Source organism: Rhipicephalus microplus, chromosome X, assembly GCF_043290135.1.
Source record: "Rhipicephalus microplus isolate Deutch F79 chromosome X, USDA_Rmic, whole genome shotgun sequence".
Classification (NCBI taxonomy): Eukaryota; Metazoa; Arthropoda; class Arachnida; order Ixodida; family Ixodidae; genus Rhipicephalus; species Rhipicephalus microplus.
In genome coordinates this window covers 319235788-319524145 of record NC_134710.1, presented here as the reverse complement: position 1 = coordinate 319524145, position 288358 = coordinate 319235788, and the positions used below count along the sequence as shown (strand labels likewise).

Below are 288358 nucleotides of genomic sequence, written 5' to 3'. Positions count from 1 at the left end.
GTCTCATAATTTTACTGTTATATCGCGTACGAATATTTATGAGGTGGTCGACCGAAGTGCAATTACACTCTAGATAACTGAGTGCCCTGTTCATGTCATTGAAGTAATTAAAGTACATGAGAAGTAATTTTGCTGAACTATTGTAGAAGGCTTCGATTAGCCAACCTACATTCATTTCCCACGTTTTAGCAGCGAAAGTACTCGAGTTGTGATCGCCTCTTCTTTCATGATCTGAGCTTCATGTTTTGGTTGCACAATAGTAATATCAGTACTCTCGGCTGCATCCACATCAGATGGTCGGACATGTAGGATAACGGCGTCTTTCTAATGAAAACTAAGTATTCGCCAAGGTAGACTACTAAAGAAATAACAAGTGCAAATTGTCAGTGCTATGTAACACCACAGTGTTTCATACCAGGTATATCAAACTCTGAACGCTTGTTACGTACTTCTTGAACAACCAAAGCATATCGATGTTCGTTCTTACATTGCCGAATGTATCCATTGAACACCGTAAAAATTCACACTGCGAATGGATGACCATAAATGATCAAAGCGTACCTGTAATCAGCCCGTGGTCGTAGCAGAACTGGGGACGTTCAGGCTAGACGTATGGCGAACAGCTGCACCCTGTTCACTATATCCTGCTTCTGCGGCTCGACGGGAAACTTTTTTAAAGAGCGTTATAATGAAAATGAGCACTGGTTCCATGAAAGGAAAGAAAAAAGCAACCCTTTTAATTGAGTACAACCCATGAGCGTATAGCATGGCACTCTTATGACTTCGCTTGTTGATTAAGCTGTCATTTTTTTTATTTTTCAGTGCCCTCTCTAAGGAGCCCCGTTGCACTGTTTACACCAAGGGACCTATTTCTGTATACCTCTCCCTATATGTAACCCCACACCCAATTACGCTCAATAAACTGAAACTATACAGCCTGCAAACTTCGAAGTATAGTAAGGTTCCAGCCCATCCGGATCTCTTGCAGTGGCATCGCAACTATAAGCGCTCTAATATGGACGGCGCAAATCTACAGCACAATTATGAGAATATATACGCCAAATCATTGACTTCACCTATCATACACCTTAGCTCCACATTCCCAAATGAGCACGAAGTTATATAAAAGTGCAAAACCATTTTTCTCGCCACATGCCAGCTTGGCCAACAGCGCGGCAGCCTTTTTGACCACACGAAGAGCCTTGGTGCGGAGAAAAGAGCGAGACATGCCCACCTCTCGAAACACACTCTCTCCGTGCGATTGGGACGGCCGGAGACAAACCCACCACTCGCCTGCCATCTCGGAGGCCATGGTAGTTCCCCCCGAGATGCCCGTCAACAGCGGTAAGTGGTAGATATAAAAAGCTTTCTGTTCGAACGTTGATGGAGGTGCTCCTCCGTGGCTCAGTGGTTAACGCCTCCTATTCACGATTGAAGGTCCCGCGCGTCGGAGTTGGTCTTCGAGGGCATGGCTGAGCAGAGCACTCTCCCAGCGCGTTCGGTTCGAGGCTGCAGCATGCGTCCCCGTCTGGAGCCCCACCTCTGCTAAAATCCCATAGCATGTGTTCCAGGGTTGCCCTGGCTTCGCAAAACTTGCAGTGCGACGCATAAAGCTCTGGGTAACAGAGATTCAAGGTGACCGGGTTTGGAAACATCTTGTTCTGCAGCTGTCGCCACGTGACCACCTGCCTTTGTTCAGTTTTTGGTGTTGTGGCGGAAATTCGCACCTGGCCAATTTGTAATTCTGGATAATATCTTTAAAACTGATGAGGCGGTCCTCCCACTCCCATTTCGACGTCGCGGCCGGGGTGGCGGTGGTGATGGTGGCGGCTCGGACTCGTGCACCCCCTCGTTGCCGGCGAGCGAGGAAGTGCGGGCCCATAATACGTAAACATGTCTATTTTCAATTTTGCCCACAAGTAAAATTCGTAACGCCTCGGGAGAGACGCGGCCGTTGGCGAAGTTGCGGACTGCTGAAGTCGCTGATAACCCCGATCGGCCGAGGTGGTGGCCACTGCGAGCACGCTATAGCCACTTCCTCTGTCTCCACGTACTCCGTGCGTACCGTGACGCTAGTCTTGCAAACATTCTGGTGATCTAATACAGCGGCCGCGCCTGCGCGCATACCTGGTCGCATCCACGAACACTGCCTCTTTACATTTTCCATACTTTTTCTGTATGCCCTGTGCTTTCTTTTCCCGTCTACCCCTGTGGTATTCGGAGTGCATGTTCTTCGGCAAAGGAAAGATGACCAGCCTATCTCTTACGTTGCACAGTACGTAGAATTTGACACCGTGTTAGGCGTGATATCTAATTCATAAACTCTCCAGTATGTGTCTACCCGTTGTGCTTTTGGAAAGGCGCTCGTACTGCGCTATGGTCTGTGCCTATATCAATTCCTCCAGCGTGTTGTGGAGACCCATATTGAGTAATTCACTCGTGCTCGTGTTCATCGGTAGCCCTATCGCCTATTTGTACGCCTTCCATCCATCTTTGTCTTTTTCGCTACCTGCCACTTGAAGTAGTATGCAACGTACGTTATTCGGCTCATTACGAAGGCTTGAACTAGCCTTGTCATATTGCCTTTTTTCATCCCGCTGTGTCGGTTTCCTGTGCGTTTTAGTAGTCGGATGGTCTGAGCAACTGCGCCTTCTAGTCTCCTGATTATCTCCCCATTGTGGCTATTCACTGCAATGTGTAAGCCGAGAACACGTAATTATCCGCCCTAGGCACAGGTCGCCCATCGCATGTCGTTAGACGTATGTCTCTACCAGGATCATCATTTACCTCACCGTTCAGCTTGCGGCCCCTTCAACTGGGTTTGTATACTCAAAGTTCGGATTTTTCCGCATAGCAGCTCAAGCCAGGGTTCTGGAAGTATCGCTCAACAGTCTCGATCGCACGTTGCAACGTCTGTTCTATGTGCCCGTCGCAGCCCTCCGTAACCCAGAACGTAATGTCGTCGGTGTAAAGGCTGTGATGGAACCCTTCGATTTCTTGTAGCTTGGCTGGCAACCCCACGAGAGCTATGTTGAAAAGCATGGGTGATATCACCGATCCCTACGTTGTACCGGCGCTACCCAATTCTATTTCCTCGGAACTAAGCGACCCGAAAGTAAGCTTGGCTTTTCTATTCGTGAGAAAATCTCGAACGTAGTTGTACGTTCATTCGCCGAGATCTAGTTCCTGCATTTCGGTCAGTACGGTTGCGTGCGTTACGTTATCAAGGGCCTTATTCAGGTCCAGACTGTAGCGATCAAGCTATGCCTTGACCCAGCGGGTCATTTGCCACGCCGGATTAGTGTCAAAAGGACAGTCTCGCCACGGCTGGACGGAGGAAGCAACAGAGGCCGGCCCCACGAGACGGCGCCCACTGATTGACAGCGGCGCCAACGGGGTGGAATGTCGCCAAAGAGGGTTTTGGAGCCGCCACTCTATCTCCCGCCTGGGCCAGCCACGCATCGTTAGCGCGTTAACCGGCAGAAGACGACGGCGCTGGTCAAAGGGCTCTCCCCAGAGAATTCCACGAACCCGGCACCTCTCAAAAGGCCGCGCTAAGATCTCGTGGGAACGCAGCCCGAGGCCGACACCAAAGGAGTCGAGGCGCCCGTGCGTCTTCCGCTCTCCCCCTCCCTGTTCTACGGCAGCGCTGCGACTAGTGACAAGGGTGTGTGTGTATGTGCAGGCCTGTGTTGTGCCTCTATGAACAGACATGATGGGCGGTACTTCATTGAGAGGAACTGCCACATCACCATTGGTCCGCATTGTTTTATATAGTGATCCCCAACCTAGGGACTTAGGGAACGGGGGTCAACAAAAAGGGCGTGGAGTGCCTCGCCCAACGTTCTTTTCTTCTCTTCTGTCATCTAGACAACTCACTGTAAAGATGTAAATAAATCCGTTAAGTTTGCTCAAAGCTCTCCCCTAGTCCTTGGCTCGACGGAGCGAGGGCGATCGGCCCCGCTACCCGCAGACTGCGGTCGCCGCGACGCGTAACAACTGGTTGGCAGCGGTGGGATGCCATCAGCAGCGACCTTCCTTCCGAACCGCAACAACTGGTTGGCAGCGATGGGATGCCATCATTAGCGTCCTTCCTTCCGAACCACCACAACTGGATGGCAAGCGGTTGGATGTGAGCCTGGAGGACGGAGAATGAACAACACGCCGAGATCATGGAGACTGGCAGCTGTGGACTGGTGAGTGCTGGCTTTGGTTTTTTGATTGCCAGGCTGATAAGATAGAAGTGCAATCTTTTCGCTTGTAGAGGCTACCACAGAAGCAGTTATTTACAGAACTTCTGGGTAGAGAGTGAGCTGCACCACACTAGTTCTCTGTCATGGATTGGAAGCGTTTGTTGAAGAATCAGCTACTGATTCTGGGGGAGGAGCTGGGAGCAGAAGTAGATACGGGGATGAAGAAACACGCAATTGTTGGCACTATCGAGGGCTTAAATCTGACCAGTGAAGAAATTAAAGAAAAGTGGAACGAGATTCAAAAGCAACAGGAACAGGAGCGTCAGGAAAGGCGTGAGGAACAGGAGCGTCAGGAAAGGCGTGAGGAACAGGAGCGCGAGAAAAAGCGTGAGTGCGAGAGAGAGAAACGCCGCTTAGAAAGCGAGCGTGAAATAGAAAGACTGGAGCACGAGATTGCTATCCGCAAGCGAGAACTCGAGTTGAGAAAGAGGTCAGGCAGTAGTCCCCAGCAAGTGGTATCTTATCGCAACTTGAAGGCCGAGTACTGGATGTCTAGGTACATGCAGCCATATACAGATTCAGGAGATATTGGCTTATACTTTAGAATATTTGAGCGGAAGTGCGAGGAACTGTCATTTGAGCGAGACACATGGTGTCAAAGGCTACTAACGGTTCTGCCTTGCGAGGCAGATGAAGCTGTTGCGAGACTCAGTGAGCAGGACGCGAACAACTACGAGGTAGTTAAGGCAGAAATGCTCAGGTTATTCGGAACTTCTGTCTGTAGAAAAGAAGAGCAGCTCAGGCAAGAGTCTGAAAGAAAGTGCGGAGCTGAAAGACGGGAGCCTGAAAGCGAGGCGCGTCAGGAAGCGCAAGAACCAGAGATCGCGCTAGAAAAGGACCCGCATATTCTCGAATGCATCAATGTAGAGCATGTAGAGAACGAGGTCTTGGCCGGTCTCGAGGTAGAGACAGTATCGAAAGACGGTCCTCGCGGGGATGAGGTGTGTGCCAGCAGCCATAGTGGGCTCAGTAAGGAGCTGGAAACCATCCTCATGCCTCGAGAGTACGTCTAGAGATCGTCACATGCAGATAGGGTTAGCACAGTGGCTAATCAGAGAGAGAACGCGATGCTTCAGGAGTGCAGCGATGCCATCGGAGAGGGCCCAGGTAATGGTTTCATCAGCGTTGACAAAGATAATTTGGCCCGACAGTCCGTCGTGACGCAGAGTTCGAAAAGCGTTAGCGGGAGGCAAGACCTAGCACCAGCTCCAACGAGCTTCCCAACTCCTGAGGTCACGACGCGACATGATGATGGCATCGAGAGAAAAGAGGCAAGCAAACATCGCCGAAAAAGAAAGAAGCGGAAGCGTTCGGCCCCGCCTAAGCCTAAGGCAGGTCCCACTCTGTCCCGAGAAAGACGAAAGGGTAGGCCATTATTCTGTTTCAGGTAACGTCCCTGGTGGCGTCCATGGAGGCACCAGCGGCGAGACAGGTGTAGAGGGGAGAAACGAGGTGTTACCCCAACGAAAAGCGCGGTTGCGTTCGACGACTTCGGGAAAGCGGCCTTGCCCGGTGGGTCAAAGTCGAAAGCGCAGAGTGGCTAAAAAGCGCGTAGGGGAGAACACAAAAGAAAAACGGCACGGATTTCACCCCTGCTCCTCAAGTCCCTTTCAAATTCCTTAGGGGAACAGGCCGAAGTGGAAAATGAGGTGTGACGGCACAGTGCACTGCTTAGAGTTGGGGCATTTTGTAGCTTCTGGCATGCTCGAAAACTACCGGGACCACGACCCCATCGGGTGCGATTCAAAAGAATCTAGTTGAGAAAGGGGAAACGGTCAGTTCGAGTAACTTTTGCACAGGCGTGTTAAATATTGTTACTCAGTGGTACGTCAAGATGCGTATTCAAGTCTTTTAAAGTTTGTAGGTTACAAGGTTCGGTGTTAATTTTTTTAAAGAAAAACCGCTGAGCTAAAGGATGAAGGTTAGTAAAAGTGATTTAATCATTAGTACAAATATACCGAGAAGGTAAAAATTTAAAAAATTGTTATATTTTTTAGTGTTTCAAAGGTTTAGTGTAATATCGCATGCCTTTACTGTCATGTGGATGTGGCTTGAATTGGCATTTAAGGAAGAAGATATTAACATAGACCAGATGATTTCGTAAAATGATTAAGTTTGGCGTCACGGTGTAGTCGTTACGCGCTATGAAAATTGAAAACAATTGGCGCACGGTTTTAGCATAAACCAGTGCAAGTGTTGTGGGGTGCTTTTGATAAGTATTGCACCTAAGATTACATTTGTGTTTAGTTGAGGGGCGTTTTTCCGTAATGATTTTAAGGGGTATTTGGAGTAATCGAAATTTTTAGCTATGAGCAAGAGTATTAGTGTGGTTGCCACTTAAAAAAAGCGTAGGTGCATTGTGGCACATTTGAAAGACCGGCCTGGTTGCCGAAAACTCATTGCCAGCGCTTGCTGGTTCTAGCGGTTGGTCTTAGTGGTTTCAATGGTGTTGGGAGACTGCGGTTACTGTGATCTCTCCCATCGAGCAGCTGATACTACCCGACGTCCGAGATCTTCCCGTCGGCGGAGGAGCTGTAGCGATCAAGCTATGCCTTGACCCAGCGGGTCATTTGCCACGCCGGATTAGTGTCAAAAGGACAGTCTCGCCACGGCTGGACGGAGGAAGCAACAGAGGCCGGCCCCACGAGACGGCGCCCACTGATTGACAGCGGCGCCAACGGGGTGGAATGTCGCCAAAGAGGGTTTTGGAGCCGCCACTCTATCTCCCGCCTGGGCCAGCCACGCATCGTTAGCGCGTTAACCGGCAGAAGACGACGGCGCTGGTCAAAGGGCTCTCCCCAGAGAATTCCACGAACCCGGCACCTCTCAAAAGGCCGCGCTAAGATCTCCTCGTGGGAACGCAGCCCGAGGCCGACACCAATGGAGTCGAGGCGCCCGTGCGTCTTCCGCTCTCCCCCTCCCTGTTCTACGGCAGCGCTGCGACTAGTGGCAAGGGTGTGTGTGTATGTGCAGGCCTGTGTTGTGCCTCTATGAACAGACATGATGGGCGGTACTTCATTGAGAGGAACTGCCACATCACCATTGGTCCGCATTGTTTTATATAGTGATCCCCAACCTAGGGACCTAGGGAACGGGGGTCAACAAAAAGGGCGTGGAGTGCCTCGCCCAACGTTCTTCTCTTCTCTTCTGTCATCTCGACAACTCACTGTAAAGATGTAAATAAATCCGTTAAATTTGCTCAAAGCTCTCCCCTAGTCCTTGGCTCGACGGAGCGACGGCGATCGGCCCCGCTACCCGCAGACTGCGGTCGCCGCGACGCGTAACAACTGGTTGGCAGCGGTGGGATGCCATCAGCAGCGACCTTCCTTCCGAACCGCAACAAGACCAAGTATGGCCTTGGTGGAGCTCGTAGGGCTATTACTTGGTGCTTTATCTGTAGCATCACGTCCTGCGTGGAGAGGTTTCGCCTAAACCCTAACATCGTGTGGGGAAGCAAGCCGCGGTCCTCGAGGTAGTTGGTCAGCCTGGTAAGAACCACGTGTTCCATTACCTTTCCCAAGTATGAAGTCAGCGAGATCGGTCGGGGGTTCTCTAGCTGCAGTCCTTTACTCAGCTTCGGTATCAGCACGATGTGAGCAGTCTTCCATTGTTCTGGCACCTTTTCTTTTTCCCAGCATGCATGGATAAACACCGTAAGTGTTTTTATCGATTTATTGTCTAGATTCCTGAGCGTTTTGTTCCTAACACTGTTGGGCCCGGGTGCTGGTGTGGTTTTAAGTTTTTTGTAATACTGCCCTGATCTCTGACTCGTAGATCGGTCTGTCTAGGACTTCATTGACTGCACCTCCGTAATCAGGATGCACTTGCGACCGGGGATGTACCATTCCGTAATCTCCCGTAATATGTCCTGCTCGGAGCCTTCATACGCATGTATGGTTCTGTTGATGTTCTGTCTGTGAGTAGTCTTCGTCTCATCCGAATCTAGCAGGTACCTAAGTAAGTTCCACGTCTTTGCGAACCCTAGTTGGTTCTCCATGCTACTGCAGGTACTCTCCCACTGTTGCTTGCATAGCTGCTGCGCGTTACTTTCATTGTCCCTATTGAGCTTTGCGATCGCTTTCCTAAGTGGTCTGTTGTGCCTCTGCCTTTTCCATCTTGCCAGCAAACTGCGTTTGGCCTCCCACATATAAGAGTCTGCTGTCTAAGATTTCAAGTTATGCCTCAGGCGGGACTAATTGCATCGCCGCGTCAATGTCCCGCTTAAGCGAGTCGGTCCATGCACCAATATCCGTAATTGATTCCTCCGATTTTCTCAACTCTCTCATTCTTCTGAATTTGTCCCACTCGACCAATTTAATCTGGTTGCCTGTAGCCTTGCCTGGTCCTGCTCTGACTTTAATCTCTATTATGAAATGATCACAACCCAGATCTTGCTGCGTGTTCATCCACTGTGATTCGACAATGTTTTTCGTGAAGGTTAAGTCCGGTGTGGTGTCTACGCTAACGCTGTTACCTCTTCGCGTTGGCAAGGAGGGGTCGGTAACGAGGGTCAGCCCCTCTTGCTGCGCGTCGAGCCACACGTTCCTACCCTTGACATTTTCTAATTTGTAGCCCCACGTGGTGTGTTGAGCGTTAAAGTACACGGCAATTACGACCGCTTGTTTGTTAGCGATTGGGATCGTTTTTCGAATCAGAGTGCCAAATCTTTGTTTGCGTCGCAGACTGCTGTAAAGATTGAGGACGAACAGGCTGCTAGCGACCTTCCGATTCAGTGTGATTTTATTAAAGTGTGTACAATTTCGGTAATTTCTGTATTGTGCTGGACGACCGTAAGATTTCGTGTGACCAGCGTGGTAACAGCCAATCTCTCTCCCGTGACGCCACTGTAAGGCCTGTAGCCCGACAATTTTGCCTTTCCGTTAGTTTCTTGTAATAATAAAATATCCGAATTTTCTTTGTTGATCAGGTATCGCTGCAAATGATATGGTTTCCTAGTATCACCCCTGCAATTTCATTGCCAGATTGAATACGTGCTGTGAGTATCCATAGTGGTATTACGGCTTTCCTGTGATCTCGCTCGTCTCTGTTACCACAGGCCTGCTGTAAGGTTTTGTAGTCGTTTTAATAGGCCTGCAACTGCTTGCTTGCGAACCTCTGCTCGGTAGACTGACTGCCACCGATAATTTCGCTTCAAGGTCACCTACGCCTGTTGCATGGTGTCTAACTGTTGCTGTATCTGCTGTTGCATTGTGGCGAGCTGCTGCTGCATCAATTTAGTTATCTGAACGAACATGTCCTCCATGTTCTTTTCAAGTGCTTTCTGATCTTGCTCCACTCGTAGTTCTACCTCTTCCTGCGCCAGTTTTGTCTGACTCTCTCGCCTGTACGTTCTTCTTTCACTGCAGTCTGAATCTACGCCTATAGTCTTTCGTTTTGGGGGTGCACAGTCGCCTCTACACCACTATCAATTGTTTCCTCCGGAACCTCGGCTATTTGTGTTAAGTATTTACTGTTCTTGCCTGCGTTTCTCAATCTAGCGTTTTCTTCCTTAAGAATGCTAATCTCGTCTGTAAGTGTAGCGTTGTCTTTAGTAAGCTGCATAAGCATCTTTTTAATCTGTGCCAACTCTTCTTTGTTAGTCTCGGCATTAGAATTGGAGGGAGTATAGCCTGGACCTTCGCGCGTCTGCCGGAGACGGCATCTCGAACGGTCCCGGGTGTCCGCTGCCGGTTTCTCCTTCCTCTTTCTGCGTCGGTGTTGTTCCAGACCTGGGGGTTGACGTGCTCCGGGCTCTGGAACTGGCCCTCGGCTGATCTCTGTCATCCTTCCTGTGGCTTCTCGATCGGAAGGGGGTGCAAAAGCGGGAACACGAGCTCGACCGATTCTTGCGTCTGTCGTCCATTGCAGTGGTGTCGTGGACGCACTCTTCGTTCTCCGTGCGTCCGCGTTCACTTGAGGCGTTTTCTTGTAGCTTTCTGTCCTATCGCTTCTTGACTAACAACGGGGTCTTAAACCTAGCCTTGCATTTCCTGTCACCAGTCGGATGGTCCCTGCCGCAGAGAAGGCACCTAGGCTCGCACCGATGATCGGCGGTTGGCTCAGCGCTGCCACATCCACGACACCTTTTTGCTTGCGGCTGTGGCCAAACGTCCGATCGGTGGCCTAGTCCTCTGCACGCGTAACACGTTTCATATTGCTTCTTGTACAGTACGCAGTGGTACTAACAACTCCTGTATACACGTAACGTGGTACATACGTGCCCTGTAATACAATGATCACGTGATTGGTGCCACCCATCCTCTTGGCGTATAATATGCTGGGGTTACTCTCGTTGTCTAGGCTTTTCTGGATATCTTCGTAGGTATCGTAGTCCGGTATCCCTCAGATGATTCCCTTCGACGTATCTTCCGGCGCGGTTATGTATGCGGTGACTTCGTGTGCTCTGTCTTCTATGCGAAAGGCCTTCATCGCAGTGTATTTTTCTACTTTTGCGAGCACCGGTGTACTCACTACAATGATGTTCTGCCACTCGTTGATGCGAATTGAGTCCTTTATCACTTCTTCGGGTGTCAGCCCAGTTGCTCTCAGTATGCAGTCACCTATCTGGTTAACGCTGTATCCAGCTGTGTTAAAGCCATCTTTCGGTCAGATAATGACCCTGATGTCTTCTTTTGGAAGGTGAGGCTTCTTTGAGGCCGCGTTCATTTTCTGTATGTTCCGAGACACTCGTCTCTTATGGTCCTTCGCGTCTGCTGGAGTGGCGTCCCCTTGCCTGCCTGCAGTAATGTCCGCGTCTGTTGCCCTATTATTCTTTTTACGTGCATGGATCGTTATCCAGCCTTGTTCTTCCAGAGTTTCCTTTCCAGAGATGTCGTCTCCGTTCTTTTGATCGACGTCCATTGCGTTAGGCTGCGAGGTGAGTCAGTGAGCCTGCCCTCCCCTCGGTGAAGCTTGAGCTAAGGCCATGGTTGCGGTTGGAGTAATGGCGTCGCTTGGTCGTTGTTAGGGTTAGCACTGCCGCCACCGTTGCACGAACAGAAAGTAGGTGTAGCAGCCAAGAATTGGTTCACCTGAATAAACTGTAGCTGTCAGTTATGATCGCTGACCTTCCCAGATCGTTGCTGATAATTTCGCTTTCCAAAAGTTCGTAGTTTCGCTAATATATCCTTGAAAGTTGGCGGAGCTCCCAAGCAGTGCGTACGCTTGCTCCGACCCCCAGCAGCGAATCAACGTGACGAGCTGTCATTTAAGTGTACTGTCTGTGTTCGGTTACTCAAGTATTCTTTTATCCAAGTCACCAGTGTTCTACCGATACCAGTTTCTTGAAGCTTAAAAGTTAGCTTATCATGAGTTACTTTATAAAAGCCTTTGCAAAGTTTATACAATTAAATGACGTCAATTTGTTGCTTATTGTCTAAAGCTGTCGCAAAATCATGAGTTGTTCTGTTGTTCTGTTCAAGAAATTGTTCAAGTTGTTCTGTTCAAGAAATTGTCAAATGTGTTTTGCGATGATGTGCTCCAAAATTTTGCAACTAATAAATGTGAGTGAAATGGTGCGGTAATTGTTTACAAGTCTGCGTTCATCTCCTTTGTATACCGGTATGACAACTGCCCTGTGCCGGTCCAAGGGTAAAGAATGGGTATTTAGTGATTTCTAAAATATTACTGTAAGGTAATATTTTAGAAATCGTCCATTCAGCGTAGCGCTTCGAAAATTCTGAACAGATCTCGTCAGGCCCACTAGATTTTTTCCCGTCTAAGTGGAGGAGTACTTCAAACACTCCTTCCCGTTTGATTATAAGTTATTTCATTGGTTTACGTATGCAATATTCTAAGTGCTCGCCCGTGTTAGTGTTTGAATTTTCGGTGAACATATGCACCGACTGGAAAAAGTAATTGACATATTCAGCAGTGTCAGCTGCATGTGTTAACGTTCCTGTATAGTTCGCGATTTCTTCAGTTTTATGTTTTTGACTGCTCAGACACCTTTCGTGGAGAAGTTTTTAAAAATGCACTCAGTGTTTTATCAAAGAACTGTCTTTTTTTTTTTTGGCTAGCGTCAGAGTGCGCCTCAATACCGGGCGAAGTCTTCGCTAGAGCCTTTTTTCTTTTTCCGGAGCCGCTTTAGCTTTCTTTTCATATGAATAATACCGCAGTTAATCCAGGGTCAGCGTTGTTTAGATTTTTTCAGACGTGATGGCACAAAGCGCTCCACGCAATGGTTTACTATAACCTTGAATTCATTCCACAACTCATCTACTGCTTTTTTGTTTGTTTGCGTGTTGCTCAAAAAAGCCAAATGAGAATTGCGAGAAATCCACAACAGCAGTGTCATCGGCATATGTTATTGTCTATATATTTTCTTGCTCAATGGCATACTATCATTCATTTCTTCGAAACATTTGTTAAGCATATCCTGTTAGCTTTCAATTCTTTATATTCTTTTAAGAATTCACTCTCCAAAGAAGCACGCATGCCGCGAATTTCCTGCTTCATTTCTTTCAAGATTTTTAGCAACTCAGGATCAGGTGTCACATTAAAATATAAGAACAATACAAGAAGAAAAAGGCAAAAATAAAGCAAAAAAATGAAGAAAGATGTGGCATCGGCAACAGATTCAACTTTCAGGAATTTCATATAACGACTCCACCACAGATATTCAACAAATTCTACTATTTCTCCCCCCCCCCTTTTTTTCTTTCTTTTTCTGACATTGCGCCAAATTAATTTCACGGTCAAAACACAGTAATCATATTCCCCTAATCTAGAAAATCTATAGGTATTTTCTTGCATTAACCACCGGCTTCTTGGCCAATCCCCCTTAGTGGGTGAGAGCCACAAAAGAAAGGAACAAGCAAGCAAGCAACAGCAATATTGAAATCAGTCCTAATGGTAGATATTGAGGCAATTTCTAACCTGTAAGGGCTAAATGCGACAAACATCAGCCGCGTGTTCCCACTGCTGTCGAAATGAAGCCTCAAGGGCCTCAAGGTGCCAGCATCGCCTCCGGAGCTGCTAGTATGGTCGGTGTGCCTCCAGCTGACAATCGCATACCACGATACTCAAGGGGCGGATGCGTGTGATTGTCCAGTTTCGTCACCGACGCAGAATCATTGTCAATACTGGCGCAGGCATCTGTAAGGGCAAAATGCGACAAACATCAGACGCGTGTTCCCGCTGCTGCCAAAAAATGCACTCATCGCTGTTGACGTGTACCAAGAGCAGATCTCGAGATCTGCTCGTGGTACACGTAAACAACGATGAGTGCATTTTTTGGCAGCAGCAGGAACACGCGTCTGATGTTTGTCGCATTTTCCCTCTGGTACGTCACGAATTGCTGTCTCTTCGTGACGTCACACTGCCAGGACACATCACGGGAAGCCGCCACCTCAATATCGAATTCGAAGGAGTGTTTTTTTTTTTAAGATGGCGGTATTTAAAATATATGCGATGCACTCTCAGGCACCACAGAACTATCTTTAGAGTTGTCGAAAGCCGTGCTCTTATTTAGAATGACAATCCCAAAATATTTGAAATTTATGTCAGTACTTCTGAAGAAGGATGACCACAAAATTGACTTTGACCACACTTCTGTGACAGAAACTATACTATTTCAATGAAACATTCGTACGAAGTTAATTCATTCCTTTCGATTCTTTCTGCATCGTTGGTATACAAAACGCATTCGAGTAGTTCGGTTGTTAAGTTGGACATGGCAGGCGCGTGGCATAGCGTTGAACGCCTTCACTTGCACACCGGGGGGGGGGGGGGGGTCATATGTCTAACCCAAATCATCAAAAAGAGTGTTTTCTTTTAAATTTCAAGCATTTCTTAACGACCCTAGTGCACTTGGAGCGTTTCCATCTTCGTATCCATATAGCCGACTGCGTCTCGGCGCTTTCGCAATCGCCTCCTTAATGTGGTGGAGACCAGAACTGGTACGGGAGGGCGAGAGGGTTTGACGAGTACGACAGTCTGGTCACGACATGCATAAAGTGAAAACCCCGTCGCATACGACGCCAAACCCTTTCCTCTAGACACGAGCTAGACCCTCATGTATACCCTTATACCATGGTTCGCAGGTGATTGATGGTTCGCCAGCAATGGCAACATCAGAAAAGTTGGTATAGTATAAATGAGTACATTAAGAAATCATCGGCAGCGTTGACGAGAGGAATGCAAAGAATAAAAATGGGGAAACCTGCAGGAATCGGACCTACACATCTGCGTGGCAGTCGGGTATACCACCGGAGCCACGCCAGTCTTTGGAAAAACAGCCCATATGCAGGTGTAATGCCGGTGGAATGTCAGCCGCGGTTGCATACTTCTCGACATCTCATAATCAAAGAATAAACAGCACATATGCACTCCTGTGATATGGGCATGTGGTCGGGTTAACGCCCCATGTGGTTCCAGTGTGTGCAACGCTTTTATAGCAGAGTAATTACTTTTTTATCCCTGTGATTGTAAGCTTCATTTCATCGTTTCTTTGTCCCAGAAAAATACGCGAAAGAAAGTTAAGTTACGTATGATGTCCGCATCATCGCGCCGTAAAATGCAGTTCGTTGGGTAATACCGACATATTTGTAACGATTACTAACGTAGTCGACGTTCTCGTAAAACCACGATGTGTACACAACTACTGCACTGAAAATTAAAAAAAAAACATTCACATTCGTGCCATGGCAAAAATTCAGCATAGACATTTACCCGCCGACTCCATCGCAAGAAAAAGATTCCCAAATGCGGTGGGATCTGCCAAATTTGTTTATATTTTTTCGCGAGTGCCATCATTATGGGTGAAAATGGTTTTTACAGAGCACCCACATTACCAGCTGTACAGGCCAGTTAATACAAACTTTGTTGGGGTGTCCCATAAGTTTATTTCAGCCATTTAGAGGGGATGTTCGGCGGAGCTCTGTTCAAACAGTGAGCGAGCTACCGGAGGGCCCGGTGCAGAAGCAGTTCCGATCTCATTGCTTCTTGTGCTGAAGCTTGTCCAATTCTTCCATGACTTTGCGCTTCGCATCGTCCAATTCGGCGTAATACATTTCCGCCAGCAAGCGCGCCCTGTTCTTGGCTCGTTCCTTTTCCAAGTCCAACACGTCCTTCACTGTCAGCTCTTCTGCCTTCTTTCCCATACGAACAAATGCACAATTTGTCGAGCGGGCGTGCTCCTGGAATGGATCCTCATTCGGGTTCCAAGCCATGTATTCTTTGAAACATACGTAACAGCGCACAAGGTCTCGTTCCTCCTTTGTAGCGCAGAAGTAGAAACCGGCTTCCGCCATCTTCTCTGGTGTACAGAGGCAATCCGAACTGGTTAATGGCCATCGCTCGAAGCTGGCCCGTCGATTTTCGAGAAGGTTCATGCATAGGTCTGTGCGCTTCTTGAGCACTTCCTTCCTGGAGAAGTCTGGGGATGGGTCAGGCTTGTCCGCCATTTTGCAACTTTGGCGCCTGCGAAAACAGTCAAAATAGCAACAGCTTCAAACAAGAACGGTCACCAAATTGGCGCAGTATAGCGCCACACTTTCAAGTCAGGAAAAAGCGCAGCATTTCTCAACTCGCTAAACTATCTTAAAGCTCATTCACACTTCCAACTATAGCACCAAAAAGTGATTCGTGGTGACATGCATGCGACTTCACCGCAGTGAATTTTCTTCGCCATACTGAATGACCGTCTACTCGTAAATGGGTTGTATTGCTTTCTTTTTTCTTTGTAAATTAAGTTGACGTCCTGTGCCTGCTCATAGGACTGCTTCAAGCGTGTGCGACCGCAGTCACGAAAGCGAAAAACCGAGCCGCGAGTGGCTGAGCCCATGCGGTTGCTTTGCGACAAAATTAAGCAGTCAACTGCGACCGTCGCAACGGTTTGCGACGGTCGGATTTGACATAGGGTTGGAGCTTGTTCACACCTGTGAGTCACAGGTGTGAACGAGCTTTTAGTCTGGCCTCTCTAGTAGTCGTCTACAACAACAACAACAACTACAACAACAACAACAACTACTACTACTACTACTACTACTACTACTACTATTACTATTACCACTACTACTATTACTATTACTACTACTACTAGTATAGAAGTAGAAGTTTCACAGGTCACGTGACAAGATGAGTGGGGTCGTGAAAAACAAATAAGCGAAATGATGGTGTTGACGGTCTTTTTCTTCAAATAAGTAAACAAAACGAAACGAAAATACCAGAAACAAGGCGCCGCACTATAGGCGATTCGGGGGCTTCCAGGGCCGAGCAGACGCCGTCAATGATGCCACCGCCGCGACGGCCACCTCAAGCAAGGAGCCCCTCACCAGCTTCAGATATGTAATACAGCTTTACATAACTGGCAAGGTTCAAATTGCCACAACCAAACCAATAACTGAACAAGAAACAGGTGGTCACGTGGTGACAGCTGCAGTCACGAACGTTTACGAACCCAGTGATCTTGAATCTCTGCTACTCACAGCTTGATTTCCCAAGCAAAGTATTGCGATGCCAGAGCAACCCTTGGAGGTGGGGTTCCAGACAGAGACGCAGCGTCGAACCGAACGCGCTGCGAGACTCCTTTGCTCAGCGTCGCACTTTCGAGGACCAACTCTGAGCCGTCTAGGGGTCCGAGGAATAACTGGCCGACTTTTTTTTCTGCAAAGGGAAGTTTTATGAAGATATCAAACACTGTATATCCAAGAGAAATGCCATGCAGTAATAACCCTGTAAAAACCCGGTGAGCAAGAGCAAAAACTAGAGGCGTTCGCCTGAGTGAATCGAAAGTGGCGTTTCTTTGAAACGCCATGTCTGTGTTCACTGCGAAAGAACCGCACTACCATGGTTTCACTTTCGAGTCGTCAAGCGAAGACAGGGGTGAGATACCTACGAAGATAACTCTGAGCTTTCCGAACTTCTCTACAATTTACGTAAACGCACGCGAACGCGTTGTTTTCTTAAGGCGAAAGTCTCAGACGCCGCATCAAACGTGAAAACGAAGTCGGTGCCCCGCGTCGGCGCCGTGAATACGAGTTATGCAAAAAATCACCATCACGTGGTGACGTCAGAGCTTGTCAAAATTTGAAAATCATCGTGACGCCACCATTACACCCAGTTAACGTGATTTCACTTGATGTCATCTCGTGACACCACTGTCAAAGGTCATGGAGGCAGGGCAAAATCGGGTAAGGTGCGGGAAGCTGGCAATGCCTCCGTTCCTCCGTTGCGGCTTTATGCCCAAAATCTTGCTTTGGACATAAAGGCTTCGGATGGTGCGGGAAAGAATCAGTACATCGACCGAAAAGATGGGTTTATAAGTTTTTTTTATTACAAGTATGGCTGTGATCCCGACGAAAACCCAATGTATTCACTACGAATAACAGTAGCACAGACCCATTGATTGATTGATTGTGGGGTTTAACGTCCCAAAACCACCATTTGATTATGAGAGACGCCGTAGTGGAGGACTCCGGAAATTTTGACCACCTGGGGTTCTTTAACGTGCACCCAAATCTGAGTACACGAGTAGCACAGACCCGTAACTTTAAGCTCAATGCCATCTCAGCCTGCATAAATACATCGATCTAAATACACGCGTAAACCGAACGCCCCAACCGGTTATCAAAACTTCTTGGCCTAGTTGGCATTGCTAGCTGCACGACATTCTGCCGCCCGTGAAAACAACTCGCACAAAAGAGTCACGAACATGCCGCCTTTGTCATCGTGTTGTTTCTTTCTGGTGTGCGTTTTTTTGTGTGTGTGTGTGCCAAAATGCTATACCATTATCAGAGACTGCACTCACCTTAAAAAACCCGAAAAAATGATGTCATAGACGGCAAACTGGGAGATGACGCTCAGCTATTCGACTGCAGGTCGCCTACAAAGGAGGACGACTTGGAGGGCCAAGTAAAAAGCGCCGACTAGAACGCGTAGCATGCAAAATGTCCGCGGTCACACTGTTGCGCGGGCTGTTAAGCGGGGCACGCGAGAAAGAGCCGCGACAGCGTGATGATGATAGCCTACAACCGTAGAACGTGATCGCTGCGCACGGCGTGAGGGCGAATTTCGCAGCGTGTGTTTACAGTCAGCGTCCAAAATTGAGAGACCACGAGACGAGTAAAAGCTGAATGTGCTTCGCTGTACCGGCTGGTTGGCCGACAGGAAAGATGTAAAAGGCAAAAACAGAACAGATCGTTTAAAAAGACAATAGCAAAGCTGGACAAAAACACTGAAAATCACGCACAGGAATTATACAAGCAACAGAGGGACAACATCTGCAATAACACAGAGAAGGGTGCGCCATGACATGAAACTTGCTTACGTATACGCTAGATCCGGAAGAAATGAAAACCTCGTAGAAACACAAAAAAAAAACACAACATCAACTGAATCATACATGCGTAGAAAGAGGACATGTCGCGCTAGATCACGGAACAGAACATTAGTCCTGCCCGATCGGAAGTACAAACTGATTACAAATGCACATTCTTCAAAGATCTTGGCAGACCTATATTTAAGTCAGAAATCAGGACAATGTTACGTAAGCTTAGAAAGAACTAGAAATAATTCGCTCCTTACCTTTTCATTTAATATTTTACGTTATTAGTCTAACCGTAGATGTAATTACTAGTACGTATATCTGACTCCCGACTGAGGGTCACTGTCTGCTTCTGTATCTATTTACCAGAGTTTTAGTTACTACTCCAAAAGGCCAACAAAATAGTATACAGTCTTAAAGGCGGCGCCTGTCTATTCTTTAGCAGTTGGAAACTTTTCGCGATTACTTTTCATGCACTCTAACCACCCGCGACGTGTGCGCTCAACGCAACAATCACGTCGAGGTAGCCTATTAGTTCGCAAAACAGGTGCGTGCAGCTCGTCAGTTGACAGGAAACTTCAAAGTACTCGAAATAAACAAAACTGCGACATTGCGAACACTTTGAAACCAACAATATCAACTTTGAGTGAGACAGGTAGATTTCAGGAAAGAATAAACGTGTGAGAAAGAGAGTCGTCCAGGACACTAAGCCGACCTAAGCTTACAAGGTCAGAAGTTAGAAACCGCGGTGGGTGTTTTTTTAATATTTTTAAGGAAAAATGGACTTTCAAACAGTTAAGAAAAGACGGCCAGGTGAGCTACGAGTAAGATGAAGTTCAGAGCTGACAGGCAGTCAGGTATACGTGCTATAAAAGCGGACGTGTATACCACAACAACGGAAGGCTGCGCACGTCGTGCTGATACCGAAGTCGGGCAAGCGACTCCAGCTAGAGAGAGAATCTCAGACCCATTTCGCTGACTTCGTGCCTGAGGAAAGCAATGGAGTACATGGTCCTTGCTAAACTGACCAACTAACTCGAGGACCGCTACCCGATCCCCCACATGTCGGTGTTTAGGAGAAGCCTCTCGACGCAGGATGCGATGATTTCTCCAGGCGATAGCCCTATGCCCAACCACGTCCGGGTGGACGTCGTTGGGCTATCGTACATGTTAGGCGTACAGTCAAAGGCCTTCCAAGACACGTTTTGGCTTGAACTTTAATTACTTGAAGGCCTTTGACTCACGCAACTATACTGGCCAAACTTGCCATCGGCGCATGAACGTACGAGATTTTATCGTGAATAGAAATGCCAAGCTTACTTTCAGGGAGCTTCCTCTTGAGGAATTGGGTAGCACGCACACCACAGAGATCGATGATTTCGCCCATGTTTTTCGACATAGCTTGTCGGCCAGCCAAGCGAAGGGTTCACTCGCAGCCTTTACGCCGGCCACATCACGCGCTGTATTACGTCAAATGTGGTTCGACGAGCACAAATATGTATATACAGACGTCGCCACGTGCGTGAGCTGCTGTGTGAAAAGAATTAAAACATTTAGCTTAGAAACTCACGCGAAGAGGCCCCAAGCCGCACGGCAAAATAAATGGTGAAGATACCATTAGATACCAGTAGGGACAAAGGACTGACGACGTCCGACGGGCGACCAGTGCGCTGGGTAGATAACATCCGCGTTCTGGGCTTACAAATCACGGCAAATGGCCACAACGTTGAGACCAGCAGAAGACTGGAAGGCGCGGTCGCTCAGACAGTCAAGCAAAACCGATCGACACAATCGGATGAAAGAGGGCAACATTATCAGGCTAGTTTAGGTCCTCGTCATATGCTGAATAACGTACGCGGTGCCCCACCCCGTGTGTTAGGTAGTGGAGAAGGCCGAATTGAAAGGGTTAAACAAAAAGGCCTACAAACAAGCGATAGTATACTACCGAGCACCTCGAGCACGAGTAGGTTACTGAAGCTGGGTAAACAAAAAATGTAGGGAGAATTCATAGAAGCACCGAAGAGAGCACTGTATGCAAGCCTTTCTAAGAGCCTGACGGGTAGATACACAAACGGACAGATAAACGCCGTCTGGACGAAAAAAAAACTGTTTTACCAGACGGCGATTACCAGCAGGGACACGCGCTACCACTGGACATTACATCAATAGCACTCTAGCACTCCGAAGATGACAAGTCGCCTTTGACAAAGATATCCCCGTATCGAAACGCTGGCCAGTTTGTCTAAGGCACTTCCTCCGTACATCCTGCTTATCCCACTTCACCCCTGCAGGAGTATACTCCTGCAGGGGTGAAGACGTGGCCGCGGCAGTATACTGCCGCGGCCACGTCTGTGTAGAGCGCGTAAGCAGCCAGTTTTTGCTCCACGGCGCAAGACCTCGAGACAGTTTTAGGCTCTGAAGGGGTGTATCAGGAGCATTCGTGTCATAGTTGTGAGGCTGACCACATCAGAGCCCGATACTGCCTCAAGGTTTCACCCCGCCGAGCAAAAACCAGCTGCTTGCGTGCTCTACACAGGCGTGACCGCGGCTGTACACCTAGGAACGCTGCTATGCACGTGAACGCACTGTATCACACACTTCTTTTCAATAAAATTGATTATTCTCAAACGTCGAGTTCCTATTTCGTATCGAAGCATGGACTCTAGGCCTCTAAAATGCCGATGTACATACTCGACGTGCTTGGAAAGCCCTCAACTTGGACACAACTGCTCATTGTACAAAAGGACGACGATTGGCCTCTCGTATAAAATTCAGACCAAGCTTGCTTAATTCGCCTCACGTTTGGTTGAAACCCAGAAAATGCAGCGTGGGGAACTTCTCGAGACCGCTTCGCATGATATCGACTCTGACAACGCGTGGGATCTGCCGGAATTTATTGTAAATTATTCTTTGCGTTACAGTAAAAAAAAATCTACGTGTCTCCACGAAGTGAATGATGGCGAGTGGGTGAACCTAAACCCTGATGTCCATAACGTGTGTACTTTGAAGTCGCTGAAAGGCTTCCTACTTGTAGGGGTTTTATATTGTTCCTACGCAATTAGAATTCTCGTTCGTCTACTGCCAACCTTTTTTTATTCTTTTATTCATATTCACACACATTTAGACTATAGCAACGATTTTTTTAACCACCACGACAGTGGACAGTTGGCTTCGATTACGAAGCTAGGTCCTAAGGTCCATAATGAGTACGTTGAAGTCGCCGACGAGTATAAATTATGCGTGCTTTTAGGTGTTTTATATCGTTCTATCACAATTATGATTGATATTAGTCTATTGTTATACATTTTTGTGTCCCACGAATCTTCCCGTGACGACGAAGGAAGGCGACAAGGCTAGGCCCTAAGGAGTTTCACCCCTAAAAAAACTCACAGGGTGCTTATGCATTCTAATAAGACGACTCGAAGGCAAAAGTCTTCCGGTTTTTTTTTTCTTCTTAGTCAATATACTCCACCTCTCTGGCCTACCTCAGAAGGCGCCCGCACTTAACGTGATCTTGCGCTGCCTCCCGAAAGGGAGGCACTACAAGCATTCTGCACCTCACCTCCTTTTTGCACTGCCTCCGTGGTGTGATCACGCTAGACCAATCGACGGTGTCATGCGGCGACGTCATCACGAGACGACACCAATTAGATTCGAAGCAGCTTTAGGCTAGGGTAAAGCACGGAGGAAGGAATGTTGTTTTTTCCTTCCTCCATGGTAGACACCCTATCTATGGGGTAAATCTTTCTCCATCCATGGAGGAAGGAATGTCTCCATCCCTCCCATGGCGTCCGCAACCCCACTGCGCATGCGCGTCCCCTCCCCATCGCTCTCTCCCTCGCTGCCCCCTCCCTTTCCTCTAGGTATCTTCTACTCTATACGGTGAGGCGCGCACGACATGTGGTGTGACAGCGGCATACTCCGCTGCAGGCGCCACGGTAGTTTCTCACGCTGCGGAACGCGGCGATTAGTGCCAGCGTCAATGCCACCACCAGTGTCAGTGTTTCCTACGACCTCAAATAAGCGACCACCATTAGGGGAACGTGTATAGCCCTGATTTTTGCAAACTTCATGCTAAAAGCTCTGGAATAGCAACCATTGACGCTACACTTCACCAGACACAAGCTCATCGTCCTCAAAGCGTCGTGTGCATGCACCAACCCTAGGAGTCCCATACCGCGGTCTTTACATAAAGAAGCGAACCCCATGTACAAAATCTCTCTAATTTCAGTCTTATACATTCTCAATACATTATAATTCGTCCTCTCAATAAATTACACCATCTCCCGCTCATGCGAAGCATGTCCCCACAACTTCGTATCCACACATGGTTAGACCAATGGATAGATGGATGGAGGAAATTTGCAGTCCTGAAAAACGCCACAGTGTAATATTTTTTTATCTGTGACGTCATGATGACGTCATTCGATCGTGTTTACAGTTGTGTGTGTGTGTTTTTTTTTGCATCATTTGTGCTGACGCCAGCGATGCTGACGGTCGATTTTCGCATTTGACGAGTCATACAATGATTCCGCCTTATTAAATGAAATAAGGTATTTCACTTGGAGACAGTGATCCGGGCTACGAAGTGAGTGGGTGGTTTACAGCTCGCGCTTTTTGTCGCGACGTGACGTTTCCAATGAGATATGCAACATTGGCAAGGTGCGGCTATTAGTACTGCATTCAACATCTAACACAATTGCAACTTCCACATGCGAAGTCGGCCGCGGTGCAATGCTTATGGTGTTCGGATGCTGAGCCGAAGGCCGTAGGTTCGGTTCCGGCCACGGCGGTCAAGTTTTGATGGAGGTGAAATACCAGAAGACCGTGTATACTGTGTGTCAGTGCACGCTAAAGAACACCAGATGGTCGATTTAATTCCCACAGCCATGCACTGCGGCTTCTCTCATAATCATTGCGTGGTTTTTAAACGTAAAGCCCCAGCTATTATTATCACAACATACGCAGAAATAGTGAAACTACACAGACTGTAAAGACTACCTCTGCCTCGTCCCACTAACAAACTCACTGAGCCCCGCCGCGGTGGTCTAGTGGCTAAGGTACTCGGCTGCTGACCCGCAAGTCGCGGGTTCAAATCCCGGCTGCGGCGGCTGCATTTCCGATGGAGGCGGAAATGTCGAGACCCGTGCGCTCAGATTTGGGTGCACGTTAAAGATCCCCAGGTGGTCGAAATTTCCGGAGCCCTCCACTACGGCGTCTCTCATAATCATATGGTGGTTTTGGGACGTTAAACCCCACAAATCAATCAATCAATCAACAGACTTACTGAAGCAGGCTCATCTAAACCATGTCGTATGGCGCCAGTTCTATGCTGTCGGCGCGCCTCTACAAAGCATTTCGTGGAGGTGCTCCAGGATGTTTCTGTGCGTACTTTAGAAGCAAAATATGTTGTTTATTGTTAACATTATATTTTTTTATAAACAGAAATCTCAACATAGTTTACAGTCACTGTCTCTTTGCAGAAAACGGAGCGCGCCTGCTTCACTCGGTCACCGCGAGAACCATGAACCGGCTTCTTGCGTGAAATTTAGTCCGTCACTGAGTGCAAGCTACGTATAGTGTTAGAGTAGACTGCTTGCCCAGCCGATTCCAACTGATCACACGGGTTCGTGGCGATGGAGCTCGTATGAGTGTCTGCATGCATGTTAACATGCATGCAGACGCGAAACCATCAGTAGGAATTCCTACTGATGGTTTCGGTTTCGCGTTCGCCACTGTTTTGGCGCCTTACCGTGAGCTTTAAGCCGCAAAATATGAGAATTTGGGAATGCACAAGTAACCATACTTTTGTGCGCTATCGGAGCAATTCAAGAATAATTTTGTTACAGCTACGACTTCGCATCCTGACTTTTCAACACTTTATTTTTTTTTCTTTTGGCTCACAAGTCATTTCACATGTTGCATACACCTCATACCGCATATTGATCGTTCTTCTAAGTGAGCAATCGATTGCCACTGCTTCTGTTGTTTCAGTGTGTTTGTTTCTTTTGGTGCTTACCAAATGCGATGACTTTTTTTAATATTCTTTCCTTTGCATTCCACAGAACTTTCTAGCCAGCACCTTTATGTTGCTCCAAAACATCCTATAGGCGCGGGCTTCTTTTTTTCGTGGATCTCTCACCTACTGTGACCCAGCGTTCACTTCCACCTCGACCAAGTTTCATACAATAGTATTGTATTAAAACCGGGTTCCATACAATAATATTCTATGAAACTGTATGATCTCGACCAATGTTTTTACGATTAATTTTTTTCTCGAAATATATTTCCCATATTTTGTTGGCTTCGCCCTGCGTACGCATCTTTTTTTTTTTTGCCTCTCTCATGGTGCTTAATGTCGTTTCTCAATCCGCAATCTCCAAGGTTCATATAATCTCCAAAGGGTTAATAACTCTGAGTTTATTTCTATTATCACGGTCCTCTTGAGTCTTGACCGAGGAATGTAAAATAATACTTGTGCTGGTAGCGCTGTAAGTAGGAAGAGAGAGCGAGTTATAGTACACTATAGAGCTACTGAGCGAGTGATTCTGTTTTTCCTCCTTAGGCACTGCGCCACGCTCCCTATGCCTTAGAGTTAATTTACTGACTATGTATATTAACTCTATGCCCTACGGGTACAGTGTCTAGAAATATACTGTCTAGTGTGCTGAGCGCGGGCTACACGTCCGTGGAGGGCTAGGAGATGGCCCCGCAGCTGATGACTGCCGGCAGCGCCCGCATGGTGCACTGCTGTGCGAGTGGGTGCATTTGCGTTCAATCCTTGCGCTCCGCAAGTGCTGCGAAGCCTGCAGGAGGCCGAGCCGGGCGAGGCCAACTACTATTTTTCTGACTTTTCGGAGTGCTTTTTTTTTTACATAATGCTTTATTGTATAGGAACTACTCAATTGCTTTCACAGTACTGGCGCTTTGCAATACCAAATGAAAATCGTTTCGTGGCATACATTTCGCCATCCGCTACTGCCCGCAAAAAAAAAAAAGACGCAGATCTCACGTAACTTGGGAATCAATGTTATGCAAGGTGACTCTGTTGTAATTTTTTATTAACTGAGACATTATGAAGTGGGGCTAAAGATATGCAAGAAATCGGATAGTCAACACTGGAACCAGCATTGGCGTTTCACGAACATTTGGCTCTTCTTGCAAAGTATTTCGAAGACCCTAAGTTAAGGGGGTGATCGTGAGGGCACCCAGACGTAGGCGATTTGATAGATAGATAGATAGATAGATAGATAGATAGATAGATAGATAGATAGATAGATAGATAGATAGATAGATAGATAGATAGATAGATAGATAGATAGATAGATAGATAGATAGATAGGCAGACAGACATACGGACGGACAGACAGGCAGACGGACGGATGGACGGAAAGACAGACGGACGGATGGACAGACGGATGAACAGGCAGACAGACCGACGGACGGACAGACATGCAGACAGACAGACGGACAGACATGCAGACAGACAGACGGACGGACGCACGGATAGACGGATGGACGGACACAGACAGACGGACGGACAGAGGTACAGACGGACGGACGGACAGACAGACGAATAGACAGACAGACGGACGGATGTACAGACAGACAGACAAACGGACGGACAGACGGACGGACGGACAGGCAGACAAATGGACAGACAGATGGACAGATAGATAGATAGATAGATAGATAGATAGATAGATAGATAGATAGATAGATAGATAGATAGATAGATAGATAGATAGATAGATAGATAGATAGATAGATAGATAGATGCTCAAAATGGTTGCAGTACACAAAGAAATTAATTTTAAAGACCATTGACAGTATAACCACCAAAGTTATTTTTTAAAATGTGTTTTGTTCTTGAGAGCAAGAATTATCACAGAAGACCCTAAAACTTTTACCTCTTAGCCTGCATTCCATTAGGATTCGCATAAAAACAAAGAATAACATGCCAATGAATAATCTGACACTCGCCGTATATGATACTCAAAACGTTGTTGGAAGGGGAGTCCGACGTTGACATGGGAGAAAAACTGTGTGAATTAAATTCGAAAGGGTATTTTCGATTTTTTAGATAAATATTAATATTTGAAATTTTGCCTAAACGGCGATTTCATTCCCGACACCGTTCACCTTAATCCAAAAAGATAGTTTGATGGAGTCACTCTCAGAATGCTTTTCTCACTCGACAGCCCTCGGATTCAGCCTTGTGTCTGCCCTCTTGATCCTACTTTTTCATTCGGGAAACCGTGCTGGATCCGTTAGTGTGGGGAACAAGACACCTTTTCCTTGTTCGACCGATAACTTCTTTGACACAGCGGCACAATACACGTCCTTTATTTGCATTGTCGCTTATCTTTTAACATCTCAGGGTGTTGCAGTGTACATATGGCGCCGTCGAACTTCACAGTAAATCAGATGGCAGCTGTCACACACTGATTTTAAACGTGGTGAGGCACCGGCAGCAACAGGACGAGAGGAATTTCGCGCGTTCGTGCACCCGCTCGACACGCAGCGCCGCTTGTGGCATCTGAGTGCAGTCATCACATGCGCGGCCACCCACTCTCGTACGCACGGAGGAAGGCCTCCGTGGAGGAAGGTGCTCGTACGGAATGCGCGCGCTCAGCACACTAGGCAGTATATTTCTAGACACTATACTACGAGGATGGATGAATTGGATGAATTATTATGGCTGTTTCCTTCCTCGGCGGCTGTACCCTTTAGATTGAGTGGCGGCTAACGCCACCTAGCCGTTATACTTAGTGAACCAAAAAGTATATTTATATTTTTCCCTTTAAGTAGTGAAGTTGAAGACTGGTACTTTGCAGTGAAGGTTTTAATTTTCACCCGTGCTTTGACTTTAGCTACCGATCAAATAACCTTCTTCTAGTTAATTTTACCCGCCTAAAGTCTATTTTGCCCTCCCTGTCCCTAAACCCCAGTGCTTTGAAAAACTCTCGGCCATCAAGCCTTTTTTATCAAGTGTTTGGCCGTTTCCTCCTCCTCTCCACACGCACTGCATAAATGGTGTTTTGTGATACCGTGTCTAACCACAGAGCACCTATCGTCTAACCCTTCGTATTTGGCCCCATATGTCTTGGCATTAACTCTATGCAGCGCCTTCTCTTTGGCGCTGTTCTATGCTACCGGGCTGCCTCGTAGGTGTTCTGTGGCTGCCTTCTTCCTCTTCTGACCACTACATTTTAAAAATGTTCCTCTTCACGTCTACGCCGATGATATTGCTTTTTTCTGGTCATCCCGAGATATCAATAGTTTGTATCAAATCTTACAGTCATATTTGAGTGAGCTTGAGGTATGGCTTGGCGGGCTGTCTTTTTCACTTAATGTTAGCAAATGTGCTCTGCTTGTATTCCCTCTATCCGTTCCCGTATTTCTTTCACTGCATTATCGAAATGATCCGATTCCACAAGTAACAGCGCTGAAATATCTTGGTATTGTTTACGTGGACAATTTAAATTGGCAGCAACAAATAGAATCAAACACCCGTAAAGCAGAAAGCGCCGTAGGATTGCTCCGCCGGTTTTGCAATAAGAATTCAGGGATGCGCAGGGATACGTTACTTATGATATACAAACTTTACGTACGCCCAATTCTGGAGTTTGGCTGCGTTCTGTTTTCTGGAAGTGCTGAGTACAAATTAAGACCTCTTATATTGCTAGAAAGGCAAGCTCTGCAGCTGTGTCTCGGGCTACCTATAGGTGTGTCGCGAATAGTGTGCTTTATTTGGAAGCTAGAATCATTCCACTTGATGCTAGATTTCGACAGCTTACTGTGCAAACATTTTTAAAACTTTACGATGCGCCCCTCTTCTGTTCACAGACAGTTTTCATCAAACATCCAGTTTCTTTCTTTCAGCGCCCGTGGTTTCGTTATCAAAGACACCAAGTCATTTTCGTCGAGTCTCTGTTATCAAATCTTCACGTTTCCCTCCGGCATTTAACTCCCCAAACCCAATTCTCGGTGCCAGTTGACTTAATTTTCGATGATATTTTTCCGAAAAATGCCAAGTTACTTCCAAAGCACGTTCTGGAGGGCCTCCTTCAAGACAATCTCAGTCATTTTCCTAAATACGTAGTAATTTCGACGGACGCAACGCAAAATCTTCAGAAGGCTGGAGTAGGTATTTTTTCTCATCAGCTTAATTGGTCTTTTGCGCTTCGATTGCCTGACTTCACACCAATTTATCTCGCAGAATTCCTGCCTATTACGTTGGCTCTTCGAAAACTAAATTATCAGCAATCAAAAGCTATTATTATTTCGGATGCTTTGTCTGTATGTACACATCTAACGTCCGCAAAGAAGTCTCCTCTTCTCAGGATATTTTGGTCTCTCGTACCGCATAGCCTATCAGAAGTTCGGTTTATTTGGGTCCCCGGGCATGCTGGAATTGAACTAAATGAAATTGCTGATTCGCTCGCTTCGGCATCTTTAAATTTCCCGGTGGTGATAGTAGCTCCACAGTTTCCTTTTATTACTGCCGAACGATTCAAACGCCTGTTAATCTTAAAAATCAACGAAACGTCGCTTCTACAATCTGAAGAATTTCGGCACTTGCAATTCACATGGAACACCGCAAAATGCCTTTCCCGTCAATGTGAGGTGACCCTCACAAGCTTTCGCTGTAGAGTTTCTCTGTTAAATTTTTATCTCAACAAATCAGGATTTTCATTAACTAACCTATGTGTAGTTTGCAATGAACCGGAAACAATAGATCACTTTCTTCTCACATGCCGCCGCTTCGCCTCACTGCGCCGAATAATTCTTGAAAGACCGATTGGTATGCTCGGATTGCCAGTCAATACAGCCACCCTATTATCATTTGGAGCCAGTCAGTTGGGTGTGGGCCGCAGTGCTATTCTGTCAGCGCTACATAAATTCATTCAGGCAACCGGAAGGATACGCTGCTAGTGGTACTGCCAGATATATCCAATTCTTTCTCCCCCTTCCTCATTCTTGTTAATTTGTTTTGGCAGAGACTGCTGCACTGCGCGGCGCACAAGCCACCCCCACACAGAAACGACTGCTGCGCCGCACGGAAGTGACGTCATGCATTTTCCGGTTAAGCGCTTTGTTTAAATAGTTGGGAGTGTCTAGCGGTACGTCTTGACATAATGATAAAAGCAGCTAAAATTACGTCCAAACGAAAAAGTAAACAAAAATGTCAGTTAGGTTTAGCGTGACAACAATACAAAACCGGCTTGTTTGCCATCTCAAACTGATAGGCAGCTGTGGCGTAGTTGATTAAAGCAACGCATCAACTGGTGAGGTCGGTGGTTCAAGTCCCTGCGCAGTTTTTTTTTTCGTTCACGCATGTATTGTTTTAACATTTGCGCCTCCTCATCAGCCCGACTTGCTGCTGGTGGTGGTCCCGTCCACAGGCCCTGTATTATTGGATCTTCGATGACTCTTGCAGGATTGACTATATTTATTATGATAAAGTGTTTTGCGAATTAGTGCTGTTAATCGGCGAGACGCAAAAAGACACAAAAAACTCGAATGCAGCTGGCTGCATTGGTTTCTTCTGCACAGGTGTCAGGAATGTTGATTTCCACGGTTTATCAAAGTTTTGATGACAGAAAGGTGCACTGCAACGTAGTCTCGGGCAATTTTTTTTATGTCACTCAGTCTACCATCACCTGACGAGGTAACCGGCAGGCCGCTTTCTTTGAAAATACTGACGTGTCATCGCAATGTTCTAGGCGATCAGCACTTGATAAACAATGCCCAAGGACAAGTGCCGACGGCGTTAGCCCATCTAACTACAAAACAGCTTGTCTGCCTTGCTCAATAACACGCGCGGCCTGTGACAGCACGGGAGCATTCACGTAGCAACGGATGAGAACGGCCGTACGTGTTCGCACTTGACAAAACAGGCGGCAACGCAGTAGCTCTGGTCTTCGTAGATCACAGGCTTCGTAAGAACATTACAATAAAGTTGTTTCCATCCACCGTATGGACACTTCGCCGACGCACTGGGGTTTCATGCATGTGCGTCCGGTCAGTCACACGTGAACCGTGAGACAGCATTTATTTCATCGTCGACCTTGTCCTTCGCGACAAGCAAAACTCGGCAGCAAGAACACTTTCACCTTCGACATCACCACGCTTGGCATTGCAATCTAGAAAATGCAGTACGTTCAACAACTGTAATCCGCACATCATACTGAGAAACTTTATGGCGCACACACCCAGATGAAGCTGCGGCGCGGTGGACGACCGCGCTAGCTCCAACCACCAGATTCAACTAAGCATCCAGCAATCACATGAAGCAGCGACGACACTCCAGTCCTCCTTGGGATTGGCCTAGGCCATCGCCACGATTTCATCGGGGTTTTGACCGCCTAACACATCGCAGGCGGCTACCATCTCGCAATGTTTACCTTTCGCAGCCGCAGCGCCCATGACGCCCCCTGTATTTAAAATACTTGTAATATGTATTTAAATAACAAACCTGAGCTAATTGACTCATTAAACAACTGCTTAGTAAAATTTTTGCAGGTTTAACGCATTGCACACGATTAATTTACACATTTAACTAGCTTTAGATAATAATTTTTAAAGTGACGTCACTTTTGTGTGGCGCAGAAGCCATTTTTGTGTGGGGCTGGCTGCTGCGCCGCGCGGTGCAAGAGACGCTGCCATTTGTTTTATATATTCTGGTTTATCGCATTCTTCTGCAATTTTTCACGCTTTTTCAAAGGAACATTATTACTGTTCCTATCTAATTTTTCTTTATTTTTTTTAGCAAGCGTTGTAAAAAATGATCTATTATGAGGTACAGTGTGGCCAATCCCCCATGTGGGTATGAGCCAAGATATCCTAGGAGACAAGACAAGACATTTTATGCTTGTGTGTACCCATGGAAATGTAATGTTAGGAAAGTAGTGCCCTCTAAACAAACCCTCAATTTCTCCACCTTGTCATTAGAGGTGTTCTCTGGGCAGGCCGCTTGAAAATGTAGGGGGGTGTGCCTGATATGCGTGAGCCCACTGGATCGAAGGTAGCCGGACCACAAAGCTTCGCAATCTGCGTTGGTGAATGAGCGGTTTCTTCAAAAATTCGCTGAGAAGTCATTCAAGAATGGGAGCATTAATATCCGTGATCTTGAGCACAGTGCAGTCCTACTTGCGAGCACCGGTCAGCCGTAAGCATCCCTTCGGTTTTCCCTTGCCTCCCGAGATCCACAAAACTCTCACTGCGGAGTACATAGAGTCATTTAAGCAAGTCTTCGTCGTCGGCGACGTACATGGTTGCTACGATGAGCTCATGGATCTTCTTGCCGTGGCGAAAGCCAGAGGTAATGACACGCTCAAGTTGTTCGTCGGCGATCTCGTCAACAAGGGACCCAGAAGTGGAGATGTACTTGAGTTTCTGATGAACAACCATTCCTCGTGTCACTCCGTACGTGGCAATCATGACGAGGTACGTCGTTCTATGCGACAATCTTTCTCGTGTATTTGTTAATGGCGATTGAGATTCAGGCACTGCAATTCTGTCGCACGCCGATGCTACACGCCATATTTAAGCATGCTTACTTCCAAGCTGTATTCCAAGTATGCCTTATCCTTAGATGCGCTGGCAAGATTCCATGCAGACCGACTTCAGTGAGAATCCTGTGTGACGGAAAATGAATACAAGCTGCTTCTTCACTTGGTCATTTTTCATTAGAGTGGCTAGCGGGTTCATGCTATTCGCTCGAAAATCTTTTGATTTCCTACAGGCACCCAGCGCTAAAACTTTATTGCCTTTAGTTAGGTTTTTACCGTATTATCACGCACTTGATTGATATGTGGGGTTTAACGTCCCAAAACCACCATATGATTATGAGAGACGCCGTAGTGGAGGGCTCCAGAAATTTCGACCACCTGGGGTTCTTTAACGTGCACCCAAATCTGAGCACACGGGAACACAACACTTCCGCCTCCATCGGAAATGCAGCCGCCGCAGCCGGGACTTGAACCTGCAACCTGCGGGTCAGCAGCCGAGTACCTTAGCCACTAGACCACCGCGGCGGGGCAATATTATCACGCACTTGTTTTTATGTTCTCGCGAAAAGGAAAAACCGCTGTATCCTAAATAGCTGGCAGTTTGTCAGGGCAATCAACTACTGTTTGTTTATTTATTTTGTTTGTTGTTTAGACCTCACTGTATATGTAGAACAAAAAATAAAGCCGCACGAATTTGATCAACAGGTGTTAGAAATAATCGATTCAGGTGGCTGAACTTGTGGGGAAAATCAGAAGAGTATTAATAATAATATTTGGGATTTAACATCCCAAAATCACGATATGATTATGAGAGACGTCGTAGTGGAGGGCTCCGGAAACTTAGACGGTCTGGTGTTCTTGAATGTGCACTGACATTGCACACTACATGGGCCTCTACAATTTCGCCTCCGTCGAAATGCGACCGCCACAGTCGAGATTGAACCCGCAACCTTCGGGACTGCAGCCAAGCACCCAAGAAGAGTATTGATACCGAATGTGTGCTCATACAAGCTGGAGGGCGAAATGCATTGCATTGTCAAAACAAGAAAAGCAGAGCCATGTGGGGAACTTTTTGTTGCTTTAATTCACACTCATGTAAAACTTATTTACCATTATAACCACTGTGAAGCCCTAGAACACATGGAATGCTATCGGGCTCAATAAAGGGCTTCACTGAGGTAAAATAGGACAGAAATGTGAACAAGATACATCTGCAGGATCTGGAAAAATGTAGTTCTCTTTTTTTCCATGTCACATTGTGGGCGCTCCTTACTTGCATACACGACTGACATATTTCATGTAATGATTTATTCTGTGTTTAAACACAATCCACTCTACTTGTTCACAGACTCAGTCGCATGCGATTTACCCTGGCAATTTATAAGCATTCCAAACAGCGTGCTGTATAAATAATAGCTTAACTGTGCACAAGATGCCTTTAATAGAAAAAAATTGTGGGCTGTGGGCAGAGAATTCAGACATTATGTCATCCATTGCAACATATGACATTTGCTGATTTTCGCTAGGGAGTTGGGGTGGCTTGTGGATGTCGGCATGGGAGCACTTTTACTCTTTCACGTATTGTTACATCATCCTATATTAAAGTACCCATCAGGAGTGTAGCCAGAAATTTTTTTGGGGGCAGGGGTGGTGGATTCAAGCTCCCTGTAGGTATGTTTGTATATGTCTTTGTACCTGGGTGCGTGTGTGCACACACACATGCGTGAAATGTTATGGGGCATGGAGCCCCCAATCCACCCCAATGGCTACTCCACTGGTGCTCATCAATTTAAACATTTTCTTGTCATTATCAAGGCTAGACACATTGTGAGAGCTTCTCAATTGCCACCCTCTCTTGTGGAAATAAAAAAAAACTGTAACTAAATATTTATATTCAAGAAACTCCCATTACCATATTTTCATTTATAATATCCTAAACACACGGTTTGTGTGCACTTCCAGTACCTTTTGCTTTGTGTGGTGCTACAGCATTTTCAGTGTTTATGAGCATCTAGAAACTTGTGAGCTATAAATACAACGAAAAGCCTGCCCAAAATCCGCATTGTCTACTACAAAATATTTGCTGCTTTACAGCATACAAGTCCAGACTGGTCACACAAGTGCTCTGCCACATCACTCGAGCTTTTGCACATATAAATTACTGTAACAAATATACTAATTACCTTAAAAATTGTTTGCTTTAGGTCTTCTTAGCTTTTAAAAATATCTACACATTGAAAGGGACATCTAGGAACATAGACTTTTGCAGTATAATGTGGTCAGTAACTTTCTTTGTGTCATGTTTGTCTCAACTTCAGATTGACACATCTTTTAGAAGCATCACCTATGGTTTGATTATATAGTGGTATATAGGTTTCTCTTGTAGTCACACCTTATCAAAGTGCCCATTGCACTTTCAAGTGCTATAGATATGAATGTGGCCTTCTAGTTCTATAGGGGCACTGAAGTTTCTGTGATGTATTTTGTACTGGTAGCTAACTGTTAGTATTGCTCTTGTCATGCAGTACTGAGAGCACTACGGTGTGTCATACAGTACTCAGAGTACTGCGGGAAGGCATCAAGTCTGGAAGACTTGATGCCTTCACGCAGTGACTTGATGCCTTCACGCAGTGCTTACAGTGAAGGCATGAAGTCTGGAGGACTTGATGCCTTCACCAAGAATTCATCAACAGGATCATAAACAGAATCATAAAGCTAACTTGAGCATAGAACTGCCACTGAATTAAATTTCATGCTTAAAATACAAACAGGTGTTCTACAAAAATTTTTTAAAATATGTTCTGATATCAAAAGATTTAAAAAAATAAAAAAATAGCAGCTGATAGACGTGATGTGGAAACTCAAGTGCTCGGAATCAGTGTGGCACCTAAGAATTATCTCTTCAATAGATAATTGATGCCCTTGCATATTACTTGAAGGCCTCAAGTCTTCCCGATGAATGCCATCAGGTAGTATTTGAGGGCTTACTGGTGAATTGCCAACTCTTGAAAAGATCATGTGCGGTGTGACGACCGCTGGCAAAAAAAAAAAAAAAAAAGTGTTCAACACTCTCATTTATAGCTGCGAGTGGTGATGACTAACACTCTCAGATGTACATCCACAGAAGTACTCGATAAAGTGGTCGTAAGGACCACTGTCACTGTAAGTCGATTGCTAGACTATTAGACGCCTTATCAGAAGGTTACACGTTCAGTCTCTGCCGGCGGCAAGTTTTATGTTCCACTTTTATTAGGTGCGAAATCACCTTGGGGTCTGGGCTTATTGGCATCTCCTGTCATCGCAATGTGTCATGCAGTCACAGTCCATTATAAGGTTAACTTCACGTGATGACATCATTCTATCATGGTTTCGTGACGACACAATGCTGACAAAATTTGTGATGCAAACATGACGTGGCAAAGCACCTTAATTGCTTGGCTTTTCAGTGTCTAATGTCGTCACAGTGTGTCAGGTAGTCACGGTTCATCATAGAGTAAAGTGCACTTGATAAGGTCGTTTTATCGTGGTGTCATGACAACACAAGGTCAACAAAATTTGTAGTGAAATCATGACGCGACTGTGACATGACAAAGCATCTTAGGCGCTCGGCTTATCAAGGTCAAATGTCGTCACGGTGTGTCATTTAGTGACGGTCCATCATAAAGTTAACTGCACTTGATGACGTCATCCTATCATGGCATCATGACAGCACAAGGTCGAGAAAATTTGTGACTTGATCATGACATGATCATGATGTGGCGAAGCACCTTAGGGTCTTGGTTTGTCAACGTCCAATGTTGTCACGGTGTGTTATGTAGTTACAGTTCATAATAAAAACGAGCATGCATCACAAAAGTGGGGTAAATCTACCTACTCACCAGAGGTTCACTAGAAATGAAGGCAACAGTTAGCCCAATAAATAGCTGATGACGTTGAGTGCATAGAGTTTCCTAAAATTAACTAGAGGAAGCTCCGGCATTGGGATTGTTCAGCGACCGTGGGAATGATGGGTAGTACACAAATTTGCCTAGTCTTCGTACTTGCGGGTGGCAAATCGCACTTCTGGCTTCGTTTATTGCTGTGTTTCGGTTGTAATTCGAAGGAAAGAACGAACCCTTTTGAACTTCGTGACCCGATTTGAAATGGTAAGCCTAAAAGAAATAGGTGGTGAAGCGTAACCGCTGAAAATTTGCTGATTTTTGTTACATGAGAAAACAGCTCCAACCCACATGACACACACAGAGCTAGAAGTACGAAGATTAGGCAAATCTATGTACTATATGATCATTCCCATGCTCGCTGAAGCGCCGTGTGTTGCAGCTCCCATAGACACTAGTGCCAGAGTTCCCTCTAGTGCATATTTAAAAAACTTTGTGGTTGAGTGGAGCTAAAACACTTCCGTACATGCCGTAGGAAACTGAAGCTGGGCATGTAGGGAATAAGAAGAGAAACAGGTCATGATTCGCCCCTCCCCAGGTTTCACAATAGTGCAGCTCAAACACCCTTCCCTACATGCTTCGCTCTTCCCAAGTGTTTTTTTTTTTCTTCACATTTAAATCACAATTACTAGAATAGAGAAATGACTAGTACGAATAATTGACCTGTACTTTCCTTGGCTGCAAAAATATCCTCTCTTTTGTTCAGTCAAAGGCAGCAACGGTGACATATGGTGTTGGGCTGATCACTAGTGCATACTGTTATACACAGATGTTACTGCAAAAACAGTAGACTCACAGAGGACAGTTATTGTTTATGAACAGGTTCACTTGCATTGTTTATTATTACATTCATCTAAAAATGAAATTGCTATACAACATTTCGTTCTTTTTATCTATGACCCAGGTGGTGCTCAGGGAGTACTACGCCTCACGCAACCCAATGTATGCCCTTCCTGCGGAGAATAATTGGATTAAACATCTCACTGTGTGCCAAATTCGTTACCTTGAGCAGCTTCCCTACACTCTGGTTATGCCAAGCCTCAACACTGTCATTGTGCACGCCGGTCTTGTTCCTGACCAAGGACTGAGTACATCACTGGTGGACATGGTCACAATGCGAAATGTCATTATTAATGATTGCTGGGAGAAGGGTGGCATCAGGGCCACCTGCAAGAATGAAGAAAATGCTGAACCTTGGGGCCAAGTGTGGAATGGGCCACATCATGTCATCTTTGGCCATGATGCCAAACGCAAGCTCCAGAAGTGGCGTCACTGCACAGGACTTGACACTGGGTGTGTGTACGGGAATGCACTTACAGGCATATTCATCACTGGAAACAGGGCTGGTGAACTTGTATCAGTGAATGCCAAGTCCACCCACCAGAGGCCTATGGACAAGCAGAAGTGATCGACTTTTCTTTCTTTTGCCTTCTTAGTGGCTGAAACAAAGTGCTCTTCATATAAGGACTGATTGTGCAGCAAAGGGGGAAATCTGATGACCTGGTGAGAACCACACATATGTACAAGGCTAGTCAATATTATTGCAGAAGTTTGCTTATTCTGTAGTTCCCAAGCTGATCTGGTTGGGAAATAGCTGCACATATGGCATTCCTCAGTCGTGTCTCAGATGAGCGGTGATGATGGCAGCTTTGTGATATTTTTGTTGTAGAACGTGAAAGAAAGAAAAGAAAGGGTTGAGATGTTTTTATGTGGCTTTCTTATTCTTACCAACTGCAAGGTTACTCAAAGTGCCCGTAAAGAGCATCTTTGTACGTCATCACCATGATGTGGAAAATTTTTGTTCAACAGTGTTAAATAAAAGCTGTGGTGACTTGTGCCAAAGAAAAAAAAAAGTAGCATTTCATTACCTTAAAAGGTTGTGCTTTTAAGAGAACATGAGGCATCCACCTATTGCAGTAATTGTGACAAACAAAGTTCCTGTTACTAGTAGCCTTAGCGGCAAGGTGAGCAGCACAGTCCAGTCAGCATTTTTTTGGTGAGGGCACCAAGTGATTCCAAGTTGTAAGCCTGGGCTAGAGTGGACAAACATTTAAAACTCCAAAATAATGAATTGAGCTAAGTGAACATGAAAACAAAGTTGAAATTCTGATGTATTTGGGGTCTTGAGAATGCAGACAAATTATGTGGGCAACATTGTTCGTAGCCAGGTAGTATTGTGAAAAATACGAGTTAAACGCCAAAGTCATGCATATTTCGTCACTACTTGTAATGGATTGATACAAACGTGGTGCAGTGAATTGCCAGAGATACCTTCCCGCTGGAATATTTAGTGTCATGAACACTTTTGCGCTTACGAACTGTATTTAGCTGGTTCGAAAGGCAATTTCAGTGTTCCTGCTCATATTGCTCACAATTTTATATCTTGCTCATGGAAATAATGTGGTGACGGACCACTGCACATTCTCTCTAGTTTTTATGAATGGTAAATGACCAACCTAACATGACATCATTTTCTGCGCAGATCCCATAGCAACTGTACAGTATCTCGAAATGTTGTGGCATAGTGCTTTTTTGTCTGGAGTGCCTATTGCTCCAAGTTTCACATTTGCTCTCCTTTGCTAGCTTTGCTACATGTAGGGATTGTTGGGATATTTATCTAGAGGTAGGGACAAATAGGAGTTGCCTATCTTTATAGGAATATATAGGAAGGTGCCTAGGGAGGGACAGAATTGGAGGGATGTGCCTTAATGTCTACATAAAAGAATGTGAACAATCACTTCCCACCGGAGGATGTGTGTATTTAGCACACTATGTGAACAAGTAAAAGCGTGAACCAAAATTTCAGGTGTCCTGTATTTTGAAGAGACACAAAGACCAATTTACCAGACCAAACATGTAAGCATATTTTTTTACAAAACATAGCAATTGTTGGATATGTGAACTTACGGTGGCACTGTATGACTGTGGATATTGATTTTTAGATAAAAACATGAAATCATTATCTGTTATTTGGGTGTTTCTTGGCTTTGTTTTGTTTTTGGCAGCCTTTTCTTTCTTCCTGTATGCACATGCAGCAAATTTGTGAATTATCACGCTATATATTGTTATAAGCCAAATAATGATTCATTTGACAGTTCAGTGCTGTCCTTCGTAGTCCTTCTACTCTGCCCGATAGTAGGTACTCTGCTATGTAAACATGCAAGTTCCAGCAACTTTGGTTGTGTCGCTTTCATTCTGTCTTAAAGGAGTACCGACACAACAAGGTAACTTATGGAATAGATTTGGATGGACACACGCATTATTTATGAAATAGCAGTGGATAACACTACTTAGAATCAATATTAAAGTGCATGTCGTGCCACTGGACACGAAAGGTGCCTTTCGTTTCCGTGTAAACAACCAACCGCCACCTGCATCACGAGTGTGTGTTGGCTGTTACAATCTTTGCGAGCATTCTCTCCTAGCAGACTTCGCGGGAGTACAAAAGCTGATGCCATTGCCTCGGGAGTGCATTTATGGGGGGACACGCTTATTTACAACGTCTCTGACGAGATTGTGGCAGCACGTTGGTGGCCTTCGTTGAAGAAAGTTGTTAACAGGGGCTGCATGTGCACGCAGTTCTGTGCACTCTGGTTGCCAACTATGTTTACAAAAAAAACACTCTGGGTCCTGCCTCATTTGGTGCACTGTGCATCCGAAACTGGGACAGGGCGGTATAAAACTGTCTCCAAATAATTAACCATTGCATGCTCAGACAAACGAGCTTTCCAGCCATGATAACTTGGTCCTTAGCTGCTTATTGCTAGACAAAAACGACGCAAAATTTTTTGTAAGATGTTTTTCAATTATTTTCAGCGGTGTAGCCAGAAATTTTTCCGGGAAACGTTGGTATTCGCACACTCTAAACCATCAGCCTGGTTAAACCACTTGTTGTTTTGCAATTTTAATGGTCATATCACTGGCATCCTTCTTGATAATTCATGCCAATGAAGCAAATGTGCATACAAGCTTTTATGTTGCTTAATATACACTTTTAAGCTTTTCCTGGTGGCCTCGTTATATAGTTCTCTACTCTGTTGGCTCACATGCTTTTATACTTTTGATAGCCTGCTGTACAATTTCCTCTGTAGTTCAATGTTTTAAAGCATACTGGCATTTTCTCTTGTGCAGTTTTATTATTTTTTTTAACTGCATGCTGATGCAAAAGTGATTCTGCATACAATAGATACACTGACCATGAAAAGTATCCTACAGCATTGTTGATAAGACAAATATAAATACTATGTGTACCATTTTGCTAGTGTAGTAGTTGATGATTACAAGAAAGATCAATTTATTTACATAAACTATTTAAAAGTATCTTTACAGTGTCTTATTTGATTTTGTTTTATAGAATGTACTTTGCACATTCTTTCTCTATGCTTAATATACAAATCTTCCATAGGTTTATATACCTGTGTACCTCTTGGTAAACTATGTTGCAGCGTGGCAAAATCTATGGACACCATAACCAAACGTAAGACTACACACAGCGCTGTGTGTCGTCGTACAGTTCTTCACGATATGCATGTTCTTTGCAGCGTTACAAGTTTACAAAATGAACCTTTACCAACAAGCTCATGTATCCACCCTTATTATGGTACCTTTCAGCAAAATTATGCCAAAAATTGCTTTGGCTGGTATCATCCTTTGAAATAAAAGATGTTTTTAAAGATGCTGTCTTGAAGGGACTGTCTACCGTCCCTTCATTGCTCTCCTGTTCTGTGTCACAATAAAAAGTGTACCATGTGAAGTGTCTAACCTTAAAGGGGTTTCTCTGGAAAGTGCATAGAAATTTTTAAAACGGATTTTTTTTCTGTCCACGTTCTGTCTCCTTCCATTGGTGGGATGGAATGTCCACAACATTGGTCGGTGCCAGTTGAAGTCAAAAACTGAAATCGCGCGTGCTTTTTGCAGGCTTCATCAAGTTTTTTTTTATTAGTAAAACAAATACCTGAGTGGTCCTTTTAGGCAGGCACACATGTTTCTGTTGTTCTCATAAGCGGCGGCGGACGCCCTGCTTGCGTTTCTTCGTCGTTTGCAGGCAAGCTATTTATGTTAGTCTATGGGCAATCGATGGACGGATGAATTGATATGGCTACCCTTTAGATCGGGCGGTGACTAACGCCACTTAACCGCAATATTCAGTGAACCGAAAATCAGATTTATCTTTTTTTTTTCTCTTTAAATAATGAAGTTGAGGACTGGTACTTTGTAGTGAAGGGTTTAATTTTCACTCGTGCCTTGATTTTAGCCACCAATCAGATAACCTCCTTCTTGTTAATTCTACCCACTTAAAGTCTATTTTGCCCTCCCTGTCTCCAAATCCCAGTGCTTTAAAAAACTCTGCACCATCATCCTGAACTATAGGGTGAAGCCCTTTACAGAACATTATTGGGTGTTCGGTAGTTTCCTCCTCCTCTCCACATGCACTGCGTACCGTGTCGACCCCTTCGTATTTGACCTGGTGTGTCTTGGTTCTCAATACTCCCGTCCTGGCCTCAAACAGTAGAGAACTACCTCAAGAATTATCATAAGGCCCGTTTGATTCACCTGCATCGGTCGGAACCGGTTCACGGCTGTGCACGCGAAGTTCAGAAATTGTGCAGCGTGAGTTCAGCGGTGCAGGCAGAGCACGACACCCGAAACAAATGACGATGTGCCGACAAGGTGTTGGCCTTATTTGTTTTCGGTTAATTTACGCCGTTCATCAGACACTGATTTATGGCGAAACGCACATGCGGACAGTTTATGAGGCGCAAAGATCTTGAAAATACACAGCGCGTTTGTAGAGGCAGGTACGGCGCCTAAGCCACCTACGTCCAAGTGCTGCGTCGTCTGCTCAGCTGCACGCGCGGCTACACCAAGCCGGCACCGTCAGCAAAGGAGGTGCAGGAAAATCGTGAACCGGTGCTGCACCTCTTCTGCACCTTTCGAAACGAATGGCAGAGTTCAGCGGTCGTCAATGCTGCACCGCTGAAACGAATGGCAAGGTGCAGCACCTCGTGAACTGGTTCACGTGGTGCAGGTGAATCGAACGGACCTATAGGTCCTTTCCTTGGCAATTTCCTGCACCGCTGGTAGCACCACCGGACAACTATTTGAACGCGGGAAAAAACAAAAGCAAATATTGGACTCTGGCACAACTTAAAGCAGTCTCAAGTTCATAAAATACAATTTTAAGTTATGCGTGCTTGTTTTTAAGCAAATTAAATCTTCCTGCGGGGATTTCTCGTCCTATCAATAGACTGTCAAGATTGAACACATTCGCTGTTGAGTGACCCTAGTGCTCACTTTTGATCAACTTTCAACATCAAGTTAAAATGATAATTTATTTTTTCTGGCATGAAAGCATGCTTGTTGCCGTCGATGTGATGAGCTATCTTTTCATTTGCGCCACAATCAGAAATTTTTTTTCGAGTTGTAGACAATCTCTTTATTCTTACTGCGTTTCGGACAAATTCAGAATGGTGGTAAAACACATTTTTGGTGGTGTTATGCTGCATTTGAAAAAAGTGACGATAGCCAAACCTTTCTTCTTTCTTTCTTTTTCCCTGGACAGTGACTTGAGATACAGCTGTAACAGCAAACTTTTCAAGCAACAATCAAAGAAAATTAACAAAGTGTCGCATTTGCTTTTAATATCTTCAAATAATTTTTGTGCAGTTCTGAAAGCTGTGAGCCAAGATTAAGGAATGATAGATACAAGCACAGTCTAGCTGCTGGAATGTGAACCCGCAGGCAGCACTGACTACCACTCTTACTGCTTTCTTCCAAGTGCCTGCTTGTCCTGGAGTCGCAAAAAAAAAAAGTTGTTTTAAGATCAGCTAAATGGTTCTGTGATAAAGTGTAAAAAAATGAAACTGAAGCAAGTTCGGCAGTCATGATGAGGCAAGTGACAAACTGACCGGAAGGGATTAAGAGGGAGTAGCAATATTGCCACCAAATTGGTCGTGACGACTTTGCCAAAGCATGTGATATGCCACAGTGAGACAAGCTGGTTGTAGCTCATCACCAGCTAGTATGTTTAGTAGCCTGCATGTGCAGAGAGTGCCTGGCCCATACTCTTGCCACAACTGCTGGCAGAAATGAACTCATGGCCGATGCAGGTACAAAGACTGTTGCCACGTTTTGCAATTCACTTTTGCCACACACTTTCGAGTTTGTCACATAATGTGACTGCAATGCACATAGATAATTGCTGCATGATTAATCTACTGATTGGTCAATTAATAATGTAGATAAGTATAGAACTATATTACAATTTTGCAGATGTGTTATACAATTTTTAAAACTACTGATACGAAAAAACTTGTCTAAACCACCATTTTTCTCCTTGGTGCACCTAATGGGCTGTGGGAAGGATACTTCTCACTAGGGGGCTTCTGTGTTACTTGCAAAAAAAAAAAAAAAATCTTTTCAAGAAACATGCACTAGACATGCACATTCTCGTGTATGGTACACTGTTGCTAGTCATGTCCATTGGGCTTGTCTTGATGATGCCATTTCTTTGGCCATTTCGTATCGATTAAGGCCACGAAATCTGCATATGACTTAAAAAAAAAAGATTTGTGAACAACGAAAAATTGTTGCTGGTTTTTAATTTTCTGCATGTTGTGTATGTGTGCCGGCTTTTCGATGCAAGTGTAGCAGAGAAGCAGTTGTGATACATTTGCAGCCGCAGCTTTGTGCCACTTGGTAAACACTTCATCGGACAGAATGACTGAAAGTACAGAACAATGATCAAGTTTTTTTCTGGGTCTCTGCCATCAGAAGTGGCTGTAGTTTCTGCAAAACAGTATTCCCACGGCACATACTGGGCTTTGAGAACAGTACTTCCAACCGATTTGCTTTCACAATGTTACATGCAAAAACTTAAAAACTTAGCATTTGCAGTTATGTATTGCGAAAAAAAAAAAGCAGTGTTTGATGGCCTGTGCTTGTTCCAAAGTTTTGTCAGTTAAATAAGCTTACGGATCTAGGCACAGTGCTTTGTATCTTTGCCCCTGTCTTGTTTATTTGTCTGGTATTTTGTGGCACCATTTTGTTGTGGCATGAACACGTTTTGACTTATCTCATCAGAATTCAGTCATTCTAACAGGCAGAGGGCTGCTGTTGCTTAATAATACCTGCTGATAGAATAGGTAAAAGCATGCGGCGTTCAGCGTAGTGCTTGGCAGAACAAAGTTTCAGGCAGGACACTCACGCTTTTTCTAGCCAGCCAAATTCTAAAACGGGCTCTCGCTGATCCAGCCCCGAAACGCATCGTATGGGCTCCTGGCCATCAGGGCCTACGAGGTAATGAGGCCGCTGACGCGGCCGCCCGAGCGCTTACCCACCGGGCTCCTCACCTTGGCTCTTATGACTCGGAGGCCAATACACCGCTGCTGCGGTTCAAAGAAATTCTCACCTATTATCGTGACACTCACCGCCTTTACCCGGCTCCTGCAAAGGGGCTGAGTAAGGCGGAAGAGCGAACTCTAAGACGCCTGCAGACAGGTACTCTACTCTGTCCTGCAATCCTAAAGCATTTCGATGCGAACACAGATGGGCGGTGCCCACACTGTGGGGAGACGTGTGATATCTTCCACATGGTATGGGCATGTCCGAAAAATCCCCTCCTACCCCCTTCCCCTACCCCTTCCCGAGAGGCATGGGAGACTGCCCTCCTCGACAGCTCATCACTAGAGTCTCAACGGGCTCTGGTGAGACGGGCGCGAGTAGGGGCCTCGTCATGCGGTGTCCCGGACTAAGGACGCCGACCATGTAGCAGGGTCATGCTTTGGCCCCGTACCTCTCTCTTTTACAATAAATGTTTTTCATCATCATCATCACGCTTTTGTAAATCACTGGCATGGGATCACCAAATTTTTAAAAAAAGAGCGGTCACTTTTCTCTCTCCTGCGTCGTGTGTAATGGAAGTAATAGGACAGAGCTAGGGTTACATGTACAAGTGTACATATCGCAGTGCCTCACAAGGCACGTGAATTTATAGGCTTCTGTTTTGTTTTTTTTTGCTGTTTTTATTCACGAGTGACGCATGCTCAATGGCCCAAATTTGAGCGAGGTTTCACTAGAAAGGTTGTCGGATTATTAGAAAACAAGTTTTGTTTGTTCATGAATGGCACTGGCAAAGTCTGTCTAATATGGCCCCCATTACTGCTGAATATGAAGTTTGTCATTCAGGAATATTCTAGAATGGTGAATGTAAAATATCCTGAATAGCGGCAGACTCGTGCTTTTAATTTTAAGCACACTTGCTGATATGGGGACAAGAGTTCTACAAAAAAATTCACCAAAACAATTTTTTTTGTTTTAAATTAAATAGCTACTCTTGTTCATTTATGCTTATATTACATACAAAATCAGATTATTAGCCACAGTGCCATTGTATGCAATGCGTATGAGTGGAATTTACTTTTTCCAAGTCTCAAAATATGTCCCAAATGAAAATGTGCAACTGCAAATCAAACTATAGTTTCAAATGGCTTTAAAGGGATACTAAAGTGTAACAGTGACTCCAGATTGATAGATTGCACTTTGAGAATACTAATGTCATAAGATTCACCATTATTGGTTTGTTATTAGAGGAGTAATTCAAGGTTGAAGTTTCATTTTTAAATTGTAAATCTTCACACGTGATATCGGGAATTTCAAAATACATTTTTCATATTTTCGCAACATTGGCTCGATGAAACTTTCTGAATCTTCATATGGTAGGTCTACGACCCCTAGAGATAGTAATCTACTTCATTTTTACCGATCAGCAGAAACTACGCTGGACCTAGTAGACGCCGTCAAATGACATTACAGGAATCTCAAGATAGCGTATTCATTTGCATTTTCTTTTCCCGCGTTCACTTGCTTACCTTGCATTGTCTTATGGTAACAGTGGTATTTTCAGGAATGTGGAATCGTACTCTACTGCTATGCAAAAAATTTTCTTTTTAGTATCCCTCTAGAATCAAATGGTCACGTTAGCAGGCCAAGTGGTCCGAGTTGATTCCAGTTGCAAATCATTCTAGTTACAACTCAGCTGGTCCTAGTTAATTCCAGTTGCAAATGGTTCTAGCAGCTGCTATTTTTTGGACACTTTTTAGTCCTGGTCTAAGTGATATACGATCTAGAATAGTTGGTCACAATTCTCCTTAACGTATTGTGATCACACATACATGCCCCATCTGTGTAACTTATGATGCTATGCGAGTCCCAGCAAGGGAAGCGAGCACCAGAGGAGGAAGCCATATGGGGGTCACTGAATTGCAAGCCAGGAAAAGTTGCGTTCCGAGGATGAATGGATAGATTTTTGGAGCATCCTCCTTTGTGTCATGGTGACAGTTAGTTCTACTAAGTTTTATTATTACTCTCCATGCTCTGTAGTTTCTATGAGAAAAGTGTCAATTCCAATCTTTCCCTTTTGTCATGAAAAAATGTTTTCTTTCTGCAGGTTTTCAGCACCAATCTTCCAGCCTTCTCTCTCTGGTCTACTGAAAATTCCTTTATGCACCCAAAACTGTCTTTTAAACCGAATATTACTCTGCAGACTTACTTCTTTGATAACTGGGTGTGCTGGAGTTAATGAGCAGGGAGCACATCAAGTAACTCTAGGGCGCCGTGCTCTAGGGTGTGGGCCAATGCAACACCATCTGAAAGAGTCTAGATGGCATTGTACGAAACAGGAAAAGAGAAAGAAGCATCATGGAGGTGGCATCTGTGCTCTGTTGCCTTTAAAGGTGTACTTAATGGGGGTGGGTGGTTGTGGCACAATGTATGCCCTGAGAATTATCATGGATGAACTCGCAAAGTAGCTTTCAACCTTGTGGTTGTATTATGCAACAGCTGGCTAATGAATTATTTCTGGTGATGCCATATGTTGGTCTAGTGATGCAATTACACTTTTTAAATTGAAGACAGTAAACAAAAAGAAGAAGGGGAAAATGAATAGAGCATTACCTAACTTCTTGAAATCACAAACGGCATTTCCTTAGAGTAGCTCACATTTTTTTCTAACGACACTTTACAGTTTATCAAAACAATAAAACATATCACCCATGCAAAATACCAATAAGCCCTGAAAAAACTACCATATACTACGAATTGCAGCATTTTTAAAATGATGTTTGCACAATGCACACCAAGGGTGTGGCACCCAAATACTCGCACATAACACACACAGTGAAACTTCATCTATGCAACTTGATCTGCATATATATTGTTGCGGGAAAGATACATACTCAAAGGAGTACATAAAGATGTATTAGCAACTGGTTAAGCAAGCAACTAGCATGAAGCAACACTTTTAGATTGATTTTCTTTCTCTTATAGTTATGATACAAACACTGAACTTTGATCATCTGCAAAATAACTAATTAGGGATCGATTTAAAGATGGCCTGCAACATTGCACTTATTCTAGTGTGCACTTATCCAGTGATTTTAGTTTCTGCTTTTTTCTACTGTCTTTGAAAACAATACAGCGATAGTTATGTTTGTCTTCTTAATTTACCTTCAAGAAAAAAACAATGTTGCATTCTTAAAATCAGCATGTTCGGCAAGTCTGTATTTTCATGTTCACATACCATATTTACATAATTGTAAGTCGACTTGAATGCAGGTCGACTGCCCTAAAATTGCACCATATGCTAAAAAACAAAAACAGGAAATAAAACGAAAACGTGTTTTATAAAGGAAATTTACTTGTGATGTCACTGAAAAAAAAAACAAATTTTAATGTGGAAAGGTGGCTTCATAGCAACACGTAGGGATCACTTCTAGAAAATTTTTTGCGAATAGTTGCTGAGAACATGTGTTTGTACACAAGAAAGCATAGTATATGTTACAGGTATAGCCAGAACATAAATGTGGCATCGTAACCATGCCACAGCGTGCCCGATTTCTCATATGTTCCAGCTTAACATCGACCTTGCAACCTAAACTAGTTTCAGTATTAATTGTAAGTTGACCCCTCAACTTTTGATTTCAAATTTAGATAACATGAGTCAGCCTACAATGATACAAATACAGCACAAGCAACTTCACATATCCATTGAGAACAATAATCCTCATTTCCACCAGATTTAACCTAAATGGTAAAGTTTCCTTTGAACATGTTAAATGATGCATCATTCATAAAACAAACAAATGTTTTAGAACATTTCAGTACTGTACTGCAAAAGTTGCAATTACCATTTTGAACTTTGCATATACATTCCCATTACACGGATATTATTTTCACCAAATATACTTAAGAAATCATGCTCAGCAATGAATGGACCTTATATTAAGCATGAAAATGAGGAATTGGTAATTGCTACAAAAGCTTACATAAGAACAGACTCTACCCAAAAGTTGCAAGGTCTCCCCTCCTCACCCACCCTAACAAATGACAAAACGTGGGCTGATCTGGCGTGCAGTACACACAGGCCCGAAGGGAAACGAGAGTTTCCCTTCGTGTCACAAACTAAGCAGGGGCTCACAAACTAAGCAAGAGCCTTGACAGCACTCTCATTTCCCCCCCAACATTCCAAGAGGATAAAAGGACGCATCCCAATGGCCAATCTCAAAATTTTTGCTAACGAGTGAAGCATGTGATAAAATACCAGCCACCCTCCCCCCACCCTAGATCATTAGAGGACGGATACCATAGACCTTGTAGGATTCAAGCAGAGAGCCCCCTAAACTTGATTGAGCAAAATGCTTTATGGGCATGCTTTATAGGCATGCCTGACCGTGATGCGATGGCTTGCCACCACTTTATCATATTTTGAGAGAATGCCTAAACAGACTGTTAAAATACCAATTTAGGTTAGTTTAATTTATCTAACACTTTTGAGCTATGGAAGGCACAGCTTGGCAGCTCAGATTTAAAGAGCAAATAGTGCTTTTTGGTCGCATCAGCAGCTAGTGGAGCCGTGGACTTGGGGTCTCATCCACCTAAAGTTTTTCTTCTGTGCCATAGAGTTCTTTAGAACTATTAAGAAACAGCCACTAATGGCAACATAAATGCTTTCAAGCAGTAGATTAATTGTTTTACTTACATTCTCTAAACTTCACCAACGGATTACTTAATGGATACACTCCATTAAGGACCAATTCTTCTCAGATAAGCCTCACAATCTTTAAGCACCCATAGCATATCCTGCGCGGGGTGCAGAATCTTATTGCACTTGGACTTAATTAGGCCACAACTGCATGCACTTTTTTTTTGTGCCAGCTCTTGTAGTGCACTCAGGCGATTGTCACATATGTAACATTGCTTAGGTCAGGTGCACGAGACACCACGTCTGTGCCAGTAGTTTGCTCTAGGTCAGAGATGCAGGAATGAAATTTGCAAATATGGTAGACTGCCTTACCCCACTGTCATTACTATAGTGTTCATCAAAGTGATGGAAAAGCAGTGGCACGTTTTCGATTTGCAGCGCAAGAGAGGTGCAAACAAGGGTTAGGATGAAAACTGTGGTTACAGGATGCTTGACCGAATTCGTAGTGCCTCTCATTATACACTGGCACTATGTCCTGCCTTGTCATTGAACTTGCAGTGGTGCACAACACTCGCTCTGCAATGATTAACAAGGTGGCTGCAAGACTCATTCCCTCATACCTGTCAAAACCTATAGCACAGGGTAATGAGTCCTTTTTGCTTTATTGGCATAAATGTTTTGCATACAGCAAACTCACAGTAGATATGTGTATGAATGGGTATTTTTATTTTGCAATGATAAGCAGATCTATTCAGCTGGCTAATCTGTGTGCCCATGAGTAACAAGCTTACAATTTGTCGCAATAGCAAGTCGCTGGGCTAGACTACATTTTGGATTCTGTGTACTATAAGCATTACAACATGCATACATTTTTCTTTACGCGAGTTGGGTTTCTAGCGTCCCTTACCTTTGGGTGTGCAAAACACCCAACTCTCCAACACGTGCATGGTTGCATACCTCCAAACCAACAAATGATTATGCTAGTGCATTTTAAATTTTACAGCTTGTACAAACTGCACACGCAAACGCATGTTGAGTGAACTATTATGAAGAAAGAAAGAAGTAACTAGACACTAACATTTGTGTTTGGAAACATGACACTTGTGTCTGCCCAAAAAGGTTGGCTTGTCGTTTTACAATGGCTTGAGTCAATGTCACCACATGCCCTGAGGTAACATTTTAGCCTGGTAGTATTGCAATCTGATACGTACAGTTTGTTTAGAAATATAAAAAGCACTTTAGTAAAGGTGATTTAAAATGTTGTGAATGTGAGCAATGTAGACACAGAGAAACACACCACGGTTGTTGGTTAGCACTTTTTTATTAAATAGCTACAACTAATCTATAAAACATAAGGAAAGTATTTTCCTAATATATATTGACTCTTAGACTGACCTTTGTTTTAGTAGATATCATCTTTAGGATCCTATCTCTCTGCCATTCAATTCAAGAAGAAATCTAGGCTGCAGTACAGTGCTACCTGTAAGACGCAAGTAATTCACTATAGTATATAAAAAAACAATCATCGGATGTATAGTGAATTGCATCTCTGAAATTAAAAAAAAGTACAGAATGAAAATAATAGATCACACCCTTCAAAAGGTGACGTGGCCTGGACAGGCAAATCTCATTATTTGGTGCTCAAAGCCAATGGAGTCTCGGGAAGAGCATTAACATGTGGCACCATCACTGACTTGAGTGCACATGACAATGGCATGCTTCTCAAAAAACGGAATTTGCAGCCCAACAACCAACACTTTCAATTTGCTACGGATTTCAACTTTTAAGTTAGCGCTACATGCGAGACCACCCACAGCTGAAATAAATAACATCACTGCAGCAGACAAACAGGATGAAGTAGGTTTGAGTTCTGAGAAACAACAGCCAGCATGAACAGGCCGATGTCCAGAAAGACACTACCCTACCATTCACTTGAGTGCAGCTCCCCAAGTCACACATGTTGGCACGCAACAAAGCAAGCACCAATGAGAGGAAATGAAAACTAGACTAACAAGCATACATTTTAACAGGTTTTCTGAGCCAGTGTGTTTAGAACGAAAAACAAACAAAAGCACCAGTGTCCACCAGAACACTTGTTCCTGCTATACAAAAGGAGACTTTTATTTTTGATTGACGTGCATGCTACCATTGTTTTGAGTGGAAGGAGGAAGAAAGCTAAAACCAGAGATGAGAAACAAAAGCTGACATACTTGGCCAGCCTTTTCAAGCTGTCACCTCGCATTCATCTGTCAATTACAGTGAAAACAAATGAGAACATTCTAATAATTACGTGGGGCTTGTATATATATATATATATATATTCATATATATATGTATATAATATATAAATGTGTTGCCAACGCAATAATAGTAACAATAATAATAATACATAATTATCGCAATGTACAAATAGTACTATCACATCTTGCTTCATAAGCTTGCACTTTCTGCTGACAGGGAAGTGAGAGTGAGCATTCATTTGCTCACTGCAGAAGTCCTGAAATGGACTTCGGTAACAAAGCTGCTTGCTGCTGCATCTTCCTCACTGCCAATGTCTTCAAAGCTGAGGTTTGAGAATGCATTGCTTGCTTTCTCTGTTTTCCGCTTATCCTTGCGACTTGCTGAAGTGCGGAGATGTGCCGCAACTCGACGGCCTCCTTCAACTAAATCCTCAGTCATAATTGCATCTTCTGTCCTGAGCTGCTGGTAACGTTTTTTGTCTTTGCGAAACTTCCTCACGCTGCCTTCTTCGTCCGAGCTTGTTGGGCTTTTATGAGAATCAGGAAGAGTTTTGGCAACATTACCAGTGCGAGCTGCTGTAGCCAAAGTTGCTTCCATTGTTTCTCGCATACTGCTGGTACTTTCCACAGCAAAAGGAGTAGATCCAAAAAGGTCTTGATGACTCTGCGTGCGTGTTGGAATGCTAGGGGCATGGGGCTGCGGTGCCATAGACATTGACACGACAGAGTTATGGCGGCTTGCTGGCTGCGCCACTACTGACATGCTTTCATTGAAGAGGATCTTGTTATTAGGGGTTGCCTTCAGCTGTGTAAATGGAGCCGAACCAAAGAGATCTGCTTCAGAGTGTCCTCTGGTCAGCTCGCTTTCAGAGTTAGCATGCACAGAGAGACGCTGATAGTCCATACGATAATCCTGTGCGGCCACCTTATAGTCGGAAAACGCAGAGCGTGTGTAGCTGTGTTGCTGTGCTACTGGTGGAGTCGTAACAGCTGTAGCAGTTGGCAACGCAAGCGGGGGCACTGAAGACACTGATGGTTGGACTACAGAGGAGCTGCTTGTGGCATGAACTGATGGCCTAGCAGGCTCGGACAACTTTCTTGGTGGCCTCGGCTTGCGGAAAGGAGCTTGTGTAAAAACATCAGCACAATCCCTGCTTGCCACTGCTCCTTCCGTCGGAAACGACTCTCGCTTCGGCGGAGGAAGCAGGCTCTTTTGAACTTTACTGACACTAAGCTGTTCCTCTTCTGTGGCAGGCCTTATCTCAGTCTCTGATAGCTGATCTTCATCCTCTAGCAGCGGCTTCTCACCCTCCATATGTCCAACAAACATGTCTTGAAAGCCACGCGCCTGCAAGCTGCCTGTTTCTAGAACTCTTGCAGCACCATCTGCTGGCACTAAAGACTGCTTAGTCAGAACAAAAAGTTCTTTTTTAGGATCAGACTTCTTGCTTGCCCTCTGTCGACCAACTTCCACAGCATCTTCCTCTTCACTCAGCTCAACCCTTGCCTGTAGATCACTTGCAGAGCCAATAGAATCTTTGTCCTCATCTCCAGTTGGCTTGTGTTTTCGGCTGGATTCACCTCGAGTATAATCTTCATCATCTAAAAGCTTTTCATACTTGGATCGATCCTCAACAGGTATTCTGGCAAAGGCTCCAAACGATGCCAGTGCTTCCTTGGTAGACCTCCCACCCTGGCTGCCCTCCTGAGAAGCACTGGAGTTCTCACTGCAATGCCGAGCCCGAATGATGATCCCATCACCATGATCTTCGTACAGTGGCACATAGCCAGCTGCCTCTAAAGGTCCTGCAATCAAATAAATGAATGACTCATCAAGTGACAGTCTGCTACACAGGTACTGTTAGGGTACCTGAATGGTAAAAATGAGCTCAATACGCTGTCCTTGCTCTGCACTTAAATGCAGTAACCAAAACTGGCAATGTAGTGCAATAACTTCTATAAAGATTTCACAGAGAACAAGCGCTGTTCTCGCTACTGCACTTAAATGCCACTGTGGTGAGCAATAACAAAAACTAGCAATGTAGTGCAATAACTTCTATAAAGATTGAATTCACAGAGAACAAGAATGCGTACTGCTTTTTGGTGATGTCAAATAGGACACACAAATGCAATTAAACTGTAAATATGCTAGAAACTGAATTATTACACTTTGTATGTCACAAGCATGACCTAACTATGGAGCGTGCTGTAGAGAGAGGAGGGGCGCTAGATTAGTCTTGACCAACTGGGTTTTCTTAAAATTTCATCATCCAAAAACAGTCACTGTGCCTGGATTGAACTCGTGACCCTGACCTAAGCAGCATGACACCGTAGTCTACTAAGCTACAGTGATGGGGGCTCTTTATAAATGTTGTATTCAATTAAAAGCTACAGGGATAATGTGAGCAACAGAGTAATAAGCGTGCTACTGAGTGGCATGTTATACCTTTTTGCTACAGTTAAAAGAGTGCCGTGCAAAATCAAACTAGACAAACAGCTCTTACATCTACAACTATTCAAGAATAAGTGGTCGTTGGTCTATAAATATGTCTAAATTATAGTGTTAAAATATACCAAAAAATGATTTCTTGAAAAAAAAAAAAAAGAAGCAGCCGCGCCTGACTTTAGTTCCTTCTAGTACTGCTAATGTACATTTGGGAGCATGAATAAAGCAAAGTAATTAGCACTATGCTCTCACACAGAATGTGAGTGTACTTTTCTATAGTTAACATATAATACCCCTATCACATGAGGCAACTTAAGTGCACTTTGAGCGAGTGTCATTTGTGCGCTGTCACACGAGAAAGTTTAGTGTCACTCCCTGTAAAGTACACTTGCCGGAGTGTTTTCTCCAACCTCACTTCGCTGTGACGAAGTGTGTAGCCTTGGTACCAGTGGCTTGCACAGAAATACGCTGTTGCCTAAAGTGGCACTCATACAATATTTAAACCATTGTTTTCGTTTTGAGGAATACCAGTATGTATTAAAACAAGTCATAATACAACAAAAACAAAAAAACCTCGCTACTCTCACCCTAGGGCACTTTGCAGCCAAGTCCGCTAGGGGGATGCGGCAGCACATGCTGTGCAATGGCTGTGTCTGTCGCATTGTTTACTTCCAGGCACACTTGTATGCGCTACTTCCACAAAGATAACATGGTCTGACGATGAGACATAGGTGCAGAAATAAATATATGTTGCGCTACAATTCTGCCAATTGCCACTGCCATCATTTCTAAAGTACACTTCGCTTTTTTTGTATAGCAGCCAACCACCAAAATGACATTTTACGAGAGTAAGTATACTCGCTCGAAGTGCACTTAAATTGCCATGTGTGAGAGGGGTATTACAGTACCTGAGCTCTGCAAGGCTGAAAGAAAATGCTTCAACTCAGCAATAAGTCTACTTTTCAGTAACAAGAATACCATCACTTGCACGTGTGCAATTTCATATTTTATACATGAAACAGTTGCAAACAGGCTGTTCTTAAATTATGACATGGTTTCAGTACTTATTGTGAACAAATTCTCACAAATAGCAATAAAAGTTTGTAGTGAAATGCAATCATACCTACTACTATTCATTAATCAATCAGCATCAGAAGTATCAAATGAGTAGTAAGAAAATTGTAGCCACTTCTTCCTGGTTCTACCAGGGAAAGGCAAAAATAAAAATTTTACGTATTTCAACTTTTAAATAAAGTGTTCCATTTTACGTAACAAGCATGCAACCCATTATTAGCAATGCAGCACCACATGCAAATTTAAGTGCAAAAGATTGTGTCAGGCCAAAGAGCAGGCAGGGAATAAATCCCATCAGGGAGCAGAATTCACACGTTTTTTCATGTTAAGAACAGTCTAAACAGCAATAAGTAAATGAAAAGAAACCCATGCTAAATGTGAATGCTGAAAGGAAAAATAATTTTTTTTCTCATTATACATTTTGCTTTGAAGTTAGCTTAAAGCCTAAGCAAAATATTGGCAGCTTTCCGAGACTACTGGAACAAGTGATACTTTTATGCATTTCAAATGAGGTCAATAAGAAAAATTTCGGATACTTACTATCATGTGAAGAGAGTCTGTGACTGCACACTAAGGCTTTGTGCCTTCAGACTGCCTGCATGCTTAGGAGACTATGTAATATGATGTACTTTGAATGGTAATGGAAAACACTTGGTACAAGAAAACCTCAAAAAGTTTATTTGAAAAATTCATAAAAAATGATATGAAAACAATGCCAAATACTACATTGTACCGCCACAAGCCTATACGTTACCTTGATTAGCTGTGATTGTGCAATGTGCACTGGCAAGTTTTCTTTTCACCACCATGGACAACTAGTAGGCATTAAAGCACACAAAAGACATGCATATGTTATTCACCACACATGCAAAAGCCCCATGCATCCCAGACATGACAGCCCTGAAAAACACATGCAACACTTAGTAAGAAACCATCATGCACCCTTAACTTGGCAAGACAGTGCCACTTACATGAATTGAAACACTACCTTACTGTTCCAATAGGAAGACATATGCCTTATGAAAAAAAAAAAAAAAAAAAGACAAGATTTTCCTCCCCCCCCCCACTACCTCTTCAGGTTATTCTTGCAAGGAAATACACAAATTATAATTATAGCAGATGCTATAGTGAGCAAGTGCTGCACAATAAAACGATAACTATGTCCTCAAATTAATATATCAGATTTCATTTAAAGGAGTACAGACATGAACTTGAAATGTTCCCAGTTCCTCACTCTCAATGAAAACACTGATGTGGAGAGGCCTAAAAAAGAGTATTGTGGTGCCTGGTAATGCATGGAATATATTTTTAATACTGCTACCTTGAATGAACACTTTGGATTTGAATGCTGAGGGGCAGACGTTGTGTGGAGACAGCAACTCGCAACATACCAGAGGCAGATCCTTCATCTGCTCGTGGTGCATGAAAGCAACGATGAGTAAATTATTGTTCTGTGACCCCTGACAGCAATTTCTGCAATTCAGGCTGCATGCACGATGCAGAGTTCGCAAACTCGGTGGAACTGTATTGACTTGTCGGAATAATTAATGTCAGTTACACCGGGGCTGGCTAGCTAATGCTCAGCAACAAAAGCTTTAATATAAAAGTATATATATTTTATACGGTGTTATCTGACTCCAGTGTTCTTCATAACAAAAAAAAAAAAAAAAGAAAAAGTCCCTCGTACGATGTCACAAAATCGTGTCAGTACTCCTTTAAGTCCAACTGATATTTCCATAATCTCCACACAGGAACAGTACAAGACGAACAAAAATTTTGAGAAAACTTCACCAAAACGCACAAGGCAATAACGCTGCAGCTGTTGACATTCAAGGCTTGCACAACATAAGTTAGTCACCAGAAGTGCTACAAGAGCAGAGAGGTTATATATAACACTGCAAGTTTTGTACTCACAGCATCACAACACAAGACATTCACAACAGTGCTCCCTTAAAGGAAAAAAAGGGGGTTTGGGAGCGGGGCAAAACAGGCCAGCAGCACATCGTAAAGGCATATCTCCAAATGCAATAATAATGCTACTTATCATTACCTGCTAAAACTGGAAACCTTCCAATGACTAGTGTTTATCTGGGAGAGGAGGAAGACAATTCTTTTAGTCAGGAACAGTCTCCTAAGCAAGCGACAAGTTATCGAAAACTACACTGCTGGCTTATTTGTTTAAGCAGCAGACAACTTGAATTTTCTAGATGTTAACACGACAATTTTGTACAACATTAGAAATATACTTGTTTTTACAGATTCATGCCTTCCAGGTTTACCTGACAATATACAATCATAATTATGATTTGCAAATACGACACTGCTATGTCAGGTATCTTACAGCTCCACATATAGGTACATCCTGCTTTTCCAGGATGAAAAAAAAAAAGATAACTTTTTCCCTGTACACAACTTCTGACAATATAAATATGTAATAAGTAAATAGTAACTATACTTTATCATGTGAAGATTATTGGTATTCTGCTTCTAAGGAGATTGAATCTTTAAGAAATATAAAACATTTAGGTGGCAACCAAAGCCGTAACTGAAGAGCACTAACTACATATAAAACATGTTGATTGAAGAGTCAACATATCCTCTCAAAGTACTAAATGCAACATGCAGGCAAAGTTGGCACAAAAACTATCTCTCTCTTTTTCCTTATCTCCTTTTTCATATGATATATCACAATACTTGAACAGTGCCATTTAGAAATTTCCAAGTGGGAGTACAAAGCTGGGTTGCACAGCTAAGCATCACCTATGTAGAGACTTCTTGCCAAATTGGCAATATTCCCTAATCGCAAGGTAGTTGTGAGTGAAAGATCACATAAAAAAATACAGACTAAGCAAATGATTACCCCAAAACTAGTGTCCATTAATGACAAAATTGAGTATCGAGCTTTTAACTGTGCATGAGCATGTAGTTCACAAGACATTAGAAAAAAAAATAATAATAATAATAACAGAAGTAAATATGAAAAAGACATTGTTACAGCATATAAGGCCTCATTGAAATAATAAAATTGGATTCCCAATTTAGGCAACTGAGCAAAACCATCGTTTAATGCATGCATTTTTGCCAACAGACATGCTATTGATTTGGCTGGCAAGCCGAGATGCTAGTAGAAATGAATATTTCATAGCAAAACCTGACACTGAATGATGGCACTTGACTTTCAATGATTCACCTGCTCAACACTTGCCGCTGGAGTAAACGGCGTAATTTAGTAAAGTTGGCACCAGATCAACCATTGATACACAACAAGGGAGTGAGTACACATGGATTGGTAAAATTCCCATCAAATTTGCATATTATGGTTTGAATCATTCACTGTAACACTTGGTATAGTTACTTGTTTTACTTGTAAAGAAAAATACTGCTCATTTGCCTTTGTTTCTGATACTCAAACTGACTTTTAATTAAAGGTAGGTGTTTCCGCATGGCGCTTATATGGCTGTAAAGCACTATTCTCAAGATATTTTTTAGTTTGTTTAGTTCTATTGGCAGGGATTTTCAAGTGGCACAGATTAATGCGAATTCGCACTTTTCTTTTTCTTTTGATGCACTAGGAAAGTGAGGGCGCGAGCTCTTTTGCAACAATGGTAAATGCAGTGAGCCCACACCCTATGCACCTTTAATTCGTTTGTGAAACAGTTTACTTGTCCCCTATTTTCTGCCTCCTAGACATGCTGAAGGCAGCAAAATAACTAAGAAAGACTAACTGAAGGTTCAGCGACTGTCATAGCATGTGCACAAGTGGCTCTCAATCGACTACCACGAAATGTAACCAAAACATTTAAAACGAATTCAGATTTCTCCCAATGCCTTTCTTGCCAAAAATATAATATGTATTGAGAAAAAACAAACCCATAAAAGTTCACCATACCCACACATCCTTTCACGTGCAGACATCGCAGGCATGGAGTAAAGAATAGTACTGACTGACAACACAAGGTAATATTACAATGCATCATAAATCGCATCAATATGAAAGTCATGCTGGGCTAGTTCGATTCTCGATTATGGTCTTGGTATGCCAAAAATGAAAAAATCCATTTGGAACAACAAAAAAAAAATATGAACTGAGGTTGCACATACTTTGAAGTCAATACAACACATGTGCAATGTCTCCATGTCATCACATTGTGCCATCTTGATATATACAAAGAGACAATAAAAGCAAATAAATATCTAGGCACACTGATGGAATAACCCTTAAGACCTTAGAAATCAACACATTGAAGTAATTATTGGGCAGGAAATGCAGCTTTAGCCGACCGCTCTAGTACTAGCTTGAAGATACAGCACATCTGTAACATAATTCAGTCACTATACTCTGTTTCATGAGTTAACACTAACATAATTGATGCTGTAAGCTTAGTGAAAGGTGATGGGCGCTTCACCAGTCTTAGAGGGCATGCATTCCACATTTTTAAATTTTTTCTAATCCTTGATAGCTGGTTCCTTTTGTCCAGGCAGCAGCTTGAGGATGCGTTATTTGGTTTGACGCTACATTTTTTCGTATGCCGGGGCCCCGATCAAGAAAAGTTGCTATACGACATCGACCTCGATGTGTTGCAGAGTTGTGCACAATTTCTGTTAAAGAAGGAACTCTGATGCTGCGCAAGCTAACCGCTAGCAGCACTCGCTGCTTGCAGATGACAGGGCACGGAATGATAGATATATATGTGCTCACCCTCTTGATTGGTCAAAGAAAAACTGCCGCTTCCACAGGGGTGCACAGAACTACTAAAGCAGACTATAGTGCTGAACCACTCACAATAAAAATATTATAGCAACCCATTGCTGAAAGGATGAAATGTGTTAGAGTGGCCATCCTAATGCAGGTGTTCAAAACGTTTCATTAGCTGTGCACTCTGTGCACAGCTAATGAAAACGCTGTGCACATTAGATGTGCACTCCTAATTCCCTAGTTTTACTAACGTGTATCATTTCAGAGTCTTTTCTACATTGCAAAACTTCTTGCTCTAACTGTAAGCAAGTGGAGTGGAAACATAGATCACGTATGACGTAACAGAGCTGCCAACCTTCCTGCGTCCCCTACACACACTGTTTCAGCATTGTCATTAAAATTCGACGACGAATATCTCAGTTAACGTGTAGTTTTTGCAGTTTATAAAAAATGTGTATGACACAAGATCCCACAACTATTCACTATAAACAACTAGGTCCCAAATTTATAATTGAAAATTCATTTGTGAGTTTTCATTCGTCATTTCTATGCAATTTCAGCAATGGCAAAGTCTTTCCACTTATATGTAGAGTTCGTCTATGAAGACTATAGGTACCCAACCATCATAGCATTTTCATAAAAAGCCTGTATTGTCTAATAAAAAAAGCTAATGGCGACAGTCCCCTAAAAAATATTAAAGGAAAATTTAATAAAGCCAAAAAGAGGAGCATGCACTGAGGCAGGCACAAGGGCACCAGTAATATGGCAGTTCATGCAACAGGCACACAAGAGCAGTAATATTATGTAAGACTCAAAAGAAATACACATTTTTGAATCTGCAAATTAAAGTGCTTCTACAGTGCAGTCACGACATACACACAAAATAAAGCTTACTGGCAAAACCTTCTCACAAACGCAATAAAAAGAGCAGCAAGAAACCACAGGACAGTGTTCCTGAATCTAAGTAGCTTGGACGTCTAGGAAGATCAGCTCCATTACATTTTTTAATGTTTGTAACTGTTTATTCACTTGCTTCAGCATTTGAAAATGGCCTTTAAATGTGAAAAAAAAAAAAAAAAAACTTCTTCATGTAAGGGAAGAACACCTACATTGATAATTTGGACACCAAAACTTTTTCGTTCATGCTTAGATGCAAAGCAAATCGATGCCATGTACACAGCACTATTCAGTTACTCACATATGATTGAAAAGAAAGCTTTTGTACTATCCCCTACCTACAGAAAAACAGCATTATTCAGAAAAACAGCATTATTCATCGGTTCCCTGACAACACATTGCGGAGAAAAAGAAAAGGAAGCTGTGTAAGTGCTAAACCAGAGAAAGTTTCGAGGACATATCGTTAACTCTTTCTATACAGTAATAAAATATTAGCATTCATGCCTGATACTCTCTGCAACACAGCTAGTAAGTATCAACTATCAATAAAACTGATTGTTCATGCAACCGGCACTTTCAAGCAAAGATAGAGTCCCATTCTCTGTGGGTAAAGCAGTGCACAAAACTAGGACTAACAAAGACGAAAAACTTCACACATGCCGCAAGTGTCGTGTTTTGTAGATCTTAGTCCTAGTCCTGTCCCCTGCTTCAATGACACAGCAAGACGACCAACTGCCAACTCAAAGGATTTTCCCCTTTACAAGCCCATGTTTGCATGCGAGGCATTGTGTGCTGAAAAACAGCAATCACCTGAATATAGGTGACATAACCTTTGTCAAAGCAACAAACTAGAAAGGTCTCAATACATGAGTAATCGGAGAAGTGTGCCCAAACCGCTTTAGCCTGCCGAGTTAAAACTTTACAAAAAGTTGATCTCGCACATACCCGATGCCTTTACTATACCACTATATAATAGCAAACTTCATGCAAGGTTAGAATTTGAGTGAAGTTTGACACCTCAGAACTGCACAGTTGATTATGAAGCATGCTCTATTAATTGAAATTAATTTTGACAACATGGGGTGACATAATCTAAATACTTCAAAACTTTTCTTTCACCCTCCCTAAAATACGGCCACAGGGATACATAGTTTAAACCACAACCTCATGCTCAGCTAAAGAATGGCATAGCAACTAAGCTATACAGGCAAAGTTTCTGCAAAGGACAAGTGAAATGACTACTGGCAAAGGAGGGCCTTTCAAGCTTTCACTATAGCCTGTCTCAGACATGTGTTGGTGGAAATCTTTTCCTATTTTCAGAACAGGTGAATTCAGAAATTGGCGAAAGGATATCATTTGCAGGACACAATTCAGTGCTTACCAATCAACCCATTACTGAGGAGGGTTAATCGTTGTCCAATATCTAATAATGGAAAATAAAAGTGTTGCATGAATCGACATATACTTCATGCAGAGTTGCTGTGCAGCATAATGCAGTGCTATGCTGCGCACACTTGTTCTAGTTGCAACCAAGAAATGCTTCGTGGAAATTTTAATAAACTGACAAGATGATTCTTTTTGAACACCCTCTTAAATCGGAACTCAGTTTACAGCAAATATTTACGAAAGACCAGGAGCTAAGGCACAAACCACACCAAATTGCATTAAAAGTTGTCTAGTTGAGGTAAAGAAATAAAGACTTCCCTTGTAAAGCAATGACCAAACTTCCTGTATATGCTGCGCGCCTAACAAGTACATCCTCAACTATAGCACTGCAAAATCAACAACACCCACATAATATACAACTGTTGAAGATTCATACACTTGCTATCACACAACAAATGTAATAAAACAAATAAAACTTCCTAAGAAATTCATGTACTTAAAGCTTCGAATCAATTGATTAAAACTGTCCCATTAATGAACACAGCTACGACTTGGAACTAACAAAATCTGATTTTACGAATTTCCTGATTTCCTACATTTCCATTCACCAATAAGTACCTACTCAAATGAACAATTCTTTTATGGCCCCGAACTTGATTTAACGAAGTTTTTCTGGAAAAAAATAAGCAAAAATGTAGTGATTTCTTCACAATTTTCACACAAATGCCTTTTTGTTAGATCTATCGTGTTAATGCTATCGTGTTAGAATTGCTAACTGGTCATGGCACTAGTTTTCATTTGAAGAGGCTGCACACTGCGCCCATACAAGGATCAATGAACTTGACCATCGACAGTCGGTAGCGCTTTTACATATCAAATGTGGCAATAGTGATTTGTTGTTCTAGCGAATACTTCCACAGCAACACAGTGGTTGCTTTCATGGTTTATGCAACAGATGGCACTGATCACCTCCTTGAAACTTTCACACTGCTGATCGTTGTACCTGATCACACATAAAAGGGTGCCTGCAACATTTTTCAAAGTAATCTTTGAATGGCTGTATTAAAAGAGCTCATTGCCCAAGGAATTGATTGCTGCAAAAAGTTTTTAGAATCCATCATGTACAAGCAGACTTGCAGGGATTTGAAGCACACTAAAAGAGCATTCTTTTTTAAATGTGTAAGCTGAAAGCTACGCAGATAGATGGGGAGGAAAAAGAGCAAAAAGATGTGCCCCTTCATCACCACGCGTCACAACTTTTGAGCATTTTTCCTTCACTTTTTTTTTTTTTCTCTGAACAAACCGCTTACTTTGAGTGAGCTCGCGCGTGGCTACTTGGTGGCCTTCAGTGAATGGCTGCGGTAACTTACAAAGTACTGCAGGGCTCCTTCAACTACATTCCTTTTCCCGTGTTATATTGGCAGGTTGTGGCCCTCTACCTTGACTATATCACCTGTACATTAGAGGCTTCATGCATGGGCTGCGCTAGCGAAATTTTCACACGTGCAGGCGTGTATTAGTGGCAAATAAAATCCCGTGGTAGCTTTCAGGTGACACTACATTAAAATTTGATTTCAAAGAACAAACAAATCCATTTCTCGATTTTACGAACTCGCATATTTAACAAATTAAGCCAAGCACAGCCATCGCTACGAGTTTCAACTGTACAACCAACTAGACTTGTCTGCAAAACCGCAAAATACTAGATTTTTGCATGCCATGTGTATCACCTTCTGTGGTTTCAGCGCTCATTTAGTGCAGCTGTTCCGAAAGCCTGTGTCCCTGCGTGGAATACACCTTCAAGGAACACTGATCTTTCTGAGCTGTATGTGCAGCCGCAGAGAGGCAGCATTTAAGTAATCCATGCTGACTGCTACTGCACTTCACTCCAAATAAAGCACGCTGCACAATCTGCACAGCTAAACATGGATGGGGTACAGCATCTGAGAATGCACTGTGCCATTACAACATGGTGCCCAACAACAGCGATAAGTGTGACAGCGAACTGTAGCTCACGTGCCCCTAGTACAGTGAAAGATGCGCCGTATCTATTCCTCTCTCACTGTAGCACCTCAAATGCCAATGAAGCTAGACGTGGCATCCGAGGCTGCACTGGCACCACTACAACCCCAGTGGCCACAAGCTAACTAAGCTAAGCTTGCAGTATTCTCATATTTCACAGTAGTACAGACGACAACACGCTTATGTTTGTGAGCTTCAGGACTGCATCAGGCTAATGGCTCACATGATCTAAAGTGCCACTGCATGTGCACTCAGCCTGCAAATGCATTCAGGAGCACCGCGCATGCCAAAACACTCAGTACTGCTCTCTCAAGTTACTGAAAAAATGTACATATATAGCTGCGGTGGCACCCTAACACTGCCCGAACCCTTGGTCATAGATGGCAAAGAAAGCAGAAGGGCTCACTAACATAGGGCAAGACACCTTAAGAACAAAACCAACATTTTGCAGCACAAAATGCAGGGGTGCAACAGCTGAAATAGAATTTAGAGCTATTTTTGGAGCTATAAAATGTTGCTTCTAGAGCACGAAAATCCAAATTTGGAGCAGGTTACGGAAAACAAGACATCAATTTTTCATCTCAAAATCCCAAATTCAGAGCAGCACAACAAAGAAGGCTTATTTCTAGAAATAAGAAATATGTGTAAACCATTCAACATCCCCTAAATCATGCATAGTGCTCATGGGCACAGCTATCTTAATAAAAGCAATACTTTGACCCCCCCCCCCCCCCCCCCACTGTGCAAGCAATAAGGTAGCCAACATTAGAATGGCTGCACCTGTCAGATCTGCTGACAGACTCTGCAAGTTCAAATGTGGATCTGCCAAGCTGGCGACCTTAAAATTAAGTTGATTAGTAAAACAGTAACCAGTGGTGGTGGTGAAAAAAAAACTGGGTAGCGCGGTTTATTGTGACTTCGGTTCTAAAAATGTCCTACACACCTACAAACGATTAATAGTTATTTTTGAGAGGTCAGTGATCATACTAGCACTCACAATTAAGTGGTGCATATGGGCATGAGTAATTGAAGCACAAAATGTACTGTGTCCCATCACTAGTGTTAGCAGCCCCTTCTAAATCATAATATGCTTTTCCACAGAGCACTGGGGTACAGTAGCAAAGATAGCTTAAGCAGCATTCTGCACGGGATAAAAATGGCCAAGAAATTTAGAAGTGCCCTCCACCCCAACCCCAGACAATTTTTCTTTTATGGTGGGGTCAGGTTTGGGGCATAACTGCTTGGCTCCCTTGCCAGGCACATTTGATCTGATAAAGTAACAATGGCACACATTTGCTGGACAGGCAACGGCACCAGAAATCTATGGGCGGGACGACGCAACTTCCAGACAGAAAAACGTTTCATGTGGTGTTTCGCTTGGTCTATGGCAATGCCAGTGTTCGCAGCAGCACATCAAGTTTGCCCACAGAAAATGTGGCATATGTTTCCAGCTTTAGCTCTTTACATGCCATAGCAGTGTTTGCCGACTAGGAAATTCGTACTTCCCGTGTAGCATTGGTGGGCACGAAAATACATTTTTGTCTTGAAGTTGCGCTGTCCCATTGATAGGTATACGCTGTGGTCGGCAGACTGAGTAGCGCACGGCGTTGTAACATTATCTGGTCAATTGCATCTCATGGATGTCCTCACCTAAAGAGTATATATATCTTGCACCATGGTAGGGTGGCTAGAATCTAACCGTGGTTTAGGTTTAGCGTATCAGCACATGATTTGGATGGGTTGATAATGCCTTAACTGAAGGTAGCTAATGTGTCCTCCATTTCTCACTGAAATTAGTGCAACTGAGAAAATATTGAGGCTGGTTCGACATTTCGGTGCAGCGTGGCACAACTTCGTGGTTTTGACTCAGCTCAGCGCAAAAATGGGGAATTGTGTCTAATTGGCGAAATTGGTGCAGCTGTTGGACTCCTGGCAATGCCTTGCTGCAACACGCCTCTATGAAAGGTTATAGTGTTTGCATTATTCTGGTGTGCCCCAAATTTTAATGTGCCAAATATTTTACACATTTGAAAAACGAGAAAAAAAATAAGTTTTTTCCAATTTCACTTTAGAGCCAGCTAGCAATGCACACACAAAGTAGAGGACTCCACATGGAATCGTCAAAGTTGAATGCGCATTGCAAATGTGCACTTCATTTTTGCTAATAAGTGAAGAAAAGTGCACAGTTGAATTATGTAAATAAGGTAGCCATGGCTGAGCTGCACACACTCATGCTGGCCACTGGGCTGGCTCATGAAAGTTAGGGCAAATCTGATATGAGCAGCTATGTGTAAAACGACCCCACACAACCACCACCACCTCATTTGAGTTGTCTACACAAGAAGCAGACATGACTTAGAAGCAGTCTTCAGCAAAAGCATTGCCAAATCAAGAGGGTCACCCTATCCACGGTTTTTAAAAAAGCCAATCACTAGGTTGGGGAATAAGGCCAACACACGATTGTACTATTTGAGCATTATTTTTAAATCCAGAAGCTGCAGTATACAGCTCTTGATGATTGATTGATTGATGTGTGGGGTTTAACATCCCAAAACCACCATATGATTATGAGAGACGCCGGTAGTGGAGGGCTCCGGAAATTTCGGCCACCTGGTGTTCTTTAACGTGCGCCCAAATCTGAGCACACGGGCCTTCAACATTTCCGCCCCCATTGGAAATGCAGCCGCCGCAGCCGGGATTCAAACCCGCGACCTGTGGGTCAGCAGCCGAGTACCTTAGCCACTAGACTACCACTAGACTACCGTGGCGGAGCTGTAGTTTACAGTTCTCGGGTGGTTGATATATATATGTAAATTAGAGTTGTGTGAACAGCAAAATATTGAGTGTGAAGTGAATTCAAATATTAAAACTTGAGTGCGAATCGAACTGCATATATTTCGAATATTGTCAAAATTAGTTTAATATTTTTCACATACTTCAAAGTGCAGATACAGAAGAAATGCTACAGAAGATCCATAAGCACATTCTAATGAGATACCCTAGTTGTTTTATCAAGTATGAGGCAATGCAGAGACCAAATCGTAAATATTTATATAATTTAAGGCAAACAATATGCTGCTGACAATACTTTAGACAAGAAAGGAAGAGATGCCGTTTCCTTTACCTTTCCCCTCCTCAACTTCTGTGGAGGCCCTACTGATCTGGCAGACAAGGGCATGCAGCCTTCGAATTCGGAGTTGATCTGCTCTGCAGATGTCAACGTATAAAAACATCTGAAACTTTAGATGCTGAAAATCTTCGTCTGAATTTTCGTGGTTTTCTAGTCTGAATTGGTATTAATTAAAGCCCGCACTTTTCCTACGTGGGTTCGAACCAGTGCTTTTGTAACTCAATAAGTTTATGACTGCATCAGCGCCCTAAAGGCAGCTTCGCCGCACTACCAGAATAGAATGCAGTGTAGCACATTCAAAAATACGAAGGGGCCACTGTAATGGCACAGTGCATCTACATGTTAGGACCAACGTTTTAACGCGATAGCGTTAGAGAGCTGGTGTCGCAGAAATTCCGCCATCGGCGTCGGCCCCGTTGATTGTGAGCGAAAAATCGTCCGTGAGCGAAAAAGCTCGTTACAGAGATCGCCGCGGGAGGCCGCTACTAGTCCACTAATGCGCACGCAATAACACTGAAGAAGTCAAGCATTCGAAGAAAAAAGAATAAAAAGGGCTCAAGGTCATGAGGCATGGGTAATGTAGTTTCTTTGCCGCTGCCACTTCTTCCTGCTTAGCTTCCAGCGCTTTCGTCGGGATGAGACAAGAGAGAATGCAAGTGCAGCATGCGACAAAGCTTTGCAACTCCACTCGCACTGGATGGATTCATAAAATTTTTGTGTCGTTGAATTTGTGAGGCAATAAGCTTTTCCTGGTTACTTGAAAAAGTGTTTTAGGGCCCCTTCAACGCATTTTGTTCTGCAGGTGTCACGACGAAAACGAGCCCATTCGGCGACTTGTAGGGGCATTTGGGAAGCCTCAAACTACGTCGAAAAAGGCCGGGATAGTGCAGCCATCGCCACTAAAAACACACAGGAACTTTCAAACAGCTTTAAAAATAGACAACTATGTCCACCTAGTGGAAAACATATCATGCCTTTCCAGAGGCATTGATCAAGCAAACAGCAAATGCTAGATAATGTGCTGCTATCTGTGAGGCATTGTTAGACTCTTTATGGCCTCCAAGATGGCAAGCGCACGGCATGTATCTTGGAGGCCATGCGACTCTTGCTTTAGATCAAAAAGCTGTACGCACCATTCGAGCGTGCGCGCTGGTACAATCTACTGTGTGCGTGTGTGTGTGTGTATGTAACAAAACATATTGCATAACAATATTAATAAGTATGCACTTAGCGGTTGAAAGGTGCACTAGGGGCCGGATTTCGCTATCACGTTCAGCTCTTAAAGGCGAAGCTTAAGGGGTCCTCCAATTTTTTTCTCAAGTCAACACATTTGTGACCGTAGCATAGTCTGAAAGCCAGTTTTGCCGCAATGCAACGATGTAATGAGGTGAAGCACAAAAAAATCGAAGGGTTACTGTTGATTGGCTGTTGACTGTCTTCGGGAACTTTGAATACTTTGATAGCATAATTCCAGTGTGAATCGAATCAAATAGCAAAAACTATTAGAAAAATATTAGAAAGTTCAAATATTCGCACACCCATAGTGAAAAAAGCCTTGTCCAGGCCACTTAATGGAAAATTAAGGTCAGTGTGCATTTATGCATGCATGTAACTTAACTTAGATGTGAGCCATGCTGCTGAAAAGGAGCAGAGACAATGTAGCTGATGAACCTCAAAAAAAAAAAAAATATATATATATATATAAATAAAAGATGTTGAAATTTTGCACACCAAACATGAACAAGATCATATGAATATTAAATGCGACATCTGGAAAGTGCTTGGTTGTATTGTTAAGCAATGTGATAACGCATGCATGTTACACATGGGTTTGTAGAAATGGCATTTATATACTTACTGTAGTGCCTGTTTTTTCTGTGGAAGTATTTTTGGCATTAAGTCAATCCTTATTATGAAACATGCACCAGCTAGCCCAAAAAATAGCAAGCACTGTTGAACCTATTGAATACATAACAGCAACTGAAAATTTGACACCAAATAAAATTTTGTTAAATATTTTGGAAATAAATTATCCGTGATGTAGCAAGTGCAAGAGCGGTAAGCATACCAATTGCTTATTGATATGCAACTTTTTTTGCGTTTCTTTAAGCATGCACCAACTACCCCAACAACTAGGCTTGTACAAGCAGTGATTTTTAGGTTTGAAGTAAATTTGAAGCAAATAGTGATTTTCGTCGAATAATTTCGGATTGAATGCTATAGTCGAATCTCATTAATTCGAACTTCCAGTTAATTAGAACTGATGCTGTGGTCTCATCAAAGCTATGTGTATTCAAATGGGCGAAAACACCCTGTAATTCGAATGCGCAAGCACTTCTGACAATTAATTTGAACATACCCTGCTCCGAATATGCTCTCAGCACCATGCCGTGGCGTGCATGCGTATGGCACTAAGTGATAAGCGAATGGTACTGATAACGCCTCTCAACGGGAGCAACCAGGTGTTATTCATACAGCACACGTTGGCTAGTTCTAATTTCTGTAATATCGTAGGTCATCACCGCCGATGTAGAACTTCCGATAATACATCAAATTGCGATTGCCGCCCGCACCTCGGCTTGCGTAAAGCGCTCGCACTGCGAAGGTAAGAAATTCGTGTCCACGCAAACGAACCGCCGAATGTACAGGGGTCGGTTTTATTGCATAAGAAGAAAGAAAACGAAGTCACACTGCCGCCGACGAAAACACGCCGCGCGCGCGCCATCTCGGAGGTTATGGTTTAGATTACAAAACGAAGCAGTAGAAAATCATCATTCATTAAAACTGTGCCACATGATCGCCGACGCGTCATGAGTCACAAATAAAGCACCATGGTGCCCGTTCATGAACTAGTTTGGACGTGCATTCTGTCACCACGGCTTCACAAATAGCCAAGTATTTCTCTCTACCTGCAGACACCGATGTGCGGATTTCGCGTGTGATGGCTTTTTTAAGCGCAAAATGCAATGAGAACTTACTTGTCTAAATAAGCTAGTAGCTAATGGACGTAAATCGAGAATGGGGTGTACGCGTTGTGTTGCTCATGGAACCCATTTTGAGGACCCATGTGCACGTGCCAAAGCATCCAGGAGACGCGTCGCATGCAGAGAAATGAAGTACTCCATGTTTACAGTTACTTGCTTACGGCAAACGCACACACGTAGGTCACCGCACGCAGCAGCATCGACATAATAACTGCAGCAACCGAAGGAACGTGCTACAGACAACAAAGAACCTGAAAGTCAACCCCTATTTACAACAGTTTACAGGAGATTATGGCAGCACCATCAAAACCTTCATCACCAGAAAATTGCAAAGCAAAAAAAAAAAAAAGCGTCAACTCGGCCTTTTTTTCGCCTTGAAGCTGAGGTTGGCATCAAAATTCTAGCTTTCAAGGCTGTTTAGGAGTAGTTCGGCGCAATTTTCGTGATTTTTATGCTTTTGGAGCAGCTTGGCGCAAGAAAACGGAAATGTATAAAAAATGCGCAATATGCACAGCTGTCTCACCTCTGCATATGCAATTTCACAATTCCGAAAACACCAATCTAACTACGACACTAGGTTTGTCGATCTAAACCAAGCCACGGTTCCTCTTTAGTACCCCTTTAATGTTGAAGTGGAGCTCCGCAACAATCAACTTCCTCCCAATAAGGTGTTTTCCCAGGTTAGCACTCTTTCACTGCTAAGAAACCATCTTTACGTGCTAACATTAATTTAAACAGGTGTTTTTAAGGCATAGCACCCCTTCACTGCAATGAAACCACCTTTACAGGAATTATATTCCAGCTATTCATTTATTCGTCAATCTCGAATACTTCGAAATTTTCAATAATTGAAATTCGAATTGAAGCAAGTTCAAATTTTCAATGCATTCCAATATTTGCACAAGCCTACTAATAACAACTTTTAAAGATACTAATTTTTATACAGTAAAAAACTGATAATTCATACTTCCGGTTAATGCAAACAAAATTATTTTTTTTTGTTGGCCCTCTTTTCTTTCAATGTATTTAAAAGCCTCTTGATTGAAACTTCATAACTCGGTTAATTCATACTTTTTGCAGGTCCATACGAGAAAATATCAGCTGCTTTCCAATTACTATATAAAAATGTTTGTGCTTATATAATCCTAACATTCTAAATATGAAAAATAAGCACCTGAGGTATAGACATCACAAAGATGTCTATACCAGTTGAGAAGTATCACGATTTACCATGCGTGTGCTTTGCTTCAAATGTTTGAAACAAAGCACGCACATGGTAAATCGTGATGCTTCTCAACTGGTAAAGACATCTTTGTGATGAAAGCACATGCAATGAAGCCCCCCCCCCCCCCTCAGTTGGCAATTGACGATTTCTTCAAAAGGTCTGATCAGCAGTAAATGGCCAATAACCTTGTGGACTTTACACCTCTGCTTTCTGTCCATTGCGTGCAGTTAGGGCTTAAAAACACTTTGAAAAATTTTTACATTGATAAAATCAATGCCCAATCATATGTGTGGTGTCACCTTCTTGATAATTCTTGATAATTCAAACAAAATTCGGAGGACCCTTCAAGTTTGAATTAATGAGAGTCGACTGTATTTTAGGTTATCACCTCGCTCCCATGCGATTCTATTCTAAGGTGAAGTTTTTTTGCAGGGTCTGATTGGCACTCACAGTGCATTCATCAGACCACCTGCAGAGCAGCAGTTTGGTTTAGCGAGCACATCATTCAGTGTCATATCAATCAGGCAGATACCCAAGGTTATTTGGCAAGTTGATGTGGTAGAATGATGCACCTAGAGTTGTGGCTTTCCATGCGCCATATGTCTGCTGTGTAGAGGACTTTGTTGCCAAGACCCATCAGAATGTGGAAATTATAGCTGGCTTTCAAGTTTTTCTTCTTCAAGCAGCCCAACTATTCAGACATCTTCTGTGGCCCTACCTTGTTATGAAGAACTGGCTAGCTATTGCACATTGTAAAAAAAGGTTGAATTTTAATGTCATAGAATTTGGGCAATATCATGGAGGAAAGTTATATAGTTGAACCTCAAAGTTCAACTGTATAACAACGTAATTCTGACTCACTCAAGGTGTGAGGGTAGCAAAGGCACTGAAATGGCAATGCCAGATACAGTTACGAAGGACCTGAGCCCATAATCTCCATAAACTAGGTTCACTGTACATGCTGTATACCATTTGAGGGAATGCACAATTAATAGAGCATATTCACAACAATATCCTATACACCTTGTTTTGATAATCCTGCAACTGCACAATGTAGAAGAACAACCAAGTGAATGGTAGCTTTAAAATGACAACTGCCTTATTCGATAATGAATATAAAAAAGAGATAAAGCATAAACAATACTAACTTTATATCTTTGAATTAATGTTAACGTACAAATAAGGTAAAGAAACCTATCAAACTGTGCTACAGTAAGATTATAGATTAAATGTCTAGAACTGTTTGTTTAGCCTTCGTTTTTTAAAAACCATGCTAGCTTAAGATATCTAACAACTCTTTATGTGCCAACGATGAAAGCAATTGCACACAAGCTGGGAAGTGGTAGTGGCAGTTGCAGCAGTAACCACAATAACAAAGGTGGTGTTGGTGGTGGTGTTGTTGGAGGGCGAAATTAGCACCAGGGATTACCTCCAGCCTGGGATGAAGTAGTAGACAGAGGATTCAATGCTGTCTTTCCGGAGGAGTTCCTCGCTCGGCCTGGTTTCCCTGCAGAGACTCACTAGCTCAGTTGTCTAGTTCCTCAGGAAAGATGCACGCAATTAAAACAGAGGGGTTTTACATGCAAAAATGTGATTATGAGGCACGCCATAGTTGACAACTCTAGCTTCACTCTGAACACGCAGGATTCGTTATTGCGAACCTAAATGTAACTAGTATACAAAAATTTTTGCATTTTGCCCCTCTCAAAATATGGCCACCACAGCTGGTAATGGAACCCAAGCCCTCAACCTCAGCAGTGCAAGACCTTGCCTGTCATGTAAGTGTTGCTATTGACCAACCCTGTAACAAACAATATGCCAACAGTATGGTTACATACTAGCACAGGAGCCCTGTGCTCCCCTAGGTGGCTGAACTGATGCACTGTACTCAGCACTGCTGCCAGCATCTTTTCTATTACTAATACTGGACAAAAAGTTCTTCTACAAGATACACATGCCCATGTGATGCCAAACATGCCCCTTGTTAAGTCACAGCACTTCTGTTTCCATAACAGGCCCCTTATTTCTGCGGAAGATGTAATGTGTCTAAAATGAGACACCTTTATTTAACCCTGCGACAAACAAGCTGATTGATGGTCACTCACCTGGTCAGTATTTACCCCTTGCTGTAACATTTTTTTGCCAGTATAATTTCATTACTTGTCCCTTTACTATACGTACACCTGTTTGGTCTGGTGAAGCATTATGATTGTATCCAGCATAGGATGCCATTTGCTTAGAGGATGCGCTTTGTACAAGCCAATCTCCATAGTATGCATGTATCCAGTCTCTCTAGGTAGCACAATTTTATAAATCATGTTGAACCAGTTCTTCACAAGTAACACTGCTAGTGTGTTAACACTGGCACTTATAAGGACATGCACTTCAGATCCACTTTTACCAATAAAGCTAATTGATAAGCTAACTGGCTTACCAAGCATCTTTTCATGGTAAAAGTGCTGTTCTTAGTGTAGTGGAAAGGTAGTCAAACAAGAGAAATAATTTTCCTTTTATGTGTCCCTTAACCCCTCTTATAACAGAACAGAAGAGGCAAAGAAAAAAGAACCCAAATTCCACACACTTGCAAAGCATATAGAGCAGCTAATAAAAACAGTGTTATGAAAACCAAACTTTGCCCTACATACTTGAAAAGAGGTGCAGTATAAGTGATGTGCTAAAAATTAATAAATATAATTACTGCTCACCTGAACGGTTGAATGGTGCCGCCCCAAATGGATCCACTAAGTCGCCACTGCTCATGACTAGACTCTCACGACTCTTCACATTGGATATGCCTAAGTAAAGGAAAAGTGTGTCCATTTCACTAGTTCAGCACGCTTTTTTGCTGATCCATTAGAGTGCAACAGACTGAGGGAACCTTCAATTTACTGCTTGTTTGCACAGCAAGGCTTCAAAATACTGCACAGGAGAAATAAACAGCAACTGCAGCCTGTAATGGGCTGTAGTTGCATAAGGTATAAGGCATAAGAAGTGTCTCACCAGTGCTGCAACAAGTACATATTTGTGCTACACAAATTTACAGTGAGATTAAGCCTTCTGCATTGCACCAACCACACTGAGTCCTTGTAAAATTACATCCCCAATATTTTCGATGACATGTTCGCATGCCTTAGCACCAGACACATTAACATTTATGCGCAACAGTATCAATAGTACTGAGCAAGGACAGTCTCCTTTGCAGCAAATGAAGATGGCTGATCTTAATGTCATTTGAAGCCTGTCATCAGAGCACATAAGTGGTTCTAGATATGAAAAGAAGTTGATGCTAGTATTTCTGCACTGTAGTGGGTTCCGAACAATTTTACTTTGACAAGCGAATTCAAAATGAGAAGGAACTTGGTTTCAACTTAAAGAAGATAACCACGAATTATGGGCTGCTTAGGCTCTGTTGTGCGAGCTTCCTGATAAGCTGCAATCTCACTAAAATACTAAGCCTTGTGCTACCTTTGTCTAAGTGTAACGTGTTAACCGATTGTCACACTTGCAGCAGAAAACAAATCTACTGCGAATTTCGTTACATTGAACTTCTCATGTTATAACAGTAAAAATAACCTTAATGCTTCCTACAGTAGTCCTGGAGTAAAAAATAATTCAATAAACAAGCATTATTAAAGGGTGAATAAGAGGCAAGCAGTGCAGCACAACTGGGAATACAAAACTACATACAGCTCTCTCACACATCCATGCTGAAGCTGACAGAAAAGCTGGCGTGAGCTAACAACTTGTCCAGCTTTTATCTGATATGCGAGTGTGCACTTGCACAACAATCTGAAAATGAGCAAAGAACCCGCACAGTCTTGCTGAAGTGTAGCAGCTATGGCCCCATGTAGATAAGGTATCCACTAGTGCACTGCATGGGCCAGTACTTGATTGGCTCATTCATTGGCGGGCTTATGTCTGGCATGAATGGTACCTGGGTAATCTGAAGTTCTAGTGACAATCTGGAGCAACTGAATTGTAATCAATGTGGCAAACAAAGATTGGTTTCAATATATATCTTTTTTTCCTCCACGAAAAAGCTCTAGCTTTATCCGTAAAACAGCATAAAAAATTAAAGGAAAAGGTATTGGAGAGGACAGAGAGCCAGCTTTTCATCTGCCCTTCCGACATTCTCTCTGCTAATTTGTCATGCTGTTTCAAAAATATTGGCACAAGATGCACCAACCACCTCAAATAAATGTGTTGTTAAACAGATTTCTCACTCTGTTTGTGTACTAGCATAGACAATGTTTGTTCTCTCAGAGCCTGCTCTTGATGGTCTAGCTAGAACCACTTTTTCTATTTCAGTATATTTGGGGTATGCAATAGGAGTATTTCATTTCAAATATGTCATTTTAGGACTTCATTGCAGCACATTTTTTACTGCTTTTCTAGTCACAGTATAGTAAGGGCAGTATAATGATATGGCTTTCAAATTGAGGGTAAGTTTTTTTTTCTCCTAGAGAGCTCTGATCTCAGAATGTAAACTGCAATAGCTCCAGGTTTGCTACTTTCTTATTTCACAAGATGCGCCTAGAGTAGCAAAGAAGGAAAGACTCACTGCTCTGCGAGCCTCGTCGTATCTTATCAAATTCCTGGCCAAACAGATGGTCTTCAGGATCCGTAGGATCCACTGCAGAGGCAGATGCAGACTCAGCAAACGGGTTCCAGTGGGGATTGCCCTCATGCGGGGATGAAGCACGGCCCAGTGAGACTTCAAAAGGTGCCAGAAACTGAGATGTTTCCTGCACAAATGGCCTGAATTCCCAATGGAAAAAAATTAGTGCCATAGAAGGCCAAGTAATATAGTGGCACCCAAACAAAGAACACTTAAGATAAAGCTATGCTTGGTAGGTATTCATCCCAAAAGAAGATGGACATGCAAACACAGACACAGAAAAAAAAAAAAAAAAATTACACATACTATAAAGAGTAATAATTTCACATTTCCAAGTAAACACTGAAGCTACAGGCTGGCAATCACAATCACAGAGAAGAGGATAACTCACTTGACGAAGGCTGACGTGTCACTGACATTACGCCGATGATGGCTTTTTTGGCTTGGTGTAGGAGATGACGGTGGTGTCAAGGCAGGTGCCAGCCGCTCTGATGAGGCTCCTGACACAGGCTGTGTACTGCTGATCATGTCCACACTGACACCATGAGCCTGAATCCTGCATACACAGCAAGCACCATGCGATCGCACTGGTGAGAGACGAGCTATTCCTGCTAGTTATTTCTCATCAATCATCTCACCTTTATGCACAGGAATAATGCTACAGAGTTATGCCTTATGCCTGTTAAGCGATGAAAGTGTTCCTCACAATTATAAACGGGTTGACACAGTTGACTTCCATCATTCTTAGCTCTACAGAAGTGATGGAACTGATCAAATTAAACGAGGCAGAAATAAAAAAAAGCACACCGATGCTTGATTTGGCGGTATTTACTGAATTCTCACCCACCTAGTTCTAAGGGTTCAACTACATCATTACCGTGCCTATAAAATGTGGGTCACGGGTGACAAAAAGGCATCGAGCAAGCATTTAAAGATGTGGGTGCTTTTATCAGCTACTATTAGCACCATCTAGCACACTCTGCAAGCACTAAAGCTTCATTTCTTGAATAAATCATTTTTCCCCCAAGTTGGCAATTTTTAATAATGACTCAAAGATAGCGGTTCGCTTGGTACGCTCAAGAAGATAGCAGATGACCTAACAGCAAGACCCTTTCAGATTATAAATGTTGTCCCTCGGACAATTTTGTTGTGTCTGCAAGTGATTTTTCTGCCGTGTATAGCAGAAGTGACTCCGTGGATGACGTAAAACTATGGAAATATAGTTAAGATGATAAAAAACCAAATATTGAGCCCATATCGTAATCACCTGTCAATCAGTATGTTTCATTTCTGGCATATACTTTTTTACGCAGATTGAAGTGTCGTGAGGATGTTAACACTATCATATCTTCTGTTTCAGCAGTATATGGTGAAGATATAGTGGCATCACCTTCAGCCAGCAGAGAGTGACGTTCAGCCCAAGAATGAGACCAGACCACGACCTCAGATTACTGTCGCGCAGTGAAGCAATATGTGTCGCAAGGAAAATCGGCATTGTGGGCATCTTTTTCGCCATGGTAGTAATAAACAGGATTTGTGTTAACAAAAATGAGTACGCGCACTTGCAAATCTTGCAGAAGAAGTCTTATACCAAGGATGGTGGCTTTTGGCAAAGAGTCATGCCCGTAGAAAAGGTAAATTTCGTTTGCCTGCATATCTATTAGAGCATCGTCAAGCTTCCCCGACCACACCCCATCCCCTCTTTCATAAAAGCACATTCAAAGCAAGTCCTATAGATTGACAAAGCAGCAAATATGCAAAAAGTACTACAAGGACAAGAAACTTGACTACCACACAAATGATGCTTGTAAGGCCCCTTTGTAAGGCCTGTTCTGCTCAGTGGCACACTAACCTAAGAAAAAAAAATTGTGACATCTTAGAGCTTTTTGTGAAATCTTAGAATATTTTTGTGGGTAAAGAAATCACACTTCAGGATGTTTTGGTGCTGTATTCAGTGCTACCTTTTGGTATCTGAATATTTTGCTGTGCTGCTATTTAGCATAATTTGCTCAAAATACGTATGGCTCAATAGCAAATGTATTCCTCCTCTTAATTATATCCATTGCATTACTGTGTTTACAAAATTCGTCAGGGGAAAAAATCTTACCATGCTACCTGATAAAAAAATGCAGTTTTTACTTGGTAGACCAAAAAGAATTGATCGCCCATATGCTTTTTTGAGCTAGATCATTCAAACTTTTCTGAATTATAAATGTATTTTGTACATTTCAAATTATTTCTCTTTTTATTTCTTTGATGTTGGGAGCCTGACATATATGTTCTACGCAATGTGCAATAAATATTCTGGCATATTATATTCTCGTACTAGCTTTATATTGAATTAAAAAAGAAGGGACGTACCGCACACAGAAATAACAAAGCAGCACACGGCAGCGGGAGACGGAAGAGAGAGGGCGAGAGGGGCCGACATTAAAAAAAAAAACTAAAAGATCCAACGTGCAAGGAGGCGCCAGGTGTCAGTTTGCAAAACTGCAGCGGATGAATAGGCAGTGTGTTTATAACACGGGAGGATAAAAAAAATTCCTAATTTTGACTACTGAAGTTCGGGGTGTGTTTATTATGCGAGTGCATTCATTGCGCAAGTAAATACGGTACTCACTACTCAGTCAGTGGTCTGCACATACAAAATGCAATCAACACACTTGCAAAAGGTTTTCCTGTAATATGTGACTGGATATGCATATAGGTATTCAACATACTTGGCTACAAAAAGCATGTTTGCTACTAGGGTCAAAATAAGGCAGAATGGAATTTAAGAAAAAATAATGGCATACTTCCTTATTAAATTGTTTCAGTGCAAGTGAACTTAGGTGCATCTATTGTGTGAATACAACTAAGTACAACAATATGTTCAACAAAAGTACTTAACCAGTTATTAAATTTACTTCGAATTTGAAACTCATTGTTACAGACAATTCCTATTATATGACCTCATATTAAGCAGAGATGCAGGTCTTGAAATGGCGAAAAATCGCAAAGAAGTGGATTTTTGAAAAACGTGCAGTATCGCGAAATTCAAACATTTATTAATCTCCGGTGAAATCTGAAAGATGTATTCAATCGAGAAATATTTAAAAAACAGTATTTCACCTGCCTAGGTGGAGGTGAGATGAACGAAAATGAGCTGAATATGTTCGAAGTTCGCGGGCTCGAAACACCAGAACGTGGCGGCAGGGTGCCGCCATCTTGGTGTTGTTTTGAAGCTGTTTTCATGGTGCATCTTTTCTCTATTTTCAAAATGGCGCCAGTGCAGTGAAAGTGATACTACCACTCCTTTTACAAAGGTAGCTTGCGCATGCTCGCCCCGCGCCTTGGCCTTCTATTGGCTCGCTGGTTTGTGTTGCTTGTTTTTTTTTTTTTTGCCCGGTCTCTCATTGCCATCTCACACTCGCTCAGCTCGAGCTTTCGGCTGCTGCGACGTTCTGCGGGTATGCAACTTCGCTACCACGTTTGAACTACTGCGATCATTGAGCTGCTCGAATGTCCGCAGACATCGAGCAGCTCGAAACGGAATGCATCGATAACGTTTGCCTGAAGAAAATAGCCAGATGCAGCCCACGTGGAAAAGCTCTTGGCGTCAAGTCAGAAACAAAACTAAAATCCCGACTTCTCAGCGTCGACACCGAACAGGGGAGCTCCAGTGACAGTGGAACGGCATTCTTGATCGTACATTTAAACATGTTTAGTTATCTTTTCGGACTTATAATTACACCGACTGCGATGAAGGTGTCTAAGGAGCAGAGAAATAAGTGCAAACTTTAAGGAGCAAAGAAATAAGTGCAAACTTTAGTGTGAAACTCATGATGTGATGCTCAGCATGCGATATGCGCGATGAGCGATTTGCTTCACTGAGGATGACTGGAGATTCATCAATAACATCATTTATATATGCAACAAAGACCATGCAGCCAGGAATGCCGAGAAAAACAAGCTCGTGAAGAGGTACAAGCGAACAATGGACACTGTCTACAGCCCTGGTCAGCTGTAAAGTGTAGATTCAAGCCTTTACCATTGCGGGAATTCAAATAATGTTATTTTTTCCCCTTTTTTATTTTTGTTACTCTGACCTAGGTGCAAATAGCAACAGCACAGACCACATAGGCATGTAATTTTTATGCACAGTGTACACATACAAGCTGAAACACAATGGTTAAATGTTTGGTAGAAGCTTTTACAAGGACTATGCATGTTAATACAGCTAATTTTTCATTGTTCCTGTGACATTGTTGTAACATATATGGCATTATCTTGTTTCTGAAGGGCAAAGATGCCAAATTATGTTGCAATACCACACTAACTTATGGAAAACTAAAACTTCAAATGCATTTTTCTCAGTTTCATGTTTTTAGACGTAATACGTAGCCTTACGGGGCATTTTGAAACGTTTTTATTGACTCACAATCACAAGTTTGATAGCAATGTGTTCGTATTGAATAGATCTGGCCGATGATGCTATTCATTTTTTTTTCTACATGTTGCTCATCAAAATGTAATTCATGACAATTGTAAGCAACACGTGACAAATTTTTCACTCATGTTTCTATCAGTTTATTTCACATTTGAAGTTTGTTGCAAATATTGTAATTAGCATCATTGGCTAGACCAGCTCTCTGGCAATCTAGATAGGTACTTTGTTTTTGTGTTTGACATAGTGAAATTGCCAAAAAGCCCCGAAAGATATATGCTACTTGTGTATTATAAAAATTTAATATCTTCATTTCTGATGCAGCTATCAAAAATCTATTTACAGATTTGCAATGTGCAGAAGAAACTGAACAAGTGTGTCAAGTTTAATTCAATTCAGACAAATATTTTTTTCAAGACCCACGTCTCCCCTTAAGCAATATACTGACTCATCTCAACTCAAATTATGCCAAAGCAAAAGCATGATAAAAATGCAAAATGACCAAGATATCAGTTGTACAAGGTGCAGAACAGGCTGACTGGTTGCCACAGATTGTGTTCCCATTTGCAAAACAACATAACAAATGACCGACATAATAGATGGGGTGGGAAACAAAACAATCGATCGGGAGTTTCTTTCAGTTTGTACACAAAAACTGGGGATGGCGAGGAAAAAGCAGCAAATTTTATGCCGCTTGACAGCCTTCGCCATATTTACATGTCCTAAGCTTGTCCCATCTGTTTCATTTTTCCTGAGGTGTATTTTCTTCAATTTTTACACTGCCAATATGATTCCTTACTATACAATGAGCCAACAAGATAAATTTCATGCTTTGATAACAGAACTGACCCTTGCTGCTGCTGTGCTGTTAAGGGTGCAGCTGGAGTAGCAAGATTTGAACCAGAAGGCACGAATGAACCGCCACTGCTTCCGCCAACGACAGGCCCATTGGACGCTGCTGAGAATGACGCCTGGTCTCCGACAGTGCATGATACTGCTGCACTATTGCTACCCTGTGATGCAGCACCCGCAACGTTCTGTTCACCAGAGCTGTAAGGTGTGAAGAATGCCTCGAGTGAGCTGGATCCAAGCTTAGAGCCAGGCTGGCTGGGTTGACTTGGAGTAGTGATTGCAGAAGGCGGTGCCGATGCAGACGCCTGAGGTGGTGGTGGCAGGAGACCAGGCTTGGCATTGGCACCAAATGGTGTTGTTGCAGCACACGGACTTCGTACACCTTCATAATCTGCAATTTTGTGGTGTTTGGTACAGGAGAAAGAAAAGTGAAAATGGGTTGCAGGGTGAACAAATGCAAGAGTGGAAATATTTTCGAGGCAGAGCAGGTAAAAAACACAGCACTCTAGTGCTCCACACGAAATAGCAGCGAAACTTGCTCTGCCATAAACATGACTTGGGGGGGGAGTAAGAATAGGAGACCAAATACACGAGTGAGAAATTGGTGGCACGAATACTGCCTCTGCAATGGGTAGTGCACTTGCGTGTATGTTAATTAACACTAAAGATAAATTAGGTGTACATAAAATTACCCCCAACAAAGCTTTTCATCATTTTTTTAAACACAATTCCAGAAGTTTGTTCTACCAGCTGCGCATATGTTTTTGGTTCTCACACAGAGTACAAAAAAAAAAAAAGGAACCACACAGGCAGCTTTTCACCAGTACTTCAGCGGCAATTGTAGCTTAGAAAAAGCTCCAGCTGATAAAAGATGAAGAGCAACTCTTGGGTTACGACACCACTACACCAACTGACTAGAGCATGTGAAGAGCTTAGATATTTACAAACTCCATGAAACAAAGGCATAATGAAGTGTTTAAGACAACGTAAAAATACAGTTCAACGATATAACAAATGCAGCACCCATCTTTTTCCTCTCAGCATTTGCCCTAACTTGAAGGTAGCCCCAAAGCAATACAGTGCAAAGCACATCTAAGAAGCTTTTTTCCAAAATGGGTCGAATCCCGAACAGAAACTATCTCAAATAAGATTCTATTGGCACATATCTACTACCAAGTTTCCTGTAAAATGGTATTAATAAATTACAAATTATTATTTTTAATTATTATAGTTTTAGAGGAAAGCTGAGAATATATATGTCAATATAGCTTTATTTGAGCTCGTTTGGGTTCTGGATTTGGCCGATATAGAAAAAAAAGCTTATCAATAACATAGCATGGACAATCATCCCAGTGTCTGTAAGCAGGAAGAAGTGCGTATTGTAACGCGGTTTCTTGCTTAATTTTGCAGTATTCAGTTTATGCTCACAAAGGCTGTCAGCAATGCTCGGCACAGCCGTGCTGCCTGTTCAAGAAGCTTCAAGGTTGTTCATTCTTAAAGTTTGATGCGTAATGCATACAAGACCGCACGCCCCAATGCTGATCAGTTTTTTGATGGTCAGCACTCTGTTCACCGCTGTCATCGTACAGTAGTATAGCTGTAGTTTGAGTTTCCTTTCCTAGCCACAAGTTCGGCCAAATAAAGTTTCATCTCTGGACAAGCTGACTGCAGCATTCGTCTGTGTCACCACCCCGTGATAATATACTGGTAAGCACGCAATGCTTCAATTGTGACAACTTCTTCGAACGACTTAATTTTCTGCATTAACACATAAAACAGTTCTGATACAGTATGAACACCTGCGAGGGCTGTGAGAGCTCAAACAAGCAAAGTCTCAAGGAAGACAGATTACCATCTGTTAGAAGTTGCATAATAATAATAATCCTTGCTTACTCCAGAGCCATCATTTATTTATTTAACGTACTTGCTTGTAGAATAACACCAAAAGTATATGAACGATTTTCATGTACACACTTGGAGATTACCGAAAAAAAAAAAAAAATGGCTGATCTCTCTTTTTAGGATTGGTACAACACAAAAGTCACATGTCCTCGCAGAGGTAGTGCAGAGGCAGAGGTGCATTGCTTTGCCACAAGGGCGAATGAATGAATGCCGCAGTACCAAATTGCAATGTCATGCGAAGAACGGCAAGTAGCTCGAAACTTGCAGTGCACACCTCGAGCAGAAGGCACGCTTTAAGTGAGCATATGAAGGACGGGCGCGAACAAACAACTGTCACAATTCTTCCTTCGTGTGTGAGTAGCATGCTCCTTTCGTAAAAGCGGCTGCGGCATGAGAAAATCGACATTCCTGGTCTCTTTAACTACTGTAATTTCACAGCAAAATTGTGATGAAAGCACGAGAAACGAAGCACCTGAATCGCGAGATAAGCGCGCACGCTAGTGAGCCACTACGAGAAGATCTATACGCACTTTGACCACACCATGGGGAGGCGTGCACGCAATTTGACCCACGAGCTGGAGCAACACAATTTTTAGAATGCACGTGCCTGTCGTGCCATTCAACGGTGCCATCTCGCTACTGATAACTAAAACGTGCCGAAGTTTCAGATCTGTGAAAACCACCAGCGGTACATGGTGTCTATACTAAATGGCTTGTCGCTGACATGTTGGAGAAGGGTCGCTCTGTGATGTATTGGTTAGCGTCGCGCGCTGAGGGGGGCAAGGTCGTTGGTTCGACGCCCAGCTGTGGAATTTTTCCTTATTTTTTTTATTTGCAGTCATGTTTGTAGACATTTTACATGATATCTGCAACGGGAAGAATACGCCACAGTGCCGCCCGCGGTGGACCCCGGCATAAAACACTTTCATGTTAAAAGAAAAAAGAAAAAAAAAGAAGCAGCGGCAAAGTCTGTAGATATTATGTTATACTTTTCCTTCCATAAAGAGAGTACATATAATGCTTGTCCCAATACCCCCCCCCCCCCCCCAAAAAAAAAATGGGGGGGGGGAGGGGGGGGGCGAGTGCATGATATGAAGACCAATGGCTGAACTAGGTTAGAAAAAATCAACAGAAGCCAACCTGTTCAGTTACCATGTAACATCTGCAAGGCTCTTAGAATAAAGCATGAGCACTCCTTATGGCATGTCAGGAAGCATATGTGCCCCGCAGCGGCAAAGATCAGACCTAAATATTGCACCCCTCTCACAGCATGAGCACTCCTTATGGCATGTCAGGAAGCACATGTGCCCCGCAGCGGCAAAGATCAGACCTAAATATTGCACCCCTCTCACAGTAATGTCTTATATAAGTTGATGTTCATGCAGATTAAAAAGTTATCAAGAGAAATCCTTATATACCTAGAGAAGTGACCAGTTAAAAAATATTCCAAGGTGCAATGAACAAAAGCCTAAGTTTCATATATATTGGACAACATTAATCTGGCACCAACACACAAACTATAAAAGATGCAACGAATGAAGCATGCCGAAGTCACCCATGACATTGCTTCCTGAACTAACAGCAACATCATAACAAAGTTGGATGTAACTTTTGGATCAGCTGTTAATTATCCCAAAAAGTGTACTACATAGATCTGGAAAATAATTTTACATAGCTACCAACAGCAAAAATTTGCCTGCAGTCTCACTACATTTGCATTACTCTAGTAATGACATAACAGAACATGTACAGACAAGACTAGCACTCATTTGTAGATAGTGTCACCAAAAGTTGACAGTGACTTGACAGTACTTTTCAATAAAGCTACAGGGACACGCTCTCTTCAGGAGAGTCATGGGACTAGAAGCTGTGCAACCTGTGAGCACATAGAGAAGAGAAATACCAGTTTATAGCTTTGTTCAACTGAGTTAATATTTAGATTTTTATTTCAGTAAAATATATGGCAATATTGCCACACATCGAAATTCCTTGCAACATTAACAAAGTGAGGCCAAGGAAGATTACAACCTATGACTACACAGTAGAAGGTTCTGGAAGTTACAACTATCCGGTGTTCTTTCACGTGCATGAACAACCCACCAGTACATGGACCTCTAGCATTTCACCTCCATTGAAACACGACAGCCAGAATCACTCTGGAATGCTAGAAAGTCAACTATGTTCTGCATAAGAGAAGTTAGTCTCACACTGGTGTTACACTAAACAGACCTAAGCAAGGTTAACAAATTGAAATGTAACCCCCCCCCCCCCCCCCCCACACACACATATTCTACATGTGCTAGAGCTGCAGTAACTGACACTACATAAGTAGCTTCAGGAAAGTTTAAGAGCCTCATACACAAAGCTTGTTCTTTCAGTGCCTTACATAGTCCATCAACAGAGCTGACTGCTACTTGAAAGTGAAGACGAAAAAAAGACTTACTCTAGTCAGCTTTATCACAACCTTTTCTTTTACAATCATATCATCGCACACAGATACGTCTTGAATCCAAATTTAAAAAATAGCGAGGTACATTGGCAATTCAGTGTAAGACATATAAGCCCCAAATGGAACTGCACAAGCATAATATCTGGGGCTTGATGTGCCAAAATCAAGATATGATTATGAGGCACGCTGTAGTAGAGGGCTCCACTGATTAGACGATCTGGTGTTCTTTAACATACACAACATCGCACAGTACCCAGGCCTCCAGCATTTCACCTCCATCAAAATGTGACCACCATGGCCGGTATCTAACACATGACCTTTGGGTCAGAAGCCGAGCACCACAACCACTGCTCCACTATAATGGACAACTGCACAAAAATGGCTATGTAGTACATGTCAATGAAAAGCAATATTTTCTGATACCAATGTGCTCCACCACATTACACACCTGTCTTGCACTAAGAGTGATGATGGAAGCAACATTGTGCTTTTTGGAGCATATTCTGGAGCAGAAAAAATGGTGCTCTGGAGCAGCCTTAACTGTCTTCGGAGCAGAAAACAATGCTATAGCTAAGGGTTGCTATTGGTGTATTTGGGGCAGGTGCGTGTTCCCAATGACTCCTGAAATCTAAAACATCACTTAAGCACCTAATAAATATTTGTATTTATTATTACACATGCCATATACTAGTATGCAGCTAGTATACAAGCTGTATAGAAGTATCATTGGCGTAAATCATGGGGGTCAAGGTCGTCCGGACTTTTCTTGTGTTCAGGCTGGGAAGGACAGCCCTTGCAAGTATCCCCCTCGAGATTTAGCTTTCGCACGTGATATAATTCAGTTAACCGTTAAGTACAGTGCAAGCAACTTTTTAAAAGGTTTTTTATCTGTTACTGCGTAGCTGCGTTAAATAACCCTGAGCTGTGTGAACTATGGAAATTGCAAAAAGGTGAATAAAAAAGACTGAATAGAACAATGCAATTGCTCAAGCTCGGACCCAACGCTCGTTTTTTTTAATTCTATTTGAAAGCATGATTTAATTCGTATATAAATAAAAATACAACCCATATTAAAAATACGAATTGGTCAACAAGGCCTGATATGTGTCACCCCTTGTGATTTTTCTGGAGTTATGCCACTGAGTAGCATACTAGGGTTATATAATACAGCTTGCTGTTGGTTTTGCTTAGGCTCACGAGATGGTTCCCATGGTTCAACTTCATTCTGTTTAGTTTGCCAACGTCATTTTGGAGCAGGTTTGGAGCAGTTACTAGCAAATATTGCACTTCGGAGCAATTGAAGCAGCACTAACAACACTGCACTAAAGCTTACTAAAGCAAGTCCATTATCATGAAGCATAAATAGGACCCATTCAGCATGACCTATACATATTTTCAGGTAAACCCCTTGCCGACTTTCCCTCTATGGCATGAAGCGTAAATAGGACCCATACAGCATGATCTATACATATTTTCAGGCAAATGCCTTGCTGACTTTCACTCTCTGGCCTTTTAACACCCTTCACCTTCAATGCCTCATTTGACAACATATACCAGTAGTGTACAGATTCATCAGGATAAGTTTTTCCAATGAAGCAATGGGCGATGAGAAAACCATTAATAGTACCATACTTGCGAGGGCGCAGCAAGGTGCAGCATTTGACATATGGAAAGCATAGTTTTCCACACGAGAAGCAATGACTCTTTTTTTCAGTACTTCAGGTATGCTGATGATTCCCCATTTTCCTGATAGTTAGAGACCACCTTTTCTTAATTCACAAGTCGTAACAGGTACAAAGTTTCAAGACTGGTGGATCTTTTCAAGTACACTCTAAGACCTCTTCTTAAAATATGCTTTCCTCAACCTTAAGAATTACCAATATAACTGAGTAACATTGACTAATAGATCAACTAAAATTAATTCCTTTGCTTCATACAGTAGACAACAACATGCTTTTAATAATGTCCTTCTATAGTGTACACCAATATTTTTAAAGCATAATAAAAGCTACATGCAACACACCATACACAGCTGAGCCTCAGTACATAGTTTGTGTACTGCAGCAGACTGCCAGTTGTGGTCATGTCTTGGCAGATGGTAACACAGATAAATTTTTTGCTTTTTGCTGATGTTGTAATAACCATCAAAATAATAATATGCAAACTTCAAGATGCAGGTTAGTTGGAATACACCCATTTTTACAAGCCCATAGTTTTTTTAACACTGTAAAATATAAGTAATGTGCAACTCTTAAAATACACTATGGCTATACTTTCAATTATACAGTAATGGCATTGCTGGTTGCCTGACAGCTTAGCCAAGACATTTCATTTACCTCCAGTCAAAGAAGGCACACTAAAGATTTTTTGCTGACAATTGTAGATTTTTGAAAATTTGCAGTAAATGTTATGACAAAACATTTTAGAATTCAAGAACCTAAAACTAATAATGCCACAATTACAAACATGAACATGAAATATTCAGGCTCAATCAAATACATATCAAATAACTGTGATCAAGTTACTCTTACAACCCACAGCTTGCCACTGCATCACAAACTAACCTAAAAAAAATCTGGTATTGCCAGCATTTTTGCTAATTTTGTTCATTAAAAGCATCTCAGTGTCTACAAAACAACTTTTAAAAATGTTACGATCAAAGTCAAGGTGTAATATAAGTATCAAGGTGTAATGTTTTTGCAATTCAAAAACTGAGAATACATTTTAACTACTCGATGAAAGCAGCTCCTTCAGGCGAAGTAAAGAAAGAAAAACAGTCCAATAAGATCGAACTTAAGGAAAGTAGCAGAGATACAGCGCTGACTCACAACGAGTCTATTCCTACATATGCAATGGCAAAAATTGTACTAAAAAGAAAGGAACAGATAAGAAACGTGGTCTGCATTGACGAAACAGATGTCAAGAAGGTTGCTGAATGATATTAACAAGGAATGCTCAAACCAGGATCTAATACCTTAGAACAAGGCGAATGTCATAAATAATTTCACAATAATAAATATAATAAAAACTGAGAAAGAAAGCCAAACCAGAAAGTTACATGAAGCCAAAAAAAAGGGGAGGGGGGATAGATACACGACACATGGTCAATTGAAAGCTAGTGGGAAGATATGCCGCTCAAGAACATGTACAGGGCCAGTCAAAAGTTCTTAGGCCACTACCTTATGTATTCCTATGGCAGTGTGACCTGGGAACTTTTGAACCCCTGTAATTAACTCCCCCTACCTTCTTTGAAAGAGAAAGTGATGCCCTGCTTACACAACTGTCACCAAGCCTCTGAATTATGGCTGCCTGTGAAATTCTGCACACACGTCGATATTCATCCCTGGCAATTGGTGCTCCTATGAGACCACACAGTACTGCGATATCCAGGTTGCCTCTGAGAAGCTCTCTAGGTTGTGCAGGGTGGTGAATGCTCAACCTTCTGAACAAAAATGCGTAATAAACAAAGTCCCGCCACCTTTATGTGCCATATGTGAGGGGCACCATGTATTACTCTACACCGCTGTCATGTGAAAAGCATTATTATGTAGGACAGACAGGTCTTGACATCCGCCTCAGGGAGCTCCAGGAGAACCTGTCCTTGGCTGTGTGCTGTCATCTAGCAATGCATTCTTGCACTTGTGGCTGCACCCCACCTTTTGAAAAGTGAACTGTCACTGCCAGGCATGGCAATTAACTTGTTCATGAAATTTTTGAGACTGCCAAAATTCAGAGGTCTTGTGACTGTTGGGTAAGCAGGCCTTAACTTTCCTTCTCATAAAAGGAGGCACATTTCTTTGAGTACACGTTTCTAGCAAATTGTTTGTTCATCATGTGTTTTCGATCTGCTTTCCTTCAACCTTGTGCAACTTTTTGGTTATGTTTCTCAGTTTATATTGTGTTTAAATTTTACATATGACATTTCACTTGCATACCAAAGTGTGCCTCCCTAGTACGATTTTGGACTCCATTACCAGCATTCTTTTTTTAAGCCTTTAGCAACCTTCTTGATCACCCGATTCGTCTGCTCCTTTCTTTTCGGCCCAATGTGTGCCAAAAAAAGGCCTTCCATTCGAACGAATTCACTGCAAGTCAGCACTGCATCTATGTGTCTTTCTTTGTGTTCGTAAGCTCCATATTTTTGCACTGTTTTTCTTTCCCAAGTATGAACCAACTTGCCCAAGCATCCATTTTAGCTAATTCAGGCAGTATGCACTTGCACTGTAGCAGAGCTCTTTTGTAGCACAATCCAATTTCCAAAGCAAAAATATCAGTAGCACCCCTATTTCCAGTGATGGCAGCCATATTTTACACATCTATTAGGAACGTGTTTTTTCAAGCACCTCCCTCCCCCCCATCCAATCAACATGTCTTTGATACTGTGATACACTTAACTCAGGTACTCTGGTCAACCCTTACGTTTCATGAAAGTATGAATGCACCAGAATTTGCCACATGACCCACAAAAAACATCTGGATATCCAGCTGACCTTCACTTTGATGACTTGAAATGTCTGGTGTAACTGTTTCCTCTTTAGGATCACTTCCTGTACCGATGAAAGAGTTGCAATATCATATTAAGCAGGCTTCCAGATCAAATTTTGTTAATTTTGAGTACAAATGAACACTTATGACAACCACATGATTGATTGATATGCGGGGTTTAACGTCCCAAAACCATCATATAATTATGAGAGATGCCATAGTGGAGGGCTCCGGAAATTTCGACCACCTGGAGGTCTTTAACGTGCACCCAAATCTGACCACATAGACCTACAGCATTTTCGCCTCCACCGAAAATGCAGCCGCCACAACCGGGATTCGATCCTGTGTGTGACCTGCGGGTCAGCAGCCGAGTACCTTAGTCACTAGACCACCACGGCGGGGCTTATGACAACCACACAATAGATTTTTATTGTTAAAAACAATTGTGGTCACAATACAACTTTTATTTGTTGAAGCTTTTGAGAATAACAAAGAGCGCCCAGTTTTACAGCGATCATTAGAAGTACATCTTAAGGGAAGGTGCTGGAGCATGCATACATGATCAAGAACTCTAATACTAGCACTCAAAGCCAGCTGAGGATGAATGCTGTACAAAAATTCACTTTGCATAGCAAATTTGTATAGACAGAGGTGAAATGCTTGTTAAGGGGAGATTCTCCTCGAAAAACTTTAGGTATTTGTGACAGCTCAATGAAACTTTCACCAGTTATAGAGTTCGAGCTCCTCTTTTCAAATGTGCTTTTATTTTTTTCATGGCTCATTTAGTTTTTTTTTTTTTCAGACCACGCATTTATAAAAACAGTGCATTTTCGTGCAAGCCTAGGCAACAATAGTAAGCACAGGCAAGCTTTAAAAAATAGCCAATGTTGCTCCTAATGATTTGCAGAATTCAATAACGCAAAGAAACATTGTGTAACATTTGTGTGCTGGCCTAGAAAAAAATTCTAATGCTGAATTTGAGTTTTACCATACTCAAGGAACAAGCTTCCGAAATTATCGAGCAGAATATGCTTTGGAGACCTACGAAAGTTGCTTATTTTAATTCAGGACATGTTAAACTTTAAGCATGCCAAGTTTCATTGCAATCCGACTATGTAAAGCGTACAAACTATAGTGCACAAGCTCTAAAAATGCCGAAAAATAAGGAACTGAGAAAAAGCGGTTTGAAAGTTCAAAAACATGCTTAATACTATACTCTTCAACCAATCTGAATGAAATTTACAGAGAATGTCAGCAAAGCTATCTTGAAAAAGATGTCAGTTTCAGAATAATCCAACGCTATATATTGGACCCTTACAGTCTCTGCAAGCTGCCTCCTCCTGACGGGATTTTTTTTTTTTTTCCGGTACTGCAGCAATGGGCCGTTGCTTTCGGGCTCATTCGAGGTTTCGGCGGTTGTATGCACTTTTTCTTTTGCGAATAGTAATTCTTGTGACACACTGGTTTTTTAACACCAATGATTGCATAAAACCCGCACAAGCTGCTCGTGTCCGACGCCGATCGCATGCGCTGCGACCACCGACTTCACGCTCACAGCGAAGCTGTCCCATGCATTGCTGCTGGCGGACGTCTCCTCGCTTCCTCTGCATGACAGATACACGCGGCTTGACGCGTACGTGGTCGAAAGAACGGTTGCAGCACATGCGTCATTTCGGCGCTAAAGTTCCGAAAGCGATGCCAGTCCTTATCGTCTACTTGCCATTACTCGAATGGACAGCTCGCACCGCCCACAGTTGGAGCATACTACGCCGCTGACGAGGTTCTGCTTCGCATCGGTCTCACAAATAAATGTGCTTCCGCGTTCGTCCTGACACTTGCTTTAGTCGTCGAACAGCTTTATCTTTCACTCTGAAGCACTGACGAAGTCATCGACGGTAGGAATAAAGCTCGAACAATCCAAATCGGGTGCGTTGTTGCTGCTGCGGCTAGGCCTAGCAGCAGACGGACTTTTCGCCCGCGCTCACTGCTTGGGTTTGGGGTGCCTTCCCTCGTACTGGTGCCGCGTAATGAACATCCATGAACGAAAGTAGCGTTTCTCGCCGGCATCCATGGCGCAGAAATAATAACTCCGGCGGTTGTGTTCGTCAATGTCTCGGCAAAAGCAGGAGAACGAAGAAAGCGCTCGCATCCGACTGCGCGGCGAAATGCTCGCAACCAATGGCAGGGCACCGACCATACCACATGACTTCGAAGACCCAGTCCCCACGCTAGAATGCAGTGGGAAAACGATTTTTTATTGTATTTTTAGCGTGAATGCCGCTATGCCGAAGTGGGCTCTAGGAGAAGAGGGTTAGGCCTACATGCCCGCGAAATTTCAAGAGCCGGCGATGCTGTGGAGCGAAGTGCCGCGTGCGTGAAAATCGGGTAACTAAGCCACCGCGAGAGCTTTAATTGTATATTTTGATAACTTCTAGATGATTCTCAGCTTTGATTTTTTAATATATTAAGGAGAAGGCTTGGAGGTATACAAAAAGCAAGAAAACACAAAATTGACTTTTTCGAAAAAAATCGCGGTTTTTCAATCCGCATCTCCCCTTAACTTGTCATAAATCTGAATTTTATAAATAAATATGCCTATCCATATCCATAGTTATGCCAGTGTGTTTTCTAATGCTAAAACAGGTGCAATTATAATGAACATTAGCTCACAAAAAAAGCTGATCTATAAAGACATTTCCTTCATCTTTTCTTTCAGACACACCAAGCATTATTTCTTTTTGGGATGAATTCACACAGGATACGTAATAATACTGATTGTACAGCAAAAGTAATCAAAGTTAAATGAGCAAAGTGCCAGTACATACATATTCTATAGAGGCATGAAATTTTGCACCTATTTGTAAATATGATTTCATCTAACTTTTAGCCATAAATTAGCCATCTTGCAAAAAAAAAAAGACAACATTAAAACAGGTTTTCCAACTAGGTATCCCATTAAGTGTTTAATGAAGCCCTAGGCAAGCTTGGACTATCCAGCTGACAGGCAACCTTCCATACAAATGAAAAAGGTATGAACCACACATGTACGCACACACACGCACAAAGCTCATTAATTTGGAAAATTGGACAATTCGGACATGTTTCCTGATCCCGACAAGCATATGCATTGTTTAAAGGTATAAACTCCGTTAATTCACATTTGACCGTAACCCAGTTGATTCGTATGATGTTCAGATGCACCGAGCGCAAACCGCCACAGATGTGCAACACAACAGAGCAAAAGCAGCACCCGCAGACAACTGAAACGAGGTGGCACTGTCCACAATGTTACCTTAATCAGTTAGAAACCACAGCCTTATCCACATAGAAAATACAGCACTCAGTAGCTTCCATTTTTACTAGATGCAATGTGCATGCAATGATACCAAACTCAAGCAAACTGAGAAGCTTTCAGCTACAATTAGCCTGCTGGCATAAAACTCGCTACATTGCAATAAACAAACTACCAATTTCCAGCCATTTTATCTGCAAAAAAAACTGTTGTCACTTGCATGTGGTGGTGAACAGGAGTTAAGGAACCAGGGGTGCAGATGTGTTTTGGATCAATTAGACACAGGAGTTTGACACCGTGCTCACATTGCAAATGACGAAAATCATGACTTTCATATTTCGCTTGTGTCAAATGAGCTTAATTCAAGTATCCATCAAGAGACCATTAAGAGTGAGTAAGCGCAAAACAGACAAGGACGTAGAAGAGACAGACACATACAGAGCGCTACTTTCAACTGATCTTTTATTTTCGCACGAACCGATAAATATATACCGAGCGAGCGGAAATAACATAAACATAAAGAACATAACGCGGAATCACATCGTAGAACCAAGCACGTGTAAATTGCACTACATAGTAAAAGAACAAGTCACTGTGTCGAATCAAGGTAATGAAGTTCTTTTTGAGAAAGCGATACTGATGGTTGGCTAACGCACATGTCAGATAATTTCGCGATTTCGTATGCCTCCATAATCTCCCTTGTCATTTTGCCAGGAGCCTTAGATAGAATTTTAGTTTTTTCGAAGAGGGGTATACATCCACAATCTCGGCAATGGATGCCCAAATGGCCCGAGATTGCTTTCGTGACATTATAATGATGTTCTTTCAATCTCTGATTGATACATCGGCCAGTTTGACCAATATAGGTTCTTCCACAAGAAAGCAGAATAGCATAAACAACATTGCGAATGCAGTTCACAAAAATTGTTCGATGATTAATAAGGCAGGTGTTTGCACTGTTACACTGTGAATTAACGCGTCGACACAACCTATGTAGACGTTCGGGAGCTGAAAAGATCACATCCACTCCTGCCTTTCCCGCGATCCTTCTGAGATTATGCGATACACCATGCAAGTACGGAACGACGGCCACTTTTTTTGCTGTACGACCATTACTGCCTTTAGGTGGGTGTTTTAGCTTCCTGCTCAAACCCTCTGCGACAGAGCTCAGCACACAAATTGGGTAACCAGACTCTGCTAAGCGCTTGGCTTGATTCAGAAAACTGCTTTCAACTTTGTGATTACAGGACTTCCTAAGAGAGTTATTAAAACAGGATTGCACAACGGCGCGTTTCACGAGCTTTGAATGGGCGGAGGAAAACGGCAGGACGGGCTTATTGCCCCTTGGCTCATAACTCCAACACACTTTCTCAGATGAAAAGTAGATACCTAAGTCCAAAAACCTAATGAAATTGCCCTCGGGCTTTTCATGCGTCAAGACCAATGGAGAAAGGGTTTCCGTGAAAGTGGTTACAATTTTTGAAACCTCATTGTCGAAACTACATGAGTCATTGTTTAAAACAATTAAGAAATCGTCGACAAATCTAAACACACGTACAACATCAGGGTGATTTTTGAGGCGATCATAAAGGGCCTGGTCGTGATAGGCTAAGTACAAGTCACTTAAGCAAGGGGCAATACAAGAACCAATACAGATTCCATTCTTCTGTTTAACAACAGTACCATCCCATGAGGCGTAAGTGGAATTAACATACAAATAAAGAAGTTCCAAGAACTGATCGCAAGTCAAACCGGAGGCGTTTTGAAAACGTACTGATCCAAACTTGTCTAGGCAACGGCCTACACATGTCATAAGGTCATCTTGAGGGAGAGAATAATAAAGATCCTTCAGATCAATAGAGAAGGCTAAAAAGTTTCTGTCATGATTGTTTTTAAAGAAATCCACGACATGTTCAGAGTTACTTACTAAAAATGGATCTTCGACTGGCAAAAGCTTCAAAAACTTCTTTAAAAATACTGCTACATGTTTCTGCCAGCTAGCGTTTTCCGACACTATCACACGGAACGGGAAACCCTTGTCCTTGTCTGTTTTGCGCTTACTCACTCTTAATGGATTCAAACCAACTAGCCCACCAACGTGTTTTGGCAATCCATCAAGAGAATACATGTAATAATATAATAATGTAACAGGTGTTTATATATTCTTTTCGTAATTCAACATTTCTTTTAATTCTGACATTTTTTCCAGTCCTGTGAAATGTGAATTAACAAGCTTTTACTCTCTTTATGGGTTACACCTATGTTTTTGCACAGCCCCGCCGCGGTGGTCTAGTGGCTAAGGTACTCGGCTGCTGACCCGCAGGTCGCGGGTTCAAAACCCGGCTGCGGCGGCTGCATTTCCGATGGAGGCGGAAATGTCGAGGCCCGTGTGCTCAGATTTGGGTGCACGTTAAAGAACCCCAGGTGGTCGAAATTTCCGGAGCCCTCCACTACGGCGTCTCTCATAATCATATGGTGGTTTTGGGACGTTAAACCCCACAAATCAATCAATCATGTTTTTGCACACACTTTTTGCCATTCATAACTTATCCTACCCTCCACATATACCCCACAATTCTACATTACTGTTACAGATAGATTGTGTTAAAATACATAAGCCTAAGCAGCATGTTTTCTTTTTTCTCTCCCTCCTTTTTTTTGTGGGCAAGAGCACTTGTTTCACTCATCACACTGGTGCCTCACGCAAGGTTCAAGATAGCTAGCCTGCGAATACAACTGCTGGACAGTTTACAGATCTTCAAAACGGCCACACTACACCATTAAAGCATACGAATTCACAAGGAACTCGTCCAGAACTCCGAAGATGGATTCTATATTGTGAACAACACGAGGACATGAAAGCACACGAAATAACATCCAAATGACTTTTTTTTTTCTTTTTTTCTCCCCTATAGTATATACAGTGAAATCTCGGTAGAACGAACCCCACATTAACGAACTTTTAAAAAATACCGCACAGACTGCTAATAGTTTCAGTGTAAAATGATTTCACTACTACGTACTTCAGAATACCGAACTTTTCAGAATAACGAGCGTTAACTTAGTTCTGCATTATATTAACAACGCCTCAGTACTATGAACTTATGTTCTGAAATCCGTCACGACCACTGAAGCGATACACAAGCAGACGACAAAGCGAATGAACGTATTGCTTCTCGGAAGACTTTCAACGGTGTGTAGGCAAAAAAAAAATTAAAGGGCGACTTTCTTTTCTTTTTTTTTATTGAAACACCGACGCTACAGGTTTAAAAGCGAGCGCAGAGGTGAGGGCAACATGGGAGGGCAAGATCAGCGAGGCAGAGTGGGAGTTGCGGAGCAGGAAGCATGGGCGCGGAAAGCCTGAGACAGCGAGAGCAGAAAACGAAACGAGAGGAATTTTCTTTGTTTAGCACTTTTTTTTTCCTTTGGACGAACGAAAAAAAAAAACTATTTAAAAAAATTTTTAAAAAAAGAAACCCTGCAGGTTTATCGGCCCGGGCTCAGGCCACCCCGACGTTTTGTGCGGTGAGGCGTAGCCTTTCCACTGCTGTCCGGGCCTGCTGAATTGCCCACAGTTAGTCGTGCAGATCTGAGCTAGTCAGCACACTTAGCCAAATGCTTTTCGAGAAGGTCCGGTTTTATATTGTCCTCTCGGTACATTACTGTGACCCGTGTGCATTGCCATAGAATACGTCCCATATCTGTGTGTTCGTGCTTACAGAGGGCACAGCTTCGAAACAAGCGATGAGAGCCGTGACGCTTGGGGTTTTTCATTGGAGGCCTTGTTTTTTCAGTCGTGTTCATCTCTTTTCGGTGATTACTTATCGCGTCCACAAAGCAAGTCTGCATTCGCACTGCGGTGATACTACAAATGAGTTTATCTCTGCTTGCGACGAAGAAGCGGAAGCAGGTTTCGCTAAGCGAGCCAAAGGATATTCTTCGGCAAATGGAAGGCAAAAAGCAGGCAGTTGTGACCAAAAACCCAAATCGCACCACAGGAATGTGGATGAGCTGGAGGCCTTCGAACTGCAAAATTTGTGCTCCTCGCGTAAAAAGAAAAAAAAGAAAAAAAAAACAGACTTCTTTAAAGTAAACGTGCATTTGTTGGTGTTCACTTGTGCATTTTTGTTTTTCTCGTGAACAACGTGTTCAAGGACCCACCGCTGTAAAGGTAAGTCGTTTCGGTTGGTGAAAAATAAGTATTTATGGTTAATTTTCGAGCTTTCACTATAACGCCGTTTCAAAATAAACAAATTTCCGTGGTCCTCTGAAGTTCGTTATACCGAGATTTCACTGTATCTACTATGCAAGAGCTAGCCTAAGCATCCGTACTACTAAAAAAAATATTGATATACTTGTGTGTATAAAAATCCAATCCATCTACAAGAGCTATGTGCACTATTAAAACCAAGATAGATGTGAGCACTAAGGGCCAAAACAGGAAAGTTAATTCATTGAATGTCACAATGATCTTCCAAATCCCCATCAGTTGCCCATAAAAAATTCCATACAAAACAAGTATTTTCTCAATGAATAATTTTCCTTAGCGGTATTTGACAAATGCACCCAGATAGGGAAGGGGTGCACGCTTAGAACTTCAGAACACCATAACGCAGCTCCTGTGTAAGAGCAGTGTCTTCATCTACTATGTGCTTTTCTTTATCCTACGCATTATTTATCATGCAACGAATGAGCATACAGAATAACCCTATCTAGCACATAAAATGAATAATTTATCAAGTACTAAAAATTGAATGATTATAAAGTCCATGACACTAAAAAAAATTTTGCAAGAGCAATCTTGTAACCTTGAATTATCTCACTATCTTGCTGGTGTTAGACATGTGGGCTGTGCCATTTTTAAAAATGATAGTCTTTCTTGGGGACCTCCGTTGCAATAATTTCGGTCTGTCTGTGCATTTGTCTGTCTACCTGTAATGGTACCGAGTACTCGAGTACTCTAAACGGTACCAGGCGATACCCCAAATGGCCAACCCCACCCGCAGAGCCACTAAGGCTGCTCAAGATTCAGCGTTTATACTTGTGTGATTGTCAATTAAAAAGCAATTATTGCACATACCTGAGGCACCATAAGAACACGTTTATATTCTGTATGTGCGCCTTTTACTAAAAAAAGGCATACATAAGTAATTTTAAGGACTGAAGCTTTTATCACGCTGCGCTGAACATGCAACGCTTGCACGCAAAGGCAAGTGTTTCCAATGCTTTGCTAAGACGACACGGTGGTGGCACCTACCCATCGCCTTGCATTCACCTTATCACTTCCGAGACTGGCGCATACGCCCGTCTCAGAGCCACGCGTTTCGTTTTCCAAAATAACTGCCAGATAGCGCTCATGTCTCACGTGTGACGCGACTTGATGCGCTCGTTCCCCTCCTCTGCACGCTCGAGGCACTCTAAAGCAGCGCCTCCAGAATACTATTCACCAATTTTCCTGCACAGAACATCAAATAAATGTTTCGGTCACTCTCTCCAGACACAAAACTATTGTCTTTGGACGACATTGGCAGATTAATGTGCAGATACGGGGCAGATTTTTATTTTACTTTTCATGCCTCTATACTGTGAAAAAAGCAATACTTTTGATTCCAATTTCACGCTTATGGAGGGATGGAAGACTAAGCTAACAAACCACAATCGAAAGCGGATGAAACAAAACTGAACAAAATACATGCGTCGCATGCTGGCGGAGAGAGACTACACATCTATGCAAGTTCCAGTTTATTTGTTTGGCTAGTGCTACCTGGCCTTATGTGCCCATTACAGTGCAAGGAAAGAGTTCAAATTTAAGAGCTCATTTTCTTCGTTAGGCACAACATTAATGAGAACTAACAGACAATTCTGTGTTAGTTCTCATCATTACACTGCAAGTGAGTTGTCCAATTTCACACTTCAGATGCAGCAGAGAAAGCAAAGAGCCTCACTAGAGGCATAAGGCACACAAATTGTGCAGAAGTAATACCTCAACTTTGAACTTTTTACAGCAAGGTGAATAAACTGGTTTAGAAATCAAGTCTAACCAGCTTTCTTTCACCAGAATGTGTACCACACACCACAACATGCGAGAGCAGTGATTTCTTGAACTGGCCCACAGCATTGATAGCCTGTCTGGGCTTCCAGATAAAATGAATGCTGGATAACACTAGAACCCATTTTTAACCCTTTGCAGTCCTTTGTAGAGCCACTAGCAACACCCGAACACTACTGCAGCAGCTCATGGTTAGGCAGTGCTCAATAAGTTGTTTCATGGTTGATTCGGTACATGTTTTCTCATTACATTATGCCTCATATTTGAACAAGTAAGTAAACTTCTTTTACTTAAGTTTTGTTTGCTTTAGTTTCACACTGGAAGGGATGTAAGGTAGGTAAAGATTGTAGACCACAAAGGTTTAAAACAGTTAAAATGAGATAGTATCGTTCGAGTTTTAATTTATTTGTTTACGGGATCCGAGGGTCCCACTGCAGTCGCCCGACTTCGGGACCCTCGTCTGCATATTTTAGCTGTGAACTTTGTATATTGAATGAATAAAAACTGAAGTGAACATGCGTATATATGCATGATTAGTATACAAAATTGCAACTTCAAACAGAGAGTTGTTCATGATGCAGGAATGTTATTTTGTATCATATGTGTTTCAAAGATTTCTAGTAGTGAAAAATATAATTTGTGAAAGCAACATATCATGAATCCTTGCAGTAGTTCACATCACCTTGACTGAAGCCGAATGTACATCATACGTCGAACACAAACTCAGAAACAAGAGGCCTAAAAATACACAAAAGTGTATTTTTAGCACCGGGCATCCTTCACCAAGCACAAGCTAGACTGCAGAGTACTGAGCTACAACAAACTCTGGCTTCAAGGCACAAGTTAATGTGGACATGAAGCAGCCTTTGATAAGACTAGGTACCGTCAGCACACTTCTGTTTAGCACAATAATGCCACATTTAGTCATACATACTGACAACTAGAGACCCAATCGATTGATTGATTGATTTGTGGGGTTTAACGTCCCAAAACCACCATTTGATTATGAGAGACGCCGCAGTGGAGGGCTCCGGAAATTTCGACCACCTGGGGTTCTTTAACGTGCACCCAAATCTGAGTACACGGGCCTACAACATTTCCGCCAACTAGAGACCTGATTTTAGGCAGATGACTATTTTCTTCCTTGAGCTCCTATCACCCCATTCAAATATATAGGCATGATTTATAGGTTAAGAAAGGCTTTGACAGTGTTTTTATAGTGTCTCTAAATGCCTATTTTGACATTCGTGCCTATACACCCATTGTGCAAATAAATGCCTATTTTCAAAAGAGGCACCTATATGAACACTAACCTCAAGTTTTGCTTTCGGGTGCTGTGCGAGACCATTATTCATGACCCCGGGCAACACAATTTGGAAAACAACCGCTAGCACCAGTGAAGCGGGATGTGCCGGCCGGCACATCATGGCGAGACATTATGCCAGCATGGTGTGAGTAGTTGGCGAATGGCACGAGCACTTGGTAAATGCAAAACCGCAGAAAGCTGTCAGAGGGAAGGAGAGTGTAAAGGGGGAAAAAAACAGCGATGTGCACAAGGTTCGTTTTGTTTGTAATTTTCATCCTAGATGTTCACCGATATGGGAGAAATCGGCTCTACGTATTCAACACGGCCATTAGGAGGCATCCCTACATTCTGGTCTTTTAACAGTCTCGTTAAGGGCAGAGCTACCAGCTCTTGCTCTGCCCTTCTCGGCCATGCCGAAAATAGACCCAGAAGTGTTTTCATTCAAAATCGGACACTTGACTAACCACGCTACAGATTAAGGGGGGACGTGCCTTTCGAAACAAGCTTTCTTGTTTCTTGTTGGATGTTGATGAAATTTGGCACAGACACGAGAAATAGCCCCACAGTGCTTCCATAAGAATTTCGAGGAGATAACAAAAACTTCATCATCATCATCAGCCTGACTACGGCCACTGCAGGACAAAGGCCTCTTCCATGTTCCACCAGTTAACCCGGTCTTGTGCTTGCTGCTGCCAATTTATATCCGCAAACTTCTTAATCTCATCTGCCCACCTAACCTTCTGTCTCCCCCTTACCCGCTTCCCTTCTCTGGGAATCCAGCTAGTTACCCTTAATGACCAGCGGTTATCCTGTCTACGCGCTACATGCCTGGCCCATGTCCATTTCCTCTTCTTTATTTCAACTATGATATCCTTAACCCCCGTTTGTCCCCTAATCCACTCTGCTCTCTTCTTGTCTCCTAAGGTTACACCTACCATTTTTCTTTCCATTGCTCGCTGCGTCGTCCTCAATTTAAGCTGAACCCTCTTTGTAAGTCTCCAGGTTTCCACTCCGTAGCTAAATACCGGCAAGATACAGCTGTTATATACCTTCCTCTTGAGGGATAGTGGCAATAGTGACAAAAACTTAATGATATAAAAATTATTTCTCCATTGAACCTCGTGGAGGGGCTGACAGATTTATAAAATGAAAAAATAGTTGGTAATTACTGAGCACACAGCCTCATGTATGCTGAAGAAGGCTGTGTTTTCGAAATAATTTTTTTTGCAACACTAAATTTTGTAGTTAACATTTTCTCCCGCGACACTGCAATGAGCAAACTTGCACTACAAACATGAAACCATACGAAAAATTTTTTAGAGAGTAAAATGAAAAACTAGGATCACAGCCACCTGAAGCACAGTTCAAGGAGCATTACAAAACAAACGGAATCAAAATCTGTGCAGTGGTTTCCGAGATATCTGCTCCACAAGCTGAGCATAATGCCAAAAAAACAGTATTGAGAAAACTGCATTTGAAGTTTCACCTTCTCTTCACGTCTTTAAAACACCGAAAAATTGTGATCTAAGGTTTATCTTGTGATATACGACTTCTTGGGCATCTGGGCTCTGCCCAGTGTGCCTTTGTTGCCTATATTTTTTTATAACCTTTTTTTTTTATCTACAAAGAACAAGTATAGACGTCAAACCAAGTTCTCTCCATGAAGGAGTGGTGCGACAGGCATCACAGAATAGATTGTAACTGAATTAGGCCATATACTGAAATGATTAGACTTTTTTTTTGTGTTCAATCTGTCATTAGCACAATTAGGTACTTCTCGATTATAAATAATCACTGAACATTTTTCAACAGAGAGAAGTTAATTGCATAAGAAAAATGGCTCACACCATGACAGCCTATGCCTTCTTTCCAAATGATTAACAGTTATAGGCAGAAAACTGGCGGCAGAGAATTTTTTAGCGGTTTACTTATTGACGCGAGTCGGGCATATAAAAACTCTTGCCCCTGCTTCCATAGGTGTATCAGCCGGGGGGGGGGGGGGGGGGGGTCAAGTCTGAGAAAAGTTGGGGGGGGGGGGGGGGTCTGAGTTCCCCCTCCCCACATTTGACAGTGGTCACTGTCGCTGCCCGCTGAGGAAACCAACAACTAAGGAAGTTTTCCTTCACCCCAGTAACCACTCAAATACATTGTTACGAGGAAATGAAAATGTTACCAGGGAATGTTTTAATATAAAAAATGTTTTCCAAAATTTATGCTGCGACGATTGTCCTTAAAGGTTCCTTGCGGTGCGATACTGAAGCTACATCCGATGTTAACCGGACATGACGTGCATCTGTACAGTAGCAGTAAATATGGAATATTTATCTCCTTGTTATAAATTTAGATAGCTAGCATAGTAACTATAATCACTTTGCACCAACTTGATGTCTCCACAGTACCTTTACCAAAGCTGACTCAATACCTTGCGTGGTTCTTTAATAGAACCACGCAAGGTATTGCGTGAACCACGCAACTCATATATATATATATATATGAGTTGTCCAATTATATATACATATATATATATATATATATATATATATATATATATATATATATATATATAAGCTGACGAGTGAGGTAGGTTGTTTGCTTCCCCCACTCGCGAAAGAGTTTGTACGCTACTGCCTGCTTCGTACATGCTCTTTTGCCACTCTAGCCGTGAAACGCATCATCATATGGCCGGTCGTGGAGACACTAATCTACGAGGCTTTCATTGTCTCAGAACATTCATACATGCTCGCGGCGATACCAAGCACTCCAAGCACGTCTAAATTGCATCAAAAAAGCTTATTGACAGCCCTCCATATGACCGTGCAGTATGCGGCCGCGTGGACAGCGCAGCCGGTGCGTGGTGCACTTGCCGGCGGCATGCGGTGACAATATGCGAAATGTGTACCTACGATGACAAAAAACTAGGGCGAACTGCGCTTGGTGTCGCATTTTCGAATGCCGATGCGTGAAACTGGTAGCCACTGTTCCGAGCAATCCTTGGCAGTGGAGGGGGGGGGGGGGGGGAAGGGTTGAGGAGCTTGACAGTGGGGTCTGCTGCCGATGCGTAAAATGCCCGTCCGTGGTTATGAGGAGCTAGCAAGTGATGTGCTTCGTTGCTTGTGAAGAAGCACGTTGCCACGAGTGCTCTAGCACGTCGTTCTTGCCTGCAGTCTCGCCGTCAGCAGAGTTTTGGCCTAAAGATGACTCCAATGACACGCCGCGCTCACACATCGCGTGCCCGCCGCTCCTAGTATTCTGATCCTGCATCCATTTACAGCTCTTAACTAAAGTGCAATTCTTGATTGATTGATGTGCGGGGCTTAACGTCCCAAAACCACGATATGATTATGAGACGCCGTAGTGGAGGGCTCCAAAAATTTCGACCACCTGGGGTTCTTTAACGTGCACCCAAATCTGAGCACATGGGCCTACAATATTTCCACCTCCATCGGAAATGCAGCTGCCGCAGCCAGGATTCGATCTCGCGACCTGCGGGTCAGTAGCCGAGTACCTTAGCCACTAGACCACCGCGGCGAGGCAAAGCGTAATTATATATCCTAAGTGATCATCGAGCCCGTGAACACGTCATGAAGTAGCGATTTTTGACAGCCATGTCCTCGCAATGCACAAGCAGCAAACGACTATCTCCCGGAGCGAGCATCAGGCCAATGGCGAGGCGAGCTGGGGAATTGTGACCAGCTGAGGCAGAGGAGCCAGCTGAGGCAGGAAATTTGAACACAGAGAAACGCTCATTCCGATGAGCCCAAGACGGCTCTCGACTGCGCCCTCGCGAAGCTATAATTTTTTGGAAATCGATGCTTTCTCACCATTTCCAGAAGAAGTTTCGCTACCTAGGAGGGTGAAACGAATTTTTTGAGACCCTTCCGCACGGTTTTCAGTGTAGATATTTTAGAATCGGATAGAAAAAGGGTTCCAGAAACTGAAAACTTGATTTTTAAAAAATCGATTTTTTTTTTGCCATTTTTCGCGATACCAAAGCCACGTCCGCCCTTAACTAGAGATACAGTGTTCTGTGAACTGTACCAGTAAAGCGACAAGCGCATTGCTAGTTGTGTGCACCACTGCAGCATTATTAGCAACTTTCTGTTGTTATTGTGGTTGTTTTCCTGTCGTAAGTATAGGTTGCGCACGTCTTAGTCTGAAGTTAAAAATTTATTATGCTTATATTTACAATCTTGGATGACTAAAATGTGGTTTTGCCTGCTTATTCTTGGCACCTAATATGCACTTTTTTAATGTTTAAGAATTCAACCTCGACTGAACACCAGGTTTGAGATAGCTCGCACGCTGATAGAAATCTTTTATTCCTCATCAATTAGCAAAGTTTTTTACAGCTGTAATCACCTAGAAAACACAGCTGTCACCGAGTGCAGTTCTCTGAAAATGTTGTGACATGCTAGCATCCCTTTTGCTCCTTCATCTAAGAGTGACTCCATCCTCCAACAGTCACAGCTGTGGAAGCCTCAACAACCGATAATTATACCCAGGTTTTATAAAAAAATAAGATTACAGAACAACCAAGTAAGATTAGAAAATTTTTATCTAATCCACCAGAGGACAGCCGAAAATATGTGATGCATTTTCCTCAAAATCCATCATAAGGCATACTCTGGTCAATCTGCTTTTATGGTACAGTGACATGAACCTGGTTAGCCAAGACTTAACAAAATTTCGCTGCGAAGCTGGCCAGTACATGAGGTGGCCAGGGTCCTGAGCTGTTTAATGCAGCTTTTTGCCTGAGAATCCTAGCAACGTTATTGTCAATAAACTCAATTCGAATTCAAATAAAGAAAGCAATATGCTTACCCTAAATGCTTTTTAAAATTTACAAGCGAGTGATCAGAGTTTATTGTAGTGAACAGCCCACCGATTTCTACCATCTAAATCAATGTATACGAGTTCTTGCTTTTAGGACTTGGCAAGCTGCTTACGCGGAGCCTTGCCTCCGGTACTCTTGCGCGCGGTTTGCTTTGTGCGGGCCATGGTGCGTCCGATCACCTCGACTGACGGCGCAAGAATGCCGAAGCAAAGCACCGTGATTCGCCGCACGACCCATCTCTCTCCCTCCCATTGGCCCACGCTTGAGAACCCGTCCGCGTGCGAGCGCGGCAGCATTCGCCAGGATGCTGGCTGGCGCTCATTTTCGGGCAACCGCGCAGTTCGCGGCTGCAAAGAGGTACAGGCCAAAAAAGCTGGGAATCAAACCCATTCTCACAGAGCTTGGCAATGTTGCAACTTGCATAATAATCTACTATGAGATAACAGGTATACTAGAATAAAGAAGTTCAAGTAGCATCTCAGCTTCTGGTTAAGATTAAAAGTACAAGATCAAATTCTGCAAGAACCAAAAGGTCGTGTCACAAAACAGTATAGAGGCTAAATCTCATTTGTCATGGGAAAAACGAGATGGCAAGTTTCGTGCTTGGTTGACAGAGCAGGAACACAGAGAAAGTGTACACCACATTTTGCCCAAAACCTTTCAAAGATAGATTACATATACAACGCTTTACGAGGTTTATTCAACCACAAGCAGCCACGACAAATTCCAAGGCTCTTGTGTTCCTCTGAGCATTTCGTCGCTGTTACCTTCAATCCACAGTCTTGCGACAGAAATGGATGGTGAAAAATTAAAAAATGTTCAAAATACATATGCTATATAAAATGAAGACAAATTGACTGAAAGGCCCTTGTTTATTATAAACGTTTGCACGAAGCCAAGGAACGAGGCCGAATTTGTTGTAGTTGTAATAATCCTGAGAAAAAAATTAATGTAGACAAAAAACTAATAATACTATGCACTAATACTAATATTAAATTCAATTAGTTTGCCAATGACTAATAATTAAGCTATTAGGTATGCAAAATGAATTTGTAGTCAGCAGCAAAACTTTAGAAACCATGAAATCGTGAAACAAAAACCAAAATTTTCTTTACGCGCAGCCTTCCAATCTAGAATTTGCTCAATGTACTGCTCTGGTCAGATGGGCTCACGGGGCTACATCACTTTAAATTTCAGCTAACAGATTGTAAAGTAGTCAAAGCTTTTCATTCACTGTGTGGTCACTTTACTTTGGTTGCACACACAAATACTAATTATAGCAATAGACTTGTGCATAAATAATTTTATTTGTAATCAATCGAATTTCGTGGGGTAATCTTGTAATTCCTCAGTCTTTAATACTCAGTAACGCTGATGTAGTTTTTTAAACCTTGTATTAGAGTTTTTTAAAGCTTGCATTAACCTTGCATTATTCGAAAAACAAGCAGCAATGTAGGGTGCAGATCTGATAACTTCCGTACTGAAGCGAGAATAAAAAATTTTGTAGAAATGAGGCTGGTGGAAGTCCACAGCGTTGATGGCAAGACAGTGAACACCTGTGGTCTTGAATTCAAATCGTCCAAAGGGATGAAAACATGTACGGTGGACATCCTGCCTATAATCAGCACGTTGCAGCTATGCCTCATATCCCTAAATGTCACAAGAAAGGATATACATAGGTATCACACATGTCACTGTTTGATAGCAATGAAAACATTAATGAGAAAGTGTATTCTCACCAGGGTTTGGTGTAACAGGGGGCACCTGTGGCTGTGGAGTAGTAGGTGTGGGGCGTCGAGAGGATGGCAAAGCATTCTGAGGGATGAGGGGCAACCCACCAACACCTGGTGGCGCTTGCGACCCTTTGGGCCGTTGCCGGGGAGCTACCGACGTGCCCTCTGCTACTGGTACCTGCAATGATCTACATAAAAACCAAATATCAAGGCAAAGGGAGCTTCCACCTGTACAATAGGCTGAGCTAGTCCTGCTTTAGCAAAAAAGTAGCAATGATAAAACCCTGCTGCTCAAAATGCACATTGTTAAGCGGTTTATTGACGGACACTCAGCAATGATTCACGACAGCGACAGTCAATGCGGGGATCGACTCTCTGCACGAGCTGCTCTTCTTAAGAAAAGGGCAACCCACTAGAAGGCGCTGAAGAGGATGACCCACTGTTCAAAGGCTTCACCACAACTACCCCGGGTACGAAAAGGGAGCCGCCTGGCGACCTAACAGCTGGTTACAATGAGCGGGTCATGGTAGGCCTTGAGGCGCTCCACGTTAACAATGTCGCGTCCTCGACGACGCATGTCCGAAGATTGTTCGATGGGTTCAATCAAGTAGTTGACTGGGGAAGTGCATTTGACGACACGGTAGGGGCCTTCGTATTTAGGCAATAGTTTTGAAGATAGGCCAGTTGCAGTAATAGGGATCGAGAGCCAGACGAGCGCTCCAGGGAGGAATGTGGGTGCAGTAGTACTGGCGTCAGCGCGAATGCTTTTTTGCCGCTCTTGATCATGCGCAGTAAAGGTCTTTGCAAGCTCTCGACATTCTTCAGCAAGCTTGGCTGTAGCAGAAATAGGTGCCCACTCAGACGGATCTGGCCTGTACGGAAGTATCGTGTCGATGGTGTGTGACGGGTGCCTTCCATATAATAAAAAGAAAGGTGAAAAGCCAGTAGTGCTCTGAGGGGCGGTATTATATGCGTAGGTGACGAAGGGTAGAATGGAATCCCAATTTGTGTGATCGGCGGCGACGTATTTGGAGAGCATGTCGCCCAGCGTACAGTTGAAGCGTTCTGTGAGGCCATTCGTCTGTGGGTGGTAAGCAGCAGTTTTGCGGTGAACAACGTTGCACTCTTTGAGAATGGCTTGAACGACTTCAGACAGGAAGACACGGCCTCGGTCACGGAGCAGTTCCTGGGGTGGGCCGTGTCGCAGAATGAATCGTTGGAGCAGAAAGGAAGCCACATCGCTCGCTGTAGCCGCGGGAAGAGCGGCCGTTTCGGCGTATCGCGTGAGGTGGTCCACAGCAACAATGGCCCAGCGGTTACCAGCCGACGTTAGTGGAAGTGGCCCATACAAATCGATGCCAACACGCCCAAACGGCCTGGCAGGGCAAGGTAGAGGTTGCAGACCTACCGGCGACAGGTGCGTTGAAGTTTTGCGGCGCTGACATTCTATGCAGGAGCGAACGAATTTCTGCACGGAGCGGTACATGCCGCGCCAAAAGTACCGTTGGCGAATGCGGTGGTAAGTCTTCGATACCCCGGAGTGCGCACACTGCGGATCAGAATGGAAGAATTCGCATATGTCAGAGCACAGACTGCGAGGTATGACTAGTAGCCACTGGCGGCCGTCACCGTTGTAATTGCGTCGATGGAGGAGGTCGTCGCGAACGGCGAAATGGTGGGCTTGACGACGCAACGCGCGAGTGGATGGAGTGGATGGATAAGTCAGCAAGTCTATCATTGAGGCAATCCATTGATCCTTGCGCTGTTCAGTAGCAATAGCATGAATGCTAATCGAAGAAATGGCAAGGTGAGACACTGAGTTGTTGGCATTGTCGTCAGGCAAGGGAGAGCGCGACAGGGCGTCGGCGTCAGCATGTTGCCTTCCATTGCGGTACAGCACGGGGATGTCATAGTCTTGCAGGCGAAGTGCCCACCGGGCAAGACGGCCTGAGGGATCTTTCAATGACGACAACCAGCATAGTGCGTGGTGGTCGGTGACGACATCAAATGGGCGACCATACAAATAAGGTCGGAACTTTGCAAGGGCCCAGACGATTGCCAAACATTCTTTCACGGTGACTGTGTAATTAGTCTCGGCTTTAGTAAGCGTACGGCTCGCGTACGCCACGACATATTCCGGGAACCCTGGTTTGCGCTGCGCAAGGACAGCGCCGAGGCCGACACCACTGGCATCCGTGTGTACCTCTGTAGGGGCCGTAGGGTCGTAGTGGCGGAGTATGGGAGGCGACGTCAACAAACGACGAAGTGTTCTGAAAGCGTCGTCGCACTGTGATGACCACGAATGGAGAGGCCCGTTACTTCCGAGAAGCTTCGTCAGCGGCGATATGATAGTCGCGAAGTTTCGAATGAAGCGCCGAAAGTAGGAACACAGTCCTACGAAACTGCGCAGTTCCTTCACGGATGTCGGCTTGGGGAACTCTGTCACGGCCCGAAGCTTGGTTGGATCAGGGAGAATTCCGTCCTTGGACACAACGTAGCCGAGGATTGTCAGCTGCCGAGCTGCAAATTGGCACTTCTTTAGGTTCAGTTGCAGACTGGCGTTTCTCAGACGCGTTAAAACTTGCCGAAGGCGTTGAAGGTGCGTTGAGAAGTCAGGAGCGAAAATGACGACGTCATCGAGGTAGCACAGGCATTTGTGCCATTTCAGGTCACGCAGAACTGTATCCATCATGCGCTCAAAGGTGGCAGGTGCATTGCACAGCCCAAACGGCATAACGTTAAACTCGTACAAGCCGTCGGGGGTGACAAAAGCGGTCTTTGGTCGAGCGTCCTCAGCCATAGGTACTGGCCAGTACCCTGAGCGCAAATCGAGGGATGAAAAGAATTCTGCTCCTTGCAGGCTGTCAATCGTGTCATCTACCCGCGGTAGTGGATACACGTCCTTACGAGTGATCTTGTTGAGGCGTCGGTAGTCCACACAGAACCGCACAGAACCGCACAGAACCGTCCTTCTTCGTGACGAGAACGACAGGAGATGCCCAGGGGCTGCTAGAGGGGCGAATAACATCGCGGCGAAGCATGTCGTCGACTTGCTCGTTGATTACACGGCGTTCTGTGGGAGATACGCGATATGGACGTTGCCGCATCGGTGGCTGTGCGCCTGTGTCGATGCGATGCGTAACGGTGGATGTGCGGCCGAGAGAAGGTTGAGCGACATCGAAAGAAGAGCGGAATTCTTCCAACAGGCCCAAAAGCTGGGAACGCTGGCCCTGCGTAAGGTCGTCGGGTATGCAGGGACCGAATATATCATCAAATGATGAAGCAGAAGTTGAAACAGCACCAAGCGTACAGGAACTTGGGCAGTGCATGTCATCGGGTTGATCCATAACTTGCGCGTCTTCAATGGGTTCCACGCTGCCGAGACATTCTCCTTGCACCAACGTAACGCTGTACGGAGATGAGTTCACAACAAAAATAGTGGTGCTGCCGTGAGTGAGTTGCACGGTCGCGAAAGGAACCAGCAAGCTTTTTCTTATAAAAACACGATGAGATGGCGAGAGGAGTGCAGCGGTGTCAGAAAGGCTTGCGCAGTAGAGCGACACCGCAACGGACGAGTTTGCAGGCACTTGAGTGTCGTCTCTGACGAGTAACTTGCTTGCAGCGGATGGACTGTCGGCCGGCGTCAAAGAAGAGAATGGCGCGAGTTCTATTTCTGCTGGTGCGCAATGAATGACGGCGTCGTGGCGGGAGAGAAAATCCCATCCTAGGATGACGTCGTGAGAGCATGAAGAAATTATGATGAATTCGACCGCATACATCACGTCCTGAATCATTAGGTGGGCTGTGCACATCGCTGTAGGGTGAATGCTTTGGGCGCTGGCTGTACGGAGGGAGAGCCCGCAAAGCGGCGTGGTCACTTTGCGCAGTAATCGGCAAAGTTTTTCGTCCATCACGGATACGGCGGCTCCAGTATCTACAAGGGCAGATGCACGAACGCCATCCACAAGCACGTCTATCACGTTCGACGGGCTTTCCTGAGGGCTTCCGCAGTTTGACAGCGTCGCAGCCCTTGCCTCGTGGACTGCGACGACTAGTTTTCCTGGTCGCCCTCGAGTGGACGTGGCCGCATCGGTGACAGTGAGCGACGTCGTGGAGATGGTGAACGGCGGGTAGACGGAACGGGGCGGGACGACGGTGACATAGGCGGCGGTTGGTCATAAGAGCGGCTTGACTGGCTGGGAAAGTTGGAGGCGACCTGCGGTTGCTGCACACGATTGCAATATCGTGCCACATGACCGACGCAACCGCAAGCAAAGCAGATGGGGCGATTATCAGCAGTGCGCCATTGGTTTGCTGGTCGCATCCATGTCGCAGAACGCGATTGGCGAGCCGGCTGCTGATATGAGTGCATGGTAGGCGGCACTCGGGGCACGTGGCTGACGCCGGCGTATGTAGGCGAGACAGGTTCTCCAAAGGCCTGGGGCCTCGCGACGGTGTCGGTGTAATTTAGCGGAACAGTGACAGAAACCGGTGGGGGCGGCCTGGCAACAACTTGGGCGTAGCTGAGTGGCACAGATGCAGGAGGTGGCTGGTGGTATTCAGGGACGACCTCCGCGATTTCCTGCTGAATGGCTCGGCGGTGCGGAGGTAGAAGTGTACTTGGTGGCTGTTGAGCTGGTTGTGGGGAAGCAAAAGCCAGTAGAGAGACCTGGCGGGCAACTTCCTCACGCACGAACGACTTGATTTCGGCGAGCAAGGTTGCGTGGTCTGGAACTGCTGACAAGGCCGAGAGATCAGCATCACGTGGTGGCGGGCGACGGGTCATCAAGCGCTGCCGCCGCAGCTCGTCGTAACTTTGGCATAACATGATGACTTCTGCCACAGTGCGGGGGTTCTTTGCCAGAAGCATGGTGAAGGCATCGTCGGCGATGCCTTTTAGAACATGCGTGATTTTGTCAGCCTCTGGCATGTTCAGGTCGACTTTCTTGCACAAGTCAAGGATGTCCTCGATATAACTTGTGAAGGACTCACTGGTCTGCTGGGCTCGTTCACGTAAACGCTGTTCAGCTTGCAGCTTACGAACAGCAGGGCGGCCAAATACGTCGACGACAGCGGTTTTAAAAGCGGACCATGTCGGGAAATCAGATGCGTGGTTGTTGTACCACATGCCGGCCACACCCGCGAGATAGAAAAACAGGTTGCCGAGTTTACCTGCCTCGTCCCAATGGTTGGGGACGCTCACGCGTTCGTACATGGCCAGCCAGTCCTCGACGTCGGTGCCATCCGCTCCGGTGAATACAGGAGGGTCGCGGATGCGGGGGACACCGGGACATGGCAGCCACGTAAGAGGAAGCGTTTGCTGGGCGGCGTCTTGGTATATGGTTGGAGGCACGGTACGGGATCGAAGCTCCAAGAGCATCGAATGCTGACCGAAGGTGTTTGAAGGGCACAGCACTCTCAGCACCTCCACCAAATTGTTAAGCGGTTTATTGACGGACACTCAGCGATGATTCACGACAGCGACAGCCACATCGTGAACAGTATAGATTATTCTGAACCTACGTCGCTGCTAGCGATAACACTAGAACATTCGATGGCAAGTATATAAATGCCAACACGATTCGCCGCTTGTCAGTTGACCGACGGCCACCACTCTGCCCGCCGCTATCAGTGCCAGTGCCTCGCTGTAATCTTACTTTTCATTTGTTGGCCACAAGTTCGGCTCGAATGAACAGTTTAATCTTCGACTTACTGTCTGCTACCTTCATTGTTGTCACGACCCCGTGATATCTGGTAGAGGTGCTTCCTGATCCATGTACCGCACGCCCTTTTTCAGCCGTGAACCAAGTCCACGTCGTAGAGAAGGCACAGACGCCAACCACGACCAGCGAGTCAGCCGTAGGCAACAAGGTCTACCACCGGAGTATGGGCCTTTACCCAACAAGACTCTCACGTCCACCATGACGACTACTGCTGCAACGATGACTGCCACAGCGCCACTGCCTGCGGCTATTGTGTGCACTCACCCCGAGAGCCACCGAGCTTCTAGAAACGGAGCACCTAATGAAGACCCGGAAACCTGGCTCAAGACATACGACCGAGTCGCCTCCTTGAACACCTGGGACACCAAAGAAAAACTACGCCCCGTATACTTCCACATAGAAGACGCCGCAAAGACGTAGTTGGACAACTGGGAGTCCACGCTGCGAAGCTGGGATGTCTTTCGAATGACATTCCTCCGCACGTTCACAAGCGTCATCCGCAAGAAACGTCGCATTATATAAAAAATGTAAATTTTCTGTGGGGGCTAGTAATATAATGCGCCAAAGTTACTTTGAAAATTTCATCTCATATCCTGATTTTGAGAATGGCACAGAATGCTAGCACAGCCTGAAACCCAAGGCGAGCGTTTTCAGCATATGAAAATTCTCTCTTGTACACACATGCGCAATAAATTTAGCCAGACATCTTCCCAATTAGACACTGCCATGCAATTATGCGATTTGAGCTTGTCAAATGCGACACATTTCAGCCTTTCGAACTTCTTTTTTAATAGCATCTGTGCCAAGCGACACAAGGAGTAAAATACATTCATGGTTTGGTTTCATCCTGCGTTTGTTCTGTTACAGTGAGTAGTGCCCACAAAATTATGAAGCAGTGCTTGCTCATTGACTTGTTTGCAATGGCCTCACAGGCAATGGATTGAGAACCCATGAGGTTCATAAAATTCTTAAATGGCCAGTAAACAACGTCGCAGTCCAAAATTTCTAAACGAAAAATAACTGCGCACTTGTACAATGTGAATACGCTGCCGCAAGAACCTTGCAAAAAAGTACTGTAATAAGGAAGTTACGGGGTTTACAGCAACCTGCTTTGGCTGGTTTCAGTTTCTCCTTGACCTTCCAACCATTCTCTCGCAGCAGAGAGAGGTAGGCGTAGCCCTTTGTTGCGACTATGCCCGCTTTGTCAACGTAACACATCAATGACACATCACTGGCATGCAGCGAACGACTGAGCAAGGTTTTCCCCACATGCGCAGATGTCATAGCAGTGCGAGGAATATGAGGCGCTGCAACACTGGTGAGGTATGCACCCTTTCCCTAGTGGAAAAGTAACGATACACATCTTTATCTCGGAGGCTTCTGTTCTAGCAACACTGCTGGTCCCGGTAGTCTTGGGCTTTACAAAACGACACAGGGCAGCACAAGAAAGCAAAAATGCAGACTGCACGGCCAAAACTGCATCACCGCAGGGCCAAGACACCACTTCATAGTCATCATCATCATCATCAGCCTAACTACGTCCACTGCAGGACAAATGTCTTCTACGTTTCGCCAGTTAACTAGGTCCTGTGCTTGCTGCTGCCACTTTATACCCGCAAACTTCCTAATCTCATCTGCCCACCTAATTTTCTGTCTCCCCCTAACCCGCTTGCCTTCTCTAGGAATCCAGTCTGTTTCCTTTAATGCCCAGCCGTTATCCTGCCTACATGCTACATGCCCGGCCCATATCCATTTCCTCTTCTTGACTTCAACTATAATATCCTGAACCCCAGTTTGGTCTCTGATCCACTCTGCTGTGTTCTTATCTCTTAAGGTTACACCTATAATTTTCTTTTCCATCACTCGCTGTGTCGTCCTCAATTTAAGCTGAACCCTCTTTGTAAGTCTCCAGGTTTCCGCTCCGTAGCTCAGTACAATTTGTCAGAAGATTTGAAGAGCATCTTTCCCCCCTGTCATAACACAAAACTAGGCTGGTGCGAATAGTGAATTTTAGGTACGAAGCAACTTCAAAGCAAACAATAATTTTGGTCAAATAATTTCGAATCGAATTAGAATAGTATATACAGTCGAGCCCGCTTATAACGAACCTGAGCGTGACGCGGCATCCGTTTGCTGTATCCCGAAGTTCGTAGTAAATGAAACACAGCTTTTAAAAAAAGTTGTGAGTGAAAACACAAACTTTTCTTGCCCCCAAAAGTCCGTGATGCATGCGTTTCGAAGAGCAGAAGCGATAAGGGCGGTCTCGAGTTCATTTAAAACGGCAGGGTGCTCGTTCGCCGAGACCCGTGGCATAAGCTGCATAAGGCACTGATTTCGAAGTTTCATAGTTCTCGCAATCCCATTCCTTCAAATCACTCTTGCCACGTACTTCATTCACAATGCCCCAATCCGTGCACGGTTCCACTGTGTCGACATCATCATCGGCCGTAATTAAACCATTGCAACAGATGTCCCACCCGCTGTCCCAGGTCGGAGTCGACGACGCGCTGCCACAAATCGCCGCCGCAGTTAGGAAGCTTCAGGCTCAGCATCGGGCCCGACGTCGACGAAGTCGGCCTCGCGAAAACAGTTTTGCGCGCATGTAGCCGTCACCACCGCCGACGAAATATTCACCATCTCCACAGCTGAATACCGGGACGCCCAAAGTGGCAAGTTTGCAGCCAGGTGGTCAACAGATATGAGCAAGCCCTCTGCAACGCGGCACCTAACGCACGGATTACGCTCAAGCCAAGTGGTCACACTTACGACGTTTTGTTGAGCGGCACGAAAACGTGCTAGTCCTCCCGTCGGCCATCATGACCACACACGTACACCAAGAGCGAGCAAGACGTGCACACGCGACACACATGCCAGAGCGTGTGGAACAGCTCTGGGCCCATTTCCAGTCAGAAAACGAAACTAATTCGAGCCAGCATGATGGGAGTCACGGAGCGATGGAGACGGGCGAAGGGGTTGTGATCAAGAGAGGAGAGCAGACTTGCTAGAGAGAAGGGCAAGGAGTTGCGATAAAGAGAGGGGAGGATGTGGCGGGAGGGCTACTTTGAAAACCAAAACACACGGGAAGGAGGCAGGTTGGGTAGCTTGCTTGAAAGGGCCGTGAAACTCGCAAGTAGAAAAACTTGGAGAGAGTGCATGGCCGCCTAAATCGGTGCATGCGGCGGTGGTCGAAGAATCAGCGGCCGTAGTCGAAAAATCTTTTCATTGCGCCGGCGGGTTCGCGTGGCCTCATGAACTTCGATATTTTGCGATTCGTTCCGTGCAAATTAACAGCCGTTTTCACGCTTCCACACGCGCGCAGAAGGCATGCTGAGCCGAGTGCAAAGTGAGCGAGAATAAGTCCTAAACACGAAACGAATCACAAATTAGCAGAGTCGGTGGGGTAGCGTAAGCGTGTGCACTAGACGCAGACTATCGGATACAGTCGGTGGCCGACAATGTTGGCAACTGGTCTGGTCACTCCAGGCCGGCGACGCCAATGACAGTACCAGCGATCAAAAACAGGGTAGATGGCCGACCGGTCTTCGAAAGATCGGTGGCAGTGTGAAAACACGGGCCTCGTCTGTCGATGCGGGGTGCTCAGAGTAGCACGGGGACAAAGGACGGAGGGGTGCGTAACAAAAAGCGGTCTGGGAGAGCGGCAACTAGAGGGGCGCGGAGGCAGGGTCGGCGTTTAACAATAAAAAGGTATGGGCACCTCGCCGATGCCTAATGGGTGGTCGAAATTGGTTTTCCGGGAAGTCGGCGGACCGCTGACTTCGCTGTAACCGATCAGCGGCGCTCGGAGACGTTCGTAGTAAGTGCGATTTTGTGCCATTGAACCAATGTATATTTTCACGGTCATGCGGATATTGTTCGTTTTAAGCAAAAGTTCGTTTTAAAGGGGCCGTTATATGTGGGCTCGACTGTATGACATATAGGAAAAAAAAAATGGGCATATTCATCATGACCTAACCTGCACAATATTTTTTTTTAATTTGAAATTGGCCCTCTATGCAAATGCCATTTCTTTTTTCGTTCAAGGAGAGTCGAAACAACTTTGACCAATAGCAGGATTTTACTTTCAACAGGATGGGAGTCATAACTCTTGAAATAGGTAAAATTTAGAAATTTATTATACGTAGAGCATATAAGCCATTATAACAAGCTTGTAGGCTTAATGAAATGAATTGATTTGAGGGAATTGATTTTCATTTAAAGGGGCCTTGCGACACTGCTTCGAATAGCCATAGCATGGATTCACTAAAGAAGCTGATTGCCTCATGAATTCACCGCCGCAAAAATTTTTAGAATCTGTCTCGTATGTGCGAAAATTCCGAAAATTTCTCACACGCTGCAAGGGCGTTCTCTCTTCTCGTTCCAATGAAAGCACTGGAAGCTAAGCAGGAAGGGATGGCACGGGAAAAGAAAGTATGTCACGCATGTTTTCTGAGCTTGTGGAGTCATTTACTGAGAGAAAAGAGCATTTTATAGCAGACTTTTTGAGAATTTAATGTGAATCGCACGCCCGTGCTGCGCTATAATATTTGGCTTGCTGTCTTCGGTAGCCTCGACTACTGATCAACAGTGTTTTCTGACAATACTCAAAAAGTGTTGAGGAGCCTTTTTAAATTTGAAGGGGAGCTTCGCAGCAAAGTAAATTTTTTGTGAGTAGGTGTTTTGACGGTTCAGCGCCACTACATTGCAGTGAAACCACCTTTACAGGCAATACATTCGGACTAATATGTGTTCATTCGTTCTTTGCAAATACTTCGATATTTTCAATAACTTAAATTCGAATTGAAGCGAATTCAAATACCCTACTATTTGTTTAAATATTTGAAGCATTCAAATATTCGCACAAGCCCACACAACTTTGAACACAAGGATTCCCTCTGGTTCAGTAAAAACTGTAAATGCATGCATAAAATTTTACAGTATACGTAACGTTTATTTTTCAGAAGAGCAATAAATGGTTTACTTGTACAGCCTTTGATGACTGGACTTCAATATTTAGTATAGTTTATTGGCAAATTCCAGTTAGGAATACTTTTGGGCAATGTCAATATTCCGAAAATTTCACCAAAATTGCAATTTTTTGCATGGGGTAGATACTGCATAATATGCTATGTTTATTAATGTGCTGTCCTGTTCTAGATGTGCACTCAAGTCTCTACAGTAAAAATAATTCGAGGTTAATAAATTGCCTCTCTTTCTTGAAAGAAATGCAACAACCATTCCAAAATTCCAGTGATTGTCCATTTTCAGTAGTCACTTTCACATGGATGTGTTCCCAACAATATAAGTTTCTATATCGAACTACTTATTGACCACATATTAGAAAACGGCAGTGTAAAGAAAAATAAAAACTATTTCTTAAATAAATAGACAGCATGATCTAATGAAGTGTACAATTTTTCTACCCACAAATCTTTCTGGGAATGCAGTCACTAATAACCTAATGCAGCAAAAAAAAGGGGGGGGGGGGCAACCAACAATGCAGTTCCTTTTGGCAATTTTAACGATGTTAAACTAATAGAAATATAAAAACATCTTAAAGCACGCAAGACAAAAACAATGCAGTTCCTTTTGGCAATTTTAACGATGTTAAACTAATAGAAATATAAAAACATCTTAAAGCATGCAAGACAAAAACAATGCAGTTCCTTTTGGCAATTTTAACGATGTTAAACTAATAGAAATATAAAAACATCTTAAAGCACGCAAGACAAATATAGCTACCAAAAATAGTTGCAGTTAGCTAACGAAGCATCACTATTAATGTTAGAGTCACAATAATTAAGGCGGTCAGCTGCGAGTAACATATCATTCCAGTTATGTGCGTGTATTTTATGAAGGTCATGGAAACCATGCTCAGATTGCTCCATTTAAATTAATGATGACTGTAAGAAACTCAGCATTGTGCAGTAAACATAATACATAATGCTCTGAAGAAGCTCCTGAAATAGTTACACATGGCACTATTTGAAAGGGCACTATAAACAAAAACAAGCCCTACCTTGGAGTCTTTGATGATGACATTTTGCCCTCGCTGTCACACTGAGGTACTGGAAGCTGTTCAATATTTGGAATTGGTGAATTCTAGATGTATAAAAATAAATAAAAGCACATCCGAATTATTATACTGCTAGAATGGCAGAGTAAAACTATTAGATACCAATATGCTACGTATTAACAGAGATGAATTAAGCACTCAAGTCAGTGAGGAATGTGACCTACATGAAGGTTCTGAACAGGGCAGTCTTTGCCTGCCAATGAAAATGCCACATAGGACACCTGGAAGATATCTGGCCTCTTCTCAGGCTGAACTTCCAGCATGTAACCTATAAGAAAAAAAAAGTCAATGGCTTAGAGGCATCCTATCAAAGGGCAGGAGAAACATGGAAGAACGTAAAATAAACAGCTTAACCTTAATATTGTTCAATATAGGAAAATTATGAGTGTAAAGAAGCACCTTGCATTTTATAACTTAATGTTGACAGAACACCACACATTTCTACCCACTACATGAGAAAGCATGCTTATGCACAATTCCAATGTAATAAAGTTTCAGTGCAGCTGCTTCAGGAATAGCTGGGTAATAAATTGGAACTTGTGCTGGTGCCAGCAGTCAGGTGATTGACTTGCATGTGGTGTTTGCAAACTTATTTTCTAAACTGTGTGTTGCAGCTGGAAGAATTTCCCCCGGGCACCTTTTTCAGCAGAAGTTGGAAAGAACCAGAATGCCCGTCTATGGAGCGGCTGAAACAGACAGCATGCATGCAAGCACCTTACCACATCATACTGTGTCCTCTACAACCAACGCAGTTACACATACCATATTTACTTGCGTAATCCTTGCACTCGCATGATTATCGCACCCGCCACATTGACCAGCAAAAATAAGATCGTTTCGCCACGAGTAATTATCGCACCCTCGAAAATTAAAGAATTATTGCACTCTGCTCTTTCAAAACACCGATGATGACAGAGCACAAAAGCATGGACCTATCTCATAAGCATGATGCATACTATCGACGCACAAGCATGGCCTCAGAGATAACGGCGAGCACCACCAATCTAAGAGGTCATGGCACGAGCCTCAGTCTAACTTAAGCCAAACCAAAGAGGCAAGTGCGCATTGTCGCATGTATTGTACGTTGTGCCCGTTTTGTGGTTATGCAATGGGGCGGCCCGAAAGTTGCACGGCTGCTTTCAAGTTGAAGGTGATTAATCATGCCCTAAACAAAGACAGCAGGGCTGCCTGTAAGGACCTCGAAGTCGACGAGTTTTGTGTTTGCTACTGGCGACAGTAGCACGAGCAGCTGAAAGCCACCAAGACGCGTTGGGCTTTTCGTGTGCATAAGGCTAGGATGGATGGTAAAACTATTTCATCAGAGGGCAACCGCAGACGATTCCGTGTTAGATGGCTATCAGCCCAAGGTTGTTGCCACGCGTGAACCTTTCGTGGGCTCCCGTTGAGTGACGATTGCTAACGCTACGGCCGCAGCGCCCGCAAGCTTTGCGTTCGGGTGCTGCGGCTATTTTCTTGCGGCTTTTGTGTCTCAAATAAATCTTGCCTAGTTTTAAAGCTGTGGTTTTTTTGTTAAGGTACAGTCGAACCCAGCTACAACAAACGCCGCTTCAACAAAAATTCCCGGTTCCCCGTCAGCAGTCCATAGAAGGCAATGCATAAATATCGTCGCCACAACGAACACTTTTTCTTCTGCCGTCCCACTTCAATGAAATTTCACAATGCGATTCCAAGCTCATATATTTATTGCTGTACATTAAACCTAATCTTTCACATTTTCATGCATTTTCAGAACCTGAAAGTACGTCAACGAAGTCTGAAACACGCGTTGGCACCACCAAAAACTACCGCTGTTCAGCAAGCACGGGCGCCGCCATTGCTCGATGGCGATGGCAACGAGACTGCCCTGATTTTGTCAGTTGCAAAAACAGGGTAGTCTCATTGCCATCGCTATCGAGCAATGGCGACGCCCTTGCTTCTTGAACAGCGGTGGTTTCTGGTGGTGCCAACGCGTGTTTCAGACTTCGTTGACGTATTTTAGAGTTCTGAAAATGCATCGAAACATTAAAGATTGGGTTTACTGTACAGCCGCAGACGATCCGAAGCTGAAACTTATTCATAGTTTCTTTCGCACAGCTGCTGGGTGCATCTGGGGAACGATGCCTTGGCAAGGTTCTATTTGGCGTTGCATAAGTCTGTTGCCAGACTTTGGGGTGGTTGTTGCCAGACTGCCGCTAAATTTGGGAGAAAATTTTTCTCCTGTAGTTGTGGCTTCTCCGTAAGAGTTTGGTGCTAGCCGCGGTGCACTTTTTGGCTGAAAATTTTTCTCCTGTAGTTGTGGCTTCTCCGCAAGAGTTTGGTGCTATTCACGGAAGCGTAGCGTCCACCGTCGTAGCGCGCGGTCGACGCGACACGATCAGCTGAGAGAGAGAAAAAAAGAAAAGTAAGGGGGAAGGGGGGCAGCGCATCCCCTCCTGCGACTCTAATCAGTTTTCCTCGTAATCCCTAATACTGAGACGCGATATCTTAATCGCACAGCTGCGCACACAGCAAGAGAACGAGCCTCGACTTCTGTAATGGGAGGTTCATTCCGTTAATTAAAACGGCCTCTTAATTGCGCAGCAGCGCCGCGCTCGACTTCTGCTAGGCTCGGTTCCTTCCGTTAATTAAAACGGCATTGAAACGGCCTCTTAATTGCACGGCAGCACGGCGCTCGACTTCTGCTAGGCTCGGTTCCTTCCGTTAATTAAAACGGAATTGAAACAGCCTCTTCATTGCACGGCAGCACCGCGCTCGACTTCTGCTAGGCTCGGTTCCTTCCGTTAATTAAAACGGAATTTAAACGGCCTCTTAATTGCATGGCAGCACCACGCTCGACTTCTGCTAGGCTCCACACCGAAGAAGTGCACCGCGGATAGCACCAAACTCTTACGGAGAAGCCACTACAGGAGAAACATTTTCAGCCAAGAAGTGCACCGCGGATAGCACCAAACTCTTGCGGAAAAGCCACAACTACAAAAAAAAATTTTTGCGAAATTTAGCGGCAGTCTGGCAACAACCACCCTTCCAGTCTGGCAACCACTTATGCAACGCCAAATGGAACCTTGCCCGATGCCTTTTCCGATTCCTGTGCTTATTATTTTGTTCGCGTTTGGCCAGTGTAGTAACTAATCAGAGTGGCTGTTCGTGCGCATTATCAACAAACTCAGCTAGCCGCGAGTGATAGATAATAAGAATGGCTTAAAATAAGGCAAAAGTCAGCGATCCATGATACCCTGCTGCCATCTCGACGTTTTGACGGCGGACAGCTGCTGGTGTTAACGTGTTGATGCAACAGTTTCGTTCGTTCACGAAAGTGGTTGCAGTCATTGTTTCAGCGTGCTTTTCACCATGGCCTCGCTATGCATGGGCGAGAATCGCGTCGTGAAGCTGCTGGGATTGAATAAAAAGCAGCGGACACTTTTTGAATTTTGATAATAAACGTTCCTTTGTTTTGCTGGTTCAGGTTGGCTAGATTTTTTTCGATGTCACTACGATATTTTTTCCGCGCCCCTTCAGTTTTTGTTGTACCAAGGTTCGACTAATTCTTTAGTAGTACTTCCCGAAGCTTGTAGTTTGTTGCAGGCGTTAGCATCCCGATTTGCGACGACTTCGTTTTCTTACTCGCTCTGTACGTGTTCGCGGAAAATTTTCCTCGCATAATTCTCGCACCCCCCAACTTTTCATAGATTTTCCCAAGAAAAAAAAAGTGCGAAGATTATGCGAATAAATATGGGAATATATAAATATACATTTAACCATTGCATTTAGTTTATTTATTTTTTTTGTGCTGCCCTATTATTAGAAGGTTTATTTAACAGTTTATAGGGACAAAATAATCCTGTGACTATATTTTGCATAAAAGGGTCAAGGTAAAAGTTTTGATATAACGAAGTATGTTGCCAATTTTGCTGACTTTGTTATGGAGGTACTTTAGGTGCATGTAGGCTCCGTCCCCTGCCTACAGCAAGCACACTTTCATTTCCCTGGATCTTATTCATCCCCATACATCAAACAGAACAAATAGCTTCCCCTGTGACCTTTTCGGTCTATCTGTGGCTCCCCATACATCTCATTTTTCTTACACATATTATACGTAACGGAATTTTCAGGTGCTACATTTTTGTACATGAAATATGCTTAGGCTTTTAAAATGTGATATTTACAAGAGAATAGGCACTTTTGCAGATTTGCTGGCACCAATATGGACATGCTTCTTGTCACCACAAGCAAGTTAATTTGAAATTATGGGATCTATTTGCTTTAACTGAAAGTGATTCATCTGCCAACATTACCTTTTATTATATTCTAAAAAGAACCCATCGGTCTAGATGACTTTAGTGTTAGTTGAGGCACAGGGTTTTCCCCGGACATTTTGGACAAATGGTCATCTTAGAAATGAGTGCAGGGGAAAGGGCACCATGCACATGCTTGTATGTCTTCTAGCACTCTCTCCACCTTTACTTTATATAACCATTTCGCCATACTCAGTGATGTGACTGACCAAAGCCATTGTGGTGCAGCTTCTAGAGCAACTAATATCTCACTATAGAGTAGCATAACAACCGTTCGAAGCACTTACTTGCCACACATTTTCAGCCACAAACATTTGTCTCCGAGCCGGAGCTGTCGCATCACATGTAAAAAAAAATTGTCTACACACGCTTGCATGCACCTTAACTTAGATTATTCCTGAACATGAAATTAGGCACTGCTCTTTGCTTTTCTGCAGACATCCCCAAGTCAGCTCAGGCTACCTAACACTTCCCAGGAATTCACCAGGTATTTTGAAATGACTCTGGCTAGCTATATATATATATATATATATATATATATACACACACTGAAAGAAGTGTATATTTGAGGGCTTGTTTTTCTGTGCTTAACACAACATTAATGAGATCTAACAGATAATAGTGCCAAGGAAAGTATAGAGGAGATTATTAGACCGAATTGTAATGTAAATCTGAAGAAAGAAACCTGTTTGCAAACAGTGTACGCGTATGTCAATTTCGAAAGGCTAAGCGACTTAACCTTGTTTTGCATTACCCCATTTTTTGCCTCTCCCGAAAAAGATTTCTTAAAATTTACCCCACATAATAAATGCACCCCCCAACTTCGCTCTGATTTTTCGAGAAAGAAAAGTGCGTTCATTGCACACGTAAATATGGTGTGTGTGTATGTGTGTGTGTGTGTGTATATATATATATATATATATATATATATATATATATATATATATATATATACATACATACATACATATATACATAAGGAAAGAAGTTCCTGCCCACGGCAAGTTATCTATTCACACGCTTTTCTTTCTTGGCATTTACATCACAAATTGGTCTGACAACTTCCCCTATACTTTCCTTGGCATTATTGTCTGTTAGTTCTCATTAATATATTGACACGTGCGGTTCTTTTGGTTTACGAAGGAAGACGCTATCACTTTCTGTTAAGCGCAACGCAGGCCGCGTTTATCTTGTATGCCACTCTGGAACGCGTTATGACGCGTGTATAAAAGACTGACACGTGCGGTTCTTTTGGTTTACGAAGGAAGACGCTATCACTTTCTGTTAAGCGCAACGCAGGCCTCGTTTATCTTGTATGCCACTCTGGAACGCGTTACGACGCGTGTATAAAAAACTGACACGTGCGGTTCTTTTCGTTTGCGAAGGAAGACGCTATCACTTTCTGTTAAGCGCAACGCAGGCCGCGTTTATCTTGTATGCCACTTTGGAACGCGTTACGACGCGTGTATAAAAAGCCGGCGCAGTGCGCCACTGGGTCTTTTTTTTTTTTTCGTCGGCCGACGACTGTTCACGCCGCTGTTGCTGTGAGTTGTGTTTGGCCCTGTTTTGCTGGGCACAAGTTCGCCCAATAAACAGTTCGCCTGACACCGCCCTGACTCCTGCGTGCTTCCTCTCAAGTGCTGCGTGTATCACAACCTCGTGACATCTGGTGGAGGTGCTTCTCGGTCCATGTACCGTACGCCCCCGTCCAGCCGTGAGCCAAGCCCAAGCCGCCAAGAGGACGACGCCGACCCGGTCGTTCGAGTGAGCCGAAGACAACAAGGACTACCGCCCGAATACCTGCCGCTCCCCGACAAGGACAAGAAAACAAAGGCTGCTACGAAGCCGGCATCCACGATGACGGAAGCAAGGTCTTCGGCAACCGTGGTCGTCAACCAGCCCAAAGAGCCGCCTACCTTCCGCGGATCGACCTACGAAGACCCGGAAAGCTGGCTTGACATTTACGACCGCGTCGCAGCCCTCAATAAGTGGGACCCGGACGACAAGCTGCGTCATGTGTATTTTTACCTGGAAGACGCCGCAAGGACTTGGTTCGAGAACCGCGAGTCAACGCTTCGAACCTGGGACGACTTCCGCGTTGCTTTCCTGCGCACCTTTGCAAGCGTCGTGCGGAAGGAAAGAGCCGCATCACTGCTTGAAACTCGGGTGCAGCTCCCCAACGAAAACGTAACGATCTTCACGGAGGAGATGACGCGACTTTTCCGCCACGCCGACGCCGACATGTCTGAGGATAAGAAGGTTCGCCTGCTTATGCGAGGAGTGAAGCAGGAGCTCTTCGCCGGACTGATCAGAACCCCGCCAAAGACGGTACAAGAGTTCCTCTCCGAGGCTACCACCATCGAGAAGACTCTTGAAATGCGGACCAGCCAATACGATCGGCGCATGTCGCCAGACGTCGCAGAAGTCCGAGGACTCTGCCCCGACGACCTGCGCGAGACCATACGCGCTATTGTTCGTGAAGAACTGCGCCGCATGTTGCCATCGTCTCAGCCCCAAGTCGCCTCTCTCGAAGACGTAGTCCGCGAGGAACTACAGCGCTCACTGAGCGTTCCTGAACGGCCACAGCCCCAACCGGAGGCGATGACCTACGCCGCTACTGCACGACGACCTGTCGCCGCTCCTCGCCAACACCAGGACCCAACGTCTCCGCAGTTTCGTCGCCAGCCACCGCCGCCACCCCCGACGCCTTCCCGCTCGCCAGTAATCCAGCGCTCGCCGAGGAAAACTGACGTTTGGCGCACCCCGAACCACCGCCCACTATGCTACCACTGCGGCGAAGCCGGGCACACCTACCGCTACTGCCAGTACCGTGAGATGGGACTGCGTGGCTTCGACGTGAACGCGCCGCGTCCGCGCCCAGGTGAGCGACCTCGCGACATCGCCGACTACATCGCCGGATCGCAGTGGCAACAACGACGACCATCCCGTTCACCTTCGCCTGGCCGCTACGTCTCCCCGGATTGCCGCCAGTACACCGGCCCTAACCGGGGCCGATCCCCAAGCCCCTACCCGGGAAACTAAAGGCAGCAACCGATGGAGGTGCGGTTGCTGCACGACGCAATGCCGAAGATCCTCCTCCGCCGCCGCCGCCGCCGCTGCCGATGACGACGACCACGACGCACGAACTTTCCCGACATAGTCGCAGTACGCCGCCTGAGCAGAGTCTTTACGACAAAGCCTCGCCGCCGACGCCACATAGCAGCACCGGACCAAGCCGACGCAGCCGTGATCCGACGCCCCGACCTAACCGGAACGCCAGACGACGAACCACCGACCTCGACGTGATCATCGACGGCCACAGCGTCACCGCCCTAGTCGATACCGGCGCCGACTACTCTATCATCAGTGGTCTCTTCGCCGCTAAGCTCAAGAAGGTAAAGACTGCATGGGAAGGACCGGATATCCGAACAGCAGGGGGCCACCTTATAACACCGACTGGAACCTGCACGGCAAGAGTCACGATTCACAGCCAGACGTATTCTGTGAATTTTGTGGTCCTGCAGCAATGCTCGCGAGACGTCATTTTAGGCATGGATTTCCTGGACCAGCAAGGCGCAGTAATCGACCTAAGATCCAGGTCAATCACGCTGTCCACGGATAATGCAACGGCGTCAGACTGCAACGTCGCTCACAATGCCTTGAATGTGACAGAAGAGCAGGTAACCATCCCGCCACTGTCGAGCGTCATCATTTCCGTCGGCACCAAAGCGTCTACCAACTTACAAGGTGTCATCGAAGGCGACCAGCACCTGCTCCTAAACCGTCAGATGTGCGTCGCAAGAGGCATAGCCAAGCTTCATAACGGCGAAGCCAAGGTAATGGTGACGAACTTCAGCAACGAATATAGGCACTTAAATAGGGGCACGACGGTAGCACATCTAAGTGAATTTGTGGAAGCGAGCAATGCCTTCGCCCTCACTGATTCTCAGGGAGCCGCAACTTCGACAGCAGTGTCCGCGCCCGCCTTCGACGTCAATCAAAGCCTTTCCAGGCAGCAACAAAAGGAGCTCAAAGCCTTACTCCACCAATACAAGGACTGCTTCTCGTCGTCGTCAAGGCTTCGTCAGACCCCTCTCGCGAAACATCGCGTCATAACCGACGAATATGCCCGTCCGCTCCGTCAGAGCCCCTACCGAGTTTCTGCACGGGAACGCGAGGCCATCAAGCAACAAGTCGACGAAATGGTGCGTGACGACATCATTCAGCCGTCTACGAGTCCGTGGGCATCACCCGTGGTGTTGGTGAAGAAGAAGGACGGAACCCTACGTTTTTGCGTCGATTATCGTCGCCTGAACAACATCACGAAGAAAGACTTGTATCCCCTCCCACGGATAGACGATGCTCTGGACAGACTCTACAACGCCAAGTATTTTTCGTCGATGGATCTCAAAACCGGCTACTGGCAAATCGAAGTAGACGAGAGAGACCGAGAGAAGACTGCCTTCATAACACCAGACGGCCTATTCGAGTTTAAGGTCATGCCCTTTGGTCTTTGCTCGGCGCCTGCGACGTTCCAACGGGTTATGGACACAGTACTCGCAGGCTTGAAGTGGCAGACTTGCCTCGTCTACTTGGACGACGTAGTCGTATTTTCTTCCAACTTCGACGAGCACCTCCGGCGCCTTGAAGCTGTTCTTCGGGTAATCAAAGCCTCGGGACTTACCCTGAAGCCAGAAAAGTGCCGCTTCGCCTACGAGGAACTATTGTTCCTTGGCCACGTTATCAGCAAGTCGGGAGTGCTCCCTGATCCACAGAAAACAGCTGCGATCGCCGACTTTCCTGCACCCACCGACAAGAAAGCAGTACGCCGATTTCTTGGCCTCTGCGCTTATTACAGGCGCTTCGTGAAGAACTTTTCGCGGATCGCCGAGCCACTGACGTACCTCACGAAGGCCGACGTCGACTTCAAATGGGAAACGCCGCAAGTCGAGGCATTTCAAGAATTAAAGCGACGCCTGCAAACGCCGCCAATACTGGCGCACTTCGACGAAGAAGCTGACACCGAAATTCACACGGACGCAAGCAGCACAGGGCTCGGCGCCGTGATCGTGCAGAGGACCGACGGACTTGAAAGGGTCATCAGTTACGCTAGCCGGTCACTTTCGAAGGCAGAAGCCAATTATTCCACGACAGAAAAGGAATGCCTTGCCATCATCTGGGCTACATCAAAGTTCCGCCCCTACCTGTACGGCAGGCCTTTCAAAGTCGTGAGTGACCACCACGCCTTGTGTTGGCTAGCTAACTTGAAGGATCCATCAGGGCGCCTCGCACGGTGGAGTCTCAGACTACAAGAATTTGACATCACCGTCGTCTACAAGAGCGGACGAAAGCACTCCGACGCCGACTGCTTGTCTCGCGCCCCTGTCGATCCGCCGCCCCAGGATGACCAGGACGACGACTCTTTCCTGGGACCCATAAGTACCGACGACTACGCGGAACGCCAACGAGCTGACCCGGAGCTCAAGATCCTCATGGACTACCTGCAAGGCAAGACCGCCGACGTGCCGAAAGTATTCCGCCGAGGACTGGCTTCGTTTTTCCTGCGAAACAACGTCCTCCTGAAGAAAAACTTCTCGCCGCTCCGCGCCGACCACCTCCTCGTGGTACCTTCAGCGTTACGTCCAGAGGTTCTGGAAGCATTACACGACGACCCGACAGCCGGACATCTTGGTGTTTCCCGCACACTGTCACGAATACAAGAGAAGTACTATTGGCCTCGCCTCGCTGCCGACGTCGCCCACTACGTAAAAACATGCAGAGACTGTCAGCGACGCAAGACGCCGACAACTAGGCCAGCCGGACTTCTGCAACCCGTCGAACCACCTCAACGGCCATTCCAACAAATCGGCATGGACTTACTGGGGCCGTTCCCGACGTGAACTTCTGGCAACAAATGGATTGTCGTAGCGACTGACTACCTCACCCGCTATGCCGAAACAAGGGCCTTGCCCAAGGGCACTGCCGCCGAGGTCGCCATGTTCTTCATTGAGAACATCGTCCTCCGCCACGGAGCCCCCGAGGTCCTCATCACCGACAGAGGTACGGCCTTTACGGCTGACCTAACGCAAGCGATCTTGAGGTACAGTCAGACAAGCCACCGCCGAACCACCGCGTACCACCCACAGACGAATGGCCTCACCGAGCGTCTAAATAAGACCATCGCCGACATGCTGGCCATGTACGTGGACGTCGAGCACAAGACGTGGGACGCCATACTCCCGTATGTAACCTTCGCGTACAACACGGCCGTGCAGGAAACGACGCAGTTTGCTCCATACAAGCTCGTCTACGGACGGAGCCCAACAACGACGCTTGACGCCATGCTACCGGTCGGCACCGACGAAGAAGACCTCGACGTCGCTAGCTACCTGGATCGCGCTGAAGAAGCTCGACAGCTAGCCCGCCTGCGTATCAAGAGCCAACAGACGGTCGACAGGCGCCACTACAACCTTCGACGACACCACACCGAATACCAACCAGGTGACCTTGTCTGGGTCTGGACGCCGATACGACGACGGGGATTGTCTGAGAAGCTCCTGCGACGCTACTTTGGACCCTACAAGGTAGTCCGACGTCGTGGTGAACTGGACTATGAGGTCGTGCCCGATGGCTTAACGTCATCCCAACGACGCCGTGCACGACCCGAAGTCGTACACGTGGTGCGACTTAAACCTTATTACGCGCGCTGATTAGCTGTGACGCATTGTTAATGTAATTTATTGCATGTACTCTCTCTTATGTTCTGTCTTTAGCATCGGGACGATGCTTTTTCAGAGGGGGGTAGTGACACGTGCGGTTCTTTTGGTTTACGAAGGAAGACGCTATCACTTTCTGTTAAGCGCAACGCAGGCCGCATTTATCTTGTATGCCACTCTGGAACGCGTTATGACGCGTGTATAAAAGACTGACACGTGCGGTTCTTTCGGTTTACGAAGGAAGACGCTATCACTTTCTGTTAAGCGCAACGCAGGCCTCGTTTATCTTGTATGCCACTCTGGAACGCGTTACGACGCGTGTATAAAAAACTGACACGTGCGGTTCTTTTCGTTTGCGAAGGAAGACGCTATCACTTTCTGTTAAGCGCAACGCAGGCCGCGTTTATCTTGTATGCCACTTTGGAACGCGTTACGACGCGTGTATAAAAAGCCGGCGCAGTGCGCCACTGGGTCTTTTTTTTTTTTTCCGTCGGCCGACGACTGTTCACGCCGCTGTTGCTGTGAGTTGTGTTTGGCCCTGTTTTGCTGGGCACAAGTTCGCCCAATAAACAGTTCGCCTGACACCGCCCTGACTCCTGCGTGCTTCCTCTCAAGTGCTGCGTGTATCACAACCTCGTGACAATATATCGACTGTCACTGGTATAAAAGCACAAATATTCAGCTAGAAGTGACAACAGCAGAATATCTCATAAGGCACAAACAAGCAAAAAGTATTAATTTTACACAATGAACTCATTTGAATAAAGTAGCTTTTGAAATACATTGTAAACATTGCGAGACAACAAAAAAGTTTTCATTTACGTAAACCGAAAGCTTGAATTATGGAAAATCTACTGTATCCACAATTCTATTAACGGTTATTGATGCATAAAGCTTGATTTGTAGCAAACTTAAAAAGGGAGCTTAAACAATTATTTCTTCACAGTTCCTCACACAACCCAAGTCAGGTCTTCACTGTAGCCACAAGCGATATTTCAGCCTTTTACATTTCACAGTCAAGTCAATTTCAATTAAACCTACACTCTAAAAACCATTGCAGCCGTTAAGGCATCTTTTTGTCACAGAAAAATATTTGTCCTGGGGCCGGCTTGCAAGTACTTTCTTAGTACTCTGTACTTACTGTTATCCTCTCAATAATAAACAGACATATTGATAGCTTGCATGGTGTTAAGAATTTGGAAGGATCAAGAGCATGGTGGTAGAATGAAAACCAATAGTTTTTCCTTCTCTCACTGAAGCAGAGGCATGGGGAAATGAAACCCAACAGCACAACGAGCAGCATTTTTTCAAAGGGCCATAGCTTTCCTTTAGGCACTCCTGTTAAAAGTTTTTTTAAAATCAAGACATTAAAACATGGCATCATTAACAAGCAGGACAAGCACTCACGGATGAGGGAATGAATCTGCTTGGAATATCGAGAGTTGTCAGGTATGGTGAAGTTCCCACTCTGAATTGCCAGGGCGCTCTCACCAAAGGGCAAGCTGAAGAAGCACAACTTGTACAGCAAACAGCCCAAGGCCTACAAGGAGTAGGAAGAGAGTGGAAAAAATAAGCATCTGTGATGTAGTATGTGGCTGCCTACATTTGCTAGGCACTAAAGTCATAAGCTCACTACAAGCATGGAAATAATGGCATACCTGCCAAGTTCAAGGATTTTGAATCTGGGAGATTTCCGTAAGAAAAGGGGGGTCATGCAGATTTATTTCCCCCCATTTTTCGCACCAAAAAAAAAACAAAACAAAAAACAGTGGTGAAAAAAAGGGGGGGGGGGGCGTAAACTTTGGCATTCCTGCCTTATAATGGCTTGGAGTGGCCAAACACACGAGGGTAGGGTTTCCAACTACAGTAGAGGGTGCGAGTCTGGATGAAAGGGGGTGCAGAAATATTCGTATCTCCTGAAATTTTACGTCATCAAAACAACAATCAAAATATATTTTTGTCAAAAGAACGCACATATGTATGCTTAAGTCACACGTGAACAGACAGGACGGCGCTGCCAGCTGCAAGGAAAGAGTGCGTAGAAGCTTCACTTGAGGCCAACTGAAAAGTGAACTTTGAACAGGAATGCCAACACGCTTCTAGCATTTTTTTCATTATTATTATTGCCTTTAAACTACCACTGCATTAGCCGCGTGCCCTCAGCTAGTAGTTGCTCATGATGATCGCATCGCCGCGATCACAATTTCGCACGCGGCGTTTGCGGGAAACGGTAGTTCCGTTTTCAATCCACTTACGCTGGCTGCGCACATGCCTTCAAAACCAAGTTGTTTTTTTTTTTTGCTATCTATGATCGCATTTGCATTTGTGGAGAGCAAAGTCACTTTGACTGGTCAAGCGTTGGACGCGCGTGCACTTTCGGAGTTATGCCAGTTATGTCGTCGCCATACATGATCGTGTTAAGAGCGACCGTAGTTTGTGCACCGCGGTTGAGGCAAACGATAACCACAGTTCTGCCAGTGCATGCACTGGCTGCACGCGTCCTTCAGAAGCTTCAAGTACGCTGCTCTCGGCCTTCGTTCGACAGTTTTGGTACTAAAGTTCATACGACCCACCGCGATCAGGAAAAGTGTTTGGAACATCCGAATTTCGATTCAAGGAACATAGTGAAATTTAGCTGGAGAATTTCACAAATTTGTAACTGCCGTGGTTTCACATCACTGAGATTCTATTGTACGTTTAGATGAACGCCTCTTAAGTTCATTTATAATAAAATTTGGTGAGTTCGCAAAACCCATGAAGCGGATTGGGCGGCATTTTTGTCAATGCGGCCAGACCACACACAGAAATTTCGATTTCCGGGAGACTTTCTGGACAACCGTACGAACGTAAGAACTGGTCGAAATTCGGGAGACTTGGCAGGTATGTAATTGTGATTAAATAATGAAGAGTTACTCCTTTAGTCCCAGAAGCGGAGGTAGTACACAGTCACTTAAAGCTCGATATAATAAACCCAGACTTAATGAAATATATATATATATATATATATATATATATATATATAGGAGAGAGAGAGAAATATATATATAATATATATAAATGAAGTAAATAAAGGTTACTCTTGCAATAGATACAGCGTTAAGAATATACAGAAGAACCCAGTTATACGACTGTCGGGGGACCACGCAAAACAGTCATATAATCAAAAAACTAAGAATATTGACACTCAGCCTTGCCGAAAAAAATGGGTGCAGACCACCTGAAAGAGCCCATGGCACGACCTTGTGCTTCTCCAAGGAAGGCAGATTAAATTATTCTTGCCAATGGCAGCATTACTTAGTTGAAAAATGTGCGAGCAAATCTTTATTTTCAACTTTAAAAAATCAAATCCAATGTGCGTCTTTCTCCTGGTAGATTGCATTCGAAAATTGCCTGCGCGTGAAAACAAAACGAAAACTGCATTTTTCACAGCCTCCCATCAGAAGAGTTAGACACAGTGTCATCATCATCACATAACGGCGAGAGAGCACGAATTTGCCTACAATGCCTTCGTGTTTAACTGAACTGTGCGTGTTATAATCTATTGCCTAATGATGTGCAACTAGTGATGACCCACAGCTATATTAAACGCTAACGTCAAATGAAAGTTATTTTGCATGGTGAAAATAGCTGCATCACGCCCATTTGCTTGCCCAAGCCTGTGACTGCGAGTGCTACAAAAAAAGGCAGATCAGCTGTACATCAACCACGAAATGTTTCCAGACCAAAAACGTGAAAATATCAGGATCTCAGGAATGAGCTATTGGCCAGCTGCAGCTACTCTGTGTGGACAGAGCTTGTCAAGGTAGCGACCCTGCGTATTCATGTGATTGAGGCGTATGCAGAAGCTCAAGAAGTGCCAGGAGAATAAATTTTCCGTTTCAAGAAGAACTGTCTCATCTGTCTCAATCTCAACTTTATCTAATCATCAACCTAGAAGAACGCAAGATCATATTTTGCACTTGTGAATATTTTGTCGATTTTCCATGTAAATAAAGGTGTTTTTTTAATTTCAGATGAAAAAAGAAAGTCTTAAGATGCAGGGTCAGCGTAAAACTGTGTTGTATAACCAAGCTTTCTAATGCATTTTTCCTATGGGAATTTTGCCAGGACCAAACTAGTTCGTTGTAAAAAGCAGGTTGTCGCGCAACTCGTTCCACTGTAGTTTTATAACACATTTTCGGACATCATGAACTTCTTTTTGTTTAAGATGCTACTTTCTTATAATGAGGTCTGAGTGTACTGCGAGGCAAACAAGGAGACAGAGGTCAAGGACTGCCACTATAACTTGTGGGAATTGAGGCTAGCCCGCTGCCTTTGCGTGCGCTTTGCCGCCTTTTTCTCCGCTCTCAAGTCCCGACATAACTCCCCTCCTCCGCTGTCTGCCGCGCTGGGAGAGCGGAGTGACATTTAACCCCTCTCACCCAGTAGCCGATGTCGACTGTGGCGCCACGCGCAGAGTCTCCCGAGAGGTGTTGTGTGCCCGCGTCGGGAGTAGAGAGAGACCTTTTCGGGGACGACTTGGGTTAAGAACGCTTTTCTTTTCCATCTGTCAGCTCCCTGTGGGGCTCGTTCGGACTTCGCCAACAGTGCCTTGTGCTTGTGGCGAACGCTTACCTTATGTCGCCCCCCCCCCCCCCCCCCCTTCTGAACGCTAGCACAAAAAGTGGTGCGGGTTTCTAGTGCGTGGCCAGGCTACGCCGACCCATATCCCTACGAAGACAATACGAGCGCCTTTGTCCTCGCTCGAGCAACCGGCCCTTGGTCCCGGTGTCTCCGTGAATCACTTTTACCACGGAGACGTGCTCGTGGCACCCTGTGTGGTACTTTGCGCCCGTGGCGTGGATAAGCCCATTTGCTTTCCCGCCGCATCTTTGCAACGGGCTGTATTGCCTTTTGGTGTTGCCACAGACAATAAAGTGTTATGACCTTGAGCAGTATCGTGTTCTCGCCGTGGCAACGGTTAACGCGTGCCCTGCAGCTCGCCAAGACCGGACCCAAGCTAGTGGCCGCACTCCTTCGGGATGCGTGTCACTACAAACTTGCTCACCCAGGCACCTCTTTTTCTTTGTAGTACATAATCATGCTGGCCCAAATTCTCAGTGCATGCCCATAAGAAACGTGTTAAGTGCAAGAAACAATAAATGCAGCCTTCCAGGTACCACAGGGGGCAGCACCATTCAACTGATTCAGTTCAATTCACTTGAATAAACATTTAATGGTGATAGTTTACGTGGGTGGCTTTAATCAAAACTATAAGTTATTCAGCTTAAGAATCAAGGCTGCTTATGGTTCATCTTGCATTCCACCTTTCCAAAGAAACTCGTGGTCAAGTACCCGAAATGTAAGTAATGAATTAAACTAACAATTTATAAGTAATGGTGGTTAATTCAGATCATGGTGAATGTACAGCTACTTATTCAGTAATCAGTTAAGCGTAATCAGTAAATTTACTGACAACAAACATAAAAGACTATGTAACTGTGAGTGCATAAGCTTCACGATAATGCAGAATGCCTGCTCCAGTGTACTGATGTCAACCATAGGGTAATTACCCTATTTGTAGGTACTTTCAAAATTTCTTGGGTAGGGCGAGGTAGTAGAACGGTGATACAATTTTCTTATCAAACTTGAAATAGTTTCTACTTTTGGCTCGTCACTGATCAGTGAAAAATGTAGGTGATCAATGAGACATCTCCAAGAAAGAAATTCGTAAAGAGGTTAAAAATAAGCCTTTGGAGAAAATTGGGGCACTTTCAATTGACACCTCACCAGTACTGGGTGGAGACAAAAAAATAAATTATACACCCCTACACCATTATTGTAGTTTTTTCGCTTCTCTGTCGTCTCCCGTTCGTTAATTGTGTGGAGGGTCTTTTAAAAAATTGTGACAGCGGTCAGTTCCCATTATTAAAGAGACACTAAAAGCAACTATTAAGTCGACCTTGATTGTTGAAATAGCGGTCCAGAAACCTTATAATGTTACTTTTGCGCCAAGGAAGTGCTTATTTTGAAATAAAATCTCGTTTTAGTTGTCTGCATCAGGCTAGTGCACTTCAAATTACCCGCCTCAAGAAGTGGAACGTCTCACATAACTCTTGCCGTGCACACCGTTGCCCGCCTTTACTCTGCGGCCGCCAACACTAGTAGCAGCAGAACAAAGGCAGCTTGAGCAACAACGGCCATTGATCAACTTCCTGCCATTGGCGCCAAGAAGGCAGATGTGTTTGGTTCAACTGGGCCCCACTAGATGGCACAACCTGTCCAGTTTAACCAGGTGAAAAATAAATTTTCAAACAACTCGCGCCATTCCTCATAGTAACGTACGGTGGTTCTTTTTTCTATAAATCAAAGAAAAATGACCAAGCATCATTTTATTACGTCTCTTGATGCACAGAAGGTTTTTTATTTAGTGCAGCTAGTTCCATTACTAGTGACAGAGTCTTTCATTGCTTTCTGGTCACAAAAATCCACCCAAAGGTTGATATAGGGACGAAATCTCCCGCTAGCGGCGCCACGAGTCGTAAGGGGGCCACAAGCCGCCGCCAGTGCTGGGCTTATATGCGCACTATTACAGACGTGTCGACGTGATTATGTGCGTGCTGTTCTTCTTGTTACCTTTTATTAAAGGTCACTGAACGCAGCAATGCCATTAGATCAGTATAAACGTGATCCAGTGTCGACGACGAATGAAAGCTGTTGACTTAATAACGCACGCATAGTTTGCTTGGGAGTACGGACCAACCTTATAAATAGCAGCGCGTCTAAAGTGCTTTAACACCGCACGATAACGCATTGTGTTAAGAATTACTTCATAGGCCACTTATATGCGCACCTACGATGCCACGAAGCGGTACGTCGTTGCTCGCCAGTGTTTAAAGATGATGCTCATGCTCCGTGCTCCCGATGCGGGCAGCTACTGCTGGATCTGCTCGACAATGTGTTCACGCCTGGCCAAAGGGCGATTCTGTTTATGCAGTAGTAAAGCTTTCTATTCTGGCAGTGCCGCAAATACGGGGAGGAAGGTGAACGGAATGAAACACGACTAGGTAAGACAGGGGCAATCGCTTTGGTTTATATCCGGCTCGTATCTTGCGTGCTGCTACCCAAGTAATCGAATGAAGGGAATGGTCGAGCTAGATGTTTTATTCTAGACCTTTCAATTGAGTCTGCGCCCAAATGCGCAGTTGTTCTGGACACACGTTTGTGAGGGCTGATCGCTTTCTTGACGTGGTACTTTCTATGTTGCGGTTATAGCAGCTCAGCGCTTTTGCGACCGCTCGCTTCGGTACTAAGGGTGATTCTTGAATAGGCACGAGTTTAACTTGCCTAACACCTGAGTGATCCCTTTTTCACACGCAATTTAGTCGAGACACCCGTCTCTTGACGTTTCCTTATGTTTACTGCTTATGTTTACTGCTGGTCGAAAACCCACGATTTATTCGGGAAGTACAGCAGCCTAATATGGAAGTTCCTTTCGATGCCAGTGCTAGCTGCTCGGCGACCTTTGCCACACTACCTATGTACCATACCATACTTTTTTTATGCTTGGGGAAGGGGGGGGGGGGGCAGGGTTACGATTTAAAGCATGCAATGAATCTGAAATTTGGTACTAATGATACGCCGCTTAGTATTTAGGTGTGTACCTTGTGGAGATAGGTTTGCACAATGCTTAACTACTAAGCGCAATCGTGTAGGGATGCGACGTCCTCCACTGCCGCTGCGTGCGAAGACGCTGCGGCCGGGTTCGTCGATTTCTCCGGCACGGCGCAGAAACCATGCACGAAGCAGGATAACAACAACAACGGGTTTATTAACCCAAGATGCAGCACAGTGCGACACTCACGGACTTGCAGGCCGTACAGGGTACTCCGCAAGACCGAGCAAGTACGCTTGCCTAGGGCGCAACGACTCCCGCACAAGGGCCGAAGTCAAACGCACGAACGAGAAGTCGTCTGCTGAGCAGTGTGTCAACCCCTCGTGGAGACCTGAGAGCATCTGCCGCGACGAGCGAATCGTCGGGTGCAACATAGCTCGTAGGAGAGGAGGATGTCACGCGCGGGCCAAAGGGAAATGGCGCTGCGTTGTGACGTAGGCCCGCCCAGCGTGCCAGCGTAGCGTGCCCGGACATGCCAGTGCGAGAAGGAGCTGACAGTTGACTCGCCCAGACCAAGAGGCACCCTGGCAGCCATCTTGGTGGATGCCGGTGCTTATGCGCGCGCGGCAGCTGGGGAACGAGGCACCAGGTAGGAGGGCGCTCTCGATTCCCACAACCTATGAATGGAAGCTTCCCATTAGGTGCATTTAATGAGGAGCAAGTTCTCAATGAGGAGCAATTTCTCCCAAAGTTCGGCGCTATTAGGGAAACAGAAGAGCGACGCTTTTTCCTTGTTGCTCCTGTATCCGGAGCTGCAGCCCGTCACATAGCACGTCTTAGGCATCGCTCCTTCGAATTCTCATGCCGTCGATCTTGAACGCGGAGCACTGGCCCTTGAAGTTCTCGTGACGCTGATACAGAAACTTTGTTCGAAGGAATACCGCGAGCTTTTACACAATGCCTTCGAGCTGCTGACGCTGCCAATGCGTTCCGCCGGGCAATGGCCGGGCGCAACGGAGCGATGGCCCCTTTATCCTAGCTTGCGCCGCATAGCGGCCGCTCTTGGCAGCATATAAAGCTCTCCCATATAGTGACAAAGAAGTTTCGTGACCAGAACGGTATTAAAGGACTCTGCTAGTGAATAATTCTAGGTGGTTTGTCTGACGCCATCAGGATTATTTTGCGAACGTCCTACTGCGGTGCATTTGTTCTCGTGCATTTACCTTAATTTCTCGATAAGTAGGGCACTGCTGTTGATAATATTGTCATTTTAAGCGACATATATTGAGCTGTCACTCTCATGTAAATTGTTGTTTGTCTTTAGTGTCCTTTCAAGACGAAAACCTTAAATGTCTTATCAACAATGAAAAGTGAGTGTCTGCATCAATGCAAGTGATGTAAATAATCATCATTAGTCACCATCATTCTACACCTGATCGCATGCATCATCGGGACACAAACTGACAAAATGTGTGACGTAATTGTGAAGTCATAATGGTGTCACTGTGACATTGTATATTGCACCATCAAATGATGACCTGATCATATAACATTGTCAATTGGTCTTAGATGGGCCAATAATGGAGGCAGGTGTAGTGCAGAAGTCTTTCAATACCTCCGATTCTAAATACCACCCATCCTAGAGGCAGTTCCAAAACCACACTAGGTGCAGAAATTTTTCCTAAAGTGGGAGTATCAATGCAATCAGCTGAGAAAAAAAAGTCCCAGCTTTGCCACAAAGGCGAAGCAGTGAACGTGATAGCAACCGATTGGAAGGTCATGCTAAGAATGGCAAGCAGATCGAAATGTGCCCTGCATTTCTCATGCACGAATGACGCACCAAACAGGTACGAATAAGTGTCTCAGTTGTTACTTTGCTCAGTCTGAAAAGTGTTGCCTTTTCACAAATGGAGATTGCGCAACAGTGCAGTGACCTTTGTGCACTCGGTAACTATAACAGAATCGTGCCCGTGGAAGCCCAAGGCATACTACTGTCCTCACTGCGAGATAAGCGAGCGCATGCATGAGCGTCCCCTTTCCGCGGGACAAAGTACACGTGGAAGATGAGAGCACACGCCGCCGCACCGTGACGATCTGGCGACGAGTGCTCATTGCGCCATCTCGCTGGTAATGCTGAAAACACGATAGCTTCCTTGAGATGCCCATAGCGAGCGCTAAGTGGGTAGACATAAATAGCTTGCCGTTTGAACGTTGAAGGAGGTGCTCCTTCGTGGTTCAGTGGCTAACGCCTCGCACCCACAATTCAGAGGTCGAACGTTCGATTTCGCGCGCCAGTCTTTTTCTGAATTATTTTTCTATCTTACTTTTTGATACATATAGATATGTATACATATACAGTGAATGACGGCGGCAGCAACAGCAAAAAACCAGCTGAGAATGTCCATATAATTGAGTCATCTTAGGCGAATGCATTAGCGACCATGAGTTTTTTTTTTTTTCTTTTTTTATAGTGTGTGAAGGACAGATTTTGAATGTGTCCTCTTTACAACAGTGAGGTGACCTGTGCTCCCTTGGCCATGCTCAAGATTTTATTAGTACTACTATTACATTTTGGCATGATCTCGTCAAGCTGAATTGAGGTTATCTTCCAAAAAAAAAAAACTTATAAAATTAACAGCCCAACCTTCTGTGCTCTACTTTAGATGAACTTTCACTTTCCAGCTTTTTTTTTTTTTCCTTCCTACTTTTCCACCACCAATCCACTAGTCCTCTTCAAGTTATTTCTATCAGTGACCTGTTTACCGTTTCAATGTTGCCCCTAAAACACAATGCTTCATGTAGGCTAGTGCCCCTACCCTGGTGGATATCTTCAGATTCAATTCGAACATGTTCTGTATCCTTAGCTTCCCTGCAGCAGCATGTAGATTTTTCTTCTTTACAGAATCTCGCTTTATAGCTATGCCTTAAAAGCCAACCCGACTTCACTTCAAACAGCAAGGTGCTTTACCATAAGTTACCATAAAATGCAACCTTGCTTATTTAATCTTTAGCCTTTTTGTGGTTACTCAGAGCCAGTTTTCTTATCGCTGATACCATCCAATAAACTTTTCCAGCTCTCCAACTTTTCGCTTGAAAGTGTACCGACACAATTTTGAGACATTGCAAAAGAAACATTTTTCGTTTCCTTGGTAAGCAGTGTCAACGTTTTTCCACACAACAGTGTCATCCAACACGTATAAAATCTTTCACTTTGATTTTAAAGTTTTCGTCGCTTAGTATCAGCAAGCCAGCCCCACCACAGTGAACACTAGCCTGATGAGCCAACAGGGTTCCACTGAGTTTGCGAACTCTGGTTTCTGCATGCAGCCTAAATCACTGGAGACAATGCACTCATCATTGTGTGTATCATGAGCAGATGGTAAATATGCTGCTAGCACGTCGTGAATTGCTGTCTGCCCATGTAATCACAGTGCCTTGAAACATCACAGAGAAACCACCGCGCCGATATCAAAGCTGAAAGTGTCTTTTCAAAGTAGCGGTATTAGAAATATGGGAGATGCACTCCCAGGCACCACAGCACTTGTTTAGGGCTCTCGAAACCAGTCTTCTTTAGAGCAACAATCTGAAAATTTTTTCAATTTGTGTCAGTACTCCTTCAACATTCATTGTTACCATACCCCATATCCCTTATGCTGCCAGCCATTTACTTGTTGATCAGTATATTGTTCTTTTCTTAACTGTGTGTCAACGCTCTTCCCATACAAATACCGAAACACCTTCTCTTATTATCTGCTGTCTTTCACGTTTCGTTTTCTCTTTTCGAAAGCCATTTAAGAACAGTTGAAGCCGTAACTGGCTTTAGCACCACCACACATCTGCATGCCATACAGTGAAGTATGGTCTTTACTTAGTTATTATTAGATTGCACTTGTTTACATGTAGGGTAAAAAAAAAGATTTTGTAGGTTAAAGTAGGGTACTATTTATAAACATGATGTAGGACATTTTCCAAAAATTAGTTTGTAACTATGCTGTAGCACCCTGCAGCTGCTTCACGAATATGCAGGTTTATATAGGCAAATGCAGGAGCTCAGCACTCCTTTCTTCATCTTAATGCTCCATTAGACAAAACAAATCCTAATGTCACACCAATGGCCATGAATTTAGCAAAAAAGGAAAAGCACCAGCTATAGCACTTTCTGATGCAATTTAAGCCATTAGGTACACCGCAGACAGCACAAAAAACAATTACAAAAAAGCTACCCCCCCCCCATCTGGAATCTTCACAATTTCTGTCTCTCATAAATGACACATTCTAGAGAACAGTTACAAAAGTTTCTATATAGCTCACATTACACCAGCCTGTTTAAGCAAAAACATGAAAAACATTTCTTACCCAAATATCTGCTTTCGTAGTAATTAGTCTCCCACTGTAAAGCTCCACCATTTCTGGTGCGCGGTAGGCAAGCGTTGTGTACCTGAATACAAACAGAACCATAAACAAAACTAATGAAATCATCAGCATCTTTAAGGAATAGAGTATGCTGAAATCACTTCTCGATATAATAGTAACGCAGAGTAGTGCTCAGAGTCGCAGTCTCATTAGAGATAACGATGTATGGATTTCACTAACACAAAGGCCATACCTGGTCAGAAAGTGCCAAGAAACTGAGTAATAGGTGCCAACAAAAACTACAAATGCTAATGGTAATGTAATTTGGCTGTCTAGTATCCTAAAATCAAGTCAAAGTAAAAGGAAAATGGGTAATTAAAACTGTTATGGCTGGGTATGCATGCTTAAAAATATGCGTGTAAAACAGAACAAGGATTGCCGCGCTGATGCCGAGCCACTCCAAAGACAAACACTCTTCATTCTCCTGTTCTTTCTTTGTTATCACTTTAGCATAACACTCCTTCATTCAATGACAAAGCCTGCTGGGTGAGTAACTGTTACGTGCACTCAAAGCCACAGGGATGACAGTGTTTTAGGCAGGCAAGGTGAACAAGCTGTGTCTGCCTAGAACGCTGGCTGTTAAGTAAGAAACAAGCAATCAAGTATGTGCAGGGTGTCTACCAATTTTATATTTCTAAATTCCCCGACTATTCCAGGTTTTCCATGATAATCAAAAGCAAATTCCATGACGGCCATGTCTGCATGGAAAACTCTGTGCACTGTAAACAAACCCTCGTGTGGTAAAAAAACAGGCACTCCATATAAGTAAACATATTTACCAGACACACTCAGAATGTTCTGAGCGCGTGCGGTAAATGTGAAGAAACATGTATATCTAGCTAAAATAAAACACAAAAGGCACGCAGTGAGCAAGTTGGCTGTTTACTGTTCCGAAGATCTAGGAAGCAAACAAACAAGTTAAAAGTAACCGCAGATGAAAGTTTGAAGGAGCCTGCGATAGTCCGAGATCCCAGTCAAAGCTGCTAGAAAACGTAGAAGTGATGCCATCTCATGGCATCCGTGTAAAATGAGGACACGGAAGCCTGGCCGGTTCTGCGACTGGAGTATAATCTATTTTACTATAACGGCTGCAGCCCACGCTGCTTAGGATGTGGATTGGATTGAACTAGATTGACCTGAACTGCTGTATGTACTTACTCAACTACTTAGGATGTGGATTGCATTAGATCCAATTCTACCTGGATTGCTGTATCTACTATTGATTTGCATTGCTGCCTAATTTGCACATTTCTAAATTAGTTTCCAGCAAAAAAAAAAAAAAGAAAACTACTACGTACTTTGTGTACACAGATGACTTTGACAACGCGTAACAACAATGTTGCAAGAACAGAGCCGTAATACAAGAAAATTGTTTCTTTTTTTTTTATTGACGAGCACTTGCATGTTTGTATTTTGTTTCTGGGCTCTGATACTTTAAGTGCAATGAAAATCTTTGGACGGCTGTAATGAAAGCTGGGGACGGGGTTTAAAGTGCCCACATTTGAATCTGTTTTGGCAAGAAGGAATCTGTCAAGGTAAAACAGCTTCCTTGATTCCGCAGATAAATCACAATTGTCTGCATGTTACCTTGATTTACATACTCTGCTGTGGATGTGAAATTGAAAAATAATTGCCGATTTATTTACACAATCTCACAAAACTTAAATGAAAAATTTAGCTGAAGTTACCCAAGTGCTACCCTTGAAACACGAGCTACCAGCAATAAGTGTGTAGCTGAGGACATTCGCTATTGCATCACCAACAACAATAATAATATTAGCAATAATAATAATAATAATAATAATAATAATAATAATAATAATAATAATAATAATAATAATAATAATAATAAAAGGGCATGAGTAGCCCGGCAAGCTTCTGCTGATGGCAGTTCTAGCCTAGGCAAACATGCATAACTTTACACGTGAGTAAAATTGTGGTTCAAAAGTCGGATGTAAAAGCAACAGACGTCAAAATAGTGGATGTGCCAATATAGAAGCTAAGGAATGTTTTAGCCAATGTGAAGGAAAAGTTGCTCAGCAGAAACTTTTTTGTTCTTGTTCATGCCATAGGCTGCCACAATTGTGACAACCAATACATTGGTGAAACTGGCGATTTCAAGAAAAGAAAACACAAATATGACAGCGCGAAACGACGCATGGCATCGACTGCCCTCACTGAACACATGGAATCTACGGACCACCAAATAGACATGTAAAATTCATGTTCTGGATGCAAAAAAAAAAAAAAAACACATCCTCCCACGGGGGGACTCGAGTAAATGTGTTGCGGAGTGGTATGAGTATCACATGAATGTTGCGTGATTGGGTATAAAGTTTGAAAATTCTTAATTGTTATTTTGTCTTTATTACCGTATTTACTTACATAATTTGTGCACTTTTTTCACGATTTTGGGGCTTCAAAATTTAATTAAATCCCTGCGTTACACGGGGATTTCGCCACCACAAACGAAATATTGTGCCATAGTCCTAACATGCATAGAATATACATTTATAAAAAAAGAAGAAATAAATTGGAGCACGAACGAAGTGTAATTGTTAATTTTTAAAGAATTAGCCCGTACTTTACCCAGTCAGATCCTGTCGCGCACGGTCTAGCGAGAATCGATGATCGCGAAGTCCGGTTGGGAATCATCGTATTTTCTTGAAGCTTTTTCAACAATGCTGAGAGAAACTAGGCCTGGCGACACGAAATTACCGAAACTAAGCATTCACACATAATAGAAAAAGCCTCACGCAATGGCAGGAACTTGCATTAGAAGCGCACACTTTTCTGCTTTTCAGCAAACCGATCGCACCGGTCGTCGAGTTGAAGTACGTAACGGCATGCTTCCCATTTTCCTCGGCGAAATTCACAACAGCAAGCTTCAATTTCGCCGTATATATAACTACTGCAGCACATCGCAAGAGAACCATCAAAACACGTCAGCCAGATGGCGAAACTTAGACTTCCGAAATTTAGCAAGCGTACATTGCAGCGCAGACACAGGGAACGAGGGGAACAGTCGGCGTGACAGGCCCTCACACGCCTCAGATGCAGAAAGTCGTGCGTTCCGTGACGTGAGCGTGCATTCTCGCCATCATCGCGGTAGTAGAGATTGGGAGATAGGGGGAGGCAAACGCTCAAACAGTTCCGGCGATTTGTCAACGGGTTCGGGTGCGGTATTCTAGGGACAGGGACCCTAGTTCGGGGAAGTCCTCGGAAGCAGAGACCTCGCACTGGAAGCCTGTCTGACCGCGCTCGTCTGCTCGGCGAGGCGCGCACCCGGCCGAAGCATAGAAAGGTCCAAAGGAGCGCGCAAATGGCGAGCTGGCTCGGGCAGGTCGGGGAGCGCGAAATGGGCGAGTAAATTTTTTCCCCACGAAAATCTGGAAAAATATAAAGGATGCGCAAGTTATGCAAGGGCACAAATCATGCACATAAATACAACATTCGTATTTATTGAACGAAGGAGAAGTGTTGCCTTTAACGAGTGGTGGCATACAGGCTGTGCCCCACTACTGGTTAAAGGTACTGCTACTTCTCTCGCATCAACTCGGGTCAAGCAAAGCGTCAAGTCAAGCGAAAGCCAAATAAAGACGCCCTTGACTGAATACAAAATGTCCAATCTAGTGCCTACATATACGGGGTGGTCAGTGAACAGTTGTGCAGCGCGAGCAGTCGGTTTTTCCTAGCAGACGCTGCCTACAGCGGCCTTGCGAGGCGAGAGAGTTGGTGGAGTGACAGCACGAGACGCAAGCATGCGCATTAGGAATGTAGACACCACCGCCGACGCCGGATTTGCGAGTAGGTGCGACTATAAAATGCTCTGCATTTAAAAGAAGCATGCATCATGCCTGAACCTGGAATCCAGATACAGTACATTACACTGAACAGGAGTGATAGGACGCTTCTGATCATGTACTCTCGCTGCTTAAGTCATGTATTCAGGCGTAAGAGTACGCTGTGCATTCTTTATGGCTTTTACTGTGAACAAGGCTCCCTCCCATATAAGGTGCTGAAAAGTCAGTAAACTGTTTTCTTTGAATCGGCGTATCCTTTCACGTTTACACTAAGAAGCAAGAGTTATGCCCTGTCTTTTTTATTCACACGCCTTCTAGCAGCTCACTGTAGTTGCAGCTGAGGGAGAGACTTTTTAAGCTTTGATCAATGGTAATGCTTATTTTTGTGACGTTCGCACAGAGCTGCTGTCAGTTTCCATGACCTGGCCAAGTTTTTCAGAAATTCCCTGACTTTTCCATGACTTTTCCAGAAGGGTCTAAATTCCCCGACTTTTTCAGGTTTTTCAGGTTGGTAGACACCCTAATGTGATATCACTTAGGCAATTGATGATTATAAAAGGGCCAGTGTAATGAGCCTGAAACTTTCAGCAAAGGACACACTTGTGTAGTGGTGTCCAAAGTCACACTGTGTCCCATTTGTTGTACAATACACCTTTGTACCGTGAATTATACATAGCTGATCTTCGAGTAGTCCTGGGATGCAACCTCATGCTTCTTCAGTAGAACAGATAGTCTGGGAAACAGAAGATTCTGCGTGAGCAGTGAAATGCAGAATGATGTCGAGGAAGCTGGGGGTGGTTCAACATCGAGATAGAAGGGGCTGTAGCCAACAGTTTCAAGTTTGTTGTGTTGTAGGCATATGTGTTAAAGTAAGATGTCATCCCAATTTTTGTGCTTGGAACTGTATACATGAAAAAAATATTTGTCGAAATTCTGTTCATGCACCTGATGAGACCACTTGTCAGCTGGTGAAGCAGGGTCTCATGGAGACAGACAATCTGAGAGATGTAAGAGCTCTGCAACTAGGCCAGCCATGAACTGGCAATTACAATCACTCACAATTATATGAGGGGGTCCATGATGCAGCATAATGGAAGACAGGAGGAAGCTCACAATAGCCGTTGGCATCGCTGTGGTTTCAGCATAACGCACAAGACGGTCAACACAGACCACAGCACAATGGTTGTTACTGCTGAGTGCAGGAATAGGCTGAGAGAGTTCACTCCAGCCAGTTTAAAAAGAAACGAGGGTGGTGTCAAAAGGTGAAAGTACCCAACTGAAGCTGAATTAGAACACTTGTCACAACTGGCCCCATACTTTTCTATATTCTATTGTGTTTTAGGCCAGTAGAATCTAACCTGAATGCAGTAGTTTGTTCTGCTGAAACGCATGTGCTTAGTGGCTGCGCCATCATGCTTAGCACACAGCACATGTCTTCTCAAATGCTCGGGAGGCAGGCTCCATCAGCCGTGCAATCCTTTTTGTAGTGCAGTCATGTTGGATAACAAAATCTTTCTTACGTGCAGGCTGAGCACTTGAATCAATGAGCGCATCAAGGCTGAGGTCACTGTACTGTTACTGCAGAAAAGTGGTCAGGTTGGAAAAAAGTGTCACTGATGGCTGCCAGGGACTTGTCAAAATTGTCAGCATCACAAGCAGTTGTTGTTGCAAGAGGGAGCAATCTTGAAAGACAGTTGGTGGCCGCATGATGACAGTCGCTTTTGTAATGCATTGAAAATCAAATTCTTGTAGATCCTGCATCCACCGAGTAAGGCGGCCAGACGAGCCGCGAGCACCAGTTAACTAACATAGTGATTGGTGATAAGTACGCTTGCGTAAAGAGTGAATTTCAAGTACGAAGTGAATTCAAGGCAAATTGTGATTTTGGTCAAATAATTTCAAATCTAATTCGAATTGTATATATCATCCATTATAAAAGAAAATTGGCATATTTGTTATAACCTAACTAACCTGCACAGTATTTTTCAAAAAGTGAAACAACTTAGAATGGTAGCAAGATTTGACTTTCTGTAGAATGCCTTTAATACCCTGCAAATTATGTTCATTTTAAACTTATACTTATAACATATAAGCCAGTGTAACGTGCTTTTAAACATTTAAAATGACGAATCAATTTGAGGGTCTGATGTTCATTTAACCTTCAAGTAAAGCTTTGTGGCAGTGCTTCGTGGCAGTGCTAAGATTCGTGGCAGTGCTAACAGCTTTGCACACCTCCACTGCAGTGAAACCACCTTTACAAAATGGGGTTATCTGCGGATAAATAGAAAACTATTCATTCATTTCGAATACTTCAAAGTTTTCAACAGTTTAAATTCGAGTCAAAGCGAATTCGAATACTGTAACATTCGTTCAAATATTCGAAGCATTCATATATTCACACAAGCTTAGTGATATGCAACCAAATCGGCACCCATAAGAATATGGGCAAAACTTGCAGACAGTGAGAACTACAATGAGGGAATCATGTTGTATGACTGCAATTTTGTTCAGGCTCACTCAATGAATAGCTGGTGTACGCAATGGCATGCTCAGCAACACCAAAATGCTTGATGAGGACGGCACCCAGGCCAATTCCATTTGTGTCACTGCGTAACGCTGTTGTGGCAGAGGGGTACACAATCTGCTGTCCAGGTGAAAGGCCGTGCGCAACAATGTCATAGGGTAGGCAGCATCAGCAAAGTTTGGCACAAAAGATTAAAAGTACACATTAACGCCTAAAAAACTCAGTTTGCATTAGGACCACAATTGTTTGAAATTGCTGAATGTAGTGACCTTGTGTGGGTTTGGTAGCACACTGCATTTTTCCACTTGATATCCAAATACTACATACTCTTACTGGCAAGAGTGAGATCTCTCTGAATTGATGCTAAGGACAGCTTGTTCAAGGCACGTCGAGACATAGCCAAAATGGCAATGATGGTATGCACAAGCAGATGGGCTACGGAGTGGTGATATATTAAAAGTTGTCGGCAAGACTACTGCCATTTACTCTGCCAGACAACCACACAAACACAATGAAAGACCCAAAAAAACTTAGCGAAAAAAATGCAAAAACTTGCCACTGACCTTGCGAAATCTTCCTGCCTACAGTTTGTGCAGTGCTTGGTTACACAATCCCCAGTAACTCTTGCTACTACTTGCATCATAACGTATTATTTCAGCTGCCACAGCCGATCTTGAACAACCGTTGCATAATAATATGAATGCTTTGGCTAACTTACTTGAGGATTTCTTCCTCGACTGCTGCTACTCCCTGCACCTGAGGATTCAGGCTCTTGGCAGTGGCACTTCCAAAGTCGCACAATACATAGTGGCCAGCATCACTGATTAGAATGTTCTCCACCTGAAATCGCAGAAGCTACATGAAGCCACATTTTATAACATGACTTTTAGGTATTGTATGAGGGCATTCAACTTATTTTTCTCATTTGTGTCCTTTGAATACTTGAAATACAGATTCAAATAATTAATTTAATACATTGCTAGCTAGAACAATCTTAAAGTAACAGCCGATTTGACACGTGTGTTAATAAGAGAATAAGTAAAAATAAACTAAAAAAAGATGTTGACCTATTGACCTGCAAGAAGTATTGGAAAAAAAAATAGAGATAACATGCAGCCATATTTGTTTTTGTACTCACAAAGCCCAGCGAAACTGCGTACAGTAACTATTAACTAAAGAGATAAAATTTTCCTGAAAAGCTATACAAAAACTAAACCTGAACCCAACTCGCAAATCTGCAAAGTATAATTGTATTACTCAGTAACTGAAGGGCTCACTAACCAATAAATATTTGTGTGCCTCAAAAGCAGAGAGTCACCTGGTTTCACTGAACTAAACTTTGGCCCTTTTCAAAATCTTTTCCATCTCATGCATTTCTTACATTGTTTGCATGCTCCCTTAGCCTGTCATTGCTGTAAACCACATTATTAGCTGTAAACCACAAGCCATGAACCAGCAGCCTTGTCAACTTCCACATCATCTGAAGCAGCCAAATACCTTTTCTGTCTTGTTAGTTGCCTGCCAGCGGAAGTGTCGTCACCTAAACATATCGGCAAATTGACATTTTTGCGCCCTAAAGAAAAACATCAATTCAAATCTCAAAGCACTTATATTCTTTTCACCCTGAGCTCCAACTTGTGCCGCCCTGCCACGGTGGTCTAGTGGCTAAGGTACTCGGCTGCTGACCCGCAGGTTGCGGGATCAAATCCCGGCTGTGGCGGCTGCATTTCCAATGGAGGCGGAAATGTCGTAGGCCCGTGTACTCAGATTTGGGTGCACGTTAAAGAACCCCAGGTGGTCTAAATTTCCGGAGCCCTCCACTACGGCGTCTCTCAGAATCATATAGTGGTTTTGGGACGTTAAACCCCCCAAATCATCATCATCCAACTTGTGCCACAGTTCTTATTTCTGTCTAGTTAAACCATTCACTATACTGCTAAAATAACAAATTATATATTGTTAAACAAGTTTATTCTCTTGATTCAACCCTCTCCACACTAAAATAGAGCTTTACTTGAGTAGGTAACTGTGTATCAGCCTCTCTAAAGCTCCTGCCTGAAAAATTTCTGTTAATTGATACAAGAACAATGTACTGTAAGCAATGAACAAACACCCCAAGGTAACCATGATGAGCAATGAAAATGGTTTACTAGTGCTAAGTCACTACTGCAATTTTAACACAAGCAGGGTCTCCATGTTTCTACAGTTATACCTTGATATAAAGAAGCTAGTAATCAGAACTTGGCTTTTGTTATATAAAAACTGATGTTTAAAATTCAACCTTCATTTGGGAATAATAGTCACAGACTGATTGCTTTTCACATAAAATTGGCTGCAATAACTTCAAAAATAATACCGCAGCACCCCCCCCCCCCCCCCAAAAGGAACATCAATAACACAGCGTGAAAAAATATCTATTGGTTGATGAAGCTCCAATTAAGCACTTTCATATGGCACATGAAAGCTGAAAGAAAAAAGCATGTCCAATGCACTGCGGTAATCAACATGAGCAAAGCTTTCCCGCATATTCCACCATTGCACCTTAACAAGATGAGTGCAGGTGTCATCCAAAGTTGTATTATAGTCAATGCTTTGTTAACTAAACTGAACCACCGCTCTCAACCTGTTCTAATAAAAGCACCACCGGCACCTGTTGGACACCACCAGAAGGGGTTTGCTTTGAAATCACAAAGAATCTAGCCAACATTGTGACTGCTGTTTACAGCTCCCACAATTTTTAACGCCGATTTAGAGCTTGTTCGTATAAATCTCAGGGCCAGTATCGGCAGCATGTTTGGTTGCGAGCGAAAATGCCATATTCGTCCATGAAAAATACTTTGAGGTAAATCGATTGAGAGTCAGTCCCCCGACTGGTGCTAATACGTCCAAGTCGTATTCTCAGCACCAGACAAGGTATCTAAGCTCTGTAGAATGACTGACCCAGAGGCAAAGACGCTGCAAATCTGTGGCGTAAAGCACAGGCGGCCATTTGTTGATTGCACAGAAAGGGTGGTTTACGGAATTCCTTTAGCGTGCAAAAAAGTGTATTTGGCCAAACTGGAAGATGCATCAATGACAGGCTAAGGGAGCATGCAAACAATGTAAGAAACGCATGAGATGGAAAGGATTTTGAAAGTTTCTTAACTACAATGCTTCAGTCATTAACAGCAGCAAAATGCGGATCATCCGAGAAATTGTCAAAGGAGAACCCATTGCCCATCTGGGGGCAGGTTTGCATTAGTGTGGCTACAACTTACTCATAAGGTAATGAGATGGTGTATCCACGCATGTGCAGTGGGTGAACTCGGCATCAGAAAGCATAAATATACGTGCAATTTTTCAATAAAGGTTTTCGAAAGTTCAGCACACGTCATCATCATTTTTGTTCCTTTCATCCATTGTGTATTTTTGCATTGTAGGGTGCCATAAATGTTGGGTGTAATGCTCTTACTACTCTGAAAACACTTAGTTGCTGTAAAAACATCTGTTCTTGTTTGCCTTTGCTTGACATTAGTCTTTTTTTTTTTTTAGCGAAACATCGCAGAAAGCGAGCACTGAGGCATCTAGAAACAAGAAACGACTTTCTATTTTTCTTTACCTACGGTTATCGCTTGCTATATACTAGCCTTCTCGACGACGCCCTTTATTTCTTAAGATAGGCAAACAGGCACTGTAAGTAGTACTACCACCCGTATGGCTACTTATGCTACTCACTTGCCACACGGTGGGGGAAAGGGGGAGGGCTTTGATGAAAGGCAAATGCAGAATACAGAACTATGCCGAGTAGAGTCTACGATACAATTCACAAATACATATGCCCTCCTAGTGCCGCTGATTAACATCGCACTCACTAGCTTAGGCATCAGAGATCTGGTGATGTTAGCAGTAGCCAGCTAACTTTACTACTGCAAAAATAGACATTCCTCTCACAGCCTCCATACTCATACACTGGTATGCAAAGGGGTACTGAGGCCATGGTACACTTCCAACAGCAACACAGTGGTATGGCATGGGTGAATTAACAATATCATAATTAATCCAATCATTTGACAAATAGTGCCTGCAGCTGCTTAAACGTGTTGCCCCAGCTGTCTACAGGAAGAGCAGCCAACTTTGTCATATTGAAAATAGAGACAAACACAATTCGTTATATTGAGGCTAAAAATAATGGCATTTTAAGAATTTTTATCTTGTATAAATTGAAGTCCTTTGTTAAACCAAGAACTTCATTATATCAGGATTTACAAATCATTAAATATTCAACTGTATGAATAAGCACCTATGTTAAGATGACAAGGCATGGGAACAATTAATTTCAGTGCTACCACTGATTCATGTTATACGAAGATTCCAACTGAAGTAACACACTTATATTTCATGAATTAGATATTGTCTTTGCATGTGAAGAAATTTTGAATATAAACAGTGCACAATGCTAGAATTATTGCATAAATATTGTGTCAGACAATAAGAAAATTAACATTATGCACTGGCCTGCTCCAAATTCTTTGATAAAATATTAATGCCAAATGGAAATAAGTAACTGAAATATGCTGGTACATTCTGATGGTGTCAACTGAGTTTGACAGTTTATGACATTTTAACCCTTTGAGTGTCGAATTGGAGAAAAGCTTTTCCAGGTGGTCATATTTACTTTACTGCTGTTTTTTAATGTATGATTTGTATGAAGTCAGAAAAAAAAAAGATTGTAAGAAAGTGATGAACCATTTTTTCAGTGTCAGCAATGCTCAGAACTGCAAAACATTTAAAAGTATTTCAGAGCGTGGTATTTATTAAAACACAGGTCGACGCATGGCACCTTATCGCCATCTGCCCACCTAACACATGTCTCTTCTAGGAGCAACGACTTGTACTGGCAACCCCACGCCATCTTCTATGCGTATGGCTACATTAGGCAGAGTTAGCTTGATAATGAAGGAGAACGAGAATATGAAAGTCGGTGATAAACAAGCCAAGAGCAGTGCCAATAAAAATAAAAATCAACTTCCATCACCCCTACAATGGATTGACGACAAAGATAAAAGTGAAGTTTCACATGGCTCCATTGTGACCGCGTGGCGAAACTGAAGCAATCAAGGGTGTTGCTGCAAACCATGTGACGTGCCGACGTGAGAAATAAGTTCTGTTCATCTCCACAAGAAGGCACCACCATGAGAAGGTAGCGCAAGAAGGTAGCTAACACTTCTTGCAAGTCCTAGAAAGTGGCAGCACCTCCCAGTGTACATGTATCGTCATGTGGCAAGATATTTCTAGCGAAAAGTGGAAAACATACACGTACAGCAAAGACACTGCAAGCCAGAAAACTACCCTTACACATGTACGGCACAAGGGGTTAAAAAAGGCAGACTACTGCGCCACGCAACGCACGAGCCACCCCCACACAGAAACGGCTGCTGCGCCGCACGGAAGTGATGCATGCACTTTTCCGGTTAGGCGCTTCGTTTGAATAGTCTGAGTGTTTAGCGGTATGCCTAGACGTAACGATAGAAGCTGGAAAGGATACGTCCAAACATAAAAGTAAAAAAAATGTTAAGGCCAGCGTGACAATACAAAACCGGCTCGTTAATGAATTTCGAACCAATCGGCACCTGTGGCGTAGTCGATTAGAGCGAAAAATTAAGAACAAGTGAGGGCAGTGGTTCGAACCCCATTACAGTCTTTGTTATTTTTTTATTTTTTGTTTGTGTATGTATTGTTTTGACATTTGCGCCTCCTCATCGGCCTCCCGTCAGCATGACTTGCTGGTGGTCCTGTCCACAGGCCCTTTAATATTGGATGTTTGATGACTCTCGCAGCATTGGTTATATTTATTATGAGAAAGTGTTTTGTGAAGTATAGCTCTTAATTGGCAAGATGCAAAAAAGACACGAAAAATTCAGATGCAACTGGCTGCATTGGTTTCTCCGGCACACGCATCAGGAATATTGATTTCCGCAGTTTATCAAAGTTTTCATGACAGAAAGAGGCACTGCAACGTAGTCTCAGGAAACTTTTTTTGTCGCTCAGTGTACCATCACCTGACAAGGTAACCGGCAGGCCGCTTCAAAACACTGACGTGCCACCGCAATGCTCTAGGCGATCAGCACTTGATAAACGATGCCCAAGGGGAAGTGCCGACGGCGTTGGCCTATCTAACTACTAAACAGCTTGTCTGCCTTGCTGAATAGCATGCACAGCCTGTGACAGCACCAGATCATTTACGTAGCAACAAATGAAAACGGCCATACGTGTTCACATTAACAAAAAAGCTGGCAATGCAGTAGCTTTGGCCTTCGGTGATCACAGGCTTCGTACAAACACTACAATAAAGTTTCTTTCATCCTTCGTAAGAACACTTCGCAGACGCACTGGGGTTTCATGCATGTGCGTCCAGTCAGTCCCACGTGAACTGTGCAAAAACATTTATTTCATCGTCGACCTTGCCCTTCGCGACCAGCAAAACTCGGCAGCAAGGACAATTTCACCTTTGATAACACTACGCTTGGCATTGCAATCTGGAAAATGCAATACGTCCAACAACAATAATCAGCACTTTATACTGAGAAACTTTACGGCGCACACACTCAGATGAAGCTGCGGCGCGGTGGGCGGCCGCGCTAGCACCAACCTCCAGGTTCAACTGGGCATCCAGCAATCACATGAAGCAGCGACGACACAGGGTCTCCAGTCCTCCTTGGGGGCGGCCTAGGCCATGGCCACGATTTTGTCGGAGTTTTCACCACTAACACACATTACAGGCAGCTACCATCTCACACTGTTTACCTTTCGCAGCTGCAGCGCCCATGGTGCCCCCTGTATTTAAAATACTTGTAATATGTGTTCAATTAACAAACATAGGCTGACTGACTAGCCAAACACCTGCTTAGTAAAATTTTTGTAGGTTTAATGCATTACACATCAATAATTTATACATTTAAATAGCTTTAGATAATAATTTTAAAGGTGACGTCACTTCCATGCGGCGCAGGAGCCACTTCTGTGTGGGGCTGGCTGCTGCGCCGTGCGGCGCAGGAAACGATACTTATCCGTACCAAATCATATAGCTGGAAATTTGTTGTGCGCTTTAACAGCTGTTTCCAGAGCCACTTTCAAAGAAAAAACATGCCACCGTAATGATAAAAGCAAGAGCTTCAACACTCAGTATGACAACCTCCCCAATAAGCCTACGGTTTGACTTCCAGACCACGACAAATCTTTTTGTCAAATGGGAAGTCAAAGGAATCTCCATACCATATTATTCCAAGAAGCAAGTGCCTCTTCATTTTTTTTTTAGAATATTTAAATATGCACAAATGACCGAACAAACGCATCTATATCTGTTCACCACTACAGGATCTTGCAGCAGCAGTTCCTAGAAACCCAAGCTTGGAGAGTCTTCAGATATACGAATGATTTCATAATGAGTTTATACTGTCATACTTGTGGTTGCATTCAGAGTTGCCACAAATTGTCAGAATGTTTGCAGAACATCTTTACAGGAAAGATTTCAGGAAAGGATTCCCTCGGATTCAGTAAGAACAACTAATGCATGCGTATTCAATAAAGGGTTTCATTAGAAGCACAGGCATGCATTCTTCTGCGGCTCTTCTACCTCCATCTTGAATTTTGATCCACAACAAAGCAAAACCTCACCATTCCAATCTTGTCCAATCATCTTTTACCGTACAGGCAGGGCTGCACTTGCTTGGGAATGTACGGTAATTTTCTGGTAGCTTCATGTCACAAATGGGTATACGACAATAACTCCCTTTCATAAACGTTCCTCTACCTTGCGGGCTCTCATAAAATTGACTTGCCATGTACAGCGTGAATACACTCAAGCCTTGTTATAACGAAATCGCATCTGACACGAAAGTAAGTTAGTTATATCTGAAAATTCGTTATAAGGGTATATTCCTAATTCTTAACACTGTGCTTATTGCAAGACTACTTTTCAATTACTTTATTATAACCTTTATTCTGTTATATCTATATCTATGTTTGGGTGTAACACACAACTCTAGAGCTTACAGTTTTCTTATTGAAGGTCATTAAGCTGCTTAGCTAGTAAGCCAATTCATAGAGACATAAGGGAGGGGGAGGTTTCAAAAACAAGGGAAGAAAAAAAATATTTGCACTTTGGCAGAGATCTAGTTCTTGCATGCTTGAATAAGTCAATTTTTATGCAGACTTGCAGTACTTGCCTAATATTTAACAACCCAGCAATGCCAAACATTAATCAACTTAGTGTTTAGCATTACTCAACAGAGCCCCAAGACCAAAGCTGCATGATAATAATGCTAATGATTAGAGAACAGAGAGATAACAAGGTGAGGCGACTTGATTGCTGAGATGTAAGCAAGACAGTAAAAACTACCTTGAGGTCCCTGTGCACAATGGGTGTTTGACAATGGTGCAGCCTTGACACAGCTTCACAAATGTCGCAGAAGATTTTGAGAACTTCTTGCTCTGTGAATCCTGAGTGGAGCTTGTCATTCATCAGCTGCAGCACATGTCCTGCACAAAATGCACTATCTTTTCACAAACAGATTGCACAACCTTGACATGTCCATTGAAGAAACAGAGCAAGAAAGTACTGAAGTGAATAGGTATTCAATTTTATATAATGATCAAACTGCCTACATTATTTAGTTTGTGTGCAGAAATATGAACAGTGAAATGTTTGAATACTCAGTAAGGTCAAATATGATGTAGCTGTGCTAGTCAAGATTGCACAGAGCTTCACACAGAGAGCTTCATGCAAATGGACCTACTCAATGAAGAGTCAAATGGTCAATTTTGCTTCAAATGTCCACTACTAAAGAGAATATTGCACTTGAATTTCTTCGTGCAGATGGACCTACTCCATCAAGAGTCAAATGGTCAATTTTGCTTCAAATGTCCACTACTAAAGAGAACATGGCACTTGAGTTTTTGTTTTTATTTTAACTTTTTCGTCGATTTAGACGAAATTTGGTGAGTTTATATTTGTGAGCTGATTTTAAATATGCAATCACTTTTTCTAGTAGAATGTGTAAATTTTAAAATATGGAATATTACATGTGCCTTTTGTTCAGCAAGAATTTTCTAAATAGAGAGGTATAGAGTAAATCAGCATAACAAAATAACCTGAAATCAGTACTCTGTGCAGTGCAACTTAAAATGCACGTTTTAAACTTACTAGAATAAATTTACGGTATGCTCAACATTTGCGAGTGAAACCCTAGCTTAGAATTGATTCGACTCATAAATGTTCAACATACCATCATTTTTGTTCAAATGAGTCTAGAACATCCATTGCTGTTGCACTGCAAACAGTTTTGATTCCAGATTATTGTGATATGCTGGTCATTTTGTAATGCTCTCAGTTTTATAAAGGTATTGCTCCCCAAAAAGTGAATGAAATATATTCTATTTTAAAAGTACACATTATACAAGAAAAAATTTTTGCATATTTGACATCAGCCTACAAATATATATAAACACACCTAGTTTTATCAAAATCAATTATAAAAAAATGGTTTTATAAACGAAGTCTCGCCGTATATAAAGAAATAGCCCTGTCAAGCTCATAGCCAGACCTTCATTATTCAAGAATAACACCCATTTTTATTAATTATTTACAGTCAAAAACCCCCTGCCCCCCTAAAATTTAAAACCCCATGCCCCCCCCCCCCCCCCCCCATTGAATGTGTTCACCGAGCTCGTGCAAGCGCAGCATGTGTAATCTTGTCAACAGGTGCTAGACAAGATTACAAAATCAATATATTGAATCAAGGGTAAATAATGTTCAGATGTTTATTAAAGGTAGTTTTACCATTATGGTAACATTTAACGTACAACGCGATAGTGGAAGCAATTTATGTAGCTATATCCTCTTTCCCAGACTCCGACTTTACACTAGCGCCTCCTATCAGCCAGGTTTACAACTGCTCGCTGTTTCGGTGAAGCGCATTACAGTAGCACTCACTAGTAGTAGAGTACACTCGCACACATTGAACACCAGGTTAGGGAGAGCATTTTCAAACCCATTTTCCTTTCTTAGGAAGCACCACATTTCTCTGTTAATAGCCGACAAAGTTGAAGCCCAAAGGGCAGCCAACGTAAAAGTATTGACGTGAAGGTGCAGCTTCGAATTGCTCGTCGTCTGATCTTTTTCAATAGCAAGCTTGAGCCGCTTCAATTGGTTCTGATGCTTTATTCGCAACTGCTGGAGTGTAACAAACATTCATTTGCATTTATCATTCATCGCAGTCATAAGTTCCTGATTGCTGTCCTGGTAAAAAATAATTGCTGACTGCAAGCTGTGAGCGGCCTTGAAGAGACACTAAAGTCAGACAACAATTTATGTGAGAGTGAAAGCTCAATGTATGACAACACGTAAAACAACAATATTATCAAAAACAGTGCCCTACTTACAGAGAATTTAGGCTAAATGCACAAGAATACAAGCCCCGCAGTAGGACATTCTCAAAATGATACCGATGACGTCACACGAACCGTCTACAATTAATCACTAGTAATCGATCTAGCTGTACTAAATAAAGAACCTTCCGTGCATCAAGAGACGCAATAAAATGCTGCTGGTTCATTTCTGTTTAATTCATGGAAAAAAGAACCGCTGGAAGTTATTATGGGGAATGATGCGAGTGGTTCAAGAATTCAATTTTCGCGTGGTTACACTGGACAGGTTGTGCCATTCAGCGGGGCGCAGTTGAACCAAAATACGTCTGCCATCTCGAAGCCAATGGCAGGAAATTGATTAATAGCTGTTGTTGCTACTGTGGCTCCCGCTGCTTTCATTCCGTCTACTAGTGTCTGCGACCCAAGAGTAAAGCCGGGCAACGTTGTGCACGGCATCAGCGACGTGAGTCGGTCGGTCCGCTTCTAGAGACGGGTAATTTGAAGTGCGCTAACCCCATGCGGGCAACTAAAATGCGATTTTATTTCGAAATAAGCCCTTTTTGGCACAAAAGTAACACTATGAGGTTTCTGGGCCGCTATTTCCACAATCGACGTCGACTTAACAGTTGCTTTTATTGCTATTTAAGCTGGTGTTGCTTTGGTTATGTATGAGGATATTTTTTTGTACTGATCCTGTTTTATCGTGTTTCAGTACATTTTGAATCTGTCGGAAAATGTTACATAATATAAATGTGTGATTTGTCCCTTTTCAGTATCATTAGCAGCCTGCCAACAAACACTGACATCAATTACAAATGTCATTTCACATAGCCATATAGATCTGGAATGCGAGATCGCAATGACATTCTTTATGAAGTCATTCACAGCTATGACAGTACATGTGCAGTGTGACAGAGGTATTACACCTCTGCCTAGCCAAACTTCTCATTCACTAGATTTTTAGACACAAGCCGCATAACATGTTTTCATAAATAAATAAAAGTTTGCAAACAGTACAGCTTCAACTGCAGCTCTTCCTGGTGCACTTCATCGAAGTGATATTACAAAATTACACTTTTGAACACCATAAACAGATTGCCATAATACACTTTTGTAAAGTATTTAGAGTACACAGTGACTCAATTATATTTTGCACAAGGCAGCAAACACTGGCACACACAGGACGATTACATATGAAGTTCAACTTTGCCATTTGGCTGCAGAAGAGTACCACAAGAAGGTTCCTTTGTCACCCTTTAACCAGACCTCTCAATTGAAAAGGATGTTTCATTAAGACATTTCTTGATGGGCTATTCTCTGTAACATCTCACTTGAATATCTCAGACTGCGATCTATAAAACATTACAAACAGTTTATACAATGTCTTCTCCAAAATATCCTCGCTATAAAAAAAACTTGATCACATTACATGCTCTGCTGAAGTAGATGAAACATCACACCAGAAGACAAATATTACTCTAAAAGTTTATTTATGTATAGCACTCCACAACTTTACCTATCACCCTGAAGCCTAAATGCTTTTGGTGCCTCTTGCACACATCCAAATTCTTGTCAAGTCTTCAATGCAGAATCAACAGCACAATCGCAAGCAGCCCCAATTCAAAACAGTGCCTATTGACACGTGCGTTTTCCAAATACTGTATCAACATGTCCTGTATGTCTGTGAGAGCAAGTCAAACATACAGACAACACTCAATTTGAAAGTGGCCTTCTACTTGCAAAATTTCTGATTAAAACGTATCTTAAAATTGCTTGGTTCACTATGACAGAAAACTACACCAGAGAGCATAAGGAACAAGAATAGAGAACGCAATGAGACAAGGCACTGGTGCTCATACCAGTGTCTTCCTCCTCTTCCTCCAGAGATCGTTTACCCACTTAGCAAAGTCTTCATTTTTGAAACGCTTATAAAACTGCAGCTGCCAGATAAATGGCATTTTCTTCTTTTAGACATCACCATTTAAAAATACCTTGCATTGATACCACAACAATTGGGTCAATAAACCATTATGATACCAAGCTATGCCTCTCTATGGACCTTGGCAAGCCTAGCACATTAGCCCGAGCCCAAAATTTGTGGCCACGCTATACTGGGCATTATGCGACACCGGAAGAGCAAGAGTGACATTGCCACCAAGAAATGATTGAAATTTCATGAACACAGCGTGTTGCTGGAGCAAACATTTTCTTTCCAAGATGGCAAGAAGACAAGTCAACTTTTATAAATGTTGGCTCCAGCGACACCCTGAGTTCCAAGGACTTTTCATTGATACGAAATTCGATCTTCCCCTGAACCCCTACATCAAGAAAGAGTGAGAAAAAACTGTCCATAAGACCTTCCAGGCAAAAATAACTAATGAATGGCAGTGCATCCATTGCTCCACTTTTCAGCTGGTGAGGAAAAGCAAGGGTTTAAGAAAGAAAAAAAGAAATCATGTGAGCCACAATCCTCTTATAGTTTAGCAAATAATTTAGCAGAAAAAAGCATCTGCTCACAACTTTGACAATATTCACTAAGGCTAGCAAGCTTCTTTACTAAAAAGTGACACTGTTTTGAATAGAAAATACTGATCTTTATTAAAAGGGCTAGTGACAAAAATATTGTCCTCGCGTTTTTGTGCTGAAATGTATTGCTAGAGGCCTGTTAGTCATAACACAGCACATCATTTGCTGCAGTAGGCGACCGATAATTACAAGCTCCTCATAACTGACCAGACTCGGTTTCAATTTGAGAGAGCTTCAAAAACGACAAGCCACTGAGTGCAACTATCACCACCTAGCATGTGCAACTTTCAATCGCGTCAGCACACTGCGACACAGTTCCACAATGACTGCCTCAAGAAGACTTTTTGAACAGAAAATCCGACAGTAGTGTCGCCAAACACGAAACTTTTAACGCGTGCGCCACAGTCACAGACTCTCGAGCACCATGAGAGGGACACTTTGAAATGATCCCAATGACACCACAGAGCCCGACTACAATTATTCACTGGTAATCAAACCATCTGCCGTAAAAAAATGAACCTTCCATGCATTACAACACATGATAAAGTGCTGCTTGTCCCTTTCTCTTTGGACGTTAAAGAACACCAGATGGTCAAAATTTCCGGAGCCCTCCACTACAGTGTCTCTCATAATCATATTATAGTTTTAGGGCATTAAACCCCAGATATTATTACGATTTGTTTGATTTATAAAAAAGGATCCATCTGGCATTACAATGGGGAGCGGCACGAATATTTCAAAAGTTCAGTTTTCGATAGTGCCATCTGGCAGGGCCTAGTTGAACTACGCAAGCCGAAAATTTCTCAATAGCCTTTGTTGCTGCTGTGGCCCCCATCACTTTCGCTCTGCTACTGCTAGTGTTGGCCGCCTTGCAGCAAAGGTGAGCAACGTTGGGCAAGGCAACTGCTATGTCACGAGGCCCGTTTTTAGACAGGTGATTTGAAGTGCACTAACACTGTGCAGACCGCTAAAATGTGATTGTATTTCAAAATAAGCATTTTCTTGGCACGGAAGTAGCACTACGAGGTTTCTGGACAGCTATTTCAGCAACCAACGTTGACTTAATATTTGCCTTTAGTGTCATTTTAAACAGATATATGATGGTAGCATCAATGAGTGAAAAAGCAGTACTATATTAAAGAGAAAAGCTGAAAAGAAAATGTCTCATCACCATGTCGACTGGTGAACAGTCTTCTCACTTATCGCACACAGGACTGGCATGAATTAATGACAGAAGCATCAATTTTTCGTGCTCAAACATTTTTGCAGAATACATTTAAAAAGTGTGCCACAAATATGGATTTCTTGAAGCTCCTCAAAAACTGTGCTTGTTCAGTGGCTGCATAAAATTGTGCACTGAGCAACCAAACAGGACATTTATTCATTGCACAAAAAAAAAAAAAAAACATGACACCAGAACAGCAGGCATTTTCCCCCAAAACAAAAGAATTGCTGCACCTCATTGCACAGACCTATAATTTGAGAAAAATACTGTGGTGCACATTTGGGGAAAAAAATGAAACAAGTACTCCCCACAAGATTTAAGATTCACAGTTCACACACACACATATTTCATACTATACTGCAGCAGAAGTAGAGACAGAAGGCAGCTTTGGATGAAAGTATGGTCTTGCTTTCATCCAAGGCATCCACGCATTATATTTTCTTTTATACGGGCATTCTGATGTGAGCGGCAGCACATGCCATTACATCAAGTCACATTCTCACTTACGAAAAATTAACTATGCACTTCATTTGAGCCAAACTGCAGTAAAAACTTTGCAAAATAAACAGACTGACCTTTGTAGTAGTGCATGAGCATGAGGACCTCATATACCCCTCCACCAACATGGTTGATAACCGAATCTACAAAGCCAATTATGTTCTTGTGGCCACTCAAATTACTCTGTAAAAAGAGAAAACAAGTGTTTAGTTGAAACCGATTGATTAGGTTTTAACATTCCAAAGTAACACAATGGCTGTGACACCATTACGGAAGGCCATAATTAATGCCGCAAAACTTGGGTTCTCCAGTAGGTGCAGCTAAGTGCATTAGCATTCAGCTAACATAAAAAACATGGTGATCACAACAAGGTGTAGAACTCCGAGTTTAGAGGAAGCAGGGTGCAACACCACACAAACGAAGCCATACCAGTGAAAAACTGATCACAATAAAGAAAAGCACAGCTTGCATAGGATTTATGATGTCTACCCTTGAGTGGTAGTTGTTCTTCTATAGTGCAATAGCCAATTTCTGACCTATTGGCACATTACAAGGCTTTAAATTATAATGGTATTCAATGGCCATGTAGTGATGCACATTTTACATACTTCTGATAAGAAAGTTACACAAAATTAATGATGAATACAGGTTACCGATTCAATAAAAATAATTAGATGACCTGTTTGTTACTGTCACTGTTCTTCGAAAGTAGTTTGTGATCAACATCGAGTCATCTGAATGATGGCTTGTAAGAAGTTTTCGCACTTCGGCATTATATGTAGGTAAGCCTTATTACCCCACTCAAGGTATTAAAACAAACATGCCTTGAAATTTTCGTTGCATCAACTCCTCAGCAGATTGATTGATTGATTTGTGGGGTTTAACGTCCCAAAACCACCATTTGATTATGAGAGACGCCGTAGTGGAGGGCTCCAGAAATTTCGACCACCTGGGGTTCTTTAACGTGCACCCAAATCTGAGCACACGGGCCTACAACATTTCCGCCTCCATCGGAAATGCAGCCGCCACAGCCGGGATTTGATCCCGCGACCTGCGGGTCAGCAGCCGAGTACCTTAGCCACTAGACCACCGTGGCGGGGCCAACTTCTCAGCAGATCGGGCCATCAATTCATGGTTATAATGCATTGATGATGATGATATGTGGTGTTTATTGACGCAAGAAAGAGCCATGTGATGGCCAAAGAGCGCCAGTACATGATACAGAAGATGTGGGCAATGGGTGTGATGACTGGCTGTAGAGAGGCCTAAAATTCCTCGTGCTAACGGTGACTATAACATAGAGGTGTGAAAATCACGAGAATGACATGTGTAATGATGAATGTAGCAGGTCATGCATAGCTCGGCAAACACATCGTCAGTGCTAAGGACAAGAAGCTCATCTAGGACGTCGCTGTTTTCGCTGGCTAAGCCTACGCTCCTACCTGGTCTCAAATAATAGTTCTGACTGTCTCAGTTCTTTATTACATTTGGTGGAGTTTGCTGGGTCTCCTCGCAATCCTGGAGTAGCGAAGCCGAACTCGACCTGCCGCTATGACCCCTGCATCTGCCATAAGCCCTCCGCCTATGGCTCCCCAGGCCATCGTGTGCTCCGGCGCGGTTCGTCAGTGGGACCCTCCCATATTCAGCGGCACTGACGATCACAACGTCGACGACTGGCTGGCTACTTACGAACTCGTAAGTGTCTTGAACAAATGGGACGAAGCCACGAGACTGGCCGCCGTCGGCATTTACCTGTGGATGTGTGCGTGTGTGAGTGATCGTGTCAAGTTTTCGCGCTCGAATTAACTTTTCGAAATGCTCTACCAACTCGCCCAAAATCAAGTTCTTTTACAAAGACAGAGGTGGACCGCATCAAGCATATTTTTAAGGGTATGGACGAGGACGCATTCCAGATGCTCATTTCAAAAAGCCCGGTTACTGTCGCTCAAGTTACCGAGCTCTGCCAAAGCTATGATGAGCTCCGCAGGCAACGTCTCGTCACCCGCCGTGCTGTCCCACATCAAGAATTGATGTCCGGCTTAACTCCCTCGCAAGATCCCGTCCTCCTCTCGCAGATAAAAGATTTTGTGCGCGAAGAAGTTGCCCGCCAACTGTCGCTCATCTCCGGCCTACCGGAGCGCAGTACGCCGCTTATTACTACACTACGGACTATTATACAAGACCGAGTGTCTGAGGTCCTTCCTCCGCAGCTGGTGCCACCAGTCAATGCACCATTGATGTATGCCGAAGCATCAGCACATCCCCGACCACAGACGTTCCGAGCGCTGCCTCCACTGCCTGCACCTGTTTATGCCACCCAGCCGCCACGACCTTCAGTCCACCGAGTTCCTAATCCATGGCGCACTGCCGACAAACGACCGATCTGCTTTTCGGTTGGTCTACCCGGACGTGTTGCACGTTTGTGCCGCCGCCGCCCACTTCATTCACATGAATACCCACGTTCATACAAGTACGACCACACGTTTCCCAACACTCCAGACTCCGAACTGCACCCTCCTCAACCAAGCCACCGACCACCTTCTTATCGCCGATTTCATTCTCCACGTCGTCGCTCGCCCTCCCCAATACGCCGACGCCCCCCTACAACCGACACGGAAAACTAAATGACGCAGTTCTCGAGGCAAGAACTGCGTCCTCGTCGCAAAACGCAAGCCCTCTTGGTTCACAGCCAAATGTAATTAATGCCGTTCAAAAAGGTACTTGCCCTTATTGATACTGGTGCCGCCATTTCTGTCATTGCCGAAAAAGTTTGCCATGCAATTCAAAAAGTGACAACGCCTTACTTGGGTTCGTTTCTTTATACTGCCACTGCACAGCCTGTGCAACCTGTGGTGACATGTACCCCCAGACTTATAATTCAAGGAGTGCCCTACACAGTGCAGTTCGTAGTACTCCCGCACTGTTCTCACGACATCATTTTAGGCTGGGATTTTCTCTCCTATCCCCAAGCAGTCATTGAATGCGCCTGTGCCGAAGTCATCTTTTGTCCTCTTGGTGATGCTTTACCTGCGGACGATCGCCCTTCCTGTAGTTCCGATGTTGATCATTAGTGACGACACTCAGATCCTTCCACACGCTACTGTCTTCACACCTGTGTCGTGTTCCGCCGTCGTCGACGCTACCGCATTCTTCACGCCTTCTACTGCTTTCGTTCATCGCCACCTATCACCGCTCCCAACCGCTCTCGTTACTCTTCAAGGTGGTGCAACCAACGTGCCTGCGGGGAATCCGTTCCCATTCACGATTACGCTGCATCGGGGCGAATGTATCGGCTCAATCGAATCATTCGAAACCATCGCTACACTTGGCGTTCTTGATGGATCATCGGAAGTTGGCACTCTCTCTGAAGTCGGCGCCCTCTCCTGTAGTTCCATGAATGGCCCTTCTACTGCCGACATTTTCAACCGTATAATAAACGAAGGTCTAAACCCACAATACAGGTGTGAGCTTTTGAGCCTCCTTGACAAGTTTCGGCCATCTTTTGACAGTCACAGCACTACCTTAGGTCGAACACCTACTGTATGCCACCAGATCGACACAGGTAATAACCCCACCACTACGGCAGCGACCGTACCGTGTTTCACTGACTGAACGCCGTGTCATCGATGAACAAGTAGGTGACATGCTAAAGCGCGGTGTCGTTCAACTATCAAACAGTCCTTGGGTGTCGCCGGTTGTTTTAGTTAAAAAGAAGAATGACATGATACACTTTTGCATAGATTATCGTCGTCTAAACAAAATAACACGAAAGGATGTTTATCCTTTGCCTCGGATCGATGACGCCCTCGACTCTTTACAAGGCGCAGAGTTCTTTTCCTCCCCTTGATCTAGGCTCTGGGTATTGGCAAGTGCCCATGAATCCAGATGATAGGCCAAAAACTGCCTTTATTACACCAGACGGCTTATACGAATTTAACGTGATGCCATTTGGCCTTTGCAATGCGCCGGCAACATTTGAGCGCATGATGGACACTATCCTACGAGGCCTCAAATGGAACACGTGTTTGTGCTGCTTAGATGATGTGGTAGTAATCTCGCCCGATTTTCCCACAACCTTCGTCGCTTGGAACAGGTTCTACGCTGCCTTTCTACAGCTGACCTCCAACTAAACTTGAAGTGTCACTTTGAAGCATGCAAGCTGACCATTCTCGGAAACGTCGTGTTGAAGGATGGCATTTGCTCTGACCTCGCTAAGCTACGTGCTGTTAGCGAGTTCCCGAGGCCCGCGTCTCTCAAGGAGCTGCGTAGTTTCATTGGGCTTTGCTCATACTTCCGCCGCTTCGTCCGGGATTTGGCCTCGATCATGGCACCTTTGACAGACCTACTTCAGGAAGACCGCAATCTATCAGCATGGTCTCCAGCCTGTGACAGTGCTTTTGCGAAGCTTCATGAACTGCTTACAACACCACCCATACTGCGACATTTCAAGCGCTCCCACAGAAATCCACACGGATGCTAGCGTTGTCGGTCTTGGCGCTGTACTCGCCCAACGAAAGCTTGGTTACCAAGAATATGTTGTTGCGTACGCGAGCCGCACTCTTAGAAGAACAGAAGCAAATTATTCGGTAACTGAGAAAGAATGCTTAACGATCATCTGGGCCATTACAAAATTTCGGCCTTATCTGAACGGCCACCCTTTCGATGTTACCGATCACCACGCACTCTGCTGGTTATCCTCCCTCAAAGATTCTTCCGGACGCTTGGCACGATGGGCTTTACGGCTCCAAGAGTACGACATCCGTGTCATTTATCGCTCAGGTCAAAAGCATGCCGATGCAGACGCTCTCTCGCATTCACCTGTTTCTACTGATATTGCGAGTGTCTCCATCTAAGACAACTTACTTCCACTATCAGAACCCATCGAAATGGCTGCGGAGCAGCGCAAAGATTTGTGGATTGCCTCTCTGATAGATTACCTATCAGAAACACTCGCCCACCCGCCATCTCGAGCGCTACACCGGCAAGCCTCTCACTTTGTCATCCGTGATGGAATACTTTATCGCCGGAACTACCACCCTGGTGGCCGCAAATGGCTACTCGTCATACCCAGGCATCTCCGTGGTAGCATATGTGCTGTATTCCATGCCGATCCACACGCCGGTTTGTTTAAAACCTACACCAGGGTACGTTTTCGGTTTTATTGGCGTGACATGTACACATTCGTTCAAAAGTACCTTCGATCTTGCACAGAGTGCCAAAGCCGCAAGCATGATCCTATCTGTCCTACTGCACCAATGCAGCCGTTACCGTGCCCAGTGCGACCATTGGACCGGGTTGGAATAGACCTTTATGGTCCTCTGCCATATACATCAGCTGGAAATCGCTGGATTATTGTAGCGATCGACCATCTCACAAGATATGCAGAAACGGCCGCTCTACCAGCCGCGACGACACGTGACGTTGCGTCTTTCCTGCTGCAACGTTTTGTTCTGCGTCACGGCGCTCCACATGAACTTTTGAGTAACCGAGACCACGTCTTTCTTGCGGATATTAATCAAGAACTTCTTGCTGAATGCCATGTAATTCACCGCTGTACACCGCATTTCCCCCACAAACAAACAGCTTGACAGAGCATTTCAACTGCACTCTTCGCGACATGCTTTCTATGTATGTCGCCTCCGACCACACCAACTGGGATCTTATCCTTCCCTACGTAACGTAAGCTTACAACATGGCACCTCAAGCGACGACAGGCTTTTCTCCCTTCTTTTTACTATATGGTCGAGAGCCATCTCCAATCGACACCATTCTCCCCTACCGACCCGATTCATCCGAAGGCACACCAGTTTCCGAAGCCGCTCGATATGCGGAAGAATGTCGGCAATTAGCTCGCACCCTTACAACACAAGAACAAGGGCTACAGAAATTTCGTCACGACAATGGACAGTCCCACTACCAGTTTTCACCCAACTCTCTTGTTTGGCTATGGGTGCCTCCCACTGCTGCTCCTGGTACCTCTACAAAGTTCGTCAGCAGGTACCATGGGCCTCATCACATCATAGAGCAAACTTCCGCTGTCAACTACCTCATCGAACCCCTCACGCCCACTCCGGACCTGCGTCGCCGAGGCCGCGAAATCGTACACGTGGATCGTCTCAAACCGTATCACGAACCACTTGTCCTCACGGCACCTTAGAACACCTACTTGGCTCCGTCTTCAGTGAGGGGGAAATATGTAATGATGAATGTAGTGGGTCATGCATAGCTCGGCAAACACATCGTCAGTGCTAAGCACGAGATGCTCGGCCCGGACGTTGTCGCTGTTTTCGCTGGCTAGGCCTACGCTCCTACCTGGTCTCAAATAACAGTTCTGACTGTCTCAGTTGTTTATTATACATAAAATGTGTTCAGTCGAGATGAGTGGCTCATGGTTCTGATAACGATTACATAGATGATACAGCACGCATGTCTCTTAATGCCCTTGTCTCCAAGGGCAGCGAGACAAGTGCTTTGTAATATATCTTCTGCAGCAGCGACCTCTCTTCAGAGGTCATGCTACAGATTACCAGGGTAGATGGCATTAAAACTACCAACATATTTTAAAAATGCGCAAATACTAATGACTGAAAAGCGGATCCCTACTGAAGAACATTGAAGGATGAAGTGGTATTTGCTTTCAATAGGGTGATGGGAAGTGCTTTTTCCTAAAAGTGTGCAATTCGTTGCATTGGATTAAAATGTTGAGAACGGTGAGGGGTTCACCACATCTGTCTCACAAGGGTGGATTGCCACTGGACAGAAGATATGAATGCGTGCTGTGTGTGTGTCCTAGTTTCAGCCTTGTAAGTGTCACCGTCTGCGCTGCTATAACTTCGGCACTGGCGGCCAATAGCTAAGCTGTGGCTGGACAACGTGTAGTTTATGTTGCGTGTGGCTATCCCATGTGCTTTCCCAATAAGCTCTGAGCTGTAGTTTGAGGGAAAGTTTGAGGTCAAGCACAGGGATGGCTATGGATGTATTGGCAGTGTTTACGTGGATGGATCCAGCTAGCTGATCTGCCATCACATTACCTTGGATCTCGCGGTGCCCTGGCACCCAACACACTATGATGCGTTGTTTGTGGTTGTACACTAAGCATAACAATGAACAGAGTGAGACAACTACAGGATTTCTGTGCTTTTTCAAAGTTTTCAGAGCTTTTACCACACTCAAGGAATCGGTATAAATTACTGCCTGTTGTATCTTTAATTGTTTAATGTGTTTAACAGCCACAAGTATAGCATACGCTTCTGCTATGGATATGCTCATATTAGGGTGCAGAGCGCTGGCATCAAAAAAGGACAGACCCCCCGCTGCGTATGACACAGGGGAGTGTGACTTCAAAGGCATCTGTAAAGAATTCCGGACAATTATATTTGTGCTGAAATTCTAGAAAGTATGTGTGGATTTGTGCAATAGGCGCATGTTTCGTGACTTCCGCAAAGGAAACATCACACTCTATGAGCCGTCACTGCCCCGGCGGGAGATGTGCAGCGGCACACATCAAATAGTGTTCAAGCAGTGGAACATCGGTTTCCTCAGCTATGTCCCTCACATGAAGCGAGTAGGGCTTTCTCAACAAAGGAGGGTTTTCAAATTGGACAGAGCTGGACAAATCAGTGATAGTGGAGGGGTGTTCCTTGTCTACGATCGTTTTCATGTAATGTACAGTGATGGAAGTGACTTTTTACTTTTTGGAGCACACTTTGGAGCAGGTAAAGTTCTAGGTTAGAGCAGCCATAAGAGTATTCGGAGCATAAAAAACGCTAGTTTAGAGCAGCTACTAGGGTTTTAGAAGCAGATAATAAATTTGCCATGCATTAATTGGAGTTCAGAGCATTGTCAAAGCATCTCGCAAATACTTTTCATCATGAAATGTATTTACCAGACAATAATCAAAGTACATTTCATGATGCAAACAATGGCAGGTTGTCAAAGTTGTGCTGTGAAATGAGCTATAATTTGAAATACTAATATTTGGGGTAGAAATCAATTTAAACTGGAAAAGCTAAGCCCCACATTTTAAAAGTAACTGCAGTCCATTATAAGTGTTGCCAAATAAGCAGTAGATAATAGGTATGAGATAAAAGCAATCTGGTTCATTTCCACATTTCACCACAGTAGCCTACATTGTCCAGCTGAGGAAAAAAACGGCCAAATGACCTATATGGTCAATATGACAGTTCTGTAGCACAAATGGGATCAGAGCCGATAATTCTGCACACTAGAAGCACAGTGGGATAAAAGTACACCATTTCTTTTTTAAGTTTCTTAAGGACTTGTGAGTTGATCAAAGAGCAAACGTTTGTCACTCTCATTCTCTCAGTGTCATTTCGGAGCAGCTTTGGAGCAATTACTAACAAAAATTACTGTTTGGAGCAGCATGGAGCAACATTCTACTTTTGCAGCAGTTGAAGTAGCACTTCCATCTCTGAATATATAAAAGACATGTAAAATCTCTGCAGATGGAGAGACCACTCATTTGATTCAACGTAGAGGCTCTCCAGAAGGCTAGTGCAAAAAGCACCCATAGAGAGACGAATGCCCAAATGGTGGATAGAATCAAGCATTTGCAAAATGCTTCGTGTTGCAGACTGATAGACAATCGCGCCATAGTCTAGACGTGTTTGTATGAGGCTTTTGTAAAGATTCAGCAAACATTTTCTGCCACTTCCCCATGTAGTGCGAGAGCACACTTTCAGAATATTCATGGTTTTTAAACACTTGTTTTTGAGGTTTTTGATGTGGGGTACAAACATTAATCTTGTGTCTAAAATTATACCAAAAAATTTGGGTTCAGATTTCACTGGTAGTCGCTGCCCATGCAAGTCAATGTGCGGATCTGGATGGAGACTTCTCTTTCCTGAGAATAAAATGCAGGTGCTCTTTTATGGGTTAAGGGTGAGTCCGTTCTCGTCAGCCAACATTGTTGCCCTATTCAAGCCAAGTTGAATCTGCTGCACGCATATTGCAAGGTTGCAGGATTTAAAACCTATCTGCACGTCGTCAACATATGTGCAATAAAACATATTGCGTGGAATATCGGAATGCGGCACAAGACATTCCCCACACGTACACGAAAAGTGCGATTTGACAACTTTTTATTATGGTCAGCATACTGTCTCGAACACCAAAAAGTGTGAGAGGTCCCACAGTATGCCAAAACACCATGTCGTGTCATATGCCTTTTCTATATCTAGGAATACTGAAATAACTGTTTATGAACGAAAGCGTCGTATGATTTGTGCCTCAATGCATATCAGGTGGTCAGTGGTGGATCTACCCTCACGAAATCTGCACAGGTATAGGTCCAACAGACTATTTGTTTCCAGGAAATGTAAAAGCCGGCGGTTAATCATCATTCCAAAAAGTTCACACAGGCAGCTTGTGAGCGCGATTGGCCTGTAACTAGTAACGGATGATAGATCCTTGCCTTGCTTTAGAATGAGAATAATAATGACCTCTTTCCAAGCAGAGGGGATCTTGCCGGAACAGCAAATGGCATTATACAGAGACAGAAGGGCTGTTTGTGTGTCAGAGGGCAGGAGTTTTAGCATTTCATGAACTACTCAGTCGGAGCCTGGGGCGGAATCATTGCAGCAGTTTAGCGATGCCTGTAACTCAGCTAAGATGAAAGGTTCATTGTATGGTTCGTGTTTTGTGGATTTGTGTTCGAGTTTCTGTTTTTCAATTGTTAGTTTGTATCGCTGGAACGATGTGGCATAGTGCGACGAGCTGGAGGCCTGTTTGAAGTGCACCCCAAAAGAGTTCGCCTGGTCCTCCAAGCTGTTGCCTTGTGTGTTCACAAGAGGAAGTGGATAAGATTGCTGTCCTAGTACGTTACCTACCATGTTCCAGACTCTCACCTCCTGTGTATATGAATTGATTCCAGATAAAAAACTTATGCCAACTCTCCCTTCTTACCTGTCTGCACGTTAATCTGCCTTGAGACTTTATGTTCTTAAAGTTTTCAAGGTTTTCAGCGGTTAGTGAGTTCCGAAGCAACCTCCCATGAGTTATTTTGCTTTTTTTCGAGCATTCCGACAATCACTGTTCCACCAAGAGAAACGTCATTTGGTGGAGAGTCCAGTTTGTAGGATACAATTTGTGGCAGCGTGAATAAGAAGAGCTGTTAAGTACTCCACAGCTGCATCTCACGCATACCAGACCAACTTATGTGAGCAGTCAATTCGCCACGGGTTGCAAATCCCACACTTTTGCAGCCAACAGTACATAAAGGAATAAAAAGTGTGCAGCAAGTATGAGGTTAAAAAAGGCTACATCAAAATGAAGAGTTTAGCCAATAGGTCAACTGGAAGTCCAACAAATTGGCAGAGGCGCAGGACATGAAATAAAGCCCTCTTATGCGTACAATAACAGTATGCATGCCAGTGCTATTGCATGGCCATTCTGTGAAATGAAACTAGAAGTGCTATCTGTAGCTCAATGCATATGATCTTGATAATGCAACACACACATTCAAAAGGCTGACTGCTGAACACGCACAAAAACATCTACTGCATACTTACAGCAATCTGTATTTCACGTTTGCAGACATTCAGGCCTTGTTCCTCATTGACAAACATACGCTTTAGTGCGTATCGCACATTGTTAGATCCTTTCACCAGAAAGACTATGGCGAAGCCACCTGAAATGAAATAAAAAAACAAAGAATTCACATCAGCCTAGGCTACACCAAACTCCAAAATTGTTGACACAACACTCGTTCAGTCTATAAAAGCATTCAGTAGCAATGCAGCATGTGCCCATTACTTGCCACATGAACACTGTTGGCCCGGGCCAAATGTCACAAGGCATGCCAACTTTCACAAAACACTTACAGGCTTGCAACTTGCCCATCTTTAGCTGAATACAACTCGTAGCATCAAGAAACAGCTACAGAGCTCAAGGAAAGAAGCCCATCAATTTAGGGCTAAGTAATCAAAGTACTTTCGTATCAACAGTCTTTACTAAATGTCACATCAGTGTAATATTGGCTCATGACGTCCCGGGAATCTGAGTCAAACTCACCTTTACTGGCCAGACACAAAGCTATATGATGGGGTTATCTCAAGCAACTGCACATACCAGTTGCTACACAGTTTTGATGCCACGTAATTCCATAAGAACTATACTTCATCTAAAGGAGCCAAGGCTTTCAGCATCTAGAGAACTCCTAGTTAGAAAACTTTTATTACCTTTTAAAATTAACAGTCATCGTGACAGAGAAATCTCACTAGGCTCTGATAAATTCAATTCCCTGGTAGCTCATAGTAATTCCAAATTTAATTTTAGTGCTCAGATCCATGCCTGTAGAAAAGCAGCATACCATTTCTAAAACAAAACCTTTCTGCCGTTTTCTACATATGCTCATTTCTTTATATTTTATTTAACATTGATTGATTTGTGGGGTTTAACGTCCCAAAACCACTATTTGATTATGAGAGACGCCGTAGTGGAGGGCTCCGGAAATTTTGACCACCTGGGGTTCTTTAACGTGCACCCAAATCTGAGTACAGGGGCCTACAACATTTCCGCCTCCATCGGAAATGCAGTATTTTATTTAACAGTCAGCATGTTAAGATAACATAATGAAATATGTTAATTATAGAAAAAAGCAATAGAACTTAAAAATAAACATACACCGGTAGGTCATGAATGATACAGGAACTACAAGACACTTGGCAAAAGACCGTTAATAATTGTAGAAATGACTTGAGCAGTTTAAGTAATGAAATTTTTTTTCAAATATATGCTCACACCATAACATCAATATTAAGATGGACGAATACAGTGTCAAAGATGAAGGCACTACAGATTCAGGTGGCTGTACTAGAACTGAAGAAGGCTTTGCCACAAATTTCAGTAATGGAATGCAGGGAGCCAAGACAAATAAATGCAGACAAAGCAAATTATTAGCAAGCATTGCCCACTAACATTTCATCCTGCCTCAGAATCAGATGAGAAAGATAACAGGCTGATAAAAATTCATCAGCCATTCTACTATGTAAAGGTGCATTGACCAGCGAAGCTGCATAGCACATGCCACACAGATGACACAAAATTTTGATGAAAAGTACGAAAATGCACAGAATTTTCATGAAAGGTGCAGGAAGTTCCTTTTGAATTTCACAGCATATGTCTTATTGACGCATTCTCCATTTCGCGACATTTCAGTCGACCAATAGTGAATGGTTTGCCCAATTTGTGTGGCACATACGTTATTGCCACCAACAACATTTTCACAATTTTAATGGACTAGTGGTGGCTAGAGAGGTTTCCCTATTTCTGAAGCATAAATTTGAATTAGGGCCTTTCAATTTACATGGCTGCTGCTCACAAAGTTACTGTTTGTCGGGTTGCGGCTTGCCCAGTTATGTACAGCTTCACCGTAATAGTGAGTATAACTAAATAGTAAGGAGTTCAGAAACTGTTGCACAATTAAAAAACACTGAAGAAAAGTACAATTTTTTTATATAATACTCGCTCGAATAAACGTCATCACACAGTAAATTACCCTTTCACAATTCCAAGTAACAATAAAATCTAAGGTTTTACATCCCAAAACCACAATATAATTAGGAAGGACGCCGTAATGTGGGCTCCATAAATTTGACCATGTTAACATGCGCTCACATCGAAGTGCATGGGCCTCTAGCATTCCACCTCCATTGAAATGCAAGCACAATGGCCAAGATTGAACCCACAACCTTCGGGTCAGCTGCCAAGCACTGCAACCGCTACACCACCACGGCGGACTTGACAATGCCAAAAGCGCCACTCTTGCCATGAGAAAACACATGCTAAGTGAAAGAAAAACAATGCTATTTTGAGGCTCCCGCATGAACTCGCCACGACGTTAGATTTTGACGGCATCAGCTAGGGCCCACACAATTGACAATTGGGTGTTCTAGGAAAGCTAGAGAAATGACATGGCAAGTTTTAGGTGTTTCATTAATCCAGCGTGGCCAAATTGGAAAAAAAAAAGAAAAAATACGGAAACCATGGCGTCACGCTCACACAGGTAATGATGTTGAAGTGTGACATTCTGAAAGGAACTGCAAACTTTCTCTTCTAATAGTAAACCTATGATGGGAGAAATAATTTATATAGTACTCAAGGAATAACTTATCAATCCAAATATACTTTTTCAATTGATAGCCCCAACAAGTCAGTCCCACCAAAATAACTTAAGCAGCACTGTACACATCCCTGGTTCTCTATATAAAAAGCTGCAGACATGTTGCAGCCTTCACAAGCACTAACTGAAGGCATCCTCTCACTTTTGCCACTGCTTTCTTTTTCAAACTAGCAAATAGAGCTGGTGGAAGTACGCAAGTAACGCTTCTCGCCAAAGGCCCGAGATGAGGGAGTAGTGAACATTAACAAATTAGCGCCACTGAGCACAGCTTCTTTCCGAGTAATCGGACAATAAAATATCAACACAACAGCTGCAAACAGGGCAGCTCATAGGCATCTAAAAAAATTGAACATCTTTTGAATAGCGTCTGATGTTAAATCTCCTCTTATCCTAGTGCAGTGGGTATGCGGCAATGGAGGCTCTGCGAAGAAGTGCCACCACCGTTGTCCTGTATAATAAAAGACCCCACCACACACAATACCTAAACGTAATGTTGGATCATAAACACACATTTAAGTCTGTAGTTTAGTTACGTGACCCCGAAACAATATTTGGGCAGTACACCGTAATGGCAGACTAATTTTTACTTTAACATACATACAAATTTTATAAGTATTCGGATGTCCTTGCATTTTGCCCTTTTCAAAATTCAGCTGCTGTGGCCAGCAATCAATTATTGTATTCAATTGATTTTTCCAGCCCTTCTCTCATGTAATGCTATTATAATCAGTAAGGTTAATGTGAGTGTTTCGACGAATTAGTGGTTCATTGACAAGAAAATTAACAGCACAAGGAAAAAAACATAAACCAGTGTTTTTCTCCATGTCAACTCTTTTTTCGTAAACCTGTATTTTTCTTACACACTATTGAAATTTTTTTCACAATCAGCAAGATGCCAGATGCGTGCTTCAGTTGTTAACCACTCAACCATTTTGATGCAAGGAGCCACCTTTCTAATATAACTTTACTATAGTAATTTTCTTTTGTAGTAGTAGTACATAATGCAAGAGAAAACATCCAAAGAGCACAGTTTCCTTAGAATTCTTCCTTACTTCCTCCTCTTTCACTAGAATAGACAACAAAACCTTCTACTTTCTAAAATTTGCAAATGCATTTTTTTTCACCTAATTATCAACCTGACAATTCTGTTAAGCAACTATCATTGGCATCTCATTTGGAGGCTACTGCCTAACAACCTCTGCAGATAAAATCACTGTTACTCAAAAAAATACTGGGCCACTCACAATATGGAATGTTTAATGCAGTTAGTTTTAGTGCTTTATCACAAATCAAACATTATCACGAATGTATTACCAGCAGTTTCACATACACAAATAAAAAGACCTTCAAACACAATAAGGCTTTGAAGTACTTCATTGACACAACTATCACACTATAATTTCAAAGGAGTAATACTTCAAGCAGGACAAAGACAAGCCCTATAAAAAATAGCTGTAGCTTCTAAGCGCACCAAAGGCTGCATTGATTGATATGTGGGGTTTAACATCCCAAAACCACCCTATGATTATGAGAGACGCCGTAGTGGAGGGCTCCGGAAATTTCGACCACCTGGGGTGCTTTAACGTGCACCCAAATCTGAGCACACGGGCACCGAGGTCTGCAACCAGGGTCTTTACTAGGGGGAATTGAGGGGGTTATGACACCCTCAAAATTTTTTCATGCTTTAATTTTCGGATAATACAAAAGTATTTACACGTCTTCATATGGACCACCAGTTGCCAAAGTTAGCCGCTATGCACTAACACCCTCCGAAAAAAATTCCTGGGTGCGGTCCTGGCTGTGCACAAAGTGTGCACAGGTGTGGCTGGCAACGTTATGCCGACGATATAGAAGTCGATTTTCGAAGTAATATTGTATGCGATAAGAATCGCAGCACCGAGATTTTTCTGTGGATTAAAGTCAAAACACCAATACGAAAACTCGGAGGCCAGTCACTTGAGCACTGCGACAAACGAGCCTGCCTTTGGTCTTTTTGCATTTCATTTCCTCACGGAGTAGGATGGGGGGCGGGGGGAATCAACTTTCTATGCACCATTCGTTGACCCCATTTTCGCTGTGTACGCGCGGTCTCATTGTGATACAACGTATCCTCAATGGAATCCCAGGCTCACGTCTGGGACCAGCGCGGCTAGTAACTTCTTTTGATTCCTCAATCGGCCACAAACAATCGCAGCAGCGTACACATGCACGTGTGACCAAACTCAGAAAAGGCGTTGCATCACATATCTATCGTTACCAGCGGCAACACCGCATAGTAAGCTACTGACGGTACCGTACGGAATTGATGAGCGTGAGGGTGTAGGGCGGCGTCGTACGCAGCCGATTTCGTGCACAAAGTAGTTTCGTTCGAACAAGACAATTTTGCGAGTTGTGTTTTCCGCATCGATGCGCGCTGGGGCTGAAGTTGCAGCAACCTGCGAGGTGTGACAGCAACGACGTCCAATCGATCAGCAGAAGTTAACGTTTCTCCCAAACTGACACCTGTCAGGGGAAGCACACGCTTTCTTTCCCGTTCAGATCCGTTCCGCATTCGCACCTCCGCGTCGCAATGACTTTCCCATTTTTTACTTGCCGGGCACAAAACAGATGTTTAAACAAACGTCTGCTCCAGCCCAGGACTGACCCACTATTGAGCGGCAAGGAAATGGCAGTGGGCGTAGAAGAATAATCGTGACTCACCTTCGGCAATCACGTCTTCTACTGTGACGGTGTGCCTTCCCACGGTGAAAACTTTTCCGACAAAGTTGTTGGCTTCCCTAGCTGCGCCCTGGTCAATCCTCTCGAATCGCGAGAAGAGCTTCTTCATTTCGAAATCAAGCAGACGCGACGAACGGCGCCGAGACTTGCCTCGATTTTCTAAAACATAAGCCTCTTGTCACTGTGCACGCGAGGAAAAATACCGCTACAAGGTCCGCGGGCTGGTATAGCTGGTATAGCTGCGTGAGCAGCTCACACTGAGGCCGCAATGCTCCAGATAAGGCATCTCAGGAGCGCATGATACAGCTGGGGGCGTCGCGACACGCGACGTAGCAGCGCCGGCCCTTTACCTGACATTCGGTCACGTTCTCGACGCAGGCGACCATTCGGTTCTCGAGGAAACCGACGCAGCGGTGCCTGCGGCCAAGTGTCGCTGTCGCTCTAAGCCTAAGTCCCCGCAAAACCAGCCCGCGTCAGCGGCCTGCTGCCCCCTGCCAATCTCCAGTTACGTCTCTGTTCGACACGGCGGCGGCACGCTCCGCCGGATCATGTCTCATGGTTACGAGCGGCACCGAGATTTCAAACGCACTGCGGTTAATATTGTGTGGCGTCGCGGAGCGCAATGTGATGTTCTACGGCCTCGGAATAGCTTGTTTATGTTCGTAATTCAAGCAGAAATAGTAATCATGGCGGCTCCAATCGCCGGGAGAGGAAGCTGCACTATGACGTACTTCCTGCGCGGGGTTATAAAGTTGCGGGAAATATAACGGAATATATGCCGACAATGTTGCTGGGGATGATGTGTTTGTAGTACACTAGCTTCAGAGAAAATGCACAGCCTAGGATCTGGTGGCACACACCCATTCTTCGACATTCGTCGCACGCATGCTCTACACGATTTTTTTTTCGGCAGCTACTGCACACAGGTCGTTTCTCCCAATGCGTTTGTGGTGCAGGAAGCACCACTGGAGATTACCTGCAAGAGGACGGGCTACGAGCATGTGGCTGGTTAATATGCTTACTGGCTTACAGATTCTTCACGAGGCCCAAAAGTCGTAAGGTCATATCACCATCAACGATCGAAATATACGCGCGTTTTATGCTCTTTTGATAGACCGCTAACGGGAACATCAATCTAATTCAGAGCATGATCTTGATTTGATTGATGTGTGGGGTTTAGCGTTCCAAAACTACCATATGTATATGAGAGACGCCTAGTGGAGGGCTCCAGAAATTTTGACCACCTGGGGTTCTTTAACATGCACCCAAATCTAGAGCATGGTTTAAGGGCAGTTAAATACTTCGATGCTGACGCTTGGCTCAGAATTTGTGCTAAGCAGACCATTTCCTTCCACTTTATACATTATTTAGTGTTTAAATTGTGAACATTCTGTCCAGTTCGTGAAGTTCCCGTCCAGGCAGTTCATATCTCTTCGAGCAATTTACCAAACTACATTAAATATACTTTCTGTGACAACTCAGGAAAACAAGAACCACTTGTGTGTATTTATACATACATTCTTCTGAGAGGCACAGCAATTCTTTACGTGGTTTTTGTCACCAAGTGGTGTATGTTAGGGTCAATACAAAACAAACCATTCCATGATTTTTGCACCTGTCAGATGGCACTAGTCGCACCTCCATGTACAGAAAATTAGCATTTCCTAGTGTTTTGTATGCTTAACCTTTCTCTGCTGTCCAGAGATTAATACCAATGTCACATGTGCACTTTTGATCGTGACAGGTTCAGTCCAAAGGGAATTGATTGCTACTAGCTCAGTCAAAACTAGTCAGGATAGAGTATGGTGCAGATATAAACCAAATCGCAATCTGGGAGCCAAATTGCGATCAGCGTGATTCTGATTAAAAAGACTCAGATTGAGCCTAATACAAATTGGCCCAAGTCACAATTGAAACAGCCGGTGTGACAGATGCAAAGATTAAACCTGTTAAGAGTTGCCGTGTTCAGGCTGTGTCCTAGATTTTAACTTCACATAATTCTGCAGTAGTTTTCATGGTTGCTTTACGCTCTCTCATGCCACAACACCATCACTGAATTTGTTTCAAAAGCTGGCAACAAGAATACGAATTAGCAAGATGATTCACTTTCGTACTGTTCTGCATACTTTTTGACATCGTATACACACATGCTAGATAATTTGAAAAGTGTTCAAAATAATATGATACATGTGTGTGTGTTTGTGTGTGTGTCCCACTTATCAAGCACAATCTTTACACTAAGTGGCAGCCTTCAATGTGGACGAAATGGCGTCTCTCACAATCATATGGTGGTTTTGGAACGCCACATATCAATCAATCAATGTGGATGAAATTGTATTCATGTTAGCACCAACTTGTAGAATTGTCCCACATATTTTACATCCTGTCTAACTGTTGATGTAATTAGGTGTTATGCAATATAACTGCACACTGTAATTATTGACAACTATTAATGTATGCAAAAGAGTTAAATAACAACTGCAATATATGCAGTTGTTAGTTTCGGCGCTATTCGCATCTGCCTCTTTCTTGTGCCCATGCTTTTGCAGGCTTTCTTCAAGTAAACTGTAATATGTCCTGCAGGGTTATTTCTGTCACACATTTTCTGCTCCTTTGAAAGATTCATGACAGGGGTGCATGCTTATACCACTTGATTGTGTGCCTGTATCATGCGATTACAGCACCCTCTAACATGCTCAGTCGTAAAATAAGCATCTTGGCTATGTGCATCACACTGCCTGGGTTGTCACATATGAGCTGGCTTTCAGTAAACGGGTGCATGATCACATATATAACTATAGCAGGCAAGCAGGAATGTGCAGAAGGCTCCTTAAGTTATTAACTTAGTTTTATGGCACTTTATATCACTTTACAGCAGCATGTTTGCACGTACATGCCATTATTTCCTTTTGATCAAAGCACATAACCTTCTTAACAATCAATGCAAATGTGGAGCCCTGTGCAGGGTAACGCACTAGAGGCAAGATGCTCAGTTCCTCGGCGATCTCCCTAAACAGAGGTACCATCATGGTCTGTGGTCGTGTTGTCACAAAGTATATTTCTATATTTCATGGCCTTCCATAACCATGACAAAAAAAGGAGATGTCTGAAACATAGCAATTCACAGACAATTGAAATAGGTCTTTTTGAAGTCGCTATAACTTATGCTATTTACTTAAAACCCATATAAATACAGCAGTTACAAAGTTAATAAATCAATTATTACAAATCAATTAGAAAAGAAAAATATTAAAAACAGACTCTTTCTAATGTTGCTGCTAATAAGAAGCAGTTGGCTTCATCCCTTTAAAAGGATATATATATTATATGGGAAAGAAGTGTATACCCAAAGGCCCGTTTTTCCGTGTTATGACACAATATTAATGAGATCTTCTAACAGTCACTATATATGTGTATATATATATATTTAAGCTCTGAGATTCACAGTTGAAACAACCTACATATAGTTGTGAGGTAAGTATTCCTGGCAGCCTTATTGTAATATCTGAGTAGCACCTGTAAAAATCTGGACTTTAAGGGAGATGGACGCGCTTCCCTGTAGATATATAGGATTTTATGCTGATTTCAAATATGTAATTAGTATTATAGTAAGTTATGCAGTTTTAGTTTTATGCCATGACAATGTGTAATGTATAGTTGGCTTTGGACAAAATTTTTATGCCAATAAACATCTATGGTTCTCAGCCATTAATGGTTCATATCGCTCTACATTAACTGTAGAATGTAAATAACCATCAAGAAAGTGCATATAAGACATTTTAATGGACAAGAAAAATTGTAATATCAAAATGCTTAGAATTCTCAGCCCATACTAATTGTTCATTCTATATTAGCAATAGTTTAACAGGCGATATCAAATTTTAAAGAAAATGCCTGCACCCTTCCCATGTTAAGAAATACGTGCGCAAAGTTTCATCCTAATTGAGTTATCACAAATGCCAAAAAGATGATGTCTAAACTCAAGAAGTTGCCCAAAAATGGATTTTGACAAAGAGGCACTCTAAAGGTATAAGTGAAAGGTCATCTATGCAGAAAAGTTACATTTCTTAAGATCATTTCTTGCATCATCATAGCTTGGCAATCATGGTTATTTTGAGCATGTGGTTTTAGTGAACTTCTCATGTGAAGTGCAATAGCAAGTAACCAGGGCCATTTACAGGGTACCTCAGAAAACGAGGTCCATTTAATTTTTAGTAGCCTCCTTGAGCTCTTTAAAAATGTTTTTAACTTAATGTTTAATTGCAATAATCAGATTTTTTGTCATGATAGTAGACAAAGTATACTTGTCAAAGCAAAGAAAAACCTAAAATATGTAATTTTGAAAAAAGTTGTGTTTTTCGACTCGCATCTCTCCTCAATTTTGAAATTTAAACCTAGCCAAAATGTTGAAATTATTTTGCTGAATATTTACACATGCATGCACACAAACACAGGGTGTATGTATCCTAAATGTTTGTATCCTAAACACACACAATGTATCCTAAATGTTTATAAAATGCCCGGTATTTGTGCGCATTTAGCGGAATCCCATTATTTATAGTGGCATGCGCTTTAAAACTCTTGTCCTATCAATGACAAGGTAATGCTTTGTACTGCTCCCAGTAAAGACGAGCTGGGTTCATTCGCACTGAAAGAAGCGCTTGGCGACCAAGCAGTTAAGATCCTCTTATTCATTTTGCCAAGTTTTCTTCGGCTTGAGCACATGGCATAGTAAAAAAACATTTCAAGTGAACTAAAACAAGCATTTTGGTCAAGAGAGGACATGATTCTCGTAACGAGAATCAGAAAATGGTGTCCTCCTCTATGCACAAAGGACGCTGGTGTGTTGGCAACTGCTCTGTTCAGAAAAAAAAAATAACAAAAATCTACTTGTTAGCCAAGTTCTGTGAAATAAAGAAGAATTTCAGTTCCCGTGAAAGTGTGGCAGTGATTACACAGAGTAGCATAGTTTCTCTAAATTATAAGATTCGAACGACAGCATCTTGTGTATCAGCAGTGGACATCGTTAAATGTAAGCAAACCTTCACTGGCGTGTCCAAGTTTTGCTTTCAAGAATGCACTTGTCTCTGCACTTAATTTTTTTAATTTCAAGGATACGTTTTCTGCACCAAAGACTAAAAACGTTCGGGCATTTTACATTGTGCAGTGCAGTGAAGCCAATCCTCTGCATATTTTCACAAAAAATTATTTTGAACGTATCTTCCAAATAAGACAGCTTTGAGTAATTTTTTGAGTTGTTCCAAGGCACATAAACATCAAACAGGCAAATATAAAAAAATGGCGTTGTTGCTTTGTTTTCTCATGTTTACTTCATGCTTTTTTTTTTCTTGCAATGTGTTGCTGGAGGCCTGTTAGTCATAACACGACATATCGCCAGCTGTAGTGTACTAGAGATAATTATTTATAGGCTCCTCATTACCGACCAGTCTCAGTTTCAGTTCGAGAAAGCTCCAAAAACGACAAGCCGCTGAGTGCAACTACCACCACCTAGGGGGTGCAGCTTTCGACCATGTCAGCTCACAGAGCTGTCATGAACTTCCACCAGGTCCGTATCAAAAAGTTCTTTCGAACAAAAAATAGGACAGCATTGATTGATTGATTGATTGATTGATTGATATGTGGGGTTTAACGTCCCAAAACCACCATCTGATTATGAGAGACGCCGTAGTGAAGGACTCCGAAAATTTTGACCACCTGGGGTTCTTTAACGTGCACCCAAATCTGAGCACACAGGCCTACAACATTTCCGCCTCCATCGGAAATGCAGCCGCCGCAGCCGGGATTAGAACCCGCGACCTGCGGGTCAGCAGCCGAGTACCTTAGCCACTAGACCAACGCGGCGGGGCGGAAAAAGGACAGCAGTGTCCCCAAACACAAAACTTTCAATGTGTACACTGGAACCATGAACTCAAGAGCAGCTGCCACATAAACGCCCGCTGGCGCAAACATGGCAAAAAAAAAAAAATGACGGCTATGACATCACCATAACTTGTTGTGGCGTGGTCACGTGAGGGAAGCATGGAGGTCACCAAGGGTCACCTTCAAGGGCTTCAATAGCGCAAGAGAGTTGATCACTCACGCAAACATCAATATCAATTTAAAATTCCTTCCAAGCTATATTTGCTATTGATATTTTGCAGGTGATATACGCATGTTCACAGGAATCGATCTTGCAGGCTATCCGGCCACAAAATTTTATGTCAGTACCCCTTTAAAACAGTTATAGATACTCTGTACAAAAAACTTCCATTATTCAATCAAGTTCTGCAGCCTTCTTGTTCTGGTTTAAAAGTTATACTTTTGTTAAGTACTGTTCGTGCCAACACATTTTAGAGTGCATGCCACTGTGACTAAGGCTATTCCACCAAAAGTGCACAAATATATGACCTTCTGGAATTTAGAAGATTTTTGGACAAACTTCTTTTTAAACGCATGGTATTAATGAAAATGAATTTCACAAATTCCCAATAACCTTGGCTTTGGTGCCCAATAGATTAAATAAATGGACCAAGCTCCACCAAAAGTTACACTCAAGACAATCATCTCATGTCACAGTAGCAGAGTAGACAAAAGCTTTTGTTTTTTTTTTGCAAAATACACAACCTAAATATAACTGGAGAGAATTTCGAGGGCTCGTTTCTTCATTTGACATGTTAATAAAAGCATAACGTAAATATATATTCCAAAAAATAGAATACCAGTGGTACTCAAATTATTTTTTTACCTTTCTCAAATTGTATCTATGCTGGTCGTTTTTATGGAGGGAAAAAGCTAAACCATTTTCCACTCTGTTGCTTTGACATTGGTCAGATGTCTTCATTTTTTTGTAACTCCTTGTAGTGAAAATCAGTCAACTGATCGAAACTGCCTACTGTTTCAATCAGTGATTAATTGATTGATTTGTGGGGTTTAACGTCCCAAAACCACCATATGATTATGAGAGACGCCGTAGTGAAGGGCTCCGGAAATTTTCACCACCTGGGGTTCTTTAACGTGCACCCAAATCTGAGCACACAGGCCTACGATATTTCCGCCTCCATCGGAAATACAGCCGCCGCAGCCGGGATTCAATCCCGCTACCTGCGGGTCAGCAGCCGAGTACCTTAGCCACTAAACCACCGCAGTGGGGCTCAATCAGTGATTACCGTGAAATAACAAAACTATCGTTTCTGATCATATCGTCCTCAAAACAACTCTATTGTAATTGTGTGTTTATTACACATACACACTATAGTCTGTTACAACCTAGGTATACATAGATGCTTCAACCCCAGTACTGTAGCGCACCTGTCATTCACCTGTGCAACAGCGCAGTGACACACTTTCCGTTCTAACCATAAGCACTTCTGACTGATAATGCAAATAGTGCACATATTATGAATTCAAAGATGGACGTTTCTTGTTGAAATGTTACATTCGGCTGAGCAGTGAAGTTGGAATTTTCGATAAAATTTGCAAGCAGCAAAATTTTTCGACCAAAAACTATCAAAATGAACACGTACCTGTACGGCCAAGTATATATGCCTAAAATACGTGAAGGATCCCCTTATGTCACGTGAATAAATGATTGCAATTTGGTGGGACAATTATCAAAATTCTCCCTGGGTGGGACAGTGCTCACTGTGGATAGAGTTTGCATTTATTATTAGGGTGTAACCGACTATAGTAAAATCTTCAAAAGTTGCGTTATGAAAGATAGAAAAAATATTCATTTTTTCTAACCATTTCAGCTGGTGGACCAGCCTTCGTTACAAGATCCTAAATAGTTAAGAAGAAATAAATGTACTTCTACTTGTTATCCCCTATTTACACGCACACACATATACAGGGTGTTTCAAGAAATGTGTCCCACATCCTCAAAAAACAGGAAAATGCAATATTTGCTCACTGTCTTCACAATTGCTTTTTCCATAGCTGCTTGCATCTTAAGATGGCTGAAGACATTATTCGGGACAACAATTAAAGAATAAATGAATCAACTTTTTAGTTAGTGAAGTTGCCGTGGGCAAGAACCAAACCTGATACCTTTGAATAACGCATTAATCAAAGGTCGCAGGTTTGGTTCCAGTGCATGGCAAGTTATCTTTTCACGCACTTTTCTTCCTTCACAGTTACATTACAATTCAGTCTAATAAGTTTCCCTGCACTTTCCTTGGCATTATTGTCTGTTATATCTCATTAATATTATGTCTAACATGGAAAACGAGCCCTAAAGTGTAAATTCATTCCTTAATTCATTAACTAGGGTCCCGTACAGCAGACTTGGTGCCTTTAGGTTGTATACGAAGGACTATTGGTCAGCTGCCAGCTCATAATAAGTTCACATGCTACGTGACGCCAAACAGGCTCAAACGAGTGTGCCACACTCGCCGCCATGGCTACTGGTGGCGCTGACTGACACTCCCACGTTTAATTCACAGGTATACCCAATAAAGTGGTTGGGGGGATAGCCGCTGTGGTAGCTCAGAGGTAGAGCATCGAATGCATTATTCGAAGGTCGCAGGTTTGTTTCCTGTCCTGGTAGGTTATCTTTTCACCCCCTTTTCATTTCTCTTTCTTCACAATTGCATTACAATTCAGTCTAATCACTTCCCCTATACTTTTCTTGGTATTATTGTCTGTTAGATCTCATTAATATTGTGTCAAACAAGGAAAAACGTGGCCTTAAGTATACACTTTTTTTGTTTTTATATATATATATATATATATATATATATATATATATATATATATATATACAGAACGGTAATTGATAAAGTTAGATTAATTAATGCTTCAATTAGTGGAGTTAGGCAGTTATGTCAAGTGGGAGAGTAGGCATGCGCACACACACACACACACACACACACAAGGCTCGACCAAGTTTTAATTTAATAAATAATATCTGGGGTTTAACGTCCCAAACCTACCATATGATTATAAGAGATGTTGTAGTGGAGGGCTCTTGAAATTTTGACCAACTGAGGTTCTTTAATGTGCACTTAAATCTAAGCACACGGGCGTCACGCATTTTCGCTTCCATCGGAAATGCAACCACTGCAGCCGGGATTTGATCTCGCGATCTGCAGGTCGGTAGCAGCATGCCTTAGCCACTAGACCACCGCACCGGGTCCGACAAACTTTTAGAACAAGGGAGATTTACACTTGCTAATGTTTAGACTATGGTCTAAATATTAGCAAATAGTTTGCAAATGATGTTAATAAAATTTAACAGCATTGAAAAAGCCTATTTCTTTGAAACGCCGGCAAGCAACCAAACGCTGCAAAGGACATCCTGCAGCTTGTATATGAGCACCAGCATGCACAGCAGAGTTTTGATGTTTATAACTGCATTATGACAAAGGAGAAAAAAAAATAGTTTTGCTGCGGCTTAGTTTCTGAAACTTCCATGGGTTTGGTTATATTTCAACAGAGGACAACTTTGAGGAAAAGAGAATCTACTGGGAGAAAGAACTGAACTCACTAACTCCTGCTGACATTCCTTTTCACTTAAAGGGATACTGAACAAAATTTTTGGGCCAAGAATTTCAGCCAAATTGAAAGACCGGATGCTGTAATCGATGCATACAACCTTTAATTTAGGCAGAAACTAGAAAAAAATGACAAATTTAATACATCTTTCACAAACTGTCACGTCTAGCGGCTGCGCCACAAGAGGTGGCGTTCTGTGTAGTTACAACGCACCGTAAACAGGCATGTCAACAATGCTAGCTGTCACCAGCATCTTTCAAGCCACTTGACTCCCGCTACAGTTCCCAGAACCACTACGAAGAGCACCCACAGCAAACAATGCTCCCTGATGAGGTAAAGCACCAACGCTTTTGTGGAAGGTAAGATGAAAGGAGAAGTGGAGAATAGGAAGACAAGAACACATGTACCCTGCATGCGCCTTGGAGGATGCGATGTCATGGCTCGCATGCGGCTACTGAGTGCTGACAATCCACCAAAAATACAGCCAACTGTTCAAGAATACGTGAAATAAACTGTTTATCAAAACAGTGGCGTCTTCAAAGTAGCATTTCAAAATTTAGCTCGTCCTCGAGGACCTGGAAGACCAGCGACAACTTGTCGCGAGGGCCAAGAGGGCAGTCGAAGCCAGAGGGTTCCTGGACTAGGAAACCCTCCCACCTTGGGGTGACGCCGGGCCTTGCTCGTAACACTGTTTTCTAAATAAATGTTTATTTCTCTCTCTCCTCAGTTTTTCAAAATTTCGTTCGGTATCCCATTAATATAGTTATCCCAAAGTAACACACATAAAGCACAAATTTATGATTCTGAAGATTTGAAGTTGCATCGTGTAGACACAAAAACATCATGATGTCATGGACTGAAAAACTGGAATGAAGCACTGTTATATAAAACAATGCATCAAGCCATTTGCAAAAAAAATAATAATATCCCAATCTCGCCTTGCAATTTGCTGAAACCACAACCATAGTAAAACTAGTTGTACACAATAAGCACAAAGTGAATGAGGCAAGAAAGGTGAATGATGATTATGATTCTGAAGATTTCAAGTTGCATCGTGTGAGACACAAAAACACCATAATATCATGGACTGAAAAATTGGAATGAAGCAGTTATATAAAACAATGCATCAAGTCATTTGCAAAAAGAAAGGTGCATGATGATTGTCACACACTTCGGGTGAGGCCCCGCCGATCCAACATCGACGTGCGGCAGACTCGCAGGCTTCCACTTTACGCTTCGGCCTGCGACGCCTGAAAGGCCTCGAAGTGGCACATTTCAAATTTATTTGCAGATTGGTCGACCCGTGCGGGGTTGCACGTGTGGTGATGTGTGGGCCTGACCGACGCACTCATAGAGCAGACACGGAGTTTGATTACACATAAACAAGCATTTAATTAAAACAGGGGCCAAGGCAGGAGATTACAAAAAATAACAAAGGAGGAAAACTGATACGCGCGATAGAAACAACAGCTATATAACAAAATGTGCTAAAAACACTACAAAAGATACAGGCTAAAGACAAATATGCGGAATGTAAACAAACTGATGACATGAATCAAAGGAGATACAAGAAAAATTACATGAAAAAGATTACGGTCGTGCTTTTGAATTTCTACGTGCGTGCGACGCAGCACACACAAGTATACAAATATTAAAAAAAAAAGGGCTGGTTAAAATAATTTAACAGTTTAAAAAAGAAAAGTCACAATAAAAAGTTCCATACGGACCAGGCCAGCTCTTGGTGCACGTAGGGGAGTTGACGGGTGCCGCTGAAGGTCTCACCGGCTTGGTAGACGACGAGGGTGCCCGGAATTGCAGCCGTCTCAATACATTGCGCGCACGGGGGTGGTTGCGCGGGTCACTCCATGCTCGTCGCCTACGCGAGACTCGCGACACCGACGACCGCACTTGTTGCTGGCTGTACGTCAACTGCCTATTTCGATGCAGTTCAAACCTCTTCAGGGGCGTACACGTGCTCCCGTCTCATCTGGGAGTAATTTTTCTTGTTTAGACCGCCGGTGCCCCTTCCGGTACCGGTGCAGGGAGGACGAGCCGGCGCCACGCTGGGTCGTTATAGTCGCCGGATGTCGTCCCCCCAACACAAAAGCGTCCTTCCTCGGAAGATGGGGCCCACGGATGATCCGAAAATTGGAGTCGTTTGTGACAATGATGTAAAATTACATTGATTATTTCAGACATTCACATGGCACTGTATCCTGTACAGTGAGCTATATTTATTTAAGCATAAAATGACGCGTAATACCCAGCAATTTTCTGTACATACTTACATTACATTTGATAATTGTAAACACCGAGAACATTCAGAAAAATCCCCATATATGCACTAAAAATTTAAGTACAGATAAATGAATTGATTAAAACATCCCACCGGCACAATCACTTGGTCTTCTTTAACAGCATGGGAGAGCTAGTAAGGTGCAATAAACTCAATGCAGAAGGAGGAGTGTACGAAACTTTCTTTGTCACTTTATGCCTTGGAGTCTGGTCATTGTCTTTCAACATAGCACAGCCCACTGTTTTGTTGCCCCTTTTCTTAAACCCATGGTTTCCCTTCCTTACTGGGCTCTTCTGCGATAATACAAACAGTTGGTGTGGTGAAAGGCCTGTTTCACGCGATTTACTCCGTGTGAAGCGAGATGTGCATTCTGATAAGAGTGGTGAGCTAAGAGAGTTCTCTGGTGGTTCAGAAGTCACAATTAGAGCAGCATCGTTGTCGGCCCCTAAAATTTGTTCTGAAGAGGTGGAAAATGACTGGGTACCGGAGCTAGCCCGATCTGCCACTAGACTATCCAATGAGTCTACACTCTTAACCAGTGAGCTTCTATGACTTTTCATACTGAACAACTGCCTTGGCGTCTCAGTTTTTGGGAACAATGTCTGCCTCCTCACAGTGGTAGTTGGCAGCTTTGAGAGCATTCGCTTGACAGCTGGAGATGCATCAACATTACTAGGAAAATTGAGTGTGGACTTTGGTGTTGAAGGAGAACTCAGAAGTTTCTTTGAAACTTTTCTTCGTGGTGTCACAGTACAGTGTTGTTCATTTCCTGTATGTAACTGACTGCCAATTTTTTTAGGCGTTTTCTCATTGTTGGGCACCTGCTCAACATCACCAATGGGAGAAGTGAACAAGCATTCTGAACTGTTCCACTCGGGTGGCGTTGCTTGCACACGAGAAAAAAGCATCTTTGGCCGAAGGGTCCTCTTTGGTGTTGTGCTGCCCTGAGCATACTGCATTTCAGCATTGCTCAGAATTTCCAAACCAGAATGTTTAACTGGGGTCTGAGATTTTGAAGTTGTTGGTTGAGAGAAGTGTTTCTTTTCAGGAGTTTCCTCTACTACTGGCAATGTGATCCTAACACTGCATTTTTTTCTCAACAGCTCTTGCCGACGCTGAACGGCCTTCCTTCCTTGTTTCCCATGAGGTGTTTCTGGTACAAATGTTGTCTTTAGGACACGACGACGTTTAGCACTTGGTGTTGAAGTTATACTCTTTTGTGACTTTTTGCAACCTACTTCATCGTCATTACTCTGTGCATTCCCTGTCCTTGCCCTTTTTGCATGTTTTCTTAACGATTTGGAGTCATTTGCTCCGTCCTTTGTAGATGCCTGCTTTACCACAATTTGAAGCTTCTCAAGTGCTGGTGGCTGTGAAAGGTCTACTCTGACTAAAGCTTTGTTCTCTGCTGTATTAGTGCTGTCAGTACCCCGCATCAAGCTGAGCGATGATGGAATACTTGACAGGTAGGACTCCTGTGACTGCATAGAGGGAACAGATCCCAAGCGAAAAATGTCTCCTTCAGAACCAAGCGAAGTGTCAAGTTCATCTGAAATAATCTGAATGTTCAGCTCCTCAGCAATTTCCATGAGAATGTCCTTAAGGGTTATTAGATAGGCGCTGCTCACAATTCCTTTCAAAAATTCGCTCGCACATGCTGGGTTGTAAATAAAAGAAAGTGTTCGAAGCAAGGATGTTACTCTTTCCACACAATTGCTCGCTGACTGAAAGTTCACTTCCTCCTCCAATGCCAACAGTGCTTGCAGCTGATATTCATTAACACGACGTTTGACACTGTCATCATCTTTATGGTTGACATATTTCTCTGCAATCTGAACACAGCTCAAAGTGAAGTGAGTCCTAAGCACCCTGCAAGCAGTTTCAGAACAACTTAGTTCACTTGGTTGACTCTCAGCAAACCTCTTCACCACGCTGACTATGTTCTGGGCACAGGTTAACAAGGAGGCTGGCAATTCTGCATTAAGTGCAGCATCATAACATTCCTTGAGATGAATGACAAGTTGGTCAACATCAGAAGAAGGTGTTGCAATGAGAGCATTTCGGCCAAACGAAGTGGCTTCCATGTTATCATCTGATGCAGGCATAACAGGAAAAGAAACACTAAGGCACCTGCGCATCTTAGGCACAGACACTGGCCGCTTGGGCTCATCACTCACAATTCTATGTTCACCCTTGGCCTTACTGGCTGCTAGTTTTGTCCGGTACTCTCGTCGTAGCAACTTGAGCAAGTAGTCTTGAGAAGTGGAATGTGCCTGCTCGTTGCTAGTATCAACTATACAACTGGTGGAAGCAGGAACAAACCACTTTTCAAGCACATTTGCCGCAAAGGGCTTTTCCAAACGTGAAGATGTGCTACTTCTCCACAGGATGCCTATTCGTCTCATTTCATCTCGGTTACCATTCGCAAATTCCCTGCCGGCATTTTTTGACAATGCCATTGGCGCCCTCACAGCTGGCTTTGTGACAATGTGCACAGAAAATGAATTGTAGTCTATGGGGAACAGAAAACCAGAGTGCTTAAAAAAAGAGTGGTTTAACAACATTTCAACAAAAAGTGCACCATTGTCATTTACAAGACAGGCGAGAATCTCATTCAATGCAGTGGCAGGAGTCCTTGAGTAGGTATGCAAGCTCGTGCCAGCACAGCGAAATATCTGCACCCGAGTGGACTGAAAAATACACAGCCTAGCATCTGCTTTCGTCCTACCCAATATCCGTATCTCTTTCCAGTCCTCAGCAGCAACAAGCTCTTCGGTCACGCGAGAGGAATTCGGGCACAGCACAGCCAATCCAATGTGGGTCCCCTTATACACTACAGGAGTTAATGGCTGCTTAGCCTGGGGCTCGATGGTCTTGGAAAAATAAGAGTTGGCCACATCACAAAAAGGGACAGCAGTAAGGGGCCCTTGTTTCGCTACCCGTCCATCTGGGCCGAGACAAACACTTCCAGCAGCTACCAGCGTCGATATACACATCACGTCTCCTCCAAGAGCCGTTGTAGCTTTCCGAAGCTTGGGGCTAACCGTCGTACCACGGTCAAGGGTGGCTTCTAGGGATGTCGTGTCAATCCAGAAAAATTTGACCAACGCGCTGGCGAACAGCAGGCGACGAACGTGGGCGGGGAGAATTTCATCCGCAACATCCGCACATGCAGTGGCTGATCTGCCCAAGAAGGCGGCAACATCGCTGTCGGTATGAGGGCAGGGCGATATGTTAAATACATAGTTCGCATCCTCTTCACCTTCGCAGGTTTCACTCGTGCACTTCTTCTCACGCTTTCTCAATTTCCACTTGACGGGAGACGAAAGGCTAGGAGCGTCCCACTGGTATTCAGAGAATATCTGCGTCAGTGCAGCACGGAGGACACTGCAGGGGGGATCTTTTTCGGTTGTGCTGCGAGAACCACTGCGGTCAATTGCATCGCATGCTTGCCTGTAGTGTTCAAATCGCCTGACGAGATCTTCCTCGAAATCTTCGAAGGTTTCCAGGTTGAACTCGCAGAAGAGGCGCTTCTCCATACGCTGACGAGCAGAGCCATTGCGGTTGTAAAACTTGTAACCCCATCGAGTCCTCTTCGTGCCAAAGTGCGTGAGAAACTTCAGGCAGCAATATTTGACCGCGTTCATGGCCTGCTGGTAGTCGGCCACACTTAGTCGATCTTCGCGGCTGAAGAACGATGCCACATCCACCAAAAACACCGCTTTTGTCGACTGAAACATGCTTGGCGGGTAGAACCATCACTCGCAAACTTTGTACAGTCACACACAACGCGACGTTCGAGCCATGACGGATATTGTTTGCTACCCCGCCGACCCCGCTATTTGATAACATAATTGATGACACAGCGTTGCCAACCGGTAACCTTTTTGTTTGAAAAGAAGGCCACCCCTGATCCTGAAAAGAGAGTCACAGTTTACAATTTGTTTACTACTGAAAAAAAATTCAGTTTAGGTTAGATAGTTCGCTCTTCGGGCTGTTGTTGCGTTGGATATATTGCCATGCACGGCACTAAAACTGAAAGACAAAGAAAAGAAAGGAAGGAGAGGAATAAAATTTTGCGCGAATTTTGAAGTAAGCCCACTAGCGGCCGTATAACGAACGTTACCCGTGCCTTTCGTAAGTCGAGTTTTACCCACGGTGCCACGTACGGCTTGATTTCATGGCCGAACGAGCGTGTAAAGGCGCACGCTTGCCACTAATTTTGAAAAAGGGTTCACTTTCTGTTGACTCGCGCGCAGTTATGAAGGTGGCTGCTAATAATTAACAACATGCTGTGTTGGGCCGATTGGTGCATCGTTACTTGAAAGTCGTGACGCAAGCTTGAAAACCGAGAACGCAAAGAGACAGAAAGAGCGCTCTTTCTGTCTCTTCTCGGTTATTAAGCTTGTGCCACGCCTTTCGAGTAGATCGTAATTGAACGTGAACAGTTGCAGTGTCATGTTACGTACGTGCATGCCCATGCTTTCCATTTTCTTCTCATTTTATGGCCTTGTCTAATTGTTTTAGCAGAGCCAGGGCACAATATTTACCGAAGTTGTTTCACTCACTATTGCTCTTTTTAAGCCGCAAACGTACTTCGCCACTACGCGACGGAGCATGGCGGCGAAGCCGACTTGTAATGCCTTATATGTGAAAAATTGCAGATGTGCTTTTACACGTTTTTACGATCAAAAGACGTTGCATAGATGTCAATCCCGAATGTTTCATACATTGTTTGGACGCTTGATTTCAGGGCAAAATGCGCTAAAATATGTAACTTACGCATTGTGGTATATGTTTTTTGTAGCATTTCATCTTGAACAAAAATGATGTTAGCGTTCAAACTCTGGTTCCACAACAAACTTTTATTGCAGAACTTACACATGACATTAAAATAACATTGCACAAAATTAAAAATAAAACACACTATGATGTATTTTCACAAATAGTCCAGAAGGATAACCTTGTCAACTTTTAACAACATGAAACAGCAAAAATTAGGAACAAAAAATGTACATTAGATCTGAAAGTGCAATATAAATGCTTCAAGAAAAGCTTAAACTCAGTATGCAAAACAGATTAACGAAACAGACATCTGGGCTTGTTGGTCATAATTCATTTTGAAATAATTAATACAATTAGGAAAATACGGGATGGAAAATAAAGAAGCACAAGGCACTGTCCACGTGTGCTTTATTTTCTGTCTCATATTTTGTGCTGTAGAATTCCAAAATGAACAGAATACCAAATCCAATATTATGTATGTTCTGAAATGCTTGCTCATGAATGCATGTTGCAGCACTGAAAGTTAGGTTACCGCTAACGCATGGCAAAAACTTATACAAAATGGAAAGTGATGACATTGAAATTGATAATAGTGAAATAGGTTGTCCTTTTTGTTAGGTTAGTTAAACTTCAGATATACCCACAAAAATGACTGAGCATACAGTTTATGCCCACGGATTGCAACAAGGAAGATGACTGAAGATCTCCAACGTGCGTCTCAAATGACAGTGTGTATTAAAAATTATATGTGAGCTTTGCACTAACACTGAAAAGCCTGACGGAAGAGCGGAGCTTAAAGACCTTCCTTGATTCTTTTTTTTTTCCTTTTTCGTTCTCTGAGTTTCTTCTACCTCCTTTATGTATGTTTCTAATTTCTTTCTAATTATTTTTTCTATTTTTCTCTTTGTTCTCTTTGCTTCTTTTTCTTTCTGTCTCGCTCTGTTTTTCTATTTCTTTTCTTTGGGGGAGGGCTGTTTTTATCACTTTTTCTCTCTGGGCATGTCTATCCATTTATTGCTTTAATCCCTTTATTTATCTTTATTTTTCTCTTTCTTCTTATCTCATTTTTTTCTTTGTCTCTTGTTAATGTGTCCATTCTTGTTTAATGCGTGCACCTGCTGTACTCAGTCTCTGTGCTTTCCCAATTTATGTGGCACCCACCCGCCAGACATATTTTGTTTGCATTGGACAGATTACGGCCGGTTTAAATAGTTTCACTGTTAATATATTCAAAATCTTCCCCCAGAAATATACACCATATCTCAGGAGCAAATCACAAAAACGCAGCACTGAGCTCAATAATGGAGAGCGCTTGGGAACAAATTCGTAACAGTTCTTGGAGCATAGTTGATGCAGACAAAAAGCACAGAGGACAGGACATGAGGCCCTTGGTACGCAAAGATACAGCGCAGTGCTTGGATTACTAAGATTCAACAGAACACTCAGCAGATTATCGTGTAGAGCACTTTGCACATTTCTCATGTTGCGGTAAAGCAATTGATAAACTGAAGTACAGAACAGAGTGATACGACGAACACATTTGTCGCCAAACGTCAACATGCTTACTTTAGACATCGAAGCATACATATGCACTGGAAAGATGAGTTACGTGGCTCCAGGGCATGGCACAAGATCGTTGCATATATGAAAAACCAAGAATATAGGCAGTGATGCTCAGTCTGACCCTGAAGGAAACAGGTACGTATCGTATGAATGAGCCTTTAGCATGAAATGCACTTCTCCAAAACAGATAGATTAAATTATTTTTTTAAAATGCCAGCGAAGCATTTAGTCAGATGAGGTGTAGGTCACTTTTTGTACTGAAAAATCAAATGTAATACGAACTTTCTTTCCCTAATTATGAATAACAATAATTTTTCACATGTTAGAATTCAGTACAATGCCGAAACCAGATGCAGTGTCATCACTAGAGACCAAATTATAGGCAAATGCCTATTTTGTTTCTTGCCTTCCTATCGTGCCACAATAATATATGAGCACCAATTGGAGGTTGAGAAGGGATTTTATAGTTTTTTTATAGTACCTATAAATGCCTATTTTCAAAATTGGTGCTTATATAAATGCTATTAAACCTCAAATATTGCTTCAGAGGAGACCCGTATTCATATGACAGGGCAAAACTAAGCTTTTGTAACTTTACGGAGTACAACCTATACTAACTCTCTGAAGTTCCTTTCAGCACTGTCTAGGCTACAAGGCAACTTAGCCAATAGAAAGACTGGTTAGCCTCTACACATGTATTCATCCGCGTCGCATCATCTGCTCAGCATCTCCCCAGCGTCTGCTGGCATGCGTATAGGGAACAAGAGGTGCTTCTGTGCAGCTGCAAGACGATGAAGAACAAATGCTCAACCATGGAGTGTCATCAAGAGAAAGTAAAGTAGAAAAAAAAAGATGTCCACGTGGTTCTTGTTTCGTTTGTCATTTACTTCTTAAATGGTGCTTCACTGGGTAACATAAGAACTTTTACTTAGACGCTGGAAGTTGTTACATGCCCAATGACAAATTTTGTACCCCTATATATTTTTTAATTGGTTCATTACAAGCCGTGAAAGCATGATGCGAGAAGGTGAGCTTGAAACCTTTGCCACTCGCCCGCTGTAGACTTCGCAAGCCAAATTACTTTGCTGCCCTCATCGATATTAGATCAACTTGAAGCCTGTGATGTGTCTGCACTACATGACACAGACACATCAAGTCACGCACACGCAAGGTTATATTCACATGACATGCCCACATGAGGTCGTGCACGCAAGCGGTGTTGTGCCCTTTTGATGTTTTCTGTATTTTACAGCCTGTATCTGAGGGATGCATCTCTCTATGCATGTACATTTGGAAAGGCTGGCATGTATCATGTGTCCTTACCATCCACGATATACATCATCGCACCGCTAGAACTAGTCTAAAGAACTTTGCCCCTAAAGCACGCCAAGTGTTGGGAATGATGCTGGCACCAGCATGATGCGAGAATGGCGTGAACACCAACACAAATAAAATGGAGGCAGGTCTCGCATCTCACTTCATATAAAGTTAAAAAAAATGCACATAGATTCCGTTTGTAAGTTATATTTCTGTCAACCTTCACCTCTATTCAGGCAACAGATTGCACAAATTACACGTCGTCTCGAATAATTCTTGCAGTGTCACGTACTACTTTACACAGGATTATTACTTGTATACATCACGTCCACCGTGTTAAGGCACGTACCTGTGAGATGGTCAAGCGGCGTTCAGTCTAACATTTCACCTCTTTCCAGGGTACGTAGCATTATAAATCTTGGCAGATGAGATTGTGAGCACACAGCGCATGCATTTCTCTTGCCTAATCGAGGTTCACAAACCTGGTGAAGGGCCCTTTAAACAGTTCACACACAGAAAAAAAATTTACCCTGTACAGCTAGACCAAGTTAATACAAGGCAAAAAGACCCTTCTGGCCTATTAGCAATCTGGAAATTTGCTCCTGCATTGCCCTTCTCAGCCTTTCCGTAAAGAAAAAAATCCAGGTGCGTGTTAATCGACGGTGGACACTTAACTCACCATGCTGGACCAGAAAAAAAGACCGTACTCTGCAAACCCTGCGGGGAAAAAAAACTGCATGGCTATGCTAAACCACTAGTGCCTTTGTATCATCATAAACTAAAACATTTCTGCTTGCTTTCATGTCGTAGACACAGAATATACACGTATTTCTTTGAAAATTTGTGAAAGTTTATCGGGCCTATATTTACAGTTTTCGGGGCCTAAAACAGTTCCCGCCTATTTTCAGTGCCTAAAACCCATTTTTTAGGGCCTATAAGTCTGGCCTCTAGTCATCACTATCATAAAATGTTGGTGGAGCAAATTTTACTGCCAGTTAATATAAGTTAAGTTTAACCACAACTGTGACTTGTCTGCATCATATTTCTTTTCACTGAAGTGCAGCTGCTGAATTGCCACATTTATTATGATTACTCACAACAACGGAAAGATCTTTTGCATGGTATATATAGCTGCATCATGTCCATTCTGCATGCTTGAGGCCTGTGACCATGAGCAGCACGAACAATGAAATCTTCAGCTGCATGTCGACTATGACAAGTTTCCACAGGTCGAGAATGAGAAAACATTCAGGCCTCAAAGCCAAGCTTGCCGACTAGTTTGAACTACTCTATGCACATCCAGCTCATCTAGGTAAATCTTCTGAAATATGTGCGCAATTGAGATGTATTAAAGAAGCTGTCCTAAAGCCGAGAAAGCTGGATCATTTAAGAAAATCAACTGCGAGAAGATTGATTGATTGATGAATGATATGTGGGGTTCAACGTCCCAAAAACATCATATGATTATGAGAGACGCGGTAGTGGAGAGCTCCGGAAATTTTGACCACCTGGGGTTCTTTAACGTGCGCCCAAATCTGAGCACACGAGCCCACAGCATTCCCGCCTCCATCGGAAATGCAGCCGCCGCAGACGGGATTCGATCCCGCGACCTGTGGGTCAATGGCCGAGTAAACTGCAAGAAGAAAAACTTTTACACTCACACAGGCAAAATGTACTTGTTTCTTTTCTTTTTTTTTCGATCATCAACATACAGGCATGCCAGTTTTATATTAAAGAGCTGGTATCTTTATATATAGGCACACTTGTTAGAACCTGTGAGAAATCAGTGCACATTATATTAAAGTAAATAAGTTCCTTTTTTGTGTGTGTGTCTCTTACGGTACCACATAAGCATAGAATTTAGGGTTTATGGTAAAGTGCTGTGTATAATTGAGCTTTTATTAGATTTCTGCAAGAGCTTATCCGGAACTGAACTGATCAGTCACAAAATGTGGGCTTTCATGTAACTGGGGGACATATAAGCAAAAGTTCCACCAGATAAATTGCGAAACATGTGCTCAGAGCATACTGGAATGGCAACACATATCTGTGGGATATGTACGATAGCACCTATTCCTTTTTGTGCATTGGCTCGAAGAAAGACAAAGAGGACCATTAAGTTGGTTGCGTGTGTAAGCCGATTGCCAAGTTTTTATCAGTGTGAACATTAAACAGTATACTATTATGTTATTAGTACACTATTATGTTAAACACTATACTATACTGTTGTTCACACATCTGCAATGCATACTTTGATTCCTCTGCAATGATTTTCACTAACAGACGCAAGTTCTGTCACAGCCACAAGACACGCCATTATAACTCATGCTGGTCATTTTGCAACCGTCAAGGTTCAAGATTTCTGGCCAGTGGGCATTGCGCATTGGTTTGCTACCATTGAGTAACCCTAGGAAAATCGTGTCACCTCAAAGCAGTCATTCGACTGCATTATTGGCAACCAGACAACTTTGAATGCCTCTGCCATTAGTGCCGTCCATCTGACACCGCCGGCTGAAAACCCACGTGATGCCTTGAAGGCAGCGTGCCTTCACCGCTTGACAGAATCTACTTCCGCTCAACACTGATGAACTTGGTGATAAAAAACCAACTCGATAGCTTTGTTGCATGAGACACCTTCTTGGAAACGACTCAGAATCACCGGAAGCTGTCACTTTCAGAGAGCTTCATCAGTGACTGCCTCACGAGACGCACATGATCCTAAGTGCCTTATCCACTGACTCGCTCGAGACTGTAGCTGAGGAAGCAGAAAAAAATACGGAAGCTGGTATCCTAGACATTGCTGCAGTCTACTGCGATCATGCTTTTTCTGCTGACGCATCATCTCTCGATGACCACATTGAGCACATCAGAGTCCAGGTCAACGACTCGTCAACAAGCTCACCGCTGAGCTGGCTGGATTTTGTGTGTGCTGGCTCACTGATCACTAGCCAAGCCACAATTTAATGGGCACAACTGCTCAGTTTCTACTTCACTGTCTTGGTCGCCTTCAACCTGCTAGTACCACGCTCATTACAATACCAATAATAAACCATGCTGTTTCCTATTTCACACGAAACTACAAAACCAAGCACTGAAGACAGCCAGTGTTTATGGCCCCAGAACCAACACACTTTTCCACATGACTGATCGCCTGACCAGGAGTCACTGCTACCTCAAAAGTGCCTTAATTTGTACTGTTCTGCCTAAGTTAACGGATCATTGCTAATGTGACCATTCTACAAGTCCGCTCACCTCTGTCAGTCACTCAATCATCAAAGAAAATGATTAATGATTAGCACTCAGGACATAAGACTGAAGCAGAAATTTCACTGGTGTTTTCTTGTAGCTGACGCCTCAATTTTCATCACACGTACGTTCTGATTTTTTGCGCCATTTCAGCTACTCAATGTCACACAGTGTATTTTATCAAATTTTCCATAACTACTGTTCCGCCACACATACTCCGGTATTTGTACCCGCTGGTCAGCTGTTCATGCTAAATTTACAGACATCTTTTTCCCCCCTTCACTGACACGCCTGTCTTACATAAAGTGACACATCAGACTGTCACAAAACGCCCACTAGTCTCTGCACCATCTTGTTACCTAGCCGCGGACTGCCTTAAAGGGACCGTGCAAGACTTTTCCCAGTAGCCATGGGATATATGGCTTCACTAGAGAAGCTTATTGCCTCATGAGTCAACTACCGCGAAAATTTTTAAAATCCACTCCGTACACGTGGAGTTTGTCACACAATGTATTTGCTTTCTCTCTTCTCTTATCTTGACGAAAGCGCTGGAAGCTAAGCAAAGGGGGATGGCACAGGAGAAGGTACGTCATGTGCAGCTCGTGGCCATGAGCACTTTTATTTAAACAAACGACATTTCAGTGCAATCGCGTGTGCACGGACATGTGGCAGCTTCCCACGGCAACCCCAGAAACTCCAGAGTACGCCACGCTCAAATCAGCCAGTGGCGTGAAACTTGAGTTTATGAGAGTAATTTTTGAATATATAGCATCCTTTTTCAAGAGATGAGAAAGTGATTCTTAGCTGACTTTGAGAATTTATTGTATATTCCAAGCCACGTGCTTCGCTATAATATTTGGCTCGCATGTTTTCCGGAGACTCGACTACCAATTGGCAACATTTTATGACCATGCTCGAAAAGTGTTGCAGGGCCCCTTCAACATAATTCGCCATTAATTTGAACACATGCTTGAAGTCTCCAACCAGCTTGTGGTCCTCCGAGCTCCTCATAGTTACCAGAAATACCGGTGATTAAGACCTTGCAGTGACTATCACAGTTTGAATTAAGTAATGATTCCCAACTCGCACCCAATGCCTCACATAGAGGATTTTACTGCAGCATTTCATGAAGGTACAATTTTCAGAAAAGCTTATTTGCGGAAAAGCGTATCATTAAATACTGGTCAAGCCATCCGTCAAACCAAAGACTGTTATAAATAATTTTGGCATGTTTAAGTACCTTCACATGCCATTCAGACTATGCAACACAATCCTGACATTTCCACATTTTGTTGATAAAGAAGCTAGCAACCTCATCTGTTGCATAATCTAAGAGCATTTTCTGGTATCAGCTGCAGTGCTTCAAAACACAAAAGTCATAAGCACGAAGTTTTCAAGTGATTGCGGAAGTTTTGTCTTACTGCCAATGTTACAAAGAGCGCATTTAGCGCCTCACAGTAAGATTTCCTTGTCCATTGTGCTGACCGCTATGCTACTTGACCCCTTCCCAGTCGATTCACGGCAATTTTCGAATTTTCATGGCAGACAACAGTGAGGAAACTGTAGTTTTTAGGACTCTTAAATTGTTACAGAAGGTCTGTGCTATGCTGCGCTTCACGACTATTCGGGCAGCCACATGAGACCAAGCATTTCTTTACAATAGAAAGAAGCCACCAGCAAAACTTTCGAGGACATAAAAGCAGAACTCGCCAAGGCAACACCCCTTTCTCATCCTATACCCAAAAGTCTTCACCTTCACCGTGGTTGCTGATGTGTATGTGGCTATTGGTGTTTTTTTTTCTCTAAGGTGATGACACTGCAAAGGAGATGCTACAGCAATTTTAGCCCCGAGTTGGTGGCTACATGCCTTGCTGTGAAATACTTGTGCCACTACCTCAAAGATAGTCAGTATTTCATACTCACTTATTACAAGTCTCTAACGCGAGATGATAAACGGTCACTGACTAAGTGAGATGAAATGATTCAACGTTCTGGAACTGCATACGGGTTTCCTCGTTCACTGAGCTGAACTGCAGTCATTGTGACAACAACATTGGATGACTTCCAGCCCAGCCTAGCGAACAAATACACGTGGGAAAATTTTTTTCATTACGTGGCTATTTAAACTGGTACTTACAAGCGTGACAGCGCAGTTGCGAGGATGCTGCACGTAGACACTATCTGAAATCAGTAGAATTTTCTGCAATTAATCTCAACTTGTTTTTCTAGTGAAACGAAGCACCAAAATTATACGTGATTAAATATGAGCAACTACACACAATAAAATCTAACACGCGGCGGTATTCCCGTGTGACAAATAAAACAAAAAAACCACTGCCAGCAGTTACTCCGATGCGTCTGATACAGGTACCAATTGTGGAAGGGAAACAATCACATCTTTTTAATGGAATCGCCCAAGAACAACGCAACCTGAAATGCAAGTACGATTTCGTATACGTTTCAGAAGTGCAACATGATTTCGAGGCAATTGCAAAGTAGTTGTGGTCACCTTGCATTTTATAACCTTCTGCACATGCATCGTCTTGCTGTTCGCCCCTGTCAGAGTGCGGTTGCCGTGGCCGAGAATCGAACCTATCTTCGGCGTAAGCAGCGCGACACCATAACAAACCTCATCAAAGCATGTACGCTGGAGTGCAGCATCTTTGGTGATTCTACCGAGAAAAGAAAAGTGTAGTTTTTTATTGTTTTACCAGGGATCATCTATGCTGCGTCCGTAATTTATTTTAAGTGGGAGACAGGCAAAATGTGTTGTTGTTGTTAGTGGTTCATGAGGAAAAGGAAGAAGGCACCTAATTTCTGTCTGCCTACAGGTGACATGGCGCAGTGCCTTTGGGGTGGGTGGAGGGGTATGAAAGAGGGTAGGAGAAATAGTGTGTGGTGTGTAAGGAGGGATGCCCGGCCTGCTTCAGCGCGAGCAGCAGGCCGTCGGCAAAGGCAAGGGCAGCATGGCTCCTGGGATCAGCGGTAGGCAGCAATTCCTGACTCCTCCACGAACTCCGCCAGGCTGAAGAGTGCTGCTGGATGTGGTCGAGACGGGAACAGCAGGTCTTTCCGGGTGGAGACGGGCAGGCCCTGTCTCCTGTAGGCCGTGTGGGCCCTCAAGCGTTCCTGTGCTAAGCCAGGGCAAGCACAGAGGAGGTGTTCGAGGGTCTCTGGGTCTCCGCAACGGCTGCAGGCCGGGGAGGGACAGAGGCCCTTGGCGTGGCGGCGGGCCGCCGTCCACACGCAGCCAGTCCGCAGGCGTAACAGGGAGGCCCATTCTCTCCTGGTGAGGCCCGTCTCTGGGAGAGGCTTTGGTCCTCGCCCGCTGGCCACCCTCGGGTCTGGGTGGACTGTGACGAGGAGCCTCTTGAGACGGGCCTGTGAATAGTCCCTGGCCGCCACGGCACAGGAGTAAAGAGTACCAGGCTGGTGGACAGCCGCGAGTGTGTCCGCCTTCTCGTTTCCAGCGATGCCCACGTGGGAGGGCAGCCAGTGGAATGAGACGGACACCCCGGCGTCGGTGAGGGCGCGGACCTTGGCTCTCAGGAGGCAGGCCGTCAGTCCGGCACGGCGGGAGTTGGCCAGGGTCTGCAAGGCCGCCTTGCTGTCACACAGGACCGCGGCCGGCTCAAGGAGGATGTCCTCAGCCAACAGGTATAAGGCGAGATGCAGTCCAGCCAGTTCCGCAGCCGTGGAGCTCGCCGGGAAGGGTAGCCTGCACTGCCTGCTGTTGGCTCTGGACGGGATTACGCATGCGGCCGCTGCGGTCCCGTCTGGCATCACATATCCGTCCGTGAACACCTGCAGCCGTCCCTCCAGTTGTTCCTGGAGCTTGCAGGAGGCCGCCTGTTGCAGTGCGGCCGCAGGCGTCCGTCGCTTGGTTGCCCCTTCCAAGCAGAGGTGGACCTCTGCTTGGAAGGGGCAACCACTGCTTGGAAGGGGCAACAAGAGGAAGGGGCTCAGTACTGAATCCTGTGGGACACCAGCAGTGATGACCCTGGGTTGGCTGGTTGCCCCTCCAACACGGACGCGGAAGGTCCTCCCGGACAGGAAGGCAGACACGAAGCCTCGGAGGCTACCGCTGATGCCGAGGCAGTCCAGGGCCACCTCGACCGCCACGTGTGGGAGTCCGTCGAAGGCACTCTCTACGTCCAGCAGTAGCAGCATGGCCACGTCCCCGCTGCTACTGGCGTCCTCGAGGGTAGCGACGACGTCTGAGATCGAATCTGCCGTGCACCGGTGTCGCCTGAAGCCCGTCTGCTGCTCCGGGAAGAAGCCCAGATGGTCGGCAATCCACTCCAGTCTCTCCAGAGCCACCCTCTCCATCACCTTGCAGGGCGCAGAGGTCAGAGACACTGACCGGTATGAGGAGAGAGCCGTGGCCTTCTTCCGGGGCTTCAGGATTGGCGCCACCACCGCAGTTCGCCAGGACTCGGGTAAGACTCCGGTGCACCAGACGTCGTTGTAGTATTCCAGAAGTCGTTGACGGCCACCTCGATCCAGGTTGCGGAGCATTTGGAAGGTGATGCCGTCGGCCCCTGGAGCACTTCGTCGCTTGGTCCTTTCGAGGGCTGCCACCAGCTCGTGTATCGCTATGGACTCTTCGCACAGCTCCCGCGCCTGCGCGGACACCCATCTGGGATGATGACAGGAGGTAGGGCAAGGGAGGGCAGCAGGCGGTGGTGCAGCAGGCAGTGGGGCTCTGTCTCTGGCAGCAAACTGGTCCGCCAGCCGTACTGCCAGGTTCGCAGCCATGATCGACAGGTGAACTGCCAGGGACAGTCCCTGGTTCAAGACCCGGGGCGCCATCAGCAGGCACTTCAGGAGGCGCCAGGCCTTCGTCCCATCCCGCGAGCTGTTGATCGAGGCGCACACGCCCTGCCAGCCCTGGTTCCGGCGCCTGCGTGCGTGGCGTCTGCAGACGGAATAAATTCGCCGGAAGATCGTCCAGAGCTCCGGTTGGCCCTTGCTCAGGGCTTGCCGCTCTGCACGTCGCCGTGCCGCCCTCAGAGCCAGGTGCCAGATGTCTGGGACGGGCTGTCCCTGCTGGACCTTGGCAGTGACTGTTGCTGCCCTCGCACTGTGGGCCACCAGTTGCAGCAGGTCCCCGCTGCTCGTGTCCTGCTTGAGTAGTCGCCGGTAGACCTGCCAATCCACCACGCGGTACTCGCGGTCCCGTGGAGCCCTACCTCTGGAGGAAGACAGCAGGATGGGCAGGTGGTCCGAGCCCCAGGTGTCCGGGAATGGCGACCAGGCATACTGGCAACCCTCCGTGACCACGCTAAGATCTATGGCAGTGCTGGTGGCCTGCTGCCCACGACGGAGGAAGGTGTTGGCACCCGAGTTGAGGATCGCCAGCCCCAGCTGCCGGAGGACATAACGCACCTCTCTACCTCGAGCGTAAGTCCTGCGGCCGCCCCACGCTGGGTGTTTCGCATTGACGTTCCCGCAAAGCAGGAACTCCCTGCCCAGGCGATGCGCCAGCTAACGAAGGCATCTGGGGTCCCAGGGCTGGCCCGGCCGAACGCAGATGCTGGCCACAGTGGTGTCCTGCCCCCCGATGTGGATGCGGACGGTGCAGCATTCAAAGGGGCCTCCAGCCAGGTTAGTCACCTTCACCTCTGCCTGCGGGAGCTCCCGCCTGGCGTAGACAGCACACCGGGAACGTCCTTGCTGGTGGCTGTCATTCAGGCAGGGGGCATCAAGGCAGGTCGCCAGGGTGCAGCCAGTCCTGCTGCTGTATCCAACGTACCCTGGCAGGCGAAGGTCCTCCGCCCGGGAATACACCTCCTGCAGTGCAAGCACGTCGTAATCGCTCCGCAGAAGGTGCTCTGCCAGGTCGTCTCTTCGCCGCCCCAGCCAGTTGACGTTCCACTGCAGAACGCTTGGGCGGCGGCCTCGGCTCGTTCTGGGTGGGGAGCTAGCCATGATTGGTTGTGGGGAGCGGTGAGCCTCCCGTCTGTAAACAGATGGCTCGAAGGGGGTGGTCCAGAGGAAGATACTCTCCCACAGACCACAGGGTGTTCAGCAGGATGGCGACGATTTGGTAGGCCGGGTCAGCTGGAGGCAACGCTACTGTCGCAGCAGGCGGGGCCGCAGGAGCCATGGGCACAGCGGGCCGGCCTCCGGGGACAATAGCTGCAGGCTGGGCCGCGAGAGTGGCAGCTGCAGCAGGCGGCGCCTCAGCAACAGCAGTGGCCGCTGGCAGGGCCATAGGGGCAGCAGTGCCAAAATGTGAACGCTGGCAGAGCAACGGCATTCGAAGTGAGCGTGTGTTGCCACAGCAAGATTCTAAGAGTCCGTGCCGCGACGTCATGCAAGCCTCCCACCAGGGTGCGCCACAGAACACCTACCAAGGGTAAAGAACGGCTCTTGCGCATCACAACACAGAGATATGAAAGAAACCGGTGAGCACGCATGGAGAAGGGGTGGAGACAAAGTCTAGGTGGCGTTGCTTGTTTTCACACGTAGTCGGGAATCTCGGGGCTGTAGTCAGGAATCTAGACTGGTGTGCATGCACGCGTATGAGGTGTGTGCTGTGATGTGCCGCTAAGGCGAACGCCAGCAAGTTCTGAGATCCGAGAGTGCAGAAAGTGTATCGTCGAGCCCCAAAGACCAACGGGTTACTATCTAGGTGCGATGACAATGTATCGTAGCGATGTGTTGCTTATGTTGAAGCGAGGCCTAGCAGGCCGGTCTCGTCTAGGTAGCTACTGAATCAGCACCAGCGCAGACGCGTAGTAGTACCGACTGCAGACGAAAAGTGACGCCACTTGATACACGTGTTTTCGACTGCTGACGGAGGGTGGCGCAAGGCTACTCGCTGGCACCGCTGCGATGGCAAAAGGGCGACAAGGTAGGAAAACAAACACCAAGAATGAAACTCCTTGTGTGAAGTGCGACAGCTGTGGCCGATGGGTATATAGGAATGAAACACCCTTCCTGGATCTCGCTGCGGCTATGCAGGCGGATTTCTACCCATCCAGGCGGATTTCTACCCATGCGGCTAGGCAGGCGGATTTCTTCAACCATCCCCCCAGGAGCGAACAGACAGCTAACGTTGGCACGTCGCAGCAGCACAATATGGGCCTTGGACTAGCCAGCTCCACGACACCTTGAGACATCAATAAGCGAAAACACCACCCATCTTACCAGCAACACCCTAGTCAGAAAAGCAATAGATGGGTAATACCGCATCCTAGCACCCCAAGAGAAGTGATCATTGCGGGAGATCGAAACGTGGAGGCGCTCATGCAATCCGTCCAAGAGTCGGTTGACGTTCCAAATGCCTTGGGTTTGTTGTTTGGAAGAAAGTGCAGAACCGAAAAGGTGCTTCAATATGTTGACGTCTACGAACAAAAGGCCGCGACACCGCGCCGCCGCAAGTACATACTAGATGTTGGACTAGTAGACATTTTGAAGAAAAACCCCGGACATATTGTTCAAATGCTCAACAGCAAATGGAAAGACAGTGCAGCCTCCCTGGCTGTATGCTCGATCCCAGAAATCACCACAAGAGGCGCGGAGGTTCTCGCAGTAATCCGCCTAGTCAATATTCAGCTGCAGAAATGGTGCTAACGCTCTCACCACAGGCTTCTCGACCTACGCAAAGGGTGGAGCGCTGAAAGGATGAATAAAAATGGAACATACTACAGCCCCGAAGGAAAGAAATTTGTGGCCGATAAGATCAGCACAGAGCCCCAGGTTTTTTTAGGCCATTGACTTCATCGCACCAAACCACACCCCAAGGTAAAGAAGTCCCTGGAGCGCAGGCTCCAGCGGGCCTACCCAAAGGAATGAAACAGCCAGTCGGATGCACCAGCCGCCCAGCGACAAGCTCTAACACGATCACCAAACCAAGTCGAGACACCACCACCACAACAAGCGGTGACAGCCCCGTCACACTGGATACACCCTCCAGTAGTACTGCCATGGGGCACCCAACCTGTCTCACCCATCGTGTACCACTCAGTCGGGGAGCTGGTCAAGCACTACCTGATGCTTGCCACGCAGATACCTCATTGAGACGCAGGCACCACACCCACCCTCGCTGCCGCCCCCGGATACACGAAGCCAATGTGGGGTTCCTCAACCTCCATGGGGCAAGGAAGCCCTAAAAATGGGAAGAACTGTACAGAACTATAACAGCCGAGAACATTAGCCTGTTTGCAGTTACAGAAACCCATCTCCGGAACCTGGAAGAACCGCCTACACATCTCGACTGGCAATGGGCTGGCAATAACCGATCCGTTGGAGAACGAAAAGGTGGAGGTGTGGGTGTGCTATGGCAAAGCGGTACGACATGGGCACGGCTACCAGGGAACTGCCAAGAACACATGTGAATCGCCGGTGAAATCCTGAACATCCCCGTTCTTGTCGGGGTTGTCTACTTAGGTGTGACTCGAAGGCTGAATGACGCCAACAGTCAGATATTACAGTGCATCAAAGGCGATGTGGTACGCTGGGGAACGAGAAGAGAGGTGCTCCTGATGGGAGACTTCAATGGCTACATACAGCCTCTTAATGGACACCAGGATGCAAACGGGTCTCTCATGCTACAATTGGCCGAAAATTTATCCCTCGAGGTGGCCAACATGCGCAGTGACTGTGATGGTGTTTTTACATGGTGTGCGAGGAACAACAAGTCTACCATCGACTACGTCCTGATGTCACACAAAGTATCTGTGCATACATCTCGGGTACACGTCGACGAGGCTGGTGATTACAGTCTTGCGAGTGATCATATTCGCATAAAGATATCGTTCTCAACATCCACATTCCGACAACGCAGCTATACAGCGCCAGTCGCGAGCGCCCCAAAGTACATACCGGCAACTGCGTACGAGGCTGTTGCGCAACAATTTGAAAAAAGCACAGTCCATTCGTCTCTGGCCACGTACGACAAATATATCTCGGACCTCTGTCGGATCATGCAAAAGCATGAAGTCCTCTCAAATAGGGGGAAAGGGCGACAACACAGGACCTGGTGGGACAGTGAGGTAAAAAGGGCTCTCGAAGCACGACAGGCCGCGAACAGAGCTCACCGGCGAGCTGTCAAAATTTCTTGGTCCCACAGAAGCACAACAGAGCTGGGTCAATTATATCAACTGCAAAAGGAAGATGCAACAGATTGTTCAGCGAAAAATCATGGCGAACAATCAGCTAATTCTGCAATCGCTGATGACCACCGGAAGAAACGGCATGGGCAAATTCTGGTCATACATGGCATCGCTCGACCGCAAAGCGCCCATGTGTGAACTTCGAGACGAGAACATGAAAGAAAAGGTGGAAGTTAATATGCGGCATCTCACCGCCCACATTCGAAGGATATACGACAGCACTCAACCCCACGACTGGCCCACTCCTCCCACAGCATGCGGGACTATCAATCCCGAAGACAGCCTATGGAAAGTGGCACGACTGGCCATCGATCACGCTATTTCCAAAATTAGCTCCAAGACAGCAAAGGGCTTGGACGGCATTGCAGCAAGACTTGTGAAGTGCCTTGCGAACGAGCCCGGGAATACCTGGCGACGATCTACACAGGCATCATTCAAGGGGACCCGATACCAGCTGACTGTCTCCAAAGTCATGTGTGTCTGGTGCCAAAACGAGGAGGAGATGCCAGCATCCTCAGCGACCACAGACCCACCACAGTAACCAGCGTTATGTACAGGGTATTCGCCCAGGTGCTGAAACGCTGGATGAACGGATGGGCAGAGGCGAATGGGCTCCTCTCTGAGCGACAAAATGGCTTCAGGGAATGACGACGCCTGGACGACAACCTGTTTGTCCTCACCCAGCCCATTGAGATAGCAAGAAAGGAGTCCCGGGGTCTGGTGGCCTGCATTTTGGATGTGGCGAAAGCGTACGATAGCGTTCCACACGATCTACTGCGCAGCCGCATGCAGAATATCAACATGCTGCCAACGTGGATCGACCTTCTCCAGCATCTCTTGGCCAGACTTTTGGCCAGACTTTTGGCCAGACCAGTACGAAGCCAGTGTCGGTTCGCCGAGGTCTGAAACAAGGGTGTCCGCTCTCCCCACTACTGTACATGCTTTACACTGCGGGGCTAGAGCGGGACCTCATTGGTTTGGTCCTTTGCTTTGCGCTACGGTTCCGATATGCCGGGTCGCCACAGGTCTGGGCACTACCGGGACTGGTCTTCGCGGATGACCTGGTGCTCTTAGCGGAAAACAGCGATCAGCTGCAGAACCTCATAGACATATCCGCCCACCACCTGGCGTGGCTGAAACTGACGTTCAATGCGAAAAAATTGGCGGTGCTACGTTTTTCCGGGCCAGCGGACGAACGCGAGCTGGTGCGACCGAATGGCCAGCCGATCCCCCGCAGCACCGAGTACCGATACCTCGGGGTGACACTTTGTGATAGTGTTACGACGTCCACGAGGCCAAGATGAGACAGTCGTCACAACATGCGATCGGCACCCTACGGAAGGGCTGCCTGTGGGGTTTCAACCGGTATGCAATTGTATGCGAGCTATGGAAGGCGGTACATGTGCCTTGCCTGACTTTCGCAAACGCTGTCCTGTGCCTATCGACGAGCGCCCGTGAATGGCTTCAGCGTGCACAGAAAGAGGTGGGACGCATGGGCCTCGGCTGTCATGGAAGAGTGGCCACGAAGGCAGTCTAGGGTGACATCGGCTGGTCATCATTCGAAGCCAGGGAGGCGTGCAGCAAAATAGTGTTTGAGGCCCGTCTTCGGTGTCTGAGCGACTCGCGGTGGGCAAGGCGCATTTTCTGGTACTTCTCTTTCAAGCGTATTCAGACCCAGTGGTCAAATAGAGTTCACTGGCTGCGTGGGAAATTCGGCTTCTTCGGCGAAACAGACAGTGCCTCACCCGAAGGCCTCACACCACAATCGGTGCGCACACATGTCCGAGAGATAGAAAGCGCCCAATGGCGATCAGGAGTGCTGTGTAAGTCTTCCCTGCGGATGTACGGCAAATACAAGGCTGAACTAGGCAAGGAAAAACTCTATGACAACAGCGTAGGCAGTGCTCTGCTGTTTGAGGCACGTGCAGGAGCATTGCGTACGCTCACGTACTGTCGTCGTTTCGATCAGGACCCACAGGTTCAAGCTGCTATCTGTCGCTGCTGCTCCAAAACGAACGAGACGGCTGAGCACCTGATTCTGGATTGCACCAGTCTTTCTCCACGGCCAGCAAAGGGCACCACTCTGCCACAAGCGCTTGGATTTGCAGCAGACGATCATGACACCACTGCCGTGGAGACAACAAAGGCTAGTCTACAAATGTGGTGGAAGTCGTCATGCCATACCAACTAGCCCAAGCTGCCACACTCCCACGCTACGCTGCGATAGGGACTGACAGGACAGACACGGCACTTACATCGTGCAAAAAGACTTATGTGACAAGTGTGTGCACCGTTGTGTCTTCCGAGACTTTCTATCTCTCGCCTCCTTCTGTCTTCTTTTTTTTTCTTTTCTTACCGGCTAGGTCACACTATCTGTGACCACCCGATTCAAAGGAAAAAGCCACCTATCATCATCATCATCATCAGTATGCAGTGCGTGTAGAGAGGAGAAAACTGCCGAACACCATCTAATGTTCTGTAAACGCAACGTTGGTGACGCAGAGGCACTGCGCCGTGCTCCCGACCGGGCTGCAGAAATTAGGTGTCTTTCTCCTTTTCTAACCACCACCACCACCATCATAGTTTTTCAAAGCACTGGGGTTTAGGGACAGCGAGGGCAAAATAGACTTTAAGCGGGTAGAAATAACTAAAAATAGGTTAAATAACCAGAACGAGGTTAAATAAATAGAATGAGGTTACCTGATTGGTGGCCAAACTCAAGGCTCGAGTGAAAATTAAATCCTTCACTGCAATGTACCAGTCCTCAACTTCACTATTTAAAGGGGGGGGGGAAATAAATCTAGTTGTTGGTTCACTAAGCATTACGGCTAAATGGTGCTAGCCGGCGCCCGATCTAAAGGGTATGGCGCCACTCCAACTGGTAGGTGTTCTGTGTCCAACTTCGAATCGAATCGGTATGTCAACGCGACTAGGGAAGGCGGTACATGCGCCTTGCCTGACTTTCGCGAACGCTGTCCTGAGCCTATCTACGAACACCCACGAATGGCTAGAGCGTGGACAGAAAGAGGTGGGCCGGATGGCCCTTGGCTGTCATGGAAGAGTGACTACGGAGGTAGTCCAAGGAGACATCGGCTGGTCATCGTTCGAAGCCAGGGAGGCGTTTGAGGCCTGCCTCCGGAGTCTGGGCGACTCGCGGTAGGGCAGGCGCATTTTTCGGTACCTCGCCCTCAAGGGTATTCGGACCCAGTGGTCAAATAGAGCTCACCTGCTGCGCGGAAAATTCGGCTTCATCGGCGAAACGGGAGGGCTTCACACCACGTTCGGTGCGCACTCAAGTCCGACAGGTGGTGGTGGTGGTGGTAGTGGTTAGAAGATGAGAAAAGGCACCTAATTTCTGCAACCCGGTCGGGAGCACGGCGCAGTGCCTGCGCCCAATGCCGATCAGGCATGGAGGAAGGAAAAACTTCTGCCAATTTTTCCTTCCTCCATGCGATCAGGAGTGCGGCGTAAGTCCACCCTGCGGATGTATGGTGAACACAAGGCTAAAACAGACAGGGAAAAACTCTATGACAACAGTAGGCAGTGCTTTGCTGTTTGAAGCACATGCAGGAGCGTTGCGTACGCTCACCTACTGTCCTTCCTCCGTGGTGCGTGGCGTGGGTTCGTCAGCAAACATGGCGGCGCCCACGACGATGCTTCTAGCCACCATAACAATGCATCAGGCAGCTGCCAGGTAAGACCAAAGCAAGAGCGCTGTGCTTGCTGAGGCGATGTCGTGAAAAGCGGATTCTGATCATTTTGAGGCACGCGAACAAATTTCGAGTGTGCCCGAAAACGCTGTGAGCGTGTCTCTATCGACGCTGCACTCCACTGCCGCCAGCAGTATTGGCCTGTTTTCAACAACTACTAGAAGACGCCAAGAAGTGGCCAGTCGTATCCAGTGAAGATCAAGAAGACGTCGAGATGATAGTCTCAGTAAGTTCTTTTTTGCAGTTCAGAGCAAAGCCATAAAATGCTTGTTTACGAGACCGGCAGTGCAATCAAGTTCGCAAACGATCCTCGGGCAGGCGCAGCTTCGGTTATTTTACTACGCTACCCAGCGAGAGCACGACTATTGCTGCTGTTGCTTATTGCCTTTAATATACATAGACTTTAGCGGCAATGATGTTAGAAAAAAAAGAAAACTCTGCTGAAATCGTCAGCTTCGAGTGTTTTTCGAAAGCTATAAAATAAAGAAAAGTACGCATGCGTTTATTAAGGCTTCACTGCAAAACTGCCGTGTATTTTAGTGAAGGCATATGTGAATCTTTACGATCGAGTGCCCAGAGTAAGCATCATGTTGCAAATCACTACGGGTAGTGTGGGAGAGACTGCACCAAAACTGCAATCTGGAAATGTTAGTGGTTTAAGCTCGCGTTTATTACACGTCAATTAATTGACGAATGTCCTGTGGATGAAGAGAATAACCAGCAGCTAAGTTGCGCGTAGTATTAAAAAATACACCATCCTCGGCATTCATTTTTACCGACTATGCATGTTCACGAAGGCACGTGACAGGCAATGGTACACTACTTGTAGGGTTGTGAATGATCAGTTTATATAAATATGTTTGCAGCCCCTTGTTGAAAAATTACCTGGGCCCTCTGCAACGCTGCTCGTTCTGGCTCCATGCAAAAGACATCATGACACCTCAGGCTGACTGGTAATGTGTGATTTATGTGGATTATGCTAATATTATTATCACAAATATACTCAAAAGTGTAACGAATAAAATGATACAATGCTACGTTTTTGACACATATTTATGATTCATTGTTTAAAAATATACTGAAATATTGGTGGCCTTGAGAAAGCTTACATTTTTCTTTCGATGAATGCTAACCTTGGCCTATCTATCGTACAAGTTGCTAACAGGTGGTATGTAAAGAGACTGCACATAATATAGAGGCAAAGCAGTCTTTTTGTCATCATTTCTAACTTCTTTATTTTAATACCTCTCTCCTCCCAGTTCCCTATGCAAGAAATCATTTGTCTTTTGCAACTGCTTAAGCTTGCTTCACTCCCGAAGCACTTGTTTTCAAACCTCTTTGGATGATATAAGAGTACTTACTGCAAAATTATTATTTACTTGCATAAAATTAAAGGCCCAGCCTTCAAGGATCTAGAAAATGTACTGCAAAGTGCGAGTACACTCTGTAAGAGTTATTACAGTATACTTTTAAAAACTAGTTTGCATTTCTACAGTGCCTGACATCGTAACACCATATGAGCTTCTCATGTGCTTGTGAGAGAAATCGTGAAACTCTCTCGGCTGCTGTGAACTGTGGGTCTGTCGATGACCCACAAGCAGTGATTTTGATTGTTTTTGTGACGTATGAGTGGCCATTTTGATACCCAACGTCATCAAAACTAGCCAGATTGTAGCATGAAGTCCCTAGAATTGCCTCATGTCATGCTAGGGTCAATGTCAGAAGGTATGCTACAGGAAAACTGCCTTTAATATAAGAAATAATATATCTTATCGCAATTTTATTCGCTTCGCACTTGATCAGAGTCATCCTTGTATCTATAGATTCGTATGGCAGAGTAAACTTGCCTTTAAATATTTGTGTCATACCCCTTTAGAATGTCGGCTGTAGAGGCCAATTCGAAGGTGTCATTGAGGCCAATGTACCGGGAAGTCTTTAAATGTCCCTGCCGGCTTGACATTTTGAAAAAAGAAAATGGCCCTCTGTGACTCACCCTTGAGTTTCCCAATTCTTTTGCCACTAGCACCAAGTTCCGAACCTCTATTCGTATTACAACTGTATTATTATTTTTTTTGTCGAAGTTCTTTTTCACTTTTTTTGTACTTAGCATCACCCCCTTTAATTTTTCCTTCTGTCAGGCTGATAATCACTCCAACTCACGAAGTCACGTTGGTGGGTAAGCATGTTGCTTTGCAAGAGTATTGAAAAGTGGAGTGCATGCCGGAGCTGCTTTTTAGGGCTGTGCATCATAAGCTACGTCATTTGAAGGCAGTTTTTCCATCCTTCTGGGAAGTCTGAACACATGCTTAAGTACCGATTTATGCTTCAATTAGCTTGCTCCACTAGCCCACTAATTGTTCAACGACATGGAGCAGCAAGCCTTAGCACAATTCTCTGTTGGTTTGCTTATTTATTGGGTTGACGACTCTGTAAATCTGGTTCACTGTAATACTGTCACTTTGTCAAACATCTTTTAGTTTAGAAAGGTGATCAAACTGTTGGTATCCCCTTTTCTGCTTTTCCTGCCACCATTATTCTACAAGCCATAACTTTTGGATTTTTTTTTACAAAGTTCTTCGAGGTCCATGTGAATGACCTCCGATGGTGCAGAAAAGTGTTTTGATTGTAACATTTGTTGAGCCAGCTGTCTAAACTTTACTTTATTAATCTGGCACTCATGATATGATTGTACTTATCTTGTGTCTTCTTTTATGTCAGATCATGTGAACTACTTGGTTACCTTAATGTGCGTCCACCGGATGCCGTCATGACCACTTAAATGACAGTTGTTATGATAAAGATTGAATATTTTTGGAATTAGTGGGTGTGGCACTGCGATCAACCCTGCTTGTGTGAGTTGTAGAGCTTCAGTTCCTTCTCAGAGCTTGACTGTTTTACACATCAGCAAGTGGGATCCCCAATATGAATACTGCGCCACCGTCTTTCTATGAAGCATCTGGGTGCCTTTAGGATGGCTGGTGCTTCTTTCTCTGTAGTCGTGTAACTCACTTCCGCTTCGTTAAACGTGTTGTTGTGGTAACCAACCACACGAAGTTGGCAAATACTTAGCAGTCTTTCATCTCACTGATAGAGTGTCTCTCCTTTACATAATTGTGATTAATCTGTATTCAGCTTGAATGGTAGAGCACAGTCTAGTAATTTAATTATGGGATCACGTCACGTAATTTGCACCAGCTCTTTATAAGCCACTTCATAGTCGTTCATCCAACAGGAGTGTATATCTCTTTGAGCTAGTGTAGTCAAACATCTAGTTTTAATGGCCGTGAAGGTTCATGGGCCCAGGATCTCCGACGTGCCGCCAAGACAGTAGGCATAGAAAATTACTTAATTTTGGACAGAGCACAATGAAATATAGACATCACCCCCTGACACAACACACAAAAACTTAAAACCTCCGAACGAAAGCCTTCAGGGAAAAAATGAAGCACGTCCTTCTTCGGAAATGTGTATGCACTTCAGTGTTGCAGAATGGGTGCCTCCATTTCGTTCCAATTCCATTTTAATGAATTGCAACTTTCTGCAATTCCGTTCCTTTCAATTACTTGGGATGAAAAAGCTTAGCCCATTCCAACTTCGGGAATGGCCAGACAGGTCAATTTTATTCCCACATTTCTTCAACGTAGGAAAGGCATATCTTTATAACTTTATCGAGCTAAGAACAATTGTAACAACATAAAGCTGATGTCATCAGATGCATAAGAACTGTAAAAGTACGAAAAACAGGTTACCACAGTTGAGGGATAGTAGCTTGGTGACTTTTTTCGTGCAGTACAACCACACTACCAATCGCCATAGGGGCAGTTGTCCTACTACCTTTAGTATATGCATGGCCATTACAATCTTGGGAAAAAAAAAGTTAGTAAACGGTTGGCAACGCATGTATTCATTTGTTTTGAGCGTATTTTACTACCTTCATGGTATCTACAGCAGCTAGTAAAGCTTGAAACTTTTGCCATTACTAACCAGGAATGCTTTCTTAGACTTACTAAGCCACATACGTTGCCAGATCTTTTGTAAACACAACCGTATATCTTGCAGTAATCGTGACCCTCTTTAGAAAAATTTCGACCAACCTTAATTTTGTCGGTCACCTTGGAATAAAAATTTCGTGCTAAGTGATGACTTATATGTATGCAAATTGAAGGGCACACGATAATATCTACAAAACATATAGTAGTTTGTCAAATTCTATTGCTGCTAACCAGTACACAGTGTGCTATTCCAAAGTAGGAGCATAAATAGACTTCAAACGGCTGGTACAGTAGACATCGGCTAAGTCTTGATATTCTATGTTCTGGTGTCCTCGTTTGTGATTCGTTCATGTCTCTATTTATGTATGGTGATGTGTACTTGCCAAGGTAATCAAATGAAGTAATTAGTGCCCACTAATTAATCTACATTGACAATGGCACTTCACTGATTATTTTATATGTACTTGTGTAATAAAATTATCTTGATGTGGCAATGTACATGCACATATAAATGTACATTAACTAAAGATTTGGTAATGTATTTATTATTTAAGTCAGCACTATTCACAAACTACTTGGCAAACTAGCAAGTTTCACTAATCTGCATTTCACTACGCTCACTTACTAGGAGGTTAATGAGACTTCATGACAAGTAATTGGTTAGTGTTTAATTAGTGAATAACCAGAGCTTTTTTTTCTAAGAGCGCATGTTTGAACGAATGGTGATGTTTTAATATTGTTTGAACTTAAATGCATTATTGCTAAAATGACAGTGAATTGTCGCATAGGGATTAGAGGAGGCCACGTCTTGGTTACATGAGATCGCCTGCTTTGACTGGCTACTGAACCAATGCTTTCAAAAGTCTATTTCATCTCTCTCGGTGCGGTTCATCTCTTACGACAGTTGATTGCACACACGCACAGAGTTTATCGTGTATGAATGTTTGCTGCGCCGACCTATAGTGCTTAAAGCAAAGGCACCCATGTGTGTAGGTGGGTGAGGAAAATATTGCAAAAAAAAGGGGGGGGGGGTATATGTGGTGAGGCAACGCGCAAGCTGGTATACAAAAGCTTGCAGTAAGCACAAGCATTGCACCAGCGTCAATACGCATCACAACCCATACTCGGTTTCCCCATTTTGGTTCAGCACTACCAAAGCTACGGGGTGTAAGAAAGCCACACGCTTGCGCAGCAAAACGTAGTCCAACATACAGTGGACAGGGTTGGCGAGAATTGGCCTTTCTTTGGTGTGTTTTATGCCATTGATACATATTATGTTTATTCTTCTTTGCATTTATTTCTTATGCATTTGTAGTTTGGCACACTCACAAAAAAGGTGACCTAAAAATGCTTGACAGCATCCAATGTAAAGCCATCCATTCCATGTGCCATAACTACAGCCACAACTTCTCACCGTAACAGGCCTTGCAGTCACTAAACATTGTATCATTGCATTCTCGTTACCATATTGAATCTTTATAACTATTATATACAGTTATTAACTACTCCACTGGCATCCTTGGTGATAATAACAAAACATTTATGAATTAAACTTGCACCTGCAGTTCCCACAACTTGAATGTAAAGTCTTTATTTGCTCGTACAAACACATTCAAATGTAGTTTTTTTGACGTACTATATAGCCCTGGAATCCCCTACCGGGGGAGGATTCGCTCACTACTGTCAGCGGCACTCGAGTTCACACAGCTGAATTCTCCGGCAGCGTTTCATTCTCCGGCAGCGCCTCCTTCTCCGGCAGCGTCTCCGTGCTTGCTCGGGAAACGCTGCACTGCGTTAACGTGGACTCCGAGCCCTGAGCGCGTCCACTCGACGCGGTTGCCCATTGGTTTAACGAACATTCACAAAAACAAAAAGTGAGCCTTCGAGCGAGACCGCATAGCAACGCATCGCCAGAGAGAGGAGAACAAGCCGAGATTCGAGCCGGGACCGCAGAGCGACGCACCGGAGAGCGAGCCGAGACGCGAGTGGCGTCGGACGTATCCGATCGAGCTCCTGCACCGAGCCCAGTTTCTTTTTACATGTAACCACTGCCGATTCACCTGTAACTTAGCACAATACAGTTTTTCTTAAAATTTGAACCTTGCCTTGACTACATTCATTCGGACATCGCTGACATGGCGCAGCCGACAGGATGTGAATCGACCGAGCTGCATGCGGAGGAGGAAACGACGCCACGAGAAGGAGCGACGCCACGCCGTGCATCGTCTCGGGACTCCGAAACGACCATCGTCGAAAGTGTGTTCACGACCCTCGACCACAGCAGGATGGCCAATGTAACGAAAAAGCAACTCGTCGACGAGCTGAGAGCACGAGGTCTACGGTGCTCCGGACGAAAGGACGAGCTCATCGCAAGAATCATCCGCGACAACATCACTCGCCAAGCCCTAGAGCCGATGGACTCGTCAACGAAGGACCAGGCTGCCTACGACGACGACAGGCAGGCGCACCTGGAGACGCTGTCCGCCGACAACGCGAGGCTTTGCGCTGAACTGAGCAGCCTGCGAGCCCAGCTTAACCGTGCGACCACGGGTGAACGTGAGACATTGCACGAAGCCGATCAGAACGCTTCACTGCCAACGGAACGGGTGACGACTCCAACCCTTAGGCTGCACCATTGCGTCCCTGCTGACATAACGATGTCCTCGCGTTCGACGCGGCCACCGTCACTGAACGACGGCACCAGCCAAGACGCGGCACGCCCCGCCGCGCCGACCGTTTCAACGCACGAGGGAGAACCTTCCATGGCCCAGATCCTCGCCGCGCTCGTGAACACACAAGCCCTGCTCGCCAACACGCTGTCGAGAGGTCCACCGACGACGAGCCCGATCCAGATTCATTCCACAAGTGACACGTCATCCTCAATCCCCTTGTTCGATGGGACGCCGCAACAAAGTACTCACGGATGGATTACGCAAGTGGAGAGAATCGCAGCGCTCGCCCACTCGAGGCCGTCGCTGACGTTGGTGACAGCAGCAAGCCGCTTGACGGGATCTGCCAAGGATCGGCACAGCGCCTACGGCTCACAGTATGACACCTGGGAGCAATGGAAAGAAGCGCTCATTCTCCGATTCAAACGAAAGCTGACAATGCAGGAGTTCCTCGAACTGCAAACGAAGCGACGCCTTCAGAGCCACGAGACCATCGTCGAGTACATGTACTCGAAGAACGCCATTCTGAACAAGGCGCCGTACCGTTTAGCAGAGGAAGAACGTATTTCCCTCATTCTCAGCGGCATCGAAGACGACACATGGGCCAACCCACTCGCAGCGCAGCTGTGTGGCACAGTAACCGAACTCATTGACAGAGCGGCTTTGCTCGACGCGAGGCGTCGCACGACCGTGTGTGCCGAGAACGACAAGAAACCGTCATCGTCTACAGCAAGCCGTGGTCAGGGTTCGAACCAGCGGGTGCCAGCCAGCAGCTCTGCCAACTTGCCGAAGGCCAACCCACGCAGCGATTTCTCGGGAGCTCCACACCCGCGGCCCATCTCTGCTCGTTCGTGCTTCAACTGCGGCGACATCGGTCACCTGTCCCGTGCCTGTAGAAAGCCGAAAACGCCAGCAACGATCAGAGCAGACGAGAAACGAGCGAAGAGGGACAATAGCAGCCACGAAACAGGGACTACGTCACCTAGGCAAGCGAACTGTTTTTTGCATTCGATGGGCGGCACATTACCAGTAGTGTCCGGTACTGCTAACAACCGACCCGTCCGCGTGTGCATTGACAGTGGCGCCAACTTATCCATCATGAGTGCCAATGCCTTGACGGACGACATCCCCACGCACGCATGGGTATCGCGCGAGAACATTGAAGTTCTCAACCGCAGCATATGCCCAACTCTCGCTGCAACGCTTGATGTGACATTGGGCACCACGAATGTGCGACTCGAAGACGTCGTGGTAACGGAACTGCCCAGCGGCATCGACCTGATTCTGGGATCAGACTGGCGACGAGTCGCGAACGTCGACGTAACGTTTCACACGTCAAACGATGTGACTATCGTTCCAGTCGAGCCCTCCGGAAAATTTTCATCGTCCGAAGTGCCACCCCCGAAACAAGGCACACCACACCGCACCGGGGAAACGCTTATTGCGACGTTCTGCCGGCATTCGGACGAGAGTGTTTCCGATGACGAAGGGTACGTGTGCCTCAACACGAAATGTCCCGCACCCGACGAAGACTTCACGAGTCTAGTCGAAGACGCCACACAGAAGATAACGAAGGATGCCACCGAGGCAGAGAGGGAACAACTTCGCGCAATTCTGTTAAGGCATCACCAAGCGTTCACTTCCAAAGGCGACACTTTGGGAGTGTGTCCTCACACCAAGCACAGCATCGAACTCAGAGACAATATACCAGTGTCATTGAGGCCGTACAGGTGCTCACCGGCTGATCGCAAGTTCATCCGAGAACAGGTGAATGACTACCTCTCCAAGGGCATCATAAGGCCGAGCGAAAGCGAGTACGGTGCTCCAACGATAGTCGTCGACCAACCGCACCACCCGACGACTCCACGAAGAATGGTACACGACTATCGCAAGCTCAACGAGAAAACCATCAACCCTTCTTATCCAATGCCTGTCATGGAAGACGTCATTGACGATGTCATGCGCGACGGATCGGCTTACTTCACTGTGTTGAACGTGAAGACGGCATTTATGACTATACGAATGAAGCCGGACGACGTACACAAGACCGTATTCGTCACTCCAGACGGAAAGTACGAATACATTCGAATGGCCTTTGGGCTTTGCAAGGCCCCTCAGACCAGGCAAAGAGTCATGCTTCGCGCGTTCGATGGCTTACCTAGGACAGCTGCGTACATGGACGACGTCGGGCAGGGAGCCACAACAGTGAGGGAGGCTTTGGATTTGCTGAACGAAGCACTCAGGAGAGTCGTGATCAACGGCTTGAAGATGGATCTCCGGAAATGCCAGTTGATTCAAGACAAAGTATCTTTCCTGGGTTACGTGATCTTCGCCGAAGGACGAACACTGGACGAATCCAGAGTTGCCGCTGTCGATAAAATCAAGCCGCATCGCAACGCAAAGAAGCTGTACTCCTTCCTGCAGTTCGCTAACCACTACCTTGACTTCATGACAAACCGGTGGATTCCGCGATTTGGAGTCCCCAGCGTCATTATTACGGACCAAGCCAAGGGATTCGTGAACAAGAAAACCAACCAATTCCATCGCAGACTGGGAATTGCTCATCAGAACTCCCCACCGTACTGGCCACAATCAAACGGACTGATTGAGCGAATGGTAGGAACATTGAAACAGGTGCTACGCAAAATGCTAAACAACAAGGACAAATGGCAGAAGGAACTACCCCGAGCAACGCTAGCAATCAACGCCACGAAGCATCGTCACAGTGGCCACAGCCCATTTCGACTCATGCACGGCTACGACCGAAAACTGCCAGGAGAGCTCAACCTCGCCTCAGTCGAGGGAGACATCGACGAGTCTCATAGACTACACGACTTGGCAAGGGGTCGTGCGGGGACAAGAGAGAGGCTACTGCAGAGTCAGCGCAAGACAACGGTCCGATACGACAAGAAGCGGCGAACTCCGAGGTTCATAACGGGGGACCTCGTCCTGCTTGAGTTGAGCGCTCGGGGCACATTAGACCCTCGCTATGAAGGTCCGTTCGAAATAACGGCCCGCGTCGGAGGAAACTGGGCCGAGATCCAAAGAGTACCCCACACACCGGGCATGATCAACCAAAAAACTCGTCAACGTGTAGCAGCTTCGTAGATGTAAGGAGCCGCTCCTAGAAGTTACGGAACCATCGCCATCTAACGACACGTACGCCTGAGGACAGGCGCAATTTTCGGGAGGGCCGTGTCAGCGGCACTCGAGTTCGCACAGCTGAATTCTCCGGCAGCGTTTCATTCTCCGGCAGCGCCTCCTTCTCCGGCAGCGTCTCCGTGCTTGCTCGGGAAACGCTGCACTGCGTTAACGTGGACTCCGAGCCCTGAGCGCGTCCACTCGACGCGGTTGCCCATTGGTTCAACGAACATTCAAAAAAACAAAAAGTGAGCCTTCGAGCGAGACCGCATAGCAACGCATCGCCAGAGAGAGGAGAACGAGCCGAGATTCGAGCCGGGACCGCAGAGCGACGCACCGGAGAGCGAGCTGAGACGCGAGTGGCGTCGGAAGTATCCGATCGAGCTCCTTTACCGAGTCCAGTTTCCTTTTACATGTAACCACTGCCGATTCACCTGTAACTTAGCACAATACAGTTTTTCTTAAAATTTGAACCTTGCCTTGACTACATTCATTCGGACATCGCTGACACTACCATTAAAATATTTCATTGATGCCGCTACTAACCACTTCGGACATATCTAAGTTCTTGTTTGTGATATGCAAAGTGTTGTTTTCTTGCGTATTGCTCTAATGTATTTCAGTTTTATATTATTGTTTTTTGCTATGTTGCTTTCGTCTTGTATTGCTCATTCACTCCTGCTAGAGCCCTATACTTGTGGTGCAGTATATTCAAATAAATAAATAAATAAATAAATAAATTGTGTCTGTTACTGCCTATAACTGTACAAATAAACATGGCAGCACCCATGCAGAAGTGACCGCCTGCTTCGCTGCGCCGACAGCAGTAAACAAATGGTGAAATCAACCAACGATTTGTTTCATCTTACTCTGGGACTGAAGCATTAGGTATGTTTTGTCGATATCAGTGATATATGCTGTAGCTGCATCTGCTAAGCTTATAATGTGCCGAAGCAGTGTTCGGGCAAGGACGCTGCATCTCCAAATATCGGACACGCCACCTTGCACAGCATTTCGTGCGCGTCAGATCCTCCTTTGGTGGAAACGAAAACGAGAAAAAAAGGAGTGTTGCAGCGGGAGACTGGAATCAGCCCGTCGATGGTGAAACAGACATATGAGAGCCACGAACATCGTCGGAGAGAAACAGCCACAAAGTGAAATTATCCACCAGCATGACATTCTACCGATCGATCTTCAGCAGAGCAACAAATTCACGTTTCTTCATGTTCCCGGTGTAATTGCTTGTTTATTAGCTTTACTGCATTTTAAGCTAATAAACTAGCCCTAATAACTACAATTCGGTGAGCAGATGCCATGAATATGGTGAGCAGAAGACACGGTGCGAATGAATACATGTGGAGGGGCTAAGTGCCCTTGCTTTTGGCTGAGAGGCCTGTATCCTCCATAGTGCTGACGGGAACTTCTGAAACAGAGTATATAGAAGCGTTTCTTTTAATATCCCTCCAAGTCACTTACGGCGGCAGAAGCAAAAACAAAGTGAAGAATGGGGAGAATGCAACCGAGGGGGAAAAAACCGCAAGGTGTAAAGTGGGTATGCCACCATCGTAGTTTCGCACAGCGGATACCATGACATAGATCTGTAGTTATGTGAAGAGTAGAGAAAAACTTTAGAGTAACACAGTCTATATAAGGACAGAGTTATAGTAGGTGCATTGCTTATAAATGTACCATGCTTGTAATCAACCAAGCCTTTCTAAAGTACAGCTTTATTGTTAAATTTGAGGGTCTGACTTACTGATGTTTGAAGTTTGACAAGTAGTACATTGACAAAAATGAGGTCTGTTTTGGAAAAAGATGTAATTTAATTCCTATTCCATTTTTCCAAGCTTTGTCACCATTGCATTCCTATTCCATTCCGGCGTCGCGAAAATGTGGAATGATTCTGGATTGGGTAACTCTGCAACACCGATGCACTGCATGGCACCCTTGCAAGTCGGTGCTTACGAAGCAGTCTACCACTCATTCGTGTCGCTGCACTGAACACAGGCGCCAAACAGTAGGGCAAGTTTTTCATGGTGGACATTCAAGCAGCCGTGTTCTGAGGATGTCTACAATCATGCTGTTGCAGGAAACACAGGTGCTGGGCAGGATGATTACCTGTTTGTCTCAATCTTGCAAGAAGACATGTCACAGATGCTTGTGATAGCCACTTCTCGTAGGGTGCTGCCAACAGTAGCCACTTCTCGTAGGGTGCTGCCAACAGTGTGGAATTGTTGCACCATCTTTGTGGACCCGGTGGCACCCACATAGCCTGACTGGCCTAGCACACGAGGTCTGAAGTTCCAAATGCCTGATCGAGTGCCGTGGCGACCATTCGCCCACCAAACTTTATCTTCCTTTTTCTTCCCTTTAGGTCTTTGGCATTCATAAGCAACGAAACTAGTCTTTGTCTCTCCTGCCCACAGGAAACCCAATAAGCTGTAGGTGGTGGTCTGGCGCCTTCTACAAACCAACACTTATTTGAATCCGGTGGCCTACAGCAATTATTACCTAGACCAATAGGATAGTGAATGTCAGATATGCAGGGAATGGGTGGACCTGAGACACATTCTGTGGGCAGTGTGGGCAGACAATGATGAGCAGTGGGAGGCGATACTGCTAAGCTCTGATCCAGGAGAACAACTCTGGGCCATCCAGCTGGCCGAAAACGCCCCCAGGACTTAAGGGCTACTGGCTTTCATTTAGGCAGGGATCCATTCCTCGAACCTCGATACCCCATAAGATTATTTCTTTCTTAGTCATCACGTGGCATAGTCTGATAAATGCTCTAAAAGAACCAGCCAGCACCGGGAACACATGCAGTGAGTGGATGTCAAAAGATTTCACGAGTCTTGCTATGCGGGCCACTGATTCTGCTTTGGTGTTTTTGATAGGGGTGTCCAGTTGGTTGTTGGTTGGTGTCTTTCATTGTTTTGGTATGTTTGGAAATAATCTTAGCTCCATAAGTGGGGTTTTCATTTGTGGAACACCTTGTGTTTCTGTGCGAGGGTGTGTGCTGTGACTGAAATCAGAACTGACGCTGCCACACTCCACCGAATAGTGCTTGGCATCCCTAAAGCATGTTGTCTTGCTTGGAAGCATTATTCACCTCTAATATGTGACTTCATTATCTTAAGAAATCTGTCAAGCTTTTTTGGACAGTGTTTTAAAACATGATGCTGCAAATCTTTAGTGAAGCCATGTATCATGTATGATAAGTGAAATATATGATGAGCTTGACTACCCAGCTTCAACAAGGGAAAGAAGGCACCGTTTTTCAAAGAAATACTTGATTGGAGTCCTGAACATCAGGCTGTAAAATATTGTGTCGTGCCACCACTTAGCTGGATTTTTGCAGAAAGTAATTTGGAAACATTTTTTTCCACTTGCGCCAAAGTTCATGTTTGCCATTCATGTCACTTTTTTAGTATCTTGCTAAAAAGCTGTCATATAAATCATGACTAAGTCTTTATTTAATAGCCATTCACTTTTTTCATAGCTTGCGCATGAAAAGCTATCCAGCTTTAATAATATGCGACACTAAACGTCCCAAAATTACAATATAAATAGCTATCCAGCTTTCAAGATTGCTGGAAGCGTCATCGAATGTGTCTGAATGTATATTCATGATGAATCGTTTGTTCGTTGTATCAATGTAGTAGCCATAGTCTCATTAACAATGCTTTGTTGTGAAATTGGCTGCTGCTGCTGAGTTGTAGTGGCTTATAGTAATGCCTGTAACTGTTCAGATGCAGCTTGACGTGTCACAGAATTTCCTTTTAGCAGTGTCAATGCTAGTCTGTTGAAAATAAGTTGCGTAATGTTGACTGTCATAGAACCATGCTTTAAATGTGCTTCTGAAGACATGGATGCCTCAATGAGAGAATGAGGTTCAGAAGCTGACCTGTTGCATGCTAAAGTATAGCCATGGTGGCTTTGTCCTTAACTTCTTTGAATACCACAAAGTTGCTATTGTTGCGCACAAAAATATTTACCCACATGCTGGCTCTTTTTGCTGGCTCTGCCAAATTATGTAACAAGACCACACATAATAATTGACAGTTTTCTTCCTGTACACATTTCTAAATTCATATTTATTATTTTCATCTCCCCACCATCCCGTTCAGTGTATACTAAAGTTTCTGCTGAACGGCACTTGTTATATGCCTGTGGGGCATACATCTGTGTGTACTTGGAAGGGTTTAGGTCAGATAATAGTTAATGGGGTTTTAAGCCCCAAAACTTCCACATGATTATGAGAGATGCCGTAGTGGACGACTCCAGCGATTTCGACCTCCTGGAGATTTTTAACGTGCACCTAAATCTAAGCACATGGACCACACGCATTTTTGCCTCCATCGAAAATGCAACCGCCATGGCCAGGATTCGATTCCGCGACATGCGGGTCAGGAGCCGAATGCCTTAGGCACTAGACCACCTTGGCAGGTTGGTTAGATAGTGAGTCATGATAGAATAGAGGTCAGATAGTGAGTCATGAACTGAAAATGCTGTTTTTAAATCCCTTATTATGAAATACAGCACAATTTTAAATGTATTAAATTGTGTTTATGTGTGTTCCATGAATTTAGAAAAGCACATAATTCAAACTGCTCTTTTAAGTAGCTTGATCACTAGATCTATAGAAGGTTCGAGTCCACGATTGCACGAATAGGGAGCTGACATGGACACATGATCCTATGTCTCGATGCAATATGGGAAATGACTATGATATGTATGTGCAGTGTATGTATGAGGAAATGCCGACTTGCCTGGTTTAAATTAAAATGTGCATGACTGAGCTGGCTGCAGACATTTGCTATGTGTGCCCTGTGATGAAGGAATGAATCTAGCATGATACCAAAGTGTTTATACCTTTGAATATTCATATTTGTTGTCACTGTCTCAGAGTTAGTGGTGGTGGTGTTATAAATGTATTATGTGAGATGTGCTTTGTTTAGATATGTTTAATGTTAACACTTTGTTTATAAACCATTTTTTATGTTTTTAGTTGTGTATCAGCCGCATTCTGTACCTAACATCCTTCATTCGAATTTAAAGTATGGTGACATCATTATACATTGTTATCTCACCCTCATTCAGTGTTTGGGATGATGTACAGGGAGAAACATATTAGACATGCCACTGACCCTTGTGGTACACTGCGTGTTATACGTACAAAATCTGATGAGGCTCTGTTGAAAGACAACTCTGAAAGAAATATATGCTGTTACTTCAAAATTCATAACATTACAACCTTAATAGTGGAATATGATGATTTATTTTGCCAAATGCTTCTTTGATTTTCAGGAATATGCGAACTGGTATTTCTTCAAAAATACGCCAACTGCTGGAAGGCATGGGGTTCAATACTTCTTTGCATATTGAATATTCACGAATCATAGTCGCCGTATGCATCCAGGTCAAGGGCTCAGTACGTGTAATGCTTGGTGAATCTCGGACTTGATTTGTTTACTGTTGTATCTTGCTTATGGAGCCCTGCATATTCTATGAGACATTTTTTTGAAGGGCCACTCTAGTGCTCCTCATTAGTCACACTTGTAATGGTCTACAATTTCAATGTCATAGATTTTGCAATATTTTTATTAATTTTTATTGTAAGTTATTATATTACAGACATAGTTCTGCAAGATAACTAATTAAATAATATATGCACATGAAAGGTGATGTTTTGTTGGACTGAAATGCTTCTGCCATCATGCTAAAGAAGTACTAGTGCCAGACCAAGTTACCATCTGTTGACGAAAGTTTGTTAAAAAGTAAATTGTTTGTACAATAGACCAAACCCTTAAGTTATCACTAAGGTTGTTGTCAGAGCATTTTGTAGTGAAGCAGATGTAGCAATATCTATGCGCCTTCGAAAGAGGACAGAACGACTCGTGTTCTGACTGCGTAAGAGCCTGTATCAGTTTTGCCAAGCCTTGCAGAACGCTTCAGTCCCAAGGGTCTTGAAGGCTGACCAGTTGGCGATAGCGGTTTCATGGTTTGTGAACCAAAGTTTAGCGTCGTCAGTCATATACGTAGCCGAGCTTATAGTCGTCGTCCCACTTTTGCTGGCACTTACGCGTTCATATGAGAAGAGGCAGTCTTCCACGTCTTGTTCACCACTGTCTTTGAAGAGGGGTGGGTCCCATTGACGGGTAGCGCCAGGGCAGGAAGATGGAGTAGCCGGTGGTGCTGGCTGGACAGTGACTGTGTCAGTCGTGTGGTCCAGTGGTCTTTCGACCAACTTGCGAGAGCAGAGCTCCAGGTCTGTTTGGGAATCTCAGCAACCTCCACCAAATGTGATGATGTTTGTTAAACTAAGAAAGTCGCAACGAAGTTGTAACAGAAAATGACGGTTTGGTAAGGCCGGCAAAAAGCAGCACAGGCTTTCTTGCAATCAGAACACGGGTCGTTTCGTCCTCTTTCGAAGGCGCATACGCATTGGTGCATCTGCATGCTCCACTACAATTTGAGTAATCTTGAAAGTAAGGTGTGTAAACATGAGCATTGTATGCTTATAATGAAAGTAAAAGTGCACTGTTAGTGGGTTTACACTTCAGGCAGTCAAAACTAGACAATACTGTGTCGTTGGGTTCTCTTGTGTAGGTAGGTGTGTGTGTTTATTGCACAATGAACCTTTTTCAGCTAGCGCAACTTGCCATTGCTTTAAGTTCTTCATTAGTTTTGGCTGTGTGGATGTAGTTTTTTATTGGGACCCAAAGCATGATAAGCCTTTGTGGGGTTTGCTGCTTTGGGAATTCAACCTCAGTGGCCAGTATTCGAGTATGCAATAAAATGTTCAGCAGCCCAATGCCATGGCCCTCTCAGTCACAGCAAGCATGTAGCGGTCAGTCATTGCGGGCTCTCAGCCACAGCAGTCTTGTAAACGATGATGGACTATCACCTATAAAGTGCTTTAAAATTACGGGGCTTTTTTTAGGCTTGTGCTCACTGAGGCTTTCAAATGCATCTACTCATTCGAAAATGCTTGTGCAAATAGTCCCGATTTGTAGTCTACATACAATACACAATCTTACTGCAACAGTTGATGTAATGAATGAAGCTTGACCGAGACCCACAAATTATACCAACAGAGTGCACAGAACATTTGAATGCCCATCATTAATTCTTGTCTATAGTACTCTTTATGGCCATGCCCCCTTCAGGTGTGCATTATGATGAACTGTTCATAAATGTCTAAATTTGGCACAACAACGTTCTAAGATGCTCGATATTACATTCCAAAAAGGAAAATTTGGAAATAGGTTGTTCTTAACTTGCGTATGTTTAAATACTCAATTATGTTGTCAATCATGTTTGCTTTTTACACATAAAAATGGAACATTTAGGCCCAAAATGCAGGCGCAGTTCGTTTTTGACTCTGTTAATTTTGAGCAAAGAAAAATAATACTTATAAAGTTGGTCCTGGAACGCAGCATCTCCAGCGACCCGTCGAACATTGCAGTGCTTTCACTAAAACAATCAGCTGTTGATTTACGGAGCACATCATTGGCGAACTGGGGCACACCTCAAGGCTCTATTGTGTCCCCACTACTATTCAACGTGGCACTCCTTAAACTCCCCCGGCTTCTTGAAAAAATACAGGGCCTATGTCACGTCATTGGCGTGGATGATATTACGCTGTGGACGCGAGGCAAAAGTACCGGAGAGCAAGAAAGCTGCCTTCAGGAGGCGGTCAACATCATCGGGAACTACCTCGAAAGCTGCAGCGTCTTTTGGGCACTCGAGGAAGACCTCCAACCTGCGAAGCGCCAGACCCATGTGTCATCCTCGACGTGGTCTAACTACCGAAGGTCGCCTCGCTTCGCGTGCTTGGCTTGCACCTGCGCCACGACAAATCAGGGGTTGCCACGTTTGCTAGACTTCAACTCGCAGTCTTCCAGCTCACGCACCTCGTAAGGAGAGTCACAAATTGACGCAGAGGCCTGAAGGAACACGATACCCTAAGAGTTGTGCAGGTTCTTCTAACCAGCCGAATCTCCTATGAAACCATGTACCTCACTCTCAAGAGATCGGAAGTTGAAAAGCTGAATGTGCTGATCCGCAAAGCTACCAAGCTCGCCATAGGGCTACCTCTAATGGGGTTGACCACCAGACTCCTAAGAATGGGTATATACAACACCTGGCAAGAGCTGGTAAAAGCACAATGGATCAGCCTACTTCAGAGACTTAAGCTCACGTCTACGAGCAGATCGGTCCTTGAACGCCTGGGCTACGGCGAGCGCTACATCTGTGAGGCAGGCCGCAAAGAGAAGATACAGCTATACCTGCGAGAATCATTCAGCATTGCCCAAGTACCGTGTAATATGCATCCCGACTATCTTCAGCAAAGGCGAATCGCTAGAGTCGGCACCGTCTTCAGAAGACACCAGCACGATCCAGGTGGTCACTACGTCGACATGGCTAAATACCTGGGCAAGAACACCTATGTTATAAGGGCTTAATCGCATGCACGCGATTTCCTAGCGACAGCGACAAACTTGCTCCATCGCGTCGCTACCGCATGCTGGCGACAAAGTGTCATCGTTGCTTGAATGAAAAATATCGCATGCATACCCATAAATTGCAAATAGAAGTTTAAAAGTTAGTCTATGACAACATGCCAAATTTATTACTGTCTTGAGGACGACGACGACGAAGTGATTGCTTAGCAGATCGCTGTCTCAGTAGGTGCTCTCTTTTTTCACCTAACTATAAGTGAACTTCGCGAATATCATATCCGTGTCCGTCGGTGATGGACGTGGACCCCCACGGTCGTCCGCCAGTTACGGCGGCGGCGGTGGCCGCATCCAGGAAGCGTACGGGACTCTACAGCGACTACGACAGCGAGGGCACTCTTGTTTACTCAATGAGCAGCGAAGAGCCTTCTGACGACGACGATTTTAAGCTGGTGCTGAGCCGTAAAGCGAAGAGGCGGAACGTCAGAACATCTTCGTCATCGAGTACATTGAACGACAGAGTGCCAAGGAAACCCGTGACAAACACTATCCTTTTTGTCCCTGAGGTACCGGACGGTAACATGAAGCGCCTCAACAGGCAATCTGTTTCGGTGATGCTGGAAGGACTCGTGCCAAACGAGATCACAGACATCAGAGTGAACACGCGTAAGAACGTATTGGCTATCGACGTTTTACATGCTGCGGCACTTAATATACTGCGCAACGTCACAAGCTGGGGGAAATGAAAGTTTGCTGCTACATTCCTTTGAGCTCTAACGTCGTCACTCGAGTCATCTACGATGTGGATACTGCCATTCCCAGCTCCGACTTCGATGTTCTGGTCAAACCGGAAAATGAAGCCAGCATCATCGCAAAAGTCGTTCGTTCGGGAAACTCACGCTGCTTGAAGATCGTGTTCAAGGGCGACTCTCTTCCTTCACACGTAAAGGTGGGCTATTTTCGGCATTCTGTGCGACCTTTCGTACCGAAGCCCTTACAGTGTTATAAGTGCATGAAGATGGGCCACGTGAGGCCCCGCCGCGGTCGTCTAGTGGCTAAGGTACTCGGCTGCTGACCCGCAGGTCGCGGGCTCAAATCCCGGCTGCAGCGGCTGCATTTCCGATGGAGGCAGAAATGTCGTAGGCCCGTGTGCTCAGATTTGGGTGCACGTTAAAGAATTCCAGGTGGTCAAAATTTCCGGAGCCCTCCACTACGGCGTCTCTCATAATCATATAATGGTTTTGGGATGTTAAACCCAACAAATCAATCATGGGCCACGTGAGAAGCATATGCAAAAATAGGATGGTGTGTCCTCGTTGCGCGGAAGCCCATTCTGCGGATGACTGCGAAGCAACTACCCTCAAATGCTCGAATTGTCATGGGTCACATGCAGCTTCGTCAAAAGAATGCCCCAAAAGAGAAATAGCGGTATTGAAAGAAATGGTCAGAGACAATTCGTCGCATATAGAGGCTGCTGGGACCCTCCGAAAGAGGCGTCATCGTTGCCGCAGTTCATCAAAGAATGCCGCAGATGCTGCATCGAAAGCGCCACTCCACCACCCGTCTCTTCCACCGCCCTTGCCTCCCAGACCGAAGGCGGCCAGCGCGGTCAACAAACCAACGAGCAGCACTGTTGCAGATGAATCAGTTTAGCCTTCATTGCCGAAATCACAGCCACCTGCAAATTACAAGCGCACATCGACAATCGCATCACTCCAGCCAGCCGCTGACAAGCTGCCTGAGGAGGACACAGAAGTCATCAGAATGTTCCGAACACTGCTGGATGCCATGCGAAAGCTGTGCAGCAGCCTGAAGTCTCCACTCGCTCAGAGTGCACTACAAGTACTGGATGCTCTAAGTCCAGTATTTGCAAGTCTCCAGTAGCTACCATGGCTCGACCAATTTTCTCCTTCTGCAACGAGGTCCGACAAGCGTCGATAATGCAGTGGAACGCGAGAGGCCTGAGATCCCGCATCTCTTCATTCCGTCAGTATATTTTCATGAATCGTATTTCTATAATAGTTATATGTGAACTAAATGTGCAACAACCTCCTAAACTATCAGGGTATGAATCTTTCGTTTCTTCAACGTGCGAGGAACGCAGCAAGGTGGTTGTTTACATTCGCCCAGATTTCACATATGTGCATCACGCAGTTCAACTGCATGATGGCAATCAATATGTTTGCTTACGTGTTACAAAGGAAAAAGTGTCATTCACACTTATTGGTGTCTACATATCACCATCCAGACGATTTGAAAAAGACCGACTAGGAGACATACTGACAACAACTATGGGCCCGTGGGTTATAACTGGAGACTTCAACGCACATCACTTAATCTGGGGTAGTTCGACGATTAACGCTAAAGAAAGAAAGCTCATGTCATTCGCCTCCAAGCATGACCTTTGTTTCTTAAATGATGACAGTCCTACATACCTGCGGGGCCTTACGTACAGCAGTTGCCTGGATTTGACTCTGGTATCCAGAAACTTCCGGTCGCAAGTGCACTGGTTTTCAGACATCGAAACGCATGGGAGTGACCACATTCTAACTTATATGCGAATAAGGGGTCTTACTAACTTCTCTCCTAAGACCACAATACGAAGAATTGATTGGTCCAAATTTCAGCGACTCATGGAAAATACATGCCGTGAATACCCTGACCAGAACTTGGAAGATGTCATCAAAGACGCAATGAGGGAAGCTTCCTGTCTCCTCCCGTTCACTGGCAAGCGTTCGGATTTCGACGTTGAACTGGAAAAACTGTGCGAGCTTCGCCAAAGGGTCGAAAGGAGATACAGGCGGAAGAAAGCAATATGTGACTTGAGGCTGGCACGGCGCATACAGAAAAAAGTCCAACGACGTTTAGACAAACTTGAACAGGATCCCTGGAAATCATTCTGCGAATCATTGGATCCCCGAAAGCCGTTGTCACGCATCTAGAGCACTATTCGTGGCCTGCGCTCGACTCCCCAACAAAGACATCTTTTCATGGCTTTAGCCCTACATTTAGGCCACACCCAACTTGAAGTGGCAAATGAGTTTTGTACGTGAATCGCTGGTGTGTCCGCCTTGTCCGCTGGCACCATTAGGAGTGTTATCCCGGAACTCCGCATCTCCGAAATGGGCAATCTTTTCACTATAGAAGAACTTGACGCATCTTTGGCGGCTTCCCGACAATCATCTTTACCAGAACCCGATGGCATCACCTACGCCGCTCTAGCCAACCTTACACAGGAGGCAAGGGGACAGTTGTTAAGCTATTACAACCACTCATGGTAGGCGGGCATTGTTCCCCAGGATTGGAAGATAAGTCGACTTGTGCCACTATTCAAAGCAGAAAATTCGCCATTTGATTTGACATCATTTCGCCCTGTTGCCCTCGCAAGTTGCGTAGGAAAAGTCATGGAAAGAATGATACACGCCTAGAATGGTACCTCGAGCGCTACAACGTATACCCAAGCTGCATGACGGGTTTTCGGCGAGGTAGGTCATCTCTTGACAACGTGATTGATCTCACATTTATCCAGCAACAGAAGAGCCTCAAGTGCATACATCTGGCACTCTTCCTCGACGTCAAAGGGGCTTATGATAACGTAACACAAAGCCATCCTAGACTCGTTGGAAGCTGTCGAAATCGGGGGTCGGATGTTGCAATGGATCCAGGATTATTTGACGAGGAGGTCCTTTTTTGTACAAACCTCAGATGGACCTACCGCCGATTACTATACCTCCCATGGCGTCCCTCAGGGCGCCGTATTAAGTCCCACTTTATTTAACCTCGTGGTGGTAGGACTTCGTGAAATTTAGCCAAGTACTATCCTCATATCCATATATGCTGACGATATTTGTCTATGGACTTCGGCTGTAACTCGTCTACAAGTACGTTCAAGAGTCTAGCAGGCTGCCACCCTGACATGCTCATATCTCCACAAGCAAGGTCTTTCCGTCTCAATGGAGAAATGTGCATCGGTTGCGTTTACTCGCAGAGCCATGACACAATACCCCATTACCATCAATGGACAAAATATTCCATACCAGAAGAACCATCGCTTCCTGGGTGTAATTATTGACAGGGACCTTTCGTGGAGTGCCCACTGCAATTACCTGAAGAGAAGGCTAACTTCCATCGTCCATATAATGTGGTTCCTTTGCGGAAAATCTTGGGGCACATCGATAAAGTCAATGATGCAGCTATACAGGGCACTGTTTCTGGGATTTTAGCGCTACAGCTTGCCGTTACTGGCAAGTACGTGCAAGACGAGCATCCGCACCCTCGAAAGTCTGCAAGGACAAGCACTACGCGTGTGCTTAGGATTGCCGCGATGCACCTCAATCTACGGGGCAATTATGATCGCAAGAGAGCATCCAATTCAAACATACATCACCACTGACAATTTGAGAGCCCACATAAGACACCACTGCCGAGTTCCTGGTCACCATGTTGCTGTGTTGCCACTTAAAAGACCACAAGCGATGTTTTCAAAGATTATTTCTGCCCATAGAGAATGCCTTCCTTTTGGCTTCACTCCAGCAACAAGACTAGCGTCACCTTTGTGGTGCTTACAACAACCACAGGTGTGCCTCACTATTCCAGGAATAACAAACAAGAGCCGTCATTCAACAGTGGTTCTACGACAGGTGAAATTGTCGCTACTCAACGAAAAATACGGCCAGAGGACCCACATTTACACCGATGGATCGGTCTCGGCTGACAGCTCCACAGGTGCTGTTGTCATCCCGACGTACCAGGTCACTATAAAGTTCAAACTGTCGCATAGGACACCATCAAAAGCAGCGGAGCTTACCGCCTTACGTGCTGCTATACTTTATATCGCGGAAGCCCGACCTCGAAAATGGGCTGTGTTCTGCGACTCTAAGGCCTCCCTTCAAAGCTTGCAATCAGCTTTACGACAAAGGGAGCATCAACAACTAGTGAATGAAATAGAGAAGTGATTCACGAAGTCTTATCGAAAGGACATGACGTGGTGTTCCAGTGGTTACCGGGACATTGTGGTATTGTCGGTAATGACGTTGCTGATAATGCTGCCCGATCCGCCCAGGCGGACGCCCAGACAACCCCAATTCCATTGTCGAGAACCGATGCTGCAAGGGGCCTTCACTTGTTCGCTAACACCATGTCGGAAACTTGGCTGAGTGACCCTAGTGTCAGGAACCGCCGCCTGCACAAATTGGACCCATCGAGAAAACTTCAAGTTTTATCGGACCTCTCCCGCCAGGATGCAACTTTACTGTGCCGCCTGTGGTTAGGAGTAGCTTTTACAAAGGCGTACTCCTTTCGCATAGGAATGGCGGATAGCTCCCGATGTTAATCGTGCGACACTGACGAGACAATAGAACATCTACTGTGTTCATGTAAACGTTTTGCGAGCGAACGCAACTTGCTACATGAAACGTTAGAGACACTAGACAGTAGACCTTTTTCCGAAGAGAAGATCCTTTGCTCATGGCTCTACGCGTCGCTGGCCAGCAAAGCGACGCGGGCATTGCTAAGTTTTCTAAAGACGACCGGACTACGCGACCGCTTATAAGCATGCAATGGACAAGGTCACATCTACACACACGTTGCCCTTCACTTCTCTCTCTCTTCTCCTTTAATCCCCTCCCCTTCCCCCAATGCAGGGTAGCAAACCGGACGTATGTCTGGTTGACCTCCCTGTCTTCCCTTTCTCCTCCTTCTCCTATTACTGTCTTGTGTGACGTAGGGAAGCCACAAAAGCATTTCACGTCCTTTTTTTTGGAAATATTTGGTTTAACCACGACAGGCTGCCCAGAAGCGTACGCTACGACGGCTACGACACACTTCGCACGATTATTTCGCATTGTAGCAAGGAACAAATCGTTACAAGCTACCGTCAAGACAAGCGCTTATCCCTGTCTTTCGTCCGTGTCTAAGTAGTGAGTGCTTGTCCCTGTCTTTCTGTCCGTGTCTAAGCAGTGAGCGCTTGTCCCTGTCTTTCTGTCCGTGTCTAAGTAGTGCGCTCTCATTTCGAAACAGTCATGTATCACCGACTCACCCAATCAACCATGTCGAGAAATTACGTTTCTAGTTTCCCTGTATTTCTGTCCGTGTCAAAGTAGTGCGCTCTCATTTCGAAACAATCAAAGCAAAGCTTCAATACCGAGATTTAGGACAAAATACGGCCGCTCTCTCACTCTCTGCATTAACTGAGAATGTAAAAAAGGTACTCAATACCTTGCATTCCTTGAAATACACGCGGATAACAAGCACGCAGAGCAAATTGCAACCGAAGGGAGGACCAGAGGCACAGCCACGTTGCCAAATATCTCCGTGCTGGTTTTCGGGTGAGAAGCAATCTTTTCCAGTTCTCCAGAAACGCATGATGCGATAAGCGACGGCGACGGGTGGGCCTCCACGCAGCAAATCTTGTCGCGAGGAAAGCGCGTGCATGCGGTTAGGGCTTAAGTGTGGTCAGCGCAGACGGAAAAGTGCTGGAATCTGCCACCCTCGGTGTGCAGAGCTGGGAGGCTGTGGAGGAAGCAGCGATCGCCCTTGCTACTATGACTGGTAAGGGTGCCTTCGTAGTTTTCACAGATTCGCAATCCGCTGTCCGTGATTGCACACAAGGCAGAATCTCTGCCGAAGCTCTCAACATTCCAAGAACTAAAGTCTTTTTTTCTTACATCTGCGTGGAATGGGTGCCGGGGCATGACGGGCTCGAGGGAAATAAGGAGGCTCACGCCACGGCCCGCAGTCACATCAACCAGGCCTTCCTCAGCGCCTCGCTCGACCCGTGGTTAGCTAGCGCTGCAGCAGAAGTGGAGACCGTACCACCGACATATAACGCCATCCTACAATACTATCTTCTAACTCGTAGGGTGTACTTGCCACCTCACCCCAAGCTGACTAAAGAAGAGGCCACAGCAGTTTGAAGACGCCAAACTAACACTTATAAACACGGCATTCTGCTGCATAGAATCTACCCGACACTATATATACGCCCACAACGGCCTGATATGCGATGTGCCAGACACACTGGTACGCCTACTGCTCGAGTGCCCATGGCGCCACAAAGATGCCAATACCAAGCCCGCAACGCCCGCACGTATCAATCCCCTAGCCAAGATGTGGGATTCCAAGATTACCGCACGGGACCCAGACGACCAGCGAGGGCTTGTCGCCAGGGCCCAGGAGGCGATTGTGGCCAGAGGATTCCTGGAATAAGGGACCTTTGCACCTAGGGTGACCCTGAGCTCACAAGCTCGGGAACACTGTTTTGGGAAAATAAATGTTTATTTCATCTATTCAACAATAGCAGCATGTTTTGGCACATATACTACATGTTGGAGGTAGGTAACAGCTTGTTATCCACAGGTTTTAGCGTATCTTCAACAATGTTTATGCATGTCGTTCAGTTACAATGCCTATACATAGTAGTGCAATAGGATTTCACTGGAAAACAATGAATGCCCCACAGTGGTGTGGCTGCACTGGATCATAGCCAGCCACTTTAGTGTTAAGCAGAATGGTGAAGTGAGAAAATGCATCTGTTTTCTCAACAACACCAGCGCATAGATTGATTGCACCACTTAAAGGTCCCCTGAAACCCGAGTTTCAAAGCCAAAATCCCTTGAGTTCAATTCTCCCATACACATAGGTATCTGAAACTATTTATTACTGCTGAATTTAATGTCAAACACATTTAAATATGATTTCAAAGTATCATGAGCGCCTGAATTGATGACATCTTGTGAACTCCTTACCAAAATTATGAATTTGGTAGCTGCTGATGCCCAATGTTACAATTCACCTGCTTATAAATATAGCAGACATCAATGACAGATGAATTTTCAGGGTTCCTTTCGAAAGCTATCGTCATTCACCTCTGATGCTGTGTTCTTGGGACGATTTCTAGGAGGTGCTCTCTGCTTACGTCAGTGGTGTTTTAAACTTTGCAAGAAAGAAACAAACATTTGAATAGTGGTAAAGATCTTTCTTTTTTTTCCCTGAGAGATTGTAAAACAAGTGCCCAGCCAGCACCTGCAAACTAAGTTCAACAGAGAATGGTGTCTGATGCTGCATCACCCACATCGTTTTAGTCTCTTAGAATGCTCTTTATGTCACTGAAGTTTGGCCTGGCACATAGTACCGTAAATTCTCATGAATTCAAACTGTTAGTTCGAACTTACAGTTAAGTAAAGCTGATGCCTTGGTCCCGCCACACCCTTATGAATATCAAGAAGAGAAAACTCGTAATAATTTGAACGCGTCAATAATTGCCAATGCCAACTAGGAGCCACCTGGCTTTCAACCACCTTCGCTGAAATCTGCCTAGACTGAGCACCCAAACTACTCATTATCGTCATCTGTGTAAAACAAGTGTAGTAATTTATTTCCATGTATGCTTTTATGGTTGTAAATGTAGTGTGCCTACTGCTACTGTATGGGTGGCACGACCCAGTGTGGCACTGTTGCCTTTAGCCGTATTTCTTTGGACAAATTTTGATTGCATTAACTCTGTAAATGAATGTGTTTTGGAACACAAGTAGCTTTGTATATTTGGCACTAAGGCCCACTGCTCACGTGAATACGTCTCTGCTTGTATGTCATGTATCCCTGCCTAATCAATAAGTTCTGTTCACCGTTAGAGCATGAACCTAAATTTATGAAATGACCTGCCACAAATGTGCAGTATCAGCAGGAATTAGTCCAGAGGTGCCTTCTCATGATTCTCGCTGCACCATGCAGTGTGATATTTGCTTATTGTAGTGCCTGCCCGCTAATTTGAACAATTTTATAGTCGCCTTTGAGTTCCAGTTAAGGAGCTTTTACTGTAGCATGGTGCTCCACCGTGCTTCTGTCCGAATTTCTTAAAATTTTGGTCGGTGTTTTGAAGCGATCACTAATGCCAAACATGTATGTCAACTAATGATACTGGCATTAATTATACATTGCAGTGGAGCACAGGGGTGAGACGACTGAGACTAAGTTGGGAGCAGCAAAACTTCAATTTTGGAGCAGGAAAACCTTGCTTCAGAGCAGTTAGTTGGCATTTGATATGTCGTCCTGGGAGCTTGAAAATGCAAATTTTCAGCAACGTGGTGGGCACCATTGCATATTTTAATTGACTTATAATACACATAACACTGAAATAGATTTTGACGGAAGTTTTTAAACACATTATTGCCAGGTATGAGCTGCGCTATCATTTTTACATACTAGGTCTCGTAACAAGCATGTGAAGTATTGAAAAAAAAAAGGTTTTGTTGAAAACTAAGTTCCTCTGAAACATTAAATAATAAAAATGCATCACACCTAAAAAGAAATTCATAATTCAAGAATCTTGGTTACGTAACAGTGGTCCTTCGCTTAAAGAAAAGCCTGACTTGATAGAGTCAAGAGCTTTTAACAGACAACAAAAGCGTTCTGCACCGCCGTTTGCGACCACCTCGTGCGGTACCACCTTCAAAAGTGCAGCGCGGAAGCCAAGAAACCTCTCACCAGACCGACTATCTCGTAAAGTGCGTGCGTTGGAACTAAGTGATAAGCGAATGGTACTGACAACATCTCTTCATGCAAGCCACCACGTGTTATTAATACGGCACACTTTGGCCAGTTCTACTTTTTTTAATATCATCGGTTATCACCGTCGATGTAGAACTCCCAATAATACATCGACTTGCGATTGCCGCCTGCGCAGCGCAGGTACGAAATTCGTTCGTGTCCATGCAAACGAACCGCCGAACCTACAGAGGACCGTTTTATTGCAAAGAAAGAATTAAAGAAAGAAAACGAAGTCACACTGCGAAACGGTCGTCGACCGGAACACTGAACGAGCATGAAGCTAAGCCTAAAAGCTCGTGTAGCCCAGAGTCGGCACACAGTGATGCCTATTGAAGCGCTCGTTGGGAGTTTGGATTACAAAACAGATAAGTGACAAATCATCATTCATGGAAACTGTGCCACATGATCGCTGACGTGTCATGCATCACAAATAACGTGCAGAGGTGCCCGTTAATATTCTTTGAAATGGTTTGAACGCACGTTCTGTCACCACGGCTTCAGAAATAACCGAGTCTCTCTACATGCGGACACCGATGGGCGGTTGTCGTGTGCGGTGGCTTTTTTAAATGCAATGAGAGCTCACTTGTCTAAATAAATTAGTAGCTAATGGGCGTAAACCGGGAATGGGTTGGACGCGTTCTGTCACTCACAGAACCCATTTAAAAACTAAGAACGAGCTTCTTGAGGGTGCTGAAGGTAAATGGTGACGTCAAGGCTTTCTTCATCAGTGACGCTTCGGAGCATGGCGCGATCCTCGATGCCGGGTTCTTTCCGTAGACAACCTATATGTAGACATCCGCGTAATCTCCTGCAGGGCCAATGCGAAGGCCACGTACGGAAGGATAGCGTGCGACGTCAACCTACATAGCCAGCATGTCGGTGATGGTCTTGTTTAGCCACTCGGAGAGGCCATTGGTCTGTGGGTGGTACACTGTCGTCCAGCAGTATATGCCAAGATCACCTGAGTTAGGTCAGCAGTAAATGTCATTCCTCTGTCAGTGATGACCTCCGGGGTGCCATGACGTAGGACGTTTTCAATGAAGAACTTACCTACCTCATGTGCATTGCATTTGGGCAGGGCTCTTGTCTCGGTGAAGTGGGTAAGTTAGTCGGTAGCTACAACGATCCACTTGTTTCCAACAGCCGACATTGGGAACGGCACCAGTAAGTCCATACTGATCTGCTTTAACGGTCGGCGAGGTGGTTCAATGGGCTGCAGAAGTCCCGCTGGCCTTGTCGGTGGTGTCTTGCATTGCTGGCAGTCCCGGCATGTCCTCACATAATGAGTAACGTCAACGGTAAGACCTGGCCGGTAGTACCTTTCTTGTATCCTCGCGAGCGTGTGGGAAACACCGAGGTGCCCTGCCGTTAGAGCAACGTGCAGGGCCTGGAGGAGTTCTGGTTGCAGAGCTGAAGGCACCACAAGAAGGTACTTGGCTCGAAGCCGTGAGAAATTATTTTTTTTGGAGAAGGCCATTTCGCAATAAGAACGATGAAAGTGGGCACTTGAATACCTTCGGAACAGTGGCGGTTCTGCCCTCGAGGTATTCTATAAGGCCCCTAAGTTTCGAGTCGGCTCGTTGTCATTCAGCGAAGTTGTTGGCAGTTATCGTTCCCAAAAAGTAGTCGTCATCTAGGTCGTCAGGCGGTGGTGGGTTTACAGGGGCACAAGAGAAACAATCGGCATCGGAGTGTTTTCTGGCGGACTTCTAAACGACGATAACGTCATATTCTTGAAGTCTCAGGCTCCATCGTGCGAGGCGACCTCAAGGGTCCTTCAAGTTATCTAGCCAACACAAGGCGTGGTGGTCACTTACAACTTTGAAAGGCCTGCAGTAGGGGCGAAACTTCAACGTAGCCCAAATGATGGCAAGGCACTCCTTTTCGGTTGTGGAATAATTGGCTTCTGCTTTGGATAGTGACCGGCTAGTGTAACTAATAACCCTTTCCAGTGTGTCAGTCCTCTGTACAAAAACGGCGCCGAGTCCTATGCTGCTTGCGTCGGTGTGTATTACTGTCTCGACAAATTTGTCAAAATGCGCAAATAATGGAGGTGACTGCAGGTGTTAATTTAGTTCCTGATAAGCTTCCTGTTACGGCGTTTCCCACTTGAACTTTACGCCGGTCTTGGTAAGGCTAGAAAGAGGATCAGCAATGCGGGCGAAGTTTTTGACGAACCGCCTGTAATAGGCGCACAGGCCTAGAAATCGGCACACTGCCTTCTTGTCAGTGGGTGGTGGGAAATCAGCGAAGGCGGCTGTTTTCCGTGGGTCGGGATGAACTGCAGACTTGCTAATCACATGTACCAGGAACAAGAGCTGCTTCTTTCATATACTGGACGCCCCCGTCAAGCCGTGTACCTAGCACCTCCACTATATGTCGCGGAGTCGTGACGTGGCCAAAGGCAGCTGACTGGATCCTAAGATCAAACTTTATTAGGGTGAACCTGGGCTCGGAAGAAGAAAATTCGGATTACAGTAACAGACTCGCACAGATATCGGCAATGGGCCATTGGCCGTTGATCAGCTGACAAGCGGTGAAGCGCATCGGCATTTATACACGTGCTTTCGAATATTCTAGCATTATCGCTAGCAGCCACGTAGGTTCTAGAATAATCTGTAATGTTCGTGAAGTGGGTGCAATCTTAACAAAATGATCTACTATAGTCCCAAAGCTTCTCGAACACTGCAGGCGCGGTTTGTGCCAAGAAATAATTACGTACAGTGTAACGGGGTGATAACAAAACTTTAAGAATGAATGTGGCAATATGTTTGGCTCTAGCAATAATAGAAGGAACATTAATATAGCTGAAGTGTTCATCAGAGCTAAGGTTGGTGGGGCTCTTAGGGCTTCACCGACTACCAGCTTACTGGGCATGATCAAAGGCAATCACTAGGCTCTTCAAGCCTTCTCAGAGAGTTGCATTTCTAACGACCAATGAGATGTGCAGACCACTTATAACGTAACCGCTTTTTGCGCGGGACCAGTTATAACGTGGGTTTTTTTACCGCCGATATGTCGCCCATAGAACTCAATGTATAGGCCGACCGTTTATTGCTTAGGCGCGCGAAGGAGAATACTGGTTATAGCGCGGAGTTTTTAGACGCGCGACCATAAAATCGGCGAACGGAGCACCGGCGGCGTTCCCGACGCGCCGGAACGTTGGGAGTGTGAGCGGGAGGGCGCACGTGGAGACCGCCGCGAAAAGTCAAACATTGCGGAGGAGAAGAGAGGGTACAGTAGGGAGAGAGTCGGGGAGACCTTGGAAGGAGTACAGTATACTAGAATAGAGGCAGTGTGCTCACTGCCCTATCCTTGCGGCGCTCCGCCGTAGCGCACTCTGTGTCGCCTTTCACGATGCCCACCAGGGGCGCTGACGCTTGACGCACCTGTTTGACGCACCGCTTGACGCGCCTAGGATTTTTTGGAGCCACATAAAGGCGCTAGGTAGGAAGTCTGTCACAACGCAACAACATATTCTAGATGAAGGAGGAAATCAATTGGAAGGGTACGAAGCGCTAGGTTACATCCAAAAGGTAACAGCCGATTCGTTTCAAAAGAGCGTCCAGGGGATCTCCCCGGTGAGTAAAAGTGTGGCGGAGAAAGCAACAGAGGAAGAGCTAGTACTTGATAATTTCAACTGGAAAAAGGCCGAAGGAAAAATTCCAAAGCGCACTGCCGCGGGTTTAGATGGGATTCCCGTTAGCCTCATTAACGAACTAGGACATAACACTAAAGAAGCATTGTTAAAAGCAGTAGAAAAAAGCTTAAAGGACGGACAAATACCGGACAGTTGGCGACAAAGTAGAATGAACTTAATCTATAAAGGCAAGGGAGAAAAGGACAAGATTCGCTCGTATAGACCACTAACCATTACATCGGTACTATACAGGTTGGCGATGCAAGCAGTAAAAATGAAAATAGAAACATGGGCCGAACATAACGATATTTTGGGAGAACTTCAGAACGGATTTCGAGTCGACAGGCGGTTAGACGATAACCTGTTTGTTCTCACTCAGTGTATATAAATATCTAAAATAGAGAATAGGCCCTTGTACGTGGCTTTTCTAGACATCACTGGGGCATACGACAACGTTAATCAGGAAATTTTGTGGGATATACTGAAAGGAATGGGCATGGGCGACGACTGTATACAGCTTTTGAGGGAGATATACCGAGAAAATACAGTTTGCATAGAGTGGGAAGGAATGCGTAGCAAAGAGAACGTTGAGGTTAGCAGGGGTCTGAGACAGGGATGTCCTTTGTCCCCGCTGTTATTCATGCTGTACATGGTGAGTATGGAAAAAGCGCTAGAACGTAGCAACATTGGTTTTAATCTGTCACACAAACAGGGCGGCATGATGATTGAGCAGAAGCTTCCAGTTTTATTTTATGCGGACGATATCGTCTTATTTGCGGACAGTCGAGATGATATACAGCAGCTGGCGAATATATGCGGAAGGGAAGGTGAAGCTCTTGGACTAGGATTCAGTGTAACGAAGTGTGGATTGATGGTATTCAATGATCCCTGTGATCAGACGGTGTCCATACAAGGCCAAGAAATACCGAGGGTAAGTGAATACAAGTACCTTGGAGTATGGGTAAATGAGAGTGATAGATACATGGAGGTACAGGAAAAAGCCTCGGCAGCAAAAGGAAAGAGGAATGCGGCAATAATGAAGCACAGAGCGTTGTGGGGATACAATAGGTATGAGGTGCTTCGAGGTCTGTGGAAGGGTGTAATGGTTCCAGGGCTTACTTTTGGGAACTCAGTGGTGTGCATGAGGGCAGAGGTGCAATCGGGAATGGATGTAAATCAAAGGACTGTGGGACGCCTCGCGTTGGGTGCTCACGGGAAGACGACAAACGAGGCTGTAAAGGGCGATATGGGGTGGGCAGGTTTTGAGGCGAAGGAAGCGCAGAGCAAAATAAGGTTCGAAGAAAGGCTAAGAAATATGAAGGAGAGTAGATGGGCAGAGAAGGTGTTCCGTTATTTGTATAGGAAGAGCGTGGACACACAGTGGAGAAAAAGAACTAGAAGACTCACTAGTAAATATACGGCTGGTATTGTGAGCCATATGTCAACAAAGAGCGTTAAGGGAAAAGTCAGGGAGGCGGAGAGGATTTACTGGATGGCAGCTATGGAGAAAAAAACCGGCTTTGAGTAACTACCGAAAGGGCAAAAATGAAATAAGGAGGGAGGCATTTTACGAGAATTCAAGGGGAAGCGCTTTACTGTTTGAAGAGAGATCGGGCTGCCTTAGAACGCGTAGTTATAAAGCAAGATTCAGTAAAGAAGAAGAACAATGCACATGCTGCGGGAAAGATAAGGAAACGGCGGAGCATGTTCTGATTGAATGTGGAGATATCCACCCAGGTGTACGTTTGGGCACGAGCCTACAGGAAGCCTTGGGTTTTAGGGACAACAATGGAAAGCTGAACACACCCGCGATTGAAATAAGTAAGAGACGGTTAGAGTATTGGTGGCAGAAAATTAGAGAGAAAGGACAAAAATAAATATTGGAAAAATAAAATATGGACAGTGTGCCGTAAATGGCAGAGAACTTAAGCTGAAAATTTACCTTTTTTCCATTAAGATAGAATTTATCGAAGTAGAGGCATTAGGCCAACATAAAAAAAAGAAAAAAGGTTTTTTTTTTGTCGAGCCTGGTGGCATACTTGTCACCACCCCGTTATAAAGGGGACGCTCATAGCATCCATCCTGTTCAGTTCGGGCTGCCAAGGTGGATGGACGTGTTTTTTGAGCGCTCCGGATCGACTGCGCAGATAAGTGTTTTTGCATGTTTTGAGCTTGTCTTTATAATTATAAGGCAGCGGTTGAAATCTTCATAGCACTTATTTTATGGTACGGCTTTTTCGGGGGCAAGTCACCAGGTATTTATTAGTTAGTGTGGGTGTGTGTGTTTGAAATTTTTTTGTTGCTGTTTTTTTTCTTTTGCCACCCCGTGGGGGAGGTGCGCGTACATTGAACACGCAAATTTTTGTAGTAGAGCTGAGACTTTCTTTTTTTTCTCGTAGCGCAGGGCTCGAGTTTAGTAATTATCGAGTATAGGGACAATTGGTGTCAGAAAGGCATGGTTAAAAAGACTGTAAAGTGTTCAGGATGTGGAGTGGGTTTGAAAGTGGACCCAAGCGTAGAAGCGGATGGAGAAGAGGCTGACGTGAAGTGTAGGCAATGTGAGGTCGAGGAAAAAATGGAGAAAATGATGGTTGCCCAGAGTTAACTGCTGATGAGAATCGCCGAGCTGGAGTCTGCGTTGGCGACAGAGCAAGAGAAAACGAGGGCAATGGGAGAAAGACTGAAGTCCGCCGAGGAAGCGCTAGCGAAGCTGAACAAAGAAGCGACCTACCGAGAGAACAGTAGGGATTCGGCAACGAGAACGGTGGAGAAAGAAAAGCAAGCAAGTTCGGAAAGAACAGGTTTAGCCGGTTCAACTGTCGCAAGGCCCAGCTTCAGCGAGGTAGTGGTGGGGAAGGGAGGGAACAAAGCAGCCGGCGTCACAGTTGCAAGTAGCCCCCAGGTGCAGAAAGCTCCAGCTGAAAAGTCACAGCATGTAATAATCGCCGGGGATTCGAATTTAAATCGATGCACAGAAGCCATCAAAGAGAGGGTAAGAGGTGTCAAGAGGGTTGCAGTAGGGACGTTCCCAGGACGCAAGCTGGAAGCAGTCATGAGGCAAGCGAGCGCAAAGCTCAAAACAACAGCTGATAGACGAAACCTCGTGATAATTTCAGGCGGTTTAAACGATGTCCTAAATGAAGATGCAGCAGGACTAGCAGCCACACTGGCGAAAGGCGTCGATGACATGCGCGCCACTTCTCCTAAGGTACAGGTAGTGATATGCACGATACCGGAGGTACCGGTGCGTGATAGCAACCTGCAAAGAGCGGTGGTCAACGCAAACCAAGAGATATGGCGTATGAGTCGAGAGAAAGGCTTTGAGGTGGTGGAAATAAACAGAGAGGTGCATAGGTGGGGGGGTTTTCAACGAGACAGAATTCACTTCGATGGGCGGCTAGGTCATGAGGTTGGTTGGCGCCTTGCAGGACGCGCAGTAGCTTTTTTGGGGGGCAAGCGAGCCCTTCGGGGTGCAGGATAGCTAGTAACGGGGAAAATAACCAGGGAGACTCTTCGACAGGTTGTATGGACAGATACGATTCCAAAGTGGCACCAATATCTAAGATAGGTAGAGTCCGGGGCATAAATAGACATAGCCACGAGCGCCGAGCCAATTCAGACATAGGGTATATTAACATGCAGGGTGGTAGGAACAGGCTGAAGTGGGAAGAGATAGAAGGACAGCTAAGGGAAGAGAAGCCGATAGTATACGGTTTTGTAGAAACACATCTCAGGGACATGGAACAACCTCCGAACAATCCGGACTACGCGTGGGAATATTGTAATAGAACAGAAGGCAGCAGAAAGGGGGGTGGTATTGGGGCATTCATTCATAAAAGTACAGACTGGCAAAGGGTCAAGCAGGAATGCAAGGAACATTTATGGCTAAAAGGGAAAGTGGCAGATCAAATGACACTCCTTGGTTTCGTGTACTTGTGGACGGGAGCAAAGGCCAGAGAGGAAAACCAGGCAATGGTAGAGTGCACATCAAAGGACATTCAGGAGTTAGGAAGAGAGTGCGAGATAATTATACTAGGAGACATGAATGCGCACATAGAAGATATAGATGGGTATACCGACCCGACAGGCAAAATGATCATGGATATGTGTGAAAGGCTTGATTTGATCATTTGCAACAGTACCGAGAAGTGTGAAGGGCAAATAACATGGGAGGTAGGAAGGCTTCAGTCGACGATAGATTATGCACTGATGTCACATAGGATGTATGATAAGCTCAGGGGAATGCACATAGATGAAGGTGGCTCCAGAAGTCTGGGTAGCGATCACAAACGTCTCAAGCTAAGTTTTGGAAGAGCAGTGAAAGTGGGAAGGAGACAAGATGAGCAACTACAGGAAAACTTTTATCCAGAAAGGCAAATTGAAATAGCCACTAAACAAATTGAGAAAGTAATCACGGAGGATAATAAGACAGTGTGGACATACACGAATCTAATTAGACTCTTTGAGCTAGAGCTTGCTAAGACGCGTGGCAAGTCACCCCGGAAAAGAAGACACAAACCCAAAAGTTGGTGGGATGAGGAAGTTAAGAGAGCCATAGCAAAACGTCAGGAAGCCTCTAGGGAACACAGATGTGCTAAGCAGCGGGGTGAACCGACAGATGATGTTGAAAGAAAATGGCAAACTTTCTAAGCTGTAGAAGGGAGGCATCCCTTCTGATCAATGAAAAGATTAGAAGGAAGGGAGCTCAGTGGCTGGCAGAAGTACATAAAAAAGATAGAAAGGCAGCTGCGAAATTTTGGAACCATCTAAACTCCCTAAGAAATGAGACGAGCCTAGAGCAGAGGTTTATAACTACAGTTCAAGGTGTTAGGTTAGAAAGGGACGAAGCTATTGAATATATAAGGACAAGGGTGACAGAAAAATTTCAACAAAGAAGTACTTTATGCACCACAATAGACAAGGACGAATCAAGTGGTGCAATGACTCCATTTTCACAACGAGAGTGGGAAAGGGCTGAGAAAAGGGTTCCTAGTAGTACATCAACGAACCCAGATGGCATTCCAATTAGGCTGATAAAGACATTAGGTCCGAAGTCTAAGCAGGCTTTGAGAGAGGCAGTGAGCACAATAATAATTGATGGTGAAGTTCCCGATGGATGGAAACTTAGCAGGATGAGCATGATCTATAAAGGAAAGGGGGACAAAGCTGACATAAACAACTACCGTCCTATAACAGTGACATCAGTGGTCTACAGGCTGGCGATGCAGATTATAAAGGAAAGACTGCGGTCGTGGATAGAGGATGAGGGGGTGCTGGGAGAACTGCAGAATGGTTTTCGGAAACACAGGAGGTTGGAAGACAATCTGTTCTCACTCACGCAGTGCATCGAAATAGCAGAAAAGGAACACAGGCCCCTGTGGCTAGCATTTTTGGATATCAAGGGAGCGTACGATAGCGTGGTTCAAGAGGAATTGTGGGGAATACTGGACACACTAGGCGTAGAACATGTAGTCACTAATCTTTTAAAGGGTATCTATAAAGGTAACAAGGTAGTTATAAAGTGGGAAAAACAGGTATCCAAGCCTGCAGAGGTAAAACGGGGGCTTAGGCAGGGGTGCCCCCTGTCACCCTTATTATTCATGATGTACCTACAAGGATTAGAGGCAAAATTAGAGGGAAGTGGACTGGGCTTCAACCTCTCTTTAGTCAAACAAGGAAAACTTATTGATCAGGCACTACCAGCAATAATGTACGCAGATGATATAGTGCTAATGGCCAACAACAAGGAAGATTTGCAGAGATTAATGGACATCTGCGGTAATGAGGGAGATAAGTTAGATTTTAGATTCAGTAAGGAAAAATCAGCAGTCATGATTTTCAATGACAACGAAGGTGGTGAGCTTAGAATACAGGAGGTCACGCTAAAGATAACAGATAAATACAAATATCTGGGCGTATGGATAAGCAATGGGACCGAGTATCTGAGGGAACACGAAATATACGTGACGACTAAAGGTAACAGGAATGCAGCAGTCATGAAAAATAGGGCACTGTGGAATTACAATAGGTATGATGTTGTGAGAGGAATATGGAAAGGGGTCATGGTTCCTGGGCTGACGTTCGGCAATGCGGTCTTGTGCATGAGATCAGAAGTTCAAGCAAGATTAGAAATTAAGCAACGTGGAATAGGTAGGCTTGGTTTAGGAGCTCACGGGAATACACCAAATCAGAGAGTACAAGGTGATATGGGATGGACATCATTTGAGGGCAGGGAAGCTAGCAGCAAGATAAAATTTGAGAAGCGATTGAGAGAAATGGGGGAAGAGCGTTGGGCTAGGAAGGTTTTCAGCTACTTGTACATGAAGAATATCGATACAAAATGGAGGAAGCGAACCAGGAAGTTGACTGGTAAATACTTAGAAAACAGCAGGTGGCCAAACCAAAAAGAACTATTGGTTAAGAAGAAAGTGAAGGAAACGGAGACTGACATGTGGAGAATGGGCATGATTAAGAAGTCCGCACTAGAGATCTATCGAACTTTTAAGCAGGAGATTGCCAAGGAAAGGATCTATGATAATACTCGGGGTAGTTCTCTACTGTTTGAGGCCAGGACGGGAGTACTGCGAACCAAGACATATCGGGCCAAATACGAAGGGGTAGACACAGTATGCAGTGCGTGTGGAGAGGAAGAAGAAACGGCCGAACACTTGATAATGTTCTGTAAAGGGCTTCACCCTTGTTGCGAAAGACGGCGGACCGATCCCGTTGAAGCCACCACTGTTGCGAAAGACGGCGACGCCAACACGGTGCCGAAGGCGCCACTGCTTCCGACTCCGCCGGGAAGGTCACCAGCCGTTTGGTAGCGTATGTTTCTCAGCTCGCGACTGCTTCTGCGCAGAGCTGATCAGACGAGCGGACGAGACGACGGTGAGTCAAACAAGGTTTATGTACAGCATATATACAGAGGCGTTACAATTTCGGCACTGGGGCCGACAGAGACTCGAAGAGCCGAGCTCTTCTCTCTAACACATAGTTCAGCCTTTCGCCTAAGACCGCTGATCGCGACACGCCGCAGGGCTTCTTTTATTTGCACCGGGTCCAACCAAAACGTCCAATCAGAAGCGCCGCTGGTCGTCAGAGCAGACTCCTCCAATGAGGTTCGCCGCGCGATGCGTCAGACCACCAGACATGAGGACGCCGGCTCGCTGTCACGTGCGCAACTGACTCAATGCACGTGGGCCAGAGATGCGCCGCGCGTGTTCACGCCATGGAGTTGTTCGCGCCCGGCGGACTGCGGGCTGGCCTTGACCCAGATTGCCTGTTTCAGAGGCACGGACGTTTGACGAGGACTCGCTGGCATAACAGCACCCCCGCCGCCAGACAATGCACCGGAAAGACGAGCTGCTTCCACGGGGCTCGGATGTCAGGTGCGCTCGTTCGCCCGGTCCCTCCAGGTTCGCCTCCATGGCCATGGGGAGAATACAGCTCCAGACTGTTCCGGGAACACATCCCATTTTGACGACGGACCCCAGCTCCACGGGCTTGTCGCCACAACTTGCTGGCCAACTTCGCTCGTCTCTTCCGACCATCTTCGGTTTCAGCACTTGTCGATGGTTCTGCAACTTGCTAAGAACGGTTCGACAACAGACAACACACGACACAAGCAAGTGCCCTCGGTCACCCAACAGAACACCAGACAAAGTATAGAACAACATATACCTATCTACGTGTCTATCGGAATTTCGTTCCCACTACATCAAGAGGCACATGTGGGACAAAAGACTCCTAAAGTAAGAACTTGAATTTTTCACAATTACAACCCCGCAACGAATTAGAATACCACATAAAGTTGGCCCCTTGAGATCACTCTGAACGAGAGCGCTCAGCCCAGGTCGTGATGAGGTCAAAATTTTGCCCCGAATCGCCAGCGAGAAACCGAAAGGTTGAGAAGTTACTAGCTGGAACTCACTGCTCAATGCACCTGCATTAGCGTTTACCTTTCCCCCCCCTTTTTTTTTCTTTAGCGAACGTCAAAGTTGCGCTGTGGAGCAACATGCTCCACCTCAGTAACCGGCCACTTTTAGGCGACGATACCTATGCGGCACCAAGAGCGGCTCACACTTGCGACGTTGCACAGGGGAACAACGATACGGCTTGCTACTGATTGACTCCTCACCGCTTAGCTCGATATCGTGTTCGATCACCCTCATGTTTCCGGGGCGGTCCGAAAACACGTCTTCAAACTCGGAACCAATCTTTCTCAGGTCCTCTTTCTCAGGTCCTCCTTCACTTAAGCTAGGCTCTAGGTTTATCTGCTCCCAAATTACTTTCGATCTCCCTTCGATCACCTCACTAGAACTCAAATTTTCTGCTTCCTCTTCCACTGAAGCCTTCAACAGCTGATTTACGACCGCTTGATGTTGAACATTGGGTTTCATCAAGTTGTAAATTTTGTGCTGCCGCCTTCCTACTTGCACCTCATAATTTATATCGCAAGGCTTCGATAATACTTTGGCGGGCCCTTCCCAATCAACCCCAAGCTTGTTCCTTTTGGGTGGCTGCAGCCGCATTACCTGATTATCAACTTCAAAAGCGCGCTTCTTCCCCGATTTCTCGTAGTGCTCCTTCGACAGCACTTTTGCCGCGTTTTTCTGGCTTTCCACTCGCGCTTCAATTTGGCTTTCCACTAGCGCTTCAATCGAGAGATCCTCACGCTGCCCTCGAATGAGCGTCTCTCGATCAACTCTCGGCAGCTCGCTCCAACTTTCCGCTACAGGCGAGAGCGTTGCAACCCTCTCGCTCTGACTCAATGGCGCCACGTCGTCTCCCCCAGCGCATACCGCGCCGGCCGCTCCCGCGACGGGCCGCTCGCGTGACTGCTCACATGACTCATGCGGAAAATTTCCTTTCTGGGGTTCCGTCGACCCGCCGACAAGGTCACTTGAGAGTTCACCGCATGGAACCAAGTCAAGCTTCCGCGAAAGCTTTCGCGCTTGCGATCGCGTGGGAGCCATGCACGCTAAGTTGGGGAAGAACGATTTGCCCTGCTCTTTGAGAAGCTGCTCCGAGTTGTTGGAGAAAAGATAAGAAAAACGACCATTCAGCGCGGCAGACACAGCCGCTTCGGTGCAAAGCTTACCGAACGGGCCTTCAATGACAACGGTGGCGATTGGTAAGCGAACACTCTGCTCCTCGGCGACTTGCCTGATCCACGCGCATTCTCCTGTGAAGTCATCCGGAGACACCAATGAAGGATGGACAACGTCCATGGTTGCCGCTGAGTCTCTAAGTGCTCGGCACGTTTTCTCATTGACCCTAATTTCTTGGAGATACGGCTCCAACAACCGCATGTTTTTTTCTGATTCTCGGATCGTTGCGAAGGCAAACTTTTCCTGACAGTTTCTCGCGATGTGCCCTTCCTTTTTACAGTTGTAGCAGATTAGCGGCTTCCGTTTGTTTTCCGGTTCTAATGCCTGTGTGGTAGAAACCTCACTCGATTTCTCCGCTTCTGTTTGCCCTTCCCCTACACTGTCCTTCGTAAGAGACGGGTCCTTCTTGAAATTACGGTGCGGAACGGGTTTCCGTTGATCAGGTTTCTTTGAAAAGCCCCCTTTTCTCTCATCCTTTTCAACGCGCACTGCCCTGCTGTGCAACTTTCGGCGAGTATAATACTCCTCAGCTAACTCTGCTGCCTTGTTTAGCTGTACTTCACCAAGTCTGTCCTGCAGCCAAAGCCTGACATTATCCTCGATGCAGCGGTAGAATTGCTCCAATGCAACGCATTCCACCACTTTATCGCGGTCCTCATAAACACCTTCGCCCTTGAGCCATTCGATCAAATCGGCTTTAAGACGAAACGCGAAGTCAACGTGTGACTCATTCCCCTTTTTAGCATACCGGAACCTTTGCCTGAAAGCCTCGGGTGACAATTTATAACGTCTTAAGAGCACTTCCTTAACCTCGTCATAGCTCTCAAACGCTTCCCTCGACAAGCAAGTTATCGCGTCGGACACTTCGCCGGGAAGAAGAGCTAACAGGTTCCGCGCCCAAAGACACCGCTCCAAAGCGTTTCGCTCACAGACGTGTTCAAACTTGACGAGATACTTCGCCATGTCCTCGCCTACAACGAACGGTGGCAGTTGGTCCCGAATTCTAAAACCGCTGACCTGAATCGTCGGAGAAGCTACGCTAGGCGCCTGCGAACACTGTAGGATTGCCAATTCTAGTCGTTTCATCTCAAGGCGCTCCTGTCTCTCGGCCTCCTCGCGACGTTCGCGCCTTTCAGCTTCTTCACGTTCGCGAGCTTCGCGCCTTTCAGCTTCTTCGCGAGCTTCGCGCCTTTCAGCTTGTTCACGTTCGCGAGCTTCGCGCCTTTCAGCTTCTTCGCAAGCTTCGCGCCTTTCAGCTTCTTCACGTTCGCGAGCTTCGCGCCTTTCAGCTTCTTCGCGATCTTCGCGCCTTTCAGCTTCTTCACGAGCTTCTCGCCTTTCAGCCTCCTCACGTTCGCGAGCTTCTACCTCTCGCCTTTCAGCCTCCTCACGGCGTGCTTTAATATCCACCCAGGCCTCATCGACTTCCTCAGCCGACACTCCCTCATCCTTCATGATATCAAGGATCGCTTGCTTTCGTTTCGCACGGCCCAAAGTAATGCCGAGTTCCTCACAAATTTCGATGAGTTCCTTCACTTTAAGGTTCTCCATCGTTCACACTAGCCTCTTGCTGTTTGCCCCTGTTAAGAATCTACTTGCCGTACCCACTATAAGCCTACTAGCAAGACGCGCAAGCAATTTTTCACCCTCCCGTGTTTACCACCTCCGCATTAACTTTGGTTTCAAAGCACTTCAACTTGGCTTGAAACGATCAAAGCTCACTTCAATGCTTCACACAGCCCTTTCTCTAAACTACTACAACCTGAGCTAGAGTAGTCTGGTGAACTGAGGGGAAAACATCAGGCACTCACCGCATCGATGTCGCTGACGCCGGCCGATCCCACCGCTGCCACCACTGTTGCGAAAGACGGCGGACCGATCCCGCCGAAGCCACCACTGTTGCGAAAGACGGCGACGCCAACACGGTGCCGAAGGCGCCACTGCTTCCGACTCCGCCGGGAAGGTCACCAGCCGTTTGGTAGCGTATGTTTCTCAGCTCGCGACTGCTTCTGCGCAGAGCTGATCAGACGAGCGGACGAGACGACGGTGAGTCAAACAAGGTTTATGTACAGCATATATACAGAGGCGTTACAATTTCGGCACTGGGGCCGACAGAGACTCGAAGAGCCGAGCTCTTCTCTCTAACACATAGTTCAGCCTTTCGCCTAAGACCGCTGATCGCGACACGCCGCAGGGCTTCTTTTATTTGCACCGGGTCCAACCAAAACGTCCAATCAGAAGCGCCGCTGGTCGTCAGAGCAGACTCCTCCAATGAGGTTCGCCGCGCGATGCGTCAGACCACCAGACATGAGGACGCCGGCTCGCTGTCACGTGCGCAACTGACTCAATGCACGTGGGCCAGAGATGCGCCGCGCGTGTTCACGCCGTGGAGTTGTTCGCGCCCGGCGGACTGCGGGCTGGCCTTGACCCAGATTGCCTGTTTCAGAGGCACGGACGTTTGACGAGGACTCGCTGGCATAACACCCTATAGTTCAGGATGATGGCGCAGAGTTTTTCAAAGCACTGGGATTTAGGGACAGCGAGGGCAAAGTAGACTTTAAGCGGGTAGACTTAACTAGAAGGAGGTTATCTGATTGGTGGCTAAAGTCAAGGCACGAGTGAAAATTAAACCCTTCATTGCGAAGTACGAATCCTCAACTTCATTATTTAAAGGGAAAAAAATATAAATGTAATGGTTAGTTCACTAAGTATTACGGCTAGGTGGCGTTAGCCGCCGCCCGATCTAAAGGGTACAGCCACATCCATCCATCCATCCATCCATCCTGAAAAACTTCTCTTGGTTCGTGTTGGCCGTGTTGGCGGACGGGGCTGGTTCGCTCAGTTCAGTTAGATCGGTTCGATTGGATCAACGTGGGTACCCCGTGTGCGTGTTCTGTGCTTTATGCTTGGATCATTGTGTAGTATGTGTTCGTGAAGATGCCTAACCGCCGTCGAAATTACTGTTTTGCGCCCGGTTGTCGAACTGGGTACAGTCGTGTGCAGGATGCACTACAGGCGTCTTTGTTCAGCGTCCCGCGTGATGAAGAACGGCGGAAGGAGTGGGAAAGAAATCTCCACCGTGCAGATAAGAAACTGGATGAGTTTTCTGCGGTCTGCGAACTGCATTTCTAACCGAGGTTCGTTATCAAGGAGTTCGTGCACCATATAGATGGCAAATAGGTACGCATTCCTCGTGATAAACCGATGCTGTCGGAAAACTCCGTCCCCACGATTCTTCCAAATTTGCCGCAGTACCTCACGAAGAAGATGCCAAAACCGAGAGCTAAAAGGAATATGTGCGAAAATGACCATGCAGCCGCAAAGAAAAAGAGCCGAAGTGCTCTCGAGACTGACTGTACTGAATTTCCACGGCCTGCTATTAGTGATTCAGGGGAGGACTGCGACTTCACACAGGATGACGTTCCAGCAGAGCCCGAGCATTGCTTGTCGTTTTGTTATTGTTTAAAGACTCCTTCCAAGTAATGGTGCATATCAATGTGTAAATGTCTCGATTTGCCATTATTCAGCCTTTTTTTTACCCTAATATTTCTTCTGCAAATTCTTTCATCACTTATTTGTAAATAAACATTATTTCATCAATTTAGATGAATTTTTATTATTTCTTTTTAATTTACTACGTCATTAACTTGATGGATACACGAAATATGAAAAGTCAGAGGCAATGAATGGAATGGACTCTGGCAGTGAAGGACATGAGCGGGTGTAAATCAATGAAAGAGGTCTCCGTCCTGCAGAACCTAACAGGCTGTTGATAATAATGATGCTACGCCTTGTTTACAGCAAGAATCACGCCACACACCAATCATCACCTAAGTCTCGAAGCAGCGATGCTAGAATGTTAAACGTCGTGCGTGGTTGTCATGGTGGTTAAAGTTTGGGTTTAGGGCGCGCATTCCTGCAGCAGGCACGTAATCAAGAAAAACCTGGCGTGGAGGCTGTCTAAGGCGTTGTACTGTTCAACCCAAGGACGTGTGTTCGATCCTAGCTGCGGTGGCTGTTCTCCTGACGGAGGAGAAAAACGAAACAAGCCGTGTGTCGGCATTTCGGCTGACGTTAAAAATTCTAAAGGGATCTAAATTAACCTGCAGCCCTCCGCTATGGCGCACCTCATAGCGAAAGTGTGGCTTCGGCCCGTTAAACTCCAAAATTTTAATTCTGACATTGTGAAAAAAAAAAGTGCGTAGTGTTTTTCGCACCTCGGAACCGCAGTCGACATGACCGCTGCATTAGCGAAACCACTTTGAACATTTAAACGGCCGGAAAATAATACAATGTAAGTTGCTTCACGCCCTGCACACTGATAAGATGCCCCAAAAGAAGTGTCGTGCATTGCATGTCGCGAACGTTGCATAATTTCTGGCATTTCAACAATTGCGCTGTGGCTCTCTACGTCGGCGCGCAAAGGAGTTTCAGGTGACGCTGCGAACCGCGCCGCCTCTCGGCGTCGACACGAAGTGGGTCACCCACCGCCGCCTGTGAGCACATTGCCTCTATTCTAGTACACTGTAGAAGGAGGGAGCGTGTTTTCGTCACCGTGGCGACGGTGACAGCGTCCAATCCGGGTGCGCGCTGCACGAAGTGGAGGAGAGAAGCGGTAGCATCCTTTTTTTTCTCAACCTCCTTCTTTTGCCTCTTTGGATTTGCTGTGTGCGCTTCGCCGTATCGTTGCCGTCTGAGAGCCCAGAGCACGTGTGTTGCGTAGCTCCTGTCGCCATGGCGTCGGCGGCTTCTTCAAGCGGTGTGAAAAAACGCCGTGCCTTATCGCTGGAGATTAAGGAATGCGTCATAAGGGACATTGAGAGTGGCCTGAAGAAGGCGTCGGTGGCGGCAAAATACGGCGTTTCCGACACGACCGTGTCGACCATCTACAAAAACAAGGACAAACTGCGGCAGCAACTGCAGCAAGATTCGTCTTCCCTGTCACGGAAGAGAATACGTACGTCAAAATACGAAGACGTGGACGCAGCGCTGTTCAGGTGGTTCCGCGAAGTTAGGGCTCAGAGTGGCCCCACACTCCAACAAAAGGCCAAGTGTCTCGGAGCTCTTTTAGGCCACGACGACTTCAATCCACTCGACGGGTGGATTCTGCGTTTCTAAGATCGCCATGGCATCAGCTGCAAAGTGGTGTGCGGAGAAAGCGGCGCTGTCGACGACGAGTCTATCGAAGTCTGGCTTCGCTTGAACTTGGAGAGTATGCTGTTGACCTATACTGACAGAGGCATTTATAATGCCGATGAAGCTGGTTTATGCTGGTTACCTTTTGCCCAAGCTGGTTACCTTTTGCCCAACCGCACACTTGCGCTGAAAGGCGAAGCCTGCTCCGGCCGCAAGGTCTCAAAGGAGCGCATAACTGTATTGTTTTGCGCCAATTTGGAGGAGAGCGACAAGCGCCGCCTCTATGTCATAGGTAAATCGGCAAGGCCACGTTGCTTTAAAAAGCGAGAGTACCTGCCAGTGACCTACAAAGCCAATAAAAAGGCGTGAATGACGCAGGATTTGTTTAGCAACTGGCTTTGCAAGTTTGATGAGGATATGGTGGCAGAGAAGGGGCGGGTCATGCTTATCCTCGACAACTGCACGGCCCTCAATGTCAAGCCGAAGTTGACCGCAGTCAACCTAAAGTTTTTGCCTGCCAACACTACAGCAAAAAGTCAACCTCTCCACCAGGGTGTCATCGCAACCGTAAAGGCGCTGTACAAAAAGCACATTTGCGAGAGAGTTTTGCTGAACATGCAGCAGCAGCAGCCTCTTAAAGTGAACTTAAGAGGCGCAATTGACATTGTGGTCACTTCATGGTGGCTGGTAAAGGCCGATACTATAAGCAAGTGTTTCAAGAGGACAGTCTTCGTGCGCAATGCAGAGGCTCTGGAAGACGATGAGCAGAGTGACACGTCGCTCGCCGATGAGACCCTCAACACTGACAATGTGTGGTCCTGCCTCGTTGACAGCAACTTTATAACCCCCACCGACACTTTCCAAGAATTTGTTGATGCCGGGGAGTCGGAGCTTTCTGTCTGCGAGGAAGCGAGCACAGATGACGCGATCGTCGCAGCGGTGCGCGGTAGTGCGGAGGTTGCAACAGACGATGAGTTGGACGGCGAAGACGATGTCGACCAGACGCCAGAACCAGATTTCCCGTGCAAAGATGCATTGGAATACCTCGCTAAAGTGAAAACATACTGCGCGAAAAACAGTTTGAGCAAGAAATTGCTTCAGTGCTTAAGCTTTGTGGAGAACGAAATTGTTCGCAGCGCTGTTCGCAAGCATCGCCAGACGAAAATAACGGCGTTCTTCCGCTGATGCTGGACTTCAGAACTTTGTTTCGGTGCAGTGTTGTGATTGTGTTGGATGTGTCTGCGAGTGAAAAGTGTAGTAAATTGCTTTTGAAAGGTGGGTTGCTCTTTTGACATAGGCAAAGGCCGAAAAAAGCATGCTTTGGTTATAACGCGGTACTGCTTATAGCGCGGATTTTTAAAACTCCCATGACTTACGTTATAAGTGGTCTACACTGTATTGTGTTGGTCTGTATTGAGTTCATCTCACTGGGACATGAAGGACACTCTTAACTAATATGTGTCACTGTTGGCACCGCTAATATCCAGGTGCACTTGTCTCAGTGCGCTGCGGAGTGTAGCTTTGAGTGTGTTGGTAAATTTGGGTCAATACATGATCCTAGTCCCTGGGCTTTGAGGATGTTAGTTTGACTGAATAGTTGCTTATATATTCATCCCATGACGTTTCTGTCGCTCATTATGTATTTGCATGAGAGACAGCTCGCGTGTTGATTCCCTGGTACAGCAGTGTACAGAGGGCACCAAAGATGACATGTTCTTCCATAATATGAGAGTTTAGGATTTTGGTGGCAAGTCAATGACAAATGCGTCCATATAATTCAAGAAAAATGTAAGTCGTTGAATGGCCGTAAAGGAAAATATGCGGCGATTTGTACTTGGAATGCTCATCTCTATGCCTGCAAATAAAAAAAACAATGCAATGCATTAACAAGTTCAGCTTCACTGCCATGCACGTGTGCTGCGGAGAAGCACATGGTAAAAACAAACAAATTTATCAAACTTTCGTGCACAAGTTCGGCCCACCTCCTTGAACATGTGCTACGGAGACCAAAGGTGTTTGTGCAATATCTCGTAACGCGCTTGAAGCAATGATTTTTTTTCTATTCAGTTTCACAAAAACATGCGCATCTATATGGACAGGTATTTCTGGCTGTTACATATGAGACAGCGACTAGCAGGGCAGAGTACAGCTCTAAATAAAAGAGACGTCTGCTTACCTGTTGTGGCAAGGCAGCGCATTGCAGCATTGCCACAACAGTCCGTAGATCGAGCAGTCACCCAGATATTGACGAAATAGTTGTGGGACACCGGTTCATGTACTACGTTGTTGACACAAAAGCTGCCTGACTCACGTAGACAAATCACGATGAAAGGTACTTCCCCAAGTGCTTCCCAATCAGGCCTCACTGGCTGTCCAGGCCAGCGAAGGGGCGGTGAGATCAAGTTTTAAGTGTTGGTGGGGATAAAAACTTGTCGCTTGCCTTAAAAAAAAAGTCTCCACAAAAGGGCAAAGCACTTAACGTCATATCAACTTGTATTAGTGCTATTTATTTATAAATAATGTTGAATCAGTTTTCCAGACAAAGCAGGTGTAAATACAAATATTCTGCACCTTGAAAAAAATACAATTTAACGAAATACATCTTTGCACAATTATTTTTTTCGATTGCTCAGCATCAAGTCTGTGCAAATACCCATCAAACTCATTCCAAAAATGCAAGTTCTGAAGAAAAGCGAACAACAAAGAAAAGTAAACAAACAAAATTTAGAATTTACCTAACGGGCACAATATTTAAAGGATTAAGTCACCGGGTACGGTGTGCAGAAGATGCATTGAAAAATATGGGTGTTAGAACAGTCGAACCAGTGTGAACTATCTTATTTATGCCGGAGGAGGACACGTTTGCAACTGCCTTGGTGTTCGAGAGTGCTGCAGTTATTAAACATGCGCATGCACAGTAGGCGATAAACACTGATCATTGTTCATCGCTTTTCATTGCTCAACGCTGATCATTGCTTTTTTTATTCTAACATAATTATATCATCTTTGTAGTGACACAACCAAACAACCAACACATATTCGAGTCTGGCCAAGGTCTTGTGCGCTGTCAGTCAGCATTCTTTTGTTGAGTTGCGTAGTGTGCGTCGGAGACACCAATGTTTTTGAAGAGCTTGTTGCAGATTGTTTCAACGTGCGTGTGCTATTTAAAATTTTATTTGATAGTAACACTAATGTATTTAAATTATATGACACCTACTAGACTTGCACCATCTTTAGCATAAGTAATGAAAATGCTTTTCCTTATTCGAAAAAGTCCTGACTAGTCTTTTTGAACTCTGCCTTGTTTCACTTCCGTTACAAAACGACAAAATAAACCACTATTCAGCACATCCTGATTTTCAGTATTAGAGATGGTTCTGCAGATAACGCAGTCGTCTGCATTTATTTCAAGCTTAATTTGAGTATCACCAATAATTTATTCATCATTTACATAAATAATAAACAAAAGGGGACAATAAACTGAGCTTTGATGCTCCTTCCTGATGCGATATTTACGTCAGATGACTTCACGTGGTCAAACGTGACAAATTTTGAGCGCGATTGCAGGTAATCTGCTATCCAATCAACCAGCTTGTTGTCGCCAAAAAATTTGTGAAGCAGCTAAAAGATTATCATGCAAACCATGTCGAAGACCTTTGAATAGTCAATAAATATGACATAAACCTGTTTTCGATCGTTTAAAGAAAATGCTATGTCATACGTAAATGGTAACTGTGCCACAGCAGAACAGTCGCCACGAAAGCCATGCTGTGATCGTGAAAGTATATTGTGTGCATTTGGTATTCTTCCTTGTATTTTTTTAATGTTATGCCCTAAAAGCATAAAACTGGTAGGAAGCAAAAATACAGACCTATAGTTTGGTATTGTTTGCTTGTTTTCAAACTAAAATACTGTCACAAACAAGCGCTCAAAAAAAAGCGTGCGCCTTTGAATTTCAACGACGTCGACAATGCCGGGCCCCGTTCAGACGCGACAGAACCCAGTGTAAAGAAGAAAACAAGCATCAAAAGACTCCTCGGGCACACCGCCTCTACCCCTCGAAAGTGCCGTAGCTACGCTGACTAACCTTTTTGCGTTTATCGCCAAGCAACCTCTAGAAACTTCGAGAAGGAAGGTGTGAGTCACTCCCTGGTTCTGTCACTGATCGAGGAGAGTTCGAGAAAAGTCTCGCTCCTTCTCCAGCTTTGGCTGTGCAGTGCACCGACAAAACTTTGAGAATCCAGCGCGAACGTATATAAGTCAGCAGCGAAGGGAGTCACAGGCTTGCTGGATTTCGGGCTGACCGGTCGCGCGCTCGCGCGCTCCGCGCGCTTGCAACCTCCGGCGTCATCGTGGCTCTGGCCGACTGGGCTCGTCCTACGTCACCTCCTGCCGCCGACGACTTTCCACCTCCGACGACAGTGCAGCTCTGACTTACTGGACTTGCTCTACGCCATCCACCGACGCCGAAAGGAGCTCTCGCAGGTGCGCCCCGTCCTCGGACTCCAGTGACCGTGCTTCATCTTTCCTATCTCTTCTATCCCCTCATCTTGTCGTCGCTCGCTCTGGCTCACCACCTCACGTGTCTTCTTCTCTTCTCCTTCTTCGGCTTTCCTACATCTTTACTCCTATCCTTTTTATCCCTCCTCACCCCCATCCCTCGTGAGCTACTGTGGCGGTGTCGCTCACTGAAGCAGACAATAACGGGGCTCACTTTTCTCTTCTTTTCCCTTTTTCAAGAGTCACTTCGAAGGGAGTCACAGAAGGAGATGAAGAGAGTTTTGCACCAGCGTGGGAAGAGGGGGGGGGGGATGAAGAGGTTTTCTACCTGCTGGTTAAGGCTTGTGCTACAAGCAAAAGAAAAGTGTGTGCTTACCGCTCGTGGGCGAAGACGTGTTCTGCAGTCGCAGCGCGTGAGTGGCCGACGTGTTACCGGCGAAGAATTTTTGTTATTGAAGTGTGGCATTTGACGACGCAAAGTTTCCTGGAAGAGAAATTTTGGGAGCATCGGAACAACAACCGGTACTAGACTTTGAGCGATTTCCTTGAAGAGAAGCATTCAAGGTTTGTTCCGAGAACTTTGCGCTGAACTCGTCTGACAAACAATTTAGTCTAAAGTGTCTTGGCATGATATTGCATTGTAGTGCGTATTGTTTGTGTCCGTTGTTTTGAGTGTGTCCTATCGTGTTGTATAGCATGCTGTTTTGCATATTTTGTGATTGGTGACACATTGTATTGGATTATTGCCGAGTGTGCATGTTTGTGTACTGTTCATTCTGCCTTATCTGAGAATATATTTTTTGTTTTGTTATCAACTCTCGGCTCTGCCTCGTTCTTTGGACCACAGCCAGTGTTTGCTGGTGCGCTAAAAGGGATCAATTATAAGTTGTCTGCGCTTTCGTATTGCATTTTGAGGGCTGATACTTCAGCCCTTCGAATTAGCCCGGCGACTGCCTCCCTAGTTAATGGGACCGGTGACAAATGCAGACAAGACGTTTGCTCATTTCCAGAGCTGGGGAACTGCTGCTGAGGTTATTGATTTTTAAATATTACAGTAAGAAAAACAGCACACCATTATAAATAACACTTTAGAAACATTTAGAATACTGTCAGGGCCAGATCCTTCGGAAACCTAGGTTAGTGAAAGGTTATATACTCCAGAAAAGATTAATTCAAGATTAGATAGAGTAGGTAGTTTGCTGCTAGCGGAAAATTGAGTGATGCTGCCATCGGTAGAAAAAAACAGATTCGAAGTAATTAATAAAGTCGTTTGCTATAGCTTAAAGATTTGAGGAGCATTGGCCACAAAGAATAAACGATGAGGGTATGGACGATGCAGGACTAATTGACCCCTAGACACTGGATAGATTTTTTTCATGAATATAGCAAAGGCACTGCTAAAGTAGTAGTTTTTAGCCTCTTTCATTTAGCTTCTAATTTACTTTTCAGCTCATTAAACGAAGAAGCACTATCATTACAGTTGGAATTAAAATTCTTAAGTAAGCACTTTATGCAATGAGTGAGATGGATTGTGTCTTTATGGTACCATGGGTGTCTTGGGTTCCATTTAATGTATTTTTGAGTCACAAAATTTGATAGGAATTACGGTAAAATGTCACCAAACTTGGGAATATGCGACTAAAGTGCCTAGTATGAAAGTGTCATCAACATTAAAAAAGTTCAAAGCCGTTTTGATCTCAGGTCTTTCAGGATAGCCTGCTAAGTTTGAGGTGACTTCAACAGTTTTATGGTCGGAAAACTCTTCGACGACTTTACATTTTCCATCGTGCGACAGGAGCATGCAGCCCCATAACAAACTTGGGCTCGGCTAATTTTTTTTTATCTGATTTTGTGAAACTGCAAAACGCTGGTGTATAAGAATGCGGCCTCTCCCGGAAACAGCACACTTCATGCAGTGATATAAAAGCACATAGAAGGGTACACGAGTTGTTTGCTGACACCAGCAAAAATAGCATGCGTGCCATCACTTGCGACTGCGCCGTCATTTGCAATGTTCCCAGTTGTGGATCGACCCACGCAGTGTGTTTTCATATTCTTGCGGCCAGCAAAAGATGGTTAGGGCTTCCTTTCCAGCGAGGAGCAATCAACGGCAGGCATCACACTGAGTGACGTTATCGCATGCGCCCTCCGTGCGATTGAGATGAGCAGCTTGTTTCATCTATGATTCAGAAGTGCTTCTCGGTAGTGCTCGCAAGATTTTACTAGCGGGAACAGCAAACAATGCGCATATACAAAAGTTATCCATTTTGCCTTTATACAGAACATGGCAGGGACATTGAACTTTAGAGAGTGTCTTTATAATTCTTTTCACAATAAAAAAATATACAAAAACCATCAAAGCGGGCTCGCCTTTTGCTGCATCGTCTTCACTGTAAACAATTTGTCCGTTGGGAGAATGAAATAATCCAGAGCCTCTTTTTTTTGGTTTTGTTCTTTATTATACTTCACTCCCTTCACTACAATTTTTACTGGCTATATCTCTTCCACATTTATGTCTTCATAAAGCCTGTGAGCAATGTCTCAGCATTAAGCTTTGAGATTATCAGGATTTCGACCTTGTGGGATACCCTCTGTTATTTCTATTCGCACAATCAGAAACTCACAAAATGCAGCGAAATCACATCGCTTATGATAATCATGCGAGACGCGAGGAAGAAAAGGGTGGGGGTGAATGCATGGCAAAGCAAGATAGAAAACAATTTACAATTGATATTTCTTGTGTATGAATCATTCGGGAGTATGTGTCCTGTAGTCATGTCACGTGAATCATTGATCTGGCGTCATGAAGAGCCCCAAAAGAATGATAAATGCCAAGAGAGAATAGCATGCTCGATAGTGTATAAGCTGTTTGATTGACAGGGAAAGACACAGAAAAGAAAGGCAAACACAATATATGCCACTCTAAAAAATCTTAATGTTGCAGAAAAGAAGGTGAAGTCATGTATTTTATTGCCCAGATTCCCCACTCAGGTTAAAATAAAGACAGACGGCAGCGCACCGTAATTATTGCACGGTGGCAGTGTGGTCTTTCCTGAAACTTCGGCAGCGGCACGAACGGCATGAGCAAAAGCGGATGGCAGCACGATGCTGCGGCACACAGCTTTACTTTAGATGTGCCACAAGGCAGCGTTTTGGGTCCACTTTTATTCTTGGTTTATATAAATGATATAGTAGATAGCATAAGATCTTGCATAAAACAATTCGCAGGTGATGGCATCATTTACCGTCACATTACTTTTGTCGCAGGCGCTTAATTGTTACAAGATGACTAAAATACAGTACATTGGTGCTCCACATGTAGTATATGCTTAAATATCTCGAATTTCAACCAAACGCATTTCAGAAATACAGTACACATACAGTATTGATGACGGAGCAGTAAAAAAAGTACCAGAGTGTAAATACTTAGGATTCCATTGTAATGGAATTGCTACATTGGAACAGACCTATATGCTAAATGCTCCCAAAGACTAGCAGAACGTTGTTTTTTATTTTTATATGCTTGTGCAGCGGTGCAACAGCTGTGCCAATTGTGCCAATTTGATACAATATCTGATTTTTGCACCAAACCCATGAAATTGCACCAAACCCATGAAATTCGCTGAAGTTGCTCCACGCTGCACCAAAATTCCCAGCAAGTCTCAAAATTTTTTTTCAGGCGCGCTAACTTCGGTGAGAAATCCAGGCCACGTCAGCCACCTGCAGCTTGTGCCATCAGTCAAAGCACGCTCACCCGAACTGTAGTGCCTAGAATATCCTTAATCTATTCTAGGCAGCCGTCCTACGCTCGCGAGACGCGATCGACCAGATAAAGTAATAACGCTGTGTGCCCATTGGTTCGCTGACCGCTGCGGATACCCATCGATGGGACGATGGAACTTCAAGCCAAAATTTCGTTGCTGTAGCCATCAACGCTTCACGGCAAATGTAAATTTCCTAGCCTTAATACGTGGCTATGGCTTGTTAAAAACTAAAGCTGGAAGTGTATGCAGCATTTTTTTTTTCGTGCGAACAAGGTCAACATGCTCCAAAAGTAACATTTTGTCCTCCAAAGTCCTCCAAAAGTAACATTTTGCTGCTCCAAAAATTGCTACAAATTGTATTTCGGCTGTTGCACCCCTGCTTGTGTTATCTAGGACCCAGCTCAAAAGTATCTTGCAGAAAAAATAGAAAAAGTTCAAAATCACGCAGCCCGATTCGTCAACAATAACTACAACCCATTTGCAAGTATCTCAGAAATGAAGGCCACATTAGGCTGGCAAACTCTACAGTCTAGAAAACGCAAGCTTCGATGAAAACTTTTGCATAGTATATATTACTGCCAAACAGAAACTTATACGTCGAAATACCTATTAGCACCAACTTATCTCTCTAAAAGATGCCAATACTCTCATAAAATAGAAGAATACTCATTCAAAACCAAACTCAAATGAAAAGGAGTTTTGCCAACTCCATCTTTTTATTTTATGTAATGTTTTATCGAATACTGCGGACGCGTAGCCAAGCAGGGACGACAATAAAATTTTAAAACAATTAGAGATTGGAATAAATTTTCTGAAGATGTAGTAAACTTGAGGGATAACATTGTTTTTATCTCATTGTTGATAAGTTAGGACGTGTATTTCACCTTTTGTAAATGTTTGATATGTGTCATATCGTACCAAAATTTTGTTTAGATACCGATAACAATTTTTTTATTATGTTTTGTGTATTTTCACCGAAATGTCATTATCTAAACTCGCTTAGCATATACACCCCCCTCATGTAATGCCACTGTGACGTTACAGGAATTATGTAAATAAATAAATAATAAAGCTTACATGTACAGGACACAGAGGCAACAAAGAAATGAGCCCAAAATGTCAAGACGGCATCGTATCATTTACCACATGACCCTAAATGTACCAGTAACAATCACATAACAGGAAAAACAATAACAATAACAAAACAAAAAACAATAATATAACAACACTAAAGCAGTAACATAACAACAGATCTGAAGCACTTTATCTCGAGGATCAAGTGGATACCCAAGTTGTGCGGGTAGGCCACGTTTTTGCCCTTTTATGGGTGTTTTTCACCCCACGCCACGGTGACGCTCAGCTTGGCCTGCCAAGTGAGACGCTGCAAAGATGCCGCTCGAGGACATGGTCTTCAGCGAAGACATGTCTAGGCAGGAGGATGAAGCCTCCGGATGGATCGTTGCCCACTCAAGGAAGAAGCGGGGTCAGGATTCAGCGTCCAGTGACAGCCCTGGCCCCAATGCCAGTACTAGTGCCACCCGCCCAGTGCACCCGAAGGTGCCGATACACAAGCTCATGGCCGTGTCGCGTCTGCCGCGATTGCCTAAAGATCACTACCGGGTTTTCGTCCGCCCCAAGGGAGGTATAGACGTGTGCAAAGTCAGTCGACTGAAGGTTACTGAAGCTTTGGTGATGGTTGCTTGTCTCGGCCCACCGCAGGCTGAGGAGGATATTGTTTATGCCAACGAAACATGGAACATTTTCATGATCAGCATGCCCCACGCTATGAACGCAGAATCCTACGCTAAAGTGAAGCAAATTTGGGCGGGAGAAAAGTCCTGCGAAGTCTCAACTTACGCGAAGCCGCCCGGGGATACATGCAGAGGAGTTGTTTGGGGTATTCACCCTGACCTCTGTGACGAATGGCTTGGCGAGCTCTTCGTGCACGCACGAAATCCCAAGATTCTCGGAGTACGGCGCATCAAGCAAATGCTGACGGTAATCATCCTCCTTGACAGAATGAAAGTTTCAAACTACATTATGTGTGGGATGACCTTGATCCGGTGCACCTTCTACCGACGATAGATTGACACCTGTAGGACCTGCAGTAAGCTGAGGCATCGCTCGGACGTTTGTCCCACTCCTACCGTCATCACCTGCCGAAACTATGGTGTCTCCTGAAAATCACACCTGCCAGCCAACGCGCTCCATCTGCGGAGGAGCGCATTCAACGGCAGATCGGGCCTGCACAAGCAGGTAGCAGGTCCCTTACATCGTTCAGCGAAGAAGGCGACGACGCAGAAGAGCAAACAAGCAGCGTGGGGAGTTCGTTCCATAGCAAGCAGCCGAGTCTGGATTCGACCAGGGGGATGAACCTGGAGCTGGTATCCCTGGGCAGGGTGCGGGTCACCGCTCTCGCTCGAGGAATCGGTCGGCCTCCTGTATCCAGATTCAGCAAGTACATACCTGGGCTGATCGAGTGGGTCAACAATATAAATCTCGCATTATCGTGCAGCGCCAGCTGCCAGAGCATGATACCCCCAGGATGCAGCAGCGAGAGCACGAGAATGCAACTCTGAGGAGTGAGCTTCAGCAGATTAAAGCTTCAGTTGAGGAGCTTAGACAGCGTGATTGGATGACGGACGTGGCAGTGAACGTTCAGCAGGCAGAGGCGCAACCTAGAGGTGATAAGCGAAAGGCCGCTGACCCTCCGGTAGATTGCGAGAAGGAGTTCAGCTACTTTAAACAAGAAATTACAGGAGTGGTTCGCAAAATTGAGGATGCCATCGCTGTTCTGAGCTCTGTCATCCAAACCCTCTCTGCAAAGGTGACGGTGGTGGAACAAAACTTAAGTTGCAATTATGGCACAGGCAAATAAGAAATTAATAATATGGCAATGGAACTGCGTGAGCTACCTTAGGAGGATGGCAGTCTTGCAGCAGTTTGTTAGCTCACAGGCAAATAATCCAGCCACAATACTCCTCCAGGAGACCTTTAAAGCAGAGGTGACCATCCGGGGTTATCGCTCTGTGGCCTGCTGGAGGGAAGGAAAGCGAGGGGTCGCCACTCTTGTTTCCAAAGAATTATTTTTTGAGGTTCGCAAGGTACGTCCGGATTGAAAGGTAGAACACATATTTATTGAGCTAATTTCAAACTCTCGGCTTAAGGAGCACATCTTCATACTGAATATTTATAGCTCACCGTCAGACACTCAGGAAACTTTCAATGCGCTTCTGTGCAAAGCCTCCCAAATCACCAGCTCGGCTTCATTTATAGTAGCTGGCGACTTCAATGCGCACCATCAGACATGGCGCTATATCCGTAACACCGCTAAGGGGAGGGCACTTCTGCAGCATACTAATAATCTTAAGGGGGTACTAACATAACATTTCGGGGCCGAGATAGCCTGCAGGGTCAATTCTCGTGAACATTCATATATCATCTGCAAGATATCAACAGCGAATATAGCTTGGAAGGTATTTTAAATTCATTTTGAAGTTTGCGTGAGCAACCGACTCCATAGCCCTATAGACACCATCGAAGGGGACCCCGAGGTGACCCCCTACTTCTCTCACGTCACCACGCTACGGTCAACAAAACAAGTTATGATGACGTCATAGCCGCCATTTTTTTGCCGCATTAGTTCCCGTCGTCTATATTTCTCGGCGGCTGGTTGCGAATGCGTGGCCGTGGCTAAGACGACACGGTGGTGGCACGAGCCCGTCACATTGCGTTCTACGTCTTATCACCTCCAAGACAGGCGCACGAGCCATCTTTCATTTTTGAAGATGACTGCCGGATAGCGCTCGTGTGTCACGTGTCTCGATGCACTCGTTTGCCTCCGCTTCACGGATCAAGGCACTCTAATTCAGCGCCTCCAGAGTACAATTCACCGATTTTCTCACGCAGAAAATCAAATTAGCGTTTCTTTTAGTCTCTCCAATTGCAAGACTAACGTCTTTGTTCAAGGCAGAATTATGTCTTTGTTCAAGGCAGAAGGCAAACGATAGTTGTTCAAGGCAGAATTATGCCCGAACGCACTCACTTGAAGCCAAGAACTCCACACTTAACAGATGGCGTAAGCAGCGACTCAACAGGCGGCTTAGAAGGAAAATTGCTCTACTCAATAAGGAGATTGAATCGTACAGACATACCCTAGACAGACAACAATGGGATGAGGTCTGTAATGCTGTTGACGGGCAGATGCGATCAGGGGCCAAGTGGAACATTCTAAAGCACCCCCTAGAAGATAGGCAAACTAAAGCTAATCAGAGACATACTGTTGACCGTCTCATTCACAAGGAATGGTCTACTGGGCTCTCCGATGATCACATCTTTTAACAGCTGGGGAATAGGTACCTCCCCCTTGGAGGCTTCCAAGGGTGCAGACTACTCAGATTTCTCCGGTCTGGAAAAGGCGGAGCTGGACTCTCCCTTTAACGTAGCGGAGGTCAGGGCGGTCTTTTTTGGTCTTAACGGGAAGTCCACTTCTGGGCCACATAGTATTACTAACAGGCTACTTAAAAATCTGGACGATAGATCTATTGAGATACTAACTGATGAGGTCAACAGTGTTTGCAAGTCAGGGCAAGTGCTGCAGGAGTGGCGAACAGCCTCTGTCGTCCTCATTCCAAAGCCTGGTAAACATCTCGGGCTCGACACGCTCCGACCAATCTCGCTCGTCGTTCGTAAGTTAGATCGCAGAGCATGCTATCCTTAACCGAATCTCCTGCTACATTGAGCACAATGAGCTCTTTCCTTTCAACCTCATCGGTTTTCGTACAGCGCTGTCTACGCAAGATGTTATGAAAATTATAAACATCAAATCATTGACATAGACACCAGAGATGTTCGTGGCATTCTGGCACTCGATCTCGAGAAAGCCTTTGATAATGTTGTCACGACGTCAAAACAAAGCAGAGATTGAGGCACCAGAAGCAGGTTGGTTTTTTTTTTAATAGAACGCTTAAGCGAGTTCTTTTTCGTCCAATTCGTAGCCTTTCATGGCATATGCACAACTGCCATCGTCTTTCAAACAAGCACGTGACATTTGCCTCTCTCCGAAAAAGGCATCATCCCGATGCGCAAATTAGGACCTCTACCAGGCGTATGAAGTGGTCGCACCAACACGGTAACCGGGAGCTAATTAAATCGATAAATACGGCTTCATACGCACGACGTGCACGACTTCGGGTAAATGCTTTTGGCGCTTAGAACTACAATCAGTGTCAGGAAAAAGTTCGTAGTTCATGTTGTTCAAGCGTCGCGTGACGCTGTATGGGCCAAAGTACCGTCTTAACAGTTTTTCAGACAGTCCATGTCGAAGTATCGGAATCCAGACTGAGACCATGTCGCCTGGTGTGTAGCTAATGAACATGTGTCGGGGGTCGTATCGTGGTGCATCTTGTTGATGCTTATGACAAATGTGCACTCGCGCGAGCTGTCTGTCTCTTTCTCGGCGCGCTTAGTGAATTCTTCGGCGTCTACATGGACGTCGTCACACTCATGCGGCAACATGACGTCCAACGTTGTCGTGACTTCGCGACCATAGATCAGACTGAACGGTGTTATTCCAGTTGTTTCTTGTCAAACGGTATTATAGGCAAAGGTCACGTACGGCAATATCTGATCTCAGTTTTTATGTTACATGTATGTCAACGTACATGCTGATCATGTCTGTAAGAGTCCTATTGAGGCACTTAGTCAGTCGGTTTGTCTGCCGATGGTATGCAGTTGTTCTCCGGTGAGCTGTACCGCTGAGTCTGAGAACCGACTCCAAAAGCTCTGCGGTAAAGGCAGGTCCTCTGTCTGTGATCACTGCTGTCGGAGTGCCGTGCCGAAGCACGATGTTTTCGATGAAGAACTGAGTGGCTTCTCCTGCTGTATCGTGCTGCATAGCTTTAGTCCCACCATAACGAGAGAGGTAATCGGTGGCCACAATAATCTATCTGTTCCCTGTTGTGGAAGTTGGAAAGGGACCCAGGAAATCTATTCTAATCTGGATGAACGACTTTGCTGGTGCTTCGACAGGATGTAAAAGACCAGCTGGCTTGCTGGGAGGCGCTTTGCGTTTTTGGCAGTCAGTGCAAGTTTGCACGTGATTGTTAACAGCAGCAGGTAACTTTGGCCAGTAGTTCTTGCATCGTAGTCGGCACAATGTTCGGGTCTAGCCTAGATGACCAGAAGTTGCTTCATCATGGCACGCTTCCGTAATTTCTTTTCCAATAGAGGCGGGCACGACGAGCAAGTGTGGGTTGCCGGTTGATGAGAAGTTTTTCTTATAGAGAACATTGTTTCGCAAGCAAGAAGACGGCAGCCCTCTAGCAAATAACCGCGGCACGTCTTTACGTTGTCCTTCTAAATATTCATTGAGTGGTAACAGCTCGGGGTCACTGCGCTGCTCTCATGCAATAGTGGCCGTGTTGATAACTCCCAAGAATGCCGCGTCGATGTTTTCATCATCAGGAGCGACAGTCTCCACTGGCAACCGTGAGAGAGAGTCGGCGTCGGTATGCATCTTCCTAGATTTATAGATGATGGTCATGTCGAACCCTTGAAGCCTTAGGCTCCAGCACGCCAAATGGCCAGATGGATCTTTAAGGTTGGTGAGCCAGCACAGAGTGATGGTCTCAAACAACCTTGAAGGAGCGGCCATACAAATATGGACGAAATTCGATGACCGCCCACATCACGACGAGACACTTTTTATCGGTAGTCGAGTAGCTCTCCTCCGTGCGAGCGAGAGTTCTGCTGGCGTAGGCTATTACTCTTTCACAGCCATCTTGCCACTGCACCAGAATGGCATCCAGACCTACATTGTTAGCGTCAGTGTGGAGTGCTGTTGGGGCTTCCTGGTCAAAGTGCGCAAGGACTGGATGCGTTTGCAGACGTCGTAGTTCATTGAATGCCGTTTGCTCCTGTTCACCCCAAATGAAGGGGACGTCCTCACGTGTGAGTCGTGTCAATGGCGCCGCAATAGACGAAAAGTCCTCAATAAATTGCCGGTAATAGGCACACAACCCTAAGAAGCGTCTCACGACCTTTTTGTCGCGTGGTGCCGAAAATTGTGCTACGGCGTCTATTTTGGCCGGGTCACGTCGAACACCCTCGTGACTGACGACATGGCCTAGGAAGCTGAGTTTATTGAAACCAAAATGACATTTTTCCGGTTTTAAAGTAAGGCCGGTCGAACGTATGGCTTGGAGGACGGTGACTGAGATGTTCCTCGAATGTTGCTGAGAATACAATAACATCGTCCAGATAGACCAAGCATGTTTGCCGCTTCAGGCCTGATAGTACGGTGTCCGTGAGACGTTGAAAAGTGACTGGCGCCGAGCACAACCCAAAAGGAAGCACCTTAAATTTGTAAAGGCCATCGGGCGTCACAAAGGGCGTTTTTTCACAATCTCTTTCGTCGACTTTTATCTGCCAGTAGCCACTTCGGAGGTCCATTGAAAAGAAATAGCGTGCATGACGCAGCCGATCGAGTGAATTGTCTATGCAAGGCAGTGGATAGACGTCTTTCTTCGTGACTTGGTTCAACTTGCGATAATCAATACAGAAGTGAAAGCTGCCGTCTTTTTTTTTTTACCAAAACCACGGGGGACGCCCCAGGGCTTTTCGAAGGTTGTATGACGTCATCCACGAGCATCATCTGTACTTGCTTCTGAATATCCTCGCGTTCTTTCGAAGCCACACGGTAGGGGTTCTGCCGAATTGGTCGCGTGTTGTTTTCAGTAATGATGCGGTGCTTGGTCAATGGTGTTTGCTGGACCTTTGACGTACGCGAGAAGAAGTCTTCGAATTGGTGAAAAAAGTTCAAGCAGGCGGTTCCTATCAGAGGGTGGTAGCATGGAGCGGATGTCCATTGGCAAAGTTGTCGAGGCAGGGACAGTCGCGTCGTTTGGTTGTAAAACCAAACAATCCCTGGCTTGGTCCACATCGTCGTAGTAGGCAATTGCGGTACCCTTCTGGATTTGACGGCGCTCGTTGCTTAAGTTTGTGAGGAGTACTTCTGCCTGCCCACCAGTAAGCGCCAGGATGCCTCTCGCGATGGAAATGCCTTGCGTGAGCAAAAGAGCGACTATGTGTTCCGCTATAACATCTTTATAGCAAGGCCACCCACCGGACACCGACACAAGGCAGCAGGATCTCAGTGGGAGCGTCAAATCGTCGGCTATGCGCGAATGGCCGCGTGGTTCCTTGCTGCTGTTGTCGATATACGGATGTGTGCAAAATGTCACCATGCGTTGAGGGACGTTGATAACAGCGCTGTGATCTTGAAGAAATTCCATGCCCAAAATTAGCTCTTTACAGCAGTCTGGCAACAGGACGAAAGTGGCCACGAAGCTAGAATCCCCGATGCAAAGTCGAGTGAGGCATTTACCAGTGGGAGTCGTCAGCTGACCACCAGCACTCCTTATGTGCGGCCCTGTCCACGGTGTCTTGACCTTTCTAAGGCGGTTGGCGAGCTCTTGTCGCATGATTGAGAAGTTGGCGCAAGTGTCGACCAGTGCTGTAACGTGATGTCCGTCAATGAGAACGGCAAGATCGGCACGTACATCTCCATCGGCAATAGTATTCGTCGTCGGGGAGATGATTTAGACTCGAACCAAAAGTTTTGAAGAAACCCAACGTTTCGAAACCGACTTGGTTTTTTGCTCAGGGGTGACTGCGGAGACTACGTAGCAGCGGCGTCTTCAAAGCACTCGTGGGGCGGATAATGACCCATGAGTACTTTGAAGACGCCGTTGCTACGTAGTCTCCGCAGTCAACCCTGAGGAAGGAACCAAGTCGGTTTCGAAACGTCGGGTTTCTTCAAAACTTTTCGTTCAAGTCTAAATTATCTCCCAGTTTCATACCCAACCAGACAGACTTCTGTCGAATGTTTACATTCAAGTATTTGTCGTCGTTGTCATATCCTCTTTTGATGACAGCCGGAACTTTTAGGTGTCTCGACGATTGACAACTTTGCCCCTAGAGGTCGCAGCAGTTAGTTTCCCTGGCACGGGCTAGGCGAACGGCCTCTGGTGACTTCAGCGTAGCTCTGAGAGAAGTCACGGTGACACGCAGGTGATGGAGATCGCCAGCGACGCGGCGTAGTTGCTTGGCCAGTTGACAGTTGATCGGCATTGTGGGCACGACGTTCTTCAGAGCTGAAAGAAGCGGGATGAGAAAAGTTCCGAACCCGGAATCGCCATGACGGCAATAGGGGGCAATGTGACCTGGTTCTGCGCAGCGGAAGCAAATAGGTCGACGGTCAGCCATGCGCCATAAGTCAGTTAGGCGAACTGGTGGTCGTCTCATAGAATCCCGTTGCCACCAAGGTATGGCAGCGGGTCGTGGCTAGAATGACGTCGCCACAAATTACGGTGGAGGACAACGGACCACATCAGCGTAGCTCGCTGGATGTGGCTCAGGACTTGGCGCGGGTAGTGTAACGGCTTGCCTCAACTCCTGGCGGACGATTTCGGCAACAGATGCGACAGGCGGTTGGGTAGAAGGAACGCAGAGGGCCCGAAGTTCCTCACGCAGTATTTCTCTAATCATTTGTCGCAGGGAACTTTCGCAGACGGCAGTGTTCTGAGCTGCAGCACTTACTACAATGTGGTTTGGCAGGCGGGCAAAGTGTCGGCATCGTTGTTGCAGTGTGCGCTCGATGACAATCGCCTTATGAATTCATCTACTGTTGTAGGTGGACTTCGTACGAAGCCCACAAACACTAGTTTCTTAACACCTTGCATTAGGTGACACACCTTCGCCTCGGGCATATCAGGGTCAGCTCATCGAAACAGACGGATCATACCCTCTGCGTTCATGGCGGCTGTTTCGTTGGGTTTTTGCATGCAGGCCCCAATCAGTTGCTGTGAGTGATCCCGTCGGTCCCAGTTAAAAAATGTGGCGAGGAGCTTTCGAGGGAAATCTTCCCAAGATTGAAAAGTAGCCTCGCGGTTCTTGTACCATGTGCGAGCGCTATTTTCTGGTGCGAAATATGTACGGCCAAGTTTGTGCTGTTCGCTCCAGTGGTTGGATACAGCGATACAGGACTGCTGTCCGAGCCAGTCCTCGACATCATCGTACTCTTACCCATAGAAAATTTCAGGAACGAACGCGAGGATGTTCAAGAGTCACCTGCGAGGAAAGAGTGGTCTGCGATGGAAGGATAATCGTGGATGTCGTAGGAGCTGCGATGCTGGTAAGAGGCGGAACAGGTGCGGACTCCGGACTTGGGCCTAGTAGGCGCCGAATGAATCTGTGCACTGGAGTCGTGACAAGGGGCTGAGGACTAGGTGAACGGGTCCGAGCAAGACTGTCCTGCATCAGGTTGTAGGCTTTAGCACCTCCACCAGTTTCACGACGTCAAAACAGAGGTCTTTCAGCAGAGATTAAGACACCAAAAGCAGGTCGGTCTTTTTAATAGAATGCACAAGCGAGTTCTTTTTCGTCCATTTCATAGTCCTTCATGGCACATGCACAACTGCCATCGTCTTTCTTGAGCAAGCACGTGACAATATATTACATGCTCACATGCTTGATTCAATCTCTGAATTGGGGTTGGAATCCCACTTTTATGGGTTCGTCTGTTCTTTTGTCAGGGATCACGTTGCCGTCATTCCGCTCGGGGACCTCTGCTCCAAGGAATTTTAACTTAGACCTTGGGGAACCCCTCAGAGGTCAGTGATTTCACCACAAATTTTTAACATCGCTATGAGGAAACGTTTGCTGGGGCTAACTCGTATCGACCACATAGGACATGCGCTCTATGCAGATTATATTACTATATGGTGCACGAGGGGGTAGAGATGGAGACGTTGAGGATTCCTCCCAGCTGCATGAAGGAGTTTCTGGATAGCACAGGGCTGCACTTGTGCACTGCCGAATCAGAGCTTCTTCTCTACACACAGCCAGAGAAACGCAAGCTCACTATCATCCCAGTTCGGCCAGAAGAAATAAGAATCAAAATTGAAACACGGCAAAGGCAGGCGATCTCCCAAGCCAACAAATTCGAATCTTAAGCATGTTCCTGGAAGAGCACGGCAGTAATTAACTCTCATACTTTCACCCGCATTACGGCGAAGGTAGACAGCATGGTCAAACTTATACTGCAGGTATCTAACTGGCACGAAGGGCTTTGTGAGGCCAACCTCATGAGGCCATTCCATGCCTTTCTCATGAGTCGTATAAATTACATTGCCACAGCGCACAGATGGGAAAGGAAAGACCAAAGGAAATTGGATGTGATTATTAGAAAATGTGTTAAGAAAGTCTTAGGCCTTCCAAACAACACTAATGAAGAAAGACTCAAGGCCCTTGGTATGCATAATACATTTAACGAGATTTCAGAAGCGCAACAAACAGCTCAAGCGGCAAGACTGTCCTCTTCCAAAGCTGGCAGGTGCATCCTGGAGTTCCTCGGCTGCGAGCCCACTTTGGTCGCAGACAAAAAAGATCCAACTCCCTGCTAAATTGAGGGAGCAGATCACGGCATCACCAATTCCAAGAAACGTTCACCCAATGTACATTGTAGGCCGCTGGGCTGCTAGGGCTTGGTCACTCCTCAGTTCCGCTGCTATCACCCCTGAACTTGTGGCGTTCGTTGACGCAGCACGGTATCCGGGAACAGCCAATTTCGTGGTTGTGGTCACTAACCTTGATGGTAAACTCCTCACAGCAGCATCCCTTCGATATGCCACGCAGGTCAGGGCTGAACAAGCTGCTATAGCACTGGCCGTGGCTACTGCCACGCGCACATACATTTTCACTGGCTCTCGGGCTGCTGTACGAGCATTCGTGACGGAGTCAGTTTGTGAGCAGGCGGCCCATATTCTTATCCAAAATTTCAAATTGCACTGCAATCAATGGTCACATCACCTGGTTTCCTGCCCACATGGGCAAGGATGCCCACCCTGTTATCCCTAATGCCAATGAGTATGCCTGTTCCCGCGCACTGTCCCACCATGACGGGCATTCGGCCTCTAATTTGGGGGAAGGCATCCAGCAGCTTGATTTTCTCTCCACTTTTAACGAAATATGGAAGCACTATGAATTGTCGAGGCGGAGGTTCCCGTTCCCACACCCACAACTCTCAGGGGCCCAGTTAATCACTTTACGAATGCTGCAAACGGACTTACCCGTTGCCCTTAGTTTACAGTAAGTTTATTGACAGCATAAAGCCTCACTGCCCTCATTGCGATGCGAGACGATGCACATTATCCCACATGCTCTGGCAATGCACGACACTGCGGGATGGCGAGCCTCTCAGCACAGAGGACGCCTGGAGGACTGCAATCACCAGCTCGGACAGGGAGGTCCGAATTCGGGCTGTCCAGAGGGCCCGCAGTTGAGAGGAAGGGCATGCCCTTCCTGTCCTAACGTGGGTGCGGCCTGCAGCTGATCCGCCCTTTTAAGGGGCATCGGCTCCTTATTCGGCTCAATTTGTGAATCGGCTCAATTTGTGAATCGGCTCAATTTGTGACTCGGAATTTTACATCCTCAATTTGTGAACTTATCGGCTCAATTTGTGAATAAAGTTCGTTGACTGACTGACTGACATAACAGGAAATTAAAAAGTGAGCTCCCAGAAAGCTCCATGTATAGAATAAAAAAGTGCAGTCTCCACGTACAGTGGGAATCGATATACGAAGCACAAATGAGGAACGTTGATATGTCACTTTAAAATCAGCACAACGTTACGATTGAGGTAGGTGTAAATTATGCCGTACATGACTTTCATATCATGATTATTATTTTTGAATGTGTCATTTCCCTTCATTGTTTATTCACGTCACGCGATACATGTTGAACTAACGGAACGGTCGTGAGCGTGCTATGAGCGTAGCATGTAGTCATGTATTACGTGACATGCATATCATGAATATCATGTTAGGATGTGTCATTTACATTCGACGTCCATTCACGTCACGTAATACCAAATTTTGTATACGTGAAGCTAGTGAAACTGCCGCGAGCACATCATGAGCTTGGCATGTAGGCATGTTTTAGATGACACGCATGTCAGGATTATCATGATTGCACGTCGCATACCTTCGTCATCCATTCACGTCTTGCAATACCAAATTTTTTAGATCTGAAGCTAGCGAAATAGCTGCGAGCGCTTCATGAGCGTGGCATGTAGTCATGCTTTTCAATGACACACGTCATGATTATCATGTTTGCAACAGTTACATACCTTTGTCATACATTCACGTCCCGTAATACCAAATTTTGTATATGTGAAGCTAGGAAAACAACCGTGAGTGTAGCATGTAGTCATGTTTTTACATGACACGCATGTCAGGATTATCATGATTGCACTAGTCTCATACCTTCATCATCCATTCACGTCCTGTAATACCAAATTTGGTGTATGCAAAGCCTGCAAAACGACTGCGAGCGCACCTTGAGCGTGGCATGTAGTCATCACATACATGACATGCATGTCACAATTTCCACGTTAGGGTCTGTCACTTGTGTTTGCCATGCAGTCATGTCATACCATACCAGTTTTGTAATATGTCAAATGAACGAAACCACAAGAGCAGCAAGACCATAAAATGCAAATCATGACATACACATCATGATTTTCATGTTCTGACTAGTCACCTATGTTCATCACACAGTCATGTTATGCCATAGCAATTTCTATATCGGTACCATTATCAAAATGGCCACGAGAGCTAAATGTCGTAGGCGGCCAGCTGGATCGATCGATAGATACGCTTAAAGTCGCTGAAGTTCACTAAAAAATGCTTTACAATTAAAATGTAATAACACCATGAGCATAGAAATGAGCATAAGAGAGAATGATGGACACGTTACTACAAAGATTTAAGTGGTCGACATGTTTGTGTTACCTGGACGACGTGATCATTTTTTCATCTACCTTTGCAACCCACCTTGAACGCCTTTCGACCATTCTGTCGATATTTCGATGGGCCTGTAGCTCAATTCCTCCAAGTGCCACTTCGGTCTTCGTCAGATTACCGTGTTGGGTCACCTTGATGACGCTGCCAGCGTACGACCACCCCCGGCGAAAGTATGCACTGTAGCAAACTTCCCAGTCCCACGCTCTGCCCATGATGTTCGCAGTTTCGTGGGCCTCTGCACCTACTTTCACCGGTTCATGAAAAACTTTGCGGCACTCGCACGGCCACTCACCGACCTTCTCAAACAAGACGTCTCATTTTGTTGGGGCCCTCTTCAAGCTGACGCCTTCTCTCAGCTAATCACCGCTCTAACACCACCTCCTATTCTTGCACATTTCGACCCCGATGCTCATACAGAAGTGTGAACAGACACGAGTGGTCATGGAATCGGTGCAGTTTTGGCGCAAATTCAGCGTGGCAACGACCGTGTAATCGCGTATGCAAGCCGTCTGCTTTCAAAGTATCAACACAATTACTCTATTACAGAACAGGAATGTCTCGCCCTTGCCTGGGCAGTTTCGAAATTCTGTCCTTATTTGTTTGGCCGCACTTTCCGTGTCGTCACAGATCATCACGCGCAGTGTTGGCTTTCTTCTCTGAAGGACCCCACTGGACGACTTGGCCGTTGGGCATTACGCCTACAGGATTATTCCTACTCGGTTGCTTATAAGTCTGGACGGTTCCATCTGGACGCTGAAGGATTATCGCGCTGCCCTGTTGATCAGCCCAACGAATCAGACATCCAGCCTAGCCTCAGTGTCATGTCAATGCCCAGTTTCTTCAGATTGGTGATGAACAACATCGTGATGCTTCTCTGCGACAACTTATTGACCGTCTTGAATCTGCTCTGAACGACCCGTGGCTTCGCATGTACGTTTTCCTGAATGGCACACTGTACCGTCGTAGCCTCAAGCCAGGTGGCCCTGAGCTCCTTCTTGTGCCGAAACATTTGCGTCCAACCGTGCTGCACGAGCTTCATGATGAACCTACTGCTGGTCATCTGGGTGTATCTCGGACGTATGATCGTGTGTATCGCCACTTTTTCTGGTGCTGTCTCGCCAGGTCGGTTTGCCGTTATGTGTCCTCCTGCGATAAATGCCAACGTAGGAAGCGACCTACTGCACCCGCGGCTGAACTTCTTAAACCGATCTTCATCCCAACTGAACCTTTCTTCCGTGTTGGTATAGATCTTCTCGGTCCTTTTCCTGAGTCCAAATCAGGCAACAAGTGGGTCATCATTGCTATAGACTATGCAACTAAGTATGCCATCACTCGAGGACTCCCAACCAGCACCGCTACTGACATTGCGGACTTTTTGCTCCATAATGTGATCCTACACCATGGCGCTCCACACCAATTACTCACTAATCTCAGCCGCGCACTTTTATTCCAAATATTCCACGATCTTCTGCGCTTTTCCTCGACGCAGCTCAAGTTGACCACTTTCTACCATCCTCAAACAAATGGTCTTACCGAACGCCTAAATTGCACCCTCACGGACATGCTTGCTATGTATGTCTTCCGACCACCATGACTGGGACCTGGTCCTACCTCACGTGACGTTCGCGTACAATTCTTCCTGCCACGACACCACTGGTTATTCACCCTTTTATTTGCTCTATGGCCGTGATCCGACGTTACCACCCGACACTTTACTTCCAGCCACTACAACGCCGTCAACCGAATATGCGCACGACGCTGTTGCCTGTGTCGACATTACGTGAACTTGAAGTTATATGACAGTACCCCAAAGTGTTCATTAAAGAAATGCAAAATTTTATTAACATCATAGAGCAGGATTCGTGACATCTGTTCAAATTACAAATTCAGATGAAATGGCCAAACAGTAAAATAAAGTTTCTTAGAATAAAAAATTCAGAGCTCTCATTTGAGTATGCAACCTGTTAATGTTTTTAACAACCAGAAGAAAAAAGGTACTGGCACATTTACCAAAGCATTCATATTCATTCTGATTAGCACAGATAACTTTCCTACAGAAAGGTAAATTGTCACCTAAAGAAAAACAATACAAAAGACACATACAATCCCACTTATTTAGTGAACATGTCCACTGAACCATTCACATTTCATAACTAACTTTCCATGTATGAAAACTTGGCATGTAAATTTTTTTATTGCTGCCACCCCTGGGAGGTGGCCCTCCATTGCTCGGAGCTGAACGCCCAGCGCTGCCAGCCCACTGAAGCCCAAACTGCCGGCCCACTGTGTGCATTAATATAGTCTTTTCTCTCTCTCAAAAATGTTAACAGAGTCAACAAACTTTTAATAGGAGATCTAATATTAGGCATTCACTATGATGGAGTGTACCGACACAAGTCCTCAAAAGGCAGTATTAAAATATTAGTCCTCTTGAATGTACGGAAAAACAAGCAATATCACATGGTCATAGATTATCTTTCAATGACCTATGACCACAGAATCTTGAGTTTCTGATTTATCAAATGTCACACAAAGAGAACACATGGTGTGCATGAAGTGCACATGGAACAATCAGAAATCACTTGTGCAGCCCTAAGAATGCTTAGTAATTGTCGGCATTTTCCGCAATGTTGGGTGCACATTCCGCCTTGTATGATTTTTGTTCTAGTGCCAACAACAGTTTTACGAAAACACTTACTTATACTCTACCCAATCATCACGTGCTGTTCATTCCCTTTCCTTTATTCCTTTCAGAGCACACACAATTATAGCTTTGCTCTATTCGTACAAGAAACAAACTTCTATGCCCCACTCTTCCTCGTTGGGAACTCTGGTAAGCTTTTCTTTGGGATCTTGCCGCATACTCAGTGCAAGGCATGTTATAATCTTATTTCACTGTCACATTACATGAATGACTACATCAGTAACTATATTGTGTTTGCAGGGTACCTGTAACTGCAGTTGCAGTAATGCTTTTTACCCAATTCTGTAGATCACAGTGAAGTATTAAGTACTCCCGAAATACCAACAAAAAGAATATATCTTACACAACTTGGTGACTCAACAGTAATATGTCTTCATCGTCACCCATGAACACAAATAAATTGGTTTTCACTGACCTAATAAACTACAAAATATTCTAATCATCATGGAAGAAGAGTTTCAAGAAGCAATGAAAAGAAATGATTCATATTCGCTGCACTTTTCTACACACATAGATATGTTTTGATAGTAATCACAAAAAAGTGTTGTCACTACGAAAACTAAAACTTGGTATTTTCCTATGTAACTGCAAGTTCCCTCCACTACAACGTCTCTCATAATCATATGGTGGTTTTGGGACGTTAAACCCCACAAACAGACAACAATATGTAACTGCAAGTTAGATTGTACTATAATAGCACTTCTAACTAGACATAGTGCACGATATAACAAATACTACAGCAGAGATTAAAATGTTTTCATTTGGTCTAACAGCTACGACGGAGTACCTCTTAGGCTCAGGAAAACAAATGTTATTAAAGCCTCCTTAAAAGGCCCCTAAACAGTCTTCGAAGATACAAAAAACGAGGTCTTTTTCTCCAGCAGTTTCTCATCCTTTTGGCACAATTTGCGAAGCCAGAAGGACGATTCAGGTAATTAATGCACAAATCGTCAATTGGCCCACATACGAAAATCATCAGTTGGTAATTGTCTCATACCCTACTTTCCTACGCTGTCATCCACCTGTGCTTCCATGTCTCACATGACTATTGGACCCAACCAATTGATTTCACTGGGCTTTATCTGTTTCTAACAGCCCAAAAAATCATACTAGCGCATAGCCGACAAGCGCGAAAAACCTTATAAACTCAAAAATTGCCGATGTTGTACACATGCTTCATGAAGAAATAAATGGCGAGAAGTCGATACTGTCCGTAACAAGGACTGTGTTCGAAGGCGCGACAGATACCACTCTCTCGTCTATGCACTAGAAGTGGTTCAGGGCCCTGTGTTAAAGGTGTCTTAAGAAAAAAAAAAAAAGCTTTACTAAGAGAATGGCTTTTTACAACAAAGCATTTCCACAGTAATAGTTGCTACTAATGTAAATTTCTCGCTGTAACAATACTCAATGGCAATAATAAATAATTAAATCAGACCCATCACTCGGCTTGCATGGGAACATATTAAACATACACAAATGCTAGAAAAGACTGAAATACAAGGATTACATGACATTCAGAAGATACAGTATTTTAATTAGTGCGAATAAATGTAATAAATCAAGTGATAGTTTTACAAATAAACAAGTGCTTACTTGGTGCAAAGTGCTTGTTGCGAAGACTAGAATAAGAAAGCTAAAAAACAATACCAGGAAGCAAAAAAGGCTCTCAATAAAGCTTACATGTACAGGACACAGAGATATCAACAAAATGAACGTAAAATTCAGAGAATGCATCATATCATTCACCAATCGACACTGCAGAATGCACCAGTCATACAAGATAGTTTATGTTATGTAAAACAATATTCCTGTGGCCTTTCGAAATAACAACACGTAGACTTTTACAGCACGACTACAATTTCAAGAAGCACATGTAAGCTGATTTACAGTTTAGACTTCCAAAATTATTACAATATTTTAATGTACGCAACATGCCTCTCTGGTTGCTCATCAGCACAAATACATAGGTTTTTCCCCAAACTTGTAGCATGCACAGTAATTGACCACTAATCAAAGACTGTGAAGCGAACAACACCACTAAGAAATATCACTAGCTTCAGAGCAAAAAAGGCCAACCACTGATAAAAACGAATGGGTGTCAAATCATGGGGCCAGTTTTTAGTTTTACTATTGTAACTTGTATACTAAGCATGACTGAAGAGTGTTTTATTCATATAAATTATACCAAGCCAAACAGACCTCTGCCAAATATGTTTATGTTTAAAACATTCTACCCTCATTTTACGGCATATGTATAGATGCTCTATTGAGAATAAAGCATCCTATTATTGTTAATAGTGGGACTTTATCGTGTCACATAACTCAGGTATTCTACAGTGCTTCAGAAGAAATCAAAAGTACTATTAAAAAGACAGACCCCGTACAGTAGAAATTTCATTGAAATTGTCACTGCTTTTTGTGCTGATCCATGTGTCGGGCCCGACCTACCCTAAACCTGGACCTCTTGAGTCATAAAGGGTATTGATATTTTTTTTCTCCTGTGTGAGTACACAGGTGATCTTTCAATGTAGTGCGAAACATTTGTCAAACAAATGGCATTAATACGGGCGCTTTCCTCTATGGGTCTTCACGTGGTTATTTGAAGAAATTTGAGCATTTGAAGAAGCATTTGAAGAAATGAAATCAAAGTAAAGTTGACTAACACAATGCCTGATGACAAAAAAATTCAAGACTAGGCTAGTACGAATTAGGAGTTTTAAGTTTGATTCGAAATTATTCAGTCCAAATCACTATTCGCTTCGAACTACAATGGTATGTATAACATATTCGAAAAAAAAATGGCCATAGTGTTTCATGACCCAACTAATCTTTACAATATATATAATTTTTAATTGAAGCAAAGCTTGTGCAAACACCATTTTTTTTTTGTTCATAGGAAATGGAAACAACTTTGACTAATAGCAGGATTTCACTTTCGGCAGAACGCAAATGATGACATGTAATACTTGTTACGTTTTAAAATTTACTAGACTTAGAAGATATAAAGCAGCATAACAAACTTCTAAACTAAAAAATAAACGATAAAGCGATGTGTGGGTAACATGTTAATTTAACCTTGAAGTGGGGCTTCTAGTCAGCACAGATTTCTTTTGAATAGATGTTTTCACGTCTTAGCATCCTGCAACACAGTGAAGACACCTTTATAAAAGGTTACTTGCGGATTTTTATTGAACCTATTTGTTCATAACGAATCATTCGAAATGTTCGAGAATTTAAATTCAAATCAAAGCAAATTCGACTATAATAATTTTCATTCAAATATTCCAAGCATTTCACATTTGCACAAGCCTATTAAAGATGACAACGTTTATATGATAACATGTGTCATACTGTTATTGTTAATAAGCAAATGTATTAAGCTCAATCCATTGCTACAGTATCATAATATACCTTGATATCATTCAGTAAATGTACTATATAAGCGTGTCCAGGAATGTGCAGCTTGTATCCGTAAAATTTAAGCATTCCTCACACGCAAGCATAGTGGAAAGTATGCTACAATAATATAATATAGGACAAATAAGAAAGAACAACAGATTATCTCTTCAGCACTAAAGGTGAAAGCTTAGGGTGATGCCAGTACAGCCGAACCCCATTACAAGAGACACTGATGTAAGAGTCAAATGGC

General features: G+C 44.8%; 4 protein-coding genes across 5 annotated transcripts; 1 reads left to right on the top strand and 3 right to left on the bottom strand.

Moving 5' to 3' along the window:
* Positions 1-15083: 15083 nt before the first annotated feature.
* LOC119162094 (uncharacterized) lies at positions 15084-17461 on the bottom strand. The gene is made up of 2 exons (XM_037414572.2): positions 16682-17461; positions 15084-15674 (listed from the first exon to the last, which is right to left on the bottom strand). The coding sequence occupies exons 1-2, from the start codon at positions 17008-17010 to the stop codon at positions 15188-15190; spliced, it is 816 nt and encodes a 271-aa protein (XP_037270469.2). The 5' UTR covers positions 17011-17461; the 3' UTR covers positions 15084-15187.
* A 13940-nt stretch (positions 17462-31401) lies between these two features.
* LOC119161291 (serine/threonine-protein phosphatase 1) lies at positions 31402-37682 on the top strand. Its single transcript, XM_037413686.2, has 2 exons — positions 31402-31971; positions 36879-37682. Exons 1-2 carry the CDS (start codon positions 31588-31590, stop codon positions 37380-37382), a joined length of 888 nt encoding a protein of 295 aa, XP_037269583.1. The 5' UTR covers positions 31402-31587; the 3' UTR covers positions 37383-37682.
* Positions 37683-51198: 13516 nt separating this feature from the next.
* Positions 51199-179067, bottom strand: Nak (Numb-associated kinase). 2 transcript variants are annotated; one of them, XM_037413688.2, is made up of 17 exons: positions 178632-179067; positions 173320-173438; positions 162868-162973; positions 156515-156654; positions 148856-148977; positions 141754-141835; positions 131211-131343; positions 118960-119063; positions 118739-118821; positions 107006-107187; positions 89791-89847; positions 80947-81340; positions 76063-76227; positions 75615-75811; positions 73759-73848; positions 72483-72560; positions 51199-52999 (listed from the first exon to the last, which is right to left on the bottom strand). In XM_037413688.2, the coding sequence occupies exons 1-17, from the start codon at positions 178756-178758 to the stop codon at positions 51429-51431; spliced, it is 3750 nt and encodes a 1249-aa protein (XP_037269585.1). In that variant the 5' UTR covers positions 178759-179067; the 3' UTR covers positions 51199-51428. The 2 variants fall into 2 exon arrangements, with proteins under 2 accessions (XP_037269585.1, XP_037269586.1); XM_037413689.2 differs by lacking the exon at positions 89791-89847.
* An 11231-nt stretch (positions 179068-190298) lies between these two features.
* On the bottom strand, positions 190299-194288 carry LOC119161293 (treslin-like). The gene has a single exon (XM_037413690.2). The coding sequence runs from the start codon at positions 194175-194177 to the stop codon at positions 190539-190541; it is 3639 nt and encodes a 1212-aa protein (XP_037269587.1). The 5' UTR covers positions 194178-194288; the 3' UTR covers positions 190299-190538.
* Between the last annotated feature and the right edge of the window lie 94070 nt (positions 194289-288358).

Excerpts from the sequence above, each read along its gene's own strand:
- Nak (XM_037413688.2), bottom strand. The coding sequence starts at position 178,758 with ATGAAGAAGCTCTTCTCGCGATTCGAGAGGATTGACCAGGGCGCAGCT. Across the intron at positions 141,836-148,855 it reads GTCGAGGAAGAAATCCTCAA|GTACACAACGCTTGCCTACC; the intron begins GTAAGTTAGCCA and ends GTTTGTATTCAG. Across the intron at positions 76,228-80,946 it reads ACAGCACAGCAGCAGCAAGG|GATTCAGGCTCATGGTGTCA; the intron begins GTCAGTTCTGTT and ends CTGTGTATGCAG.
- LOC119161291 (XM_037413686.2), top strand. The coding sequence starts at position 31,588 with ATGAGCGGTTTCTTCAAAAATTCGCTGAGAAGTCATTCAAGAATGGGA. Across the intron at positions 31,972-36,878 it reads TACGTGGCAATCATGACGAG|GTGGTGCTCAGGGAGTACTA; the intron begins GTACGTCGTTCT and ends TCTATGACCCAG.
- LOC119161293 (XM_037413690.2), bottom strand. The coding sequence starts at position 194,177 with ATGTTTCAGTCGACAAAAGCGGTGTTTTTGGTGGATGTGGCATCGTTC.
- LOC119162094 (XM_037414572.2), bottom strand. The coding sequence starts at position 17,010 with ATGGCGTTTCAAAGAAACGCCACTTTCGATTCACTCAGGCGAACGCCT. Across the intron at positions 15,675-16,681 it reads TTTGCTTGGGAAATCAAGCT|GCGCCAAAGTTGCAAAATGG; the intron begins GTGAGTAGCAGA and ends CTGTTTTCGCAG.